Source organism: Calonectris borealis, chromosome Z (assembly GCF_964195595.1).
Source record: "Calonectris borealis chromosome Z, bCalBor7.hap1.2, whole genome shotgun sequence".
In the NCBI taxonomy this organism is placed as follows: Eukaryota; Metazoa; Chordata; class Aves; order Procellariiformes; family Procellariidae; genus Calonectris; species Calonectris borealis.
The window spans coordinates 24,590,342-24,859,679 of record NC_134352.1 but is presented as its reverse complement, the minus strand read 5'-3'; the positions used below and the strand labels follow the sequence as shown (position 1 = coordinate 24,859,679).

Here is a 269,338-nt window from a genome sequence, read left to right as displayed (position 1 = left end):
TTTAAAGATTAGCTATGAAGTACCATGTTCAAGTTAAGATTATATGTAACTTCGAAGAGGCTACTGCCTTAGGAGAAAATAAAGTTCATAACTTACTAAGTATTTCCTCTAGATTTCTTTCAGTAATTCACAGAATCATTACAGTTGCCTTGTAGCAAATTTTTTCTTTACAAGAGTGTCATATGAAAACCTTGTGTAAATAACCAAACAAACCAGCCCAAATCAAAATAAAAGCTATCTATCTTAAACAGGATACTTGGGCTATTCTTATTTTCAAAGTATTCCTGGAAATCCTGCCTGTATTATGCTTTTTTCGTCATTCCAAATCATTTATTTCATTGGGTTATATGGGTGTATGAAGATCTTTTTATTGCTTTGATTAAAGACTCCACAATACTCCTGAGGTTCAATGCAAGTCATAAGTGGACATCAAAACTACAACGCTCCTGGCTGGTTACAGAGTAAAGAAATTAGTTTCTGGTAACATGGTCACCTTTTATTATTTATGATAGTTGCTTCCAAAGTAGAGCTGTGATTCCCAAACTGGGTTATGAGGCTTGCAAGATCAGAAGAAAGGTAAAATTGAGGCATCCAGCCAATACTGGATTAATAAATTCTCTCCTCATCACAACCAGAGATAAACTCTTGTGCTCACAAATGTAGTTCTCTAGACCATGAGATTAGTTGTGCATTTTTTATGGCAGATTTTGGTAACCTTAAAGGGGGAAAGTCTAAGCATGTGGCCTTTTACTTCCTCTAAAAGATGTGGCATCTTCTGCTCCTCGCTTATTTTTTATGTAGGAAGTTTGCTTTCCGTCCTGGGCTTGCTTACAGTACTTTTAAGATGACAGACTGTTTGCATCCATTTGATATACTAGTGTGTGCTGAACACATCCCAGTTTTCACACTCAAATACTGTGTGTTAGGAAAGGGGCAACAGCTTTTTAGGACTCTCATAGCTACAAGTGAATATGAAATGCGATCAAATTTGTATCAGACAAGTTTAGGTCACATTAGAAGAATTCACCTTGAAACAGGCTTATTAGCACTTACAGCCAGCAGCTGCCTACTACTAAGACGCGGCAGGTGACACCGGAGAGCTGCATGTCCGCCCCACCTGCCGCCAAGGGACCGCTTGCTGCAGGGCTAGAGCTGTGCCCCTTCCCTTTCTCCCACATACGGCAGGGTGGGCAGGGCGATAGTCTGCACTAAGTCAGCCATGTAGACATACTATTTACCTCAGTAATTATTTTCCAAAGCTCAGAGGCTTACTTACTTTACCTGAGTGTATAGAGTCCTCACAATTAATAGTTAAAGCTAGGAATTCCTGTATGCAGTGTCATGCAAAGGAATGATGCAGGAAGCATCGTACCTGCAGCTTTTGACGTTCCAGTGCAAGTGACTGGTATGCATTTATAACTGGACTGAGCAGAGGAAACCTTTGGCAAGGCTAGAGCAATGCTCAAATTTTGCACCTGAATGTGTGGCAAGACACCAGAACGGTTACCCAGTACTGCAGAAACCTGGCAAATTTTTTTTGCAGGATTTTTGGTCTGTGTTTGTTTTTTTGGCTAAAGGGGTCACAGTCATTTCAAGGAAACAAAGAAAAAGAAAGGAGAAGCTGTATGGGAAGTTCCTTAACGCAGAGAAACATGACATTTTAAGTAGTTCCTGATTTTAACTGGGGTCATTATTTCTAATCAAGGCCTGTCAGCAGATTTCACTTCATTTAATCTGTGTTGGAGAGTGATCTTGGAAAGGATTTATAATGAAACCAATCACAGTAATTTAAAAGTGTTGCAAGAGATGGGAGGAATTTTAAATAACCGGGAGGTGTTTTGGGGGATGGCTCCCAAACATGATTCGTACATGTACCTTCAAGTACAAACAAACAAACAAACAAACAATCCACATCCCACCCATGCCACTCCTCATTCTCCCATATGCCTCTAAGGAAAAGGAGCCAGAAAATTAGATTGTAGGAAAATTAGATTGCAGGCATGCACAGACAGAGAATACAATCTGTCTGGGTATAGGATGTCTAAGTATAGGAGTAGATGCTAAAGCATTCTGAGAACAACCCCTGCCAAGAAAAGGGGTTTCAATTCTGTGATTTTTTTTGATAGAAATAAGTGGGGCAAGTTAAAGAGGATTTTGTCTTGACATCCCCAAGATTGTAAGTAAGAGAGACCATGATAACCCCCAAGCAAGTAAGATAGCCCATGATAACCTTCCATGAAGAGAGACGTTTGAAGCATCACTTTCAAGGAAAATTTGTAAGAAATCTTTATGATAAATTCATAAATTAGGAACATCATTCATGTCATATTCTCTTCCTTCCCTGTCTGGACTCTTCTTCATCCCTCTGTCCTGCCCACAAATGTTTCTGTTTCAAGCAGCCAAACAGCAGAATGGCTGAAAATAGGTTACTCCCACTGCCATATTATTCTGCCTAGTTAGTGTCTATTAGGCTGATGGTATAAACTTATAACCTTGGCAGATATATATAAAAACCAAAAACAATCAAGCATGGCTAAAAGATTTTTTGAAAAGGTAGTCTTTGGTTTTTTAGCAACATTTTTAGGCAGTGCCAACTCCCTGCAGTCTCTGTCTTTGAAAAGAAATTGGGGCCTTTGCCAGAATTCATGTTAACTACTGCTGGCAAAAACCTACAGGCAAACTGGCCCTTTATCTGGAAGCAGCAGCTGCAGCACTACATTTCAGAGAAACTGCATCTCTCAGTAACCTCTCAAAATTTCATCACCTTGCTCCCGTAAGAGCAGCTATGTTAAACATTTGTACTCTTGCAAAAGGCATATCCCTAAACTAAAGAAATTTCTAACAGGCAAATATAAAAAGTCTAGGAAGATGAGAGACACTTGGGCGGTTATGTGAGTGCTGCTGTTAGGATAGCTTACATTTCTGCATTTTGCACATTTTAGTAAGATAGGACATATTCCTAAAGGGTTGACCCATATTGAATGAAATGCACCTATCTTCCATCTGTCACCACGGCAGGGAAATGCATGTGATATGTATTATCTAGCTAGAAAAAGAAACACATTTCTGGGTGCACAAGCCTGTTCGGGTTCCATGCTGTCCCATGGCTGAGAGATGGGAGGGAACAAAACTGATTGAATTAAAAAGCTTATAAAATAAGCTTTGTACATTTCACATGCACATTTTAACTTTTCCTACTGGTGTGTTTCCAAAGAGAGAGAGGTATTTTTTCAGACCATGAATGTTCTTCCTTAGCATGAAACTGTTCCAGCTGCTGTATGCAATATTGCACTTACATTGTTGAATGTTGGATAGACGGACCTGACTCTTCAGTTTTTATCCATGTGCAAAGTCCAGCATAGCTATGCGGGACTTAAGGTTGTAAGGTCAAGTCCTGAATTATGTACTGCAACAGTTTTACTGCACTAGAAGATTAAATGAAGTGTCCTGCAGCAAAAGTGCAACAAGTGTGTAAGAACTGCCAGAGACAGCTGTAAACAGCCATTGTCTCCTGCGCTCAATGCAAGACTTGCAAAATTGGCTGCTGCTTCACTCTCCCTATGCATTTGTCTAACAGTATCTGGCATGTGGGTGTGGAGTGAAAAGGTTCTGTGATGCGACCGGCTGGCCTGAGCTGTCGACAGGCTGTGCCTGGTAAATGGGGTCCCAGGCTGGGAGAAAGCCTGTAATGCTGCTTTCAAGGAAGTGAGCAGGGCCAGGGGCATCTCTCCCACGTGTGCATAAACGTGCTGTAAAAGAGGTGCTTTTTTTGCTACTTAGGCTCAATGTCTCTGTCAGAGACTTAATGTGCAGTTTGCATACTCATGTTTAAATACACAGGGGCTACAAAGCTAGGGAGAAAAAAATTTGTGAGACTTCTTTTACACTAAAGGAACTATAAGACAGAAATAAGGGAGCATTTGAAGAGTGTTTCTCCAAGTATTAAAACAGGAAAAGTTTAGCTTTCTTGATACAGGTTTCTTCAGAAGAAAACAAACATCCACAAAACTGTCTGAAAATGTTACATAGAAAATGTGACTCTTGCTCTAACTGCTCAGGGTATTGCAGATACCTTGAAAAGTTCTTTAGGTGCTTTAGAGGAGTCTTGAAAGCTGGTGCCCGTTGTAGATCTTGATCACTTGTGGAAAACATGTAGCCTTGAATGTCTAACTCAGGTTTTGAAAATGTGTCTTGGGCATACAAACCAAGACCATCAAAGTACCTAAGGAAAAACATAAAACTGTTCTTTCACTGCATGAACGTCTCCAGTATTTTCACCCATATAAATGAAAGCATACTCTTTTGCCCACCTGAACCCTGATAGGTGGTGTTTGCTTTTTTCTTGGCAAAGTCTACATCTCCTAATATTATTGTTACAATCTGTAAAGTACAGTATATTCCTCTTCTACCTGCGTGTGCAGTGCATGACACTGTCTAGCCTGCAGATGAATATAATTTAGAGGATTCAGAGAGAGGTGGTTCCATTTTGCAGTACAAGCAAAGGACAGCGTGGCATGGCTATGGCAGTTGCAGAGAACATCATGCCATTATAGGAAATCAGTAGCAAAACAACTGCACGTCAGTGGTTGCAAGAACTAGAGCATAAGCTACCTAATTTTGCAGAATGACATAGCTGAAATTTAATATTTACTCAGCTTCTTTTCAGAAACCTGCAAACTGTCTTGTTACGAAGTGGGAGTATTTAGAAGTAATTGCACAAATTGCTTGTCACATACAATATTCCTTTACTGCTTGAGAGGTACTCTCTCAGCTGCAGCTAATTTGGGCTGTAGTGCCTAATATTTGTTAATTAAAGATCTATGTTCCCTGTGGATTATCCTGTGTCTTATTCTTCACTTTGTACACTGATGTAAATTTGAATCGGTTATGATTATGTTTCCTGTTAAATATTCAGAGTTAAGTTCTTTACTCAAATAAATGCTTTGGTCATAATCTGGCTGTTTAAAATAAGCTAAAGTCACTTTTCAATATTATTAACATAGATTTGAAGTTGTCCTGTGGTGCCTTATGCTCTTCCAGAATGTTTTGTGCAGTGACAAGTCTTTGAAAAGCAAAAAATATTATTTTAACACGTGTCTCAGATGTATCATGACATTTTTGTGCAAGGGCTGGCAGTAGATGCTGGATATTACCTGTATGAAATCAAGCTGTTTTAATTGCATGAAGTGTGGTTATGTTGAATTAGGTAGGAATGATGGAGGGACTAGTGGGAACAGCTTGGTGAAGCTGTGGTTTTGATAGGAAGACAACTGGAACATAGAGTTAACATCAAAGGAAAGATGCACTTGGCCTGCCTCATTTTACTGTTTTCTGCGTTGTCTTAAAAGAGTTTAGATACTTGTTGATACAGGATTGTCAGTACTAAGGTGGACTACATAGTACGGTACAAGTTGGCGGGTGATTGCTAGGTAAGTCCTTCTCTCGTGGGAATCTGTGCTGGTGAAAGGAAATGTCAATAGTCCTACGTATAACGCTTCAAGTCTTCAGGTGCAGTAGTAGGGCATGCACAAAGTAATCTCGTGTTTCCTCCACAAGGCATGTGGCACTCCCATTCAAAGCATTTTTCCTAAGAGGAATAGTTTTCAAGGTAAAAAAGAAGTGTTTTCTCTAAAGTTATTTTAATATAAATATAAAATCAGAGGCTGCAGATTAAAGCTTTGATCTGAATGTGAGAGAACAGTGAAATATAATTATTTCAGTTTGCTCATGCCCACTTCAGCTGGCATACCACTTACAGGCACACCACTCCAGGAAGCCATTAAGCCATGAACCTTGGATCTCATATCAACAAAAGCATTTTAATGTTTCTACCCAAATCAGGCATTCCAATCAGTTGTTTGCTGATTGTTTGATTTGCCTGTTCCTAAGATAACACACTTTTTAAATTTAATTGTTAAGAATTTTCATACGCATCAATGGGGCACTTTGGGAAACAGCATAGATAAACTGGAAAATGGATTCCTCAGTAGCAGTTACCTGATATTCATCTTTTTGGAAGTTAATCGAAAAGGTAAGCCTCCCCTTCTCTTTCTTGTAGTCCACAGTTCTCAAACAGCTTTTCTTAAGGAAAAGCCTTGATGTTGGCACTGGCAGTCACAGCCACAAGTGAGAAAAGGACAGAGGGCTTTTCTGCTGTCTTGGAAAGGAAGTCTTAGCTGACATTGAAATAGCAATGGCTTCAAAAGTCCAGGAAAGAAGAAAAAAGAACAATGTGAGGCTTTTCTTTGTTTACTGAGGAAGATGTACACAAGTGTGTCTCTTATAAGAGAAAGTGACTTCTAAAGATTAATGAATTCAGATTCACATTACCATGAAGAGGGAAGAAACCTTTATCTACATGCACAGAAGGGAAATATGAGGCACAGGCAGGATAAGACAGCCTATAGTCATATAGGAAAGCTGTGGCAGAATAAGAAATAAGAACAAAACTTGCCAGTCATTTCCTATGATCTTCTTACTTACCTCATTTCCCCCATAATGGGGGCTGGGAATGAATTTAGTTCCACATCTTAATACTAGAACCTCATGCAGGGGAAGGGGGGAGAAGTGTTCAGGACTGTCGAGCTTCCCTGAATAACGCTATCTCTGAGACAAATCCTAAAACTCTGGAGTGTCTTAAAAAGTCTGAAATGATTCAACTTCATTAGGATTAAATGTTCTGAAGACTTCATGATGCAAAGTGTGTGAAATAATTTGGAGATGAAAAGGGAACAGTTTTCAGTTTGAAGAGATTTATTTTGAGTCTTCAGACAATTTGATATTATTTCTTGACATACAACTTGTGATCTATCAGCATGAAAGGCTCCAGAATATAAGAAAATCAAGTCTTAATTACTATGTAGATGGAAAATTATAAACCCATCCTCCTTCCTCATCTGCACTGCATTCAATTTGACAGGATTTTAAAGTCATTACTAGAATTTGTCTTTTTTTTTTTTTTTTTTACTTTTACACTATTATATCAGTATTTCCCAGCTTTTGGTTCACAAGCAATATATTGCTGAGAAGACCTGAAAATAGGACTTGTGGCCACACGAATCATCTGTCCTTGCAGCCCACATTGACAGGAAGTGCAATTAGGATGTTGCCTTTATCATGTTACTTGCTCCACAGCTTCCCAAGGGTCAAGTAAAAGTTGAAGGCAATTTATTCATAGGAGCAAAACTGTTTGAAAAAAATATTTCTAGTCTGGACTTGGAGAGAGTAATTGTGGTGGGTTGACCTTGGTTGGCTGCCAGACGCCCACCCAGCTGCTCTCTCACTCCCCCTCCTCAACTCGACAGGGGAGAAAATAAGATGGCAAAGCTCGTAGGTCAAGATTAAAGACAAGGAGATCACGTACCAGTCACCATCACAGGCAAAACTAGCTGGACTTGGGGAAAATTAATTTAGTTTATTGCCAATTTAAAAAATAGAGTAAGATGGTGAGAAACAAAGACAAAACTAAAACCACCTCCCTCCAACCCTTCTTCCCAGGCTCAACTTCACTCCTTCATTCCTAACTCTTCCACCTCCTCCGCACCAACCAGAGCAGGTGGACAGGGAATAGGGGTTGTGGTCAATCCATAACAGTTCCTCTCTGCCACTCCTTCCTCCTCAAACTTTTACCTTGCTCTAGCATGGAATTCCTCCTGCGGGATACAGTCCTTCATGAACTTCTTCAAAGTGGGTCCTTCCCATGGGTTGCAGTTCTTCAAGAACTGTTCCAGCATGGGTCTTCTCCACAGGGTGTAGTCCTTCAGCAATGGATTACTCCAGTGTGGGTCCTCCACAAGCGACAGATCCTGCCAGGAAAGCTGCTCCTGCATGGACTCCTCTCCATGAGCTGCAGCTCCTGCCAGGAGCCTGCTCCAGTCTGGGCTTCCCACAGCCTGCAGCTTCCTTCAGGGCATCTCCATCTGCTGTGGCATGGGATCCTCCACGGGCTGCAGTGTGGATATGTGCTCCAGTGTGGACCTCTATGGGCTGCAGGGGGACAACTTGCATCTTCTCCAGGGGCTGCAGGGGAATCTCTGCTCCAACACCTCCTCCCTGTCATTCTTCACTGACCTTGGTGTCTGCAGGGCTCTTTCTCCCACATTTTTCTCACTCCTTTCTCCCCCAGGTGCTGTGCAGTGTTTTTTCCCTTTCTTAAATATGTTATTACAGAGTCACCACCACCTTGGCTGAGGGGCTCAGCTGTGCACTGCGGAGGGTTTACTGGAGCTGGATGGAATCTGCTGTGTCTGGCACAGGGCAGCATTAGCCTCTCCTCACTGAGGCCACCCCTGCAGGCCCCTCCACCAGCACCTAGACATGGACACCCAATGCAGTAATGCAGTACTTGATGGAGAACCTTTTGGTTTCTCTGTTAGAAGTTAGAGGCTGCTCTATACGTTTTCTGGAAATAATGCGTGAAACTATCATAAATACCCATTTATAACAGAATAGAACAGAATAGAATAGAATATTTCAGTTGGAAGGGACCTACAACAATCATCTAGTCCAACTGCCTGACCTCTTCAGGGCTGACCAAAAGTTAAAGCATGTTACTAAGGGCATTGTCCAAATGCCTCTTAAACACTGACAGGTTTGGGGCATCAACCATCTCTCTAGGAAGCCAGGTCCAGCATTTGACCACCCTCTCGATAAAGAAATCCTTCCTAATGTCCAGTTTAAACCTCCCCTGGTGCAGCTTTGAATCATTCCCAGACGTCCTGTCACTGGATCCCAGGGAGAAGAGCTCAGCACCTCCCTCTCCACTTCCCCTCCCCAGGAAGCTGTAGAGAGCAATGAAGTCGCCCGCAGCCTCCTCTTCTCCAAACTAGACAAACCCAAAGTCCTCAGCCGCTCCTCACAGGACATGCCTTCCAGCCCTTCCACCAGCTTTGTTGCCCTGCTCTGGACACATTCGAGGACCTTCACATCCTTCTTAAATTGTGGGGCCCAGAACTGCACACAGCACTCAAGCTGAGGCCGCACCAACGCTGAATACGGCGGGACAATCACCTCTTTTGACCGGCTGGCTGTGCTGTGTTTGGTGCACCCCAGGATGGGGTTTGCCCTCTGGGCTGCCAGGGCACACTGCTGACTCATGTTGAGCCTGCTGTCAGCCAGCACCCCCAGATCCCTTTCTGCAGGGCTGCTCTCCAGCCACTCCTCTCCCACTTTATACCTGTGCCTGGCGTTACTGTGTCCTAAGTGCAGAGTCTGGCATTTGCTCTTGTGAGATTTCATGCCAATGATGATTTTCCAATGCTCCAGTCTATCTAGATCCCTCTGCAAGGCCTCTTGTCCCTCAAGAGAGTCAACAGAGTCAAAGCTCCCAGTCTGGTATCATCAGCAAATTTGATAATGGTGCATTCAACTCCTGCATCCAGATCATCAAAAAGACCTGGCCCTAGAATTGGGCCCTGAGGAACACCGCTGGTGACTGGTCTCCAGTCAGATGTAGCCCCATTCACTAGAACCCTTTGAGGTCTGCCCTTCAGCCAGTTCCTCACCCAGCACACCATGAACCTGCTTATCTCACAGATTGACAACTTGTCCTGAAGGATGCTGTGAGGGACGGTTTCAAAAGCCTTTACATAGCAAAAGATATCATCTTACAGTCTTACCCTTTTATGAATATTTCTTCAGTATCTTTAGTACTCATACCCTTTAAGCTAGAGAAGACAATCTGCAAATCAAGCAAATTATGGTTGAGTACATTACTGTTTTGCAGTCCTCATAGCTACTTGCTCTGGTGGCAAGCAAGCTTTTCTTTTAACTATTTGTGTAGCTGTAGAGCTGCTTGTTCATTCAGAGTCTGCTGTATAAATGCTTGATAGCCAGGTGTGTTCAACAGGGTGGCTGGGCAGCAAAGAAGAAGGTAGCCTCTTCGCTCTGCCTGGGGCTGCTCTGTGCCTGGAGGGAAAAGATCATACTCTCCCTGGCGGTCTCTGCAGCGTGGGCTGGGACAGGAGAAGACGACAACAGCCTACAGGGCAAGGCCAGGTGGAGAGCTGTGACAGACAGAAACACCAACTTCCCATGGAGATTTGGAGGAACCCAGAGTCCTGAAAGTCCATGGCAACTCAGGAGGCCAGTAAAAGTTTTTTGCGTCAGGATGAGCCTAAACGAGCGGACTGCCTTGCCAGGACAGTGGACAAGGCAAGGAAGGATTCATGTATGAATCCTTTCATTTCATTCTGTCTCCATTTTTTCCATGTTTTCTAAAAACTTTGCTCTATCCTAGTTTGTGCTCAAACGAAAGACAACCTTAGACATTCAAAGACACTTTGTTGTACAGATGGAATCACTCCAAAATTCTCATTAAACCGGGGTCCTATTATAATTTGCATTGTACTTTTATAGGTTGTATACTAGCTGCTTCTGTCATCTTGCTGAGTCACAGTGCTTTCAAAAAAGGCAATAATGTTCTTTGCTTAACATGCATTTATTATTTGTAGTCCGTTTCCTGAGTATTCTGTACAGCATTTTGAAGGGACTCATTACTGGGGATAGGGATATCATTAGTGAACATACCAGCTAAAAATAACTGAATAGGATGATCTCATTTTATTTATAGCTTCACAGATGATAGGAGTTAACACCCTAGGCCAGGGGCTAATGTCAAATTATTTTCTGCTACACTCAGTAACTTACAGTGAATTACAGTAGGGACCTACACACCGGAAAAGCAAACAACGCTTCTCCCAACTATCACATTAACTCTTCTCCTTGTATTACAGCTTTTAAAAAGCTTAATCTCTCCCTAGATAACAAGAGAAATGTGGAAGGAGACCGAGAGCCCAAAACTTGAGTCCCACTCCAAATCCAGACCCCACTGACCATAGGTGCTTGGTAATTCTGTTGCAGAGCTGTGCATACAGCACAGCATTTTATTTTTTCTTTTCTGAGATGTCACTACAGTTAGCTGTATGGTTTACAGTACTTTCTTCCTTGCTGGTGTGAACCGGCTTTGATGGTTGGGTCAGCTGCACTCTTTTGCTCCTGCAGTGCAAACTATTTTTTGATGGCAGGCCACAGTGGCTCCAGGAGCATATCACACATGAGACAAGCTGAATGGTCAAAAAGGAGTGCTAAGTGTGCCCCAAACTTTGCAATTGCAGAGGGTTCCTAGGAAAGATGGGCTTGCCTGGGCCTGCCCAGCAAGGTCTGCCTCTGGCTATGAAAGGAAGGTGCAAAATATTGCTTTGTTTTTCCTTTCTCAGATTGGAAATACTTAGTAAATCTAAACCGCAGATATGGGAATTGGTTTTCTCTCAGTATATGAGTTTGATGCACCAACTAGAAATCCAAGTGCCTCCCATTGGATGCAAACATTTAGCCAGGGAAGTGATTTACACTTGTCATCAAGTTTAGCATCTCCTGCTGTGTTATCATCAAAGCTTATGAGTAGAGATTTGACTTTCACTGAGTTACTGAGAAAAATATCAAAATCCTGGGCCGATGCCTGTTTCCTGAGAAATCTGTGACCTCACATGTTTGACACCATTTTAAGGTCTGTCAGAAAGAATTTTTAATCCAACTGAATGTTTTTGTAGCTTGCAGTAAGTATTAGTAGGACATACATAAAGGAATTACGAAATATCATAGACAGATACAATATTGTGCTAAGCAACTGAAGTATAAGATGGTTCTAAATAAAGTGTCTGCAAAAATCCAGGTCTACAATAATCAATACACTGTCAACCTGTGGGACAACATATTTCTGACAGAACAGATTTCACTGTTTCAGTATAAGGTTTCATCTTATAGTGAAATTAATTTGATTAGATTTGATTGTTTCTTGGCCTCTTTCTTTGCATTCTTCAATCATACTGTGCTACCTCTCAAGGATGCCAGTCCTGGGACTAGGTGCAATTCTATACTTAACTGGCTTTTCCATCCTTAAGGAGTATTACTGTTGTGATTATCTTGAATTAAAGCTGTTAATGTTTTTCAAAAAAAAAAAAAAAGGATATGGGATTGATCTATCTGTCCACAATACCATTCTTTGCAGCTACAGTCTCCAATGTTGTTCCAAATACAACGCAGAAACTTCTGCTTTTTCTACATTGCCATCTACAGTTTCACCATCTGCATCTTACTGTCAAATATCTGTTATCAAGCAATGCTCTCATTAATTTAGTTATGCTGCTGTGGGCATATGATGCATCTATAGTACAATAGTTTGCCCAGAACTGTTTTTGCTGGTTCCTTTAATTGTGCTGACCAATTCAGAGGTAAGTCATTGAAACATTACAAAATCACACTTACAGGAGAATCTTCAGCTCTTCGGCATTAGCTCTGAAAGCTGTGCCTGTAATATTCCATGCCACCTGCATGGGATACTGTGCTTTGGTGCAGCCAGTGCCTAAGGGCAAGGTCACATTTATGCTCTGTAGTGTCAAAGGTGCTGAATACAGATGTATTGTCCCACCTCTGGCAGGCAGTGTTCATTGAGTTACATTGATGTTTCCACCAGCTAAGCTATAAAAGCCAAACCTTCACACAATGAATTGTTAGGGGTCTCTATCATGATCTGAATATAGGACTTAAGGAGGCCTAATTAATTATTTCCTTGATTGTAGTGGCCATTGATATGCATTTAATTTTCCTCATTAAGAACCTGTGTTTGCATTTTAAGTGTATATTAATTGACATTTAATTTCCATGTTTTATAGTCTATTTAAAAGCACATTCACCATGAAAAATGCTTCATCACCATATCTGCCTTAAATAACTTCTTGTGCAGTGTAACTTCTGTTTATGGAATAATGGCTTTTGGTATTCAGTAAGGTATCTTTCAAGAGAATTTCTAGTTTTCATTAGTACTTTTCATTCTTTTAGTTTAAGAGGGTTTCAGATCATTATAATAATAGTTGCTTTAAGCCTAATTGTCTTTTTAGAAGATTCAAACTTGGTTTTTGCATGCTAGCACTGCATTCTGTATGTGTAGAATATTTAAAATTAAATTATGATCATTGGCCCTACAGGCAACCACTAAATTTTACCTTTAACTCTGCATTTCTGCATACATCTGATAGGGTGTTACCACATGCAAAAGAAGAGACTTTTAAAGTTTAAAAGGAAAAAGCCTTTATGTTTAGAAACGCTCAAACAACTTTGTTACTGATTGCATAAGAATACTTAGGAAGAACCCCCGAGGTTGAAAAGGCCAACTTTGAACTACATGAAAGGTCATATACGTGCATCTAGGACTGAATCCTGATCTCACTGAAATGAATCAGAGATGTGTTGGTAATTAACTTAAAAATTTATTTCTTTTCTGTGAGTCTGTTGCATGAAAGCTATCAGATTCATCTTGAACAAATGCTACTTGGCATGTTAGAGAAACGACAATTTGCACCATAAGCTTATCGATAAATATGGATTCTATACTCACTTAAAATTCAATGACAGCAACTGCTTCAGATACAGTGAGCTCAAGGTTAAAGCCATACTCTGTAGTATGACACATTTAGATGAGGCATTGGCAATTTAAAAAATGTAAGAGAACATAAAATGTACAAGTCCCAGGTTATAATAATATTGAGCCTATTCCCAGGCGGTAACCATACTGAAGGTTATAATACCCTACCAATCTGAGGGGTTTTGCATATTAAGTAAGACCATCTTTAACTGATGATGGGTTAAAAAAGGTATCAGTAGAAAAGTTTAGGCAATTTGAATTATTTTAGGGTGAAAAAACGCTTTGGGGGACTCTGAGAAATGCTGGATTGGTTTTCTACCTGTGTTTTCTTAAGTAGTCAAATCAGCAGCAACATTTTTTCAGAAGTTTGCGGAGGAACTAATTGCAACAGCATCTATGCTAAAATCCTCAAAAATAATTAACCAGGAATTTGAAAATAAAAAATGAAAAAACAAAGCAAAAACCCAAACAAGATAACCAACAATTTCCTCTCTCCTCCCTGCCCCATATTGCAGGATCGAGATACATTTCTTATCTGAGTCAATTCCTTGTATGGTAATTTATTGTAATGACTTTTACCTTAGAAGAGTACTACCTATAGCAATATGTAAGCCAGCAACAGCAAGTTTTCAAAAACCAAGCCATAGAAGTATTGATCTATGGAGACAAGGACTTTCCTCCTTTTTCCTCCTTCCAGAAAGAGAAAGATAGTATTTTAGATGAATGCAAAAGGGACCTTTTCTGTTCATACAGTTGTTACCCTTCTGAAAGAACACAAGCCCAATACTTGTATTCAAGCAATTGTAGTATTATTTTCTATTTCACTTAAGATGGGAAATTTTAATAGGAAAATCTGCAGTAAGTACTGCTGTCATAACTGGCATTGTACAGTTGCAAAATAACCGTCCCCCAAGAGTGCAGAACTTCAACCAGTATCAAATGGTTGAAGTTGTACGACAGTGACTTAATAAAATTAAACATGGAAGGTATAACAAAAATATTGTACCTTTGCAGTCCTCTCAGAAGTCACCTGCATACTGACATCCTGAAGTGGAAGTGCAGCTCCCCAATAGCAGAAGGCAGTGGAACTCAGTAAGGGGTGCCAGCAGCAGCAGGTGCTGCTGCTACGCCACCAGTGAAATGCTCTCCCAAAATACACAACAGCCAAGGAATCACAATACTCTCCATATGCGTTGTATGTAGGTAGTATGCGAATTTTATTAAGATTGCAAAATGTGTGTTATAAATTTCTCATTAATGGCTATCATATAGCCATATATTAACTGTATACAGTTAATATAACAGATGTACTCCAGCTGCCATTACTAACTAGAGCAAAGCAATTAACGTAGTAACTGTACTTGACTCAATATAACAGCTATGGAAATCCCCTTTGCTTTAACTAGTTAGTACCCTAAGAAATATTTTTAAAATATCCATGTTATGCCACAATTTAAAAAAAAAAAATTACACAGTCTCTCCCCTTTGATAAGGGGTCTCTCTCTCCATTAGTCAGTTGGCAGTAGATACTGCTTGCTTGTCTTTTAGATCCCAGATCTTTGGTTTCAGGTAAAGACTGAGCCTAAATAGGAACCTAAAAATGAACCCTTCTCAAATGAGGAATTACACTCTTGAAGAACAAACACAGCATCACATGGACATACATGAGATAGTAGCTGTGGGAAGGTCTGAAAAGGACGTGAAAAGATTAAGAGGAATATTAAGTTTGAAAGATGTGATGGTTTTATAAATAACATAGATGATGAGAAAAATCAGCAGGCAGGACCAGCAAGCCTCTGCATTCATCAGCCTGTAGCATCGTGTAAAGCAGATGAAGACATAGCAAGATATGAAGAAGAGAGTATCCTTTTGCTGAAGACTGACAAACTGATTCTGCGGATCACAAAACCTAGTAATGAGGTTTGCTTGCTATGTGGAGTTGCCCAGGACAGTGCACTTACGTACTGGATGAGAGTTGATAAGTCATGGACCATCTGTAACATAGGCTAGTAGACTGAATTATTACCACTTCTGTGGGTTGTCTCTTTAAGAAACAATAGATGTTAAAAATAGAGACAAAAATGGAAGTATTCCTAATTCCAAGATTAGTATCTGAAAAAAGAAAACTTAGCAGAACATACGTATCCAAAAGTTACAGCTAGTTTGAAGTTACAATATAAGAAATCAGAATAAAGCTTTTGATATATTACATTTCAAAATAGTATTAATAAAATGTTGTTTGCAAAAGCTATTTCTTGGACTAATAGCCTAAAAGTGCTAAAGGAAAAGGATAGATTTACAAAATGATCTAGAGACTTAAGTATTTTTTCCAATGGAATCGATTATCTAGAATTAAGTGTCTTAGTTATCCTGTTCATTGCATGTAGCGGATTAAGAACCTGTAGAACTGGATTCACAGAAATCGGAGTGCTCTGAGTATCCTTATCACATTGGGCCTCAAATGAGAGACAACAGAGGAGCATCTGGTATCTAAATCCTACTGGAATATGTGTGATGTAGTACCAAGAGGCTTCGAGTTGTTAAGATTTAGGTTCTGCTCATGCCTAAAAGTCAGAAGTTGTGCTTTGGGGGACTGAGCTGGTGAAAACTCAGTACGATGGGATTAGGCACCAACTGAGTAGCTGTCTGCCAAACACCGGATTGGAATCTGGCTCCAGAAGTATCAGTGCATTTTAGCTCAGGATAGAAGTGACAGCAGATACAAAGGGGGAAAGATTCTGAGTAAATCATTTTGAAGTGAAGAGGAAAGAGAATTTAAGCCTAGCAGACTACATATTTAAGCTTTTTCATAAGTGTCTCCAATTTTTTTTCATTTACTACAAATTTAGTACTCAATGCTGGTTTGTTTCTTTTCCAGAAATGAAAAATCCTGAAGACAGTATCTTGTCCTATTCAGTCTACCCTGCATTTTGTAAACACCTTATACTGACCTCTGTTCCTCCATGTCAATATTTCTAATGGCCAATGTTTCTGAATGGAGAAACTGCTGGGCTGCAGTAAGCTATTCGGCACTGTCGGCTCCATGCCAACTTGTCAGCATCAGTGCTCCTTTGCATCAGACGTAAGCATCAAGTAATAAACTATTTACAGACTGCTCTTTTTCTATCCCCTAAAGGGTGTTTCCTTGTTGAGCTGAAAAAAATTGATTTTTCACTGTCCAGTAGTTTTCATCTTATACTTGTGTTGCTTAAGTACCATTCTGTACCTACGTTGCCATTGGAACAAGAATCATTGATAAAGGATGAGCTTTAGCTTTTTCTGATAATGTTCAGATTTGAAGTTTATTGTGTTTTCACAACATACTCCAGCAATATGTCTTAAAGCAAGACAGTACAAAATTCAATTAAAGGACAATTTGAGAAACTTATTTGAGTTCATCTAGGTGAAGAAGGCCAGGAATTTCTCATTAACCTCTGATATGCTCTAGTAAAAATTAGCTTGAATACACTACATTTTTATTATAGGAATGACTTTTCAAAGCTGAGTTGGGTTAAGCTAGACGTGTATGCAGAGCTATATGGAGAAGAAAAACAGGTAACTGCTGCATTCCTTTTCTAGCAGGGACCTTTCTGCTCTTGGACATGACAAGAGTTGTAAGTATCTTCACCAAACAAGGAGGCTCTAGCCTACATTTCTGTAGTATGAAATCATTTCAATGGATTTAATTTTCAGTCAATTCAGAATTGACTCAATTCTTTTCACAAAATTTATTTTCATTCTTGTTGTTCCAAATATAAGGTCACATGAAGATTGCCTGTATAGATTTCATAAACACTGTTCAAATATATTTATTCGTTCAGTTTTCCCTTTTAAAGCTAAACTTTAAAGCAGCAGACAGCAAAAGCTAACAAATATATATGTTTTTTTACTATAGCTAAACCAGAAAATTTTCACTCACAGTGCTTTCCTTTGATTTTTAGTTAACTCTCTCTTCCAAGCTTTGTTCTGAAGTTATTCCTGCATGCAACTGTCCCAAGCAGAAAGGATGGAAACTCCATCTAGCTTCTCTTCCTCATTTTTTTAAACTAAAAAAAAAAAATTCAGCAAAAAGAACTAAGCAAAAACTAGTTCCCATTCCTTACCAATAGGAGTCTTTGTCTAGAGCAGCTTTCATAAGTGCTCATACTTTTTTTTTTAATTTAACTAGGATAAAAAGATAAGTAGAGAAGCATTCACAGTTTTGAGGTAGTGGAATGTACTAGGATTTGAATTACTTAAATTATATGAAGTCAGAGCAGAAAAAAAACTTTAAAATATTTTAATCCCAGAGTATTGAATCAAAAATCACACTCCTGAAATTTCTCCTACACAGCCTTTTCTCTGGCGTCAGACATCTGGCATAGCTTATATTGATTTTTCTGTAGACAAAAAAATAGATTACAAGGAAAAATAATAATCATAGCAAGGTGTTTTATATTTAACCTTTATCTAGCACATAGATCAGAACAAGATGCGAAAAATAAGACCATGTGTACATTGAACATTTTGTATTTGCTGTACTGTTGTCTTTTTCTCATTACCAAAGTTAATTACTTTTCAATTAACATCATCCTCTAGGTCATTACTAAATACATGAATTACACTTGTTTTCATATTGAGTCCTTGTATCAGTACATTCATTGCTGTGAGTTTGCCTGATATTCTATACTGCTAACGAGGCAGTATTTTCTTGCTGTTTCCGTGAATTGTCTGTGCTGTATAGTTAGATAAGCTTTGTTCAGATATGCTGCATTGCCTTTATCCACTGAGACTGTATATCAGAAGAGACATATAAACTTAGTTTGGTGTTCTCTGCTTGACAAACCTCTGCTAGCTTTTTTTCCTTAGATACTAGATAGTAGGAGATAAAATTCTTTAAAAATACCAGGAACAGACAAGTTTTTCAGCGTTCCCTTTATTCTGTTGGCAGTTCTGCCAGATTTGAGCTTTAGATACCTGTTGTTCAGATAATTTCATCATATCCAGTCCTCATCTATTTTAGACAAGCATGCTATACCAACACTTTCATAAGGAAGCCCAAACCCTTGCTACTCCTACTGAAAAACTGTTGCAGAACACTTTTAATAGTCAGAAACAGTCCTCTAGTTTACAACTTAAATATACTTATGAGCATTTTATAACCACTTGGTCTTCTGTCAGCAATATTCATATGATTTTTTCCTAATATGTCATTCACATATTTACAAAGAGCAATTATATCTTTTTTTTTCTTTCATGTTTCTAGGCCAAAAAAGTGATGCTCTTCCAGACACCTAATACAGAGCCTTCATTCCCTTGATCATTCTAGTAGGCTTCCCCTACACCTTTTCCAGTTTCTGTCTTAAATCCACTGTCTAGGCTGTTATGAATATATTACATTAATCTTAATTCTATGCATTTCAGGCTTGATTCCAACATTGACCTAAGTGTACTATTTTGAAAATAAAAGATGCATAATATCTTAGCATCTTGGTGCAAGTAAGAGGGAAATGTCAGAATCAAATATGAAAAAAAAAATGATAGTTTATTAGAGAGAATTATTATTTTGATCTGAGTCTGGGATTCTTCTTACACAAAGAACTGTGGCAAGCAAGAATACTCTGCAGAGAAAACCTGTACTCACTCATAAAAACAGAATTTGGAAGGAAAGGAATTGGTTAAAAGGAGGGAGAAAGAGTCTTATAAAAGCAGTTGCTTTCAATCTTAGTCCTTCTCTCTCAGTTTTGGCATCAAAACTTTAATTTTTTCAACTTTTCAACTATCACTTTATCTCATGCAAGTGTTTCTTACCCTTAATTTTTTGGAAAGCTGGGACAGAGAATGTATGACTATACAAGCAAGCAAAAAGCTTTAAAATTGTGGCTCAGAGCCAGTCAGAGTGGCAAGATTGTAGTGAGCAGTTTAGAGAGATGCACATTTCCATTTTAGCTAGGGAAATAATGACATTGCCATTATGCAAATCAACGACCGACAACCATTCAGAACACAGACAATGGACGACTGAGAGGAATCCCGTCATTATGGGTCAGCAACTGCACAGACTCCCCGTAGTCTGATTAGGTGAGCTAATTTTAAGTCAATTCCTAAAAAATTTCATTAATATTCAATATAAACATGTAATTTAGTATTATTGAATTTACTCTTTATAATAAATCTGCCCTGGATTTTCAGCCTTCGACGTAAAGTTTAAAAAGAGATCTCATTCCAACTTAGTATGAAATGCTAGTATCTGTTTTTGAGTTTTCAGAGAATGCATTGATGGTCTATCATCTTGAATAGCAAAATAAGCAGCCGGAATACAATTTGACCTTGTTTCGTCATGTGCAGAAGTGAAAGATCAACACACTGCTACTTCAGCGCGGTTCAACTGTGACTGCAAATATGTCTTTAAACTTCCCAACACTCTGGCCAGCAACATCCTTTTTAAACTGATTTGGGGGCTTGGCTGTTTAAAAAATACACGTGAGCTTTTCTGCTAAGTACTTGCTAAGTTATAAAAAAGAAGTATTTGCACTGATACTGAGAAAGAAACAAATAACTCAAGATTTTAAAGTAAAGAGACGTGACAGTGGAATGATTTTCAGAAACTTTGAGCTGTGAATGTCACTTCAGAAGAAAATATTGTGGACTGTTATTTCCAAAAATTGATATGCCATACAGGAGGCAACATACAAGATGTGTTCAAGAAGATCACATAAGCAGAATATACAAGGAAAAAAACCCACAGATAACAAAGACCCCCAAAAAAATCAATTGAAAACTAACATGTTACGGGCTTTATATAGAACCAGGGGATACTCTGGTACACACACAAAGTCTTGCAACATGATTCCACCTGCAGCTGTGTTAGTTTCCCTCCGTTATATTACATATGAAATCAAAAAACTGTGTTGAATAAAATCATGGTTATTTTGGGGAGGGCGGGTGTTGTGGTTTTTTTTTTAAAGACAGGCAGATCCACTGTTTTTTTACTTGACTTTCTTTAAGGTGAAAAGAGAAAATGAAACACAAAAAAAATGTTAAAAATCTGGCAGTCCCCGTGCTTAACAGACTGGCTGGCACAACAGTTACACAATGTGTTGGCTGGGTTCCCTTATCTGCTGAAGCACCCTCTAGTATGCAAACAATAAAAAATGAACTTAAGCCAGATTGTGAATTCCAAAGGAGGACTTTCCTCATGTAAGGGGAACATCCGTTTTCATTGTGTCTCGACTCTCAGTATCGAAGTAAAAGGAAAAGGAGATGTATGGGGGATGGCTGGAGGTGCAGTGGATCCCTTGCGCACACAAGCTCCACTGAAACTCTGAAGCAGATCTGTTTGTACTCTTTTTTCATCAGAGGCCTGGTGGCTGTTTTGGGTAGTCTCAGTGGGTTCCTGTAATTCCAAGAACACCTTCATTGTACTGGAGAACTTCTTCCTTATTCAGACTTTCTGGTTTATGTGTTTAACAAAAGTTCCCAGAAGTTAAAGCAGATATTCTAGTTTTGTTTGCTTGGTTTTTACTTTTTCTTCCTATCTTTCGCAACCTCTTTAGTCAGTCTACTCCTCAGAGAAATTCTGTCTTTCCACACAAGTTGCTTCTGAATGCACTCTCAATGGGAAACAGTGAAAGGCAGCGTAACTGCACACTGCTTATCCCTTGCTTCTGCAATGGAAGGAAGGTCATTTCCTTGCCCTTAGGTCAGACCTAACTGCTAGTTCTCTCTTTCTCACTTCTTCTAATTATGACCCGGGGTTTTTTTTTCAAAATTACTTTTAACGTGAAACAGTTTAGAGGACAGAGTCAAATGCCTCTGTAAATGTAAGACTTGAGTTCAAATTTCAAAGACAGAACATAAACACCTGGCAAAACAAAAGGAAGCTCCACAAATCTGCCAAATTTAAGAAATATATTGTCAAGCAGGTGGTAATTAAGCCATTTTAAATACAGGACCCATTTATCTCACTAGGAACTGTAATTCTAACTCAGCCAGCCAGAGCAATGTGTCCCATAAGAGATGTTTGGGATTCTTTTTTTGCCTACTGATTTGCATCATCTTCTGGGAGGCAGAACAGATACCTACCTGTCAGTAAAACGTAAAATATACAAGAATTGCATTCTTAAAATCTCACTGTTACTTTGTAAATGTTCTTTCAATTTAGTTCATTGCCTCAGGAAGTAATTGTCTCTGAGATAGGAAAAAAAAGTCAGGTATCCATAATTTTTGAGTATTATAAGTTATTTGTGAGTGATAATTGCTATTCACTTATATATCTTGAGATTATTACCACTTCTTTGAAAAAAAAAAATCACAAAACAGCTAGTAGTAGTATTCTCAAAACAGCACATAGTTACATCTCTTTCAAATTTGATAGTCTATATGGGGCAAGAAGAAATACTAGAAGTAAAAATTAAAAGATGAATTTAAAAGCAAAAAGCTGTTCAATTCTATGTAATCAAGAAGATAATTTTGACCTGAGCAATCACCAGACTTTTAATGGTGTACTTCAACCTACAAAGAAAGATCAGGGGCTCATTCCATTCATTACATCCATGAAGTGAAGAGAATATTTTAGGTGGCAGAGGGTAACCCATGAAAAATAGACATAGATTACATAAATGATAAATTGATACAGTGCAGTGGTTAAGCTTGATGCCTATCCCATTCGGTAGAAAATCTTGCAGACAGTATATTGGCTGCTAGAATTAAAGAATATAGATTCAGGATCTCTTTACCATAAAAAATTACGCAAAGTTGTTTCAAAATCCTGAAGCAAACATAGCAGATGTGTTTTCACATTAATTTGTGCCCTCAGCTAATGTACAACCCCCTTCTATTTGTCTTGCAGAGAGTACCACAAAGGTTTCCAGAAAGTAACTGAAGATAATCCAAAAAGCCTTTGGCCAAACAATATGCAAGAATCCAAGTGTAGGGGTTTGAGAGGCATACGCTGAATGGGTGAAGAAACGTTGCCTTCTTACCTTACTGATCAAGTATATTGTTGACTAATTTTCACATCATAACATTTCTAATAAGCAGACTATGACTAACATTGCATACTAGTACATTTACAAACTGTCCTTTAAAAAATTTCTTCCATCCCAGCTAATCATCTAGCACTGCTAAGTGAACTGTGTCACTTCGTTAGACTGTTGATCTACTGGCACCATGTGCCTCCTACTTCTGTACTCATCCCACCAAAGTTTAATTTCCTAGTATTTTGGAACCCCATAAAAGGTATCTAGGGTCACTTACTGCAACTTTTGCAATTGTCTTTAGTGTTTAATATAATGGCATGCTTTTAAAGTTACATAGAATATTATGGCAAATTGCTATAATTGCTAAATATTATTTGCCATCTGAAATGATAGGATATTCTCCTTTTGACTTCAGAAGTCCTCAGGCACCAACAGTTCTTGCTATTGTATTGCAGAATAAACTTATATTTTGCTGAGTGGTTTACTCCCTGTTTTGTATCCCTCATGTCCAGTACAATTCTAATGCAGGATTTTCTAAGGGGAAAATTCAGGAAATTTCAGTCCTAAACCCTGAAGAGTAATTCAGATTTCAAAATGACAAGTTCTTTCCTTTCTTTGAGGGACAAGGAGGCAAGAGGAGATTTACTGGAAATAAACTAGTTAAATGAACCAAACTCTATAAAACTTGGGAAGGAATTGCTATTTTTAGTGAGGTTTTAAATACCCGTTAAACTGTAGTACTCTACTTTGAGGTGATAGTGGATTTGGGATAGCTCATTCCTACTGCTTTTTCTCCCAAGTTTGGTACTTGAACATTGCAGCCAAGCCTAAGTTTGATTACAATCAGACTTATGTCCAATACCACTACACCAACTCTGTGTATTATCATGATGTGATTAACATGCATACAGGACTCTGAAGGCAGTGTCAGTCCAGTCCAAAACTACTAAAGCCTCCCAGAATCAAAAGTGGGCAGATACCTCAGAAATGGTATTTTCACCTTCTTGTATTGCTAAACCTAAGGAAATAAGCTCTGCCAGAACAAACTGGCACCATTCAGAGCTAACTCTGGTGTTTTTCATCAGTGGCACTAGATAAAGCAAAATAGCTGGGAGGGGAAGCAAAGTCCAGAATGGTGGAAAGATACTCTTATTTCTCTCAAACTAAATCTGCATCCTCATCTATTACATCTTAGGCTGAAAAGTAGTGACAGGTGGGTAAAGGGTTCTCTACATGTCCTGCAGGACTCCAAAGAGTTATGTATATTTCCATACTTAGATGGAAATAGGTTCCTTAGATGCAGACACTTTCTCCTCATTCATAACCTTGACCACTGGGTCATTCATTTCCACAGTAGTCAGCCCTGGGAAATTATAGAAGATACTGTGTATGCTGGTACCCTTTAAGATGGAGGAAAATGAAGTTTTCTGCTGGTAAAATACACTTAGGGTTTTTTTTTTTTTTGAGGGGGGAGGGAAGGACAGGGGAGGTTGGGTGGGGCAGGTAAAACCTTCTTAAATCTTAGTCCTTACAGTGAAACCTATACTGAGAGGGTGAGTTTGTGTTAAACTTGAGCCTCCCATGACAAATTTGTCTGATCATGAGTAAGATAATTCATAAATAGTAAAAGACAAACCTGGGAACAATGTATATGCCTCCCTGTTCATAGAGTTCCTGGACTCCAGTCAAAAAAGTTGTATTTTAATGAAACAATAAATTTTCTTGCATATGGCAATGTAAAATTGACCGTATGTAATTAAAATACTGAAATTCATATTCTCTAATTTCTGATGCACACGTGCAAGATCAATATGTGACAACTAATATTTGCCCAGCCAGGCAGAGATTCACAGAGGGCATTTTCATTTCTAAGCTTTCCTTTTTCCTCTCATCTGGTTTTACTAAGCTACCTAGAAAACTCTTAATTAATATTTTTGCATAATATCCAGATATAACTTTTGAGGATCAAGAATTAAATCACATAAATAAAATGTTCAGGTTAAAATTACTACACATGATCACTTCTCTTTATATGAATTAAAATTGTTCTACGCACATACAAGAGGAGAAAGCTCCACAGTAGGAAAAAGCAACTGCTTACAGACAAACCTCACTTTAAAAACTGTAGAACAGAAAAGTAATTTCACATATTAGATTCTGTCTAACCCATTAGATTGAAAATACAGACAAAATTAAAATTCCCTCTTGGCAAAATTCTGGCTTTTAAATGCAAACTAGCTATCCATTACTGTCTAGTCAATTTTTAGTGCAATTGACTTGAATTCTAGAAAAAAATAGTGCTATCCATATCTACCAAGTTAAAAAGCCTTTGAGGTTTAGTGATATTTCTTCCTGACATTTCAGGTTTAGCAGGAGGTTAATTAGACACAGTTTCAACACTGCTGTGTTGCTTTAGGGCATAGCACAATAGGCCAGTTTTTAGCTACTTGAGAACTTAGAAGCCTTAGGAGATACCAGCTTGAGACCTATGGCAGGTGTAAATTGTCTTTTTTCCTGCACATTTAGAAAATACAGTCAAATTCTGTTCCACAGCATAAACTAATTGGACAAACTTTTGTCAGTGACGTGCTGCTTAAGGCCAAAATGGAGACAATCTTTATCTCTTTTATGTGATGACTTTTACGCACAGTGAAAATTATAACATCCAGATGTCCATGTCCACCAGGGCTTAGTAAAGTTGCACAGTGGTATGGTTTTTCTTGGTCATTGACAACCTGCTGCTGCATTTATACTTGAACACACACAAAATGAAGAATAAGAATTAATTTATGAAACTATTTAGCTCTGGTAATTTCTTTTAAAGCACTGAAGATTAGCATTTTACCACAAAAGGTTGAAAAAATTACATAAAGAAGGAAGTCAATAACTTGTCTATGAAATTATAACCTTGCGTGGTATTAATAAGAAGTGAAGAGATGGAGGTGAAAAATATATGTATATATTGCCTCTTTTATACAGTACAATCCTAAATTGCCTCTTGATCCTATAACAATTCTTTTTCCAGGTGATAGGGATACAAAAGGATGTTTGTCTTGGTATATCCCAGATACCCAGTTAGCATGTTATATGTTATGCTGTGTGTTAGCAAATCCAGTTAACATGGCCAGATAGGCAGAAAAACACTGCTTTCATTTCTGTGTTTTTGTTTCTTCATTGTGTTCATGTTTATGAACACTTCAGCTCTTTCAATCACGATCTCCACTTAACTGATATTTTTGAAGTTTGGAGTGGGTAGAGGTACCACATATAAGACCTTTGTGGAAAAACTGTTCTGTGCAATATCATTCTGTCAAGGCAATGGAAGCAGTCTCTGAAGTTAAATCTGATCTGACCTCTCCACCTATTAAAATTCCATTTACTCATGTTTCATCACATCAGCATCCCAATAGATACTACAGAAATAAGTATGGCAAGACTCCAGACAACATCATGGGGCAGAGGCGGTGCTAAGCAGTAGTATAAAAAAATGGATTTTTTCATAAGCCCAGTTAGACAGCTTTTCTTTTGAATAGGCCTTTCTTTTAAAGTCTCTTACTCAAGTATTCGCAGAGTCCAATCTTGTTTAATTATAGAGAACCAAGTTTGAAATGAGATAAAATGGTTCCTAAATATTTCTGTTTCTTTTTTTTTTCATTGAGCCTATATCATTAATATCATGTACACCTCCATTTCTTGTGGAACCATTTGCATGGCAGCAATTTTATTGAAAAACCAGGCTAAGACACATGAATTCAAAGAAAGACTTCTTATGGGCCATAGGATAGGATAAGATATGGGCCAGTTTTACATCGGTTCAGTAGAACTACAGAGGGGAAGCATCATGGACCATCAAGTAAGGAGAGCATCCACTCCTATCACTGCTGCGAATGCTTAAAAAAAAAACGTGTACCCTTCGTTGCTCATCCTTTATTACCAGAACAAAGCTTTGTGAGTCCCATGAGAGAGCATTGAACAGGTAAACTAATATATGTTACTAACAGCACAGAAGCCTGGATTTAGGCATTACTATTTCATGAACACGGAAGTTTGCTACGATTGAGATGGCACATGTTACAGACTAAGATAGCAAGGCCATGAAGACTACAAGGCAGATTAAGCTCTCTCCGTCTTGAATCTCCTTCGCAGAACAGCTATTAAAAGTTTTAAAGGCAAGGCTTTGTACAAGGTGAAATACAAGTGCCCCAGGATGAAGACATTTCATCCCAGGGCTGTTTTTTATTCAACTAGTGCTCACAGGTATGCTTGCTGCATCCCTCAGGTTTCCTCAAGAGGCAAAGAAACTGCTCTGTGTCTGTGTTGGTCTCCTTGGAGAAGATACAGAGGGCTTTCGACACTGGTAATGAAAATTTGCCTTCTCTCAGGCACCTGCCTTGCTAAAAAGGTACCACTTGTCCAGATGATTCTCAGTCATCCTCCTCTGTTCTCTAACACACCTCCATTATTTTGTATTCTTAAAAATACGTATTGTTTAAAATACTACAATAAAGCAAAACAATTACCCTTTTCAAGAATATATCATCTGAAGTCCTTTCTAAATGATGTATGTTTATTCTGGCTGAAGGGCTTATTATTTCTGCTTGGTTCAAAAACATAGATTCAGTCCAGACTTTAAAAACCTTAAAAAAAATTTTTTTTAAAGAGGCGCATAATTTTAAATACATGGAAAAGTTATAGCATTTCTGACTATGTTAAATTGTGAAATTGCTTTATTGTTTTGCAATTATAACTTTGAAAATAGAAATATGTAATTTTTTTTTTTTTAAATGAAATAATGTTTTCAAAATAACCAGGGGAAAAAACCCTAGGTCTGTAACTTCATTAAATAATTTGCTTCTTCCAAATTTTATAAGCTCAGCAACTGGAAGTCTCATTTGCTTTTTATTTTTTTTTTTTTTTAATCTCAGAAATACTGTTATGAACAATATTACCTGTTTTTCAATACATAAATGAGTTAGGGCATAGCTGAAGTAGTTAAAAAAAACAGCTATCCAGTTCTACTCCTGAATCAAATTGCCCCAAATGTAAGAGAGATTTTTAAAGTCTTTATATTGACTTTACATTGTCTCAATAAAAATACTAGAGCATGAACCGTATTTTTAAAATTTTGAACATCATGAAGAGTACAAAGTTGATCTTCTGTATGTTCCAAAATTCTATTTTGAAAGTAGATTAATTCTAAAAGAACTAAGCTTCCTTTCCATCCTTTTTAGTATTTACTTAATTATCTTTGAAAAAAGTTAATTTTAAAATCTTATAATGCATGAATTAGGTTACTAAAGCTTACCATACTGGCACAAGAGTATGAAGTTGCTTTTTCTGCATTGAATCCTTTTTTTAAATGTCTCCTCCTCCTTTACTTTTATTTTCTTTGATTTTTTTTTCAAAATCTCCTTTTGTGTTCTGTTTTCTCTTTCTTTCCCAAAATCTAGTTTCAACAGTTTCACTATAAAGACAAAGACAATAAAGGAATAATTATGCTTATGAGTTGGAATAAGAACCACAACTGAATTACCTACACCATTGCCTTAAATCTGTATCTGTTAACTCTTTTGTGTTTGAATTAATTAGTAATATTTATTTCATTTTGATTACATTAAGCAAAAACAAACAGCAGCTATAATTATTTACAAATTAAATCCACATGCTTTAGTCTTGATTACCCCATGGTTTTGTATCAGTAACAAGCCCATCAGTGTATCCTTCTGAATACATATACACAAGTGATGGATTAATTTAAAAAAATAAAAGATGCAGGCTTTGTTTTTCTTTGGAGTGCGTGGCCAGGGGATGAATGAATGCATATGCAAGCTACCTTAAGCTGAGAAAAAATATGATCTATAGATTTTTGTCGTGGTTTAACCTGGCAGGCAGCCAAATACCACGCAGCCGCTCACTCACTCCCCTCCACCCCCAACGGGACAGGGAGAGAATCGGAAGGGTAAGGGTGAGAAAAACTCGTGGGTTGAGATAAAGACAGTTTAATAGAACAGAAAAAGGGAAAATAATAATGATAATGATAAAATATACAAAATGAGTGATGCACAATGCAATTGCTCACCACCCGCGCTGACCGATAACCAAGTAGCGATCGGTACTTCCTGGATCACGCCTACCGTTCATATACTGAGCATGACGTCACATGGTATGGAATACCCCATTAGCCAGCTGGGCTGGCTGTCCTGATTATGTTCCCTCCCATCTTGTGTACCTAGCTCAGTCAGTAGGCACGGGAGCTGTCCTTGGACTAGGAGGGCACTTAGCAACAACTGAAAACATCAGTGTGTTATCAACATTCTCCTCGTACTAAATCCAAAACACAGCACTAGGAAGAAATTTAACCCTATCCCAGCTGAAACCAGGACAATTTTCCATGTTAAAAATTACAGAAGGGAACATTATTTCCATGAGAACCCAATTGCAGTTATTCCCGGTGTTCGATACAGTGTAAAGACTGTATAGATTCCCACCAATTAACAGAGATCTTGTTTTCTTACACAGGTATTTTGAAAATGTTTTTTTCTTTTTTACTTATGTTCCATGTCATTTTTTCTCTGCAAATTGACTGTTCTTCCCTGTATGACAAGCAGACAGGACAAAAAGTATAACTCATCCAAAATGATGTGATGGATCATATCGCCCTAAATGTTCCTTAATGGCATTCCAGCATCATAAAAAGATAATTTTCTGTCATTCAGGTATGGTGGAGGGACAACTGTGTTTGGAACTGATGCTTAGCAATTTTTTTTTTGATGCATCTGAACATGTTTTCCAGTTTGACCTTGGCTGACTCAAAACCCAAGACAAACCTTGGAGTTGTATTTGGAATATGACAGATACTGCAATTTTGAATTGTTTCAATTTGTCCTTTTTTTTTAAAATAAAGTTTATTTTAAATTAAACTATATGACACAGTTCAGATTCAATATAATGTTTAAAAGCAATTCTTATGAAGGTTTAGCAGCTTTTGGAAATTGTTTCCTCTTGCACACAAAGTAAGTACACTTTGTTATTTTCACATGTAAGGATCCTGTGTATAAAAATGGAATTATTTGTAATTTTCATCAGTTTAGCTATTTGCTCCTCTATGACCCAGACTTAAAAAACTTGCATTATCAAGCTTGCATAAAGACATTTGGAAACCTGTCTTCTCTCAGCATCCTATCTTCTTCATAGGATCTTGAAATCTTATCTTCTACTTCCAATTTTATCTGTAACACTTATTTAGTTTTAATAAAGAGCTTTTCCTGTTGTGATAACTATGTAATATTTTCCTTTTTTCCCCTCAAGTTCTAATTCTTTGTTGCCTATTCTCTCAGAAATCACTGAATACTCTTAAATCAAAGCCGAGAGTCTTTGGGGAACTGATTTCATCATCTCTTCTTCTGAATACGCTTTTTGGAAGAGATTTTTTTTCTAGGACAGGTGGCCTGAGTTTACCTCTGTTGAAGAGCTGCCTTCACTGGAGTATTTGAGATATACCAGGATGGTGCAGAGAGTCTGGGCACCCCTGATTTTTCCTGATCCCTCTGCATTCTTTTACTGAAATGGGACAGTAGAGAAGTTACTCATCTGCAAAGACAACAAAACATTTGTTTTGTCCTTGTTTTGTTGATATTTGTAATCAATGTTGTCGCCCTTCTGGCACTAAACTTTTCCATCATACCCACATCATATTAGGGGGAAAAAAAAAATCACAAAGAGAAACCCTGACTGAACTGGACTACGAAGGCAAGTTTATTCTGTAATCCAGCACTTGAAAACTCCCCTTCAATTTGTCAGCATCAACACATCAAGCATATATTGTCAGCATAAGTATCAAGCATACTATGATATGCTTATATTTCTAATACTTTAGTACAGGTCCTTTTTACTTTCTCAGTGGGCTATGCAGGACCCTTTGCTGCCAGTAAATAACAGGTCAAATGCTCTTCATTTTCCTTCTCCAACAGGATCACAGCAACAAGAAGATGCCTGTGGGTACAAATCTTCAAACTCAGTACCGCGCGTGTTGCAAACCTGATAGTCCACACAGCCAGAAGCGATTACTCAAATAATAAAGAAAACAGAGGTGTAATCACCATTCATTGGTTTAGAAAAGTCATGCCAGCCACATTTCAGACATCGTATGATATTAATGCTAATCAGCATATATTAGCAGCCAGACATGTTCACAACTGTTCTAACAGCTGAGTGCCTCTAAGCTAAATTGATTTCATCCCTTAGACACCCATTTACACCTCTCCTATCCATTTAGGTAATAGAATACAGTTGTTCAGGGGTGTTTATGAAATGACGTTCATTTGATTGATAAATGACCTTGACTGAATGCGAATATATGCTTGCTGGAATTTAAAGGATCACCTTCCTTTCCAATAACCTTGTCAGAGTTACAGGTCTCCAAATCCTTAGAGACTTCATAGGTGCACAATCAGTAAATATTGATATAATTCTTTTTTCTGTAAGAAGTGTGTTTGGGAAGATTAACTTTTAAACAAAGTATTACATATGCATACTAATATTCTAACTGTAAAAAGTGCTGAAGAAACCTGAGAATGATGGTCTGGTTTTAAAAATAAATCAGTGTTTAATTATTTGGTTTTTTGTAGCTTAATCTATTTTGAAAAACTCACTGGCTTTAGTGGACCATTCTTATTAAGATCAAATGGAATACTGAAGCTTCATATATTGTTAATTTTATATGTCATATAACCTAGCTATGATTAATTAAGAATATTGGAAACCTCTGATACAATGCCACAAAAAACCCTCAGTTTAGTATAGGAAGGTTTTCTAGAGCTGCATTATGAGAGTTTTTCAATAATAGATTAAACAGACTAAATAATTAAAATGTTATTTGATTGAAATCAGACCATTCTCCTTGTATTTCAGCATTACGTCCTGTAACAGGCAAGACTGTCTTTTCAGCTCCAAATACGGAGGCAATCCTTTCCTTTCTGTATGTTATTTCAAGGAAAATATGAGACAGAATTTAAAAGCAAATGACAAATACTGACTTCAATATTTATTTAAGAGTTCAAATAAAAACCTAGGGTTGCGATTTTCAGGGATGCTTGAATGTACTTACAATTAGATTATTTGGGGGAAATTACTGAAATCCACCTTTCTTTGTTCCAGAGAAGATACTTGGAATGTGAAGATGTAGCCACTGCTGAGCATCTCATCCACCCCCAATACAATCCCCAGGTGGATGCACTTGAAGGCTGGACCCCTGCTCATTCTCCTTGTGCAGCAGCTGCTGCTTCTGGCAGGGTAGAAAGACACCTGAGCAGCATCATCTCTGTCATAGCAGCCCCAACTGCAGCATTTTCAGAAGTTTCTGTGGCAGGGCAGGCGGGCACTCAGGTGCCCTTGATATGAGGCTGCATACAAGCAGCTGTGGGCCAGGTCTGGTTCACCAATCACTAGTTGGACTGTGTCAATTAGTTGCTCTGTTGCAATTAACCATTTTACAGCCCTTTCGCAGCCCTTCCTGCTAAAGCTGTTTAACCTTTTTTTTTTTTTTTTTTTTTTAATATTATAAAAATAAATGCTAACTGAAATAGAAATTGTCCAGTTGCAAGAGCTCCCAAGTGCAGGTGTTTCATGTATAACTTGAAAGCCTCAGCAGACGAGACAGTGGGAAACCCACACCAGCATATTCCACAAAACTGGCTTGGCTGATCTTGGCTGCAGGCTACAAAGACATCAAACACATTAATTGCCTGATTCTGAACAGGCACTTGAATGGATGTCTTCCCCTTTACAAAACAGCATGCCCAACTGAGAAACATTTGTTTCTCCTTTAAAATTGCAAAGACTAATTTAGAAATGTTTTTGCCCCAAATTTGCCAGTAACTGTTACAAGCTATTTCCATTGTATAGAACAGCTGCTTATACTCAATCTCATTTAAGTGAGACACAAATGGAAGCAAAGGCATTCCAGGGTCGGTTCATAGTTATTTGCATAGCTTAATTTTAGGTTTTTTAGGAGCATATTTTCTCTGTTCCAGTACTGCAACTCTTTCCATATTATTCCTTTTTCTCTCTGCTGCTAGAATTGAAAAGATCAATCAAGTATGATCCTCATGATGTGGGGATCACACAACTGTGCCCCTTTTCAGGGTATTCTTTACACTAATCAAGGATCTCATATAGTTCACAGTTCAGCAATCACAGTATGTAGTAGGCTTTTCATCTCTTCCTAGTGAACAATGCTCTGTAACCTACATTTCAATAGTAAGCTGAATCAGTAAAACTGAGCAGCTGCCTTTGGGGCCATGGTAGCAGGATGTCTTGAGCTTGGGCTCCACTGGGGTGCTCGTCACTGGCTGCAGCACAGTGCCACAAGTTTTCCTGCTTTGGGGTTTGCGTACACCAGGTGTGGGGAGAAATGCCAGAGCAAAAGCAGGAGATGCCAATGCTGTTGTTAGGGGTTGGGAGTAAGAAGCCAAATGCACCTTATGTTCATGGTATGAAACTTGACAGCCTGAGGTAAAGTTGAAGACTTATATGAGGACCAGGATTTAACCCTAAGAATAGCCAAGAGAATGAGCTTTTGATGTAGGCACAGCTGATGTACATAAAATAATGAACATGGGATAAATGTTATTGTCCAGTTCTTCCAGCATTCAGGAAAATAGGGGTTAATACAAACAAGAAAAATACCAGGCTACTTTTGAATAAAATACATGGAGTTGTTAAAAGGTCATCAGCACTCTTTTTCTTAATTAGAAAACTGGCAATACTCCAGGCCTTTGTCTAGCTGCTTGGGTCAAAAGTGTAGAAATTATTTGAACATAATGTAAAATAAACATCACAGTAGATATTACACTGATTGTAATAATATTTTTACATGTAATGCATCATTATCTCTCATATTAATTTTGAACTGGCATGGTATGAAAAAAAAACATACGGCATTGTCATTGAGTTTAAACCTGGCCTTCTATTAGGTTCACAGAATTTTCATTAAATCTTTAACAATTGATTATTACATTGTGATATTTATGCTTTCACCTTTATTGATACAGGAATGGACTTCTTTAAAGCACTAGCAGGAAAGAGAGGTGGAAAACTAAACTATAACTTGATGTATAGGAATAGAATAAATGTAAAATACTTTGTTCATGTGTATTATTTGTAGATACTATTCTCTCTGATCATAAAGCCTTCAGGCTGATTTTCAATTGCCAGAAGGATATTCCCATTTAATTTTGGGGGTTAGAAAGTTAAAAAGCGTGAAAGGTAAATGTCTAATTTGTGATTATCAGATGTGTTAAGTTACTGAATGATAATTGAGTAACCAGTGGATCACCATGATTGCCAATACAGGATGTGAACATTCAGGATACCTTGCTTACCCCTGCTGTGAACAATTCAGATTTGTTGCCCAGTTAAAAGAATTGACATCTGTATCCAGTCCAACAACAGATGGCATCATTTTTATATTTTTGCCAGCACTGATTTTATATCATATCACAGCAGATCTATGAGCAAAGCTTTTAAATTGAAGGTATTGTGAGAGAAGACTGCTTGTGTCTTGAAAAATTAATCATTTTATTATCCTGAATGATGCTTGAGATGAGGAAGAAAAAAAATTCAATAGATCCTATAAACTCAATTTCACCATCAGAACCCCTGGTATGGTTGAAATTCCATAGGCTGCACATATTTCGCTGTCATGTCTCCTTCCTGAAAATAAAGGTCTACAGTCAGCAGTGATATGATTCTACTTTTGACTTAGCTGCTCCTCATTTCTTAACTCTATCCCAGCCAAACCAGTACACTGACTCAGCCCTACTTCTGCATCACAGAATCCCCCTCCATCCCCACCTTTAGTATTGCCAGCACAACCGCTTGTGGGGACATCCTGTGGATAAAACCAGGGAACTAATCTGACCAAAAACTTGGCAAAATGGAAGTTTCAGAATTCAGATTAGTGTCTGTACATGCTGCCCTCCTTTCCCAGATAGCTGTGTTTACGCAACAGATGGCTTCACACAGGGTGGAAACAAAGAAATAAGCAGCATGAAACGCACAGCTTACAGTAAGACACAGATTTTTAATCTACTGCTGATTAATAAACCAAGATTTTAACTTGCACTTAGTCTTCTGTACTCCTGACAACTTCCTGGAATATCTTGGGGGAAAAAATGAAGAAATTGCCCTGAGTTCATTTGCACCTGAATTTATTCTTAACCCAGCTTCACCTGCACCAAATTTTCAAAGAAAAAGTAATAAAAGGAACACTCATCTCAGTTTCGTGGGGTTTTGCTCTCTAATTTTTGTTTCCTGAATAATATGTTTTTGCATTTTCTCTGTGAATATAAAAGTCACACCAGAGGCCTGCTCAGACAGACTGAAGGTCCACTAGCTCAATAGTTTACCTGCAATAGTAGCCAAAACCAGATAGCTAGTGAAGGGTATAAGTATATAGTAATATATTTAAAAGTTAACACTCATTGAAAAACAGCTTTATTTTGCCAAACTCATTAAAATCCATTGGTGCTTCATCCAAAGTGCTTCATCCCCAGTATCAGAGAGAAAAAGAAGAAATATATTTGCCAAGAAATCAATTGTTCTAGACCTGTACTGTAATATATTGCTCCATGGAGGTAGTAAGAACCTTCCTTCCAACTGCAGGCTGACTCATCTGTGACTGGGATAAAAAAGAAGCAGGAAGAGTGAGTTGGTACTTGGTAGAAACCTTGCATGGCTTGGAGGGAGGCTTGTTTGCCTGTACTGACTGAGACTGAAGAGCTGGACCTGGCAAAGGCCAAAGACAAGAGGGTATGGTTGCTAATTTGATCAAACAGCACAACCAAAATTAAGACACACAGCTCAGGTGGCAGTGAAAAAGTATGCTCCTCACTTGCCCAGAAAGGAGAATAAGCAATGCAGAGTGAGTGATTAATCCTTACCTAGTAAAGAGAGAACTAGGGGAGTTGCTGCTAGGCAGGACATGAATAGGCTGATGTGGCGTTTGGCAAGATTTATGTAAGATAAATTTACTACACATTGTAACTTGAAGCAGGTTTTTTGTCTTGTGTGTCTTATAAGCTGTCTTAGAAAGGGATAAATACTAGACTTTAGAAAAACTCTTATGCAGTAATGGAACATGGAAGAAGAGGAGTAATTTTAAAGTACTTGTAATGGCCCCAAAGGGAAGAAGTGACTAAGAAGTCATACTATAATTAAAATGCCCTGCTCTCCTTGTTCCTAGTAAAATAACAATAGTGTCAGTTCTTTGTATTACCTTAGTGTCAGCACTGGAAATGTTTGTCAGCAAAAGCCATGTAAATACAAAAGACTGAGTATGTGTTCCCATGCCAACCATACTGGAGGATTGTGCTCTGGAGACAACTGGATCATCTCACTGGTAGAATAATGGCATTTGGAAATTAGCATGGCCCAAACTAATTAGTATTTACAATTATTGCACATCTCAAAGCCTTCCCAAGTCTATAGAGGATCAAATTACTAAGCAGATAGAAAGGACTGGCTAGAAGTGGAAACCACTATGCAGAGCAGTGATGGTAGTAATGAACACAAGAACCATTGCGTTCAAGACTGATTTTCTTTTTAGACAGTTTCCATGGTCTGTGAGGACTCACTGGATACATGAGGTGACAGATAATCACAAAAACTCTCCGGTATGACGGATTTCTAATTTTTTTCTTAAATTTCTAGTGAGTTGTCGGTGTAACCTTTCCGGGGATGGGGATATATTGTGCATGGGAAGACTATCTTAAAGAATTATGTAGGAAATGGTCAACCTCTAATTCGTGGAGAAGAAAAAATTCTCTGAGAAGTCTCTCAATTTCTAGGCATATCACTCCAACAGGAATTAAAAGAACCCCCAAAATGTATCCAGGCCTTTCCCTCCACTTCATTCTTCAAATGAAAACTGCACAGTAAATGTAAGCAAAGTAATCTCCAGTCAAGTCGGTTTCAGGGATCCAGGATCCTTCACCTTTAGCTCTCTCTCTTCTGAGGCAAAATGAAGAGGCAGCCAGAAAGTACTCCTTAATCCCTTCTAGCTCAGCTTTCTCAGCCCTTTTTAGGAATTGCCTGATCCCTCTATTTTGGGTCCAATGACTGAATAAACTTAGCATAAAGAGGGAAATCCGTGCTGCTCATTGTGCCTGTGTTCTCAGTTTTGTGGCCTGGTGTTAGATAGGTTCTATTCATAAGCCTCATACGAAAACAGTTCAGCATCTTTATCAGTTCTTCATCAGTTCAAAGGGAGCCTCTATAGGTACATTTAGGAGCCTCTTTGGGTACCTGCTCTATCTTTTCTTTAATGTGTTGAAGGGAGTGAATGCTTTTGCTTAAAATAGGCAATTAAAGACTCTCTTGATAGATTGGTCTGTATGTCAAAAACTACAAACCTGATATTTTAGTGATAAGCATATTTTCCTAGAATAAAAATTATTAAAAAATAATTCTTCCTGTTATATCTAAACAAGTACTTAGTCAGGCTGGCTATATTTTGGACAAAAGAGCAGCTCAGTCACTAAACTTATTCATCCCGCAGTTGAAATGGTCAACCAGTGTATCAGTTGTGTTTAATTTCATCATTAAATAGTTTTGTTGATTGTGGGAAATGCGCTATAAAGCTGTTTATTTCACATATGATAAATTAAGCACCCCTCAGATAGAAAACAGATTAAGAATTCTGAAACACATGATCAAACAGCTGTGGCCATCTATGATTTTACCAGCTTGCAGTTGCTTGTCACCAAATCTTTGGTGTAAGTCACTTATATGTGGCAAAGTCAACGTATTTCACAGTCAGCTGTTCACAAGTCAGGACCATAATACAGCCCACCTTTGTCAGCCAAATTTTCCATTAAAGATTTGGTTTATAGAGAAACTGAAGCTCAAAAACTTACTTCTGTTTTCTGACTCTGCTATTGGACACAATCTTCAGCACAAGATCAGTTAGACAGCTGGTGAAATAATACCTTAAGGCATTGCAATAAGGTTTGCCAGATCTCCTCTGTCAAAGGTCTTGCAGAAAATAAAACATCTGTGCATGGACATCTTTAACAGTTAATAACTTCACATTTCAGGAATAATGTTTTCCTCCCCTTAGGCCTTATGCTGAAGTAATCCTTGAAGAAGTTAGAGACTTCAAGTTTCCTAGGCCATTGGCAAATTGCTTTTAGATTTCTTCAAAGTAATCCATGGAAACTTTCATGAAATTAGAAAGAACATTTCTCAGTTATGACCAGCTTGATCACCTCAGCAGTTTTTGATACCACTGACCAAAAAGTGATACTGAGATCTTGCCAGTTCTTAAATTCAAACCGCTCCTGTCTTTTTTTGCTGTTCACAACAAGAAATACAGCCACACCTTGATTCAAATGCTTTTAGAAAGAGAGGGAACATGCATCTGCTTGCAAACACTTTTGCAAAGATGTAAGATTCTGGACAGATTTGCTGGCTGTTCTGTCCTTAAGTTTGTGGATAGATTTCCTATTCTTTCATTTGAATATGGTATGTTAATTGGCCTAACTTTAAGCCATTCCTGGTTTTTAGTAACTGACAAGATAGCGTAGGTGATAACATAGCCTTCCAAGCAGGTACAAAGGACACAGCGATCCTTTTGTAACCAGCTCCTCTCACTAAGCAAATCTTGGCAAAGGTGGAATCCAAGTAATTTAGCAGATGTGAAAAAAACATGTATGTTTGCAAAGGACACATATTTTAAATGGCTTTTTTAAAATCCAACCATTTTCTTTTGCAATTGTTACATGTTGATGACAGACCTATGCAGCTAACAAGAAAAACATTTGGTAGAAGCTAACATTGCACTGTAGGTCTAAGACAAACTTAACAATTTCATCTAGTTAATGATAGCCAAGACTTCACCTAGAGGTTACAAGTGCTTAAATTGCATAATTTTTTAAAAAATTACATTCACCTTTTCTTTTGCTAATTCTATTAGGTAGCTCTTTGACAGTAAAGTAAAATTTTTGACAGAACCAGAGTGAAATCCCAGTGTCTCCAGCCTGCTTTCGTACTGCTTTAATAATTAATAAGAAAGGCTTTTGTCCTTAGAATTTAATTGAATAAAGAGACGTTTTAAATTTTCAAGTATCATAGCTCTTGCGAATTGTTAAACCAGTATAAAAGCAGCCTGGAGACTAATTTACAGGCTCCGGGCGAGCAAGATGCCCGGGTTGGTAACTTTTTAGAAAGATGGACAGCATAAACTATGGACTCCAAATGCCATTTATGTTTAAGATCCTTCATTTTAAATACATACAATAGCCAGTTCCCGCTGGACAGTGCTTCTTAGCTTTATTAACTTTCAGGTTAGCAGACCATATAAGAAAGACTAATTCAAATTACTCTTAAAGTTGAATTACAAAGCAATTAATACAATTGCAATTCAATAATACACTTTCAATTAATTCTTTTGATAAACTTATTATCAGGGATCTAAGTGAATAAGAGATGGACACAAAACCTACTCTACATATATCCTACTCTTCCCTCATTAGGAGTGTTCTCTCTGAAAGCCTACTGGAAACTCCCTTGTCTTTGAGAGCATTGGGTGTCTCTCCTGCCTGAGGGAGATCCAGAAGCATACCTCCCTCAGAAGCATATATATCTTCACCATCAAACTATGCCACAAACTTGCGGCAATTTTAGCAGCTTTTGCTGCCTCTTTTTGCTGTGCTTAAAGTTTGTATCTCTTTAAGCTATGACTGTCTTTGATGTATAAATAACTGGATCAAGCACCACCCCTGCAAGGTTTGGGTCATGGATCCAGACAGAGCTCTGGCAGTTGGTAGGCAGTGAGCTGGTCAGCACTGAAAAAGCTGAGCTACATCAGGAGAACACCCAGAAGTCAATGTTAGGTACCCAGTGCATGCTGGTGTCAGCAACTAAGACCTTTATTGACCTTAAATTTCCCTTGTGTTAGACTGCAGCTCGCCTGGAATTTAGAAGGCTACAGTTTTGGGCTTAAGTGTCTTAGCATGGCAGCCACAAATCCATTTGTGAAGTCTCAAGTATATGTTGTGGGACTGAGTTCTGTTTTCATGCAAGAGTAATCAGTTATAATAAACAATCATTCAGTTCCAAACTCATATTTCATCACAAATAAACATATCACATTACAAAATAATGTCTGATATAGAATAGTCTTCCCTCATCTTCGATTAAGTTCAAGACTTTATTCTTTAGGATTTTTAAAGTTTTCAAACATATTTTAGTACTGGTATAAAAGTCCCATGGCATATGCCATTCAAACTGGTAACTCAGTTTTTTTTTTTCCGCCCTACACATTATATATTGTTGTGCAACCAGCTGCTCACCCAGCACTTTAGTGATATTTAGGGATATATGGCATTTATATAATGTATAAAAGACACTGGTATGTGCTTTACCTATTAGAAAATAATCCATATGCATTTAAGATAACTTGCTTCCAGATTATAAATGACTTGAAGCAGGTGATGTCAATTTTGGCATATAGTACCACATCCTATTTCTTTCTGAACAATCAACATTTTCCGAATAGATTATGACAACTCATCTCTTATATGAATCATTCCAACATGTTTCATTAATAGATGGGCGATTATAGATTTAGGTATATACTCTACATAGATTCTTCTCAGAATAGGAGTTGGTGCCTATTTCTATCATTAGATAACTAGTCATAGAACCAACAGAATATTTAGGATCCTACTACCTAGTTAAGGAAATTGATAGAAAATTGAGGCCTTAAACAGGTATTAGGAGCTTAAATATTCTTTTGGATCTGGGATATGCATAGCTTTGGCAATCTGGCTTTAGTGTGAGTTCATTTTTTGAGAAGAAACTCAGGCTCTCACACTGTGAAATGTTGAAAATTCCATTTACAGTAAATAAACACTGATAAATTCACAGGCAATAACTTCCAGCATCTTTTCTTTCCAACAAAGCTTATCAGAAGAATGAGAAACTTGAGTATGAATGTCTTCAAGATTCAATAATGTGCTAAATAATACTGGTCTTTTCAAGAGTATCTTGTTTGCTTCAATAACAGAGCCAAAGGAAGTGAGAGGCAGCCAGATGGCGAGAACACCGCATCTTAAAGGAAAAAAAAAAAAAAAAACAATGTGAGAAGATTATATAATAGAACAAGTATTCCGTCTTCATTCAGAAGATCTTTTTTTTCCGAAGGATGGAAAACTGCCAGACTGGCCATCTTGCATTAGAAATGTCACCGTTTGCAGTAAATGTGAAATGTAGCCAATTTCACCAGTCAATATTAACCCATCAGTCACTCCAGACTCATGCTCTGTGAACTTAAAGAGGAATACATTGACCTGTAACCCCTTTTTTCCTGTACTGAACTGTCCTAGTATTCCCCCTCTGACTTCCTACAAGAGTGCTCCTTTCTTGAGCTTTATAACCATATCACAGCAATCTCCCCTTACATCTAGCTGAACACTTTCATATTATCTAGTTTAACCAGCCACATCCACCTAGCATAAGCCCAGCTACCAGTCACAGGGAAATGTTCAGGAACTGAAGGATGGGGCTGCTGAATTAATTTTTTCTAAATTGCCTGCCTGTTATGTTCATTTTCAGAACTGCAAAGTACTTTAAAACATCCAGTACTGTGCACTAGTCTCTGCTCCAAGAAATAGACAAGAAAAACGTGTCCTGTCAGCGTAAGGAAAGACTATAGCAGTACTATATGTACATGATATACTATAATGGATTATAAAATAATATAAGCTATAAAAAGTAATCAGAAAATACAATGTAAGTTATTCCTTATCACACCACAGAATGGCTGAGTTTGGCAGGGACCTCTGGAGGTCACCTGATCCAACCCCCCCTGCTCAAGCAGGACAACCTAGAGCCAGATGTCCAGGACCTTGTCCAGATGGCTTTTGAATATGTCCAAGGAGGGAGACTCCACAAGGTCTCTGGGCACCCTGTGCCAGTACTCAGTCACCCTCACAGTTTGTGCCCATTGCCTCTGGTCCTGTTACTGGGCACCACTGAAAAGAGCCTGGCTCCCTCTTCTTTGCACCCTCCCTTCAGGTATTTATATACATTGGTAAGATCCCCCTGAGCCTTCTCTTCCCCAGGCTGAACAGTCCCAGCTCTCTCAGCCTTTCCTCCTAGGAGAGATGCTCCAGTCCATCATCTTTATGATCCTTTGTGGGACTCTCTCCAGTGTGTCCATGTCTATCTTGTACTGGGGAGCCCAGCACTGGACACAGTACTTCAGATGTGGCCTCACCACTGCTGAGTAGAGAGGAAGGATCATGTCCCTCAACCTGCTGGCAACACTCCTCCTAATGAAGTCCCATAATGCAGGGTACCATTAGCCTTCTTTGCCACAAGGGCACATTGCCAGTGCATGTTCAACACTTGGTGTCCACCAGGATCCCCAGGTCCTATTCTGAAAAGCTGCTTTCCATCCAGGTAGCCCCCAGCATGAACTGGTGCCTGGGTTTGTTCCTCCCCAGGTGCAGGGCTTTGCACTTCTCCTTGTTGAACTGCATGAGGTTCCTGTTGGCCCATTTCTCCAGCCTGTCCAGGTCTCTCTGGATGGCAGCGCAACCCTGTGGTGTATCAGCCACTCCTCACAGTTCAGTGTTATCAGCAAACTTGCTGAGGGTACACTCTGCGCTATCATCCAGCTCATTAATGAAGGTGTTCAACAGGACTGGACCTAGTTATTTATCCCTGGGCTACGTTACTAGTCAGGCCTCCAACTAGACTTTGTGCCACTTACCACCACCCTCTGGGCCTGGCCATTCAGCGAGTTTTCAATCCACCTCACTGTCTGCTAATCCAGCCTGTCCTTCAACAGCTTCTTTGTGAGGCTCTTACAGGAGGCAGTGTCAAAAGTCTTACTGAAGACAAGGTAGACAATGCCCACTGCTCTCCCATCATCTACCAAGCCAGTCATTTCATTATAGAAGGTAATCAGGTTGGTGAAGCATGACTTGCCCTTAGTGAATCCATGCTGACTACTCCTGATGACTTTCTTGTCCTTCATGTGCCTGGAAAAGGTTTCCAGGATTAGCTGCTCCATCACCTTTCCAGGGATCGAGGTGAGGCTCAGCAGCCTGCAGTTTCCTGGGTCATCCTTCTTGTCATTCTTGAAGATAGAAGTGATGTTTGCTTTCCTCAAGTCCTCAGGCACTTCCCCCAGTCACCATGATGGATGAAAGATCATTGAGAGTGGCCTTGCAGTGACATCAGCTAGCTCCCTCAGCACTCATGGCTGCGTCCCGTCAGGGCCCATGGACTTATGTAAGTCCATTTTGCTTAAGTATTCCCTGACCTGAGCCTCTTCCACCAAGGAAGAGGATCTTGCACATCTTCCTTGCTCCAGACTTTCTTCCTGGTCTCTGGGACCTGGAATTCATGAAGGCCAGTCTTGCTAGTAAAGACTGAGGCAAAAAAGGCATTCAGTACCTCAGCCTTTTCCATGTCCTATGTCACCAGGCCTCCTGTCTCATTCAGCAGCAGGCCCTAGCCTTCCTTTTGTCATCTGTATACCTACAGAAGCCCTTTCTGTTGCCTTTGACATCCCTGGCCAGATTCAATTCCATTTCGGCTTTGGTTTTCCTAACCTCATTCCTGCATGCTCGGACAATATTTCTCTATTCCTCCTACATTATCTGTCTCTGCTTCCACCCTCTGTATGCTTCCTTTCTGTGTTTGAGTTTTGCCAGGAATTCCTTGTTCATCCATGCAGGCCTCCTGGCATTTTTGCCTGACTTCCTACTTGTTGGGATGGACTTCTCTTGAGCTTGGAGGAAGTGATCATTGAATATTAACCAGCTTTCTTGGGCCACTTTTCCCTCCAGGGTCCTATCCTGTGGGACTCTGCCAAGCAAAGAGGTCAAAGTCTGCTCTCCTGAAGTCCAGTGATGTGATCTTGTTTTTTGCCTTCATCCCTCCTCTCAGGGTCCTGAACTCTGCTATCTCATGGTCACTGCAGCCAGTGCTGCCTTTGGCCTTCACAGCCCCATCATCACTGGCAAGTATGAGGTCCAGCAGAGCACATCTCCTCACTGGCTCCTCTATCACTTGGGTCAGGACGTTGTCACTGATGCACTCCAGGAACCTTCTGGATTGTTTATGCCCTGCTGTGTTGCCCCTCCAGTAGATATCAGGGTGGTTGAAGTTCCCTGTGAGGACAAAGTCCTGCCAATGTGAGGCTGCTCCTATCTGTAGAGGGCCTCATCCACTTGTTGGTTGCCCTGGCAGTATCACTGGTGTCCATATGGAAGAACAACAAGGAGTAGCAGTCAGAGAGTTGGACAAGCTTCAACAGTCCCTCCACAACATCCTGGATCAGGGCCCCAGCAGGAAGCAAACCCCTCAATGATAGGTCAGGTCAGCAGATGGGTGCCTCTGTCCCCCACAGCAGGGAGTTGCCCATTATGATCACTCACCACTTATTCCTGGTGGTCTTGCATAGTTTAGGGTCAGGTAGCCCAGATCCTTTACTTGAATGCAGATCTGGCTCCTCTTCCACTTTGAGGGTGGCGAACCTGTTTTGTGGTTGTAAGCCCTAAGGTGGGGCAGAAGCCTTCCCATTGAAGCCAGAAGTCATGAGTTTCCATCCTTTAGCTTCTCCAGAGGCTGCCCTTATCTTAATACTAGAGGTAGACACTGCCTACATCTCTACTGCAGGTGGAGTCTGGGGCTCTTCAAGCTGTGGCGTCTCAGAGGAGATTCTGTCATCTCCCTTTTATCTTCTCTGATGCTGCGTAGCCTGGTCACTTCCTCCTGTAACTCCTCCATTCGGTGGCACAGCTCCTCCAAGACAGCACTCCTCCTGCAGGACAGCGGGCCATTGCTCCTGGCATCTGAGAAAGGCCCCAGGTGCTCCCTGTAGCCTGGGGCTTGGAGGGCTGCATCCACCATTGAAGCTCTGTCTGTGTGGAAGCCTTTACCCTGGCTGAGGCAGTGGCTCCAACACATGCTGGGGAGACTACCCTGTGGCTTGTCACCACCATACCTGAGATGGTTTATGAAGATACAAATTCAGCTGAGGCCCTTCTTTGCACCTTTTCATGCAAACTGCTACCTCTGGCTGTGCTCTGGGCCCGGCCTCTCCTGAGCACTGGCTTAAGAGTGCTTGACCCTCCCTAATGGGGGGCAGCTGCAACAAAGCTCCAGGCACCCTGAATCAAGGGCACCTATTTTGCCTGTTAGAAGCTGCTAGAGCTTCCATGGGACTGCAGCCTTGTGGCTCCCCTCACCTTACCCTTACCTCGCAGCAGCAGGCACCCTCAAGTTTCTCAGAGGTTCCCAGGTGTTCCCTGGTGATGCTGGACCTCGTCCCCAAAAGGTTCAGAAGCTCCCAAAGCAGAACCAGAGACTGCTGCGCAAACTGCAGCCTCTCTTTGCTGTGCTCTCAGGACAGTCACATAAAGACTGAGGTACCTGCTTTCAGGTATGGGAGAGAAAGTACATAAACTCAGCAGTCAGCATCTTCTATGTTATTGATACAGGGACATTTCCTTCTTCCTTTCTTGTGTAATAAGTTTGAAATGGAACTGTATTTTTTTTTCATGGGAAGTTTAATGTTTCTAATATTTTCATGGACATTTTATCACTGTATTTTTGTTTTGACTAGTTGTTTAAAAACTTTGTCGTTAACATATAGAAATTAGGTATTTTTAAAAAGCTAACAAAAGAGATAAAAATGTTTGCTTCTGGCTCAAATATTGGAATGTGGAAAAGAATAGATTAGTAATGAATGTTGCTAAGACGACAGCCCTACAGTTCTTTTAGACTCACATTTGTTTCCAAACTTTTCTTCATACAGATGCTGGCATTCCTGCAGCTAAGTGGGGAGGCAGACCAAGGAACTGATGAAACTGAAAACTCACCAAGGAAAAAAGATATGTGTTCAGCCAGATTTATTCCTTAATACTGTTCACTGTGATACCTATTACTACTGCTTGGACAAGGAAGGATTTGGATATAACAGCTCCAGAACTAAAAGCAGCCAATTACTCAATGCACCACAGCTTTTGTTAAACGTATCTCACTATATTTACACAGTTTCCCCTATCCTAGCCTCATCATCACAGAGCTGATACGCAGTATGACCTTTTATCAGTATGTGCCACAGTTTCTGCCCACAAGAGTCTGTTGTTCCCTACTCCCCACCCAAAACAGACCTTGTTCAGATGAGGGAGATACAGGAGAGCTCACTGAGTGACATAATCAAGTAGCTCCGTGGAAAATATTATTATGATCAGCCCTTTATTTATAAGAAAATCAAACCCGGAAAACTCATACGGCCTTCCATTTAAAGATTTTGAAGTTGTTTAAGAAGTACCAAAAAGAGTAACATTATTCCCATTTTAGAGGTGATTTGTCCACAGGTCGTGTACCTAGAGTACCTCCCAATCTCCTTACTTCTTGTCTTACAGCTGTCAGATCCCATGCTATTGAAGCTTCAGTGCTCCATACCATCAGCTCAAATCAGCACATCTGCTCTATCCAGAACTAGCAGATGAGCACAAAAACCTTGTAGGAAGTGTTCATAGTGAGATGCTGTGCTCTACAAATAAGCAGCTTAATTCTGCATCAGTTCCAAAACTGGAGAGTCTGCGGTAATACTGTGACCTGATCCAGCTTTAAAAATAAATACAATGCCACCCAGATCCAGGCAGCTACATGATGATGTAAAAGCTGTAGAAAATCTGGTAAGATGCCCTCTAACTCAGAAGTCATCTGAAGTGACAACTGATGGATGCACATCCTCTGTAAAAGGGTTGACATTTTTTCCATATCCTCTGGTTGCTTTCCCCTGTCTCATCATCTTAGTGTTAATATCCAGACTGAACTTTAATCAATTTGCTCTCAACCGTGCCAGGGTCTCTACCAAGCTCTTAATGAGACGCTTGATCACACTGTCTGTGCAGGATGAGCTGCAGATAGAAGATGAGTGCATGCTGTCGTCCTGAAAATGTTTCTACCTGTATTTCCTCACAGACTCCCCTAATTGCAATTGCCTGATGCTTATATTGAGCAGAACCATGACACAGAATCCCATCAAGTATCCTTCAGGCTAGAATAACTACAAATCATTTAATGATTATTCACTTGCTTATTTAATAACAAAAATCTGTGCAGAAATCCCAACACTACATAAAGCAGATTTTTAAAGGATATTTTGATGTCTCAAAATGTATTTAATTTAGTTTTGGCTTTTTTCTGCTTTGGACGATTCTTGCATCTGCTTCACTACAGTAATAGGACTATTGAATTTAACTGCTTATGTTGGAAGATAAAATACGTCCACACAGCCAATGATGATAAGATAGAATTGCTGCAGCCTCAGGGTTACTAAGAAGCATCTTCCATAGATTGTTTCTTACTATGTGTGGGTTGGTGTAATCAGTTCCCATCCTCCAGCAAAATAAAATAAAAACCATATCACTGAAAAACTAGTGAAAAAGAAACATTCCTGGGTGCCTCTTTTCACTGGATGCGTTAATTCCTTGACACGTCTTCCTGTCCTGCTCCTCTTCTAAATGATTTACAGCGTTTTACCATTGTGGTGGTGGTGTTATGCCCACTCCCACACAAAACCATTCACTTTTTGAAACTGGAATGGACTGGTACTACAATGGTGACTGTGGGATTTCTCAGTGAATCTTATTTAAGAACTCAGTAATAATAACTATCAGTAATGAATATCTGCAAGACACAGTGACAACATGTATATGTACATACCTATCCTAATTACTATGCACGTCTTTTATTGCACATATAACTAAAAGTCATATTTACATTATTCCAGGAGACTAATTTTCCTCTGTACCTTCTGCTCTTTTTTTCTTCCTCCTAAACTGTCTGCTTCCTTTGAACAAACTTTTAATTTTCATGTTCTTCAACAGTCCTGTTTTATCTGTCTGTTGCTGTAGATACTATTATGACAGTCAGAGTCAGTATCAGATATGTTGTCCTTCTAAAATAAAGACAGTATTCTCTTTCTAAAATAAATGCAATAAATTCTTAAAATCCATTTATATCATGATTGACTTACCATACAGGCTTTGAGCTGAATCGTTGCATATTGTCCTGTGCAGGAAAGAAAGGCAATTTTGCTATAGCCAATCTTTCACACAGCACCATGTATGTTTTATGTGCTATATAGTAACTGCTGCCACTCTGCTGTTATTTGCTTGAACTATAATAAAGTTCAAAGGCCCTAACTGAGATCAGGATCCTATTACAAAAGCACTGCCAAGGGGCAAAAAAAATTCAGCCTCTGACCCTGTGAAAATAGTGAAATTAAGCACAGTAATAACGTTAAGCATGTCCATGTTAGACATGAACAAAAAAACTGTGGATTAAAGAATGGAAATATTGCTATCCCTATTTTGTCCATGGGGTAGAAAGTGACAGCGAACTTAGGTGATTTATCCAGGACACACAAGAAATTTGTGGCACAGCCAGATACAATTTTTTTCATTTAGTAATCTTATGAATCTTTCTTTTTTGCAGCTTATTTATCAATAGAATGAATAAGTTTTAAGCTAAAATAGCATAGAAACAATAGTATTTTGAATTGTAATGCATTAAACAGGAGTATAACAAATGAATTTATGACCATACAGGTATCATTTAAAAAGCAACACTATGACAATACTGCCCTAAAGGGTACTTTGAAAGCCATTCTTTCTGAGGTCTTTCTGTGAAACCTGAGGCTTGATTAGGGACCCTAGAGGAGAAAGCAGATTGAATAAGATGATAAGAACTGTGATGAAAAGGGGCAAAGGGGCACCTAGAGGAGGTGAGGACTCAAAATGGGAATAAAGCAACAAAACTGGATCTGTCACAGGCTGGAGGGAAAGCACCAGAAAGAGTCAAATTTGAAAAGGGGCATGAGCTCTCAGTGGCACAATCTCCTTTAGAAATTAGATTAAAACTTATAATTCCTAAATCTTACAGTTCCTGGGCTATCAGCAAATCCTTCATAAATCCTCTTTACTGTCAGTCAATTTAAAGAGACTATTGCCCCAGCTTAGACCTGAGCTGTCTAAAGACTCAGCATGAGCCAGGTGAGTATCTATATGGTGACACACAGTTCACAGTTTTGTTTTGCCTTTTTTAAAAAAAACAAAACAGGAGATCACATGCAAAAACATAGCTTAAAGCATTATGGAAGTTTCCTATACAAACTTAATAAATCCCTCTTCTGTCTTTGCATTATAATTTGGAAATTTATTTTACACAAGGTTTGTTCCTCATCCAGTGCTCTCTGGATAGCCTTGCTCTGGAGACAAATCAGAATTATACAGAGCAGGATGCTGTATAATCCCTACATTACTTTTGCAGAAGTTGAAAGATGTGCAGCAGTGGATGCGGAGAAACTAGATGAAAAGAAAAGATGGTCTGAAAATTCCGGGGAATGGAGTAGTGCCCTGAATAACTGTATCCCTCTCTCTCTCACAGATCTCTCAGAGCCAATTCACTTAAATAGGACTTTTTGCAAGTGGTCACTACCTCTGTGTTCCTCTTGCAACTCCAGGCCCTTGCTGTGGTTTGAAAACATTAGGTACCTACATCTGCAACATAGGCAACAGGCACAGAATGGATCCTGTGTTGTATAATACTAAACTGTCTGAAAAATCAGCTTGTAAGCACCTCAAATTGACTGTCAAAAATAGTGGATATTTTCTAATTTATTCTGTCTCAGTTCTTTCTATTAGAATAATAATTCATCTTCAGTGCGCAAAAGTGCTGTGAAGATAAATTCATTAAGACTCGTAAAGCACTCAGACACTCTAGTGATGAGCACAACAGAAAAGCCCAGGAGGAAATTAAAAATTCTGTCTTTAGAGCAGAACTTAAAAATGTGGCATGGGACCATACACTGAACAATAACAAAGAAACAAAATGGTGAATAGTTATATAATACTCATTCAGTGAGCATTATCTACATATTGTGCACAGCAGGAGACAGGAGTCCTGCAAGGGATGGGCAGGGGGTGAAGGCCGGACAGTATGTGATCAGTTAATTAAAACCAAGCTCATAACACATGCCAAAAGATGGGGAAATAAAGGTAGGTGAGCAACCCAAATTCTGGCAATTCCAACACTTGAGTCCTTGGCTATAAATATATGGCATTTTTTTTTCAATATACTTTTTATAATTAATATGGAAAAAGCTTAAGCAAGCTCTACCTACCTTAATTCCTCCTACTGAGACATAACAGTGGCCATAGTTTTATCTAATGTTACAGCTGATCTCCTAATTCAATAGATTTGCTGCAGTCTTTTTCCTGCCTCTCTCAAGTTGATTTGACACCTTCTTTGAAATGCGTAGGATCCTACCAGAGACAACTGATTTTTTTTGTAATAGTGATATATAAAATGAATGTTGTTAAAAGAATCTCAAGAAAAAGTTAATTGTACCAATCTAATATGTTGTATATGAATGAAAACTAAAATTTGCTGCATGAATTATTTGAAGAATATTAATCCCACCTGAGATTAAGTTATGCCTAGCCACAGTAGTGTCTTTTTCAATTTAAACACTCCTAGTTAAACAAATAAAAGACTGCTTACAGCATTTATTAAGTATAAAAACTAGATTAAAAATTCACATTGACAGTTTGGTTTTGCCTTCAGAAAGTCACCTTTTTAATTCTGTTGACATTGCTCTGATTATCTGATTTTTTTTGTTGCTCTGATTGCTGCATCATCCCTTAACAAGTTAATCAGCAAATTCTGCAAGTTTCATAGTGTCCCAGTAGCATATATCCTCTTGCTGCAGAGAAAGCTTTTAATAAAACATGGACTAATGATTCTTAGACATATGGGATGATTTTTCTTTAGCAATAAATTTCGTTTTTCTTACTATCAAAAAATTCTTTAGAAGGTGGAAGAGCTATTCTCAAGATCTCTGCAGAACAAACAGATACTGGGAAGTATTTTTAATGATTTTTTCCTGATTTTTTAAAATTTATCCTCAGTTTTGTGGAATGTTGGCTATTTTAACAAAAATATAAACCTGGGACGTCACTTTTCCCAGGCAGTACTTAACAATCTTAATATTTTATAATTTCTCATACATATGAAACAAAAAGCAAAGGCAAAGAAGGTTAATTTACTAGCTTATTAGATAAAAGTACCTCTATAGTAGTCTTGTAATTTTGTACATAACTTCATTTCACAATGAAGGCGAATTGATAAGGTATAAAGTAGATCAAGCTTAATAGTGGTAAGGTATATTTTCATTTATATATTTGAATCTTTTAGGATTCCTTTCTATTTAGATATGGTTTTAAAGGTTAAAAGTTAGAAATATTTTAAATGTGATTATAGGGAAAGGGAATTTAATTGATCTGCCTTAAAAACTACTTGGAGTTCACGAATATGAATAATTACTTAGTAAATATAATGAACACTTCTCTAGTTGGCATCTGGTGGTTGCTGGGTTTAGGGCTCTTCCGTTTTTATGTTTTTCCCACATTGCCAGGACTCAACACCAAACACGACTGTAACCTAGGAAGAACAAAATTATAGATGTCAAAACTGTAACAGATTTTATAAGCCATGGAAATACAGATAATGGTAAAGTTATGTAAGTCTGTCTCACTTCACTGGAGAAATGTTCAATTTTTGAAGGATATCAAGCAGTATTCCTAATTTAGGACAGTGTATTAACTTTACCTGAATCACTGGGCATCTTTCCAGAAGTGAGGCTAGAATGAGACAGACATAAGATCAGCCGTAATCATAAAGCTTGAGAGAAGAAAGAATCTGTGTGGAACCAAACAATGATTGTTTGAACTCATCATCCACGCCAAGTACAAACAGATGGGTCTAAGAAGACACCACATGACAATATACAGCACATCATTTAGTGTTCAAGGCACCGGTTAACATAACAGAGTTGGAAGTCCTCATAATTTATCTTCATTGCCCTGGCAATGGGTTTTAGATTTCCAAAGAATTTTAGAAATCCTCTGCTGTAGATAACTTTTAATGTTTTAAATAGGTAGACAGGAATTTCAGCCACTAGTAAATGTTTGCTAAGAAGCTTCAAGAAGTTGCCACACACAATGGATGAGCTTCAGCATGCCTGAGTACTTCAGAAATCTCTCTTGGTCTGTTAAGTGCAGCAAAAGGCTTGATCCTTGTCCTGATTTCGGCTGGGATAGAGTTAATTTTCTTCCTAGTAGCTGGTATAGTGCTGTGTTTTGGATTTGGTATGAGAATAATGTTGATAACACACTGATGTTTTAGTTGTTGCTAAGTCGTGTTTACACTGGACAGGGACTTTTCAGTTTCCCATGCTCTGCCAGGTACACAAGAAGCTGGGAGAGAGCAATAGCCAAGACAGCTGGCCCAACTGACTAACGGGGTATTCCATACCGTATGACATCATATTCAGTACATAAACTGAGGCTGGTCAGGGAGGGGCGATCGCTGCCTGGGAACAGGCTGGGCATCGGTTGGCGGATGGTGAGCAATTGCATTGTGCATCATTCATTTTGTATATTCTACCATTATTATTATTATTATTATTGTTGTTGTTGTTGTTGTTGTTATTGTTATTGTTGTTATTATTATTATTTTCCTTTCCTTTTCTGTTCTATTAAACTGTCTTTATATCAATCTGTTAATTTTACTTTTTTTTTCCGATTTCGAGGAGCGAGCGAGCCACTGTGTGGTGTTTTGCTACCTGCCAAGTTAAACCACAATGGCCTTTTTTGGTGTCCACCATGGGGCACAAAAGGTTGAGATAACGACAGATCTGACCAAAGAGTGTTAAGGCAAATTTGTTATAGGCATTCATTGTATTGGTTTAATAGTTGTTGGTCACAATGTTGATTTATTGGCTCTCAAGTTGTTGGGCTGGCTCTCAGTGTTGTGTTTTGTAATACCTTACTTGCAGTATATATTCCCTTCTGTGCTGTTTATCACTGCTCGGAGCTGGGTCAAGGTTACCATTTTGCTGCATTGTGTAACACTGTTTTATGATATGATAAAATTATTGGTCGTGAATCTAATCTGATATCTGTACTCAGCATTGCCGTCATCTCTGTACCTCAGGAGCCACCTCTCGGAAACTATTAATAATTATGGTCTTCACCTTTTCTCCTCAGAGAACCGATTTATGGGGGAGACTGGGGAGGGCACTTTCCTCCACGTCTTCACCTTCCCTTTCATATCTTCAGAAACTCCTTTTTCTTCTAGCCTCTTCATGAAGCCCTCCACAATACTTCCTGAGAATTTTGAATATCCTTGGGATGTTCAAACAAGCAAGTTCTTATTGCTATGTCTCCTGAATGTGGTTCAGGTCTTGTTTAGGATTAAACAACTATTTAGGAATACTGTCCAGAAATCAACCCCAGCGACAGGCACTGTGGCTACTCAAACCCCCTTGACAGGCACTGCAGTTAGTCCAACCCCCTCGACAGGCACTGCGGCTACTCAAACACTGGCAACAAGCACCGCGGCTACTCAAACCCCAGCGACATCCACTGCAGCTGAACCAAAGAACCGACCCATGCTGGTATCAGTCGCCCCTATACACAAGAAGAAATCTTGGAAGCAAAAGTCAGCTCATCTAGAAAGGGATGATGGAAAAGTAGAGCCTTCAAAAGTGGAGGAGGAGGAAGAACTCGTAAACGAGACGGAAACCACCCGATCCCTATCCCTGAATGAGCTACGAGATATGTGGAAAGATTTCAGCCATGGTCCAGGCGAGCACATTGTCCCCTGGCTGCTCCAATGCTGGGATAGTGGGGCCAGTAGCCTGGAATTGGAAGGTAGGGAAGCCAAGCAGCTGGGATCCCTTTCTAGGGAAGGGGGCATTGACAAAGCGATTGGAAAAGGGGCACAAGTCCTCAGCCTCTGGAGGCGACTGCTGTCAGGCCTGAAGGAAAGGTATCCCTTCAAGGAAGATGTTATATGCCACCCAGGCAAGTGGACCACCATGGAGAGAGGTACCCAGTGCCTGAGGGAATTAGCTGTGCTGGAGGTGGTTTATACTGACCTGGACAATGAGCAGTTATCTAGATCCAGATGAAGTCAAATACACGCCACATATGTGGCGGAAGTGAGTATGGAGCGCACCAGTGTTGTATGCCTGTTCGTTGGCAGTACTGTCCTGGAAAGAGGAAGAAGCACCAAAGGTGGATAAAGTGGTTGGCAAACTCCAGGAATACGAAGAATGTGTCTCTTCCTTCCTTGTCTTGGCTGTGGAGAAACTGTCCCGGGCGGTCCAGCAACTTGAAGAGGATAGGTCCTACTCTCCACCTGTATGGTCCCATACCTCAGCCATTAGGAGTCAGTGTTCTTCTGCTCAAGAGAGAGGATATAGAAGGTACACACCACGGGGTACCCTGTGGTTTTACCTGCATGACCACGGAGAGGACATGAGGAAGTGGGATGGAAAACCTACCTCAACCCTAGAGGCATGAGTACGTGAATTGCAAGGAAAAACGATCACACAACAGGCTTCTCCCAGGAAAATAGCTGCTCCAGTTTCCAGAAAAAACCTGTCTCACGACGGTCCAGTTTCCAGTGAACAGTTCCCCAGACAGAGTAGAAGGGCTGATCTTACTTCTGATTGTAATGAAGGAAGTCTTAATTTGTATTTACAAGAAGTGAGTAACGAATACTACGACCAGAACTAGAGGGGCCCTGCCTCCAGCCAGGTGGAGGAAAGGGACAACCGGGTTTACTGGACTGTGTGGATTTGCTGGCCTTGCACATCAGATCCACAGGAGTATAAGCCTCTAATAGACATCAATGCACAGTGTACCTTAATTCCATCAAGCTATAAAGGGATAGAACCCATCCGTATTTCTGGAGTGACAGGGGGATCCCAAGAGTTAACTGTATTGGAGGCCGAAGTGAGCCTGACCGGGAATGAGTGGCAGAAGCACCCCATTGTGACTGGCCCAGAGGCTCCGTGCATCCTTGGCATAGACTACCTCAGGAGAGGGTATTTCAAGGACCCAGAAGGGTACCGGTGGGCTTTTGGTATAGCTGCCCTGGAGACGGAGGAAATTAAACAGCTGTCCACCTTGCCCGGTCTCTCGGAGGAGCCTTCTGTTGTGGGGTTACTGAGGATTGAGGAACAACAGATGCCGATCGCTATCACAACAGTGCACTGGCAGCAATATTGCACCAACCGAGACTCCCTGCTTCCCATCCATAAGCTGATTCGTCAACTGGAGAGCCAAGGAGTGATGAGCAAGACTCGCTTACCTTTCAACAGTCCCATATGGTGAAAGTCCAATGGAGAATGGAGAGTGGAGTCTAACAGTAGACTATTGTGGCCTGAACAAAGTTCAGGACATTAGGAGAAATTTCTTTACTGAAAGAGTGGTCAGGCCTTGGAACAGGCTGCCCAGGGAAGTGGTTGAGTCACCATCCCTGGAAGTATTTAAAAGACGTGTAGATGAGGTGCTTAGGGACATGGTGTAGTGGGCATGGTGGTGTTGGGTTGATGGTTGGACTCGATGATCTTAGAGGTCTTTTCCAACCTTAATAATTCTATGATTCTATGATTCTATGATTCTAAGTTGCGTCGCTGTTGATTGCTGCCATGCTGCACATGATAGAACTTCAATACGAACTGGAGTCAAAGGCAGCCAAGTGGTACGCCACAATTGATATCGCTAATGCGTTCTTCTCAATCCCTTTGGCGGCAGAGCGCAGGCACAGTTTGCTTTCACTTTGTGGGGCGTCCAGTACACCTGGAACCGACGGCCCCAGGGGTGGAAAAACAGCCCTACCATTTGCCATGGACTGATCCACACCGCACTGGAACAGGGTGAGGCTCCCAAACACCTGCAATACATTGATGACATCATTGTGTGGGGCAACACAGCAGAAGAAGTTTTTGAGAAAGGGAAGAAAATAGTCCAAATCCTTCTGGAGGCCGGTTTTGCCATAAAACAAAGTAAGGTCAAGGGACCTGCACAGGAGATCCAGTTTTTAGGAATAAAATGGCAAGATGGGTGTTGTCAGATCCCAATGAATGTGATCAATAAAATAACAGACACGTCCCCACCAACTAGCAAAAAGGAAACAGAAGCTTTCTTAGGTGTTGTGGGTTTTTGGAGAATGCATATTCCAGATTACAGCCTGATTGTAAGCCCTCTCTATCACGTGACCAGGAAGAAGAATGATTTCAAATGGGGCCCTGAGCAACGACAAGCCTTTGAAAAAATCAAACAGAAGATAGTTCAGGCAGTAGCCCGTGGCCAGTCCGGGCAGGACAAGATGTAAAGAATGTGCTCTGCACCGCAGCCGGGGAGAATGGTCCTACCTGGAGCCTCTGGCTGAAAGCACCAGGGGAGACTCGAGGTCGACCCTTAGGGTTCTGGAGTCGGGGATACAGAGGATCTGAAGCCCGCTACACTCCAACTGAGAAGGAGATATTGGCAGCATATGAAGGGGTTCAAGCTGCTTCGGAAGTGGTTGGTACTGAAGCACAGCTCCTCCTGGCACCCCAACTGCCGGTGCTGGGCTGGATGTTCAAAGGGAGGGTCCCCTGTACACATCATGCCACCGATGCTACGTGGAGTAAGTGGGTCACGCTGATCACACAATGGGCCCGAATAGGAAACCCCAGTCGCCCAGGAATCTTGGAAATGATCACGAACTGACCAGAAGGCAAAGGTTTTGGAATATCAACAGAGGAGGAGGTGACGCATGCTGAAGAGACCCCACTGCATGACAAATTGCCAGAAAATGAGAAGCAACATGCCCTGTTCACTGATGGGTCCTGTCGTCTTGTGGGAAAGCATCGGAGGTGGAAAGCTGCTGTATGGAGTCCTATACGCCAAGTTGCAGAAACTGCTGAAGGAGAAGGTGAATCGAGTCAGTTTGCAGAGGTGAAAACCATCCAGCTGGCCTTGGACATTGCTGAACGAGAAAAATGGCCAGTACTTTATCTTTATACTGACTCATGGATGGTGGCAAATGCCCTGTGGGGATGGTTGCAGCAATGGAAGCAGAACAACTGGCAGCGCAGAGGTAAACCCATCTGGGCTGCCGCATTGTGGCAAGATATCGCTGCCTGGATAGAGAACCTGACTGTAAGAGTACGTCACGTAGATGTTCACATACCCAAGAATCGGGCCACTGACAAACATCAAAACAACCAACAGGTGGATCAGGCTCATAAGATTGAAGTGGCTCAGGTGGATTTGGACTGGCAACATAAGAGTTGTTTATTTATAGCTCGGTGGGCCCATGGCACCTCAGGCCATCAAGGAAGAGATGCAACATATGGATGGGCTTGTGATCGAGGGGTGGATCATGGTTGACCATGGACGCTATTGGACACTATTGCACAGGTTGTCCATGAATGTGAAACATGCGCTGCAATCAAGCAAGCCAAGCGAGTAAAGCCTCTTTGGTATGGAGGACGATGGTTGAAGTATAAATATGGGGAGGCCTGGCAGATTGATTATATCACGCTCCCACAAACCCACCAAGGCAAGCGCTATGTGCTCACCATGGTGGAAGTAACCACCAGATTGTGGTGGGTATATTGAGTAGGTATATCACATCCCCTATCATGCACCAGCCTCTGGGAAATCAGATAATACAATGGACTATTAAAGAGTACACTGAGAGCAATGGGTGGTGGGACGTTCAAACATTGGGATACACATTTAGCGAAAGCCACCTGGTTAGTCAACACTAGGGGATCTGTCACTTGAGCTGGCCCTGCCCAATCAAAACTTTTGCATACTGTAGATGGGGATAAAGTCCACTTTTTTTAAAAAAAGATGACCAAGTTCCTTTGCCAAACAAAAATGCCATCATGATGAGGTGTAGGACATGTTTCAAGACAAAAGAATGGAATATTAGAAATTAAATTGCTCATCTAAATCACAATGATGCAGCATTTCTTTCACATCCTCCTTAATGTATGTATAAATATCAAGAGATCCTGTTTTGCTGGAACCACGTGTTCCTTCGAAGTTGGAGAATTTGCACATTTGAGTCTCAGAAACAGGCAACTCAGCATGTACGGATCCAGTTTTTAACTCCTGTTTTGTTACATTTTTAATGGAAAGCCACTCTTACAGGTAGACTTTATACTTAAAATTGAAATGTACCCTGAACTTACAAGCCTTGGTGAACTCTTTGGTATCCTAGTCCTGTTTAGCAACCAGTAAATAACTACCATGAAAGAAAAAAAGTCTTAAGTTGTTGAGTCTAAGCTTGTAGAGTCTGCATTACTTAGCCAAACTGACAAAGCAGCCTACCTGGCCTTAACAGAGAAAACAAGCACCGAACAGGCACAATTCTGGACATCTCTCACCCCAGAAAATCTGAATGGCAGGTCAAATGAAACAGAGGGGGAAGTTCAGAGTTAGTGTGCCCTTGTTTTTCCAGGCCTGAAGATAAATAAAAGCTACTCCATGTAACTCAGTCCTCTTGTCTACTCGTAAGTTTGAGCAATCATTCAATAAATGTTTAAAAATAAATAGCATACAAACGTAAGTTTATGTTCTTTCACTCCTTCCTCTCAGTTCCATCTCTAATGTTATCTGAATAGAAAAGCTATATCTTTTTAGGATCCTGTTACTAATGCCCTACAATCCTGACTCCACATTGCAGCAGAAGAAATCTTACTATATTTTAAATAAAGTTGTATAAAGTTTTCCAAAAACCTTGTGTAAAAGAGCCCACTATTAAGGTGTGGCACACAACTGTGTTATTAAGGCTGAGTCTACATTTTGTACATGAAATGAAGATCTGGTCTTTTATAGTGCCTGTTACCTAGAACATATAATCTCCAACCTCATAGCACTTGCTCTTTGAAAGCAGAAAAATTTGGACAAAAATAGTACAAAAAAATCAATATATTAGATTTATTTTAAGTAAATTAAAGGGAGTCTCATAGTTTATCTGTATCAAATCTTTCTTTGTCCTATTATTCCATAAAAATGGAACAACACAAACTTTAAGAAAAGACTTATAATTAAAGTGTTGTAAGATTTTATGCACAGGTTTTATACAAAAAAATCCGTTTGTAAGTCTGCTAATGCATAATTTAATTTTTATGAATAACTAAGTCATAGATCAGGCAATTCTTACAGGATACATGATAAAGAAAATGTGGCCAATTGCATCCTCTTTCCCTCCAGTGCTTCTGCAGAATATTTGCGTGTTGGTGTTGTGTAATTTTGCACAACAATATTCCTTCAGTGAGTCAGTGGTCTAAGGGAGATCAGACATATCAAGTTTTTTCGCTGATGTTTTTCTTCACCTAATTGCTTTTTAAAGATTCTGTGACCATGGACGCTTTTTGGAACCTTGGGCAGGCCTGAAAGGACTGGATTCTGTCTTCATAAAGCAATAAACTTACTAAAAGCCATAGAAACAAATAAATAAAGGCCATATTTTCTAGCATCGCTGGACACTGATCTCAAATATACTATATAGCTTCAAAAAAATCCAGTAGCATACAGATTTTCAAAAGGGCTTATGTCTTGCAAGTTCATTCAAACACCTTGTAAGCTGTAGTTTGATTGTGTGAAATTTAGAGCTATTCTACTTACTTTTTGTTTTGAAATACACCATTTTAAGATAGATAGAAAATTGCTTGGTCAGAATTCCTGTATGGGAGGTTCTTGTACAGCAGGTTACAAGACTAAGCATTGTACACTGGTGAAGCAGATCATACACAATAGGTTTCGTAGTGAAATTTCTTCCTGATATTTCTAATGCTTACAAAAGCTGTCATAAGATACAGCATCTCATTCATATGATGGTTCTGTGTAACAGTACACAGATTATATATTTATTCCAGTAGGCTGCATCCCTTCACAGAGATCAAAAATAGCAGCTATCTAAAACTGTCAGAAAACAGGTGGTATCCAAGGAAAAATTTTAGAATTTGATTTCTGAAGTGTAACATGAGCTATACTGTCCTGAATCTATCAATCAGAGAAATATAAATTTTGCCAACACACATCTAGAAAAACAGTACAAATTCTGGTAACAATGGATGAAAAGTACTTTTCTTTAAAAAAAAAAAGTCCAGGAGTAACAGGAAATCTAAAAATCCTCTAGCCACCATAAAATACGGTGAACCATAGTTCACCATAGTGAACCAACAATATCATTAGAGCACGAGCAAAAAAAATCAATGAGAATTTACTACAAATATCAAGCTTGGAATAAGTGAAGCAAAAGGTAAAAAAAGTCCAATAAAGTAGAAAATTAAGCAAAAAAAGATTTCCATAGAATGATACTTTCATTATATATCAGTGGCTGGAAAAGTTATATCAGCATAGCTGATGTTATCCCATCAGCCTGCATGGCCAAACAGCTAATAAATTACAGAAGAATACTACTTTTATATCATTGACACTTAGTAATTCTTTGCTCTTCCTTACTTTTCCAATTTAACTTCAAATATTCTTCTTTTGTATCAGAATTTGTAGCAGAATATGATATTCCTTGCTGGAATTCGCTATGTGAGAAACAAGAAGGGTTCTTCTTATCTTCAGGCATAAGAGGAATAAAATGAATATGAAATGAAATGGTATCAGAGATTTTGGAAATGACATTTTGTCTCTAATGTGTTTCTGGTCATGGGCTGTAGTGCAAAATTCAAAGGGAGATACAATTCAAGGGTACAATTTTTAAAATGTGGCACAACAATTTGGCCTGACAGCTTATTGTCATGACACTTTTTCAAGAGATCCAGTATTAAAAACTGTACTAACCAGTTTCCAATTTGGAATGCTTCGTAAAAGCAGATACTCTTTACAATTTTGAATAAACCTACACAAATTCTTCACTTCTTTTCTTGAAACATTATTGCTATGTGTAGCTCAACTGTTTATTTTGTTTAAAAAGAGCCATATGCAAGAGTGGACTAAATAATTCATAACTACAGACCTCATTCCCTCAGTTGTAACACAAGAAAAACTTCTGAAATTGGATCCTACTCTGTTAAGATGGCCTTGGCTAATCTGGTAGCATAAAGAGACCTTAAATTTCCCCTGACCAGATATTTCCAGTGCTATGACACCTTTCTTAACAGACCCAGTATGTGGCCGTGGGAAAAGAGTACTTATGTACTTCAGCCACTGGCTGCTGGAGCAGTCCATTGGGACTATGACTCCGAAGCCTCATTAACAAATAGGGGATAGAGGGTAAACCCGCTGACTTGCTCAGTTTTGTCCAAGCTTCTGATCAACACTCTCATCACTATTAGTATTATCTGCCCTCAGTAGAAAGCCTGTAACACATCAGAGATCCTGAGCATCATACAGTTTGTGCATGACTAATGTTTTATGTAATATTTGATATAGAATATGCAGTCAACATTGGACAAGATGATGTCTGCTGTCTGAGTGATGCTGACACACTGATGTTCTTCAGCAGCTGCAGTGTCAGCAAATACTGACAGAGGGCAATGTAGGTAAGGCTTAAGGCACTCACAGCCTGGGATATATTTAAGGAATTAGTATTTGGGAAGTGCTTTTATACTAGTTTGCAGAGATCATTCTGACAAGGGGTAAGTTTTAGGTTACTTCAGCATGCACAAATCGGTGCTTCTTTTAGAAGAAACATGTGAGTGAGAAACCCTCTTCCCATTCTCCAGCCCTACAGATGTGAATGTACCCAGAAACACCATCGACGGCTACTGCAGCTGATGCCAAGTGTACTCAAAGGCTTCATCCACACCAGTAAATTAAATGTGCCAGGGAAGTGTTCCTGAAAATCAAGGCCAACTGGCACAAAATGACTGCAGCTATTCTAGTAAAGTCTCTAGGCGGGTCTCCAAAAGAGGGGCTGCAAGCAAACTACCTGTCAGAGGGGGTAAGGCCCCACAGATTCTGACTCCCAAATCATGCCCAAGGATAATTTGGGGCGATGTTAGACACAGGACAAAAATATTCCAGGGAATATAGTAGGATAGGCATATCCAAAGAGTTTAATAGCCTTAGGATTTAATAGCTGTGAAAGTAACCTTCGTGGCTTATCACAAGCAACTTCACCCACAGATCTGGATTGCATCGCTATTACTGTGAGTCAGTAATAGAAGACTGAGTGCGCAATTTTTATAGCATTTTTTGTTTCTGGGGGATAATCAGTGCTATATAAATTTTGGAGATTTTATTAGTAGGCATTCCAATCTTAAAAGTATTCTAGAAAGCATTGCATGATTTATGCAGTCTTAATCAGAGATTTATGCCTGAATTCATAGCTATCACCTAGGAGCTTGAGAAGAAAGTTTAAAAATTTAACACACAGCTGGAGTGTGGGGCATTTATCCTACTAAAATAAAAGGTGGATTCTAAGCTAAACATCATCTAAGCTAAATTTCATCTTCCCTTTTCTCAATAAAAGTGCTGGTGATTTTATGTGAAAATTAAAAAAATGGCTACCAATTAAATGAAAAGAAGCAATTTAGTAGGTGAACAGTTGGACTTTGATGGTCACCTAAGTTGGTGACCATTTTACAGTTTCATGATCTTATTGCCCATTAAATCTATACTCACTCTCAATTTGTTAAGTTACAGTTAGGAAAAACACTTACGAGTCTGATTATTTTTAATCCAGTTCACCAGATAATAATTTTCAATTGTAGCTGTCTACCAGTTTCTTCCAGGGACAGAATAAGAAAGATAAAACAAAAACCAGATGAATATGCCACAAACCTTTGCAGATCTTCTGGAGAAATGTTACAGACTTTCACAACAGGCTGTGAATGTTTCAGCTTGCTCACTGATGAGACTCAACCTCCATTATCTACAGAAGCCAATTTGTGCCAAGTAAGCGTTGGAATTCAAGATGAAAGCAACAAAGGATTTATTCCTGGATTTGATGACAGCTACATCTCTAAGCTATCAAGTGAATTTAGATTTAGGGATGGATATGACTCGGTAGCTTACACCAAAGTTATACCGGATTCTCTGTAGTGCCGTCCTGTGACAGCTGGCCATATGCAGATTTGAAACTGGACTATTAAATATTCATATGGCATTTCAAGATGAATGTGAGAAACATTTTTAGATACTGCTATTGTTTTAAAAAGCTGAAGAATGGGAAAAAGCAGGAAAGACACAGTTATTACTGCTTATATTTAAAGTTACAGAATGATTTCTGTACTGCATGAAAAACAATTTCAGGGAAGAGAACAACTTAGTGAACTTAGTGAAATTTTCATTAACTGCATATAAAGACCTATCTTAAAATAAACTCATTAAAGTTGCCACATCAAGTACTCTAAGACAAGGAACCAGTACTGGGGCTAGTAGCTTTTAATATCTTCATCAATGACATAGACAGTGGGATCCAGTGCACCCTCAGGAAGTTGCAGCCGATGCGGTCGACGCACTTGAGGGACAGGATGCCATCCAGAGGGACCTGGACAAGCTCGAGAAGTGGGCCCCTGTGAACCTCATGAGGTTCAACAAGGCCAAGGGCAGGGTCCTGCACCTGGGTCAGGGCAACCCTTGGAATCAATACAGGCCGGGGGATGAAGGGATTGAGAGCAGCCCTGCCGAGAAGGACTTGGGGGTACTGGTGGATGAAAAACTGGACACGAGCCGACAATGTGCGCTCGCAGCCCAGAAGGCCAACCGTATCCTGGGCTGCATCAAAAGAAGCGTGGCCAGCAGGTCGAGGGAGGTGATTCTGCTCCTCTACTCCGCTCTGGTGAGACCCCAGCTGGAGTACTGCGTCCAGCTCTGGAGCCCTCAGCACAAGAAAGACATGGACCTGTTGGAGCAGGTCCAGAGGAGGGCCACAAAAATGATCAGGGGGATGGAACACCTCTCCTGTGAAGAAAGGCTGAGAAAGTTGGGGTTGTTTAGCCTGGAGAAGGCTCCGGGGATACCTTATTGCAGCCTTTCAATACTTAAAGGGGGCTTATAAGAAAGATGGGGACAGAATTTTTAGTAGGGGCTGTAGTGATAGGACAAGGGGTAATGGTTTTAAACTAAAAGAGTGTAGATTCAGACTAGATATGAGGAAGAAATTTTTTACAATGAGAATGATGAAACACTGGAATAGGTTGCCCAGAGAGGTGGTAGGTGCTCCATCCCTGAATACATTCAAGGTCGGGTTGGAAAGGGCTCTGAGCAACCTGATCTAGTTGAAGATGTCCCTGCCCACGGCAAGAGGGGTTGGACTAGATGACCTTTAAAGGTCCCTTCCAACTGAAACCATTTTATGATTCTATAATTCTATGAAATATCAAGTTTGTGATTCTCAGAACTGCTACTAACATGCAAACACTACATAAGGTCTGCACAAAAAAGGCAGGGACAGAATTCAACTCCCGTGACCAACGTTCATTTGTCTTAACCTTTAAATTTTTGAACTACTTTTTTCCTTTGCAGTTTGCAGCTTCATTCACTGACTCTATTGCAAGTCTGGCAAGGCTTTGAGCACCCTCTCCTGCAATATTCTTGTATCCAGGTTAGGATGTTACAGATGCAACAACTAACAAACTGGGGAGCAGCTCTGCTGGAAAAGAGCTGGAGGTCCTGGTGTACAGCAAGCTAAGCATGTCAGCTGTGTGCCCTGGTGGCAAAGCAAGCCAACAGCATCCCGGTCTATACTAACACAAGCACAGATAAGGGAAGTGGTGATCCTGCCTTATGCAGCACCTGTTACAGCACATCTACTGCGTCCAGTTTTGGACACCCAGTACAAGAAGTGTTGACAAACTGGAGCAAGTCAAGCAGAAGACCACCAAGAGGGTCTCCATCTCCCTCAAATATCCCTTCTTGGTGATCTCCTGGTAGGGCACTAATTGACCTTGGTGGCTCTTGATCAGCCTCATATGGGACTCTCACCATGTGATGGACTGCCACCCTCCCCCACGGGCATAGGGGCTTCATTTAAGCTCAGGCCTGGGCCTTGGCCCCTTCCTAGGAGTGCTGGTCTTCAGTCACATCTGCCTATAGAACCTACCGATGCTGACCCGAGGGCTGATTTTCTGGCTTGATCTTGGACCTGCCCTATGCTCATAGATTTGTGAGGTGCCCTGGTCTTGGAACTGCCCTTCCTTCACTACCCCACCCTCCGCCAGCACCTGCCCTGCTCCCTTCCTGGTGTGGTAAGATGGCTGATGAGGTCCCTGCCCTGCCAGCCCTGGGGTTCCCCTTGACTCCCTGGGCCCGGAGAGATACTGGCCCTTAGGAAGCAGCTGTCCCGCCCTGTGCTTTGGCACCTGGTTAGTCTTGATTACATTTTGAGGTGGCTAGTTTTCCGCATTCATTTACAACTCAGATGCTTAAATATAGGTGGGAACAAGGCATCTAACCTTGTCACATGGGGACAACTACTTGTGGGGTTCACAGTTCTCCTAATTATTATAGAGGGTATTCAAGATAATAATGCTGCCATGTCTTGCTTGAACTGAGACAGAATAATGATGTGAGACATTGACACTTAAAAATGTTTATTTGGGTAATCTATAGAAAAGGTGCCAACGGAAATCTTGGATTATATACTTTATTTGAAGATCCACTTAGTCTTCCGCAATAAGTAAACTCACCATAATGCAGCAAGACCAGTCTTGCTACATTCACTCTTTTCAAGGCTAGGCATGTTGTTGCATTTATAAATTATATAAAAAGAGACTCAGATGAAACAAACAGAATGTGTCTTTAAATGTGCTAGCCCGATTATCTAAAAGGATCATAATAAATCAGATCAAAACAATATTTTCTGCAGTTGAAAAAGATTATTTTTAGCTACACGCAAATACTGTTCCAGATATTTTCTATAAACTAGCCAAGCAATTTCTGTAATTTGATATTTAATAGTAAGTGAGGAATGCTGATAAGCTACAAACATTTTATTCTCTGCACTTACATCAACAATTTTAGTGCAGTTTCTACTAAAATGGTATCAACATAATCCTAGAATATCTATTAGACCAGGGAAAAATCTTATGTCTTACAAGAAACACTATTTATAATTACATACAATATGAATAAAATAGAGATGAGGTTCACATTTATGAAACAAAGCAAATTATTTTGATAAACTTTTCCTTTAAAATATCTTTTGCTGACTTTTGTATTTAAATAATGAAATTGAATCAAGTCAGAGGCTTGTCTCTTATCCTGCTTTGGATTCTAGAGGGCACAATTGATTTACTGTAGCTGATTAGACAAGGGCAAAAAAGTAAAAACCACTAATCAATTTGTTACAGCTTCACCTGCAGGTGTTCAAAGCTGGAAGATGGATATCTGCCTGTTTTTCATTCGGTGTATATTGCTGCAAGCTGTGGAATTCATAGTGTTGGCTGTTGGACGTGCTCCTACTCCATCAATATCGATATACATTGGCTTCAATATGCAGGATATCAGTGCCTTACAGGAAAAGCTTCTCGCTATGTGAAATAATGATCGCTGTTGCATAAAACTCTTGTTTGCAAATCCTACTGCTGGTTTCAGTGTGATTCACTGACCAAAGGTCTCATGAAAAAGTGTGCGTGTACTCCCTCATCCTTAAAAGATTGTGTAGGCCTGCCAGGGGCTATCAAAACTGTATAAACACGGTACAATCTGCTAAATACTCATTGAATGTCCAGTGGCACAACATGTTAGATATGCCAGGAATCATCAGCTTACTTTCCAGGGCTATGAGCTAATCAACTTGCTATAATTTTACCAGAAGCATGTAGTAGTAGAAGAGTTTGTAGTAAAATCCGAGAAAGCTATTGATCCCCTTTCTTTCTTTTTTTTTTTCCCCCAATTCACTTTCTGAGACGATAAACTTGTTAATGTATGTCACAGACCTGATTAGCTAGTCTTTCCAGGCAAGGATGTGTGAGCTTTTATGTAGTTGGAAGAGGTTTGGGATGGATTCTGAGAGACAGAAACTGGGTGGCAGGTACTTCTTTGTACCCAGTTATTATTGCTGTGCTGTGTAATTCTTGAAATACAATTTTAGTTGTGAAATACACTCTGTTTCAATAAGAGTAATGATGTGTAAAGTATCCCAAGGGACTGAGCTCCAGAAATCTAAAGCAGTTTCTGATAAGAAGAAATTCCATTTTAGAGACCTTCTAAAAAAAGCTCTTGTGTCTCTCCATAAAAGCTTCAAAGTAAATAATGACGAAATTGACGTTTTTTGCCTTGGGAACTGCAGTGTTGTCTCCTCCTAATTTCTTCTGCTCTGTAGTTTGCAATGACATGGTGTCCCTCCAGGTACTCTTGCTAATAGGTACCAAAAAATATTGCCAGACAGGACAGTTCCATTATGAAAAGACACAGGATTTTAATAAGATGTTTCTGACATCAGGGCAAAAATAATACTTTGGCTCTTTCCTTGAGCTCCATCTAGGTAGCAAAACCAAAATTTTAAAGTATCGGGCGACTTCTACCCCACTCAGAAAAAAACCTCCTTTGTACGGAAATGAGAAAGGGAGGAAAAGATTTATACAGGTTTTAATACTGAAATTACCCTTGGCACCAGACAAACGTTAAAATAAAAGTAGAGTAATTTAACTCCATAAACCAGGTGTGTGCAACTTGTTTGTTAGGTCTAGGGAGAGATTTAGAGGAAGAGTTACATCTCTTGGTACACTATCTCTGAGAAACACCTCTCTTCGTCATTCACCTATAAAGATGTCAAGTCACTTAACCAGCCATGGTACCATGGATACCAATTTATACAAACTCTTCATCCTGAAAGCTTTTCCTTAAAGGAAGAACATCTAAGAAAGGTGTAATCTTATAAACTCTCCCTTCTGTTTCCTGTCTGCCTTCTTGGGGATTTTTAAGTTAATCAAGATGTTGACCTTTATCTGCTGCTGTTGCTTACATTTTAGAAAGACTACTGTCCTTCACCATAGTAGGTATAATCATAACCTGTTCAGATGGATTAAATCATCAACCTGTTCTGAAAAACCTGCTGATGTCCCAAGGCAAAGGCTTAACTTCTAGATCATGGATTAACAAGTCCTGTCTTAAAGAATTCTTTGTTTGTTTGAAGGATTTTATTTAGGCTTATCAGTTTTATTCACAATGTAATCCTACCAACAGTTGTGTCAGCACAACCTAGGAGAGTAGCATATTGCAGCATGGGAGAAGGAATGTGCATTGTGGGAAAGAGGCAGGAATGCCTTAGGCTGGAATTTGTCCTCAAGATGGGTTTTTTTTAATACACTGGCAACTGTTTCATAGAAATGTATGCACAGTGACGGCCATGATTTATTTAAGCATATAAAGCAGCTTAGCATGTGCATTACACTACTGTCTCCTCCTCAGAGTAGGTAAGGCAGTGAGCAAATATACTGAAAAAGAGGTGGCTTTCCTATCCCAGGCTTGGAAGGCTAGTATGACGCCACCAAAGAGGTAATCTCAGCCTGCCGCTTCAGAAATTGTACTCTTTATTGGCAATAGTAGGCTGAGGTATTGCCACACTCATCCCCCTTTCCTGACTGCTCATACCTAGCCTTGTGTGGCTGAGTTGTGCTGGCCTGACTAGTTGTCTGGCTGTGGTGTTAACCAGATAAGGAACAAGTCTGGTTTAAAAAAGCAAAACAACACTTATATAAAGAAATTATGTATATTTAAAAATAATAGCAAGACTATTTTTTAAGCTGTGTCATCTCCCTCATCTATTTTGCTGAGCAGTTGCATAAACACTTCTGGGGACAATAGTAAGGGAACGGCATGCTGAAGACCGGGGACGGGAATACATGGTAGTGGAAGGGTGGCAGAGAGAAGAATACTGACTTAAGGTATTGTAACCAAAGATTTCACGTCATGAATCTACAGTCCAAGAGAAAATATCTACAGAAAGCTCTGCGTGCTTTTACTTAGGTAGACCGATGTATGGTTGTCACGCTTTCTTGCAGTTGGAAAATTAATTTGTCTTAACACTGCTGAACTCTTTTAAGGTGGCTTCTGTACACGTGAATCGGTAAACATTCACACCTTTCTCCAATGCAGGTAAGTAAGCAACAAGATACAAATCCCATGACTTTCAGGGAGAGATATTTAGCTGAGACATTATTATTCCTCAAGCTTAAGAGTAATAACTATCTCTTCAGTCAGCAACTGAAGGGGAATTTGAAACAAATTTTCACAGCAGATTGCACTTTTTTTTCTACTAGTCAGGAGCATAATATTATAGATTAGCAATACTTGCTCCATAGAGCTAGAGGTAGGAAAATGAAAACAGTGTGTCAGTCAGTAATGCCATCTGATACAGGATAAAACTGGGGCTTGTCATATTAGGAATGGGGGCCCAGTGTTTGTAATGACTTTGCATAAACTCTGTAATTATTTTTTAAATTGGTCTAAGTGCTCAGGAACTTATCTATGGGACTTCTGTCCCCTCCCTTATCACTAGTTGATGCAGTGCATCATTTAGATCCCACATTTAGATTGCAGTTCCAGTACTTGAGCAGCATACCTATGACCACCTATTAGGTTGCAGCCTATGACTCTAATTAATGATAACAGCAGTAAATTTATCAGGAATTTAAATAGTCTTAGGAAGTCAGAGATTTGAATGCTTGTCCTTAGCTTTGGATTATGAGTGGCTCCTCCATTACATGCTTGTTTTTTGTATTTAGGTGTTAGCAAGGATCAGTAGCTCCTTTTAAGAATGAAACCACGACATGAATTCGCTCACATCATTGATAATCTTTCCTTATGTCTGCTGAGTTTTAATCCATTATTTTAAAATTAAACATAACTTGCTGTCTTCTTTTACTTCTCTAAGAAGTTCTGTGGCAGATTCCAGCTTGCACACAGCTGAAAAACAAATTATGTATGTACATGTGCCTGTCTATTTGTGTATGTATATACATATATATGTGTGTATATATATGTATTTATATATATGGAAAGTCTGACAAATGTGCTTCCTTCCCACGATCTTCTATTTAGCCACCATGTCCTAGAGAGGCAATTATTCAAAGTAATGTGTACGGGGATAGAAAAGCAATGGCAGGTACTAGGATTTAGGAATGCATATCCGCACCATAGCTTATGATTGGGAAAACCCCGTCAGGTTATCCTAAGGAAATCTCCAGGCACCTTAAACACAAAATGTGTAGTTTTAAATAGCACAGCGTAGATTTGAAAAGGCTCTGAAGGCAGCACTAGTCAGATCGTGGTGTTGTCATAGCAACAGACATTGAAATTCAAAATATAAGTACAAAATGGGGGTGGGAGAAAAAGAAGGGTAGAGAAGAGAAAAATAGCACGTAATAATGAAAATCTGTAAAAAGAATATGAAAATCAGACTTCCATAACCAATGATAGAAAAACTAAAATATCCTTACTCTGCATACTATTATTTGCATTTTTTTACCTTTTCCATACAACAATTTGAAAACACTTTATAAATATTAACAATCTACGCCTTCTAACCTCCCTCAGGGAAAGTATTGACATTGCCATTTATACATGGAAATACTGAGGCAGGGAGGGCTTTGAGTAAGTAGAATGTCTATGGCAAAGGTGAAAAGAGAGTTCAGCTGTTTGCTCAGCTCTGTACTCACATGCTTTTTGTTTATTGCTTTAACATGCCTGAATTTTATGATATTATTATTTAGATATGTAACAGAAGAACCAGAGTAATTTTGATAATCCTGGTAGTAACAATATTCTGTTTCTGACACAAAAGCTCCAGTGCTTTAATACACACTTTGTGTAGTTATTTAAACTTTTTACTGTATTTCTTTACAATAGTAGTGATAGTAAATAGGGAAAGAATGAGGAAAATGGTAAACTGCAATTTTTTTTCCGAAGATGTACAATAGTTTAGAAAAAGGTACTCATTCGTGCCTAACTCATCAAGGAACTGCAGCATATCTAACTCGACAGGAAGAAATTAATATGCCCGTGTTGGGAATCAAGGAACCAAGTTGTTGGTCAAAAGCCTGAGATTACTGGGGAATTTTTTCTCAATTTATTATTTTTATCCCTCACAGGCATCTCTTTGCAATCTTTTATTCTGAGTATACCTCTATAATAACTTCTCTGTATTACTGACTTGTGTATAATAGAATTCTTTAGTATATCCAGGATTTTTTTTTTTATGTTGCATTTTACAACGACTCCCATTTTACTTTAGCATTTTGAAGGATTTATAATGAGGAACTTTCCCTTTCTTTCTTTCCTACATTTATATTTCCTTTCCAGGCATGTAATTTAATTTAAAGTTGATATCGTTCTTGAAGTAATATAATGCTACAGTATCTGTCCCCTAAGAACAACTTTTAAGGTTTTTCAACATGAGTATCAGCAGTATAAAGCAGATAACTTGCATGTCACATCCAGGAATTTTAGGCAATGAGCCATAAACAAAGAAATTAGATAAAGGTTGAAAAGAAGCATTCAAAATTATGAAAACGTGCTGACTGAATTATAGACTGGCAGTGTACCAGAAGAGTTGCAGCAAACAGAAGAACAAAAAGAAAAGGATTCCTGAAACCTAGAGCTTAACTGAATAGGACAAGAGTTTTACTATTTAACGAGCAAATCCTCTGGTATTTCTAGGGTGACCATGGTGGGCAAATAGATTATGATAGAAAGAATGAAAATTCTCTGGTAGTTGGGAAGCCAGCAGAAATTAAAGCATGAACTTAGAGAAGATGAGTCGTGTGAGAGGAGAAGACAGATCCAGGATACCAAACAGAATTTTTCAGGTGTTTTTACTAGACGGCTGCTATTGTTTCAGCTAGTTGAGCCATGAAGTGCTCTACTTGGTAGGCCTTGAGGTGTTGCACCACAAAACTTGGCACGTATCCAAGTGCTTGCCAAGTTTCTCGGGAGGCAATTTTGCAATAAGATCTGAAACAATGCTTCAATGCCACCATTGTCCAAAGCAGCAGGTTTAAAGTACTGATGTTGATCAGCTTTGGTTTAGTGTGAAGCTATAGATTTAATGGGTGGGATTTAACATGTAGGAGCAAAGGGGAGAGGCTGGAAGAAAGCATGTCCAGGGATTGACAAAATGTGCTGAAGGAAAAGCACATTCATCTTCCTGATCTGTTTTGACTCCTTTGGATACTTCTAGGACCCAGCCTCTCCGCTTGTGGAGTTAGACAGTGGGCCCTGGGTTAGGCCAGGTAGGAATGGGGCAGAGGAAATCACCTATAGGGCTGAGTGGAGGAATGTGTGCAGAACTGTAAGACTGGGATAGAGAAGAGAGAAAAGGATTAGCATCTGCAGCCTGGTAGAAATAAAGTTGTTAATTTGGCTTTTAATTGCAAGTGCTAATACACTTTTAAAGCTTTTCGTATTCAATTAATAACTGCACTTTATAAATAAAAGTAACAATTTGATTTTCAAAATTGTTTGCATATGTCTACACTATACTGCAGTGACTACAATATAGACCTACCTTTTTTTCATCTTTATTTAACAAATATCTGAAAGCTTTGGGAAAAAAAACCTTACTACAAAAAAGAACAAGGAATCCTTTCTTCCTCAAACGTCAAGCAGGTTCTTCAATACAGTTTAAAATATTCTAATCAGAAAACTAACGAGGAGAGATTTTTCTACCCTCATACCATTGTCTACCAGTTTTCATCAGGTTCAAGGGTCTCAAGGCCAGCTAAATTATCAAACCGTAGACATAATCATAAAAGATCTTCTCTAGGCATGTGAGCACCTTGACTGACAAGATACCTGCCCAAAAAATAGGTTATGTTTGAATATAGCTGAACCAGGACTGAATCAGGCCGTTTGCACCTGCATTTACCATAAAACCCTTGTTGTTGATGATTTCTTACAATGAATTCAGTATTTGCATCTAAATTAAGATTTTTAGCCCAAATATAACATTTTTGAAAAGTATCCAAATGTAAACTACATCTTAAAACCCCACTTTCTACCACAATTAAATAGCTTTTGACTTTTTTTTCTGTTGTGCATGTAGTATTATGCAAACTTGCTTCTAACTGTGTGTAGGTCTCAACTTGGCTCAAGGTTCGTATGGATGAGGTACAAAAGAAAGTAATTCTTTCTTATTTGATAAACAGGTAAATAAAGAAAATTATTTCTATAAGATGTTTTGGAAGAAAAAGGCTTAAACAGAGGTAGAAAACTGCACACTGCAAAGTTCCACTAGTGCTTTTTAAACACTGTGGTCTAAAAGCAAATTCCAGCTTAAGAAGCCATGGATTGGAATATGATTGCTCTGCCCACATCCTGATTTTTAGAATCCTTCCTAAATACCAGCAACTGGCAATCCCTTGGGAAAGGATATTTGCCTGTAACTCTAACATGTTATGGGGTGCTTATGTTCTTCTGAATGTATGAAATGCATCGTTGTATCAGCCTTTGTTATTACTAGTTAACTAAAGTGATTTTTTCATTTGCTTTAAACGCAATCTCTTACAAAAGACAACGTACCACACTTTAATATTAATGAAGTTTCCCTAAACCTGTTAAGTTAGCGTCACAATAATAGCTCTTTTTTCTTTTTTTCCTGTTTTCTTTTTTCTCTTTTTCCTTTCTCTTTTTCCATATTTTCCTTTTTTTTTTTCTTTTTTTTCCCCTTCTTTTCTGCTTCTCGTTACCTGTTCCTGGTGCTGAGTTGGCGAGGTTACAAGACATCAGACTCCTTGTCTATCTGTCCATAGGCTGCGATGTCCAGCAGTTATTTTCTCAGGATACGCCATCTTTTAGTCTCATACATTTCTTTTATGTTCACACCTACATTTCTACCATCAAGTAATAAACAGCACACAAATTACACAGATGCTTTAAACCCGGTGTACATCGTGTCGTGGTGTTGTAATTAAGTAAACATTCCCTACCAGTTATCAAACCTTGTGCATCTAATCTTCTGTGCCCCTTCTCCGCACACACGAAGGTGTTTCTAGGCGTGTCTTTTACAAGAAGAAGTTGTGAGGAAAACCGTTGCTGGGAAACGGACGCACCGCGCGCCGGAGGCGGAGCGGGGAGGGGCAGCCCCGCCCCCCGCGGAGCGCCACGGCTCCCGCCCAATGGCGCCGTCTCTCCGAGCCGGGAGGCGGCAGCGGTGGAGCATCGCCCCTCGCTGACTGGCCGCCAGCTGCAGCGCGTCACCAGGAGGCGGGGAGCGCCCAGACTGGCTGGGAGGGCGAGGGGGAGCCTGGCGCTGATTGGCCCGCACCGGTCACGTGGCGCTGGTGGGGCCGTGACGCCCGCGGTGGCGGAGGGGCTCGGCTTGTCAGGTAGGTAGGTGCCGGGCGCGGCGCGGCGGCGCCGCCGCTGGTGCCCGCGCCCCGGGAGCGGCGCCCGAGCCAGGGGGCGGCCGTCCCCACCCCCTGCCGTGTCCTGCTTGCCCGCCCAGCGGGCAGCCGGTGCAGGGGGGCGGGTAGGCCCCGCGCGGGGATTTACCTGCGGGCGAGCGGGGCGGGGCGGGCACCGGCGCCGCTCGCGCTTTCCGCTGAGGGGGCGGCGGCGGCGGCGGCGGCATCCGGTCGCTTCCTGCGGCGGTGGCGCGGGGAGACGTCAGGGGCGCCTCTCGCCCGGCGGCGGCTCCGCCCCGGCGGGGCAGGCAGCGCGGCGGGTGCGGATCCCCGCCCCCGGGGCTGCCGTCGGGCCGGGGGCGCGGGGCCCTGCGCGGGGTCGGAGCGGGCCGGCGGGGTCCGGGCTAGGGGGCGGAGGGAGGAAGAGGGCTGACTCGGTGGGCTTCCTGCGGCGCCTGTCCTCGCCGGTGCCCGGCGTGTCTGTTCCCCTCCCGTGCTCCGGCTGCGCCACGGCTTGCTGGCCGGGCCCTAACTGCTGCGAGTGAGGGGAGGACGCGCCAGCCGCCGCTTGAAGCTTTGTGATGTGTGCCTCCTCCCAGACAAATGCAACGCCCCTGGTTTTGGGTTTTTTCTCTTCCCTCCCACCCTCTCCCCGTGACAATGGTATAACTTGGCGACTTTCTTAACCTACACATTAGAGTTGGAGCCTGCATAGATAGGGCGGCCTTAGTGCAATTGCCTTGGCTTTTCTCATGTGTGGTTTTATGCTTTGTGTCTTTGTGGGTTTGGTATCTGGGGGGGGGGTCCTAAATGCTCACATATTTGGTATTTGAGAACAAAATGTATAGAAGGGCATTAAACATCCCTTTTCATGTTGGAGTATGTTTCTATTTTGTTTGAATTTACATGAGCATACACCCTTGGAAGCAACACATCCTATGTGAACACCTAGGGTTTTGTTACACTTTTATCAAGCCAACTTGTCTTCTGTTTGCAAGAAAGCAGCGGTGCTTTCCAAGTAGTTGATGTAACTTCTCCCCACTTTGTAGCAAACCTGTACAAAGTTACTTTGACGCTCTGATGTATTTTAATGCAGGTTCTTTTAACAAGTTGCAATGTAAGAGAAACCTAGGTGACATCTGAAACTTTTTGACCAAAAGCATTTACTGGGTATTATTTTCAGTTAATTGTACCTACTAAATAATATATAATAAAGAGATAACTGATACAGTTTACTGCATGTATGTGCTAGTCTTTGGAAGACTCAAGGAGGTGGGACATTCATACTTCTAATCCGCTTACAGTCAAAGCAAATTGCAAATGATGGACATATTATAAGTTGAGTTATAATAATGATTATTATTGGTGAGACAAATGTATGTTCTCTCCTTTTATAAATTCCTTTATGTGTTGAAGCAAAATGTCAGTGCTGTTACAAGTTTAAAATATACAGATGTGGAATGTTAACCCGAGAAGTGTTGAGCTTTGGGGATATTTCTGTGAAGGAGAAGATCAAGTCTTGTATGTACAAGGTTACTTTTTAACTGAGCAAAAGCTCTGTTAACCATCACCAAGATCCTTTCCTGCTTTCCTACAACTATAACCTCATGTCACAAGTGAAACTTTCAAAGGAAGATTCTTCTTCAGTTGATATTTGGATTGCCAGTGTATAAAGTGATCATGTAGAAAGCATTCTGAGGAGACACTTGAAAGTAAAGACAGGCCGAAGAAGGGGCAGGAGGGTTTTAAAGTAGGGTGATACAAAGGAAGATGAGACGACTTTTCTTTAGGAGAGGGGAAGAAGTAACATTTGCTTCAATGGAATAAAGAGATTTAACTCGGGGAAGGGAGATTCACCTGCGTGGGGTTGCACTGCAGTTAGGTAACGTAGGATGTGTTTCCATAGCTAAAAATGTTCAGAGTTCAGTTTAGCTCTTCATGCAAGGGAGAGGAGAGGTGCTTTGCTGATACGAAGCAGGTTTATGCTAGATGCAAGTCTGGGGCAGGCGTCTGGCAGTCTGCTCTTTGTCCGTGTGGAGACCCACTCTTCTGCCCGGCTTGCCCCCCATGCTTGCTGCCGCTCCTTGGTGTTCTTTCAGCTCGGAAGGCGCGGAGTGAAGGAAGGTATGTTGCCGTGTCAGCCTAAAGGCGGGGAAGGCTGGCTGCAAGCCCGGAGTTGCTCCATACAAGGAGATGGGCTAGCAGCATGAAGTCATCACTTCACAGGGAGGAGGGTTTTTGCAGTGTGTGGGAAGTGGGTCTAGGAAAAGGAAGGGGGATTCTTTTGCTTGGGGAGGGAGGAGGAGCAGCAAGAGAAGAGAGGAAAGCCTAAGTTCATTCCAGCAGGAAGTAAACTGCATATACGCTCCTATCTTAAGATAAAACTGTCCACTTAGTACTGTTTTAATTATAGTGTTGATGTATTTGCCTTATAAAAATGGATTTTGAAAACTTAGTGGAGAGGATTATTATACAATAGAGATAGTCTTGGAATTGTTGAGTATTCACCATTTTATTAGGGAGTTAAAGGGTTTAAAATACTGTGCATGTAAATACACAGCAAGTTTCTGCTGTATAACATTTGTGTTAGGGAACTGTAGCATTTCTTTGAAAAGATTTATTTTGGAAACTTTTCTTAGTAGTGAATGAGTGGAATTTGTAGCTTTTTTTCCAGGATTTGAGAGATGATAGTTACCTTTTCTTTTAAGAGCTATGTGTGTGGTTGCGTACAGTGCATAGGAAGTTTTGGAAATGGTTCTTAAAAAGCAGTAAGGGTTCTTCTAAAATGGCTTTTTTGTTTGGTTTTTTTTTCTCCTTTTTTTTTTCTTTTGGGACAACTTCATGGGATGGAGGATTTTGATTCCTTGTCATCTCATATTTGAGAGCATGACTGTAATCTTGTAATTCCTCCTGCAAATTTAAATGCAGAGTTCAGGCTGGTTTTGAGTGTAATGAGTCTGAAGTAATAAGGATTTTTTCGGTCCTCTGGGTTTCCTTGATGATGATAAAAATAAATTCCCAATAAATTAAGACTTAATGCTGTTATTAATCTAAGTGAGAGAATTGTACTTCATAGCATCATTCTACTTTGGATCTCAGATTACCATTTGCTCTATAGTCACCAGCTTCCTTTGCATTGCTGCCTTTCTACACTAGAGGGAAAATGCCAAATGGTATAACCACATACAATTTCAGACTTTCTTTCCCACATCTGAGCTTGTTACTAACCAGCTCACGACACATAGGTGAGTGTCATAGCAGTGTGTAGAGACAACTCTCCATACTCACAACTGTACTGTGGTTCAGTGACTGTTTTCTGGCCAGTGGTACAGGTTTGTCAGAATTCCTGATCTTTGAGAGGTATTAGCTGGCTTGTTAGAACACAGCTCCGGCTGCTTAATCTTGTCAATGTTGTGAACTTGCACCTTGACCAACGAGGGTATTTCGTTAGGCTTTCTGATACGGTTGCTCTTATTTTCTGCTACTATTCGGGCCAAATCTTGCCCTTATGTTGTTGATAGGGTGAATGTGGAGTAACAGCAGTAGTTGCGTACTGTGAGACGTTTCTGTGATGTAGCTCTCTATTGAGACAATCACATGAAACTTTCAACTGTTAAAAGAGAAATAAAAACATTGCATGTGTACTGTTAATCTGTCCTTTAGGTATGCTTTACAATATTGCTTGCACAATACTGTAGACCATTTGGAACCCTGTGTTATTAAGTGCTAGTAATGAAGATACTTAATGAATAACTACTTAATAGTTTATCATGTATTAGGCATTTTTCTATATGGTATTCAAATCTTAGTCTGAAGACAGTCCTTTTGCAAGCTCTCTTGTAATTGTCATCATTTGATCTTAGAGTCTCACAACCTTTTTTTCATATTATGGTTTTGGAAGCGATTTATTTTAACATGAGGAGCTGAGACATTAAGAAATTAAGCTTAAGCATCAAAATAAATTACCATAATTGAGACCTAATGAAGAATCAATTACCTTTTAAGTAGGAGCAACATGTGAAAAGTTTGTGAATTGTTCCATATTATGTAAGCCCTCTTTGCCAGAAGCAGAAGTAGAATCCAGAATAATGTTAAAGTGCATTAATCACCAGCCCTTTGTTCCCTGAAATTGCATGTTTAGAAGCTGGGAGACACACAATTACAGCAATGAGCATGATAGTTGTGAAGATGAGCCCCTCTGACAGACTGCTGAATCATCCCCAGGGCACTCCATCCTCTCTAATAAATGACTCAGGCATTTATGGAGAAAAGCACTGTGGAAGTAATTACATGATCACATAATGCATATTCCAAAGAGGGTGGCATTTAGGTTTTCATCCTCAATTTGTGAATCTGTTAATTTCAGAACTTGATTTGTCAGCTTTGCTGCTTTTCTTCAGCTCTGTTTATGCCTAACTTTTTGCTTTAGAAAAATTGGAAGATCTTATTCCATACATTGACAGTGTATTGTAACTTAACGTGGTTCGTCATCACGTTTTTAATGTTTGCTGTTTGAACTGAGAATGGCAGAAATAAGTTGTTTTTCTCAGTACAGAGTGGGAAAAGGCATAGATTTAATGGTTATTTAATAAAGGCTGGAATAATTTTATTGAGTATTTGGTGCTGTAATGCTCAGACAAATAACATACTAATAAAGGGTCGGCTGGTGGAGGTTGTAAGCTTCTGGGCTAGTAAATCACAAAATTCACCCTTGGTGAACCTATAAACAAATAAAAATAGGGTCGTAGGATAAACCTTCTTAATCTTTGAATACCTAAAGCTTGTCCTATCTGCTATTAAATTGTATAAGTTTGTTAAAATCTGTTTAGTGTAGTGTACTGCCATTGTGTCTGTTAAAATACAGCTTTTGTGAATTATGCAAAAGCTTTCTTTAACGTTCGGGTTTCTTTCAGATAGCATCTGACTTCCTGGTTGTGCCTTCTGCTTTGAAATGTTCATGAATGTAAAATAGTACCCCACAGTATTTGTATCCCAAGTAAGTTTCAGGAATTCCACATCAGGGGTGCAGTCAAGTGAAGTGACTAAGTTTTAAAAATGTGACAGCTTAAACACTGTAAATGATGGTATTTTATAATAATTGTGCTATCCCTTCAGCAAAATGTTGTGAGAATTGCTTTTGTAGCCAATGTTAAGGAAAATCATACAACTCTGGAGCACCTTTTTACTGATTAAAACATATAAAGCATGGAATCAGAAAAACACACACTTGTTTATTGTTGATATGAGTATCTTTGTTGTATGTTGATGCTGTGAATGGTATGTTTTCTCCCAAGGAGAATAGCTTTTCCTTAATTTCCATAATATGGTTGTTTACCAGTTCAGCAGATGTGATAACTGAAGTTCACCAGATAAAAGGAAATGCCTGATTCGCCAAATACAGAAAAATGTTAGCAGTTGCAGTGCGGAGCCGAAAAAACAAAGAATGGTAACGAGTTAAAGGTCTGTAACAAAGATAGAGGAAGGCCTTTTAATACCCAATTCTGCCTTTTGGATTAGGTGAATGTTGAAATTGGAGTGGGAAATCTCTTATCAGCGAATGTATTAAGTAAATCTGAAGCCACTATTTTAACAAATTGAACTGGCATCTAGATCATGTAATTTATCTAAATGGTTCTTTTTTATATGAGGAGGCAATTACACACATCCTTATTGAGGTCAAAATCTCAGATTGATTCAATCCCTTCTTCCTCCACGGCCTCTTAGTTTTCCATGCTTCATGCTTTCTAACTCTGCTTTTCTGGAGCTAGCTGGTGCCCTCTGAAAGGAAACCTGCCCACAGCTGATGGGATTGTTTTCTCCAGGCTCTGCTCCAGCCACAGTATGGATACACATTGCAGCAGATTTGTGTCTTATGCAGAAGAGTCTTCCAGAGGTATCCTATCCCTGTATGCTTTGTGTCCTCAAACCTAAGGCTTCATGTTTCCACAAAGCATGCAGTGCATACCCTGTGTATCATGCTGCTAAAACATCATTCTGATGGGCTGTGACACGGTGATCTCTTGTGCTCTAGTACTTCATCACCAAAGTCCCCACAACCAGACTTGGGGAGCCTAGTGGAGATGTACGGATTTGCAGCGTGGATGTTGTTAGTCTCCTTTCAGCAGGTGGGAGCTGCCATTTCCAAAGCAGTGATTAAGCAGATGGTTGTTAGCATGTGACTATTACAACAGGATGGCTTGTGTCCCTCTACAGAATTTTTCTCGGATTAAGTTGGGATTTCAGGTTTAAAGATGCAGTCAGTCAAATTTCCTTCAACTGTCTCAGAGTACACAGTAAGGCAAGAATTCTGAGTGACCTAAATCACCCTTGCCTACAATACAAACATTTTTATCATCCCTAATTTTTTTTTTTTTCTGAAGAATATCCATTAATGGTGCTACGTCCTCAAGAACATTGGCCTTGTAAGTGAAAAGTTAGCTTCTTGGTATCATTTCTGGAAAAAATACTTTTATTATGAAGAGTGAAAGACTGGGGATAAAAAAAAAATCTGTTGCAATAAAGATCAGTTAGGCTGAATCTTATGTATGAAATAAATTTCCATATGAAGAGTCAAAGCATACCTTTTTTTGCTCATGTGCACTTCAGTACCATTTTTCTGGAGACCTGGGAGGTTAAACATCCACAATTTTTAACTGTTTGTTATAACATCCATTAATTAAAGCTTGATCCATTTATATATTTTCAAATGAGAATAATACCCTTCAGAAGAAGTGTTCTTTATAACTGGGAAGGTTGATGATACCCAAACAAAACTGACTGGATCTAAAAAGATAGGCTAGGTTTGTTCACGTATCTTGAAAAGTTAGTCCTGGTGGGTATTTGTAAAATGTATGTATTAAAATTTGTTATGCACTTCAAGTGTTTAAGAAGGTGCAGATGCATAGTTCAGTCATCTGTCTTTCTGGTGATGCTACATTTATAGTGAGAGTAACTGTATTCCATTTAACAGAGAGAGTTATCACAGTGAGTGTCTTTTAGGATATGGAGCTTGTGAAGGAAAAGTGGTTCAACTCAGGAAGAACAAACAAAGACTTGAGGTAACACCTTTCACTGAACCACACGATATGTTATATTTCCTGCAGTGTAACAGCCTGGAATATCAACTGTTGGGAAAGGACAGGACTCTCTTCCTCATGGACCTGTGTTCCTCATAGACTGGCTTTCTGTACAGAATACTATGTAATTGAACTACGTTAAATGTGATACAATGGTGCCAAGGAGATAAGTGACCTCAAGAAGAATGAATGAACAGTGAGTTAACTAAGTAGAGGGTTTAATGAACCAGAAGGATGTAATTAGTTTAATGAAGGAGGAAAGAAGAAGCAACACCCTGATTGCTCTTTGAATTTCTTTTCAAAGGGCGGTAAATACTTGAAACTAGATTATGTTTCTCCTGAGGAGACCAGTATTGTCATATATTACAGACTAATGGCAGATTTTTAATCTAATTATTTTGGCTGCAGTGAGAAATTCTGGCTGATGTTGGGCCATACTAAGAAATTAAACTGCCTCTAGACTTTTAACAGTATTTCACACCCTGTGGATTTCTGTTTTTCTATGGCTGTCCTTAAATCTCAAGATGTAATACAGTGCTTCTGGAAAAAGCTCCTAGCAGTATTCTGGATTTCTAAGTTGAAACGTGCAATGGCAGCAGCTAAAAGAGTTTTGGGACCTGAAATCTTTCCAAGGAGGAGTCTTACATAGTGTTTTGTGATGAAGAGAGACCCTCAGTACTGTGTCAGTATTCTTCCCTCCTCTGTCTTCCCTGAAGAGATACTTCAGTTCGTGGCCTTGGGATTCAGGGTTTGCGCTTGGATATTTTTTTTTGTATGTGTGTTCATTCTGACTTGCCATGTATTTATCTCAAGGCAGGTAGATATCAAGATATGAAACATTACCTTCAGAGGTTTGGGTTTTTTTCCAAATAAGGAAGACTGCTTCCTACCTTCGAACTGGAGATGTCGGCATCTAATTGAATGAAAGAAACCAGCAAACAAATAAGTTAACTGTGCATAGACTAACTCATTAGCCTACAAGGTTACTACAGCTACTTTTTAATTTCAGTGTTGACTCTTGCTGCCACTTTTCCTAACAGTTGTTTCCGTTTTCACTATTCATCTAAGAAAAGAAATCTCTTGCAAATGCAATACTTTAGTTGTCTTTTGCTCTTGTTTGTTCAGAAGTTTCTTTAATACACTATATAATATACACTTTAAAATAAGACTGAGTTACTGATGTGTGTATTTAGTTTTTTTCAATTTTTGGCTAACTTTTGGTCATTTTAGCATTGTATGTTTCTTTGTAATTCTAGAACAGTCCTGTCCTTTAGCTCGTAGAACTTGTAACAGGATTGGAGATACTGGAGCGCAGTGCCTGCCACATAAGCATCATTTTTATCAGCCTCATCCTGCTCAATCCGTTTTTCTGTTAAGATCTAGTGTGGAGATAAATGTTGCAACACTATGGAATTGAAAGTTGAGTGAAAATTCGTCGGTCAGATGCTTGCTGTTGAGGCCGTGCTTTTCTTTGGCTTTCCTTGCAGCCTGGAACTTAATTTAAGGAAATTTTAATTCCTGGAAAAATACAGGAAGGAAAGCTTTCTTTACTTCTAAGCACATGGAAGGGAACGAGACACTAGGTGCATTTACCCTTTGAAAGCAAGGTGTGTGTATGGCGGTTATTTTGTTCGCGGCACTGCCTTTTTCAGAATTAAAAAGAGCACTGCACTGAGTCCTGAGGCACGGTGGCCGAGTGCGACTTGTGCCAGCCAGCCTAGTTGTGCTCGTCCTAACCTGTAGCTGCCTTCACCGTCTTGCACTCTTCTGCCTGTTGAGATTCGGTCTCCAGCATCTGCCTTGCTGTTTACCTGCGACTGTGAGGTAGAAAATTCTGCAGGATGGAAACAAAACTGGTTGAGTTTTGCTCAACACCTAGAGAGTGTGGTTCACTACCAAATGGCAGCTCTTCCCGTTGCACGTTTTTCACAGGAGGCCTGCGATGATAAAATAAAGGGCATGCTGAGGAAGTTTTCAAGCTGTGGGGAGCTGGGAACAACTGCAGGTGTGGTGGAGAATGAGATTACTATTTAGAATAATCTTGGCAAATGGGAAACATCATCTGGAACAAAGCAGGGTGTCAGTGAGCACGAAAGCAACATACTGTCCAGCAAAGGCTGGACTGCATGGGTACATGATGGGGGAAGAAACAGGGTAAGGTGCAGTTCTGTGGAAAAGGACCTGGAATTTTTGGATCACAAACTAAGAAGGACAGAACATCATGCTGTTGGGAAAAGGTTAAAGCACTTGGGCAGGAGCTCTAAAGTAATTTGAACGGTACCCCACTGTTTTAGGTTCTGAACTCTAAATGAGATGTGGATTAATTGGAGGGTGTTCAGAGGATAGCAGTGTTCTAGAAAATGATTTAAAATGAAAGACTGAAAGAATTAGAATTGCTTAGTCAAAAAATAAGATATTTGGGTTGCAAAGAAGTGGCTAATCTCTTCTCTCTATTCCTCAGTCATGGGGTGGGGAAGGTGAGATTTGGTCATTGAGAAACTTTTTCCTTGTGCTAAGAGCAGGGGAATACTAGATCAGATAGCCTGAGAAGACCAAGTCTTGACAAAAGTCTTTCTGCCGTAGGTAAAAGTATATGCGGTTCTTTGGTGGAAGGGGAAAGACTTAGATGGTGTCTTTAGATTATAAGCCTTATACCTACATGATTGTCAGTGATTTACTTTCATCATGTCTATTACTACCATTTGTACGTGTGAAAAGAATTCCAACATGTAAATGAAAATTTTGTATATCCAAAAAAGGAAGTGTGTCTTGCAATTCTAGGCAGAGGGTCTGAGAGTTGTTTTCTGGGCTTTTATCTCTTTTGGTTTTTTTTGTTTGTGTTTTTTTTGGTTTTGTTTTTTTTTTGTACTGCTGACAAGTGTAAATCCTATTCTTTGATGGAGCTCACTGCTTCTTATTTGCATTTATTTTTAATAAGATCACAGCTGCAAGAGCTGCTAGGGAAAACTGTGGTCTTTGCACAGCTGCAGGGGTAAAAGAGTGAGAGTGCACTGTGTGAGGACGTTTGTACGTGATCAAGTGAAGTCAGTCTAGCTCAGTACTTGCTAGTGTCAGATAAGAAGGGACTGTTGGCCCAAATGTAGAGTAGTATTTCTTGTCCCACTTTTGCACTTTAGAGACATCTTGAAATGGAATTTCTGCTGTTCAACAGAACATTTTTTTAATGGATTTTTATAATAATTTTTGAACCTGTTTGTTTCTTGGTCTCAAAAATGTCTTTAGGCATTGAATTCTCTAATTTAATTATTTCCAAGGCAAAAAAGTACTTAAGAGCAACTTTTAAAAATTTCATTTGATATTCCCGTGTTCTTCTGGGAAACACTTCAGGCATCTGACATACCATGTCACTTTGTGCTATCATGATTCCTTTTTTTTGTACTTTGATCTGACACCCCATCATACTTATCTCTTGAGAGTTAAAAAATTCTTTTTACTTTCTTCATGCAGAAGCTGCTCCATATGCTGATCAAAATTACCTATACTTTTTTGGTGCTTTATGTTCTTCATGAGATAGAATAATTTGAGGGTATAGGAACACCACGAATGTATCAGCAGCATAAGAATATGTTATGCTCTCTCTTCCCTTCACTAAACAAAAGTCTGATATTCTGGATGGTTCCTAACCTGACTACTTCAAAGCACTGAACAAATGTTTTTGAAGATGTATGTTCAGAGTCTACCAGACCTTTTTCTGGTAGTGGTATTAAACAACCTAGGTTTCTCTCTCGCAGTGTGTTACATTGCATTTACTGACATGTGACTTCATCTGCTGTTTTATATGCCTGTTGCTCAGTATTCTGGGGTTCTTCTGCAAATTTTTAATGATGTGTCAGTTTTGATTGCTCATTATAATTTTGTATAATTTGCAAACTTAAGCACAGAGATATGTGAAATGACAGATATGTAGGTGATCGTTCTGAACAGCAGCCTAAGTCCTGGCACAGGTGCTGGTGACTCTTTCCCCTGTCCACGTCCTGGCACAGATTCTTCTGACTCTCTCCGCTGTGAATCTTTGTCTCTTAAATCTTACCCTGCAAGGTCTTCACTTCGGTAACAGCTTCCTATGAGAGACATCAGCAAGAAACTTATTAGAAGTCTTTTGTTCACTACCACTTCCAACACCTTTATACACAGGATCCTTGATTCCTTCAAAGATCTCTTGAAGTTACGAAGCATGACTTTCCTCTACGAAAGCTGTGCTGTTTTTTTCTCCCTATTATTCCAGTCTACAAATTCTTCAGTATGGTTTTAGCCGCCCTTGGCTGGTATGGAAATCAGACTGTCTTTGTTGTGCTTCTCCTGATTGCCTTGTCAAGCTCTGAAAAAAATTGATATATTTTCCACTCTCCATATTCTTTACTTAGGTCACCTTAAGCCTAAGTTTTTTCAGAATTAATAGTTTGACAGTTTTGTATTCAATACTTTAACCCTTCAGCTGAATAGTATCTGGCTCTGCTGAATTCTTACTATTATTTTGATATTTTTAAATGCTCTTCTGATGCTTCATTTTGAGAGAATGCCTTATATATATATCCCCAGTCTAAAGAGGATCTGGCGTGGGATTGGCTTTGACTGTCTGGGCAGTAATTTCAGAAAACAACAGATCATCTAGGTTTTCTGCTCCATCCTTATCTTCTTTCAGTTCTTTCTTTTATATCTTCATTATCTAGTGGTTTATTGCATTGAGGTAGCAAGCTGTCTGTAACTATCGGATTATACTATGAGCTCAGAAATAGCAACAGGAGCTTTGTAACATTTTATTGCTCTCTTGCAGATGGCTGTGTAGTTCACTGGCAAGCTTTTATTATACTTCTGTGTACTAGCTAATATACGCCTATCAATTAGACCAGTATTGGACTTGTATTACCAGTTTTAAATTCTGCTAATGACCTGTATGCAGATGAAAATATGCACATAGATAAAAAGTCAGTAGTAATTGGAATTCTGAAGAAAAGTTGGGTTTGCATTTTATTTTTATATTGACAAACAACATTCTCCATTCTAACATACGTGATAGAGTAGTTCTTTTAAAAAAAAAGGTGTGCTTTTTGCCTGTGTGCAGAGAGCAGAAAATACAGCTTGGCTGTGTTTAAGTGGCTCCAATGTGTTGTTTCATTTAATAAATGGAATTTTCAGAAGGGGTTCGTTTTACCACGTGCAGTTCTTTAACATCTGCTTGAAATCTGAGTGTGCCCAGGTGCTGGAGGTAGCATGTGTTGTACTTTCATGAGTCCCATTTGATCCAGGAAAGGGGTTAAAAATAGTGTTCCTGTCCAGTGATATCCTGGTGTTTCCAATTGGTTTGTATTTGTGATGGGTGGACAGGAGCCAAATTTACTATAATGTTTTTCTTTTGCTTGTAATTTTTTGCTGGTGAAGACTTTCTCTCGGGCTTTGCAACAAGTATTTGTAGATCTTACTTAAAATGTGGTGAATTTTGTAACGCTTCTAGCCTGCTGCATTTTTTTTCTCCTTTTGTATCTCCTTGCATAGCTGCTGTTTCTTTGCAGTGACTGAATATAAGCATCACTTACAGTCTTTTCTATTTTTGGTCATGGAGAATGGAAGTTTTGTATTTATATTAGATAGAACTTTGTTTCTAGAATGTCACTAAGTAACCAGAAAGGAATACTAAATAATGTCTGCCTGAATATGAACTAAAACTAACCCTTTGTGAGATTTTATAAATGTGTCCATGATTAGTGCTTTGTTTTAAATAATGGAGATCTGCAAAATAGGTCTCTTTTCTTTATCCTTTAACACTGTGTCAGTCTTTCAGTGTTGCTTAATGTGTCTTTTTTTACAAGGGCATTGCTAAACCAATATTGAATGTCTCATCTAAAGATTTAACTTTAGATGAGACATTCTGGTACAAGATTGTGAGTAAACGCTTAACATTGGTCCAGATATAGCTTATGCAGTATACTTTGCACTTGTAAGCTATATGCAAAGCCTGTTTCTTACTGGGTTTTATATTAAAAAAAAAATCTCCGAGTACATGTGTAGAGACAAAATTATTTCTTCCCTCAAAATTGTGTGTATGAAGTGATAGCATGCTACTACTTGCAGTGATTTGACAAGTCTGCTCTTTTGGTTTTCTTGAACTCTGTCTCTTTTTAAAAAAAATTTGTCTTCTGGTAATAATCTGAAAATGCAACTTACCTAAGTTTAAGTTTTACAATGTATTTTAAAATGCTGAAATAATAATAATAAAAAATTTGATCTGTTTTTCTTTCACAGAGTCCACAGAAAATAAAAGTATATTTCAGAAAGTGAAAATCAGAAGAGGTAGCTGCTGGCATAAAGAGAAGCATACTAAGGATCATTTCTTGAGGAAAATCTTTTAAGGTATGTAATCTATGTTTTGCAGAAAAGCCTTCCTGAAAATAGGCTGCCTATTTTGCCTTGGGTGGACTAATATTTCAGACCAGTTTTGAAACGATCAGGCTAGCTTTAGATTACCACTTGGGATGTTTATTGATGGCAATAGCTCTATGGAAGCATTACTTCAGCTAGTTCATGTTCCATACATTTTGCATCAAATGTATATGTAGATAATATTCTGAATATGTGTGGCTAGTGTAAACAAATGGTAGGTAAAGCACGTGTTTTACGTTTCATGGTCTTGTACCTTCCAGGAGTAGATCCTACACTAACAGAGATGTCAATTGTTTAACAGTCTAATTTTTATTCAAGGTGTTGATAGAGGGCTATGAATGATACATTTCATTGTTTTCATGGAATGTAACTACTATAAGCTTCACATTCAGAAATTGAGATGGACTGTCTAACAAATTGATCACCTGTTCTAAAATTGGTTTTAAATCAGTACAAGCCTTGAATTTGAGGATTTGTCTCCTGAATTCAAGTTCTCTTCCTTTTCTGATTTTGGAGTATTCTTAATGTTTCTAAAAATGGTCTGCAAAATATAAGCCGTGCTAAGTGATTTGGAGCCCGTGCAGATTTAGGAGCAAGGGAGTTGACAGCAGATCAAGAGTGATTGTCATGCTCTCTGCATACCGTGCCCATTCCATATTCCTCCTTCTGGAGGGGCCAGATGTGTGCTGTGCTTTCCTGTCCTGAATTTAATTGGGGGCCAGGCGTGCTTCTGGTCTGTGGTTTATCAGTTGCTTACCTTGTCATTGATATTATGAAACCACAAGTTCCAACCGATGCGTGTGGATCCATCATTATTTTAAGATTAGCAATCACAGTCTTGGATATATTTCATGGCAATATCCTGGGAAAGTATTGCTATATACGTGCTCTGTTCTTCCCTGCTCATTTGATTTCGGTCATTGTTAGGCACACAGGACCTTTGATTGGACACGGTATGGCCACTGTTGTATCAGGGACAGATTGCAATCTTTAAATTAAATGTAGATTGGCTATGAAAACTCTTTTCTTCAGAGTTTTTGCTGGAATCCAGGAAGACTACTAATGCTGGAATGTTGGCTTTATTTGCTGAGGGGTGTGTTACAGTATTGAAGCGTTATGTGACTGTCATTGAAGTTTCTCACTATTATACTGACAAAATTTAACACTGCTTCACTTGGAATCTGGCTGCACTGCCGTGGTGGTGGTGATTGAGACAAGTCATAAACTGTCTTCAGTAACTATGCTTAAATTTAGAACTGTTCAAGGTCTGGTTGCTCATTCAGAGTATATTATTAAATGTACATTGAGTTTTTACTTCCTGTCAGTGATTAATTTGTTAATTTGAGAGTGAATTTAAAAAGAAGGTAAGTCTTACTTTCTTGGAATTGGCTGAGGTGTATTTTAACCGTTAAAGATTACAAAATATTGATTGGCTAATTTGCATATCCAGTAATTTTTATAGTAACACATATATATATATCACATTTCAAAATTAAAAAAATAAACTAGGTGAAACTTATTTGTCCTATTTGATGTCTCTGAGATTTTATTACTTTTTCAAAACATGCTAGAATTCAGTTTGAGACTTCACTGGCATGTCAAATTATGCAAGCATTGTTCATGTGTGGAAAGAGAGATAAACCTCATGGATATCTGCCAGAAGTAGGAAAGATCTCTTCACAGTAAGAGTAAGCAATTTCTGAAGTTTTTTTTTACCATATGACGTGTTCATTGTCATCAGTTCTCCATCTAGCTACTTTAAAACGTGATGCCATCTCTGTTTTTTTCCTTTCAGGTAAAATATTCTCCCATGTTTTTTTGAGAGAGATACCCCCCCATCCTCCCCCCCCAACCCCCGCAATCTTTCACAGTATATTTTCATCTTTTCAGCATTGGAGAAGAAAGTATGTTTGTGTCTCAAACTCCCCATATCTCCCACTGGTTCCATGGCAAATCTTTTCTGGGTTCAGATTTTGTTGCACTACTCAATTTTGCCAGTAGTTTGTGGTTGTAGAATCTGGGTGGGAATCTGTCTTTGTCTTACACGTTCAGTGTGAACATTGTAACGTTGTATGGAAAAGCCAAAAAATGGGACTATTACATTTCTTCTGTAATCCAGTAGCTGTGAACATGGGGAAGCACAAGGAGGATGACGTCACAAATAGCAGCCCAACCTGTTTGCTGTCCTTAAACAGCATCTCCTGGTGCCATGGTTGGAGACAGAGTGCTGATCTAAATGGATCATTGTACCCAGATGATCGTTGTAGGTCCCTTCCAACTGAAATATTGTATTCTATTGGTCTGACCCTGTAGGGCAGGTGTCAACTCATCTGTGCACACTAAGCAGGGAGATAGCAAACTTGGAAAAATACCTGTCTGTGTTGGTGCCAGATAGTGTCTCTTTGAACGTTGGCCTTTTGAAATGCGCTTGTGCTTTTTAAGAGTATTTGAAAAACAGATTGCATAGAACACGTCTATTCATGTGTTTGGTAATTCTTACAGTTTTGACTTCAAGTAAGTGACTATGTGATCTGTACTGTTTTCAGCTGTTTAAAAGTGTTAAAAAGTGTTAAAAATTAAAAGTGGTTTTAATTAAAAGTGTTGTTTTTTAACGTATTGACAGTTAAGTGGCTTGGGTCTTGGATACTTGTTCACCACTTCTTTGTCTCCAGAATATTGGAGCATTTAAGATTTGCTGAATGTCTTGATTGAAGATTTTCTTAATTTACAAGGAAGGTGTTCGAGGCTGGCTTACCCAATTGAGAATCATCAGCTGATGATTCAGAATCAAGCTGAGATTTTATGCTTGTTAGTCTTACCAAATCAGAATTTTATCACTTTTGCAAAATGAATTTTTGCTGTGCTGCTTCTGTCATGGTGAATGGAATAATTTAAAACAAAGACTGGAGTCCAGTACGTGTACAATTTTTCTCTACGCACCCAGACATCTAATGGTGTAATTGGAAAAAATCTAATTACTACTTCGTGAAGAGAGGCTTATCAGGCTGGAGTGAAATGTTGTTGGATATTCTGTTCTATTGATTTTTGTAATCTCACAGCTCCAGAGTGAGTCAGTAGAAGTAGGCTAAAATATCATATGCTGAGATTATTTCCTCCCTCCCTTACCTTCCTGCCTCTCAGTAAAAGACAGAGATTAGAGTAAGAGCAAGCAAGCCAGCACTTTACTCATAGCACAAGGCCAGACTTCATCCTGAGATTTAGTTCCCATCTCTTCTGAATCTGGAATGTAAGGAAATAAAGATACTATCTTTTCTCATAGCTAATGTGCTAGGATATTTAGGTAATCTGCTAAAACGTGCTAGGAGAAAAATGAGGTTGGTCACAAAAGTGGATATAGGTCTAAAGGGCTTTGAAAAATCACAAGTGCAGCTCCAGTCATGTTAATAAGTAGGTGCTTTAACATTTCTTGCTTTTGCTTGTCTTACTAAAATATTAGTGGTTTTCCAAGACTGTTCTTAAATTTTAACTGTGAAAATATCATTAATACAAGTAATAATGACATAGTCCATCCTTTATAAATACAGCCAGTGTGAATTATTTATTGTTGCTCTTTATGACTGAGCTCCTAGCCAACAGGAAAAATTCTGACTAAAATACACAGCTTCAAATTAAAGAGCATATGAAAGTTTGTGATATATTTAAGGTTACTCATACATTTGTTACATGTTAACATACATTGTTGTATGTTAACTCATACAACTTTGACTTGTCTTTATTGTGTAGATGCATAGTAACATGACACTATTCTTATTTTTTTTATACAATCTTTGTTTCTTTCATTATGTAGCATGGTTTGTGTTCTGGGAATAAACATGTAGTGGATGAGGCTTATTTCCGTAATTTACTGGAAGAGCTAATGGAAGCAGGGAACTGCAGGAAAAGAGGAGTGGTCCTCGGAGTCAGGCTACCCTGGAGATCGCTCTAGGTTCTGATTTGCAAAATCTTTTGAAATTCTGTGTGGTAACTGAAGCCAATAACATCCTTTTTTTCTGGATACTTAATATGCTAAAAATGCTAGGCACTCTGAAAGGTCTGTCTTTAAGCCTTGTACATACCACTATTATCTGGTACAATGTTGGCATTAGTTTATGTGTCTCAGTTCTCAGTGTAAAATAAGATTATTAGTCCTGCTTCACCCCATGGGCTGTTAGGAAGATAAATCTGTTAATGTTTGGTGGGGTAAAACACTCTGCTAATTTAAGTGGCAATTTGAAGCCTATGAAGAAATTGGTACTTCTGTGTTCAAAAGAGCTAAGACTTGGCTGGAGTGGAGGAATTAGTGAATAAGCAGTACCCAGGCTGTGTCTGCATTGCAGTCCAGAGCTATAATCGCATTTTATGTAAGTTTGTCTTACCTAGTTTGAAGCTGATTAGTATAGAAACAGGTTTTTGGTGTATACACAGAAAAGAGGGTTCAGCCTGCATTACAAAACCTATGCTCTCGTGTGTGGGATCAGAACTTCCATGATGTGGCTGCATGTTTATCATTATCAGATGCAGGTGTTTCAGAGCTAGTTCAAACAGGTGTCTTTGACCTGCAATTGTGTTACAGGATTTCATAAGGCAGCATTTCTTATTTGTTTATCAAATTATGTCCATTTGGAACAGTAAGACTGGACTGCCTTAGGGGAAAATTGTGTGAACTTAAGGTCTCTTCCCTAATGTGTGTCCTAGGGGAGCAATGGACAGTTGCATGGGGAACCTTGTTTAGGATATTTTCTGATTTTTGGGAGGTTGAATCTGCATGTTTAATGGCCTGCTAACACAGTGTTTAGGAGCAAACTAGCTTCTAACTTGTTATCCATTTCCCACAGATGCAGTGCCTGAGAGCTGATGTTTTATTTTGATTTTTCTGTGCTCTTAGGACGGTAAACACCAGAAACAAATGTTTCAGTTCACCAGGAGTGGAACAGTGTCATTGGCAGTTCTTGGCTGGAGATATTGTCAACTATACTTATTTGATTAAATATGTAGATTGGTCTTTAGTATCTGTCTTAGATGCTTTTATGTGTTCCGTCATAACTCCACTTTAAGTTAGGGAGGTACATTTTGCAGATGGAAGCTGCAGGACAGTAATGGGCCTGAGATCTCTTCCAGTTGTAGATAGGTGTTTGAAACAGTGCTCTGACCCTCCTTTCGGTTAGTTTTGAGGAGGTATATGTATGTGGTTAATCTTATGGTTAAGTTATTTCAGGGTTTAGATATTAATAGTTGCTCTTTGTCACACTAGAAGTTTTTCTTTTGATACCTGTCTCATGAATCTTGTTCTGCTTTCAGATGTGGTGAAGAGCCTGTATTTTCCCCTGTGTGGTATATAGTGCCTTAAAAAATGGGGTTTGGAGGTGACCTGAAGTATTCTCATGATGCTTTATTAAAACTGCAAGACTGGGAACTACGACTGCTGGAAACTGTGAAGAAATTTATGGTCATGCGAGTAAAAAGTGATAAGGAGTATGCCTCCACTTTACAGAATCTTTGTAATCAAGTAGATAAAGAGAACACTTGTCAATTGGATTATATCAGCAATGTGTCCAAGGTAAGACTGAAGTATTTTGAATTTGGTATATCCTTGGAAATAACAGTGCTGGGTTTATTATTGTTTGTTTTAGTTTGAGCTGGATTCCTGTTCATTCAGCTTCTTGAGAGTTAGTGTTGCCAAAGTATTTAAAATGGGCTCCTTTTAGTTCCTCACTGGAATATGCAGAAGTTGAGCTCCAGACTTGCTTTGAAAATAGTAACTGAACTAGAATCAATCCTGAATTTCAAAATTCAGTATTTTAGGTTCCTTGGGTTGACCCTGCTACTTTGTTTAGTGTTTTGAAAATAAATATTCTATAGTAAGCTTTTCTTTTAAGACAGTTAAATAGGAACTATTGTTTATGTTATATAGAATTTGTGACAGAAATAGAAAAATGCCAGGAAACCGAGCCAAAGCCTAGCATTCCAGCTGTTATTCACACTGCAGTGTGTGCTGTAAAAACAAGACATTAATTCAGGATGTTTCTCATAATTGTGAAGTTATTTTGTATCCAATTTAAAATAACTGTGTTGACTTTTTGTAAAGGTAAGGCCGTCCTTCCCCCAAATTATTAATTTACTGGATTTGCTCTAAATCTGAAAAGGTACCAATGAAGCAAACTTCCCTATTTCAAGTGTTTGTAAGCTTCACTCCTGACTGGGATTCCTTCCTGACTACAGAAAACTATTTTGTTTTAATGGCTTATTCAATTCTTGGCCCTTCTGCTGTAGCAGTGGTTACACAGTCCCTTCAGTCTGGCATGATTCCTGATCTCCTCTCTGAGGAAAACACCCTTTTTGGGTCAAGTTAAATTTTAGACAAAGCAGTTTTTATGTAGTGGGCTTATGGGGTGGCTGCTTGAACACTAGCTATGGCATAGCATTAGGAACATGACTGCTCCTTGTGCAGCAGTCTAGATTTATACTGGATTAAAGTGGCGGTGTGTGTGACTTGAAAGCTGCGCTGCTATAGCTAGCCTGCTTCAGCTGCCCCAAAAGTAGCACTGCACAGTGTTTATCTATAACAAATTCTGTTGTTGCTTCCCTCCCCCACAATAATTCTTGTCTTGTAAATTGACATACTACTTTTTTTTTCCATCTGTGTGTTTTAGTGGTGTATTTGAAATGCTTTTCACCCAATTATATTCCTTATACACAGTTTGTAATAGATTTTGCTATGTAAGTTATGATGAGTTTGGTAAATATTAAAGCATTGTCATTAGCCTAAGATTGGCAGAAGTCGGGTATTTTCTTCAAGCTTTCGACTGTTGGATTCCAAAGTTTTGTGTAGAATTATTGGTGATATGACTAATAATTCTTGCTGTTGCTGTCCCACTAGAATTGCTCTTATGTGCTATCTAAACTGTCTTGCAATTCTTTTAGGCAACAAAACAGAGCGGATTAGGGCTAGAACAGTAAAGGAGCATTGGCATCAGAGTATTTAGCATTGTAAGGTATAAGCAACCCTTAACCTTCATGTAGCTAGCTCAGTCTAGGATGGTTCGTGTCAGTGACTTCGGCACTTCCTGTCAGCAAATAAATTTTAAAAAGCTGAAGATTTGACTTAAGCCATGTTCTTTTTGGGTTGAAGAGAGGCACGTGTGTCATATTTTGAAATCTTGTTTTGGACATAGGCGTTCAAGTTGTTCTTTCAGGATTATTTTTGTTCCTTTTTTCTTTTTTTTTTTTGTCTTAAGTAGGTGCCATTTTTCTCTCAAGCTCCATCCCTGATGTCTCCATCTTTATATAACAGCAAAAATGTTTATATGCTACTGACTGTTCTTTTGTATAGACTTGCCTTGAAATGTCACTGTGACCTTGGATTTTAAAGTTGTGTAGTGACACATTGTCTTATTGGTTTTGGCAGTTAAAATGTTTGAATTATTGATTACTTTCCTTACCTTATTCTAATTTAGTCTACTATTTCATGATACTTTTTCTTCCCTCCTGACACTTTACAGAATCCAAGTATGACCCAAATATTATGGGACATATATCTAGTATCTTACATCTCCTAAGATTTAAAATACCTGTATATTAAATTTTTGGTATTATGTGGCATCAAGACCAAATACCAAGCTGTCTAATCTTTTAGTTGTTTGTTTGTTTGGGTGTTTTTTCTTTTTATGTGTAGAGTAAGAGTGAGCAATTTGAGAGGAATGGTGTTTGGGAAAATCTGTCCTATGCTTTTTTCATGTAGAGGCATCAAACTTGCTGGAAGGCATAGTGGCAGCAACTGCTAATGCTAGAAAATCAGTATTTTTATCCCAACAGCTCTTTTGTGTGTGTATATGCCTAAAAAATACTGTTAAACCAAACAATATTATATTTTATTGCTTTTGCTGAGTTGTGGCTATTTTCTGTGAAAGGAAATGCTTTCCCTTTTCTCCTATCCCCACCCAGCTGCTTTTCTGTCCCATATAAATCAGAATTTTTGAAGCCTTTACTATTTTAAAATAATAAAATATGATCATACAAAACACAGAAATCCTGTTTAACCAACATTTTCTCAGTGTGGAAAGAGGGTTGTAAAAACAGGAAAATGTGCACATGATTTTTTTTAAATGGAAAGGGAAGTTTTCACTATGTTTCTGACTTATTCAGGTTCATTTGGTGAATTGTGAGCTAAGTATTTCTTCAGAGTACTTGTCCTGTTGAAAAATGCTTTTGCTGTGATTTTCAGGGTTGACTGAAATAGTTCTTGTCTCATCAGAGACAAATCAGCCTTAAAAAAAATGGAGAACCCTGACTACATTTTCACTTCTGAGAGCGCTCTTATGAACTCTTCTGTAGCCACAGGATCCACTCCTCTCAGACAGATATTTAATGATGTTTTTATCCTATACAGCTTTGCAATATGGCTTCTGATGTCATTTGGAATTTTCAGCCATAGGTGGGAAGCTTTAGGCCATGACCTTTTACAACACCACACTTTGAGCAGTCTGAGATAGCTCTCTGCCAGTTTGTGGGATGTTTATGAGCTAAAGGAAATGTTAAAGATGTTTTAGTATGTACAGGAGTTAACTGTCTTTTGTTTCCTTTTCTAGAATCCAGTTTGCATTGCAGCATTGTCATGTAGAGATGGAAAGACTGTGTATATATGTTTATATATGAGATGTAAGGCAACCCCAAAGCTACCAAACAAATTCATTTTTTTAAGTTTTGATAATCTAAAGTGGATTTCTGTCTTTAGTAAGAGTAGGATAAATACTAGTAAAATTAGCATACTAGCTGCCTTCAAAACCTGATAGTTGTATGGCATGTAGCCATTCTGAAATTTTAGATATAGCATAGCATTCAATGTCAGGGAGTTATCTCTAAGGAATCCAACACTATTCCCATCGACGAAGTATGACAGGGATCTTTAGGGTGACAAATGCTTTTATTTGAACTAGACTTTAATTTCGTGTTTGTATCCGTGGTGCATTGGAAGTCTCTCTGTTCACCTTACAGTTCTTACTCAAAATTCAAAGCCACACACAGCCCATTAAGCTGTCCTGAAAACTGACTGACAGAATGGCCAAGGAAGTTACTAAAGTAAGGGTACAGAAAGATGTTGGGTTACTATGACAGATGAGTAACAGCTTGTGTCTTTTAACCTGTTGGCACCTTATGCTTTGATACTGGTGCCCTGACTCTGATGCTGTCAGTTACGTGAAGCAGCTGACACACGGTATCCTCTTAAACAGTAACCACTCAAATGCATATTACTGTGAGCTGTTTAGACAAGGGCAGAGAAGTCAGCTTGAACAGAGTCGCTGTGGCTGGGAAACAGGAGAACGACGGATACGGGAACATGCTTGTCAGGGGTGTCGGGGATGTATTCCAAAAAAGACTGTAAAGCTTTCATCAGTGTTCAGAAGTACTAGGACAGTGCTGAAGGATGAGCATACAACATTGTATTTTTGTCTCTGGTGCTTTTTTACAACTTTACGAGTAAGTTCGAGGCATGATTGTGCTGCAGGAAAGACTTTATTTTAGAAGATCTCAAGTGCATTTGGGTAAGTTTAAAATTCTTTTTTTACTGAATTGTTTTAAACAGTGATGCATCTTTTCCCACAGTTCATGTTCATTTTTTGGATATTTGTAAGCCAGAATAAGTAAGTGCTTTTCTCTTCTGACTTTTTTGTACAGTCTTGGTTGCTTGTGGTACAGCAAACAGAACAGCTGAGCAAAATAATGAAGACACATGCGGAGGATCTTAATTCTGGGCCTTTGCATAGGCTTACAATGATGATCAAAGATAAGCAGCAAGTTAAGAAGAGTTATGTAGGTGTTCATCAACAAATTGAAGCAGAGATGTACAAGGTATTTTATTCAACTGTGCTTTATACATTTATTATAAATTATATTATTGCATGTTTAAAAAGTAATATATTGAGAGTGGATTTTTTTTGTTCCTCTGTTTTGTTTGTGCTGTGGTAAAAGTAGTGATTTGTGGTATGTAGAATGTCTAGTTTAAAATTTAGTTATTCCCTCCACATTTTCTCTCTCCTGCTAATTGACAAGGCAGAGATGGAAAACTTTCTTCTGTATGAATTTCTATGGACAGATAGTACTGGAAATTCTCTTGTTCCAGTAGAGGATAATTCTCTGTGACACTTTTCTATTTCATTTCTCTTCCTGTTCTCATTTAACTCCAGACATCCCTGGGACCAGGGAACTGAAAACTTCTGTTAATGAGTGCTCTTGACAGTCCAGACTGTTTTGAGTGGGGACAGGATTCTAGACCCTAATTCTAAAATATAAATCAAGTGTAAACCAAACATTAAGGCTGCAGATGGAGCTCTTCAAGGCCTTTTCTATTACATGTCAGTTGTCCTGCTTATGTTGAAAGCACTGTATCTAGTTAGTAAAGCTGACAGAAATCACAGTTTCATCCAGGTGCTCTGGGAGAAGTTTAACTGCAAATGTCAAAAATCAGATTGATAGTCTGAAAGGTCTACTGAGAGAAGGAAAAGCACTGTTTCTTCTTTCTTGCAGCACAGAATTTGAGATTTGGAGTAGTGTAATTAAAATGTAACGTCTGAGTAGTACAGTACAAGTGTCATGGTCTGATGAGTAAAGGATTCTTGGGCCAGTTGTGAGAAGAACTTTAAACTAGTACTAAACATATATTAAGTTAAATATGTTGACTGTAGTAGGACCACTTCCATAATATACTAGGATCTTGGCATCTTTCCCAGGTATTGACTATGAGGAGTACATCCTGTGACAATCCTTTTTGATGCATGGTCAGTACGCTGTTTTATTTGATAAAATTTGCAAGCCAAATAATCACTCACAGCCACTTATGGATTGGTGCATCTGAAAACAGTCAGGATGGAAGAAGAGGAAAAACTGATAGCATACAATAGAAATAATAAGAGGTTAAATGTATAGAGAATTGGAGAAATGGAAAAAGAAAGAAACGTAAGAAAGAGAGACTAGATGAAAGAAGACTGCTGGAAGTTCAGGTATACTTTTTTAAAAGGCACTGTGCAAAACATGTTTTTTTCTGTTAATAAGTTAACTCTAATGAAATCTCTAATAAAACTGTCTTTTAAAATAAGGCTTTTTCAAAAAAATACAGTGCATATTGAGCACTCCCCAAATGATTAATGACAAACCGTATTGATTTTAATTAATTATGGGCTGCATGGCCATGCAAATATTTTGCGTCCTGATGAATAAGCTTGCATTGTTGTGTGGTTTTTTTTTTTTCCCCTTCCTGAATTCCCTAAGAAGCATTTGAATAGCATTCTGGTTAGATATGATATGTTCTTTCATTGTTAGCTGACATTGTTTGTTCAAAGGTTTTGTGTCACTGGAGCACTTACAGAATGGTTCCCAGAAATTCAAAATACTTATGTTCTGTGGTATTATTTCTGCTTTTGTTACACACAGAAGCAAAATACTTATTATTTCCCAGAACATTGTCCAAACCTTGTGAAGATCAGTGGCTGTGCAGTTCATATCTTTATGATAAGCTGGCAAAAAAAAAGTGTTTTCCTTTAGGTGAAATGCATATGTATCATCCTTTCTTATTCTGGACACCTCTACAATGAGGAATCTTTCTGATAAAATTCTTAAGGACAGTGAAATACCATGTCTTTTACAGAAATGTAGTAAGACTCATATCTTGTAGATTTATTCCAATTCCCATTAAGTTATTGGATATTTCTTCTTTCTTCATGAAATTTGAGGAAAAAAAGTAGAGTACTATGCTAGTTAGGTGGGCAAGGGTTTTTGATATAAAAACTAGATTTAAGATAAACCTTGACCATCTTAGTTCCTTAAGTGTTATTTGGGGACAGAGGTGCTCTTGGTTTTGTTTTAGTCTGTTGGAAGAACGCAGTCTAAGAATCAGTAAAATATATTTTGCAATTATTACAAAGGTTTCTTAATACTATTGCCTACCTTTTATTTTCCAATTTTCTATAAGAGAAGCAGTTCCTTGTTATTTATGTCTTAATTGTGTTCACTACTTCCTAATTTCATCTTTTTCTCGATTTCTTGTGGTGTCTTTATAATACAAGTTTGTCCTGAAGTTGTTTTTTCCTGTATCACCTCTGTTAGTCTATAATAACAACAGTTGTGAGTATAATTTACAGTATGTAGAAATACGAGATGAGAATATGGGATTGATGTGGAGAAAAGTTCCTGCCTTTAAATTAAATCTTTGCACAGTTGGCCCAGAAATTGAAACTATAGGTAGCACCTTGTTGGCTTTCTGAGGAATTCCATTAAATTTCCGGATGTCATTCTTGAGGGTGAAAGTAGTGGTATCTGGGCCTTGCCTCACGAGAAAAGGGAGAATTGTGAACTCCAGCCTTCCTCATGCCTGCTGCAAGAGGAACAGTTTTTCTGTAGAACGGACTTCCTTTTCTGCTCAATGAGGGGAGCACTTCCATTAAATTAAGTTCCTCTTCCACGATTTCCCATTGTGAGTGTATTTTTCTTTTTGCCAGAGCTTTTACTATATATGCCACCTTTTTGGTATTGTAGTGGCTGGTTTGTTATTAGCTTTTGTTTGCAAGTTCATGATTTGTGATTATTTCTGAACCGTGCACTAATTTTGTCACACAGTGAATGAAAATTGGGGATAGAAGAGACAACTTTATTTTAATTTTTTGACCAAAAAGGTCATGTTCAGTGGAGCTGCTTCACCTGCAAAAAGATTCTTCAGTGCTGTGTTCCACTGTAGTTTTGGTTTTGTTTCAGGTTTTTTGGCTTGGTTTCTTTTCCTTTTTAGGGATTAAAGTCTTACAACAGATAGATTGGTTCATGCACAGTTGCATGCACAGCCATTTATATGAACTGTAATATCTAAAAATTTTTCTATCTTGCTTTTTTTTTTTAAGATGCTAAAGGATTTCCTTCCTATGCATACAACTTTTTCATCTAGTATGATTTATTAAGCATCTTTTTGGTGCTTTTTTCCCCTTGTCATTGAAATGCAATAGTGTTTATGGTAAGCTGTATTTCCTAAACATATTTTTCATTACACTGGTGTGGATGGGGATCTCTGTTTCAAGCCTCTTCTTTCATTCCGTGCATTTATTGATTTTAATTTTGTTACACCATGTAATAGCCTATTAAGATTATCTCAAGCCAATGGAAAGTGGTAACATCCTTATTTTGGAAAATAAATCCTGTTAATTCTCTTTCACTAATGCTATGAGGTTTTTTTTGTGTTGAGATAAGTATTTTTAATACTTTTTATATTTCTGTTTTCTTAAAGGTCACAAAGACAGAACTAGAGAAACTAAAATCTAGCTATAGACAACTAATAAAAGAAGTAAATTCTGCCAAAGAAAAGTATAAAGAAGCTGTGGTTAAAGGTATGACTGACTTTTGTTAATTTCATCTGTTTTTAAGTCCCTTTTCCAAACCTGCTAAAACTCTTACAGTGAAACAGGGAAATGTTTTTATTTTGAGCAACTCAATTACAATATAAAAGCTCATTTAGTATCTTAAGTAAGACAGGCTAATTGTCGTCATGTGTACTTGGTGATACTCTTTTTAAAAACCACAAAATGAAGCATAGCCCTTCTTTTAATATAAATGATAATCCTTTTAAGTTCTTCTATGATTCCTTCAGTGGGTGTACTTGAAATGTAAAATTGCTCAAATGAACTGTTAATAGTGGTAAGTGGGTTGCTACTCCATTTCATCTACATTGTAGCTGCAGCGTGCTTGCATCCTGTGACCTATTATGGTTGCTGCGGTAGCATCAGCATCAGTTCTTGACTGTTAGTTTAACCAATCTGACCTTTGTCAACCTTAAGCAAAAGAGGAAAAGAATTCATTTGCACACTGAGATATTTTAAAGATTTTTGGGGAATAAGGTGTCCAAACTGCACGGATTTTGATTCCTGTTGAATTGTGCTAGTGACTAGATGAAGGAGAGCCTTTGTTCTCTGATGTATTGAAATACCTTGTTAATAATTCTTCTTATGTGCCTTTCTAAGATTTTTTTCTTTCTTTAGAGAAAATTAGTTGGATGGCAGTATATAAATATAATTCCAAGATCCATCTTTAAGTTTTTGTATGACTGCCTAAAATGACAGTTATTGTCCTTGGTTCTGTTGTACCATAATTCACAGTGCAGTATAGAAGCTATCAGTGCTGAGAGAAAGATTGTTTCTTTCCAAATCTGTCTAAAATTTGGAGTGGTAGCCAATATGTGAATATAATGACAAAACAGCATGGGATAAGAGAAGTTATACTTAGCACTGTTTAGCTACAGCTTTTTTTTTCTTTTACTGATGTTCCTATTCACTTAAAAATGTAAATACATACTCAGTTGTTAATTTCATCCAGTTCCCTAGCTGTTTACTACATATAACTTTAATTTGGTTATTTGGTTTATCCCCAAGTAATTACTTAACATGGGAACATATAATATGTAATATGAAAAATCTAATAGGCTGTTGTGATCTTAGTATGCTCTTTTTATCCCATCTTCCTGTTATAGCTCTGATCATTCTCCATTCCTGAAGCACCAAACTTTCCCATTGAGATCAAAGAGTATTTTGGCTGTCAGCAGCTGTGATGTTTTGATATGTTCTGGTTAACTGAATTAATATTTCTTTAGATAGGCAGCAAACATAAGCTGTTTTTAAGACACTTATTTCTCCTGTGGTTTTCCTTGACCTTCTCTTTCAGTCTTCCATTTAGCATTTGTCTGACTACAATTTGTACTTAATTTCACTTTCCCTAACATCTTAGTGTAAATCTGTTTTAACAAACACTGACCTCCAGAAAAATGTTGCAGGTTTTTCTCCCCAAAATTGCAGAACTGCTTCTCCCCTGTCACACCCCAGGCCGTGTTCTTGTTTACAAATACTTGTGTAGTTGGTGAACTACTACAGTTGCGTATCAACTGCAGGTCAGCTGTTTGAATTTTTTTAAGCCATGGTATTTTCATAGGGTTTCTGAGCCCTCAAGTTGTCAAACTGGTTTGTGAAGTGATCAAGTTAGGGAAGTCTTAAAATTGTAATGCTTTGTTATTCCAGGCTTTAGTTCAGTAACTAGTGCTTATTCAAATTATATGCTATTAGAAAATAGGACTTTTGTTAATATACAAACTGGTTCAGTTTTTCAGGATTTCAAGAATTATTGAAAACAAGGGAAGGAACAGTACCTACCAGAACAGTGGGAGGGCATAATCAAATATTGGAAATAAGCTGAAAAACATTTTGTTAAAAAAAAAAATGGAAATCTTTGGACACCAACTCTTGCAAGAAATGTGTTAAAAGAACCAGTCCAGGTCCATTTCTGTAAAATGCTGTTGTCAACAGACTCTGTTCCTCTGGCAAACAAAGTCTCCATCACAGTGCCTGGGCCTGTCTTTCTGGAGCTGAAGAGGACAACTGCTCCTTAGGACATATTACTCTGTCTTTGCCCCAGTGCTTGTGCATGCTGAATTACCTGTAAATTTGTGCAGTACCTGTACAAACTGGTCAACTTGAAAAGAATGCAAGTCACACATAGGAATGACTTAGAAATTTCTCTGTTTTGCAAGGGTAGTGATTTTGAAATTTAGTGACTTTGTTTTGTTTTGTTTTGGAATAGCAAAGCCATTTTCTAGTGAGAGAGTAAGTTTACTAGAGCCGCTAGTGAAAGAGGTACAAGTGGTTCTCTAGCTTGGGGGGAGAATTGTTTCCCTGTTTTCTGGTTGAGTTGTTAAAAGTGATATTAAATTCTGGGCTAAACACACATGGTAGAGGATATTGACTGAAAAGGGTAAAGTCTGGCAAAGTTATAAACAGTGGAAAGTGATCTTCTGCAGTAGTAGTTGTTTTTATGTTTTTCTGCAGTCACAAAGTATTCTAAGGTAAATTTGAATTACTGTGTGTCATACTTTCCACTAGCTAACAGGACAGTCACTTTGAATCAACATGTTGATGCCCTAATGCAGGGTTACATGTGTTTTCAGCAAAAAGTGAAAACAGTAAGAGGACCTGTGGAAAGAGTGGTAAGAATAAGGGTTAAGCACTGAAAAATGATACTGGTTAGTTTTGTTTGTATTAGGGCAATGGGAAGGCAGCTGCTGGGAATTTTTGGGTGGTTTCATAGTGAGGAAGAGGGAACTGCTTTCTAAACGATGCAGGAGCTTCATTATGGAAGGCTTTGTGCTCTCCAGATCTGGAGAAAGATGAAAGTGTCTGAGGTGCTGGCTCAGGAGCTGTTCTGGGGAACCCTTCGCTAGCACTGCTTCTGCTTGGGCATCAGGGAAGCAGTGGGACAGTTGTGTTGCAGAGAGTGCACCACTGAGCCTTGGCTGCCACTTGGTCCTAGGCTGGATTGCACTGCCCTGTTGTGGCCACCAGTCTGCATGCTCAATCAGAAGTGACTGATTTATCTTGTTTGTTCTAGCCCTTACCCCATTTAGTCATGCATTGCTGCTCTTTTCTGGACCAGTGATTACCTTGGGAATCACAAATGCAGCCTGGTTGGTTGTTCTTGGGCATGGAGACTCCAGGTGTTGGGCAGTCTGGTTGGTGCTACTCAGCTGGTTGACAGTTTTTTGCCTTTTTTTCAGTCCTTAATTCTTATGGTTTTTTTAATGTATGGTGAGAGAAAGCAAGCTGGGAGGGGATAAAGTCAGCAAGCTGAACTAATCCAATGCCTCTCTAATGAGGCATACTTCAGCAACTGGAACTATTGATTGATTCCAATAGTCTCTTCTGGATCGGAAAGCTTTGTAAAAAAAAAAAAAAAAAAAAAAAGGAGAAATTATGTACTGGGAACATACAGCATGTTGCTTTGCAGAATTGGGGCATTAGGGCATGCTGGGGTCATTGGAGCAAAATATAAGATAAAAATTTACTACATTGTTTTTCCATAATGAAATGGATAGCCCTCTGAAATCTTTTGGATGTGTGATATTATTGTAATCTTGTTACTACTTAGTTACTGATTGAATGTAGAAACTATGTTGTGACATTCTTATGTGACAGAATGGATCTGAAGTAAATAGTAAAGGAAAAATTTATTGATTCTAAATATTTAATTTCATCATCTCATTTTATGCTGCTACAGCAGCATTAAAAAATATTGTACCAGGTTTCCCTAGGTTGGCTTGGTTTCCCTGACAATGTTGTGATTTAGAGGAGACTAGAAATATTAACAGTACACCTAGCACATTTTACAACATTGCATCTGCTGGAAGAATGTTTTCCGATCCCTGCAACTCTTGTGATTTAATACTTCAGAATTTATGTGACTTCTGAGGTTCATACTGAAATTGCACGACAGCATAAGCTATATCTATGATAAATAAGGAAAAAGCTTTCATTAAATCAAATTATTGTCCTACTATTCTTTGTAATAGCTGAGTGGCCAGAAAATACTTTTATTAGGTGGCTGGTGCATTCAGTCTGAGATGCCTGTAAAATTGTGATTGTACCACTACATTTCCTGGTGGCATGTGTTGCCTTTAGTTGTTACTGAGATCAGGGAAGCTCCTAATAGGGTCTTTTTTGAGTTTATTTTTGACTGAAACTCTCACATTGTTAAGACAAAACAAGTAACACTGGCTGAATTGGTCTGTCTTAGTCACAGACGTCAGCAGGCTGGATGAATTTCAAATTAATACCCTATTGTAAGCATTTCAACTCATAGACACTACTTGTGCTTCACAGGGCTAGGATTGTTTCTTGTGTGTAAAATAAAGCTTCTAGAGAGGAAACACTGGGGCTGCAGAGCCAAGAGATCTTGGTGACTTCTTGTGGAGTGTGGGACCAGGTTAGGCATATTGTTTTCACTCAACACGGACATGCAGCCCCAGGATGTGCTCTCCTCAATCCTCACAGACCAGCAGTCATAGGTCTGAGAGAATTTACTAGTGGTGGTTATTAGCTGAAACATCTGACAGCAGTTCAAAAGATTGCACTTTAATTTTTGCTATTTTTAGATTTTGTTATTTGTTTATCTTAACATTAAGCAGATAACTTTATTGAACTAATTATTAACTCAGAAGTTTAGGCCCGGTATTCTGTAAATTTGAAATCTGTAAGTATATACAAATAGGTTTTTTCCATTAGAAAACTAATTTGTCATTTGCAGTCATTAATTTGTAAATAAGCTTTGGGACAAACTTCTTATCCTCTTCTCAGAAATAAGTTGAGTAGAGGAGGGAGTGGGTGATTTTATTTGTTGAAGAATCACATTCATGTAAGCCTCTTGCAAGACATAAAGGGGAAAAAGACCTTACAGATTAAAAGCCAAGGTCCTGTCTTCATTCTATCTGTCTTGGTGATTCTGGTCTTGTGAAACCCGTGTTAATTAAGAGCACTGCATTTGCATCTCTTTATTTGGAGAGCGATGATAAGGATGGTCACTCACTAAATGTCCAAGTTTGCTTCCTTAGACAGAACTAACAGTCGAAACCACCCTAGTTTAGTTTGCAGCAGTTTGCATAAAAAGTACTTTGTAGATCGGTATAAATTATTTTTGAAGTCTCTTGACTTCTGGGCACAGTATAAAGTGGGAGAGGAGTGGCTGGAGAGCAGCCCTGCAGAAAGGGATCTGGGGGTGCTGGCTGACAGCAGGCTCAACATGAGTCAGCAGTGTGCCCTGGCAGCCCAGAGGGCAAACCCCATCCTGGGGTGCACCAAACACAGCACAGCCAGCCGGTCAAAAGAGGTGATTGTGCCGCTGTATTCAGCGTTGGTGCGGCCTCAGCTTGAGTGCTGTGTGCAGTTCTGGGCCCCACAATTTAAGAAGGATGTGAAGGTCCTTGAATGCGTCCAGAGCAGGGCAACAAAGCTGGTGGAACGGCTGGAAGGCATGTCCTGTGAGGAGTGGCTGAGGACTTTGGGTTTGTCTAGTTTGGAGGAAAGAGGCTATGGGCAACTTCATTGCTCTCTACAGCTTCCTCAGGAGGGGAGGTGGAGAAGGAGGTGCTGATCTCTTCTCCCTGGGATCCAGTGACAGGACACCTGGGAATGGTTCAAAGCTGCACCAGGGGAGGTTGAGACTGGGCATTAGGAAGCATTTCTTTACCAAGAGGGTGGTCAAACGCTGGAATAGGCTTCCTAGAGAGGTGGTCGATGCCCCAAACCTGTCAGTGTTTAAGAGGCATTTGGACAATGCCCTTAGTAACATGCTTTAACTTTTGGTCAGCCCTGAAGAGGTCAGGCAGTTGGACTAGATGATGGTTGTAGGTCCCTTCTAACTGAAATATTCTATTCTATTCATTCTGGTCTTAGGGAAGTGAAGCCAGGCTCAGCATGGGAAACAGAATGCTTCAAAAATCATGTCACTGGGTAAAAGTTGTGTCAGTGGTGGTTTTCTTGGGATCAATAGGAACTATCGTATGCGGAAATAATTTTCATCATCACCTATGGTATTTAGATATGCCTAGCATTATATGAAATACTGAGTTTAAGCAGATAACGTGGGTCAGAAAGGTCCCAAAATCAGTTAAATGGGTAATATAGAATAATCAATTATAAAGCAAGTTCTACAAGCTGTGTCTTTCCTATTCAGTGATGAAAACTGGGGCAATTGAGTAAATTATGAGGAAATGCTTAATAGAAGAAATGGAGAAATGAGAGGTTTGCCTCCAAAAGCAGAGGGCAACAAATTTTTCTCAAGAGTTTACTGTAAATTGTGTAACATACTCTTCAGTATTAGGAATCAATTACTCTGAATATATGTAGTTACATTGGCTTGATATATCACTGTAAGGGTAGTCCTTTCTTTCTGTCATACCTAGGTTTTAAAATTATTTGCTTTAACTTTAAGAAGTGCTTAGTCCTTACCAAACTTGACTTAAGAGAAAGATCATGCTGGGGTCTCACTCGTATTCCTTCTGCTTATCAGTCTATGGAAGCAGATTTAAGTCAATTTTTAGGATTCTTTAATGTAAAAATATTTTATTGCTTTAAAGAAAATGTTTTTAGAAGAAGACCTATTTGAAAGCCTTGGTCATCTCATTCATGACTGTAAAGAATATGTTCAGTAGAATAATACAAACAAATAATATAACGGAATATTCTTTTCCAGGCACAATGAAATAATGCTCTGTGAAAACATGTGTCTCCAGAGTTGAAATAAATAAGGAATTGATGATATGGGAGGTTTGTTATTGATAAACAAATGTGGAGACAGCAAAATATTCCGAAATTACCTCTGTTATTGAAAATGCTGAAAAATATGTAGATTAAAAGATAAATGCAGTTCTGGGAAATTATGTGAAAAACTGCTATCATAAACATTGGGAAATGTCTAATAGATCACTATATGCATTGACAGCTTTATACTTTAGTGCTGATATTTACAAAAATAAAAGATTCTAAAGCAAACCAAGGAAGAAATGTATTTTCTGTTTGAAATGTTACTATACACTGAAGCTTTGCATATTTTCTCAGAGGAGGATTGCTGCTTCATTCAAAAAAAAAGAAAAAAAAAGCAAAAGCCCTGATATTCCCCTCTTTTTTTTCCATTTTAAGGTTTTCTGAAATCAAATGCTGTAATACTCTAGTGAGGTTATAATACAGAAAATTACAACAACTCTGAAGCCAAATTTCTTGGCTTTTCCTGGGACCTTGCCCATCCTCTCTTTAATCCTAACCTATAAGCTCTCTGTCGGCTCCTCATCCATCCCCAGGTAGAGCTCCATGCGCTCCAACTGCTCTCTCACAGAAAGGGCAACTCTCTCGCCTCGTCTTCCTGGCCTGTCTTTCCCCAAGAGCCTATATCTCTCCATTGCAACACTCCAGTCATGGGAGCCATCCCACCACACCTCCATGATCCCGACAAGATCATAGCTCTGCAACTGCACACAGATCTCTAACTTACCATGTTTATTCCCCATGCTGCATGCAGTAGTATATAGGCACTTAAGCATGGCACCCCAGCATGTTGAGTTCCTGGAGAAGATTTGGGGGGATTTTTCCACAGTGGTGCCTTGTAGGAACCTCCTTGCCCACATGCAGGTGCTGGAGGTGATCCTACCCAAGCCCTATTTTGTTGACTTTTTGATCCCTTCCTGTCACACCACCCCATGCACTTTGCTGAGCAGTCTCATCCATTGCTCCCTCAGGACTGTGGGTCACCCTCTCCCTCCCCTGTCATTCCTAGTTTAAAGCCCTCCTAATGAGTTCAGCCAGCCTGTTGGCGAAAATAGTTTTACCATGCTTAGTAAGATGATTCCTATCTCCCAAGCAGACAGTGCTCTGCAAACAGCGTCCCATGGCTGTAGGACCCAAAACCTTGTCACCCACACAGCTCCACAGCTACTTATTAACCTGTATTGTGAGTGCCCTCGTCGCACCCTTTCCCTTCACTGGCAGGATTGAGGAGGGCACCACCTGGGCCCCCATGCCCTTGACGGCTGCCCCCAGAGCTCTGTAGTCACTTTTGATACTGTCCAGGCTTCCCCTGGCAGTATTATTGGTGCCCACATTTATTATAATATTGCCTTTGCTATTTCTCCCTATACTTATTCATATCCAGAAATTTGGGTGGATTTGCTTTTTGCGCTTCCTGAACTACAGAGGTAGTTATGTGAATTCTTGATATATGTTCGTGTCCTCGAAGTTTCTCTGGGATTGTTAGTCATAGTTTTATTTATGTATAAAGATTTTCTTCCCCCCTGTTACTCATGTGTAGATCTTCAGATTGCCCTTGTAAGTTTCATTTTGTTTGTCTGTAATTCTGCTGCTTTTCTGTTTCCATAGTTCTAGCATATTTAAGGCTTCTCACTGTGTTTCTGTTGGGGGTATATAACCCTCTATTGTCATGTCAGGTGTGTGTCTGCCTGCTTTTGAAACTAAATTAAATTTATTGTCAAAAACTGGACTTGTGTAATAAAATTATATTCTCCTCTGTCAGGTGGACGTTATCTTCACTAGTGTTTCTTCATGGGACAGCATTCACTGTGCTGTGAAGCCAAAGGTCATGTTTCAATGACAGGAGCTATAAATCCAGAAAGTTCATTCATCTGTTGGAGCTGAGCCTTTACAATGGTCTCCATTGCCTCTTTTATGAACACTTTGTCATCATTTCTGAATGACTGGAGGTCGTACCTATCGGTATCACTAAAGTTCCCAAGAGTGAGAGGCAAGGGGCAGTCCTTCTTGAAATACTATAACATTGGAATCTGGACAGACTTTTTCTGCGATTTATGAAAACTGGACAAGAAATTCTTTCTAATTGTAGACATTCCAAAATGTGCCTAACTCTGACAGATTTATGTTGTTTTCACAAACTATTTAGTATTTCAATTATACCTCCTCAAAAAGCAATTATGATATTTATTGTCTTTTAAGAGCAAACACTTAAAGATGCAAAAATTTGAGAGAGCATCTCAAGTATAAATACATGCTTAGACGTTGACAAGTTTTTAGCTTTCTGTGTCTTCTCAAGTTTTTATTCTTTAAATTTTTTTCTCCTTTCCTGTCCTCAAAGGTCCCAAAGAAACAAATCAAATAAAAACAAAGCAAACTTAAGAACAAATAGCTTAGTAACTGATACTTCCAGGAGGTCTCCTAGACAGTTTTTCTTAGCATTGTTGCAAAGCAACACTGAGAGGAAAGAATACAATCTTTCTGTAGAGTGGGATGTCGTTGGTATAGGGTTTTGTCCAAACTGAAGGGCTGGTTTGTTACATTTGCAATGAAACAGAAGTTCAGGTCTTATGGTAACATGTATCCATTGAAGTATAGTGTTGAGCTTTTTTGCTAGCAGCTGATGTACAATGTAGACATGAAGAAATAATTCTGTACTGCATTTGCTTTTGGAATCTTCATGACATCTTTCTGTAGTTAACCAATCCAAAATGTTTCTGTTTGAGCTTTTGATTTTGAGGGGATAGTTTTGTATTTCATGTTAGTCAAACCTGAGTTTTTCACTCTATGCTGTTTCTCTTTGAAAATAATAGATCTTTAAGAAAATCATTTTGTCTTTAGGGCATTTACTTGCCCAGAAGGTTTATCTGAAGGGTTGTAACTAAAGCAGCTTAACTGGAATTTTCTGTTGTGGAACCAACAACAGTAGGTGTAAGCCTCAGTCATTAGTTTAACCTGTGCTATCATGAAGCTAAATTTGAAGTCTGAATAGCTAAGCTTGTACCAAGTCTTGACTTGAGTCTTAGATGTCACACTACAGGTAACTTTCATGAGTTGGATCCTTGTCGTATGTGAATTAGAGGGTGCTTTACTCTGTATTCCACAGAGTCAGAATTTTGCTGTTTGAATAAAATGTCAAAATCTATAATGCAAATTTGAAGACCTCACAAGTGTTAAATTTTATTGAAATCAGTGATGATGAAATATAGTGAACATATAAGGGAATACGAGCCTTTACTTACAATTTTTGACAACTTGAAAAAGTTGTTAGGGGGTAAAAACCTGAACTCTTCAGTATAATTATTTCTTTTTAATCCAAAAGGTATGAAAAGTTACTGTATTTGCAATATTTATTTTCTGAAAGTCAGTTTCTTTGAGGCATTTACACTGTACATTGCTGCTTATTTAAAAAAAGATGAAGTGAACATTATGAGCTGAAATTTTTCTCCATTGGTCTCAATTGGTAGTTCTATGCGGTTTCTTTTCTTCCATTCTAGGTGATTATGAGGCTACAAGAGACTAATACTTATGATTGTAAGAACTTTGGAATAGCAAATCTGCCTTTTTAATAGAAAATACCCTAAACCATTTTTTTCTTCATGGCTCTGTTGTACTGTATGTAGTAAAATCTTAAAAGAATTTTTATTAGAAATTGAAATACTTGGCTCTTTAGAATGTTTTAAAAAGGATGCTAGCCTTTCCTTTCCAGATGTCAAACTGTCATAACTGAATTTTGCAAGCTTCATGATACTGTTTATGGCATGATATATTGTATACACTTTCAGTTTCTATAAACTTTAAACAGTTTTGTCAACAACTGATGGCAGTAGAATTAGAATTAGATCTATTTGTGAAATTCATTATACAGATAAAGAAAATTGGATGTTTTCCTTTGTGCTAATTGACATGTAGAACAACCCTGTACTCTGCCTCACTGCATTTTGCTGCTTTAAAAAATAAATTACAATATAGAAATAATACTGTAGCTGTGTTTCTTGTATTAATTATAGGTCCAAAGGCTGTATTTAAAAGTTGAGTGTATATGATAATTTGATTTATTTTGCAATTGGCTGAGGTGTTCTGCTAAGGAATAGTGTATAGCAAAGGAATTTAGTTCTCAAGGCAGATGGGAAAATGGGATAGTTTAGCCATTAATGAGGTTTCTGAAAGAGAGAGAGTATTGATAACTCTCTAGTTATGTGGTTGTGATCATTTTTAGTGTAAATTTTCAGTTTAGTTTAACTGTTGAAGGCTGTTTGTTGTGGTTCGGTCAGAAGCCTGTAGTGATGGTACATGGTAAAATTTGACGTATGCTGATTTTTGGTAAGCTGAAAGCTGATATGGGATGTATTTTAAAGACATGCATGGACAAGTTGTAAGTTTTAAGCTCTTAAACTATGACATATGGAGATAATTTTGGATTATGTAATCTAGGGCATGCTTGAGTAGAAGTGGCCAAACATACAAGAAACCCAAGAAATAATCCAGCATTTCTCCCTTGCTGCCACCTTGTCTCCCTCTCCTGTTTCCCTGGCCAGTGTATCTCCCAAGGCAATGGGCCAGGGCAAGCGAAACTTGGTGCTTCCAGCTCTGATTTCCAGCTGCCGCATCCTCTCCACTTTCATCCAGTCCCTATTCTGAAACTACTACTTGACCTCTTCCCCTCCAAACCTTCTTCAGTCACCTTCCGTTATTTTCCCATGTTCATGTGCCTCTCATTCTCCAGAAAGACCTTATAGTGTATATGTCTTGGTGTGCAGATGACCAGGTTGACACTGTAGACTACTGTATTTAGAAACTGAGTGTGTATGATACTTCAATTTATTCTGAAATTAGTTGAGGTGTTCTGCTGAGGAATAATGTATATAGAGAAGGAATTTAGTCCTCAAGGCAGATGCAGAAATGGGATTGTATACCATCCCATTATGTTGGTACTCTCGTGTCAGACATGCACATGTTTGTCGTATCTGACTTTCGGGATGTTATTCTGGGCGTGACATGTTGGATTTTTTTTTTTTCCTCTCCAAATAATCTATATTTAATTTAGAAATAAATTAAATTTTATGTTTATGTTTTATGAAATAAAAAAACGTTTATATTTTATGAAATAAAAAAAATTACAGTCTTCCCATGAAAAATGAGTTTTGATTGATTGCCAAAAGACAATATGAGCTAGAAGTATTTAGAATGTAAAGTTATTCTTTGGCTTTGAGCCTTGACTGAATTTGCACTTGTGTAAGATTGTGAACCAGTCAACTGCAAAAAGACAACAGGACTCATAAGGGAAGACCTGTAGGTCCGTTAGTATGAAGTTTAGAAGATTGGGCAAAGAGAAGAGTATGTGATCTAATATGTGAAAGATGGATTGCAGAGGATGGTAGAATCTATTTTTCATACCTATGTCACATATGAAGTAAGTAAGGGTTTAAATTAAAGCAATGAAGATTTACACTGGAGAGTGAAGGGGCAGGGAGGTGGGGGAATCCTTTCAGCTAGCATAGCACTAGACCTGAATGGTACTAGGAGGTTGCAAAGTTATCTGTCATTGGAGATCTTAGGGAAATCATAAAAACATATGCCACATAGTTGTGCAGTTACTGTGGCAAAGAGTAGAATAGGTGACCTCTTGAAGTACCTTGTAGCTCTCACGTTCAGCACTGAACTGGTCTTGTCAGCATGAACTTGAGGACTTCTAGTCTCTCATAGTGTAGAGCTGAGATTGTAGAGCCAACCTCCTGACCAGGATACTGACAGTGATAAGGAAATGTTAAGTTGTAGTAGAGAAGCTGCCCATTTTTGACAGGAGTAATAGTATGAGAGTTCAACTACTCATATGTAGACTGTACCATTGTTTTATTGGGATGGTACATAGCAATGGAATTTTTGCTCACATTAAATGACAGATTTTTAATGAATCATGGATCTGACCTTGTACAACATCTCTTACTTTCTTCATTAAAGAATGTTTATTTGCTCTGAGGCAAATAAAAGATTAGCTTTGTGACAGTCATGTGTATGAGTTTTGTTCTTTATTCTTCATAGTTGTATTATTTTTATACCTGTGTAGACAGTGGTTTTCATATACTTTTAGATAAAGAATTCTTACATTTCTGCTCAAAGAAAATACAGCATTTTCTTCTTACTTAGTCTTTTAATTAGAAAACTAAGACATTTGGTCTTACTAATGGCCTGAAAATGGTCAGATTTTACCTTCTTCAGAGAAGTACCTTGGAAAGACTGCTGTAGAGAAAGATGCAAACTTCTCATAAATCTGCTAGATTTATGTAATCTACAAGTTTATATACTTCTAAATCACCACGTGCATTTTTCTTTTTTTGTTTTGTCTTAGGAAAGGAGACTGAGAAAGCCAAAGATCGGTGTGATAAAGCCACTATGAAGCTTCATATGTTGCATAATCAGTATGTGTTGGCACTGAAAGGAGCACAGTTACATCAGCACCAGTATTATGATACTACACTTCCTCTGTTACTTGATTCACTACAGAAGATGCAAGAAGAAATGATTAAAGCCCTGTAAGGTGTATTCTTAGATATTTTTAACTTGCAGAATTTTATATGTGTAGTATTCTAATTAATTTATAGGATATTTGAAAATAATAAACTGTGATTAATTAATTGTATATCAAGGGATAATGAAAAAACATGTTTTCATCTTTCAATTGACAATAATTGTGCATAGAAAAGTCTATCCAAATAATGCAGACAATAGTTTTGAGTGGCTACTTAAACATTCTAGCAAGACACTTTTAAAGAAAACTTTAAAATCTTACAGATTAATTGCAGTGTTTATAGCTGAGCTGATGCATTGTCCATCAGCTGGTATACTACGGCAAGTTTGTTGCCTCTCGGTAGTCTTATTTTTATGAAATTCCACCAGCAACAAATTTGGTTTAAACTGGCCAACTGTCTTGAAAGTCATTGTGGAGGAGGACCAGGCAGATGCATGGTTAATCATATGTGTGGAAGAAGTAACAGGATCATATAAACCTGATCTCAGTGAAGGAATCCAACCTTAAAAATACAATTACCTTTTTCCTGAAAGATCATTTTTTACATCAGTAGAGAAGATGTGCAAACTGATGTTCTCGGAGAACAGACAATGAGGACTTTAAGCCCTCTTTTATGGTTTGTAACCACCATGCTGCCTCTTTGTCTTTCCTGAAGAACGGAAGTTGGTTAGGGAGTCTGTTCTGTAGGTTTTTTCCTGGGGTGTTATTTAAATTGCTTAGCCTAAAAGAAAGGGCAGTTACTTTTTTTTGTAGGTATTGTTCGTTTAGATGTGAGGCACTCTTCTTTAACTCATTGTCTTACCTTCTCTGAAATCTGCATTCACCTTGACTTCAGCACACGTGAAGTGAGGGAAAGTTGGGGATTGCATGCTTTACATGCTTATGTGGTGCAGACACCATTAACGGCCCTATGCAGTATCATATTAATTCCTTTGATTCTTGTGCAGGTATTGAAATGAAATAGACCTTTGTATTAGCCTCTGTACAGTCCTTTTAATCTTAATTTTGTATGTAAAATCACAGCAAAAGGCTACAGTTAAATTTGTGTGCTTCAGGTAATTTTTCAGAACTGTGAGACACTGAAGAGTTTTATGATGCAACAAGAACCTATTGAACCTGCTCACCTTTACTATGTCTGGAGTAAAAACCTGTAAAAAATACTTTTGTCCCTGCATAGACTTTTTTTTGTGAGATCTGAATGTATTGGAAAATTTCTCCTTTCTTGTATCTTTGGTGTACAAAAAGAGGTGTGATTTCAGGTGTAGAGCTTGGCCATCTGTGTGAAACATACTTCCTTAATTCTGATTTTGCAGATGAATTAGTTCGGTAAACTTGAAGTGCAGATTAACATTGCTAATGATATTTTTTTTTTTTTTTGTAATTGACGTAGATTCCCTTTCTCTTCGAAGTGGCATTAATGTAGTTGACATTTATCTTTTCGTCACACTTTTTGAACTATTTTCTGGAGCCTTTTCACACATGTTGTTCACAGGCAAGGCAAGATTTAATGCCTTCTCTTGTCTGTTTTCTCCTCAGAAAAAGTATTGAAGGAATCCAATCACATAACTTTTTTTACAGAGTAATGTAACTTGAGATCTTATCCAGGAAAAATCTACTGATACTTTTTTCTCTGCATGTTCCTCTTGGGCGCGCCAAAATTAATCAGTATTTTAAGAAAGCTCACCATGCTTCAGAGCCTGGCAAGCCAGCAAGTTTGTCAAAGATAGAAATGAAATAGGAAATGATTATGAGGGTTCATTTATGGAAAGCTAAAAGTTGAAGAGAATAGGAGGGTGTTCTGAGGATGTGTCACTGTATGCTATTAATAGTAGTGGCACAATATCATCTATTCTTTTACCATTCCCTGTTCACTTGGTTTTTCCCACTCTCAGAAGCAGGTAAAGATGAGGCTGGGTGGCTTGTACTTTCTTATGGGAACATCTTGCTTGATTTTGTTTCTTCTTGTAAATATACGCTCATTTGTGATTTATGCTTATTTTTGTCTGAATGACCAAATCATAAAATAAATATATGAAAGAAGAAAACTAAAACGATAAAGAAAACAGTTTTTAAAGGAAATGCACACTATTTTGTGACTCGTTTTGCCTTATGCCAGAATGTATTTATTTTGTCAGTCAGAACATGAAAAGCTTTACTGTAGGTTATAACAAGCATGCTAAGTCCTTTGTGAAGAAGAGTGTCATCAATGAACTGTATACATTCCTTTTCCTGGTAATCTCTGCAGTTTTAGTTTAGGTACCCTGTACGTAGATACACCAAAATCAATACAAGGAGACTTCTCACTTACCACCAATCTGTAAAGAAAAGGCCACAGTTGATCTGTTATTTCTTTCAGTAATATATTGTCTTATTTTTTCCCTTTTTAGCCAGTTGCAACAAGAGTTTGTAGGAACAGCAAATTGAAAGTTTGAAGCATCTTCAATGTCACCTATACCTTCAGTGCCATGTTATACACTAGAATTTTTTTTCCTTTCTAGAAAAGGAATCTTGGATGAATATAGCCAGATCACCAGTCTTGTAACAGAAGAGATTGTGAATGTCCATAAAGAGATCCAGACCTCCGTTGAACAGATAGACCCTAACTCTGAGTATAATGACTTCATAGATACTCACAGGTATACATTTTCATCTTGGTGTGCAAGTTCATGTTTCTTCTTGAGAAAACCCTGCATTGAACTGCAACACTGCTTAAGTGACCAGAGTTGAATTTGTTTCTGTGTGGTTCCTTTTACATTGTTACTTGTAAAGCTTTATCTTAGTTTGAAAATTGTTCTACCTGCATGTACAGAAAGCTGGCTGAAAGTCAGGTTTTTAACTTGACTGTTTCTTTAACGATCCATCTCTTTGGCTGGCTCTAGAAAAACAAAATTCCAGTTACCGTCATTACATGTGAAGAGCCATAACTTTGGTACTGACAGCAGACTATACTGACAGACAGTCCAGATTCAGTATGAACTAATTTACTGTGTATTTGGATGCAGTTTGCATTCTGGTCTAGATTAAGTTTCTCTGCTTTATTTCTCTTATTGTCCAAATTCTAGTTCAAAGTGGACTCCAGGTACCTCTGTGTACTCTGCAGCTATTGCAGGTTGAGCACTGTCTGAGACTACAGAGTATTCAAATAATGCAAGATAGTTTTTTACTTTAAAAATAAACTGTATTTGCAATTTATTGAACTCTTACTCTGTATTAGTATATGCAGAAATAGTCCTAAGACTTCTTGCATTATCCTTTTTGTTGTTATGTGCGAATTCATAATCGTCATGTGCAGGCTTATAGCGGGATCAACTAAGAGTGGACCCATTGACATTGATACCCCTTGAGAACCTTGGTTATGCTGTGATCTCGATTCAAAGAATTGTATGCTATTTTGTTATCTGGTATGATGTTAAAATTATGTTCTTTATTCTAAGGAAAAATAATATATATCCAATTGCTACCTTTTCTTTTATTTCATATATAATTTTAACAGTACTCTAGTTATTAAAATAATTCAAAACAATGATTTGCTTTATGTTCTACTCAAAGATACATGTTAATTTTGAAAATACTTATTTACTAAATTAGGTCATCAGAAGTTGTTGAACAAGAAATAGAGTTTGATACGTCTTTACTAGAAGAAAATGAAAACCTTCAAGCTAATGAGATCATGTGGAATAATCTAACAGCAGAAAGTTTACAAGTCACGTAAGTCTTTCTTTACAAACCTTTCCTCCTTTGGAAATGCTGTTATATCTAGGCTCGCTCAGATCATTGCATAGCTGTGTCCACGTTTTTAAGGTCCAGTTTCTAAAAGTAGTATTTTCACACTAAAGACACTTTCCCATGCTGGTTTTATTGTTCCTTTGCACAAAATAATCCTCCCCAGTCCCTCCAAAAACTTGCCAGCACTTTCAATATATGTTCATCTCCTTGCCAGTTAATTTTTACAATGCCCCAAATCCGTCATGAATACTTTTTGGGAACATACTGATTCATCTTCCCAAAAGTGTTTCCACATTCAGTACTCCAGGAAAAATACTGAAATCTTGATGAAACCACTGAGTACAGCGATGTAGTCAGAGATTTAAATTGACATGTGGAAAAATTTCATGAATGTATTTTATTTCACTTGTTTTGTGTTTGCTTTCGTTTTCCAAAGGAAATCCTTATTCATTATTACAACGTTTAAAATACTAACACAGACATAGCTGTTGTATTGCATTTCATGGAGATTTTAGCTATTCAGGGTGATAAACTACCTCTCCATGTATTTTGTTAATATATTGCCTGGTTAAATCTTTTCATTACTTTTACCAACTTCACCTTTAATCATTTGTTACTGGGGAACAAATCTCCTGCTGAGGTTATGGTGTTCTTATTATATTACCCGCCTAAACTTTTGACATAAAATGGTCTGATGCAGTGACTTGAGAGATTACAACTATTAATTGTACATTTAATTTTTTTTATATTGATCATAGCAATTTAAAATGGAAAATTCAGAATTTCATTGGTTGATGATGTTTTTGTTGTCTCTACTGTATTTCAATCCATGTTTCACTTATTTGAAGTTTTTTTCCTTTGGAAAGTATAACTGATCAAATAAGGTATCAGTGGTGTGATGTGGGTTTTTTTAAGTTTTTTTAAAATTTTCATCTGCTTAATCAAACTATGACCCTTATTTCTTGTTCGTTTTTCTGAAAACCAAAATCACAGTGAGGTATTTCAAATGTAAACACACTGCAGTCTCTTCTGCAGATTATTCTAATCCCTGTGTGTTCTCAACATGACAGAATCTCTGGATTTTATTAATTGCTTTTCAAGGTCATTAATCATCCTTTCTTTTTTCCTGTGCAATCTGATTACTTTTCATAAATTTATTCCTTACTAGGTATTGAAATAACCTTTTTAATATGAAGTTTTAGCCTCCTTTGTCAGACTCCTCCTTAGTCCTGAAGCAGCTTCATCTTTCTTATGAAAAGATCCTTTGATAATTAAAGCCCCTCTCTTCCTTTTAAACATGCTTCTGTTTATAATATATTCTGCATCATTACTAAATTGAGATTATTCCTGCTTAAACTATGTAAATGTTACACATCTAGATGTACTTCAGCACAGTAACAGGAAAAATATATATACTAAATCTCTCTTTTCAATAAAGTATTACAATTTTTCCAAGATTCTGCCTTCCATAGCTCAAAAAGAGAACTAACTTCTTATTTGGCTTGTCTTCTGTATCCCGTTGTTTAGAAATAAGGCATCTGCACTGTTAAGTGAAAGAGACGAAATGCTGCTTTTCTACTAAATGATTCTGATGAAATGCATATTTGTGTTTATAAATGTGTGTCTGTGTATTTGCCTAGATACATACCTTTTCAATATAATTTCCAGTGTGTCCTGTTACAAATCTTATATTCATCCACTTCAAATTCTTTTGTGAATTTGAGAGAGAAATTTGATGGTGTGATATTATTTTTGGAACAGGAATCAAATGGCTCTTTTAAGTGTTGCTGTCTTTAAGGTGTTCACTTTCTGGTATGGATTATACTAGAACTCTGAGCAAAAAAGTTTTACCGTATTAAGTCAGACCAAAGATTGACCTAAACAACTTTCTTCTCTCTTACATTAGCCATCAGGGAAAAGCCTAGGGAGAACAAGAACAGGATGATCGTGCAATGCTGTTTCCTCAGAATGATCTCTCAGCCTCCCACAATTTTCAGCTCAGAAATGTGTTGAGACAGAAGTAGTATTTGTTTATAATAGCCTTAAGTGTATTTTATAATAGCCTTAAAGGCTTTTTTCTTTCATGAATTTGTCCAGTCAGTTTCACTATGTACAAGTATCGGTTGTCCACAGAATTTTTTGTCAAGGAATTTCAGACATTAACTTCATATTATGTGAACCTGCTACTTCTTAGTTTCATTTTATGGCTCTTAGCCTCCTGTTTTGGAAGAGAATAGGAACAATCTACTCCTTTCTCATGATATTGTAAACTGTCATACTCCTACTCCGTGATCTCTTCTTCAGAGCCATCATTAGCTTCTTTCTGTCCTTTCGCAAAACTTACGGTATCCTTTATTAATCTTGTCATCTTTATTTGAATGTTTTCAAGATTACTGTATTATTTTTGAGATGAATGACCAGAATTGCACAGGTAACCCAGATGCATAGTTTGGAGAGAGGCATAATGAGGTTTCGTGTATTCTTGTTCTGCTTTGTTTTTAACAAATCCTAGAGAATCATTCTGTTTGATTTTTCTGACCACTGCAGTGTATCAAGCCAGTGTTTTCATGGAACCATCTACTGTAATTCCAAGATCTCATTTCTGAGTGGTAATGGTCAGCTTAGAGCCATTCACTGCATAAATAAAGTTTTGGCTTGTTTTTCCCCCTGCATATTTGCTTATTTCAATATGCACTAAAATTAATCTTCTAAATGACAGTCCATAAGATCCATGATAGTATCATAAGATCCAGAATAATCCTCTTGTATTCTTCACATTCAGCCCCTTCCCCCTACCTCAAGTAACATTGTACAGTCAGTATTCTTTGCCACTTTTTAAAATGTCCTTTTATTTGGATTATTACAAATAATTAATTAAGCAGTGCAGATTTTTGTGAAGCTTCACTAGCTCCTGGCACTGTAAAAACTGTTTATTCTTATCCTCTTTGAACTTTTTTTTAATTGCTTTTTAGTTCAGGTGAGAACTCCTCCTTTTAGAACTGCTTAGTTCTCTCTAGCTGCCTTTGCTCATATAGCTTGTTAACTGCGTTTTAGATATATTTTGTTATAGTCTCGCTTTAAAAACACTACAGCCAAAAAACCACCACAGGTATTTGCATCAACTTACTGTGCATGACTAGAAATTCACAAGTAAGATAAGTATGCTACATCCTTTGTCCATAAATGATGTCTTTTTAAAAATCCATTCTGTATGTGCTGAAACAATAGAAATTTGACTGTTGATCTTTAGTATTGAGATCATGGCCTTGGATCTTCAAAATACTACATCATTATGTTTCTGCAGAGGAGAACTACCTTCAGTATCTACCGAATATAACAAATCCAGTACACAGAGTGGGTTTATTTCACAGACTTTTAATAAATTCAAAGATCTATATTGATTCAGAATCAATAATTTTTGGTTGAATCAGTTGTTTTATTGAGTGTGTGAGGGAAAAATTATAGCTTTACATACATTACTGTTTAAAGGTTTTAATAAAATATATTTTAAGGAAACATGATGAGAAAACTGGCTCACCTTTACATCTTTAGGTAAGTTTATATTAATGAATAAAGTTTTGACAGAGGGAGGTAGTTAAAAGTCAGTGTTGACTAGCTAACCTTTTTGAGTAATGAGAGAGGTATGGTGTCTCCTGATAAGTGTTGATGACTGTCACTGACTAATATTGAGATACTCTGTAAAGTGTAACAGAATAAAAGTTTATGCTTCAAAGATGCATGCATTAAAAACTGAGAGGAGGCAACCATAATGAAGTAAGTATTGATCAGTGGGCATATGCATTAATATCCAAAATAATTTTAAAAAATCTTCTGAAATGTAAGTTCTGTAAGCACAAGCATTTATTTTTATTGGTATTTGAGGCAGAATGGTGCAAATGACTAAAGAAATATGAAAGGCCGCTTTCCAGGTAGCCAGAACCTAGTTTTTTTCTGTCTCACTTTATGTGTTCTCATGCCATTGAAACCTGACAATTTGGGATTGTGTGGTTGTTAAAGCTCATAGAGATTATAGTGACTAACTGGTTAGTAATAAAAACCTTTTTGTAAACTGATTTTATCCAGGAGGCAAATACGAGGCCACAAGAAACTTCCTTTGACAAACCAGAACCAAGATCGTACAAGGCAGATGCAGAGATGTCAATTCTAGCCAGTTTGAGTAAAAATTATTGTTTGAAACAAAAGATAGAGGTTGAATACAAGCAGACAAGTTAGTTTAGTGTGTATATGGTTGGTTTGTTTTGTTTTCTCTAATATAAACATCCTAAAGTATTTCAGAAGTTTTAGGGAGAACTACATCAACTTTCTATTTCAATCTGATGCTGCAATATAAAATCTAATATTTTTGAAATGGTAAAATATTTTAATATGTTGTTTCTGCATGTCTGTACTCATACCTTCCAGTGATGAGCAATCTTATTAATTTGGTTTTAATTTCTTGAATATTGGTGCTTGATCATTAGACGTAACATCTGCTTCCTGTAAATCAATTGTTAAACCAATACAATGTCGATTAAAATTTTGCTTAGAAAGCTGATCAAAAAGCAGTATCTGCAGTTACAAAATTGGTCAATCCTTTTTTAGCAAGGTATTAAAAGAAAAAAGTTAGTTGATATTAAATTTGAGACCCAGTGTAAGAAAATTCTCATTTCTGAGAAGTTCAGCATACAGATTGTGATAGCCTAAAAACAATAAAAATGTTTATTAAAAAGGGAACTGTTGGGATATTACTTTGAGAGAAATGTTTTAAGTATTTCCCTTATCTCAAAATAAACACATACAGATGCTTGTTCATTTGGGAAATAAACTTTTATCGTTCACTATATGGCTTTTTTATAGCAATTTAAGTCTTCCAAGATAAGATCCGGGACTGTCTGAATAAAGAATATGTTTAATCAACATTGTATAAAATGTATCAGGAGGAGAGAGAACTAATTCAACATTTAGAATCAAATTATTCAGTTTGGTATATATGGACATAGAATGTGGCTCCTAGATTTCTAGAGTCAGTTGACTTTCTGTGCCACTCCCCAATCTGGAATGTTTTGGGCAATAGATCTGTGCAGTAATAAGTACTATATGTATTTTGCCTTTGTTCCACTCTTTACTTCAATAACTTTTTTATTGAAATTGGGCTTGAAAATACAGGGGAAGCAGAGTAAGATAGTTAAAGATGGATAGATGAATGTCAAGAGGAAATGAGATGTACATATATATTTATTTATTTATTTTTTTAAAAAAAGTTCTCCTGGCTTAACAGTTGTTTAAATTCAACATATATATTTCGATATGCATTTTAGAAGTCATCATTATATAAGCCATTTATCTGCATTGCTCAGAGAGCAAATGTTATTGTACATTTGTTCATTTTTTGGTTATTGGAATGTTGCCAGCATATTTGCAAAGTGTCAGTAATGGTTTTAATGTGTAATAACCCCTTCTCTGTTAGTATTGAGTGTTCTTGTACAAGTTTTCTCTTTCCTTTGAATTAACTGTTACCAAAGATTGTGTGGCTTTAAAAAAGTTAATTGTAGAGAAAAATATACAGATCACTCTTACAACAGAAAGTGTCAATTTGTATTTTTGTTATTTCTAGAGATGAATACAGCCCAACTACTGATTCTGTGTATTTATTTAATGTATACTTCAGGAGTTGGAAGGCTTTTGTCTTTCATAAAGCATCTCATAAATTAGCAATATATTAGGAAGGCATTAATTCACAGAACTCATCACACATTCTGGAAGAAAATTTCTTGATAGTAGAGGCTGCAGGCAGCAGATCATTCTGTAACCTTGTATGTATACAGAAGATAGTATGGGATCTGGGTTAATACCATAATATACAGGTATATCCACAAGAAAAGATCACCAAGCACTGAGTAAGATAATTTAAAGAGTAATGCTGCTTTTCATCTTCAGGAAAAAAAAATACAGTAGTCTCAAATTTATACAGTTCGTGTATTCGCAACGTGGATTTCTGAAATCTGTCTTACAGGTTAAAAACAGTAATAGAAGAACTGATTCAGACACAGCAAACCCTTCTGAGCAAAGAGGAACTTGTGTTGGAACTAGAAAAAAAAATAGAAGAGTCCTCTAAGACTTGTGAAAAGAAGTCTGAGTAAGTCAAAATGAAATTTCAAAATATCATAATTTGAGGGAAAAGCATGTATAATGCAATTCCTAAGACTTAAATAAGAAATAACTCCACTAATCTTGTTCTGCTTTTGTGAGAAGTGATTATTGTGAAAAACAACAAGAAGTTTGTTTCCCGTGTCTAAAATAACCTTTACCCACTGCAGATCCTAATACATTGGAGAACTGAGCAGCTCCATTAGTTTAATATAACTGTCATAGTGTTGGGATGGCTCAAGAACTGGACCTTTGGTTAGCATTATAACTTCAGCTTGATGGAAGAAGAGTCGTCAGTTCAGATTGCCTCTCTGATGGAGTTCATTGTGTAGATATAATTTTGTGAAAGACTTTTTCAGAGTACTGTGCAAGACATGTACTCTTCCTTATGGAATAACGTGTTTGGAACTTATCAGGTTAAGTTCTGTCTTCGTTGCATTTTCTTTACAAAACTGAATGTAGATACCCTGTAGTACTGCATAGTAAATAAAATAATGAAAGCGAGGGATTAATGAGTGTTTTACAGTGCCATAAATAAAATATTATTATAAAGAATTGTTCTTGGGCAAGACCTTTAGGTTTTTTTCTACCTCTGGTTAGGAAAAATATTCACATCCCAGTCTGAACTGAAGTTAATACAACAGATAAAGAAATCTCCTGTCTGTAGTGATGTTTTTCTGATTCTTGTTGCAATCAGTCATAACCTTACTAACTTGGTCATAAATAGTAGTTTACAATACCAGTGATTTGGAATCAAGTCCTCAGGTAGTCCTGTATTCATTCAATGAAGAAGTCTTGAAGCTCTTTGTTGAAGGCATCTTGTCACTGGATACATCGGATAGTATTTAATTCATATCCAAAACTTTATGTACGTGTATGATATCAATGTTTTGATTCGGTACTTTTCTGTTCTTTCTTCGGTGAAGTTTACATGTACTCACAGTATATTTTCCAATTTTTTGGTTGTTGACTTACCTTCCTGGCTTCATGTTACTTAGAGGATAAACTGTATTTGAACTAGATGAGTTTTGTGGTGTTTCCCCCCTGCCCCTCCCGCTATTCTTTTGTTATCAGTTATCTCTCTCTGAAAATAGTTCAGACCATCCATGTGATTCTTGCTATGGGTAGGCTCCTTTGGCTTATTCTGTAGCAGATATTTTTGGCATTAAGGAGATGATTTCAGCTGAGAGTGCACCAGTACCTGTAGGTCTTACTAAAAGACATGAAATCTGGCTTAGATTTCTAGTTGTAAGATGAAAGTTTCCCTGAAATCACCTCAGTTCTGATTTGTCATTGGTCATGCCTTCCTCCACCAGACCCCATTTTCAACTTTTAACTGCAGTGCAGAGTGATCAGGTTGTTTTTTGCACGTACTTATGGTCCCTAGAAGATCTTGTCCAACTGTTGCATGTTCTTGACTGCTGTCATAGCATATGGCACTGGCCTCAGTGCTGCAAAGCAAGGTGAAAAGTAAAGGTATTTGAGCAATAAATGAAAGCTTGCTTTTTGAGCCAGATGTCATGCTGTTGGTGCAATGCAAGTCTATCATCAGGAAAGAAAGTGAGGAGGTCCACTCCAAGAGCTCTAGACCCTATGTTATTTTTGGGCCTCACCCAAGGTGCTGAGCTTTGCCCTTCAGTGCTGAGGAAATCTCCTTGTCTGCTTTACCTGGGCAAAATGATGGTAGAAGTCTGCAAATCATATTTTCTGTCTCTTCACTTGAATCAGTTTGGATTTCAGCTGTCTCTCCACTTCTTTCTGACACAGCTTCAGACCCATAAGTTCTAAGTTGTTTACTGATTTTGCAGTGGCAGTCTGACTTGGGGCTTGAAAGCATTTCTCGGTGTCTAATTCTGGCAACACTACAAATTGATCTTTGCACATACTGCACTTTTCATTAGGGCATGTACAAAAATGTATCTCCAGGCCTCTGATTTTGTATTCCTCCTCAGTATTTAGCTGTGTTGGTACTATTATGCTGGCATCAATATCCCTTTCCGTCTTCAAATAACGATATCGCCTGCAACACAGAGAGTGTTTTAATTATATTTCGTTTATATATGTGTATGTCAAGCATACCATCTGCCCTGCCGACACGATAGCGTGTTGAATATTTGATTTTTGATTCGGTTCACCTTTTTACCACTTCCCAACCTTTTGCCCTCTTCTGGTCTTGCAAGGATTCTTCACACAAGGTCTCACTCTGTGAGGTTGCTAGTAGCTCTTGCTAGCCACAGGGGCTGTAAAGTTTGCACTCATAGAATCATAGAATCATTAAGGTTGGAAAAGACCTCTAAGACCATCGAGTCCAACCATCAACTCAACACCACCATGCCCACTAAACCATGTCCCTAAGTGCCACATCTACACGTCTTTTAAATACTTCCAGGGATGCTGACTCAACCGCTTCCCTGGGCAACCTGTTCCAATGCTTGACCACTCTTACAGTAAAGAAATTTCCTAATGTCCAGTCTAAACCTCCCTTGGCGCAACTTGAGGCCATTTCATCTCGTCCTATCGCTAGTTACTTGGGAGAAGAGACCAGCACCCACCTCACTACAACCTCCTTTCAGGTAGTTGTAGAGCGCGGTAAGGTCTCCCCTCAGCCTCCTTTTCTCCAGGCTAAACAACCCCCAGTTCCCTCATAAGACTTGTTCTCCAGACCCTTCACCAGCTTCGTTGCCCTTCTCTGGAAACACTCTAGCATTTCAATGTCCTTCTTGTAGTGAGGGGCCCAAAACTGAACACAGGATTCGAGGTGCGGCCTCACCAGTGCCAAGTACAGGGGCACGATCACATCCCTATTCCTGCTGGCAAGCTATAGACAAATAATTTTATAGGTTCTAATTCCTCATGCATAGATGGAACGTGGAGCATTCTGTGTTGGATTTGGGTAAACCGATTAGACAGTAATCCATCTTGCCGCTTGTCATTCTAGCCAATGTGTATTCACCACAGCCCTGTTGATGGTGGAAGGCCATAATTTTCACAGGGTGGTCTCTTTTTTCTCTCATAATGAGGATCAGAGGAAAGAACATTATCTTGAGGATAATGCCAGGATAATTTTTCATTTCTTTGTGTTGTGCTCTTAATTTAGTGCAGTCTCATGCCAAATGTCAGTTTCAGGTCCTCTAATTGTGTCTTCATATGTCATATTTTTTTCATGTGAATGATCATTCTGCTTTTTGTAAGGCGTTCTGTTCTTTGTTGACTTAGTACAGTGCTCATCTATAGGGTTACGATTTTTATCTTTTCCTGCCAATGAGGATTTTATGGCAGATGGTTCCCTTATCACATTGAAACCTGTTTGAATAGTGTTTTGGCTCAGCATCAGTTTGTGAAGGAACAGTCTCAATATCGATGACTTTTAAGTTTCTTTTTTTCTCGAAAGGTAGGGCTTGCAGGAGTGTCTGTCTTCCAGCGATTCTCCTGAAGATACAGAGTGACAGAATACTGTGATTTTTCTTTACAGTGTCCTCATTCTTCATAGTTCTGGTCCCTCTACCTCCTTCATCTGTTCTTGAAGACTGAGAACTCTGCATCTCTTCATAGACCACATGTTGCTGGGCTCCAGATGAGTGCTTTTAAGGGTGTCTCTATTGTACTGTGGATGGTTCTGTCTGTTAGGCAGTTTCTGTCCTTCTTTGGTTTTGGCAGTTCTTGGGTATAATAGAGTCATCTAGGTACCTGTAGATGTTTAGCTTGTCCTTCAATAATGCTTGAATTATGTCTGCCTTGGAGTATTCAGGGGTATGAGGGGTATTCAGAGAACAGCCTTAAAAACATGCAGAAGACAAGAAAAAATTGCTTTTAGCTCCTCATAGAGTTCAATTTATTTAGCTTCATGAGAAGAATGTTAGACTGCAGTCCAGAAATACTTACGCTGTAGAGGACCTTTCAGTCCAGAAGAGACAACAGATATCTCTAACTTGACACCAGACGAATTTATACTGGATGTAAGGGGAGTTTAGTAGTGCAAATAATTATTACAACAACTATGTGGATTGCAGCAGATTTCTCATCACTGGAAATCATCACCTAAAAATGTATTTCTTCTCGAAAGGATGAGGAACCCTAGTGTTTATAAATTCAATCAAAAGTGGATGAAAATAGTAGTTTCATCTATATTTATTACATGAGTTTTGTGATAGATTGAGAAAAGAGAATGGCAAAGTAGGTGTTTGCTTGCATTGTCTTGTAACTTCGAAAATTTTCTAGAATTGCTTCATGTGTTTATGCCTTTGAACAAATAATTCTGTTGAGGAATTTTCATGCTCTTATAAAAGTTTAGGAAAATTTCCTTTGTTAAATTAATGGGTAAAGTGAAAAAAAAAAAGAAAAACAGGTTCCAGTATTGAAATTTTTTTTTTTTTTTTTTTTTAGCTTTTATGAAACAAAGTATGTATTTCACATCACGTATATTTTTAAATTGTGTGTTATTTTTCTCTGCAGTATTGTACTCTTGCTGAGCCAAAAGCAAGCACTGGAAGAACTTAAGCAAACAGTTCAGCAATTAAGATGCTCTGAGGCAAAATTTGCAGCCCAGAAAGAATTACTGGAACAAAAGGTTCAAGAGAATGATGGGAAAGAGCCACCACCTGTAGTGAATTATGAAGAAGATGCCAGATCAGTCACTTCTATGGTAAGTTTACATCTGTTTTACTGAATTGTGCAGCCTTGCTATTGTATTTTAGTCCTGGGATCAGAGTCTCAAGATATTCACAGGGATGACTGAAGTGAACAAACTTCACTTTGCATTTGTGGAGACTTGTTTAGAAAAACAGTTCAGTTGTGTGATTTTTTTAAAGTTGCAATAACTTGTAACACCCTCTGTGTGTCTGTGGACTTGGTTTGGTCTTCTGCACGCTTGATGCTTAGATTCTCATTAGATTGTTTTATAATCACAAGTGTAAATCCTGAAATAGATTTAGTAAACATGACTGAGTAGCTATTGGTAATTTAATTGGCTGTGTTGAAGAAATACATTCACAGTTGTAGATAGAAAACTGACAGTAAAAGCTGTTAGAGTTACTGCACACGTGTAATTGAGAAATGAATTTTATGTACTGTAATTACTCTTTTCTTTAAACAGAAACAAACACTGGTTTCTTTGCAACTTATTTTTCAATGTTTACATACTCTTAATAATCAAAAGGAACTTTTTGTGCTATTGATGAGACCCCGTGTAATTTAAATAAGTACTTTACTTTGCCAGTATTTTGTGTGACTTCCTTTTCTCAGTTGTATGCGGCTATGTGGTAGAGATAGTAGGCCACATAAAAAAGCAAACAAAGAGTACCTGTTTACTAAAGGGACGAGCAGTAGTGTTTGCTTTTATGGATTAGGTTTGACATATACAAGATGCTTGTGACTTGTTTTCTTTAGAGGTTTAGCCTGCCATTTCTTTTGCCCCACAGAGCAGTAGCTCAGTGAAATGATAATGAAATGGTTGTATCTGAGAGAAATGCTTTTGTTTTCTCTACTTGTGGAACGAAGTTTGTTTTTATTTCCATTCCTATTCTACAGTTGTACTTAATTTCAGTATTCTCGTGCTTCCACTACTACACTATAATATTTACAAGACACTAGCAGGTGGTTGCCATTTTCACTAGTACAAAACATTATTTTACAAAGCTTGTATGCTTGTCATGATCTAGGAGGAGTTGATAAAGCACCAAAAGATGGAGAAGGAGAAAGGAAGGATCAGGATAATGTTTGTGAAAAATTAGGAGGCTTGGAATCTTTTTAGGGTAGGCTATCTTGTTAGTTATTTCATGTAATATCCTGTAGTAGCGCTAGTGAATATTGTCTTTGAGGGTTAGTTGAGATGATGAGTCTAATCAAGAGAACGGTATTCTTCCCCCTCAGTTCAAGATTACTAAAGTCTGTCTTCTGGTGTCCAAATCTCTGTTTCAATGGGTGGGAGAAAATAATCCTTGCATATATGTACAATACACAGTGAAGAATTCTGACCTCATAATTTTTTTGGAATAAAAGTTATCTATGATAACTTATCTTTTTTTTCCTGGAGGAGGTACATACTGAGATTTCTAGAATGATGCAAGAAATATATTTTTGCGTATATTAAATGTACTGAAAGTAAGAAAAATGTTGCTATTTTGGCTTCAGAGTATTTAGTCTTATAATTTGTATGCACCATGAAAAATAATGGAATATGACTTAAGTGCTAGGTGATTCCCCTTGAGTAAGTTATTTAAGGCAGGCAGATACCACTTAAGTTTTGTTTAACTATTAAGTTGATATTCTGTGCTAGTAAAATTGACTAAAAAGTGGTAGATACAACTGCAGTCTGAATTAAACTTATTTCAAATTGCTAGTACCTTGAGAGGGCAGTCTTGACTCTATTTCAGGATGAAAAAATAATACACTGATGGGGTGTTTGGATAAATAAGCATCCAGGTGATTTTTATAATGGGATTTTTTTTAGTAAAACTCGTTAAAATTTATACAGGTGCTAAAGGATCAGAAATGAAAGGTTCTTGCTGCTGATGCTCATCCTGGTATCATTCAGGAGGATCGTTGTTTCTTCAGCTATAAATCCATTTAGGTTTATCCTCTTTATTTAAAAGCAGTTCACCTAAATGTTGTCTGATACTACATTTGAATGTGGTTATTTATTCCTCTTCAGAAATTAATCGTAAACGCTTGTTTTACAAATTCTTTTCTTAAGAATGACAAAATCATAATTGGCTTGTATTGTGAGCATGCATATGAAGTAGATTTTCATGTATTCAGTCGCAAGTGCATTTTTTTAGGTAATTGAAAATTAAAAATATGATGTACAAATCAACTTTGTAAAGTTTCATGTCTCTAAGTATTCATATGGTATCATAAAAATACAGCCAATTTGATAGTGGAATAGTGTGCAAATTGTTTTGTTCTCCATCTCTTACATTAGGTAACAATACAATAGAATACTAACAAGGAATTAATTTCTGAAAAGCTGTTTCATGTGTTTTTATAGACAGTGTTATGTTATGTCTGTGTTACAACTTCCTTTGTTTCCTTGTTCTTTTTTGCTTCTGTTAACTGTAGGAAGTTTCATATTTTGTTAGTGTCTTCAATATGGTTTGGTTTGGTCAATGTATTTTATTGTTTGTAGAACGTTAGCTGTGTATTGTGTTCATGTACACATTTTGAGAAAAAATGAAATTACTGGATGATTCTGTTTTGTTCAATCATAATAGCATAGGAAGGAGTTAAAACAACTCTATTTTTGGCCATTCCTGAACATCGCGTTTAACAATTTTGGCATCATATGTGGAAAAACAAACATATTATCTTGTTTCTAGCATTTATACCTTCCTACTGAGATAACCATGCAAGACAGAGATAATTTTAATGCTGAAGCTGCTACAAGTTTAAAATAGTGTCTTTGAGTACCTTAGCGTTACGAAGTTATGAAACTATGCACTATGTAATCGGGAGAATCATAGTTAACTTTTTCTTCTATACTTATGTTAAAGTAAGGAGATAGATACTGAGAAAAAGCTGGTTATTCCTTGTAAACAGCTGTGTTTTTTCCAAAATGTTGTAGTATCCAAATTATTATATATTATGTCAGTTTACAAAAATTAACCAGTAACTGGAAGCTTGAACTAACTTTTCAGTGTTTAGATGTTCAGTCAATGGGCCTGTCATTTGTCTTAAGATACATATGCTATTCTTGCTATAAATATGATCAACAGAGCATGGCTGTAGTCCACCGTAATTAAAACAAAGAAAACAGCAACAAGAAAACTTTTATATGTCTGATTAGAACTAAAAACATCAGGAATATTTGGAATATTGCAGTGCCAGCTAAACATTTACTCAGGTGATTAAGTACAGTGACGGTGGTTTGCATTTCATAGTAAGACTTTAAAATTACAGCATCAGTACTGACTTGGAAATTGTTACAGAATAGGAAATCTTCAGGGACTGCGTAAGCCTGGCAATAGATTTAGTTAATATAAAATAGTAATTCATTTTGTTCAGTAATTATACAGTGAAATCTGTATGCCACATTAACATGTCTCCTCCTTTTTCCTTACATGGTAAAACAAAATATTATAAAGTTGCAAACGCATTATTTTTAAGAATATGTGTTTAAAACTATATCGTTTTTTCACTATAGAGATGTTTCATATAGATTTATTTTGTGTACTGCAGCATTATATTGGAACCACTGATAAAACTGAGACTTGGTATGGAGGCTCTGCAATATTTGAAAGACTTGTCAGCAGGTGGAGCTCAGTGCCAGAAAACTAGTTATGACTGAATAATCAAAATTTTTCATCATTACATATGTTTAAAAAAGGCACATGAAACACAGAAATGTGGAGAAAAAATTTCAGTTCTCATCTGTCTAACATCTAAATAATCTGAAGTGGTGGTTTTGTTTTGTTTTGTTCTGATTTTTTGAGCTTTTTTACAAATAATAAAACACAACACGTACTAATGTAGAAAGACCCTAATGTATGGTCTTTAACAGCATGTAAGCCAACTAGAAGAGCGGTGCAGCTATACTGCCCTTGGAGCAGTACAAAGTCACTGTTAGGGCAGTACAAAGTCACTGTTCTTTCTCCATATACTCCTTAAAGGACTTCCAGTCCAGCTTGGTTCTCAGGATGGAAGGCTCTGGAGTACAGGTGAGAAAGGAAGGAGACAGTAATGTCTCTGGTAACATGCACTCATGAAAGGTACACAGGGCAAAAGGAAACTGAAGCATCATGATACCATGATACAGCCAGTGGGATGGATCTAGCTATTAATGCACCATTCCAGGAGAGTGCCATGCTTAAAACTGTACACAGTGAGGTAACAGAAAATGGGTATTAGTAAGAGATTTTACATTTCTGAATTCTGGTTTTATCTGTAGTAGCAGAATTATCCAAAAGGAAAAAAATGTAATTGGTCACTGCATATCTAATTGGTTTTACTATTTGTCATTCCTTTTTAAAAGGCTTCAGAGATCCTATTCTCAGTGATTGCTTTAAAAGTAATATATGCCAGCTTTTGGTGAAGATTTTGGTAAATAAAAAAAAAGTTCTCGTGGTTGTGGAAGAAAAAATATGAAATGCATGAAACAGTGCTAAAGTGCTAGTTTCATTGTTTGTAAATTATTCTAAAAGTACTTTTTTATTTTCCTAATGTGAATGCTTTATATTTCCATCCCTGCTTCCTAGTATCCATGACTCAGTGCTCCTTCTAATAGTGTGATCAACAAACCAATAGTCTTAGAGTCTTCCTCTGCAGGTTTGGGTTTGAGCAAACTGTTTTCAGGATTCTCACTAAAATCATAATTGACAAATCTAATAAACTTGTACGTTTTGCATTTTTTAAAGAAGGTTACATAGATATGAAAGATAATTTCCAGGAGTTGGTTATGTGATTATAGATGCTTCATTAAATACATTTTAGATGGTGTATCATAAGGCCCTGAAAGATAACCCACTGAGAGATGTACCCATACTCTATGGGGTCTCCTTTTCTTACACTGTCTCAGGCTATATATGATTTTTATTTTCAAACAGATGCAGGGAAACAGTTAACTTCTGTGACAGCCCATTGTAGCAGTAGCAGAAAGCTTGATGGTAGAGATAAAATTTTTATTTTTTTTTCTTAGTGACTCAGATTAATTGAGGCATTCCTATGCTTTGCAATGCATTGCCAAACAGCTCCCTTGTTTATCTGTTCATGTAAGTAATTCTCTACTAATTTGTTGCTCATGACATTTATATAAAACTAAGATTATATGAGGGCATGTATTAGGAAGTGGAAGGGGAACCCTTCACAATTATTTGATTTATATATTTATAAACCTTGTAGACTTCCACTGTGCTATTCCAAGATTTTAAGTTTCTTGTCAATAGAAACAGGGCCAAAGTAAGTCTGTGCAGCATTGGTATCCTTATCCTTTCTCTTATTTTGTCTCAGCAGAGGAAACACTGCCAGTGCAGTCATGTTGTAGAAATTGTGCCTATTAATTTATAAAAGACTTGGAAGTAAACAGTTGTATTTGTTGGATGCCTGGACAGCTGAAGTTCAACTAAGTGATCTTTGCTTTGGGCCACTTTCCAAGCTTGCTGGCTCGGACCTGTGTTTCTGGCTTACAGCCAGAGTTTAACACGCAGCAAAAATGCTCCAAATGTCAGATGCTTCTAGGAAGTGTGGAAGATGAACTCTGTTCCTCTTGCTCTCAGAATGAGTATGTTCTAGCTTGTTTCTTCTCTTCCTAAATCCTACTTGCCTGACAGACATACATCAGAGGAAGAAATATCCAAAAGGGGATACTGAGGTAACAGACAGCTAAACTCAGTCATACTTTGTCCCACATAGGTATTACTGACTGGTCCAGAATTTACAAGATGGGAGGTCAAGCCTCTTTCCAGTGAACATGTCTGGAAACTTCTGAAATGAAAGATTAATCTGACAGTAATCTTTTCATAGACTAAGGTTTGGAAATTATATATTTTTTAAGGTTAGCATATTATCTAACAAAAAGTGTGGAACAATAACCTATTATTGGGGAAAGGCAAAATCAGAAGTGTGAGTGAACTTTGGGACGAGTTGAGGGAGGTGGCTCGTTCAGAGTAAACAAAACTCTCAGAATATTTTAAGTGCAGAATTAGTTCACCCTCTCTGTATGAAGGAGGGTATATGTACTTGAGATAAGTACATATACTTGTCTTGAAATGCCAAAAATATTTCAAGAGCTTTCAATTTTCCTTGAGGAAGAAATCTTCATCATAACAGTGGTGCAGCATTGCATACCCACTGGGGATTTGTTATTTTAGTCAAAATCTTGTCTATGCAATCTTCACTCAGAAGTTTCCCTTAGAACAAAAATCACATACTGGTATCCAGCGTATTTTTCAGTATATGTTGGAATGTTTCTCTGTGTGCTGGGAGGAAATTCTCTGCCAGAATTATCACTTGCATCTTTTTCGTAGCGATGGGATGGAATTAGTGTGATTATTCACTTCTCATAGTCTCTAAGCAACACACAGGAAATAATGTGATAGAATTTGACTGCTTTAAATCATCTCTCTCTTCTTTTCTTCTTTTTAAGAAATGCTGGTTAAAAAGCTGGTTAAAAGCTGGTTAAAACCAAGGCTGATTAAAAATAGCCTTGTTCTTAAAGGCAATTATTATGCTTCTAAAAGTCTTTAAATCTACTATAAAATATTTCTTGGAATTAGAATTTATGGTTTTAATCCAGTGCCACTAGTAGTTTATTGCCAGATTTGAAATGTATGATTTTATCGTTTGCTTTGTGGCTTCTCTTTTCTGTCATATGGGGAAGCTCTTACCTGCTACGGATGGAGAAACCAGAATGGCAATCTAATCTATTTTTCAGAGCACTACCCTTAAGATACATACCAGATCATTTTTTGTTCTCCTTTCTATTTTTTACTTTTAGTCATCTTTAACAGTGGGGTAAATGAAATAGCATGTTTCAGATATTACAGCCTTTCAGTACTTAAAGGGGGCTTATAAGAAAGATGGGGACAAACTTTTTATCAGGGCCTGTTGCGACAGAACAGGGGGTAATGGTTTTAAACTAAAAGAGGGTACATTTAGACTAGATATAAGGAAGAAATTTTTTACAATGAGGTTGGTGAAACACTGGCACAGGTTGCCCGGAGAGATGGTAGATGCCCCATCCCTGGAAACATTCAAGGTCAGGTTAGATGGGGCTCTGAGCAACCTGATCTAGTTGAAGATGTCCCTGCTCCTTGCAGAAGGGTTGGACTAGATGACCTTTAAAGGTCCCTTCCGATCCAAACCATTCTGTGATTCTATGATCTCACTGATTTTTTTTTTTTTTTCTTTGGGTCATCCTGCAGTAAGATAGATGCAAAACCTTTCTGGCCAACTTGGGATCCAGATGCCTGAACATCAACATTAATGCCATTTTTAGATTGCTTAAGGTATCCTGCTTGCCATCAAACTGTGACTCATGTCTGCCAGTCCCACGTGGATGTCTTGGATAACCTAAGCCATAAAGAATACTAGATACTAATATCCAAACCAGGTGAAACCCTTTTTCCAACAGACACTTTGAAGTTCTTGGTTCAAAAAAGTCTTTAATGGTAGGGAAACCAAAAGTCCCATGTGAGATGTGATAGTCACTGAAACCCAGTCAAAAAATTCCAGGATTACTTATCTCAGCTTCTTTTTAGGGAGGTACGGAAACAGGCCACAAGAAATTTATCTTTATTTGACTGTTGTGTTAGGATAATGTGAGAAAAGCAATGACATTTGCATGAAGATAATAGCAGATATCCAGGAGTTTCTGAAACTAATGTCCTCATCCTAAGAAGAAAGAAGAGTATTACAGCCAAGATGCATGGAAATGTGTCATTCTTGAAAAATGATTGAAGGCCTTTACTTTTGGGGCACTATTGGAACTCTGATGAATTACTTCAATTTTTAATCAAATAAGATTCCTGATCTGTAAGATTGTGTGGGTCAAAAGCTGGTTTGTTTTCTGGAATTTACTGCGGAATTTTTCTGCAAGCAAAGTAATTTTTTTAATCTTATTTTTTTTCCAAGCTTCTTAATTGCAGAAAGCAAGAGTTCGTTGTCTGGAAACTAGGTTATAGATCTGTACAACTCAAAAAAAAAAAACCCAAGCAAAAAAAACCAAATTAAAAATAGAGTAGCTAAGAATGACCTGCCTGCCTGAAAGTTTTCCTTAGTCTCACTCAGTGCCTTTAATAAAAGACATTTGCGAAAAGAAAAAAAGAGAACAGATATGTCCTCTTCTAGAATGTATTATGATTCTCTCAACGGGAGAGAAAGCAGAGGAGGTTGTGCTGGAGAAAAAAGTTCAAATCTAACATCCGTGAGATGCTGAATCTAGATCATCTCTTTACCAGGTGCTCCTAACTGGTCCTTTGGTTCCTAATCAGCATTTACTTGAGCAAGTAAAGTTCTTAGTCAAATAATTTATTTTCTATTAACCCTTTTAGGGCGTTATTAAAACCAGTTGGAACAGGTATTTCATTTGACTTCTTATTAACCTTTGGCAGCTTGATTAAGTTTCATAAACATGACATTTTGAGAGAAATGAGATTATAGATATTTCTTGTCTCAGTGTGTATGACAGGAACTTGTGATGTAAGTGTGTGGTGGATTGACCCTGGCTGGATGCCAGGTGCCCACCAAAGCCGCTATATCACTCCCCTTCTCAGCTGGATGGGGGAGAGAAAATATAAAAGGGTCGAGATAAGGGCAGGAAGAGATCAGTCAGCAATTACTGTCACTCAGCAAACAAGACTCGACTTGGGAAAATTAGTTTAATTTATTACGAATCAAAATCAGAGTAGGGTAATGAGAAAATGGGAATTGTGATGCTTTCCTACCTAATAGGATCTTGTTAGGGTGTAATGGTGCTTGTTTAGCGATTGTTGATGCAAGTTCCAGGCTACAGTAATATGTGACAACTACGTAAGTACCATTAATAGAGGGATGATTTGTCTTCAGGTAATTTTTGTATGGGGCAGTGGAGTAGCTTTTTGAAAAATATGACTGTTTTCTTCTAAGGCTGTTCTTGTTGAGGAAACATCCTCTTTAAGGTCACTAATGTGTTGTTAGGAAAGTTCTACTGAGAGCCAGTGTGGTAGTATCCAAAGCTGTGGCTGTGTATTAGAGAGTTTTGGTCCACTTCAGGTGCTTGCTGCTTTTGTGTGGTTGATCTGGGTTCAGTCTGTGAGATATATATATATCATTTGTAAATTAACACTGTTTATATGGATCATTGTATCTACAATTTGATCTTGGCGTGGAAGTGTCTCAGGAACAGTGTGATAATGAAATGTAGCTTTATAATATGTGATGAAAATTAGTGAGGAAATAAGGATTTTCAACCAAGATGACTGAAGTATCATCTCAGTTATTTTCTTCAATATACTTATTCAGAAGTTGACGCATTGAGTCATATATAATATACCTATAACCTGTAGAAATTATTGATTCTTTTTTGGGGGGGAGCGAAAGAAGTTCTGTAACAGAGAAGACTGGTCTTTGATTTGACAAGCAGCTTGAGGATGCTTAATAGGTACTACTGATGAACTTTGAGGAGAGACCCCCGGGTTGGACAGTCCCCTTTTAATGAGTAATGACTGAAACATGTGAAAGACTCCTTCTGTTGATCACTGAGCATAACAACTCGCAGTCGTTTTGTAATTTTGCAGGAGAAATGCAGAATTGTGCTCATTGTGATGATACAATTTATGAACTTCACCTTGGATAGGATTGAAATCTGTTACTCTCTGGTACCGTTACTGAGACTTGCACACTAAGTCTTCACTCCTTGATGTCTATATTTTCAGAATAGTCTTGTTTGTGTTTATGATTTATACAGCTGTGATCTGAGGTACAACGTGAGTTCAGTAGACCATAGCTTTACTTAGAGTAGGATTTGAACACTGTCTATTTATTGGGTTTGCATTTTTCTTCTGTTGTTTAAATTGGCAGATATTTGTGGTGGTGTTTACTTAATGAGTAAAAACATCTACACTATGTTTGTTTGCTGTTTCCCTTATTTGAAAAAGTAGTGGGCATTTGTGTATTATGCTTGTCTGTTCTGAAAAAAATACTAGTGTATTTCCAGTAATTATGCTAGTATATATTATTTATAGAAATAGAAGCTTAATTTTAAATTGGCACCTTACAAAGATTATTTCTTAAGCCTACCTCAGATACTCTGCTGAAATTGTGTGTTGCAGCTGTCACAAAGTTGCTCTATCATTTTATCTATTAATATGTAAGCTGATTTTGTTAATAAACTGATGCAGGGGTCTGTGAAAACCAAAACATCACATTCCGACTGTGCTAGCTATCAAACAGAAATACCAATCAAATTTGAATCTAATCGTACTACAAAATCTTTCTGGTTATGAAAGGATCAGTTTTATTCTTTAATATAGCTGACATAAATGTGGATCTGGCTAAAAACCTGTTGTGTTCACTCCGTGAATCTTTGTTTTACTGTGATAAAACAAATGCATGCTCTCACAACATGATTTTCAAAACAGGATACAATTACCAGTCCATATTTAGTAACATTATTTATTGTGGGGAGAAAAAGGCTTTACATCCTGTCAGATCACGTAACACGTGTGATGTATTTCACATTGCTTGACGTAGAAGGGTGACTTCATTAGAGCTAGTCAATAAGTCAATTAGAGCCAGTCAATGAGTTATAAGAGGGGTCTTTGTTGATAGGTGCCAGTTTTTGGGTGGCAGTGTGGAGAGAGCAAAATCCAACAAATGTTACCTTAAACTGGTCAGAACAGTATAGTAATAAACTTATAGACAACACAGCTCTGGTGCGTTCACATAGTGGGTGGCTGGGGAGACTGGATTCTTCACGGGCCTCTAGGAACTTCCTTTGAAGTTAGGGGAAAGGAGTACTGTCTCCTGTGAGTTGACATTGACCTCTGCTAAAGTTGGGTTGCAAGTCCCTGCCTACAGCCTGGGAGTCTGTAGCTATTGAGTGTTTAGTTCTTGGTGTCTTGTGAACCCTGGAAAGACTTATGGTTATTTGTGGATTTCAAGGTCATGCAATATAGAGAGAATGTTTTTGTTCTCTCTTCCTTCCTTACTTGTTGACTTCTGGCCACTGTTCCCCTAGCAGCTGTTGGCACTTCAGGGTGTAGCTCCTTCAATGCCTCTAATCCTTTTCCAGGAACCAGACTTTCTTGGGCTTAAATGCCTAAAATCTGGACTGCACCGCTACATTTGTCAGACACATTTCTTTAGCAAGCATTACTGCGTGTATCTGTGACTAAAAAGCAACCAAATCCAAACTACAGCTTTTTGAATATGTATTTAATGAGATCTGGAAAGACTATGTCATTCCTTCTGTTACCAAGTAATGCACTCTAATTAAAGTAGTTGACCTATATACTAAACGCAGTCACTAACAGCCTGCTGTATTCAGTTCATGATATGTTTATAAATACTGTATTTGGATATCTTTTGAGCTGCAATTGGCACAGTGCTGTGCTGTGTTGGCTGATGCACAGACTGCTTGCTCCTGTAGCTTCGGTTTTCCCTTTATGCAGCTCGTACAGTATCCAGTGAGTTGCTTCAGTTGTCTATTGACGTCGTCTTCTTTGGTTACAAAATGCTGAACTCTAAAGAGATGCAATCCTCCTTAGAAAACCTCCTTTTGGAGGGAACCTTTGCTTGAGCTGAGGACAGGTGAAACTTTTTTTTCAGTATCTCTAGGAAGAAACCCCCAAACTGTCCTTCTCATTGACCCCTTACCTTTGCTCTGTATTTCCTATATTTTTCTGGAACATCTTTTGGCTAGCCTCCGTGGCAGCAATAATTCACCTGCTTGTAGCTCATAGCTGTGATTTTTCTTTTTGCTGCCTTCTAATCCCCTCCTTACAAACTGCCAGACCGATTTGCTGGATGAGATCATGTTTCGTCAGGATACTGATGCCATTGTAGTCAGTGGGACCAGAGGAGCTTTGCCTGTGCAGATCAGGAATAAAGGATTGTAAACAGTTAATGCTTTGTGCCTTGCTGAAATGTGGCTTGGCTTCCTATCTGGAATTTTGGAGGTTTAAAATAACCAGAACAGAGGTTTTTGCTAGTAGTGAGAAAAGGAGAACGGTTTCTGTTTCTCAGTCTGCAGGGTATGTAAGTATACGTAGATTTCTGGCAAGCCTATTACTGTTATTTTGAGTTTGTGGTTGGTAAAGATATCTCCCTGTTCCAGGTGGCATTCTTTGACATGTACACTGCTCTCCAGGGATTCACCAGAATGCTTGTGGTAGCTGTGGGTGATCTTCATCATTCCCTTACTTCAACTACTGACCATTGCAGAGACTAATAGGAATTGAGTTTTTTTGGCCATTTTGTACAACACTTTTCATGTTCAACAGTCTGGATCCTCACATAAAAATGCGTGGAAGTTGTATTTATATCTGCTTAATCTGCTGAGTTCATTGTGTGCAGTGTATGCATAGTTTGGTCCTTCAGCCACCTGCACTGTAAAATTGTTTATGCGTCATGCAAAATGCCTAGACGTTCTTCACCTGTGGCTTTGTATTATTAGCCCATATAGCTGTGTTTTACCAATTTTTTTCCTCTGTTAAAATTGCCCTGTTTTGATGGCTCTCTTGACCATAGGTCAGCAGTGATGACTCTACCTCTTTTTGTTTGGTCAGTGGTTGCAATGAAGTTCTGTTAGTCCTTAAGTAATATTTATCAGTTTGAAGAGTTAACTTTTAAAAAAGTTAACATCTAAACTATCTACTGGCTACCTAACACTTTATCATTCAATTGAGGAAGTGCTGTTATGGAATATTGTCATTTGTTAATAGGTGCCAAAACCATTGTCTGCCTTTATACTTTTTGTGGAAAATTGAGTATTTGAAAACTTCAGGACATAGAATTTATTTTCTACACTAATGACCACCTTCAGTGGGGGAAAACTGATCAGTTGATGTTTTATCACAATTTAGTCAAATAGAGATGAAGTTTTCCAAATACTAGTAATGCAGCATAACACATCTGTATATTTAAAAGAAATCCATTTTTCCACTACCTTATCAAGAATTTTCTTTCTAGCACAGGTTTTGGTTTTTGTTTTTTAACTTGAAAGGGGGGTGGCAAGATCAATCTCTGTGGGGGGGTGTGGGTGTGTGTATGCATGTATATAACCAGTTTTAAAACATCGCTTCAAATGGCAGCTGTAGTGTTGATCTTGAACTCTGAGGCAGCAGTTCTAGCGTTGCTGTGTTTCCCAGTTCTTGTGTAGAATTTGGCTCACACACGCCTGAAACTATTTCAGCTGGATGTATACAGTAATAAAGTACAGAATAAAACTAGCCTCTTTACATCAAAAATGCTCCTAAGAATTGTTAACTTTAAATGATTTGTGGATGCACATGTATTTCTAGCTAATAAAGTATGTGCTTTTCATAGCCACCTGGCAAATTGTAATATTTAGATGATGGAAATATAAAATTTCCTCACAATCGGTTTGCTTTGCATGTTTTATGATCTCTCAACGTTTTTTCTCTAACATATTTTGAGCTTTACGTTGTTTTTAAATTTATGGTTGTATTCTTGAAATTTCAAGTCACATTCATGAAATCCAACTGATTCACTGATTGCTTATTCTGATGTTGTTAGTATATGTAACTGCCAAACCATAAACGCTGGTTTCTAGGCTAAAAACTGTATCTGGCTTAAGAAGATGAAAATGTTTGGAAACAGGGAGAGTATTTGAAGAAATGTAATACATTCCTCCTCCATTTGTATACTCTTATCTCGCATCCATTCTTGGCTGTGGCTCAGGTTGTTTTGGTCACTTCTTGCCTGGAACTGTGGCAGTCGTTCATTCACTGCTCTTTGGCTTGTTGTGGTTCTCGGTTTCCTCGAGTGGCAGCACAGCCTGAATGTTGAGCAAGATGTTGTCCTGGCAGATGGGTGACTTTGACCAGCAGCTAGTTCATCATCTTGCTTTTTTGAATGGTGAGCTGCCAGAGGATGTGAGAAGAGGTAGATTTTCTTGCTTTTGTGAACATGAGGTGCTGCAGTACAACTAGAAGCACTCAGTATAGTCTGATTTATGTTATCCCGTTGCAACTTCAGGAGCTCACATAGAATTATAGCAAGAGAGGCCTTGTGGGTATATTCGGGGATCTCTTACTGTGATGTGGCAATGACAACCAAGGAGGAGAAGGATCATGTTATGACCAGGTACTTCCCTTTCAGCTATAGCAAGTGCTGCACAGACAGAAATTTGATCATTTTGGATTACTTGAAACTAGTAAAGTGATAGTGTAAGAATTAATGAAATATTTGTACATTCAGTTAATAATAGCATTATTGATTAATAACAGTGCTCTTGAAATCAGTGAGACATTTCATATTTGTACATTTACAAACCAGTCTGAGGTTTTTGTAGGACGGAAGCCTTCATTTTCCCTGTTACATGGTCATGGTTCCCCAGTTACATAAGTTAATGGCATTTAAACTTAATTTTTCAAAAAAATGTATTAATTCTAAATTTGGTTCTAAGCTTTCAGAAGTCTGAATTGGTTAAACTGCCTTTATTGAAATCTCCTTTATTTGGCATCATTATGCGATCAGTGGATGGAGGTATATTAGGATTTAGTGGTGTACAGATACATTCATTAAGCAAAGCAGGAATGCCTTACTGAATTTCAGGGGCCTCTCTATCTGCCTTGCAAAAGCTTTTGTCTGGCTACTTTTTACTTCCACAAAAATAGTTATCGGACAGGATCTCAGTGCCTCAGCTTAGGTGCAGTACATGTAGTCATCTTCTCTAAAGCATAGTTGACATTCTTAATGATAATTAGGTGAAATCAAAATCCTATCTTTTTTAAAAATAAAAAGGCTGTTTGGTATATAATAATTAAAATGTACCATGTCTCTGGAAACATTATTGCTAGCCCCCATTAAGACGTACTCTACTTCCTTAAAGACCTCTAATACATATTTGTGTGTTTGGAAGATTTACTAATCATTTCGAAGATGAAGGTGACGTTTCCCTGACATTTCATACGTAGCTTGAAAAATCGGTCCTCTGAAACTCTAATTAAAACAGAAAACATAGTGCAGACAACTTAACTCTACATTCTGATCTGATAGATAGTAATTCAAAAAGAAAGCAAAGGGTCAATCATAGTATTCATGCTTCTTTTTTAAAAATTAATTTATTTACACAGAGTGTTTGCTGAAATCTGAGGCTTTCCTAAGTAAAATCTGCCAAAGGCTTTCAGGTTTTTGTCTCCAAATGGTTCACCAATTTCTTGTTTAATGCTCGCTTTTACTGCTGCTTCCCTGAACAAAAAAAAATAATTTCTAGCCTCTGTTGCACCTTCAAAATTCTGGTATATAAGTAATCGTATGCATACAAGTAATCACAAGAGCAGAAAACTTTATTTGGAAATAAAGCAAGTTTTTTTTATAGTAAGTTGAGTGAATTCCTTGACCTCAACTATTATAAATTATATCTTTTATTTCTAACAGTCTTTTTTTTTTTAATGTTAGCATCATATTGTGTAATTACATTCCTGCAGACCAGGTTGCAGTAACAGTGCTTGATTTCACATATACCGGTAATGAACTCTGAGTTACCACTCAAAATATGTTCTAAATGTTCCTGAAGACATCAGGTCACTATTTACTTAGTGATCAAAACCAAAAAATATGCTAGAAATTTTCAGGAAAGGAACCGAGAATAGAAAAGAAAACATTACATCATTGTATAAATCGATGTGCACCTGCTTCCCAAATGCCATAGAACTGCAGAATAATTTAAATTGGAAGAGATCTCAGGGAGGCCATCTGGTGCAGCTTCTTGCTCAGAGCAGGGTCATCTTTGATGTTATATCAAGCTGCGCAATGCCTTGTTGCAGCTGAGGTTCTAGCACCTCCAGTGATGGAAGTCTCTCTGGGCAACCCGTTTCAGTATTTGATCACTGTCCTCATTGTGAATTTTTTTTCACTATCTAACTGGAATTTTTCTCAATGCAAATTGTCTGTTGCTGCTTGTGCTTTTGCTGTGTACCACTTAGAAGAGTCTGGCCCCATGTAGCCACTTCTATTTTCAGCTCCTGAACTTACAAAATTGATGTAGGAGAATTCAGAAAAGCAAAACAATGCTCAGATCCGTGGAGGAGCTTCTGTAGAATTAGTGAATAAGTAGATTGGGCTTTCCAGACTTGAAGAAGCATACTGAAGGGGAATGTGATAAAGATGTATACAATGTGTTGGGTGACATGGAGAAAGTGAATAGGGAATAATGGTTGTTCACTGTTTCTTCAGAAGCAAGAAGCAGGGACCATCAAATAACCACATATGCAGATTATTCAAAGCAAGCAGACAAACATGTTCTTCAAAAACATGTAATAGTTTATATAGATTCAGAAAGCAGCTGAAAAAAATTACGGAAGGAAAATCCTTCCATGACTGTACATGTGGAAACATCACATCTTATACTACTAAGGCAAATCTTATACCACAGATCTTCAGAGGACAAGGATATGCCCTGAAGAATTATCATTCTCCTTTTCTTTCAGGCCATTAGGCCACTGGCATGGCCTGGGATGTATCTTTGGTCTGAGAAAATACAGCTGTTCTTAAATTTCACACCAGTAAGGCTTGTTTTTCAGGTTAACCCCTGCAATTCAGAAGGTGGAACATTAATTTACATCCAGTGCAGTGTTTTACAATATGTACGTCAATTATGCATAATTTCTGCTGCTTTGGAAGGTATTACTTGTGTTTAAAACAGAAAATGTTACCTTATCAAAAAATTATTTTTGAATAGCTGTGTTGTTTAATTGGTTTCACTGTGTACTTGAGATATTTTTAATTAGCTTTGAATGTTTTAATTTTTAATAACTCTATGTTACATCTTCATGGCTCTGCACAGTGCTGCTCCCAATTCTAGATATCTACAATTGCAAACTAAGAAAATGCATATTACAATTCCTGGGAATGTGCTCCAAAGAGAGATGATCTGCTCAGCTCAAATAATCAGCTCATATTCAACCAACAACTCATTCGCTGTGTGAGTGCCATGTTAATAGTTTAAAATATCCTGTTTTGTTTATTAAAGATAGCATGATTCTTTATCTGCTTTTCTACATGTGGTCTTTCTGAGATATCCAGTTCTGTCATGGACGAGAAAAAAAAAGCCTTTCTGAGGTATGAGATTAGTCTTATTTCTGAAATAAAATCATAGACTTCAGGGACATCAGGCATGCTCTACTGTATTTTCAGGTTTTAAAATGCATCAGCATTTACATCTCCTTTAGTATGTGCTAATACCTATAAAACTAACACACAAAGATTTTGTGGTTAGTATATCCACTCATTGACAAGCAGGCCAGAGTTACTGTCATAGTCTAAGTTTATTATATATTTTTGGGGCCTCTTCTCAATAACTTTTAATCTCCGCTGCTGAAGTGACTAATGCAGAGGATCATTTTCAGAAAACTATTTTCTCTAAAGCTTCTTTGAAGAACTCTTACCTGTAAATCACAAAACTCCATTCTCATGCCAGACATCTATAGCCTTCTAAGACCAAAAATCTTCCTTGTTCTCCCCATTATCTAAATTTGAAGCTTTAAGATGAATGTTGTTCTGGCACCTTTTTCATCAGGGAAATTGTATCTTCAAACCAGAAATGAAGCTAGCATTCACTTTACAAAAAGGAGAGCATCTTAATTGCTCTGGCAGATACTGCCTGGTATGTCTTTTTTATCTGTAAGTTCATTGAACATGTCATTTACAATAGCTACCAGGAATTCCTCCCTTCTGGTTTTATCTTAGAGCTGTTGTACTGTACTGAAATAATTTTCATCAAAATCTCCGAGGACCAGTTCTCTAGCCAAAACTTGGAAACAGTACTATCATGCTCATCTTTTAGATACCACTGATTATGTTCTTGTAGTTGAAATCTCCTTTTCTTCTGAGTGTGTCTTCTCTTTCAGTTGGAGAGTCCTCCTCAGATTTTCTCTAAATTTCCTGTGAAGGTTCTCTAATTTCATTTGCAAGCCCACCTTCAACTTCTCTATCCATGCTGGTTCATATCTGACGCATTAGGCGGTCTTTCTTTGAGTGGAGTAATATTAGAGTATTGGCCTATTCATATCACCTATATGTGCATGTCTGGCTAGTTTTTTTAGCAATATTCAATATATGCTGCGTTGTCTGTTGTCTCTCTTATTGCTAATCTTCTACCTTTTGATCAGTAGAGATGGTGTTACTATTTGCCTGTCCCTCAGAAGCATCAATTCTGTTTTATCTTTGTCTTAGATCTCTCTCCAACTTCTTAATTCCTCGCTTTTCTAAAAAGAGTATAGATTATTTTTCTTTCATAGTAACATCTAATATAGCCATTTTTCTGGATTTATACAGATAAAAAGCTCTTTGGGGCTTTTACGTTATGCAATTCAATTTAAGCAAAATCTTTTACCTTGTTGCTTTGTCTTGCTCACGTTCATTCAAAATACCATTGCGAATATGATTCTTATGGCCTGTCATTTTGATTGTGTCACACTTCTGGGTGTATTGTATTATTTTTCATGCACTCTTAAGATCTGCAGATATTTTGCCCAGTGGCAGAACTGTATGTCTGGCAAAAGGGAGATTTTTGTCCACAGGACCCTAGCAGTTGTAGTGCATGACTGCAGAAGCTATATTCTACTGGAAAATCCACTAAAATGGACAGGACCTCACATTGCACAAAATCTCCCAAAGTAAAAGTACAAAACACAGAAGCTCGGCTTTCTGTGTATCACATATGAAGATGCACCTGGGGAAATCCTGAAGGAAAATAGGGAGTGCTTCACTTGCGTTTTTGAGCTGGCCTGAATCCTGTGCTTCTTTTTGGGTTCTTATGCTTTATTTTTCCTCTCTGCATCTTGTCAGAAGAGAAAAATGGAAAGTAAAATTAAGAGTGCTAGAGTGATTGGCTTCTGCTGTGACATCTCTTTAAAAGAGCTGGGGCAATTGTTTTGACTATTAAAAAGGAAAAAGAACTGGAATGAAAAGGCTGGCTGAGGTGTATACAACTGGGAACAGCATTTCAACACTCCGTGTTTTGTGGCAGAAGAATTATAACACTGCTGCGTCGAAGCCAGTTGCTTGTAAAATGTGACAGAGCGCTCTAATCTGATGGTTACAAGTAGTTGCTGTCGATCAGTTTCTCAATAGAAGAGGTATTTGTCTTAGTAAATCCTTTCTATATTATTTGGAAATAAAAGCAGTAGTGCTTTGTATTATTTATCAAAAGGGAGAATGACAAGAAGTCCCATCCTTAAAACAGCTGTTTGTATTCCATATAGAAGTTCAGCAGTTTTGCATCATTCCAGGGTAAGTAGTTGGATTTTCAGCAGTTTTGCTAGGTGTACCTGTCCAATGGACAGAAAATTCATGACCTGTTCCAAATGCAAGTCCCAAGCCTGGTGGAGGTTCATTTTAATTCATTCTGGAGAGTGATTAGAAATATGGCTAGTCCTAAAAGAGAATTATCTGATTATGCATTATCAATGCATTTTTCATAATTCCTTCTATGTGCTTTTGTGCCACCGGTACATTTAAACACAGTCAAAGAAATAGATTAAAACTGTTCTCTAATAACAATATATATTTTCATACACGTCTAGCTTTTTAATGGTAAACTACAATTTATTCTGCAGTAATTCAGTCATTGCATAAAATATTATGGTCCACAGATTAGTTTTCTTTTTAATGATATTCTTGTAGTATAAAATAAAGGAAGTGACAAATCGTGCTACCATTTTGCTAATATCTCTGAAAGTAATTAGTTTAAACTAAAATGAAACTGAATCAGCTAATATGTTTTAGTGGCTGCATTGTGTATGCTAGCAAGCATACTACTCCATAATGCTCTCTACAGCATCCCTGATGCAGAACTCCCGATTCCTTTCCAGTGTCCTTCTCAGGTGTGTTAGTCAAATAGTAACGTGTCTTATGAGTTTGTCTGAAGCGTATGTGGTGACTACGTAGCCAGCATGGTTGTGCTGGTTGGTCAGATGTCTGATGTTTGTTGGAATGAGGGTTGTGGGGAATTATAATGAACTTTTCTTCCTGAGGACACAGAGAGTCTCTGGTCTCTGTTGGCTTCTTTCAGAAATTGAAAATAATCTAATATCCTGAGATAATTCTTTCATCTACTAAATCCTTTGCTAAATTGTGAGGGCCTTGGCTGAGAGATTCAAAATTTGGTGTGGCTAGGGTGGAGATCACTGAAAGACAGCTCTGATATGTATTTCCTTTTATTTTGGAAAGCAAACTTAAAATAACACCCTGACTTAACTGTTAAGAGCATGTACCCACACACACACACATATATATATATAAAAAAAAGTAGATTGGCTATTCTAGGTTGTATTCTTATACTAGTTTAGGAAAAAAATTATACCCAATATGCATAAAAAAATCTCTTCACACTGTTGAATAGACTGTTCTCAGTGAAAACTGGTTTCCTGCAATATCTAATGGGTCCTGCTAGGTGGTCCGTAGCTGGGCCATGGCAAAAAAAAAATCAGTAGAAGACCATTGTTGCTGCTCTTTAGTTTTATTCAGGTTGCCCTAAAAATACTTAAATGGAATAAATAAACTCAGCCTGCAGTTGTGTTTGTCATGTGTTTGATAATGCCTGCTGTGCAGACAAATTGAGTCTTCATTGCTGTAAGATATAGAGTAGTTTTGGTATGTCGGGGGGAAGGTGCTATGAAAATACTAAACAGTGTTTATAAATGTATTGCTGTTTGAACAGGGCAAGCACTACATTTTGAACAGAGCCAAAGTTTATCCCTTAAATCTGCATTTTAATGTTCATTCTATTTAATACAACTATTAGCCTCTATGTATCATTCAGTGGTGCTTATCAAAGTCCTCTGGTGGGGCCCAGTTCATGAATCTTTCCGCTATTTTGAGTCAAAAAACCCTCTTGTTAAAAACATTTTTCAATAAGGAGAAACTGATGAATGTAGAATCTTACTTGTGGTTTGATGTTGTCATTAGATAAGCACGCTGTTAGTGTAAAGTAGAAAGAAAACTCCTGAGTTTGTTTAGGGGAAGAGTAGTGGAATTCATGCATCTTTTGGTAACTTATTTTTTTCTGTCATATAAGAAGTAAACATTTAATTGCAGTTAAATCTCATGGCTCACGTCTGAAGAGATGTGTGAAATGGGTGGATCATTCCACACCCAGCCAGCATGCAAGCAAAATTAGACTCTGTGTCCCCCTATTGTTAATGAGATTTTTGTGTGTGTGTGTGTAGCGAGTTGAATTAATCAGTATTATAAAAATAAAAATCAGGACTCAGCAGAGAGTGTTTTATTGTAAGAAAATTAGTTGGCATACAATATTACTTGAGTCTGATAAAAGGAATAAAAATGTTATTGATGGGTAAGTGGGCACATAGTTAATGAGTATTTCAGTGACTAATGAACTCCCTATTAGTGTTTTGACTATTTGATTGTTTTTTGCACTCTTTTTTCACAGCATACAAATTAAGGCACGTTGCAGAATTTTGCAACCAAATAAATAAATTTATTTTACTAAGACAATGTTTAACCTATATCCTGTAAATGACATTGTATTTGGGAGTCATTTTTAAACACTGGTATATTCTGTATATAGAACAAATAGATTTTGTTGCTTATTTGGAAGTCCTGGAATAAACTGAAGCTGCATTTATTACATAATCAGATTTTCAGTTTCTTCAGTCAAGGATGTACGTCCAAAACTTGGAAGCAATTTTTCTTTGTAACACTACCAAACAGTTGTAGTCTGTCTCTGTTATCAGTTTCTTACAGTTTAGGTAACCTATAGCTAATTAGAATGAGGTTGTTAATGTGTTTCAGATTTAATTACTTTGCAAATACTCATTACAATATCTTCGCTGTTTCTGAGAGTGATTTACATGAAATAAGCTCAGTTTGTCAGTGTTAAAAATCCATTTTTGTATTTTTTGAAAGATTCTTTGTTATTAATTTTGAGAGCTGGTGGTAAGTCAGAGATTAAGAAATACACAGTCTTTGGACTAGGTCAAGTTATGAGCACCTTGGAATTTACATTGACTTACGCTGAACTAGAAAGACTGTTTCAGTGTACCAGTTAGAGCCCTCGTTTTACAGAATTTAAAATCCAGATGGTGGCTGCTTCTATGGTTTATGATCGAGAAAACAAATGGATCCTATAACTTGCACTGGTTGGTGCTAATATTTACAAGTAATGTATTGTTAGAGAAGAACATGTTTTTAATAAAAGGGGAAAAAAAACCCATATATTCAGTAAGGATAATGTACGTATGTATTTTTTAGTTTTACTGTGTGGGCTTTTTTTGATTATATGGTTTCAAATCAATGTTCTTTTAAAAAAATGAGTATTTCAGGAGAACTAAGAATTATGTCCTTTGTTTTTAGGGTACAAAATAATTTAAGTTCTCTTTATAGTTAACCATAGTGATACTTAAAATAATTGCACAAAATATTATATGAATTATAGAATTTGTCAGCAGTTAAATTGGTATGAGTTAGCTTAATCCCACTGATGTTGACACTTACTGGTTTGTATCAGTAGAGGCTCAGCCCCTATCTTTTATTTAAATAAAATCCAGGAGCCTACATTCCACGTTCTCCAATAATTCAACTATCATACCGATTTGCTTGTTTTCACTTGAGAATACTGCTTTTTCTCCTAGGACAAGAAGGATAAAGTCTCAAGATTTGACACTATACGTCATTCCATAGCTGGAATTATAAGGTCTCCAAAATCCATGTTGGGCTCATCATCGGTAAGTAGTATCAATAATGTAGTGTTGTATTACATTCTGTTATTTTTACGGTTCAAGTAGGATTTTTTTTTTCTGAAGCATCATTCATTTCCATCTATGTACACAAAAATTACATTAAAATGATGTTATAAAAACACTGTTCTGATTGATCAGCAGACCTGATAATATTGTGGCATAATAGTATGTCAGAACAACTTGTTGCACTTTAGGAAAAAAAGAGTTTGTATGTTCTTTGCAGCTCTCAGACTGGTGCTATACTTTTAAGAGTACTCTTCCCAGTGAGTCTGATTTACTGGAAATGCAGTGTATTATGATATTCTGTAGTAGGTCAGATGGTCATGCATGTTTTACCCGCTGTTGCAATAATTATATTCCCTATATTTGTTACAAAGGCACCAGTATATAAGCATATTATTATTATTACTACTACTACCACTACTTCCTCAATAACTAGTACGACTTAAGTAAAAGGATCTCAAAGCAGAGTAGGAAAAGGACCGGTACTGATCGTCTTATGGAGTATAGTCTAAAAATGTGATGTTAACTACCTGTTTTCATATTATATGTTTTAAGTATATTGAAACTTTAAAAGTGGAGCCGTATCTTGATTTAAATGTAGTGCTACTACACTGTCCCATATTTAATTGGTGGGAGAAGGTGAATTTTGTGTGTAATGAGAGGAAACAATTTTTTTTTTTGTCACCTAAAGAAAGTTGCAGAGAAACACTGTGTTTCCAAAAGCAGCCAGGAAACTTAAACTGTTACTTGCATGTTGGCACTTAAATGATTTACATGTTCTCAGAATGAGAAGATAAAGGGTAATACAGGTAAAAAGTATAGTTTGAAAGGAAAACAGCAAGATTAGGGATTCAGGTGGCTTCTCATGGACAAAGTGCAAGACAGTTTTCTATAATAGCAAGAGACATAAGTTTAATCAAATGAGGAGAGAAAACACAAGAAAAGGGGCAACTTTCATGTACCTGTAATGCAGTGCTATGAATGAACTGAATGAAGAGTCTGAATGAATTGCATCATGAATGCCAGCTTCTGCCCTTCTGCCTTTTTTTGCCACTGAGGCATTTGAGCTTGGCATAGATATCTGTTGCTGTTTATAGGACAACTTTTTTATTGTTTATAGGATAATAGGTGGAATTAATGTTGGTTTCATATGGTATATTAGCATGTGGGAATGAGCCAGGTACACTGAGGCTAAGGGCAGCATATTCCATAGGGAGTTGTCTCAAATTATCGACCTAACTGTATTGCTTCACTTTCTCATCTGTGTCTGTGCCCCTCTTTTACACTGGGAGAGAAAAAATGTCTTGACAAAATGTTTTGTTTGCTTAAAGATGGAAAAGAAGGAAGTATGTAAAGTTTGAGCTCAGAATATATGTGAAAAAACAATACTGAGTAAGCTATTAGTTTAATAAAATATTACTCCCATTATTATTTTCTTTTCATTGACAGCGTAAGTACAGGAATAATATCTCATTTTTTTGGAGTTAGAAATAATACACTGCTGTTTGCTCAGTTTTTCTCTTGAATAAGGGCAGCAGCTGGGGACTGCTTCATTTTACTGTTGGAGGAAAACTGCTGTTTCAATGGATTGTTAAATAGGGAGAGAGGAGGGGCTCAAAATAAGTAAAGAGGACAGTAATAAGTCCAAGAGGAGCATGATGAAGTATATGAGGGCATTTCCCTCCTCTCAGAAGGAAAAGTGTGATGAAGTATATAAGGGCACACATCCCCCAACTCCCCCCACCACTCCAAATAACCCATAAGCTAAATATGGCAATAAAAGGATATCTTGAAGGAAAACTAAAAGACAAAAAAGGAGGGGGGTGGGAAGGAGAGTAGACATTCAACAGCATGAGTTACTTTCCTTCTGTATGATTGTTTATTGTTTATTTTTATCTTCCAGTCAAATTAACAACAAAAATCTTAGAAAAATATTCTTCATTTAAACTGTTGAATCAGTAAGTGATCCTGTAACTGTAAAACATTGAGGCCTAGAATGCAAACTTGTTCTTTCAGGTATCTAATTAGTCATATTAAGTTGCTTACTGATATTTAAACTTAGTAGAGTTTAAGGAAAAGAGATGGGAATTTAATTTTGTGCAGGTAGCTTTTTTCCTCTATCTTTAAAGACTAACCTTTCTTGTATTTAAACCATTTAATTCTAACTATAAAATGCAGTAGAAACATTAGCACTAAACGGTGTAAACTGAATTGAAATCAATATTAAAATGATTATATATTTTGCATTTGTACTGTTCTTTCTGGGCTTTCAGCTATGTTTTCTTTCATAGCTAGTCAGGGTGAATATTGTATCATACGGAAAATATGTTGGAGTCTGAAGAGTTGTTCATAAAAACAATGCAATTTTAATAACATTCAAAACATGAATAAGGAGGTGTTACTATCTGGTGGCTTCCTCTTTAGTAAGCTATAAATTGAGTTGCATGTCAGATTTTTTTTTTTTTAACCTTCCTATGTGAAGACCATGAACTAGTTTATTAACCCTGAACTGTCCTTTTATCCTTAGAAACATTTTCTCTCAAGTAGAAATGTGTTTCTGTGGCAAAGGCTTTGCTACTCTGAACCCCTTAACATTTCTTGATAGCATAGCAGAAGTCTGGGTTTTCTGGTGAGTCAAACTGAGCGTCTTTGAACAATAAATGTTCAAGTAAATAACATTCTCTAATATTTTGAAAGCTTATTTTTTCTTTTAGGAATTTCTGAAAGAGAATGGCTTAGTGTCATTTAACAGTGGTAGATAGCTCTGATCTGAGAAGTATTTAACTGTTGATGAAATTGAAATATATGACTGCCTTCTTGGCCAAACAATATCTTGGGCTTTTAGTAGTTCACTATGCTAATAAACACAGTACCTTGAAGTACATCTTTTGCTCCTAAAAACTATGACTGTGCACTTTCTGTTCAAGCTGTTGTTGTTTCTTACATAGTCCTTCCTAGCTCTGAATCCGTAATAGAGCAAAATCTGTAATAGAGCATACTCGTTCTTTCTAGTGATGGGTCTGTTGGTTACAGTGCTGGCCTCAAATCTCATGTCTGAAATTATCCCTGATACAGGCCCAGGGTTGTAGATCCCAGTGTTGATATCTGAGAATATGAGGCTCCGTCAGGCTCTTAAATATGTTCTCCAGTTTTCCATCAGGATCCTGGACTAAACTAGACCTTTTGAGGTATAACTTAGAAAAGCAGCCAGGAACCCACAAAGGCTTTTTTTATACCAGAAACTTTACTATGAAAGTGCTAAAGAATTACAGATATTTGGAAACAAGAAGTTCTGAGTAGATTCCCTTTCTTGGGTCTACTCATTCCCACCCTGAGAATCTGAGATTATTCCTAGTGTTTTTTGGCTTGGTAAGTTATCTTAACCTAAATATCTCCCTAGGAAGAACTTAAATGTGCAGATGGCTGCCACCATGCTCGTAGCTGCACCATGTCAAATTTTTCCCTTGCATCCACCAATGGAGTGTTTCTGTTCTCTTTCCCCATCCCCATAGGGGAAATATCGTATCATCCTTGATGATACAAAGAAAACCTTTTTTTTTATCAGGGCAGAGCAGTAGGAGAGGTTAATTCAGAATCGTATGCTTTGTTTGTATCTGTTTGATAGTGCTTAATTGAGATGTGTCTTCATGCTGTTACCTAAAATGTGGTTCAGCAGGCTTGCCTGGGACACATTCACATATCTGTTCAACTCACAATACCGTACCCACTGTGTTATTTTGTTCAGAGCTTTACCACTCTGGCAGTGAGAATTTCTATGAGCTCAGGCACTAACAATTTTGAATGACATATAGCTTAAGTAAGGGCTTGTCTGTCTAGCCATAACAAATAAATCTGAAGTGATCATTGAACAAAATATAAAGTTTTCCTCAGTGTTTTCTTAAACAATGTAAGCTTGTTAAAATTAATATGTGAAATTGTAGATTAAAACTCATTACCTTCCATTTATATCTGGTGAAAATAATTTCTTACAATCTTTGTGCCTTCAGAAAGTCTATGCTGAAGTTCATAAGCACAGCTCACCCAGGTATTTATTCTGTGCTACAGTGTAGACGCCAGGAAAAATGTCCCATAAAGCTGTTAATAGATTTGGGGTGCAATTGGTAAATTCTGTGAAAACAATTTATCCAATTCATATGCTTTGTATAAATCAATGTCTTATGTTTTTACGTCTGAGAAGCTTCTGTCTAGATAAGGAAATGGTTCATTTTGAGTTGTTGTTCATACCACATCAGAATGTGTGAGAAAAAGTTGGTCAATATGGCTTAGGAAACATAGCAGGCCAAGTGAAAAATATTACATGGTTTTATGGATGTTTCCATAAACTTCTGCTTTTTATATTTAATTTTTTAGGTAATAGAAAAGAAGGTGATCAGAATGCCTTTTGTGTAAATGTAAGAGCCTTGATTTTGTATTTTAATAGAAATACATAATTTAGATACAGAAATAAAAATTATTGTTGTTTATCATGCTTTTCATGTAGAAGTAAACTCTAAAAATGTACTGTTATAATAACATTTTTCTTCAATATTTTTCCCAAGTTTTTTGATGTAATATCAACCACTGAGAAACCATTGGCTGAGCAAGACTGGTATCATGGTGCAATTCCAAGAATAGAAGCCCAGGAGCTGTTAAAACAGCAAGGAGACTTCTTGGTGCGAGAGAGCCACGGGAAACCTGGTGAATATGTCCTTTCTGTGTTTTCAGATGGACAACGGAGACACTTTATCATACAATATGCTGATGTACGTCTCTGATATCGTACTGAATATTCAATGCTAGGAAGTTTATAATTTCAGCTAAACAATTTAGGATTTACATAATTTACTATGGCAAATAGCTTATATGAAAATATGAGAGCTGTTGGAAATGTTTCCATCAGTGCTGAAATCAGGGGAAAAGGTCATTTTGGGAAACAAAACAAAAATATGAAGTATGAGGTTATTCAGCATCTTTTATCTTATATTGAAAAGCCAAGATATTTCTGTAAATGTTTTGAAATTCAGAACTTGTTACTACTAATTTATGCATGTGCATTTATTTATTTTTAAACCCATTTTCGTAGTTGGTGCTAATTAGGCTACTTTTAATTCAGATTGTAAAGATTCCATTGAATCTTCCTGAAAAATGGAAACATTCATGGAGAAGAAAATAATCTGTGCTAGTTTCTATACAGTTAGGAATTGAAATCCCTGCTGCACTGGAGATGCTTATGTTCTTTTTAGCCCTATGGATATTTTGTTCAGTATAACACAAACGCTTGTGGATGTTGCACAGCATATATGCTTCGAAGGACCAGAATTGGTCCCCTTGTTGCTCTAACTTAGGAAAAATTGGTCTTTTTAAACAGTATGTTAATTTTTATATGCCTTTACCCAATGTATTTCTTTTTATTCTTCTCAATGCATTATTTGGTTTTTTAAATGTATTTTTCTTTTTACCTTTCAGAATTTCAAACTCATTCAAAATATGACAGTTCTCATAACATTACTAGAAATTCTTCTTGAAGTATGACATAGCAGCAAATCGTTCTCAGTTTTGATTCAGTAATGCTGCCAAAACATATTTCAGTCTCTTGTAATAAAATCTCCCATATACAGAAAAATACACAAATTTAGTCACATTACAATGTTTACACTGAGGGAATTTCCTCATCTAAATCCCTAGCTGATGCAGCATGCGTGGGAGAAGTCAATAATGTGTACATGGTCTATTTCTTTTTAATGAGGGGCAGTAATATATTTCAAACTTCATAGCTGGAAGGCTTCTGTAGGATCAATGATTATGGACACTTGTCCAGCTGGAGTTTTCATTAATTTTCACCTGGAGTTTTCCTTGCAGAAGTGAACCGTTACACAAAGTCAGTGTTTATTTTATTTTGATTTTATGACCTTAAAGTATTTTGATGCATCAGAGTGCTGAATGGGAAAATAAGAGCAGTACAATTACCTGTACCTAGACATACAGAGTCTTACGAGATGCTTGAAGCTGTCTGATTCCGACCCAGCAGAAATAAATGCACATTGTATACTTGGTGTGGCTGAAATAATTTTGTGTAAATCATTGTATGTGGCAAATACATCTTCAAAAAATGTAGATTGGACTTTCAAGTCAGTTAAAATAAAGGGGTTTTTTTATAAGTATTACTTTGAGGCCACCCCTACCTGTAAGCTGACTCTTTTTTTGTATTGTTTTTTCCACACACACACAAAAAAAAATTAAGAAGCTATTGTTATTTCCATAATTTCACTACTTTCTCTTAGGAATTACATTTGAAAAGTAAGATTGATATTTTTTAATATTGCATAGGTTGGACAGTCCAAACATAGTCAGGTCACTAGATCTGTCTGCTTGTACATCTAGTAATAGGGCATTATGTTCATCTGCTCTTGAGATTCATTTGTGGCAGATTTTCTTGACAATTATGGAAATTAAAACATTTTTTCTTAAAGAAATTCAGGACTCCCTATGCACTTTTATGGGGTGAATTTTCTGCATTTATTGTGGAAAAAGCAATAATTGTAAAAAGAGAAAAAGTTACTAAGCTCTAAAAAGGAGTTAGTGGCTAGTGGGACTGTTATGGTCATATAACCAAATGTATTCATGAACGTTTTGGTAGGGAAGTTTGAGGAGAATTTAGTGCAAGGGATTTGTTTGTTTGTTTACATTGGTATGAACAATGTGGAATCAGGTCTTTGTGACTGGTCAAATCACACTCTTGGATCACTGCCAGGTCCCCATATGGAGACCAAACATGGTCATTAATTTTCACCTAGAGTTTTCCTTGTAGAAGTGAACCGTTACACAAAGTCAGTGTTTATTTTATTTTGATTTTATGACCTTAAAGTATTTTGATGTGTCAGAATTCTGAATGAGAAAATAAGAATAAAATTACCTGTACGTAGACACACAGTCTTACAAGATGCTTGGAGCTCTCTGATTCCGACCAAGCAGGAATAAATGCAACATATCATATGGACCAAACTTGGTCTCCAAATTTTCTTCTGAATCAAATACTGAAGGGCAGAGTGGGACATATACCTGTTTTAACAGTGGTCCGTTAATTGCATAAGTGTTCTGTCTCTGGTTTTACCATTATTTTAAAGACTAATCTTAATAAAACTATGTGTGTGATAAATGAGTTCATTGTTCAGCTTTAAGCATCAAAATTCACTGCTGTCATTCAAGGCTACCGTTGTTTTTCACTGCTGCTCTTTGAGGCTGTGCTGTTTTCAAATTGTTGTTTATTAGTGATCTTAATAATGGTCAGGATCCTGTGTAAATACACTGAATCAAAGAACACTGTCTGCCCTGAAGGTCTTACATAGATAGCAGCAGATGGGCGCGCAGCTGGGTCTGAGATTAGGAAATAATAGGCAGTACTGGTTATTGTGCTAGGGAGACTCTTAGAACATCAGGTTTTTTGGATCATCAGCACAGAAATATGAAGGAGATTATTTGGAAGGAGTGGGAGCTAGTATTACTGGCCAGTCAAAGCTGAGTCACTATTTAATATGCGAATGAAGTTAAACAACAAAATAAAAACCAAATAGTATTCAGACTATGAAAACATTTTTATGATAGAGAACCAGGAATGTTAAAAATAGGTGACATGACCAAGCTGTCTTTGCTAACAGCGATAACACCATTCATGAAGTTAATGCTTTAACCCCTAACGAAGAGCAACTTGTAATGGATTGTGCAAGGAATTTAATCTTGGGGGCTAGAAAGAAAAACGTCTGCATGCCAGTGGTAGAGGTTTTCATTGCCCAGTTGTGTAAATGAACTTGAATCACCATCTGTGCTTCAAGATTTTTTAATTGCAGTACTTGTTTATTTTTGCCATTGTCAGGTTGGCTTATAGTAGTTCCTCTCTTGGTGGAGGAGTTCTCTAACTGTAGATGCTGAGATAAAGCATCTGTTTCCCAATCAGCTGCAGTGTATCATTTAAGACATTCAGGAGGATGAAATAAACGCTTTTTTACTATTTTTTTCCCCATCAAGTATATGGGCAAAGATAAGCAATGAAAATACAGTTTTTCCCCTTAACACCGGAAAGAATGATATGTCATAGCAGTCTTTGCTAAGAAAATGTTACATGCTTCTAAGAAAATATTAAGAGTTTTAATTGTTTCCATTGTGTTCAATTATGTCTATAAAAAGAAATAAATTCATGAAGTGTGGCGGGAGAGGAATTTTGTCTTGCCCAACTTCTCTATTCATGCCCTGCCTTTGTTTTTAGCTGTTGTAGACTCTTCTCCTTATTAAAGACCAATTGTGCATCTTATACTCTGTGCCAGGGATTTATTCATTTTATCAAACATTGTAAATGCAGTAAGATCTGAGTAAGATAGTGTTACTTATCTCCTGTGTATTTTATTGTCAGGTGTTTAGTTTTTAGTTTGTTTTCTGTAAATCTTAGAACTTTAAGTAATTAGGAAGTTAGTGTTGTTTCTTCTGGTTTATAATATTTTTATTTCACTCTGTCAGTGTTTTAAGTTTAACTGTCCCAGCTCTTTAAATTAAGAGTTTGAATAAATAGTTACTTTATCATGTTGTCTTAAATGAGTGATGCAGCAACTTTGCATTTATTAATTTATCATCTTCCTAACTATCATTCATTTAATTCAGTAGAAATGCTATTAAATAGATCAGGAAAGAAATCTAATTCTGTAAAAGCGAACATTTCTTTGTTTTGTTACTAGTGAGGGAAGCTTGGTGATGCGCTTTTGCAGTTTCTTGTTTGAAATATTGCTTGTAGAGAAACAATTATTTCCTTTTACCTCCATACAGAATCAGTATCGTTTTGAAGGAACTGGGTTTCCAACTATTCCTCAGCTTATAGAGCATCATTACACAACAAAGCAAGTTATTACAAAGAAATCGGGTGTTGTTCTGCTGAATCCTGTTGTTAAGGTAATGCATACATTCCAAGAACTCTATTTAACTGAAAAGAATTTGAGAGGGTTGTATTGTTATTTAAAATATGTTCCTATGCAACTTTCTCAGAAAATTTTTCATTCTTGCTTCCTTTGTGACTCTCTTTTTCTGAGCTTTTTCAAGCTTCTTTGCTCTGTGCAACATACTCATCTAAAGTAACGCTCCATCCTGATTCTTACCATAAATCTTTACTTTCTTGAAAGAATGACATTCAGCATCTCACAAATATCCTCCTACTTTTCATTTTGGTTTCCCATTTGGATTTCAGTACTAATTGAAAGTAGTAGTTCGTTGCCCATAAAGTTGTGATGAAGAAATTTTTTTGATAAAATGGTATTCTTTAAGTGGTAAAGTTCTCATGAAATTTGAAAAAGTTATGACAACTCTGTTTTGTCTCTATTTTGTATCTCAGATATAAGTTATACAAACACGGAAAAAGATACTGTCATTCCAGCGTCATTGCAAATTTGAAATAAAAATTCTCTTTTTAATCAGTAAGGTATTGCAGAAAGTCTTTCAGGAGGCAAACTAAAAGGGATGGAAGTATTAAACTATATCACTGTTTAGAAATCTTAAGTCTTCTTGGCCTCTTCCAGTAGTTTTACAGTTAGTATCTACTTAGTTAATATTTCATTCATAAGCCAACTCTTTTCCACTTAAATCTTTGCATTTTGACTATGTGTAAGCCATTTGTTCTTGATTTTTTTTAAAAAAGACTAGTTTCAAGCATGTGTAAAGCACCTTCTGTGTTCTACAGAATTTTAGGAAGCATAACATTTTATATTTCAGAGTTAGTTTCCTACTCCAAGGTCCTAATTCTTTTCTGCTAATAATCCTAAAAAATTAAAGCATATTCCCTTTCTCAAAATTAATGTGATTTTTTTTACACTTATCTGTGCTTACCTGTTATATATAATTTTAAAATTTAAAGAATGAGGTTTTGTTAATACACATTTTAGTTTAATGCCTTGCTGATTATCAAATCGACACTTTATTGAACATAAAATATTGCTTAAATTCATTGTAGAACTTACGAGAAAGCATAGGACATTATTTTTGATGTGTGAATAATTGAATTTTGATATAAACTGTTTAAGCTAAAAATAAAGGGTTGTCAAACTCCAAATGAAATCTTTTTATATCTGTTTGCAAATTTTCGTCTTTAGTACCGTATTTGTATTAAAAGTTTAATGCTCTTTCCGTTTCCTGGCTTTTTTTCTGCCTTTGTATAATATACATACTGTGAGAGCAGCCCTGTTTTAGCAAATGTAAAACTATAGTTCCGTATGTTACGACATACTAAATGATAACAAAACTTATTCTTAGTTATTCTCTGTTAAGGTTAAACAGGAAAACATAATCTGGAAAACATCATCTCTTCATTCTCTGTTATTTACTTTGAAGACAGGGAGTTTCCACATTCCTGACATTTTTGTTTCATTTTGCTATCATTTTTTTAATTGTTAAGTTTTAATTTATGCATAGTTTTATGTAACTCAGTATAGTTAAAGAATTTTTCTACTGTGGAAGAATTACTTTCCTGGTCATTTATCCATTACTGTACTTGATCTCATGTCCTTTGAGGTGTAAATGCACATAGGCATAGTCTGAAATCCCTTGATGATAACCATGCAGACATATATGACTGTGTCTTTCCAGGACTTGAATCCATACCACTACCACTACATTCAGATGTCTCATAACCTCCTTACAAAGTGGTGGAGGACAATTTTTAAGACAGACTTTTTAGCTTTTCTACTGTCACTGGGTACAAAGTCAGTTTTTTGCTTTTCTTATTTTCAGGGGGAGAATGAAGCAGGCCCACTCCTTTCTGGACTTGTTGATTTGAGTTAGTCTTAGTATTAACTAAAATTAGTGGAAATACTAGTATTTCCTCTACGATCATGCTAGTTTTATGATGAGCTGGTAGTTGATTTGAGCTGCAGCGAAAAAATACTTCGACTACTCAGGTTTCTCAAAGTGCTGCAAGTAATCAGCATCTATCCATAAAATCCAATCACACAGGCTCCATTTATTTCATCCTATGACTGACTTTGTGCTGGTATATGTCAGTATTAATATTCAAGGGTATTTCCTTTAGGGTTGATGAACTTTTCAACTTTCATTCTGATAGGTTATGTGAAATAATGGAAAGGATGTCCATGGTAATACTGACTGTTAGTGCTAAGAAGAGTATTGGGTGACAGAAAACTTTATTGTATGGGGTTTTTTAAATATATGTATTACATATATTGTATGGAGGCTTTCAAGAATTTATGAAATATGATCTGAGTGTCTGATAGCTACTTACACTTGGTGTACACTAAAACCAATGTATAGTGTACTTAGTGCTTCACGACCAGCAATTTGAACCAAGACAGTATTGAAAAGGGTATTAGCTAGATGATTTAAATTGTTTTAGAGCAGCTGATTTAAAAAATACTTAATTTTTGTAATACCTTTTGGTCTGAGCTATGATTTTATGATGATTTTAGTTCTCCCATGTGATAAAAACCAGTTGTTGGAAAAAAGTATTTCAGAACTAAGAAAAGAGTGTTGTGAGCTTTTCTTTGTAATTTGCATGGAGCTCTGGCTTTCATATGGGGAAGTGGAGACATTTTAAGTTATTTTCAGAAATAGCATATGCACTTGGACACCTAGTCTTGGGGGTATTTTATGCATTGTATGCTATTATCAGAATACCTTTGATCATTTCCTTAAAAATCATTTGACATCTGTGAAGACCGGTTTTTTTTTGTTTGTATTATAGCTGCAAAGCAGTCTTCGACATTTCATGCAATCTTTAATCTTTTTATGCAAATTGCTGTCCTGTAATAACCTATTTAGAAAGTGAAAGTTAAATATGACAGAGAACTTCACAGAAAAAAATAATGCTATGTAGTTTGTTTTTGCTTTTCTTCCTTCCCACAGTCATTCATCCTCCTTTACCATATTATTAAAATTAGTGTTCACCTTCTGTGACGTTGCCCTTGAAAGGAACACTCTTAATTGTGCCACGAAAGGCCTGTCCCATGTCCCATTTCATGTAGACCAAATCTGCCTGCTTGGAATTTTAATAATACTGTAATAATAGAATTTAAATTAGAAAAATCGAGGACATTAAAAAGATATCTGCAAGTGATTTCTTTAATGGAAAAGTCTCTCATATTTATTTATAATCTTTTGGAAAAAATGCACGTTATGTTCTTCAATTTATTATTGATGGAATGACTGGTACGCAAAGCCCCTGAGTAACCTCAATGCATACCCAAGGACTTTATTAGTAGAAATGCTATTTTAATCATATTAAATATATTTTAACTTTCTGATATCTTTGACCTCACATTATGGAGGTTTTTAAATTTTCTGAAATACATTTTTTACGTTTAAGCAATCTGTATTAAGGTGTGGATATGCTTCAGTTTGACTACTAGAAAAGAGAATCATCAAGCAAATACCATTTTCATTTGGATATATCTGCATTAATGTTTTTGCATGGATCAGAAATACAGCTTTGAAGCAAATCTGCCCAGTACCACTTAGGAGGCTATGCTTCCATCGTTGAGCAGTCTGTGAGGATTCAAGCTTTACACCTTTCAGCTGAAGTAGGAAGATGCACAACTGCTGACGGGAGGGAGTTCAGTCTTCAGAATCAGGAGAGATCTAGTCCGAAATAATGCTTTCCCCCCCAGATGTATGTTTCAGGTCCTCAGCACCGACTGTTTCACTCTGGAGATCTGCTGCTATTTTACTAGTGCTAATGTAGTCCTTGTCTTTGAATCCTCTGTAGTAAATTTAAATTCTGACCTCATGAAAAAAAATTAACTGCTACTTTGTCAGATGAGTTAGGCTATGCATTCGTTGCCAGTAACTTTCATTTAAAAATTCTGGATCTATTTTGATGTAACAAAGAAGCCTGTGATATGGCCTCAAACATTTTCTGTACATGGGAAAATGATGAACTATAAATAATGTTGAATGAGATGAATGAAAGTGTTAAAAAAAGAAGATGTATTTCGTAGTAGTGGTTCTCATGTTGATGAATAAGTTTGCAAATGATATGAGAATTCCCTGCGGATCTGATGCTGTCTTGCAAGATATGAGTATGTTAATGAGTTAGACATGGAAAGAAATGATAAAGAAATATAAATTTAAGTGAGAAGATAAAGGTAGAGAGATTCTTTTCATGAAAATGCATTCATAAAAATCTGACATGACCCTAATGTTTCAGTCACTGAACCAATTTGAGCTGTAGTTTGTATCTAGAAATCTTTGAGCTCAGCTTTCAAAGAGGGAAAGCATAAACAATCTACCTCCAGCTACATGTTTCAGCTTCTTAGTAGTATCACAGAACTAATACCATCTCCTTTAGCAATTAGTTAACGTACACTTATCCATGCAAAGCTAACCAAAAGTTCTTTTCCTGGCTTTTGGCTCTGTTTAGTGTTGGTTGGTTTTGCAGGTATTTTCTTCAGTTTTGCTTTATTTTGCAAAAACAAGCTGACATTCACTGTTGTAAACAACGTGTGCCCGTGGTGCAGGCAGCACGTGTTTCTCAGGCCAGCAAGGCTGACATGGAGGAATTGAAGGAGGCTGCTGAATAGCCTCGCTTTCAGGCCTGCTGAGAGAAGTTGGAGAGAAGCAAAGAGACTTAGCAAGGAGACTTTCAAGTTTATCACAAAGTAGTCCTGTCACTCAATTAGAGATTCTCATCTTGTGACAGGAAAGAATTAAGGTGCTGAAAAGGGAAATGGCTGCAGTAATTGGTGCTGCCTTTTGGGAAGATCATCTTGCATTTGTTTGACCTAAGGACAGCTTTTTCGGAGCAGAAATCTCAGCTGAAAGGAAGAAGCAGCCTATAGCAGTGAGCACTTCAGTTATCGGGATCTTACCGAGGCTAGGTTTGTAGCTCCAAAGAGGATCCCACTGTGAATTACCTGTGTGGTACCCACACATCTGGCCTTGTAGGAATGCTGAGAAACACCTGGTGGTTGTGGTGTCTGTGTGTTGATTTTTGGCCCAAAGCTGTAATTCTCATGAGCATGATTAAAGTCTGATACATGCAATTTAAAAAATATATTTTATTTTCTTTAAGGAAATCAAATCCACAATGAGAAGTGGGGATTTATAATACATAAAAGATTTACTTATAGAAAATGACTGTATTTATTGCATGCCACTTACTTGCCATTCAGTATTATTATGATGATACAGAAGGCCAGTGATTCATATGTCAGGGAAAGTGGCAGAATTTTTTTAGTATAATAGGAGAATTTAGGGAGATTTTCAGTAGGTTCTTTAGTTTAATTCTGGAATCTGAAGAAAAGCCTGCAGCTATTGATATTTGATAACAGAGTTTCATATCTTAATACTAGAGATGCATTTCACCTATGTTCCTATTTCCTCAGAATTTAGAGGTGTTACAGGATTTGCTTTTAAGGTTTTTTAGCAGAGAACGTTGCAATATTTCTGTCAAGTAACAAAAGGAATACATCTTCCACAATGGTGGCCTGTACTTGTCAAGGCTTCACATCCTAATGAGAAAAGGGAAAAAGGAGAGTAATTTTCTCTTTGTGCTAAAAAAGTACTAAACCAAATTTATGCATAATTTCAGGTATCTTGACTACTTCTAAAATTCAGAGGATTTTTTTCTCAAAAAATCTCTTAAAAATATGTTGCAATAACAGAGGCACATGAGGCTACCTGAACAAAGAGTAATAAAGATTGTTTTATATCCAGTGATCAAAGTTTTCTGTAGCTTTTTTCTAAAGACCATGGCATTAAAAGTCTGCTCTAATGAACCTTTCTGGTTCAATCTTGTTTTTATGATATTTCTTTCCATGATCAGTTTTAGAATAAAATTGGAAGATAACACTCTTAAAGGGTGTAAACATTAGCTTATGCTCAAACCGAGAAAAAAGTTTATTTTATCAAGTATATGAATTCCATTTTAGCAAACAAAGTGTCATTTTTGATCAATCTTTTCAAGAAAAATCTCTGTCCTAGAAATATTAAATGGGCACCTTGGCTGCATGTGCATTCCTGGTTTCTGTACATTCATATAAAAAAATTAGTGTGCCATATTGCTATGTGGGGTGCAAATTGAGCAAAAGGAATTATCTCAAACACAACAGGAACAGTAGGAAGTAGAAAAAAGAACCAAAATTTATGAAGCAGGAGATGGAAATAAGCCATTCTTACTAAAAAATAAAAAAAGGATGTTGATAGGAGGGGAAAAAAAAACTATTAAATGGAAGATTTCAGAGGAAGGGGTTTTTGACAAAAACTGATAACTAGGAGAATAAACTACTTCAATTAAAGCATCTTTCAGCAAAGATTATTTGGGTTTACCAGATTTTATTGCTAACATTTTGTATATACCTGTGAAAATCAAAGGATTAACTGTGTTCTGTAGTATTCTGGGTGTCAGTCACACCTTTATGGAACACTTACAAAAACTGGCGCTTTGCACTGTGGCTTTTCAGTGTCTTTATCAGAAGCTTTATAATCAGACATTAATATAGCACAATAATAAAATTTTGTTATAATTGGGTAGGATTGCAGCAGTAAATTGCTTTTCTGCTGAAGTAACATCCTGATTTTTTTATGGATTCTGACTGCTTCCCCAGATTTGGAATTCCGATATTCTATAACAATTATTTTTCATAAAATTTTGAGTTACAAACTTTGTGTAGGCCTTCTTGTTTTTACTAGTGCAGTCAGTGTGGCTTTAATACAAATAATGTTTTGAGTTTACAGTGTTTTCATAGGATGTGGCTGACAAGTATGAAATTTTACTTGAACATAGGCTCTCACGGGTCAAAAAACACAGCATAGATTAAGAGTAAGAATCAGAGTCTGTGCTCTTAAATACCTTTGTAGAATTATAGTTACGCACAATGAGGTACTGTGAAGTAGCTTGTGATTGCCTCCAACTATTTTAGCCTCCACCACTTTAAGTGGAACAAAGTGTTATAGAAAGAGTGAAATGTTGTAAAGAGGAACCAGGGAGAGTGGACCTCTATTGACTATCAGTGACTTACAAGTCAAAGCTACTGTAAATTTTAAAATAGTCATGAGACTGTCACTTTTTCTACAATGATACTGCAGCAGAAATTCATAGAGCATTCTTCCTTTCTCTAAGGAAAATAAAATAATTGGTGTGTTGTCTTTATATATGTTTTACCATAGATGAATAATAGCATATAGCCTACGCACTCATTGTCCTCATTGTGCAAATTATTCTGGGAGAAAGAAGAAATGTTATTCCTTAGAGTTTTGAGACAACTTTTTATTTAGAGGCTCAAAAGAATGGCCAAGAAATGTTTCACATTCCGATGTTGAAGAGATGATTAATATGGACAGATTCTTTCTACGAATCAGCTGAAGACATACGTAGTATGCAAACTAGGCTTTTTGCATTTGTTTTCCTTTTATAACGTGACCAGAAGGCACTAGGAAAATGCAGGATTGTTGGAAAAGGTGGTAGTAAGGAATATAACATGGGTTTTGATTCAATTTTATTTTTTTCAGGCTGTTTTGTCTTTAAGTATTTGCCTTTCTGATCTATTCTTTTTTGGTACCAGATGCCTTCATCTTTGTATATGACATTGTGTAGGTACTTAAACTTACTAAAAGAAAAGAAGTCTTAATTTAGCTACAAATTTTAAATGCAGATTTATGGTTTGGGGTTGTTTTGTTGTTGTTGTTAATCAGGAATGTAATTTTATACAGGTTTTATCAATAAGTAAATATTTATGTTGAAATAGCTTACCATGTGTGCAACATCAAAATCTGCCAGATGCTTAAGCAATGTGTCGTTGTCATGTTTCTACTTGGGCAGAGGAAGAGTGCTGAACAGTTGTTTTTCCTGCCATTAGAGCTATTAAAATTGTTTCTTATAGTAAATTAGTGCTTAGGTTGACATAGTTAAAATTGAACTATTTTAGTATTAGATGCTTACTACCTCCCTACATTGTGTGGAGCTTCATGTGATTGCAGCAAATCATGTGGCTGCTATAGTAGGTGGTTTCTTTGGAATTTGTAGTGGTTTACATACATGTATCTTCACAGATTATCTCAGAAGCACCTGAGGTTTCCACCAGCATATATTGGAAGAATAAGATAATGATAGTTAGATGGCTTGCAAACTAAAAATGCTGGATATAAATTGGACCAGCAATTCCAGTATCCATATCACAAACAGAATGCATTATTCATAGCAAGTATGTTTCCTCTCAGGAAGATCACCCTAACATAAAAAGATCCTGCAGTGCTTTGGGGCCAGCACATATGTTCATATGGAATGGTAGGATGGTGCATGTGGTACATGCATTCCCATCAAAGTCCTTTCCAAGAAACTTGCATAGAAGGTGATGGCATCACAGCAAACTTTTTTTTCATGTGGATTTCCTGGGTAGGAGAGAATAAGAGAATAGATATCTGTTCTTTCTATAGCTGCAAACTTTAGTGTACCTACATCTTCCATGGAGTTGCTGGCAAATATATGTCACTGCCTTTTAGCATGCCATTGTCTTCTTTAGATGCAAATTGTCTTCTCTATTCACATACATGGAAGGAAACCTCATGAATATATAGTTTTCACTTTTGTGTGTGTGTGTGGCTGTGTGTAGGACAGTGGACTTGAGGCTTGTGTATTTTAAGCATCATGAAAAATCTTACTGTTGAGTTAGATTTCATATACAGACCATTGAGAATAAACACCTCTGAAGCTTACTGATAAAATAAAATAAACATGGTGATCAAAATATATTTAGCAGTGTATGTGAAGATTGGAAGGTTTTTTCTCTATGTGTACCATATATGTCTATTGCTTCCATAATGGGCAGTCTAATGTTAAGCTTTAAGTGTAGATATTGAGTGAAAGTAGGTCAAGTCGAAGCTGAGTGTTAAAGTGGAGGCGTGTCCCCTGTTATTAACCACTCCAGACGTGGAATGATCTTGTGTAAATGTGGAAAACATCATAAAGAGGATTGATTCTTTTTTGATATGTCACAGCACTAATTTTGTTTTAATTTTAATGGTCCATTTAGTTTTGGGCTTCATTTTCCAACAGGACTTTAAAGAACAGATTGATTCCTTTACATGTTTATGTGCGTGTGTGTTTTATTTATTTTATTAAAAAAAGATAGGTGGATAATACAAACTGAAGGATAGACTTTGTAATTAAAGGTAGGAGTTCAAGGGTATGGGTTACACATCAGCCTCTAGTGCACGTTGTTTTTTGGCATAGGGCAGGTCATTTTTGGTAGAAGATTCCCTTGAGTTGGATTCCTATCTACAGTATATTTCAGTAAGTGAAGCAAGTCATGGTACATAAAATACTTCAGGAGTCCTCCAGCAAAACCTTCTAGAAGCACAATTTATTCTTATCACAGCTATTCTGAGTACTGTATGTATATGCTACAATGTGCATATGTTACCATAGATTTTAAGAATCTGTTTTAAACGAGTTTTGGAAGTTAAAGGTTATTATATCTGATCCTAAGAGAAATTATTTGCTAGTAACTGGGGCTCTTGTCAGTGTACTGTCTATTGTGCTTGCATAAGGTTCCTCAAACGGTTGAGCTGTGGGGCTTTTTTGTTCTAGCCTTCTGTACCTAGTGTGTGTGCGTCTCACCTTCCCCATGTTCTTTGCTCAGGGGATATTCTTCAGTGTTCTTTCCCAACCTTTGGTTGCTGGAGTCTCCAATAGAGCAAAAAGTAAGCTGCAAGTAATATGTGTATAAGGATGGGAGAGCCCCCAAAAAATACATCAGTAAACGTTGTTGTTTGTACAGTGCTTATTTTTATACCTGTTGCACTGCGAGTGATTTCAAAGTGAGCAGTTCAGTTGGAAATAGCTCTTGAATTCCTAAATAAATAGCTACTGTTTATCAAACAAAACAAACTCTTCCGTAAGTATCTACAATGGCATAGAGCTTGTTACAGATTCATGTGGATCTCCAGGAGCTATCTTGTAGTTGCTGTCAAAAATACAATTACTGTTTTAAGGATTGTTTGCACTTAAGTTTCTTGGCAGTTCATCACAGAGATACTATATTATTCTACAAGACCAAGCCACAAAACAATTAAACTTATTTGGTGAAGTCGATTGTCTTCTGACATTTCAGCTGTGGAGAAGCTACATGCTAAGAAAGGTAGGGCTTTTCTTGCATCAGGTGTGTGCATCAGATGTATGTACATTCAGTGTCTGAATTCTCAAGAAGATGGATCTGTTTGAGAGAGCTATTTAAATGTTTATTAAGGAGGAATTCAGGGGCCAGATTAGGTAGGACTTCAGAATGCCTTATTTACATAGTAAATACTGTATTTAATGTACTATTTAGGGTATTACATGGATGTCATCATCAGTTCATAATGAAGAAACTGCTAGGACGAGTTCTGTCCTTTCAGTCAGTTGGAACCCTAAAAGGGTTGCCACTGATTTACATAGTGTCCCACTGTGAGTACTAAGCTCAAGATCACTCCCAGAGGGAGGTGGTCAGTGGCACAAAGTCTAGTTGGAGGCCAGTAACTACCAGTGAACCCCAGGCATCAATACTGGCTCTGATCCTGTTGAACATCTTCATTAATGAGCTGGATGATAGCACAGAATGTACCCTCAGCAAGTTTGCTGATAACACTGAACTGTGAGGAGTGGCTGGTACACCACAGGGTTGTGCTGCCATCCAGAGAGACTTGGACAGACTGGAGAAATGGGCCAACAGGAACCTCATGCAGTTCAACAAGGAGAAGTGCAAAGTCCTGCAGCTGAGGGAACAACCCAAGGCACCAGTACAGGCTTGGGGCTGCCCAGCTGGAAAGCAGCTTGGCAGAAAAGGCCCTGGGATCCTGGTGAACACAAAGTTGAACGTGAGCCAGCAACATGTTCTTGCAGCAAAGAAGGCAGAATCCTGAGCTGCATTAAACAAAGTACTGCCAGCAAGTAGAGGGAGGTGATCCTTCCCCTCTACTCAGCATTGGTGAGGCCACACCTGGAGTACTGTGTCCAGTGCTGGCCTCCCCAGTACAAGAGAGACATGGACACACTGGAGAGAGTCCCACAAAGGGCCACGAAGATGATGAAGGGTCAGGAGAAGCTCTCACATGAGGAAGGGCTGAGAAAGCTGGGACTGTTCAGCCTGGAGAAGAGAAGGCTCAGGGTGATCTCATCAATGTATACAAATACGTGAAGGTACAAAGCGGACAGAGCTAGGCTCTTTCCATTGGTGCCCAGTGACAGGACCAGAGGCAATGGGCACAAACTGTGAGGGTGACTGAGCACTGGCACAGGTTGCCCAGAGAGGTTGTGGAGTCTCCCTCCTTGGAGATACTCAAAAGCTGTCTGGGAATGGTCCTGGGCAACCGGCTCTAGGTGGCCCTGCTTGAGCAGGGGGTTGGACCAAATGATCTCTCTCAACCATTCTGTGATTCTGTGAAGTCACATTGAAGGACTACATCTCTGTGAGGGTGAGGTGCTTGTGAGTGTTAAAATACTGCTTTCAATGGATTTCTTTTCTACAAATGAACAAAGTGAAAAGGGATAATTCTTTCTAAGCTAGTGTTTTATAGAATGACCAGCAGAAAAACATGTAGGCTTTTCAAAGTAACAAAGCAAGGTAGAGAAGTTAAGTGGTAGACATAGATGTTTTGCCCTTATCTCACTGTGTTCAGATTTTAAATTAAAAAGTATGAATAGGAAATTTGTTTGCTTAATTATAGGCCTGTTGTTCAAAACGAGTTCTGACACACTGAGGAGAACACTGCATAATGAATTCTCAGACTTCTGAGTTTTAGAAAAAGATACAAAAGATACAGTAAGATGCAACAAAAAGTAGATTGCCGAAGACCACATAGGAAAATTTTGTCAAGCAAAAGTCATTAATACAGGAGAAAAAAAATATTTGCGGAATACAGCATTCAGAAGAGTGCATGAGTGTTAATAGAAGCTGCTAATATTTAGCAGAGCCACTTGGTGTATCTGTACCATTTCCCGTTGTGTGTCCTTCATTGACTGGCTTTTTATGCTGCCAGAGATTTCCCTGTGCTCTTGCTATTCTGAATAATGAGTTAGTGGTATGTGAGAAGCTAGCAATATCTTGTTAAAGAACAATGTATATCTGATGTAAAAAACTTAATGCAACATGCTTCATTTAAACTATTGGCATTTATGTAATATTGTATGACTTCTGATTCAAAGCCATTGTCTTCTCACTTAGAATGCAGGCAGAGCTTACTGATATTCACACTGAAAAAATCTCATAAATTAAGGCTGCAGTTTCATATTATAGCTGAGTCAAGTGAACAGGTTGCTGGTACCAAAAAGGTGTGTATGTGTGGGAGGGGTGGGTGTTCTCACTCCCTTTTCCTTTCTATGCGGCTTTGCCTTTTTCCTGCTCTTTCCCAATCACAACTTAAGCTAATACAACAGTTTATTTGAAATTTTGCCAGGTTAATTCTGTTCCATTTCAGTGGTTTTCACATGTTACCTGAAGATCATGAAAGCCAATGCAAGTTGAGCAAATGTGGCTAGGAAGGGATGGGCTGAAGGATCTTAGGCTTTTGTTTTGAACAAAATACCAATTTGGTAGAAGCTTGTCATGGTTTAACCCCAGCCAGTAACTAAGCACCACGCAGCCGCTCGCTCACTTCCTCCCAGTGGGATGGGGGAGAGAATCAGAAGGGTGAAAGTGAGAAAACTCGTGGGTTGAGATAAAGACAGTTTAATAGGGAAAGCAAAAGCCACGCGTGCAAGCAAAGCAAAACAAGGAATTTATTCACCACTTCCCATCGGCAGGCAGGTGTTCAGCCACCTCGAGGAAAGCAGGGCTCCATCATGCATAACGGTTACTTGGGAAGGCAAACCCCATCACTCTGAATGTCCCCCCCTCCTTCTTCTTCGCCCAGCCTTATATGCTGAGCATGACATCATATGGTATGGAATACCCCATTGGCCAGCTGGGCTAGCCGTCCTGGTCACGCTCTCTCCCAGCCCTCCACGCACCCGGCAGGGCAGGGGAAGATAAAAAGTCCTTGACTAGTGTAAACATTACTTAGGAGCAACTAAAACATCAGTGTGTTATCAACGTTATTCTCATACTACATCCAAAACACAGCACTATACCAGTTAACAGGAAGAAAATCAACTCCATCCCAGCTGAAACCAGGACAGTATCCACCCCTTATTCCATACCATTTATGTCATGCTTAGTTCCCACATTATCCAATACATTCTCATTACCCACCACCCCCCTTCCCATGCTTTGATACAATACACAGATATCATTCCTTTAGTCTATGGACCACTCCTGTAAAATGTCTATAAATGTCCTCAGAATGTCCACTGCGTTCATTTAGTCCATGACTTTGGGCTCCATCTGTTATGGTGGTCACTCAGGTCAGCAGAGGTGGTGTGTTGCGTGGAGTTACTGGGCACCAAAGCCGGCTCAGGTCGGGTCACTGCTGCGCTTGCGCTGCTTCTTGTAAGGCTTGTCCTCCGTTGGTTCAGGTGGTTCCTGCTATAGTAATTCCTATAACATGCAACTCAAATCATGGGTTACAACAATTTAAAGGTATTTCCATTACAATCTCCACCCCTGGTCCCTTTGGACCAGACCATCACGTTTAACATTGCAATGAACTCCTCCCCTTGCCCCTGCTCCGGCTTGGACTTATCCACAGACTGCAGTCCCTTAGGAGTGTACCTGCTCCAAGTGGAGCCTTATCTATGAGCCACAGTCTCTCCAGGGGTATACCTGCTGCGGCACAGACTTATCCACAGCCACAGTTGCTTCGAGGTGCACCAGTTCCTGTGTGGCCTTACCCACAGCCACAGTCCCTTCAGAAGTAAATCTGCTCCAACATGGCCTCATGCTGCAATCTCTCCAGGGGTGTACCTCCCCTGTCATGGGCTTATCCACGGGCACACAATTTGAGGTGCTCCAGCATGACCTCATGCACAGCCACTGATGCTTCAAGGTGTACCTGCTGCAGCATGGACTTATCCACAGCCACAGGTGCTTTGAGGTGTAGCTTCTCCAGGGTGGACTTATCTTTGGGCCACAATCCCTTCAGAGGTATACCTGCTGCGGCACGGACATAATCACGGCCACAGGTGCTTCGAGGTGTACGTGCTTGGGCATGGGCTTATCCACGGCCACAGAAGTCTCGGTGTGTCCTGCTTCCACGTGGACTCATCCACAGGTCACAGTCCCTTCGACTTGAGCTCACACTGGAGTTCCAGCCTCTCCAGTACAGCAGCACAGAAACGGCAGCGATGCCCTGGCCGTCTGCCAGCCCAGGCGCATCCCCATTGCTGTTATCAGAACGTTCCCAGGCACAGCACAGTCAGACGATCAGCAGTGCAGCAGTACAGCAAGCAGCGAGAGCAAAAAGCAGCCACTAACGAGCACAAGACTTTAATACACATTAAGGCAAGCAAGCCCCGTGGCAAGCACAGGAGCCTGCCAATTAATAGCTAAACAGCAATAACAGCTATAAATTCGATCTAGCACATTCCAATCAAACCTGTCGTTATCTCGAACCCTTCGAGCCCCCCGTTGGGCGCCAAAAAGGGGAGGATGTTCGGAGTGATGGCGTTTGCCTTCCCAAGTAACTGTTACACATGATGGAGCCCTGCTTTCCTGGAGGTGGCTGAACACCTGCCTGCCGATGGGAAGTGGTGAATAAATTCCTTGTTTTGCTTTGCTTGCACGCATGGCTTTTGCTTTCCCTATTAAACTGTCTTTAACCCACGAGTTTTCTCACTTTTACCCTTCCAGTTCTCTCCCTCATCCCACTGGGAGGGAGTGGGCGAGGGGCTGCATGGTGCTTAGTTACTGGCTGAGGTTAAACCACGACAAAGCTCTAATGTGAAACTGCAGCTCTTTGAAAGGTATTGCATACTAACCACTGTAATTTTGAAATTATTTTGGAAGGACTGTTGGATATATAAGGGAACAGTCTTGCAGAGAGTATACCTTAAGTGTGTGGATGTTGCCAAATAACAAGTTAAATGTTTTCTCTCCTGGGGAGAAGAAACCATCTAACTGGAAACAGCTGAAGTTAAGTCAGGATGGAACTAAGTATGTGGCAAAGTATCTTACATAGTTCAATGAGACTCTCTTGGACATTTTTATATACATTCTAGTCCCCCAACTCCAGCTGTACATACCTCTTCATGCACATGGGTGGAAGTAAAAAGTTTGTGCATATGTGAAAATATTTTAGTCTATTTTAACAATTTGAGTGTATTTATGCATGCATGCATGATATGACTGTGGTTTTGCAATCCTCTCTCTTTAAATCATACAGAAAGTTTAAATGAAAAATGCCATTAGCACACAGTTTTATTTGGCTTTGAAGTACAGAAGACTGTCACTGTTTTGGAGGGCATATCTGATAAAGGGCAGATAATTTCTCTGTTTGCATATATTTCATTAACAGGTTATTCAGACCACTTCAGTTTGGGAGCTGAATTTACTATATTAAGTAGAGAGGAATGCTCTAACTTTCCTTAATGTGTTTGAAATACAATGGTTTTGACATAAACTTGACTTTCCTTTTCCCGTGCTTAAGGATTTCACATTCTATGTCTTGATCCTTCTCAGATTTTTTTCTCCTTTATTTTTCTTTTTTTCCTATATTTTTCTTGAAAGATTCTCAGCATCTTTCTAGTCCTTTGATGAATAAAAGAATATAAACTTAGGGAAATACTGCACATCCTTCAAAAAAACAGTGAAGAAAACTGGGTTTGTATGTGACTTCTACAGTCATTTTGTCTATTGCTCTTTAAAAAGAATGCTCAAAGAAAAGCTGTGCAGTTAATCTGAGGTCACTTCTGCAGTTTATATGCTGCATAGTAGCTTTTGCAAATCTCAGTTCTATCCTCTTGGTTTATGGCCGTTTAGAATTTGGTTTAGCAGAAGTTGAACTTCACAGTAGTTTTTTATGGAACAGTAACAAGTGAGATGAAATAGTACTTTTTCCAAGGAGGTAAACCTATCTGCACTATTATTCTGTTTTACAGCTCACATTGAGTTTCATCAGTGTGGCTTAATACAGTGCTGATAATAATCCAAACAGCTTCTATAACAATTTTTACAGCTCATGAATCTTCATTCTGAAACAGTTTTAAAGAAGTTGTCAGTGGGGTTTTTCAAAACCCTTCTTGTAAAACTCACTTGTTCTTATGAAAAATCTTTTCCACTAGTTATCTTTATTTCTGTACTTAATCTGAAGGACTTGAAACACATAGTTTATGATTCATGAAATTGATATGCACATTAGATCTACTGGCATAGGTGGTGTCAAAAATAGTACTTCTCTGAGAAGATCATTTCTCATTTCCACGTTGATAGGCTCTATCCACATGTACACAACTGTTACTCGCTTTCTTTTTTTTCTCTGGTTCATCAAGTTCTGATAAGTGATATTTGAATACCTATGTGATGAAAAATTACCTGCGATTATGATTTTGTCAGCCATTAAAAAGAATCTTACTCTAATTATCCTTAATACTGAAAATGAAAGATTGACTTTCCATTTTTTTTGTTGTGGAAGAATTGCGCTTAGCTGCAATAATTCATACTATTGATATTTTATTTTTCAGTTGGAAGAAGGAGAGCAAATACTACTTTCCAAAATGTTTTTCTGAATGCATTTTTTCTGCTTACAACATGAAGAAACAGGCATAGTGCATGTTTATGTACCTTACTCATGAAATGTTGACAATATTCCTCTATTTTATGTTTTTTTTAAGAGAAATGTTAATGATGAATTTACTGAGGTGGGGGAAAGGAGGGGGATATTTCAGCTTTTGGTAAATTCCCCATGCTGCGTTTAGATAGATCCTTAGGTTGGGAAGGCTCATGTTTTCAGTTCTTTTAAAGCAATATGTTTTGCACTTGGTTGAGTAATTTTGGTGTTCCCTAAATCAATTAAAGTTTCCAATTTTTAGAGGTTTTTACCCTTTTTTGCTTTCATTACATCTACTGTTAAGATGAAAAGGAGCGGCAGAATTTGCTCTAGATCCTGCCTTCATTAGTATGATGGCGTCTAGCTTTATGATTTTGATGTGGTCTCAACTAGCTACAGTAAATAATGTGACAGAGAACATGAGATTAGTAAGTAACAGTGGTGATAACGTAGAAGTCTCATTTATTCATACTGTGATGGAACCTGATCAGGATTTGCTCTCTCTTGCTCTTTTACAATTCTTGCTTTGGAGCCTGGGTAAGAATCTTGGGTTTGTTTGATGGTATTCTGAAACTGAATAAAAGCACAGATGGCATTTTCTTTTTATCCCTTTTTCTCTCTCCTATTAGAAATGGTAAGATTTTTAAAGCCAAATGTTTAAGCTGAGGCTCATAAATTCATATCTAATTCCCAAAATGTCTGTTTTTAAAATGTTTAGTATCTAATTGCCTTACTGCTGGTTGTTAATTTGAAAGAACACCATTTTAGACTTCTTCATGATTGAAATTGTTACGAAAATAATAGAAAAATAATGCTAGGGGAATTTGAACACTAAGTATTCGTTCTCAGTTATGTTTTCCATTTTATTGAAAGCTGTTATAATTTACTGCAACTAATTTGTAAGCCTTCTTCCGGGCATTATAATTTGTGATTTCTTTCATGTGGTTTCTGCTAATAAAGGGAGATAGGCAGGAGGAAAACTGCATCTCAGACTTGAGCTTACATGCTTGGAAGAAATTAGGGTAATAGTGGTAACATTTCAGTCTCATAGCTCACAAAAAGAAAAATGAGATTGCATCATTGTATAGCAACCATCTGGTGTTCATAGTGTGGTCTCAGTGGCCTTAAACACAACTCCAGTACCTGCATCTTCACTGAAGAAAGGACCCATGCAGAACTGATTCCCTGCTCATTACTCAAGACTTGAAACTTACCCATGAAAGGCTTCAAACAGAGACCCGTGAAACCTACTAACATCTTCTCATATCCAGAATACTTTGTTTTACAAATGAAAAAGAGAAATTTCTGATTATTTTTAAGGTATTCTTTTTCGCAGTTGAAGCTTTTATTTCTTTAATTACTGGTTTGTTTGGGGTTTTTTTTGTGAGTTACAGAAATAACTCTCCTTTTTGAAAATGCTTATCTTTGTGAGACAACATACTTGCAGTAGAAACAGTCTTGTCCTTGTTGCTGTCCACCTTGTAGTGCTGTTCATATTACAATTTATGAATTAAAGGAAATTATCTGAACCAGTGACGCTTTGTTTCAAAACAGTATTGAAATCAATATCTAACACATGGCAAATTAGAAAATTGGATTTGTTTCTTTTTTAATGTCAGAATTGTACACTGGTATGATGTAGATGACAGCATCTGTTCTCTTAGATTCTTTCTTATAATCTGCTGAAGAAACTGCTTTGGTGCAGTTTAACAGGGGTTGTATCACTCCACAAGTGCCTTAAGATACTAAATAAAACTGTAATGCATGTGAAGCTTGCACTTAACATCATATTTCTACTTTTTAAACTTTTTTCCCAGCCTTTTTAAACTTAATATTTCTACTTGAAATGCTTTCTTCAAATTGAGTAGTGCTGAGGGACGATCTGCAGCTTCAGAGTTGAATTCGCAGATGGACTTAGTGCCCATAGTTGGAAGTGCTTCACTACCATCACAGAATACAAAGCACTGAGTTAGGTTTCCAGCTTCTCTTCTCAGTGCATGAGAAGTCATGTACCTTAGGAGGAAATTACAATCTTAGGAGAAATTACAGGCTTAGCTAGTGCTAGAGCTTAGGCACTTCTCTCTGCATAGGGTTTACAGTGTTAAATGTGTCCTGTAGCACCTGAACTTTTTCTCCTCTTTCAAAAAGTAATCTCAGGTGAATTAGTTTACTTTTCAAATAGAGAAATAGGATGTAGTATGAAGGCTGCCATCTTTTTATCCAGAAGCTCAATGATAACACTGACTCAAAGTGAAGGCTATATAAGGGGCAGGGGACGGAGGGAGGAGGGTTGTATTTTGATACTTCCTAGTGGGAAAAAAATTGCTGTTTTCATAGTCCTTAAGGCTTTCACTAAACCTGAGAGAGAAAAACCAGAGGGAGGAGCATAACAGAAAAGCTTATGGGGCCAGGGGAGAGAAATTAGAGAGAGAGAAGTTCTGGGTTACAGTTTCTGTTACGTTAATTGTGTTACAGTATCTATCTTCTGCTAATCTCAGTAGATCATCTGGCAAATATTCCTGATGTCAGAATACATTGTAAATAATCAAGTTAAAAGACTAAATGAATGAGAAGTGTGATCAAAAAGAGTGCAATGTGCCAAGGGCTGCATCATTTTCTTCAGTTGTATGTGTTTGAGGTCTGCAGGTGGTGCCTGATGAGTAGTGAAAGAACAGCTCTAAAAAGATTCCAGCTAGAAGCAGAAAGGATCGTTGGAGCAGCACCTGCCTCCTTTTCAGTCTGCTGGCTCAGCCACGTAGCCACAGAGTGACACATACGATGAGTCTCCTAAAATTTAAGATGTAGTTTATATACCTACAAAAGTAATTAAAGATTTTCATTCATAGAAAGCGCTCATAAGCAGCAAACTCTCAATTTATGTACCATTGAGATGAATATTCACTTATTGATACCTTGTGAAACTGATACTAGCAGGGCAGCACGATTTGCATGTGCTGATCGATAAAGATTTCTTTTCTAAACCAACAACAAGAACTTCAGTAAGAAAGCCAATCAAACTTTGAATAATCCTTTGATTGTGAAAAATCTGGCAGACCATGATAATGTAATAAATGGGTTAGACTGGTATAATAAATAATTGAAAGTTTTCCTAAAAAGAAAAGTACAAGTAGTGATTAATGTACTGATACAGTGATAACTGTAAATCCTTCAACAGATCGTTTGATTCCAGTTTATGGTGCCATTTTCTTTAATTAGTCCTCTGAAGGATTATGCATCAGATTTTTTCTTCATAAACAAGGCTTTGAAATGCCATGTTGTCAGTATTTTCAAAAAGTCATTCACTGAAGTACTGAATCCTTGGAATTAAGTGGTAAAAAATCCATTAAATTTTAATTCTGTAACTTTTTGGCTTTTGCAGTACTTATTTCAATGTTAAAAACCATTATGTTCATACCCTCAAGTAGTCATTTTTGTAGGGTTTTTCTTTACAGCTTTCTTTGCAAATTGTTTTCTTAAACTTGAGTTTTACTGGTAAAGGAAAGTATGCAGTTTGATGGCACTTCCTAATTGTTTGTAGTGTAACAGCTTCTGAGTGAGGCATCCAATCAGCAAAAAGTATCCAGAAAATCTTCAGTGAACAGAACATTTACAATTTTTTGCAAAATCAAAAGGAGGAGGTGAAGGAAATGTATTGCTTATGATGTCTGATCAGTGAGGCAGTAGTTGTAATCAGGAATCTTGTCTATAGGAGAAAAATCAACTGATAGTTATTGAGAATTTCCTCGCAAGTCTCCCAGTGCCCCACTCAGGGAAGAAGAATGGCAAAGCATGGATCCCATCACACAGCACGGTGGTGTGGTATAAGAATTCACGTGATGGGCTGACAGGAGTTGTGTGCTGGAAGTTGGGAGAATAGGGGCATGCCGAGAGTCTCTAGAATGTGCACTGAGCACAGCTTATCCGAGCAATGGTCTGTGTGATTTTGTGATGTTATACATATATACATAAGGAAAAAAGCATAGAAATCGCAATAGCAATGATTCCTCCCTTTCACCCCCCACCTTTTTTTTTTCCTTCGCTGAATTCTTGTCAGTCAAAAAATGTGGAGGTCAGTAATGAGTGGCCACCTTCCCAGCAAGGTGCACTGTGCACTTCCCACTTCCCAATTCTTCTGTGCTCCTTTCATTCTTTCAGTTACCCAGAACATCTCTGGACTACCTGCTGAATGGTTTTCTCCATGCAAAAAGAGGGAGACATAAGTCAGTACAAGCCTCCACCCTCCTTAGGAGTTGACAGCAGACTTCACTGGTTGTGTAGGTGAAAGGAAATAGTGCTGATTCACAGTGCTGCTTGTGGGGAATGCTTTGTTAAAGATTTAGCCCCCATCTGAAGGGGAAGAAGAATTTTCAGTTTGAAAAAAACAAATTTTTTTTCACCTTCTTTTAAAATGATCTCAAGCTTTATGTTACAAAAAGGTCCTTTGTGAAGCTCTGTACTCAGGTTGTACTCAGTGTTCTGTACTAGTGACCTAGAATTCAGCCGTGGCAGGATATTTTTTTATATATACATATATATATATATATATATATATGAATGATTTTTAAAATGGCTTTCTTGCCTAGGGAGTCAAAATTTCCCTTTTTGGTTATTTGTCTCACTAATAACTAAAAAAATAATAATTACACATTCTACATTTTCTTTTAAATTTGAAAATGTGTTAAAGACAGTGATGACTGTTGCAATGCCTTCTGTTAGGATTCAGTTTTTGGCAGAAAATTTTTGTATGTAATACCTGGTTCCTGGCAGATAACATGGCTTGACCTAGCATATTACGGGCAAGTTGCCTCTATAAGCAAGAGAGCAAATTCCCTGCATAACATCCTTGTTACTAAATTGGAGAGAGATGGGTTTGATGGATGGACTGTTTGATGAATAAGGAATAGGGTGGATGGCTGCATCCAAAGAGTTATAGTCAAGGGCTCAATGTCCAAATGGAGATCAGTATCAAATGGTGTCCCTCAGCGGTCCGTATTGGAACTGGTAGTCTTCAGTATCGTTATTAATGACAGGCAGTGAGATTGAGTGCACCCTCAGCAAGTTTGCAGGTGACACCAAGCTGAGTAGTGTAGCTGGTACACTAGAGGGAAGGTATGCCATCCAGAGGGAACTTGACAGGCTTGAGGAGTGGACCCATGTGAAACCTCATGAAGGTCAACAAGGCCAAGTACAAGGTCCTGCACCTGGGTCAGGGCAATGCCCAATATCAATACGGGCTGGGTGATGAAGGGATTGAGAGCAGCCCTGCTGAGAGGACTTGGGGGTACTGGTGGGTGAAAAGCTGGACATGAGCCAGCAATGTGTGCTTGCAGCCCAGAAATCCAACCGTATCCTGGGCTGCATCAAAAGAACCGTGGCCAGCAGGGTGAAGTAAATGATTCTCCCCCCCTATTCCACTTTCATGAGACCTCACCTGGAGTACTGCATCCAGCTCTGAGATCTCCAGTACAAGAAAGACATGGACCTGTTGGAGCGGGTCCAGAGGAGGGCCACAAAAATGGCCAGAGGGCTGGAACACCTCTGCTATGAGGAAAGGCTGAGAGAGTTGGAGTTGTTCAGCCTGGAGAAGTGAAGGCTTCAGGGAGACCTTTCTGCAGCCTTTCAATATTTAAAAGGGACTTACAAGAAGACAGTGAGAGACTTTTTGCCAGGGCATGTAGCGACAGGACAAGGGGAAGCCATTTTAAACTGAATTAGGGTAGGTTTAGATTGGATACAAGGAAGAAATTTATTATCATGAGGGTGGTGAGACACTGAAGCAGGTTGCCCAAAGAAGTTATGGATGCCCCATCAGTGGAAGTGTTCACGGTCAAGTTGAATGAGGCTTTGAGCAACCTGATTTACTGAAAAATGTCCCTGCCCATGGCAGGGGCGTTGGACTAGATGATCTTTAAAGGTCCCTTCCAACCCAAACTATTCTGTGATTCTACATACAGAAGGTTTTTCTCTGTCTTTGAATCACAGGCTCATTTAGGTTGGAAGGGTATTCTTGAGATTCTCTAGTCCAACCCCCCTACTCAGGCAGATTCAACTCCGTGGGTTTCCCAGGACTGTGTCCAGTTGGGTTTTGAAGACTCCTACAGATGAAGACTCCCAAATCTCTCTGGGTAACCTGTTCTGGTGTTTGACCACCCTCACACTAAAAACGTGTTTCTTCATGTTCAGAATGAATTTCGTGTTTTCTAATTTGTGTCCATTGCCTCTTGTCCTGTCACTGAGCACCACTGAGAAGAGTCTGGCTCCCTTTTCTTCATTCTCTGCCATCAGGTATTTATACACATTGGAAAGATCCCATTTTGCATCAGGAGGTGCTATTATAATCCTAGTAAGAAAGGCACTGAGAGTCTGTAAGGTATCATTTAAAATACTATCTATTAGAGCTAACACTGTAAGGAGAGAATAGTATAGACAATCTTGCATCCCTTTAGACGGTGGGAGCCCCGGGTGGTGTAGCAGTGAATGGGCCACTGATCCATGTGCAGAATGCTGGGCAGTTCTTCTTGTAGCAGAGATTCTTACATTTTGGTCATTCAAGCTGTAACAGGACTTTCTTACAAGGAAACAGCTCTGTTCATTATTTCTGCTGGCAAACAGAAAGGACATTCATGTGAGAATGTCGTGGAGCACTTGTAGATGAAGGCAAGGCCACGCAGGTGGCGTAATTGCTGGTACCCAGCAGGAGCTGCCTGTGGGCACTGTTGCAATGAGCTGGCTGAGTTCATCCTGTGGCCAAGGGAGTTGTGCAGCACAGCACAAGCGTGGGCGCACTCCGGATAGCTGTTTTGTGGATCACTAACACTTCGATGCACGACAGTCTTCCAGTCAAGATCACTACAGGTCCTCCATAGTCCAGAAAACCTGGTAATCTGATACATTAGGTGAATTTCAAAGCCAGCATGTTTGGCTTAGTTTTCTGTGAGCTTTAATGAGAAATGATTTAATGAGTTGGCATACGCTTATTTAGATATTTGCCTTTTTCATTAGCAATAAAGAATGCTTAGGACATGAGGAGCAGTAATAGTGTTTGTAAGGTGATAAGTAGATGAGATGCTAACAGAGAAATAAAATGGAAAAATAGTAAATATGGGTTAGACTTAAAATATCCTACTCAACACTTCAGCTAAGTATTTTTAAAATATGTCTACGTGGCAAGAAGTTTATAATTGTTTTTGATACGTCTTTAGGCTGTTGCAGAGTATTTGCAGTGTTTGCATCACCACTGAACAGATACTTTAACTGGCATTTGTTAATATTGTCTTTTCAATAGTAGTTGCCTGTAATATTTCAACTACCACAGAAGACAGAAGAGATACAAATATGTGTCTTGCTAATAAGTAGAAAAATGAGTTCTTTTTCGTGTATGCTGAGGAGAAAAATGTTTTTTTGATCCTAGCAATAATTTATTTCGTATACTAAAATGAAGTTTTCTTATCTGATTTTGATTCAAGTAATTGTTAAAAACAGGGTGCCAGATATCATTTCCAGAGCTTCGTGAAAATGTGCATAGTGCTCTATCTACATACCTACTGTCATGTTGTAGGCTTAATCTTCTGATAGAGATTTGCTATATGATATATTTCAATATTTTATTGTATAGCAAGTTTTCTAAACTCTGTTTTATAAACGTTTAGATTTATTACTTCTTGGCATGCTTTTGTTTGAGTGGGCTGAATATAATGCTTCTTTAGCTCCATTTCTACTGAAATGTATCTTATAGAAACTGTATCTTACATATTTGTACAGACTGAAGATTCTTCTTTCCTTTTCTTTCCATAGGATAAGAAATGGGTTCTCAATCATGAAGATGTCACACTGGGAGAATTACTGGGCAAAGTAAGTAATCAAGTGAGCTAAATAACATTTAAATAAGTATATATTAATCATTAAACCTATACATTTCCTATTTGCCTTACCTTTTAAATTACTGTGGTATGCAATTATTCTATCAATTATTTTACTTTAATACACAAGACAGCATTGTGCTTTAAACAAATGTAAATCACATTTACTGGTAAATGATATAATGTGTGTGCTGAAAGTGTTTAACTAGCATACGTATTTTTCTCTTTTGGAAGGCTTTTAAGCTAACTAGATTTCTATAAAGCCTGGTGTGGCTGTTTTACTTTGTGTAGTGTTACAAAATATGTTGTTGCAAAATATAAATAAAAACATAATAAACAGATTTATGTGTTTATGTATAAAATTTATGTATTTATGTATAAAATTTGATATAATAAGCTTATTAAATCAATATTTGTTAAAACAAGTGTTTGTTGGTTTTGTATGATTTATTGAACGTTAGGTAACTTCACAATGGCATATGTATTAAATTAATTCTTTTATAATGTAGTTTATATCACAAATTCTGCTTAGGAGCTATAAGTCTTTAAAATCAGGTAAGCCCTGTACCTCACTTAGATTTTTAGCACTTTTACCCCTTCATAGATAGTGGCAGGTACCACTCAGGACACTATGTTCCAAAAGATTTCCCAAAACCTGAAGAATAGGCTTAAATGAGGAAGAGATAAATAAAAGCAATAATTGCCTTCTTACTATGATACACACTAAAATAATTTATAAACTGTTCAAGAAATGGAGGAATTAAATACTGTCAGAAAATTCTGTTACCCAGGATAAAATCTCTTTGGTAGCATAAGATGACAAAAAGTATTATCTACCGGTAGATAGAGCTGTGTCTGGATAAAATGCAGGTACTATGACAGCTTCACATTCTTAAACAGAATGGTATCAAGGGAGAAAAATAAAGATGTTTCAGGCATTAAAAAAGCTTTGTCTTGCTGAAAAATAAGTATGAATTAGTCTTGATGAGTAAAGACAGTTAAAGCAATCTGAAAATTGATTAATTTAGTAAACTAAATTTACACGTGCATTACATGTTTTTGGCACAAAGCATTTTTAACATTCAATAAAGACAAGTCAGTGCTTAGAAGTGTTTATAGAAGGATATGTTCTTTAAAAAATACAGAACAGGATAAAAACTTTCTTGGAACACTGTATGAATCTGTTATGCATCCATCTCTAAAAAGATATAGTCAAACTAGAAAAGATAAGAATGACAGGACTATCAGCATCCGTATGAGAAAATGATGTATAAACTACCGCTCTTCACCATGGAAGTGAGAAATCTGAGGGTCTATAAAATCTTAAGTGGCCTGGAAAAGATGAGGAGGAAAATCAAGAAAGCTTAATGCGTAAGAGGATGCAAACTTTAGAAAAGACAAAGATTTTCCTTCACCTCAGGAGTGAGTAGTTTGTTTATTTACTCAATATTAATTCTATAATACCCCACAAAATGAAAGTTATATGAAAGGAACATGTTATATTAAAAATCATATATATAATGATAATTAAATATTTTAAATAAAGAAAAGAAGCATTTTCAATAATTAAGTAGTCCTTAAGGTGGGTTCAGCGTTCACTGTTAAATAGTTCTGACCAGAAGGCTAGAGGGAAAGTGTGTTGGGAGTGATTCAGCTTCCTACCTTTGGGCACCTCCTGCCACTTTTGATATTAGAGGTAGTGTTCTGGCCTCTAGAAGTGCTATTTTAGAAGGGCAGATTGCTGTCATAAATCCTGTGCCTTGCTTGCCAGCTATATCTTACTCACCCTAGGATATATAAAATAATACTGGAAACCTGTGTTTAGGCCTAAATTTCTTTCCTTATTACAAGCAGTGCATTACTGTTTTCCATCTATGAGTTTCTTTTTTTCGTTTTCTGTCTTCTTCCTTTGGCAATACAGTATTCATATTCATGATGTAAAGAAATCTTCATCACTCAGGAAAGAAAGGAAAACATTTTCAGCAGAGTTTTGCTGTTTGTTGAAGTTACATGCAGCCCCAGGTACCAGGACACAGAAGTGGAATCGTGGAAATTTGTCAGATGTAGATTTAAAATTGAGTTGTATTTATTCTTTGGGAAATACAAAACTTAACTAAAAGTATGAGACATTCAGGTTTGGTTTTTTTTCTTCTCTTGGGTTTTTTCATTGATACCAGTGTTTTGTTATATACCACGCAATTTCCTTCTTCCTTCAATTTGTCACCTAATTAATTTTCCTTTTGTTTTTATTTAAGTAAAAAATACATCTGATGGAGATTATTCTATGGTCTTTATTATTTCAGTTTTCGTCTATGAAAGCTAAAAAAATAAAAAACTTACCCTGGGGGTATATTGTTGAAGACCTAAAAAATCTGATTATGAAAGGAGCTACTTTCTAAAGTCTTGTACAAATGGGAGGCCTTACATACTTGCCTGTATAGAGCAGTGCTGAACTTAGCTTTTAAAAAAATTGTGGATCATGTAACTTTTTCAGGGCAGACATGGCAATACATTTTTTTGCAGTGGTTTTAAATTTACAATCACAATTAATATAATATTTCATTTTTCTTACTTTGCATTTTTTCTTTCTTGTATATGTGAGAATGTTTGTGTTATTTTGATGTGTTTTGTCCTAGTTTCACAGATCATCTTTTGGTCTCTTACAGATTGCAAGTTAAAAACTATTGATAAAATACAATAGTGTGAAAATGAAAGAGTGCAGGAGTAAGACTGAGAAAAAAAAGTACTACTATCAGTGTTGGCTTTAGAAGTTACTAAGAGGTTTTATGAGAAAATTACACAATTAATGTATTTTCTTCTCTTACCAACAAGATCAAAGTAGAACTCATACATTATGTCCATATAATAGAGGTACTATGTCTATGTGAACTGCATTGTGTTAGGAGCAGATACTGGAAGAAAAACTCATTTAGTTTCATAAACACATTTCAAAGTTCTGTATGAGTTACATTAGCTGTCTGCATTATTTTTCTGGACATTTGTGAAGATTTTGTTTACTTAGAATGATTTTTTTTTTCCTCTGATTTCAGGGTAATTTTGGTGAGGTGTATAAGGGAACATTAAAGGATAAAACTCCTGTTGCTGTAAAAACTTGTAAAGAAGATCTTCCTCAGGAATTGAAAATAAAATTTCTGTCAGAAGCCAGGTAGGTTCTCTAAATTTAATTGAAATATATACTTGTTGTGGTTTTTTTTTCAAGTTCTATTACTAGATGGATTTACAAAATCCGACCTTCAGAAAAATTCAAAGAAGCAGTATTAAAACTGCTTCCTTTTTTTCTCTCCTTCAGTACATTCCACAACTGTTGCCCTGGTAACTAAACATAGGCATTTTTAACGTGTGAATGCAGTGGCATCTGCACTTGCTGAAACTAGCTCTTTGGTAAAACACGCTGTGCCTATAAAACACAATTTTGTTATTGTAAGTGCTTCCATTTAGAACTTCTTGTGAGATGTGCCATGAGGATTGGGATAAGAAGACTGGAAGATGGTGCTAATGTAAATGTGATTATACCAGTCATAAATCCTACCTTACATGCATGACTAATAGAGCTGATCAAATGTGGCTAGGTTACCATATAGACCCCATTTAGTAATTTTCTCTGTAAGAACAATTCACTCCCGTAGAGATATTTTATGCTGTGTCAGGCAGCATGTGATTGCATACTTATTTTTCAAATGACATTCATGCCACAATATGCTAAGTATAATGAATATAGGCTGATGTAGATAGGTAGGTTCTGAGACCTCAGGATAGAGGGGTGTATTGAGATAATTTCACAGTTGTTTAAATTAATTAGCTCCCTCTTGCTATGAAGCTTCGTATGTTTTCATTTTTACTCCCAAACTAGCATGATCAATACAGAAAAGTAAAAGATACTATCTATATTTAGAGAATGAACATCAGTCACCGTATCTATTGAACAATTTTAAACAGCTCATAACTTGGCAACTGCAGAGGTGTTTCATTTGTTAAGCAGCCTGCCACTAATGGAGCAGTGTTACTCTGAAAGAAAATGAAATGTGTTATTTTTCACTAAATATGTATGTACCAGATAGGTTAGTATTTTACTCTTGATCCTAGGAAAAAAGGGAAAAAGAGGAGGTGTTTCAAGTCAACAAATAGTAGAAGAAACATTTAAGTTGCAAGGTCTCTGTAGAATTCTTCCTTGCCCTTCATTTCACTTACAAATCATAACATGCCATTTTAGGCTGCAAATGTTCTTATTAAAGTATTGTGCAAGAAGATGTAAATGTTTTTGTTTAATTCCCAAAATTAAAATTGCTGTCCTTATATTCTTTTAAAACTTACTGTATTAATTAGTCTCCAAGGTAAAATTGCAATGAGTGTGCATTTGAAAAGTGCAGCAGGAAAGTGGAGAGGCATGCTGTGCGTGCTTTTTTGAGGTAGCTCAGCTTCTGATCCACCACTGAAATGCTATTTAATTACAAGGGTTCTTGAGAAACTGAAAACCTGTCAAGCCATTTTTCAGTAATACAGACAAATGTTATGTAGACAAATGGTAAAATTACAATAAGAATAATACAGTGTTCAATCTTGATTTATTAGCGAGTCAGTATGCCCTCCGTTTCAAACAGAATGATGACTGATCTGTTACATTGATTTTTTTTTCTTTATGATATGTAATGACATGTTCCATTAAAATAACATTAAGGGTTTAAGATATTTTCCTATACTATTTAATCAGTTTGTACAATAAAGTTTATTAATGTAATAAACTAACTGTATGTTTTGCAGAATACTCAAACAGTATGATCATCCTAATATTGTAAAACTTATAGGAGTTTGCACACAACGACAACCTATTTATATTGTTATGGAACTTGTTCCAGGTAATTTTTTTCCTTTTTTTTTTGTAGCATATTTTCATAGGTATTGTTTCCATTATGTAAAATGTATTGTATTTGTCTTTATCTGCATTCTTATGACTGATTTCAAAAGTCACCTGTGTTGCGAATCTTTGGAAATAGCAGTTCTACTAGCTTGGGAGTGGAGTGAGCTCCACAAATCTGTTGTGAATTTTTCTGTAGCCATTTAAGACAACAGAATTTGCTGAAAGGTATCTCAGCTCTATCTTCATTTTCCTCCTGACAAGATATTACATGGTACTTCCTTTAACAATGGAGTTATATAGTGAATGCTAAGATGTTTGTATTTAAATAAACTTCATGGCTAGATAATGTTTCAATTTTAATAACTCAGCTTTGGATCATCTTTAATGATGATAATATGAGATGGTAATGATGGTAATATGAGAGTTTTTTCTTTGCCAAAACATACTGTTCAGTTTATGGGTTGCTCTTGATTTATTTTTGGAATCTTGAGTTCATGTTATTCAGCCATGGCTGGAGAGAATTTCAAATTGTTGGGATGATAACAGCTTTTGGGCAATTTTACCTCTTTGTTGATTTTCTCAGCAGCTGGAAAATGTGTGGGCTTGGTAGCCTCTAGTACTGCTTAATATGCAACACTGTATTTGTTTTATATATCACTGGATTTGTCTTCAAAATTATACAGCAAGCTGTTTTAAGAACCATTTCATTCATGAAGACTTAGATTGTTTATAATTCTTGAGTACTGGCTTTAGTACAAGAGCACTCATGGAATCTTTGACCTATTGAAATTTTCTGCCTTTATTCAATTAGGTTATATTAGATTATTATATTTGTATGTGTGATTAACTTTATTAAAATGGAGACTAAAAGCAGTGTCTTGGGTTTTAAGGCATACTTTGCTCATCAGCTTCTTCAGACATCTCTGAAGATAAAAATAAATCCTGATCTTTTAACACCTTTATCATTCTGGTTCAGCGTTTTCAGAGCCTAGGTCAAGTTGTTGAAACATACTAATACAATTCGAGGAGGAATTAGTGAGAATCTTCCTTTGATTCCCATACCTATTTTGCAGTCCAAGTCTATTAAAAAATTCTTCTGTCTTCTGGCCTTGAATTTGCAAGAAAATTCTTAATTCTTATCGTGTTTTGCTGATGTGTAAATCCTCTGGCTACTTCATTCTTGCCTGCCCTCATAAACAGTGTACTATGTTTAAGCCATCACACTTTTCCACATTCTTTTAAACCTTGGCTAGCGTACCATGAGACGGACCCAATCAGCTAGAAACGATAAGGATGCCAAGTCTGAAGAAGCTGGCAGAGGAAAGACAAAATACTTGCTTAGATCAGTTGGGAGAAGCAGTGATTTTGATGTTACTGGTTTTCTGTTTTCTAATGGCAAGTTTGGATGAGATTACCTAAAATAATAATTATTACTGCTCTCACTTGGTATTTAATGCTACCCTTTGAAGAACAGAATAGTGGTAGGCTTGTTGACTTGCACTCAGCACTCAACTCTCTCAGTGTCTGCTTTGTCTGTGTTTTGTCTTAAATGTGTTTATGCTTGAAGGTGTTTGTTTAAGCAGTTTAACTCTGACATTCTTTTTAATAAGTAAAAATGGCATGGTTTAGCTTAGAATTGTATTCTGAGAAATGTATGGCTGAGAAGGTGTGTAATTAATAAATGTCTGACAAATTTTCCTCTGAGGAAAAAATTAGAAATAGCTCCATAAAATGTGGAATTTCTCCTGTACTTTCTGAGTTCTGTTTATTGTTTGCACTTTTTCTACTGTTTTTATATCCCAATTACATGTAGGCTATAGACTTACTATGTCTTTTGAGACTGCTATGGTATAGCTCAGTAGCGGGTAATTCTACTTGTCATTCCAGATTCAGATTTCAATTCAGATTCTGAATTTGTTCAGGTATTAAAAATTTATTTTGAAACTTAGCACTTTATGTAGAGAGGTGCTACTCTATTAGTGATTCGGTTATAAGCTGCCTCTGCAGAGAAATCTTTTTCCTTAAAAAAACTATACATCTGGATCAAGTCATCAGTAAAAACAACAGAGAAGGTGGCAGATGCATAGCTAAGCATCTGTGCATCTATTGTTACATGCAAAAATAACCCAGATGTTACCAACAGGTAACAGAGAAATAAAGCAAGTCGTCAAAGACAATTATCCTTTGTAGGTACAACCCTTTTCTTAGTGTGTGTGTGTTAACATAAGAAATGACATGTGTCCTAAAGCAAGAATCCATTGATAAAGAAATTTCAAGATGGGTGATGCATTAAGGATTAACTGAAACAATAAATAAGGTAGCAGAGCATGTTGCAGATACATATACAAAGTGAAAAGGCAGATGAGAAATTATGTATGTTAATGAAAAAGAACCATCATTTACTTACTATTCACTTACTTGCTGTTGGTCATACTGATCTCACTGTATATGTCCACCCAGTGTCAATCCATCATAGATTACTCCAGTACGGAAGGACTTGGTTATCTTTTTCGCAATCCACCACCTGTCAAGAAATGGGGAAATATCTTAGTGTAATGCATATGTGTATTCTATAAATTCTCTTTAAGGGATGCATACGTGGAAAAATACATTCTATCTCCCTGCCGTTGGTGGAATTGTTAGGGGCCAGGTCTCTTCTCTTCTCAGTCTTGTCCTACAGGTCTTTCTGCAGGAACCTCTCCAGGTGGGAAGGGGAGGAACAACCTGTAAGCAGAATGTGGCATCTCTTTCTAGATTTGGTTGGGATGAGGTTACTCCAGTCCTTCTAGCTTCTCAGACAACATCTAATGAAAAAACAGTCCTTTAAATTGAGAAAGGAGAAGGCCTGAAAAGACAGAACTTGTTTTTTTTTGTTACTGTAACCATATTTTTATGGTGGTACCATTGATGATGATGTGGACTTAGGATGCTTTATCCACTAGACTGAAAACATAGGAGTAAGAGTCTTAATGATTTTTAAAAATTAAGCTGTGCATGATTCTTATATCAAGTTAAGAGTCCAATAAACTGGTGAAAGATAATTTCTTCTGGGGACTCAGAGATCATAACAAACATTTTAACACAGATGTGTTTTACAGTTTCTAATAAAATATGCCCAGTGACCATCACAAGATAAGCTTCTTTCTTACATTTTAAACAACATATATTGGGCAACATGCACTTTAATATAGGAGAAAAGGTACTGGAATATTTTTTTAAAGAGTTCTCCTGTTTTCCAGGTAAGCAGCTGGTACTATTGCCTGAGTAAAGAGGTATAATAAATAGTTTCTTTGAATACAGAACAGCATATTCTGCCACCTGTTTTTTATTCTTTGTGACACAGCACAGATAAAAATCTCAGTAAGTTGTGGTGACTATCTAGTAATAAGAAACCCCTGATCAGTATTCTGAAGAGCATTATTTGGGAGGTATGTGCATCTATTTTGTGTAGGACAGTATTTATTTATTGTATAATTCAGATCTTTGGAAATAGCAGGTTCTACTAGCTTGGGAGTGGAGTGAGCTCCACAAATCTGTTGTGAATTTTTCTGTAGCCATTCAAGACAACAGAATTTGCTGAAAGGTATCTCAGCCCTATCTTCATTTTCCTCCTGACAAGATATTACATGGTACTTCCTTTAACAATGGAGTTATATAGTGAATGCTAAGATGCTTGTATTTAAATAAACTTCATGGCTAGATAATGTTTCAATTTTAATAACTCAGCTTTGGATCATCTTTGGTAATATGAGAGTTTTTTCTTTGCCAAAACATACTGTTCAGTTTATGGGTTGCTCTTGATTTATTTTTGGAATCTTGAGTTCATGTTATTCAGCCATGGCTGGAGAGAATTTCAAATTGTTGGGATGATAACAGCTTTTGGGCAATTTTACCTCTTTGTTGATTTTCTCAGCAGCTGGAAAATGTGTGGGCTTGGTAGCCTCTAGTACTGCTTAATATGCAACACTGTATTTGTTTTATATATCACTGGATTTGTCTTCAAAATTATACAGCAAGCTGTTTTAAGAACCATTTCATTCATGAAGACTTAGATTGTTTATAATTCTTGAGTACTGGCTTTAGTACAAGAGCACTCATGGAATCTTTGACCTATTGAAATTTTCTGCCTTTATTCAATTAGGTTATATTAGATTATTATATTTGTATGTGTGATTAACTTTATTAAAATGGAGACTAAAAGCAGTGTCTTGGGTTTTAAGGCATACTTTGCTAATCAGCTTCTTCCTGATCTTTTAAGAAACTAATAAGAAACCCCCAATCAGTATTGTAAGGAACATTATTTGGGAGGTATGTGCTTCTAGTTTGTGTAGGACAGTATTTATTTATTGCATAATTTAGACTTATTATTGCTTTCTAAAAGCTATTCTTCTAATTGTGATAAAAAAATAAACTAATTAAAATGTTACCTGTCATATATAAACAGAAGCTAAAATACATGTAGCAACAACAATCTCCTTCATATGTACATGGAAAGTTACATGTATAGAAGAGATGTGACATAAAACTGCCATTTGGGAATTTACGATGAGAGTTACCAAAAAATAAAATTAATTACTTTTGAAATCCCAAGCAAATTGTTCTCCCTTTTCTTCCCTCACCTTCCCAAAATTGCCAGTATAGCCACTGAAATTGAGTCAATGAGTCCTTAATATTTTTTCTTATAAATATTTGTCATGGTTTCGGCTGAGAGTTAAATTTCTTCCCAGTGCTGTGTTTCGGATTTAGTATGAGAAGATTGTTGACAACACACTGATGTTTTCAGTTGTTGCTAAGTACCCGCTAGTCAAGGACTTTTCAGCTTCCCATGCTCTGCCAAGTGCACAAGAGACTGGGAGGGAGCATAGCTGGGACAGCTGGCCCATGGGATATTCCATACCATATGACATCATGCTCAGTATATAAATAAGAGGCGTGGTCCAGGAAGTAGTGATTGCTGTTTTGGGCATTGTTCGGCAAGTGGTGAACAATTGCATTGTGCATCACTGATTTTGTATATTCTATCATTATTATTATCATTTTCCCTTCCGTTTCTGTTCTATTAAACTGTTTTTATCTCAGTCCATGAATTTTAGTCTTTTTTTTGATTCTCTCACCCATCCCACTGGGGGGGGGTGGGAAGTGAGCGAGCGGCTGTGTGGCGTTTTGCTGCCTGCCGGGTTAAACACAACAACATTTTATATATTTGTAAGTTAACAGAGATCTCTAAAAAAATCCTGTTTGCAGGCTGAAGTTATGCTAGCTAGCTGCTGTGAAAAAGCAATTTAGCAAAGCAGATGGTTTTAAAATGTTGATTTGTAATTGCATAATGAATACATTTGTAACCTTTAAAGCATTTTGCAAATAATTAATTTTATTCTTTTTTACCAAAATGACATTGAAATATTAACTAAAAAGAACTACTGCCCATATCCTTACAAGGGCCCAATGCTGAAGTTGCTGTGTAACTTCTCAAATACCGTGTGATAAAAATTAACCTGAATTTTACAGTGGCATAGTTTTTTTCTGTGAATTTTTTAGTAGACTAAGAACTGAGAAAACAACTGTATTTGGAAATTATCTTTGCATTCCAACATTTGTTAATGGAGAACTTCTCATAGAGATTTCCTCTTCTTGTTTGGTAGTTATGACTCTTTCTTTATAACACCTGTAGTTACCAGTGTGAAAATATTAAGACTGTTAAAGAAAGAAAATTTGAGGAGCGCAACACCCATACATTGATATCCTGATTTTTACATGCATTTTGTGTTCCTAATAGAAGTTGAACTTCTATTTCTCTTTTGCTGTGCAGTTACCTTTGCTCATATTTTCCGATTTCATATTGCTAGCTTCTACTCTTCACATTCTGCGTGGATTCTTTATTTAGGATGGGCCTGGGCCTGAACAACGTATATACGCTTGCCCTCTGCACTTACGTGATAAGTCAGATGTGCTGGTTTCTAGATACAGAGACTCAAGTAATCTCAGCTCCCTGGCACGTGGTGTGTGTCTTGAGCCAGAGAGCACATGATGTGAGATCCAGAATCAGTGTAATTTCTTGTGGAGTTCTCTGCACAGTGAGCCACACCATCTAATTTGTTGAGCATTTGCTGATCATCTGCATAGCATATGCACAGTAAGTGGGATGCATCCAGTGGAAGACTGTGTTTTATAGCAAGCTGTTAAGATAAGGAGCCTGTAAAGTTGGTTTATGACCCCGAGCTTTACCTTGCAGCAATACCTGGGGAGAATACAGTGGGTAAAGTCTCCCTACTGATTCTGACTCCCGTGAGGCTATTGAATAGAGAAAACCAGTATTTGAATGCCAGTTCCTTCTTCTGTCTCCACTGCTCAAGAGCAGATTTCAGACGCTGTGTTAGCACATAGCTAATGAGAACTCCATGCCAAAAAGCCATGTTTTATTTTACAATACAATGAAATAAATCTTACAGTAATTGCAATATCATGCAGCGAATTTTAAATCCTGTTGAAGGAGCAGAAATTATTCAGATCAGCTCCAGGAAAAGCAGAGTACAACTCTCAAGTTGATGTATACTGCCCAGGGTTTTCATACCTTTTAAAAATTCTGCTTAGAAAAATTAAACTATTGGAACCTGTTAGTATTATGAAGAATTCTGATAATCATATACGTTGCTATAAGTTATTTTCTTTGTAATATTCTTCCTTTTTTTCTTACTGCTTTATAATGAAATGTCGGCTAAGATGGTTTGATAAGATTTTTGCAAAGTTGGTATTTGATGAAGTTTTTTTCAGATATCTTCTGATTTAAAAATATGAATACTGCATTATTTCATAACTTAATACAGTAACTTTTTAGTAATCTATAGTGATACATTTTAAGTACTCAGTTTATCCTAAGAAAGACAGAAGAAATTAAAGTGAGAATTCCTAATGAATTTCGGGAAAAGAAACCCCATATGTGGAGATTTGCCAAACACTTGATCATAGAATCATAGAATCATTAAGATTGGAAAAGACCTCTAAGATCATCGAGTCCAACCGTCAACCCAGCACCACCAAACCCACTACACCATGTCCCTAAGTGCGTCATCTACACGTCTTTTAAATGCTTCCAGGGATGGTGACTCAACCACTTCCCTGAGCAGCCTGTTCCAAGGCCTGACCACTCTTTCAGTAAAGAAATTTCTCCTAATGTCCGGTCTAAACCTCCCTTGGCGCAACTTGAGGCCATTTCCTCTTGTCCTATCGCTGGTTACTTGGCAGAAGAGACCGACACCCACCTCACTACAACCTCCTTTCAGGTAGTTGTAGAGCGCGATGAGGTCTCCCCTCAGCCTCCTCTTCTCCAGACTAAACAACCCCAGTTCCCTCAGCCGCTCCCCATAAGACTTGTGCTGCAGGCCCTTCACCAGCTTCGTTGCCCTCCTCTGGACATGCTCCAGCACCTCGATGTCCTTCTTGTAGTGAGGGGCCCAAAACTGAACGCAATATTTGAGGTGCGGCCTCACCAGTGCCGAGTACAGGGACACGATCACTTCCCTACTCCTGCTGGCCACACTGTTTCTGATACAGGCCAGGATGCCACTGGCCTTCTTGGCCACCTGGGCACACTGCTGGCTCATGTTCAGCCGGCTGTCAACCAGCACCCCCAGGTCCTTTTCCTCTGGGCAACTTTCCAGCCACTCTTCCCCAAGCCTGCAACGTTGCATGGGGTTGTTATGGCCAAAGCGCAGGACTCGGCACTTGGACTTGTTAAACCTCATATAATTGGCCTCAGCCCATTGATCCAGCCTGTCCAGGTCCCTCTGCAGAGCCTTCCTACCCTTGAGCAGATCAACACTCCCGCCCAGCTTGGTGTCGTCTGCAAACTTACTGAGGGAGCACTCGATCCCCTCGTCCAGATCGTTGATAAAGATATTGAACAAGACCGGCCCCAGTACTGAGCCCTGGGGAACACCGCTCGTGACCGGCCGCCAACTGGATTTAACTCCGTTCACCACAACTCTCTGGGCTTGGCCGTGCAGCCAGTTTTTTAACCAGCAAAGAATGCACCTGTCTAAGCCGTGAGCCGCCAGCTTCTCTAGGAGAATGTTGTGGGAGACAGTGTCAAAGGCTTTAGTGAAGACCGCATCCACAGCCTTTCCCTCATCCACTAGGCGGGTCACCTGGTCATAGAAGGAGATCAGGTTGGTCAAGCAGGACCTGCCTTCCATGAACCCGTGCTGGCTGGGCCTGATCCCCTGGTTGTCCCGGACACGGCTCGTGAGCGCCCTCAAAACGAACCGCTCCATGATCTTCCCTGGCACCGAGGTCAGGCTGTCAGACCTGTAGTTCCCTGGATCCTCCTTCCAGCCCTTCTTGTAGATGGGCGTCACATTGGCAAGCCTCCAGTCGTCCGGGACCTCCCCAGTTAACCAGGACTGCTGGTAAATGATGGAGAGCGGCTTGGCAAGCTCCTCCGCCAGCTCCCTCAGTACCCTCGGGTGGATCCCATCCGGCCCCATAGACTTGTGAGCGTCCAGGTGGCATAGCAGGTCATTAACTGCTTCCTCTTGGATTATGGGGGGTTTATCCTGCTCGCCGTCCTTGTCTTCCAGCTCAGGGGGCTGAGTACCCTGAGGATAACTGCTCTGACTATTAAAGACTGAGGCAAAGAAGACGTTAAGTACCTCAGCCTTATCCTCGTCCTTGGTGGCAACGTTCCCCCCCGCATCCAATAGAGGATGGAGATTCTCCTTGGCTCTCCTTTTGTCATTAATATACTTGTAAAAACATTTAATATACTTGTAAAAGCATTTTTTGTTGTCTCTCACGACAGTGGCCAAGTTGAATTCTAGCTGGGCTTTTGCCTTTCTAATTTCTACTCTGCACTCTGCATGATGTTAGTATAGAGCCTTGAGTTTGTATTGTCATATGGACTTGACTAACCTGACTGAAAAGTAATGTAGTAAAGGTGGGATACTAGTCTTAAAATTGTTCAGTGAGGGTTGCTGCATATTTGAGACTTTGAAAGCAGTCCGTAGCCCTCAACGCAGGAATTGCCTAATGTAGATAAGCCTTTGTCAGGGATGGTTTCCAATATGAGGAACAGCAGAACTTTGTGTAAAAGTATGGTTTATAATATTGTATAAGAAACTATGTAACTTTTTTGTGATGCCACATCAATCTAAAAAATTGAGCATTTTACTCATATTTTGTAGGTTAATTTATTCATTTTTCTTTGCTCTGTGCTTGTTTTCCCGGTGGGTTTCTTGTGTTTTATCCTGCGTTGTTGACCTTAAAACTGAAGAAAGAGAAGTAATTATGAGGAGCTGCTTTGATATTCAGAACAGGAAAAGAACAATTTGCCAGCATCTCTTATGGATGCACAGGGCATAAGGAGTTTTCATAACAGCTCAGTTATAGCAAATTTAGATGATGATCAGAGAGACTGCCTGGAATATTGCTAGCATTGTCTGTAAGCTGGCCAGAGTCCAGAAAAATGGATACTGGATTTTGATGGGGTGTAGAGAAGATTATCAGAAAAATGGTGAAGGGGTTGACAAAACGTGCTTCCTGTTCTTTTCTCCTTTCAGAGTGAACGCAGCGTCTTTTCACAGGAAAAAAAAAAAAAAAAACCAGGAAAAGAAGAAACTAGAATACCCTTCTTTTTCACCCTTCCTCACTATTATCTTCCTGGTCCCAACTTCTCTCTTCGTGATCATGGACCTTATTATGGTATTTCTGCTTTGAGAATAAGGGATCTTAATTCACTGAAACACTCAGGATCACTTAACTTCTGTTTTCATCTGCTCTTAATTTATTATGCAGTCTCCCATGTAATCAGAAACAAATTGCAGGAGTCCCTTTAAACTTTGAATGTTTTTTTTCTCTCCCTAGGTTTAGGGGAAAAACAAATCAAAATCAAATGTGATCTGTAAGATGCAAAAAGCAATCTCAAGCCACAAAATTCTTTCTTCTCCTTCTTTATGTTCATTTCAATTTACTTGAATTTTAGCTTGCCCTGAAAGGAGAATTTAATTTAGAGGCAGGAACTTTGCATGTTTGTGAACTGCATTTGGAAGATAGATGTGTAATCTTGTGGTGCAGTTACCGCTTCATGCAACTATGTCAACAGTTTATCTTGTAGAACCTTCAAAGGTGCCTCTGTCCCTCCAGCAAAAAGAGTTTGCACAGGTTGTCAAGATAAGCACCGTCATCACACCTGCACCAGCTCTCTCTGGAAGGATTTGTCTGATTGACAGTAGATGCAAACATCTTTATAAGTTCCAATGGTTGATTCAAGGTAGTAGAAGGAAGCTTGTAATCACATTTTTTGTGACCTACTCCTTTCAGCTGTTGGACTGTTTAATCACAAGCTGATAGCCTGCTTTCTCTTTCAGGTTTCTATATATTTAAATATTTTTATAATCAACATAGTTAAAATTACATCCCCAGAAATATTTTGAAAGAATTTTCTGTTTGCTAAGTCAGGCATTCAAAAATAGGCAATTCAGGAATCTGGCTTGTCTGTTGAGTGTTAATTTAGCTTCCTTAGCATATATATTATGATAATACAATACATTATGAGTATATTATATGTTACATTATATTATGATATTATGAAAACTAGATCTCCTTTCCTCATACAGTTCTGAACAGTTTTCCAGGAGTTGTTTCTTGTCTCCAAATCCATTCTGTGGCCATAGGCCTTACTTAGTCTATTCTGTCAGTGATCTGCTCCGAGTGTGATTCCAACACCCCCTCCCCAGTGGGCATTTCTGGACATTTTTCACTCTAATACTAAATGCATTGTCGACATTTCTCTGGAATACTAGTGTGCATTTCTGATACCACCATAGAATTTCTATTTTTTAATAGATACGCGTTTGCAAAAACTGGACACAGAGTTTGTGTTCCTTGTTTTAGTTAGACTTATGCTGACACACATTAGAGCAGATTTGCTGAACACTTGCAGCTGGAAACAGGTTGAGCTACGCTTGTACATATAAACAGCTATGAAAACATCCACTAATCTGATAGTACGGGCAGGTTGTCTGAATTAGGTTTCAACTATGTTCAGCTTATATCTAGACATACATAGCTAGCTTTCAAGGTGGAGTTCAGCAAGGTCATAACATCGATATTTGCAATTGGATAAGGTAACCTGTTCAGATTTGTACTGAATCATTTGGGATGCAAATTGCCTATGCAATTGATGCATAAACAATTCAGAGGTGACAGGTTTTATTACCTCAGGTGCAGCACTGCTTGATTTCAGCTACACTGGCTCCCAGGCACGTTCAGAAAGAGCATAGCCATTTCTGTAGTGCCTGTAACAGGATCTGATAAGCCATTCTTAACCCAAGCTCTGGGATTACTTCTGCACCCTGTTCATGCTATCCTACCTGCACTTGGCTTTGGTCCAGCTTGGTTTACTCACTACATCTCTTCTGAAATTAAGGTGACTCCATTGCTACTTTCTGCATGTTACAGCACTTTTTACTGCCACAGGCCATATTAGGTCAGAAGCATTTGCAAAGCCCGGTATTCTGCCTGACCTAGCAAGCCGTCTTTTTGGTCTTTGTTGGAAAAGAGGGCTACACGGCATAAACTGGAGACATACCTACAGATCCAGTGTAGCTGGTGCTCACTGGATCCAGGTAGAGCTGGTACAACCTACTGAATCTTAACTGACTTTTGTGGAATTACTCGTATTTTCTGTATGTAGTGATACTTCAGGCTATAGCACCAAATCACAGCCGACTCCATGTATTTCTGCTGTTAGTTGCACTGAAGCCAACAAGTCCATTTATAACCAAAGTGTGGGTGCTGAGAATGTGGTATGTATAATTTATTTACTGATATGATGTACAAAAAGGAAGCCTACAGAGGATGGAAGCAAGGACAAGTAACCTGGGAGGAATACAGAGAAATTGTCCAAGCAGCCAGGGATAAGGTTAGGAAAGCTAAAGCCCTGGTAGAATTACATCTGTCCAGGGATGTCAAGGGCAACTGGAGAAGCTTCTATAGGTACATAGATGATAAATGAAAGACTAGGGAAAATGTGGGCCCTCTCCAGAAGGAAACGGGAGACCTGGTTACCCGGGATATGGAGAAGGTAGAGGTACTCAATGACTTTTTTGCCTCAGTCTTCACCGGCAAGTGCTGGAGCCACACTGCCAAGTTGCAGAAGGCAAAGGCAGGGACTGGGAGAATGAAGAGCCTCCCACTGTATGAGAAGATAGGTTTGAGAGCATCTAAGGAACGTGAAGGTGCACAAGTCCATGGGACCTGATGAAATGCATCCATGGGTGTTGAGGGAACTGGCAGATGAAGTTGCTAAGCCACTATCCATCATATTTGAGAAGTCGTGGCAGTCTGGTGAAGTTCCCATTGACTGGAAAAGGGGAAACATAACCCCCATCTTTAAAAAGGGAAAAAAGGAAGACCTGGGGAACTACAAGCCAGTCAGTCTCACCTTTGTGCCTGGGAAGATCATGGAGCAGGTCCTCCTGGAAGCTATGCTAAGGCATATGGAAAATAAGGAGGTGATTGGTGACAGCCAATATGGTTTCACTTAATGGCAAATCGTGCCTGACAAATTTGGTGGCCTTCTACAACGGGGTTACAGCGTTGGTGGATAAGGGAAGAGCAACTGACATCATCTACCTGGACTTGTGCAAAGTATTTGACACTGTCCCGCACAACATCCTTGTCTCTAAATTGGAGAGACATGGATTTGACGAGTGGACTACTCGGTGGATAAGGAATAGGCTGGATGGTCACACTCAAAGAGTTGTGGTCAATGGCTCGATGTCCAAGTGGAGATCAGTGATGAGTGGTGTTCCTCAGGGGTTGGTATTGGGACCGGCGCTGTTTAACATCTTTGTCAAGGACATGGACAGTGGGATTGAGTGCACCCTCAGCAAGTCTGCCGACGACACCAAGCTGTGTGGTGCAGTCGACATGCTGGAGGGAAGGGATGCCACCCAGAGGGACCTTGACAGGCTTGAGTGGTGGGCCCATGTGAACCTCATGAAGTTCAACAAGGCCAAGTGCAAGGTCCTGCACAAGGGTCAGGGCAATCCCAAGCACAAATACAGGCTGAGTGGAGAATGGGTTGAGAGCAGCCCCGAGGAGAAGGACTTGAGGTTGTTGGTTGATGAGAAGCTCAACATGACCTGGCAATGTGCACTTGCAGCGCGGAGACCCAACCGTATCCAGGTGTCATCCTGGGCCAGCAGGTCGAGGGAAGTGATTCTTCCCCTCTACTCCGCTCCCACTTGGAGTACTGCGTTCAGTTCTGAGGCCCCCAACATAAGAAGGACATGGACTTGTTGGAGTGTCCAGAGGAGGGCCGTGAAGATGATCAGGGGGCTGGAGCACCTCTCCTATGAAGACAGGCTGAGAGAGTTGGGGTTGTTCAGCCTGGAGAAGAGAAGGCTTCACGGAGATCTTACAGCAGCCTTCCAGTACCTGAACGGGACCTAAAAGAAAGCTGGAGAGGGACTTTTTACAATGGCCTGTAGTGATAGGACAAGCGGTGATGGCTTTAAACTGAGAGAGTGTAGATTTAGATTAGATATAAGGAAGAAATTCTTCACTATGAGGGTGGTGAGGCACTGGAACAGGTTGCCAAGAGAAGTTGTAGATGCCCCCTCCCTGGAAGTGTTCAAGGCCAGGTTGGATGGGGCTTTGAGCAACCTGGTCTATTGGAAGGTTGCTGACCGTGGCAGGGGATTTGGAACTAGATGATCTTTAAGGTCCCTTCTAACCCAAACCATTCTACGATTCTATGAAAACTTTAATAAAGTTTTGCATGATCTGACCCATTGGTGGTATTGTGCATCCCCAGTAGCTGACTTCTGCCAGCAAATTTCAGATCTGTGTCCTATCTTGCAGTCACATCCTGAATCTGTACTGCATGCTGTCAAAAATCAATGCAAGAAAAAAAAAAGATCAGTCAAGTTCTAGACAAATTCAAATTAGAGGTAGCATGCAGATTTTTAACAGTGATAGTGACTGTCTGGCTTTATTTTCTATTCAATTCTTTTTTTCTCTGGAAGATAGGCTTTAGTCAGATAAGTTATCTGGTTCAATACCCAGCTGTTGCTAAAGCCACTTTCTGTCTACTCTACAGTTTCTCTTCACACAAATATGAGCCCTGTCTGTTTCTCTAGTTTTTTTCTCTCTCTTACTTTATCCTTTCCTCTTCTACTCAGCTAAACTTCCAGCTTTCATTTTTCTTTGTCACTTCTCTGCAACCTGCCGTGCTTCTGCCTCTGCCACCTTCTCTCTTGTTGGGCATGTAACCCTATGAACCAGACACTGTGGATTCCTTCTCTCCATATATGCCCAACTTCACCCTCCCCCCGCAGCCGTCTTGTAGTACACACGTACATGCACATACAGACCCCATTTCATCTTCCTCCCTTCCCCTCTTAGTCTTGAACATTCACATGTGCCTCTGCCTTCCTATTTGCTGCATGGTATCCAGCTGTGAGGATATTAAGCGAAGAGGGGGAACAGTGAGATTCCTTTGTTGGGGCGTGGGTGGTGGTGATTAAAAATTCTTTTCGGTTCAGAGCTTCTCTATTTGATAAAACAAGACCAAAGCCTCACTATACACTCTTCTTTTATTGTAACATTTGAGACTAGAGTTTGATTTTTATCTTTTCAAATATTTTAGACTTTGATGATGTTATATTTTGTATCAAATTTGTACAAAAACAAATCAGGAAGTAGATGAAACTAGAAAATCTGTTTGAAAACTGAATAAAACCAAGCAAATATAAAAAATCAGCAAAGTGTTTTGGTAGCTGCCAGAACTTCTGTATGCGTCCTACTTCTTTAGTTTTGGTTATTGGTATTCCTTCATATTATTATTTTTGCTTTACCTAGAACAACTTCTAAGGAAAAATATTTATTATTTAATGTGTCTGCATTTAAAAAATGGTCATTGTTTTTCTTTAGATTAAAAAACCACTATTCTTTATGTATATTCTGTTTCACATGGGCTATCACTACTTTCTAATCTGGAATCGCTTACAAGGCTAGTGATTATTGTTTTCAACGCATAATCCAGTTACAGGATTAATTAATTAATTAATTAATTAATGAAACAAAACTGAATTGAAGACTTCCTGAGGGAAGATGGTTTTCCTTTTAGTTAATTTCTGAAGTAGGTTGTATCTACCCACTCATAGTCCTAAATCCTCATCGCCACAATACCAAAACATAGAGTCGAAGTAGTCTGGGCAGGATTATTTTGTGCAGCACAGAAGACAAGGGATGCTGGCTGTTGATGTCTCGCTATGATTTCTGGTTTCTTCTTGACAGATGATGACAGATTTGGCTTTTACGCCATTTGGGAATAAGTAGTTAACGTGGTAGGATCACTGGCTTCACACTCTAGCTTATTTGATCCACCTTAAATCTAAGGCAAGATTGCTGACCATTGTCCGTTATTTTCCTCTTTTTGAATACCGTATGTCTGTAGTCTGTCATCCCATTAAAAGGAAGTGAAATAGCACATATAATGTATTGTAACCTTCTTCCTATCTTCATTTTATTGTATTGTAGTTATTTTGTGCTAGTGAGTCATCTCCATTGTGGTCTCATCACAGGTCTGCTGCTAAAAAGTCATCCACATCGCAGTCCTGGCGCAAGCAACATCTTCTCTGTGTTTACCTATTTGTTGCTGCTAATCATGTCCTTGGCTCACAATGCACGCTGTTCTTTTAACTCTTGTCTTTTCTTTCATCTTTTGTTTTCACATACATGCATTTCCACTCGTACTTTATTACTACTATTATTAATATTACTATGGCAAAACTTTGCATGATTATAGCAACTTCTATTTGCATTGCTTAACAGGAAAAATGAAGTTTTAGCTGGATTTCACAATAGTACTCTGTAGACAGTTGAAAAACCTTGGGTTTATTTACAGTTTCTGTTACTACGTACGTAAACTAAAAAAAAAAGTGAAAGCACTGCGTTATACACAAATGATCCATTAGTTGAAAAGTGAGGGCACATTATTTTAAGAAAAATGAGTGCTTCAGCATTTCTACACTCTTACGTTTTTAATAGTTTATCAAATAACTGCTTACTTTCTTAAAAAACTATCTTCTAGAATTGTTACAGATGCATGTTTACTATTTTAAATTCATAATTTTAAGTAACTGTGTTTGGGTTTGTTTTGTTGATAATATATATGGAATGAAGATACTGGGCAATAAAGAAACTCTAAATTTCTTACGTTAGTCAAAAGACTGACCATATGAATCCTCAAATTTATAAATACTTACAGGTGCAGATAAAGATCATTTCAATAATATTATAATAGCTTATAAAACAGTTATGAATATTGAATCATGGAACTCCTCTGTGTTAGGTGACCATTAAGTGGTATGGCCAGAAGCATGCCGCGTCTGCATGATTAATGTGTGTATAACTGTCAGAAGAATTAAGTGGACTCTTTAAACAAACTGCTACTTGATAAGGCTGTTTAATAAAGGAAATTCTCCCACTTTATTAAAGCTTATATATAAATAAAAATATATATAATTCCATATGATTCTTAATATTTGCTGTTATGTTAACATTTTTATTAATATTTGTATAATTATTATTTATAACATTAAAATTGTGTGATACTATATAGAAATGTATAAATAATGTATATCTATATATCTAGATGTCAATAAGTGGGCGATTTCCCACCATAATTTCAAAACTATATTTTAATTATGTTCAATATCAATACCGGCTATCAGAATAATGCCAAGAGTGCCCAGAACAGGTAGGTAGGTACCATTTTGGGCACCAGCTTAGGAGAACACTGTATTATGTACTCATAGTTGAGTATAAATGCTATTAGAGATTGCCATAATTAAATATTTTGTAAACTGATTTAACATATTTCATTGCTGTTTCTTGTATTTTGATTTCTTCTCATAGATTACAGATAGGTTTTTTTCTCTTACAAAACATTAGCTTACTTTTCTGTGCACCATTAAGTGAACTGTTTTATTGCCATAAAATACTACGTAACATACAGCATAAAGTTTATGCTATAAAGTATGGCCAACACTGGGAGATGCTGTTATGTGGTATTTTCACTCTCAAAACTTCTGTATATAATGAGAAATAGTTCACATTCACAGTGAAATACATGAAGGGCTGTTTTTAGGAATCCAATTATAGCAGGCTGCTCTCATGGAGCTTCTGCTTATGCACTATATTTTGTTATCTACTTAGCAAAATAATTCTATTGTATTAGGCAGACACTCCAGTACTGCTATTTATCCTCCTGTAAACCCAAAACAGGCAGTCGATTTCTGCTTGGTGATAATACAATAATGGTCTAATTATTTCTGTAGTACTTACAGTGGTTGGAACAGACCTCATTTCCTGGTAGAGCTGTGTGCCGTTAACTGGAATAACAGGTAGCCGTGTAGAATACAATGGAAATTCCACATACAAGAGAAAGCATTACTTACTATTATGTAGTCATCTAGTTTTGTTTCAGTTGTTTCATAGTCTAATTGGTCTGTTTATTTCATTTTTATCAACAGCTATTATATTGGAGATAATGCTCTGACACCATGTGCTGCAAATAGTGAATTAGGGCTTTTTATATTTAAACTTGTTTTAAGAAGCACATAAAGATATTACATAGCTACAGTTCTATGCTAAAGGGTTTCTAGTGAAATCCTTTTAAATCAGCTTTGAAGATATTCATGTGGATGCTTTCCTGTGAAGATGAATAGAGCTGGAACATTGGCCACAATAGGCAGTAAAAGTCAAAATTTACTAGTGAGAGTAATTCTTTTAGTTAAAGGAAAAACTTTTAAGCCTATGTTGATATCACAATGATGAGGATAATCAGATTTAACCTAAAATGACATATCCTGTACAGAATAAGATGTGTATCACTTTGCTCTCTTATTTTGTCTGCAACTAACAGTGCTTTCAAATCAATACTGAACAGAGTATTTAAATGACATTTTTGTCATCTCTATGCAAGGACAGGTACAAGAAAACAGAAGAGCTTGTTTGTATGTGTTGGAGGGAGGAATTGCTTAAAAATTATTGTTAACTGTCTGCTGTAACCAGAATAATTCTGTTTACCTGTGTAAGAAATGCCACGTTTCAACGGAGTGTTTATCTTCCTTCTCTCTGGCTGTACCTACCTTTTGCCAGTTACCAGACTATGTCAGTAACCTCTCAGATTAAAGGAAGGGTGATGGTTACCCACTCCAATTTGCAATAGTATTCTGTTCTTTTAAGTATCCTAAGATTCACCCTGTCAGACTTGGGAGGTGTAATGAGTGTAACTATCTTTTGTAAAACAGAGGGTATTTCAAATTGGCTTTAGAGTCAAGGACATCCAGTCAGCTCTTGATTTGCCATCTGTGTGTTACCCAGCCTGGGAGTAAAGGGCATCGTGGGCTCCGTGCGTGCCAGCAGCACTGTTGGTGTACTCAGGATGCAATATTTGCTTGCTCATCTGAGGGGTGCTGGTTGGCCCAACATGAGAGCATTCGTTGTGTTTGAGTAAAAAGGATTATTCACCTTTGCTTTCATCCTTGCACTTTGACTATGTGTTCCGGCAGTCTAATTTCAAATACCGAGATGATCTATGGTTTTGGATTATGTGGTTTATACGAACCCTTTGTTACTCTTACAAATTGAAAATAGACCGTATATAGACTGTGTTTTGCTGTTACGTGCACTGCTTTTTAAAAATTGCCAGAAATTTGTCACTGAAGAAAGAATGTATCAGATAATTTTATTCACCTGTTCGACTGGAATCAGAGCATTAAGAAAATTGGGGGTCAGTAACTAGCAGTGTACCCAGGGGTCTTCATTAATGATCTGGATGATGGGGCAAAGTGCACCCTCAGCAAATTTGCTGATGACACCAAACTGGGAGGAGGGGCTGATACACCAAAGGGTTGTGCTGCCATCCAGAGGGACCTGGACAGGCTGGAGAAATGGGCTGTAAGGAACCTCATGCAGTTCAACAAGGGGAAGTGCAAAGTCCCGCACCTGGGGAGGAACAACCCCAGGCACCAGTACGTGCTGGGTGCTGCCCAGCTGGAAAGCAGCTTGGCAGAAAAGACCCTGGGTTTCCTCATGGATACCAAGAATGAGAGCCAGCAATGTGTTTTTGCTGCAAAAAAGGTGAATGGTATCCTGGACTGCATTAGAAGGAGTGTTGCCGGCAAGTTGAGAGAGGTGATCCTTCCCCTCTACTCAGCACTGGTGAGGCCACACCTGGAGTACTGTGTCCAGTGCTGGCCTCCCCAGTACAAGAGAGACATGGACACACTAGAGAGGGTCCTGCAAAGGGCCACAAAAATGGTGAAGGGACTGGAGCACCTCTCCTAGGAGGAAAAGCTGAGAGCTGGGATTGTTCAGCCTGGAGAAGAGAAGGCTCAGAGTGATCTTATCAATGTATATAAATATCTGAGGGGAGGATGCAAAGAAGAGGGAGCCAGGCTCTTTTCAGTGGTGCCCAGTGACAGGAGCAGAGGCAATGGGCACAGACTGAAACACAGGAGGTTCCCTCTGAACACCAGGAAACACTTTTTCCCTGTGAGGGTGACCGAGCACTGGCACAGGTTGTCCGAGGAGGTGGTGGAGTCTCCATCCTCGGCGATACTCAAAAGCCATCTGAACATGGTCCTGGGCACCCAGCTCTAGGTGGCCTTGCTTGAGCAGGGGGTGGGACCAGATGATCTCCAGAGGTCCCTGCCAACATCGACTATTGTATGATTCTGTGAAAATAAAGTGTTTTCTGGCTTTCCAGCACTATTACTGTGTTTACAAAAAAAGGAATCAAGCAAAATGGAAACAGTGGGTTTTATCTATAGTTTATCAGGTATTTATTTTCTGGGAGTTTGCATTAAGGGACAATCTATAAAGCCATCATATTCAGATCGTTTGCACTAAAAAAAACCTGGTCCCGGGCAAAATGAATAAACAAAACTGTTGGCAGTTAAGGTGCTAATCTATTTTACAATTACCCCAACGCAATATTTGAAGGGCATTACAGTTACTGTTCATAACAGCAGACTTTTTTCTTTAATATTGTCTTATTTTATTTCTTACAGTATGAAATAGAAGTAGAAATGGCCTCCTAAGAAAATCCCATATGAAACATTTAATATATAGTGTCTTTTCACATTGCTAAGAAAGGCAGTATATAAAATTGCATAACAGTGCATTACATGCAAGAGAATCGCTGTGGTCAATTCAGTGCAAAGTGAAAAAAACCAAAGACCGGAGCAATGCCTGGCTACACACTAGCAAATAAACAGTGTGATGTGGAAAGGTCCACTATGATTTTTCATTTTTGCCTGGAACAAGAAAATATATTTTAGAAAAAATCTTTAATACAGTTGTGTCAGTCAGAACATAGTATTGCAGTGTTGTATAATGTCTCCCCTGCTTATCTATGTCCTATAGCAGTTTTTCAGAAACCTTTTTTGCAAACACAAATTCCCTTTTGGAAATCCTCCATGCTGACCCCTTCTTTTCCTCATAAAAGAGGACAGCAACGTTGTTCCTCCAAGGCAGAAGACTGTGAAGTCACAGTAATTGTTGTTTGTCTTCAATTGCCAGTGTCAAATATGCAGTTACATTGCCCAAGAAGTAAAACACATTGTTACCCCTCCAAAAACATCAGTGTAGAATTTGAGAAACACTACTGCAAATGATCAATTAAAAATCAATTACTTTCATGTAACTAATAGGAACTAACCTCTTTGTTCACAATTTTTATAAACACATACAGCAACCATTCTGTGATTAGAGAAATATATCTATCACAAATTATCAATTGTTTTTGTCAACAATTTTCATGTAAGTCTGTATTTAATGTACACATGCTGTGCAGTTTTCACTTTTAAGCACCCAGTATTTAAGGGAAGTTAGGGAAACTGCATTTTAAAAGGTGAATTCCTTCCTTTTTCTTAGGCTAACCTCAAACTGATGGGTTGAGGAGAATAGCTAATAGCTGTATTTTGTTTGGTCTCGCATTCCTAATGTGACTATCCTATCTGTTGTGTCTCACTGTCCATCTGTCTGTTTTTTTAGGAGGTGATTTCCTGTCCTTTTTAAGAAAAAAGAAGGATGAACTAAAAACCAAACAGTTGGTGAAATTTTCATTAGATGCTGCTTCTGGTATGGCATATCTCGAATCTAAAAATTGTATACATAGGTAAGGAAGATATTTTTTCTCACTATTGTAATTTTGGTCATTGGAAATGCTAGTTGTTTAAATGTATATAGGGCTTACTATCAATAGGAGTGATCCCTACAATTTTAAAAAAAAGATGACACTTTTTCTGAAAGGAGGTCATTATTGCTTGCCTAATTCAAAACTATTCAGTTCATTTGGGTAAAAATAAGTGCTACATTATTTGATCGTATAGTTTGTTGCTACTAATAAGTTAATAATGATTTTTCATCATAATAATTTGCATTATAAGGAGCATAATTCATATGGTGACAATGAATCATGGCAAAAAACATCTGTGAGGTATATATCCTGTCTCAAATTTACTGATACTTACATGACCAACAAAGAAGTTAAGTTATGTTTGAGATGTGTTTCAGAAAAATCCACAGGTTTCTCAGATAATAAAGGGAGAAAAACTAGACTTCTGTATATTAAAATATTAATTGCCTGGACTGCTTTCTCTAAAATACAGAAGATTATCAGGCATTATGCTCTTGGGGTACCTTATTTCTGTTCCTACCATTCCTTTTTGTTGTTTCTTCTCCAGTTTGACTCTGCTGTGGAGCTGCTTACACTCAGTGTTTATCAAAGAGAATGTGCTTAATTTCCACCTATTTTTCTTCCACAATATCACAGTATTGCTTAAATATGAGACATAACACGACGATAATTCACTTTACAGAAAAATTATGAAAAACAAGTTTTCATCTGTAATATTGATGACTTCCACTTTGCATTGTAGAAAATTTGTAGGTAAACTGTATACCATTTCACTTACATAATCCGCCCATTTCCTATTTAGCACCATTCTGATGAATGCTGTTATTGGAGACCTGAATGACATTTCTCTTAGGTTTTATTAACAGTAAATTGTTCAGTTGCAATCGTGCAGGTCAAGAAGTAGATTTTCTTTAAAAACATTGTTCCAATGAGAGTAAGTTCAAAAGCTACTTATAAAATCTTACAGTATTATTGTGTCATTTATATATGTTTTGATCTTTTTTGTGTTCAACTTGATTTAAGGAAGCTTAAATAGAATAGTAGTCTTATGCTGTTTCCAAAACCTGGAAAATTATTCTGAAACACAAGTTAATTGAAACACTTTTGCAAGATCATGATAGATAAGAAACACTGAAAGAAAAAAACCTAACTCACTATATAAAACTATGGAATATTCCTTTTGGGAAATCCCAGAAAAGTATTGTAAGGACCATGGGGGAAAAATAGGATTAAGGTCCCAGCATTCTGTCATGGTACAATGTGTTTCAGCTTGGCTCTGTTTGCCAAGAAAATAATGGCATAAAAATTAAAGCAAGTAACAGCATTAGTGATGTACACTAGCCTCATAAATGCTCTAGTGCTTAATAATTTCTGTAACTGTCAGATCAATGTTAAATCAGAAGTGCCTGTTTAGAACTCCTGTGTTCTTAGAAAATAAAACCAAGGGGAAAAGTAATAGCTGAATAACTAAAATTTATTAGAACTGTATTGTGTAATGTCTTAGTTGGTAATTGCAATTACCGAAAGAGAGTACAGTATTTATTCATTAAATGACAGTGTGATGCCTGCAAAATATAAATAATTTTAGAAACAATTATTTTTTGAGAAATGCTATCCCCACCTCCCCCCTGCCTTTTTTTTTAAAAAACTCGAAAAAGGGTATCCCTGCTCATTTATGTGGATTAGTACTGTTCTAACTACTATAGATGACAATGTGTCTTCAGTGTATCTCTGAAAGACACACTGGCAGTTAGCAGTGAATAGGAAGAGCTTTTGTTAAGGTGTGTTTACAGAGCTAATAGTGATTCAGAGAATATATTTCAGAGAGAAGATATATGTAGCAGTGTCTTAGCATACGAAGATTTCATTGTTTCATTGTTTTCAGTTGGAAAGCTGAATAAAATGTGTTGTATAAATCTCAAGTCAGGAAAAAGAGCTGTAATCTAATCTGTTTGGTTAGTGCCATAGACTTGCCAAGGCACACAGCCTGGGTTACACATACTATGGTACAAGTAGGGAAAAAGTTCTTTCCCCCTGTTTGTTTTTTAACTTTCAGAATCTTCACAAAATTTGTTAGTATCACAGATTGTCGCAGGAGGTTATCAGAGAGAGCTACCGCTTTCCTTAAAGGAAAAACTGAAATTTTTAGTAAACCTATCCTGTAGAAAACTACAGTTTTAAAGTACCAAGCAAGCAAACCGTATCTTCAGGAAAACTGCAGAAATTTCTGAATCAGGACAACAACCAACCAAGTTTAGTGATTTTAGCAGTAATGATAGAGGCACTTCTGGGTGGGGTTTTTTTGAGTGTCGTGGTTTAACCTGGCAGCAGCCAAATACCATGCAGCCGCTCGCTCACCCCCCCCGCCGGGTGGGATGGGGGAGAGAATCAGAAGGGTAAAAGTGAGAAAAACTCGTGGGTTGAGATAAAGACAGTTTAATAGGGAAAGCAAAAGCCGCACACGCAAGCAAAGCAAAACAAGGAATTCATTCACCACTTCCCATCGGCAGGCAGGTGTTCAGCCATTGCCAGGAAAGCAGGGCTCCATCACGCGTAACGGTTACTTGGGAAGACACACGCCATCACTCCGAACGCCCCCCCTCCTTCTTCTTCACCCAGCCTTATATGCTGAGCATGACGTCATATGGTATGGAATAGCCCATTGGCCAGCTGGGCCAGCCATCCTGGCCACACTCCCTCCCAGCCCCCTGCACATCTGGCAGGGCATGGGAAGATGAAAAGTCCTTGACTAGCGTAAACAATATCTAGCAACAACCAAAACATCAGCGTGTCATCAACATTATTCTCACACTACATCCAAAACACAGCACTATACCAGTTAATAGGAAGAAAATCAACTCCATCCGACATTGAGTTACTAACACAGGTTAATTGGCAAAAGCTTACTCTAGGAAAGTAGCTCATGAAGTTTTAAAATGTGTTTTACCAAAGGCTAAGCTGCATTTTTGAGGAGTTTGAGCATTTATCGAGGATTTCTGGGCACCCTGGGGGATGGCTGGAGATACATTTGTCTAGAAACCCTGCCTGCCACAGAAGCAGAGAGCATCTGTTGCTTGCTGGGTACTCGGCACCTGTTGCACATTAGTGGGCGCAACACTCCTGGTGCTGTGCTGCAAATACACTAAACAAGGGAATGACAGGCTAGCAGGGAAAAGTCAAACTGTCTAGTGCTTTATAAGCAAGCTCTTAGGTGTTCAGGGCTCAGAATCTCCCTGGAGTTTCAGCCCCTCCTTACCTGAGCGCTGAAGGTGCAGCTATGTGACTGCATGGTCTGTATAAGGAATTTGGGAGCCCTTGTTCCCTTCTTTTTAGGCCAGGCAAGACAAATTAGTCATGGGTAAATTTAATGTTGAGAGTATGTAGAATGGAAAAATTTAATTCATAGTAGGAAGGAGATTTAGCACTATGTAAAAAGCATAGTAATTTTTTAAAAGAACAAGAAACTTGTTCTTTATTGTCGGAAACTTCATCAATTGAAGTTCTCAGGTAAAAAAGAGGTAAGAAAACTTACTGGAGAGAAAATGGACTAAGCAGCGGAATGTTTTTTATTTTGTTTAAAAGTCCATAGGTTTTGATTACTATTACTTAAGAAGGATCAGTAATATATAATTAGAAATTGTTTCTATTATGTAGGTTGCAGCAAAACAAAATTATTTTGCTTCGTGCTATTGTTTTTCTGCTGTATTCTATTTATTGTTTTAAAGATTTGTTCAGAATCCTCACGTTTTTTTAGTAGTTTAAGTGACCATAATTTAATACCATGTATATTTGACTTGCTGTAATGTGAAACTAGAAGGTGCACAGCAGTTTATTACAATTATTTTTAATGCCACTTTTTAGTTGTAGCTGCACTAGCTATACTTAGCCTTTATATTTTAAAATTCTACCTAAATCTGTACTGGTTTTCTGAAATTGCTATTTGAGCCATACTTTGACTTAGTCTTTCAGTAGTGGGGCAGCAACTAATCTGCTCTTTGTTTTCTATTTTTATGTGTGTTACGGTGTTTCAGTAGGTGCAAATATAAAGTTAAAATTTGTCAGACTTAGAATGCTTAATGCATGTGAGTGATTATTTGATCCGCATTTTCATCTCCTCTAGCGTCCAGATATTACTTGTTCTTTGCTCTCTGTTTGTTCTGTTTAAAGAGCAGAAATGAGTGGGCTTCAAGGAAAAAAAAAAGCTGCATGAAATTGCTGCACATTATTAAAAGAAATAAAAAGAGTGGTTGAACATATACAGAAGAATGTAGTAATTTCATCTCCATTTGATTAACATGACGTTGAAGAATTGTTTCTTGCTTTTCATTGTTACCATATGCTATTGTTTAGATAGTTCCATTTTTTCTGTTAATTAGAAACACAAGATAAGGGTGGAGATGTGATAATTTCAGTTGGTTCAATAAGCATTTATGAGTGGTCTTCTTTTCCAGTATTTGATTTGTGTGTGATGAATGCATTTGTCCATAATTTATGTTCAGTTTCCAAGCCAATCCTGTGGGAGTGTAGGAGAGAAGCTGCAACTACCTGATTCAGAGAATTTGGACATACCTATTGTTTGTTTTATTTTCCCCTCTCTTTACCGCATAATTTTGTAATTAAAATAATTCAAATTATCGTAGAACTCAACTGGAAAAATATTTCAATATTGAGGGAAGCAGTTATGTATAGGATTTCCTCTGTTTTTATCACTTGATAGTCAATACAACCTTTCAAAATCAAAGATGCAGCTAGGTCTTGAAATTTTTCTGTGTTGTTTATCTACAAGTAATACATATGCAATCCTAATTGAAACTAGCAGAAATATTTTTCTTCTTTTCAGTTAGCTACTGTGCTCCTTGATAGTGTTCTACGCACAGTTTCAATGCTTTACTTGAGAAATAGGTTGATTTTTACCTTATTTAAGAGCTTTTACAAATACATTAAGAACCAGTTTATTTTTTTAAATAATTTAATGTGAAAGTCATGAGATTCAGCAAGGCCAAGTGCAAGTTCCCGCCCCTGTGTTTTTTACAATATGAATATTAGAAATATTTCCATTCTATTTAAAGTTAAAACCACAAATGGGAACTTTGATGAAGAACTGTTACTTTCTGTAGGCCACTTTATATAGGTATGTTGTTAGTGTTAAAAAAAAAAAGCCACCAAAATTTATTCTCCCCTATCTATAAAGTAATTTTTAGTCAAACTTTTGAGTTTGATTGGCGTATTACAGTACCATGTATTAAACTTTTATTTCTTAATATGGATGTGTTTTATGCAACCTTCCATGTTGCCTCTTAACTAGTAAGTTTTCTTCCACTAAAACCCGTATTTCCACTGACTTTATTAGATTAGAAAGGTACTGTGCATACTATAGCATTGTGGGTTTACACAGGTTATTGATTATTTTTTATTTGATCTATTGGTCGGAAGAGAAACAAATGGAAGAACCATTACAAATGCATAGCGTTTATTTGGACAGATAATCCAGATTGCAAGTATACAGGAAGATTGCAGAAGCCCTCCCAGCTCTGTTGTGGGTAGCTGAGGATCTGTTTGCTAACTCTTTCCAAAAAACATAAGTTCAAAGAGCAGCTCTTAGGAGTCCTAGTTGTTGCTAAGCAAATTAAGGAAGCGTTGACTGTTGCCAAAACAGTGGTGCTGCTCCCCTTGCCACACTGCTTGGCACTCTGCGTCTGATGCAAGAAGGGAATGCTGCACCCATCTTAAGGCTGCGGTGTTTGCTGACACTGTGCTGTACCAAGGTGCTTGGAGTCTTCAGCCTGTCTCTGCGCTCCAAGGGTGCGGTGCTAGTAAGGCAGTCGGTCTGCACAAGATCTGTTTTTCATCTGTGGCTATTAAAACTGGTTTCGGACCATAACATTTATCAATACCAATGTGTCAGTGCTTTCAAACACTCCAGGAAATTATATTTTTTGTAGTTTTCACACTACTGTGTTTCTTCAAAATGTGGTATTTCCAACCCCAAAATTACTAATACAGCATTCTTCAACTGCTGTTGTCTAGGAGGAGACAGGTGAACACTGCTACATTTCACTCTGCTTGCCATATAGGAATAGATTAAAGTATTATATACCAGGTTTCAGCTTTTAAAAATAGATTTTCAAGAGTTTTTGAGGGTTTTTTTTACAGTCGTCTCTACTGTCACATTAGTAAATGTGGTTTGATCCTAGAGAAATCCATTTGCCACTAAAGTTGAATCAGTTCTGCATTGGTACTTCTGGGTGTCTGAAATCTTATTTGAGCAACATGATTATTTTTTCTTTAATGAGCTTGATACTCTTTAATGAGTATGATTCTGATCTGAAATTATTCAGGAAAAAAACAGGGGAAATGTAAGCGTCCAAACCCATTAAAGTAAGTATTATGAATATTGTATATGTTAAACTCATTATAGTAAATTAGAGAGATTATTGAATTCTAAGTATGCTGTAATGTAAGTGGACGTGAACTATGATGAAGAGCTGCTTTTGAATAAAAACTGAGCTTCCTTCTAATTTATTATCTGTTTCCCTAAGCTATCGGATTCTGGCATGGCTGAATAACAAAAGATTTTAAAAGGGAGTTGAATACAGTTTTTCCTTGCAGACTCTGTGTATTTGTTGTAGAGGTTGATAACTGCTTCCCTTGTGTGCTTTATTTGAAATTCACCCCAACCTCTATTAAAAGCAAATTAGCTATCTCAGATTTAGCTTTGCCACAGCTGCAGAAGGCTTGTAATTTGAGCAACAGTTGCATGGATTTGGATGGTCAGAGTATGATATAAGAAATGTCTGTATACGTTTTTGTTTACTGTAAATCTCAACATATCATGCTATCTCAATAAGACCATGCTATCTTTCATGTATTCCTGAATTATGCTCGATGCAGTCCTGTTACCAGAGGAGTCAGTGGCCACAGTATGTAGGAAATATATATTTGAATTGTGGCTTTTTGGTGTTATTGTGTTACATAAATAAGCAGTAGACTACACATACAATTATATTAACTTAATGATTGGCACATTAATGATAGAACTGGAAGTTCTTTTTTTTTTTAAAGAATAACACATTACTTTATTCAGCTGCTATTAGGATGGATTTTGTTTGCCATTGGGAATTTCCAGCACCAATTATCTCTACCATTTGCTACTCTTCTTTTTAAATATTAATTTATAAGGCATCTATTAATACAAGTGCAAAACAAAGTTGCTGTTTAACTGTGGTCATTCTGAGGCTAATACTAATAATTAATAGTTCCCAGAGGCCAGTTTAGTTATTAGATTCTGCTGTTTCTCAGTTTGGAATGGCAAATTGAAGTTTCTTCATATGAAATAAATAAAGAGAAATTAACTTTTTTTCCCCATGATTGAATTTTCTTTTGATAAGGCAGTTATAACATTTCATCTTATTTAATTGAAATTTCTTTAGGTTTCATCTTACATCTAACCAATACAAGGTCTATGTATCAGCTGACTGGCATCAGGGGTAGTCCAGTGTGATCAGCCAAAGATAGTTCTTTATATTAATGTTTTGAAGTGTCTGTTAAAGGTTTCAGTGAGGTTGATATTTTCATTTTACCATAAACTTTACCTAGTGCTCCCTATTCACCTTGTACTTGAATATCATCCTTTATGTGTTCCCCATAAAATAGGGAAAATATCCAATTATTTCAGACCTCTGAGATTTCAGTATGTCACTTTTCCTAGGATGATGATTTAAAATGTCATGTAGAGTTAAACTAAAGATAGTAATAGATAAATTGTTTGGCATGTTATTTTGTAGACCTGGTTATTTGAAAAATTGCAATGTCCATATTGACAATAAACTATTGTAATAAAAATATACAATTCATACATTGTATACAAGTATAGAAGAATTCACCAATAACTGTTAATACAGGGGAAACTGAAAATCTATTATTTTTCACAATAGCTAGCAATGTATAACAGGTTCCATTTTTGTTTTCTGTTTTGGTACATCTCATCTTTCAGTTAGCAATTAGAGGTTAGATTTACCATTAGAAGGTAACTTCTTCATTCTGATCAACTGACTCTCTGTATTGTATTTTTAAGGAACTATGAGTGTCTCATATATTTATGTATAACTTATATGTGACCTGAGACCTTAATTTAACACTTGCAGATTTTGTGCTTCTGAAAGAAACTAATATAACAGCCCTGGTGAATGGAATCCTTTGACTGGGGATGAGAGCAGAACAAGATTTCCATTCAGACTGCCCCTGCCAGCCAACCCCAACTGATGTCTTGTCCTGTCCTGCCAAAGATTTCCTTAGATTTCAGGGCTTCCATGGGCACTAGAGTTTCTTGGCCTTTCTGTTCTGTCTTTTCATTAAAGAAAGCATAATACATTGTTTGCCATGTGGAAAGTGGAAATGACACTCACTGGATTTATACTGGGTGAAGGTTATTATATGCTACTTAACTGTGAACACCCTTTTGCCTCTTTCTGAACTGGACTGCCTTGAAATGAGTGACCTTCCAGAGGTGGTATCTGTAGCTGAAAACACCTATTTTTTACACTACCAAAAACCATTCTTGTTTTCATTAAAGTTTGTGGTACTAACTCAGGTTTTGTTATTGGGGTGGGGTGGCAGGTCATAGCTTGGGTTTTCCATTCAGTGCATTCATGGGCACACTGCCAGACCAAAATTTACATAATGTAACTTGATATGATTGATGAAAATAAGAGTAGTAATATTGAATTAATAATGTAAGTATTAGCATGGTATCCAAGTTCATTTGTAAATTAAGTATTTTGCAGTGTTAACTAATTTTAAAGACTTACATCCATATAATCCACATCCTTGTTCTAATGAAATGGTCAGCTTTCCTTGTTCAAGGACCTCAATGCCTGAATGATAACGTGACTGAAAATAACTGAGATATAAGCTCTGTAATCAGAATATTTGGGGGAGGGAGCGGTAGGAGTAGTTTACAGATGGGAGATAATGATAACTCTCCAGGCATTTGCCCAGTCATTTGTGGGAAGGAGTGAGGCTGAGCATGGAGCTGGGCACACAGAATGGGAAGATAATTTGGCATCATGAAGGAAGGATGTGAGAAATCCTTGCTAAGGAGCATACATTGTATACAAATATAAAAGGAAGGAAATGTGCCATTTTTAGGAGAGTATTTTGTAAGAAAATGAGCCTAAATCCAATTTTAAAGTTCCTTTACTTTCTGATGGTCCAGGGCTTCTCGTTCTGAGATTTCTTTCCTTTCCTTTCCATTGTCATTACTCTTGCAGGTTTTACTGCATAATTAGCTGAGACATGAAAAAGAAAAAAAATTTGCAAAAGGAAAATTTGTTAGGAAGGAAATATTATTTGTTCTTGTTACAGCTTAGGTAAACCACAACTGTTTTACTAGCTAGCTAGTATTTCTGCTCTTAGATGTTTCAGTGAGTAACAATGAATCCATTCTCGGAAATCTCAGATAGTTGTCTGGTCTTTTCTGCCATGCTGAACTTATGTTTGGGTCCCAAGGCTCATCAGAGGGTCCAAAAGGACAACACAAAGTATGTGTTCAGAATACTGTGACATACTGTAGTAAAATATTGTCTATGATGCATATAGTTATGTGATCTGTTCTTTTAGAAATGTATCTATTTTATTATTGTGATACAGCTGTTCTTGTTGTGTGTAAAACCAAAATAAAGTTCTTGCATTAGAAAACTTAGTATTTTATAGACAGTGGGGAGAAAAGTGAAATGTCAAAAGCTAATTATAGAAAGGATGATATTTATTGTAAGAAATCAGAAGAAATTCTTAGGTTATAAAGAATTCATAAGAAATTTCAAAGGAGATTTAGATTTTTTTCTTGTTACAGAAGACGCATATTATGAAAACTATTTTTTTTTTGCCTCTGTGGAGTTGAGTCAGTGTATCTTTTTCTCATGAGATATCCCTGATACAGAAAATTCCCTCTTAAAAGATGAGTAAGCTTTGCTAGAAATAAAGCAAGTGGGATTGAAGAAATGTAAGCAAATTTTCTTAGACTCCCTCATTCTATTTAACAAGCTGTGACATTTTAAGTGTTATGGTAATGTGTTAGGGTTGGTTTTATTTAACTGCAATACCACTTTCTTGTTGAAAAATATTAGGAATTTACAAGTATTATTCAGACAAAATCATTGGAATAACATCTTTTTAGAATAATAAATCTACTCACAGCATGAGAGTGACAGGCTCTATTTAATTAAGAAGTGAAAAGTAAAAAATGAGAGTACAGGAATTTGAAAATAAGATTAAAATAACATACAGCTAGTGTTTGTGAAAGCTGTTGTGATGATCTTAAAGTCATATAGCTTTCCTTTGCAGTATAAATAATATTCCCTCTACTCTAAAAGTCCTGTTGCAATGGAGAATAGTGGATGAAATGTAATTACTTTCTATGGTAAATGTAGAAAGTTTAGTGACACCTACTGTTTAGAGAAATAAGACGCCTTAAGTTCACAGTCTGTGAATTTCTGTCTTGTGTTATACAAGGTCAATAAAAACATGTACTCCAGAACTATTGTCAAAGGACATACCTATATATACTTTGTGGAGAAGCAAGTACAGAAAAGAGAATATTATACTTTTGATATGGGTGCAACACTAATTAGGTTGCTATCATCTGCAACATCTAGACATTTCTACCTGATATCTTCATTTTAGTTTGAGGGGATTCATTTTTAACAGTTCCATGTTCTCTTAGCTTTCATTACTCTCAACAAGAATTTTAATTTCTGTTACTTACTATTGAACTTTTAAGAGAGAGAACAAGAAGTTCCAGTATGCCATCGGACAGTTTTTCTCCAAATTTTGCTAGTTTGTGTAGACTAGTTTCTTTAAGTAGGAAAAGACAGAATTTGCAAATAACTTTGAAATTCCTTGATGTCTTCCAGACAGGAAAAATGCAACCTAATGTTGAACAATGTAAACATTTACATACTCTTTCAGGAATAGTCCAGTTACCCACTTTCTTGAAGAATCTGTCTATTCCTTAAACAGTGTTTTTTGAATGGATTTAAAAGTGAAGTTTGGAGAACATTGTAGCTTTAATAATAATAATTAGGAGGAAATGGTAATGTGAGAATCTGAAAGTATCAAGAGATATCAAGGGAAACCATTATTCAAGCAAGGGTCCTAACCTCCCTCTGGAATTCAATAGTAAATAAAAAGCTGCACCTTTTTACAGACAGATGAACTGTTATTCCATGAATTAGAAGTAAATTAATTTGCTGTTATCACTGGCTATCTGGTTATTTAAAATAAAATAGTGGTTTTATTGCCATCTTTGAGGTAAGAATTTTACTATTAAATTGTAGTGAAAAATTAATTGATTCCACAGAGCGAAGTCTAAGTGCAGGAGACATTGCAAAACCAGTGTGTGTTTACCCAAGTGCATTAAATACAACTTGCCATGCTGAAATCAACAGAAAAATGGTCATTGAATTCAACTGGAAAAGAAGTAGGGCCTTAGATGATAATGACTGCTTTTGTAATACTTCAATACATATTATTTAACAAGTTGTTGTAGTCATTGCCATGAAGCTACGGCAGTAATTCTTCTCCATTATTTCAAAGTTCAAAGTTTCATATTAAATCTGCTCAGAAAGTTCAGACATCCCCTTGTCAGATACCATCAGATACCAAATACTTCACAACTAGGAGATGCAGACCATGTTTATGCATTACTATACCACTGGTGGTGTTTCCACAGAACTTTTAAACTATATTTTTTATAATCTGTACCAAAAAGAAAGATGCAGTGCAGGATTTCATTTTTGCAGTGGATAAAGGAGTCATTAGTGGTAGATGATAAGCAATGAATTACATGATAGAATAAGAGAAAAGCAGAAGAAGATGGATTGGGGAGGAGAGGAAGAATGCAGTCAACTAAATGCCAGTCACCTCAGAAATGAGGTACAGTATTCTTCTTTGAGCATAAATCATTGACCAGAAGATAAGCATGTGTGTCAATGTTTCTTTAGTAAAGCCAAAGCATGCCTTCATGTACACCGTTTTCTTTTCTTTAGGGTATAGAACTTCTCCTGTTTTATTTCTTATAGCAGAAAATTCTAATTAGTGTTTCTAGAAAAGGAAATATATGTTGCACTAAGATATAATATATTGGTTCAATATTTTATTGGCTTTCTGATACTGATTCTTGACATTTCAAAGAGGAATGTACCCCAGTTGTCTCAGACAGGAAAATACTTTCATTTTAATAAAAAATTCTTAGGCTGTATGTCAATGGTAATGAATAATAAATTCCCAAATTGCTTTCCTAAGGAAAATAAACATATTTCCCTTTTCTAATTTTTATACACACATATATATATTTATATATGATACTAGGTTACACCTGTTTTATGGATTTGGCAAAATGTTTATCCACTATTTTTTTCAGATAGTACTAGTGATGATATACCTTACTAGTGATGATATACCTTACCTAAGAACTCTCTAGTTCTTCCCAGTGCCCCAGGAGGTTTTTCAGGAGTGCCTCTGAGCTTTAAATTGCTGTAGTTTTATCACTGAAGTATTACAATCAGTGTAGGTGTGTGGCTGTGTACATAGTGAAAAACGCATGAAGGAAGAATGTAAAATGGGCTTTAGTGTGCCTTCATGAAAGAAGTTTGTTTTAAAGTTTATGCAACTGAAAAACACTGTGTATATAGAATATATTACTTCTGCATGATCATAGACAGCTTATAGTTCTACATATCAAATAACAAAGAAATGTTGTTTTCCAGTTTAGGAGATGCAGACCATGTTTATGCATGACTTTCATTAAGATCAAGATCTTTCTTTAAGAATCAAGACATTTTTCTCATAAAGCTGAGAGAAACTTAAGTGAAGTTATGCATGTTCAGCTCAATTCGAAGGTAAATTTAGTTCCAATAGGTACTGCTCACAAAAAGATTCTGAACAAATTTAATTCATCTTAAAGGAATCACAGTTGTTGGGAGTGAGTAAAATAAAACATACAGTAAGCTAAGTGCATGTTATGTTCTTTCACTTTTTTTTCATTGCTCTGTAGCTCTCAGCCTCTTTCTGTCTCGTTTGGCAGAATTATAGTGCAGGAATATGCTTTTATGAAACATTTTTATGTCACTATGAGTATTGATTGAAATAGGGATTTAGTCTTTGTCAAAGGCTATTTCAGAATCCCTTATGCAAGGCAGCAGGCAGTGAAGAAAACCTTATCCAAGCGTTAACTGATTTGGAAGATTGAGGGAGATCATCAAGGTACATGGAGCTGTAAGAATTGTTGAATCAATGTTACAGTATTTTGTTGTTCACAGATTTAAGCTGAGTCACTCAAGCCTGACAGAAAAAGCTCCTGGCAAAGCTGGACGTCAGATACTTCATCGTGTCTCATGGGTTCTGGGAAATAAAAATAGATCAGTGAAATAAGGGCCAAGTCCCAGTTTTGAAAATCTATATATAGGATTTAGGATGGCAGAATAAGTAAAAATCCTTGATTTGAAAGGCTTCCTGCTTTTGGAGTAATTTCTGGGCACGATTTTGGAGGTCAGTATGATGAGTAAGATTACAAATGCTTAAACAAGGAGTTTTTAAACTTTTCTGCTATGAATATTGCTTCTTAATAGTTAATTGGTTATAAACACCTCCATTCCCATTCACTAACAAACAAATTGAGGGTCCTTTCTGTTTGGTATTGTAGACCTGATCTGGATTAGGGGATCAAGTGCTCCCTCAGTAAGTTTGCAGATGACACCAAGCTGGGCGGGAGTGTTGATCTGCTCAAGGGTAGGAAGGCTCTGCAGAGGGACCTGGACAGGCTGGATTGATGGACCGAGGCCAACTGTCCTGCACTTGGGTCACAACAACCCCATTCAACGCTATAGGGGAAGAGTGGCTGGAAAGCTGTCTGGCGGAAAAGGACTGGGGATGCTGGTTGACAGCTGGCTGAACATGAGCCGGCAGTGTGCCCAGGTGGCCAAGAAGGCCAATGGCATCCTGGCCTGTATCAGAAATAGTGTGGCCAGCAGGAGTAGGGAGGTGATGACACCCCTGTACTCAGCACTGGTGAGGCCGCACCTCGAATACTGTATTCAGTTTTGGGCCCCTCACTACAAGAAGGACATGGAGGTGCTGGAGCGTGTCCAGAGAAGGGCAATGAAGCTGGTGAAGGTCCTGGAGCACAAGTCTTAAGAGGAGTGGCTGAGGGAACTGGGGTTGTTTAGTCTGGAGAAGAGGAAGCTGAGGGACTTGCTCTTTACAACTACCTGAAAGGAGGTTGTGGCGAGGTGGGGGTCGGTCTCTTGTCCCAATTAACTAGCGATAGGACGAGAGGAAATGGCTTCAAGTTGCGCCAAGGGAGGTTTAGATTGGACATTAGGAAAAATTTCTTTACTGAAAGAGTGGTTGAACATTGGAACAGGCTGCCCAGGGAAATGGTTGAGTCATCATCCCTGGAAGTATTTAAAAGACGTGTAGATGAGGCGCTTAGGGACATTGTTTAGTGGGCATAGTGGTGTTGGATTGATGGTTGGACTTGATGATCTTAGAGGTCTTTTCCAACCTTAATGATTCTATGACCTTCCTAACTTCTCATTCACTTCCAGGAAGCCACCCTTTCTTCCCATTATTGCTTGTGCAGGCCATCCTCTCTTGCACATGATTATCTGGACTAGTTTCTTATCCTCCTTGCAGGGTCATGGATGGAATCATGAAGTCCCACTCCCTCCTGATTTTCTTTTACTGACACCAGCCTTGCCTCCCTTTCATATTGCAAATAATCCTTATGGGAGCTAGCTTAGATAAAAAACTAGTCATAGATATGAGTCTAATATCTCCTTAGCTTGAAATGATCAGGGATTATCATGGTACTGAGTGGAAATTCTGAGTATCATAAACAGATGGCAAAATTGAGATGACAGGATCTGCCATGCTGCTATTGTCTTATTTTAGCTGAACTCAAATATGAAATAATATCAGTGTGGTTACAGATACATTTATTTATCCTGGTTATTTATTAATGTATTTTAATTTTAAAGGGTTTGTTTAACTTCTGTATATATCATTGTTCTTCTATAACACAGCTGGACTTCAGTTGTAAATTGAAACTAGTTGTTCATTAGTTTGTACGTAAATAACCATCTTTCCTACCACAAGAGAGCATTGTAACTTTCAGAGTCAGACAGACAGAACTCTTAGAAGGCTGTAAGAGTTATGGAAGATTTTTCTATGTCAAAGACTTTTTTTTTCCTTAAATGGGCAGTTGTTGCTTTTTAAAACTGTTAAGTAGCTATTAAATTCAAGTGCTTCAGCTTCCTTCTGGTGAGTATTTTATAGCAACTGATACAGTGCTTGGTAATCTTTCAGATTTGACAGTGAGCCAGTATTTTTCTATGATAGTTTTAACCTATTGTTTAAAACTACACAGTTCACCTCTACTGTTGTGAGCCCCTTGCAGTAGATGTCTAAACCTGGTGCTGGAAGGTAGGACAGACATCAGGCGCAATGACATAACTCAAAAATGCTATGAGGAGGAGCAGAAATAATGGGGAGTCTTCTGTGAGCAATAATGGCAGGGGCTCTGATGTGCCACTGATGTGCTGCTGACATCGGCATGGGATAGGGGAAAATCTTGTAGTTGTCCTTCTAAATGTCACAGGCTTTTAATACATTAGATACTTGTTGTGTAAGTGTTTATGCTTTTGTAGATAAAAGATGGTGCTGGGATGAATGAAAAGAAGAATTCCTATATCTTCCTCAGTTTATGCTTCAGTTCTATTTCATTTCAATAGGTGGAGTTTAGAGGTTTTGTACATACATACAGCTTTCATATTATGTTGAACTGCAATGCTAGCAGACATATTTGCCTTGATAACACAGAGGAGATAAACATTTAAAAATAATTCATTACGATACCTAACCTATCTTTCTTTTTAGTTTAATATGCATACCTCTATGAACTTGATTTTATTCTTCTTACCTTTAAGAAACAGTAGTGAATATTATTTCTTTATCTGTGATTCCACAGTGTCACTAACATATTTTTAAAGCATATGGAGAAATTCTGAAAACATGTATTGTAATTTACAGTTCATAGCTATACTCTTCTTATTGTTCTGAATCATTTAATTTGTAATTTCTTTTGTTTCTTCCCTTATAAATAACTTCATAATTACAATAACACTCTGGACTTCCTGCTTTTAAGTTGTATGTACTTACTTGATTTTTACCATTGGTGCTGCCCTTCCTTTTATCTTCTAGAAATTTTTTTCCATTTTTGTTTTGCTTCCTCTTACTGTGGAAGACCTCTGCTGTTTATACATAGACTAATTGTAGGAAATGGTGTTAATGAGCAGGAGAAAGTCATGTTCCCAAGCTATAAATAATTATGATTACCTTTGATGATACTGTAGTACTACAATTACTTTGTCATGGTTAAGATTGCAGACATGCTTAATTGCAACAGTAGGGCAAAATATTTCTTACCTCCTTCTGTAAGTCCTCTGTTCAGGAGTATATAAACTTTTTATATCAGAAAAGAAGTGAGCAGAGCTAAGCTATGTAGAGGAAAGGAACATTTGCTACCAGTAAGAACTGATAGGAAGTTACTCCTTTGCGTGGTGAAACGAGACGTAGCAAAATTGCTGAGGGTGCACTCAGCCCCATTATCAAGATCATTAATGAAGATGTTAAACAGGACTGAACCCAGTATTGACCTCTGGGGTACACTGGTAGTTACTGGCCTCCAACTAGACTTTGTGATGCTGATCACCTCCCTCTGGGACTCGCTGTTCAGCCAGTTTTCAGTCCACCTCAATGTCTGCTCATCCAGCCCATAATTCAACAGTGTCTTCGTGAGGATTTTATGGAGACAGTGTTGAAAGCCTTACTGAAGTCCCCTCATCTACCAAGCCAGTTATTTCATTATAGAAGGTAATCAGGTTGGTCAAGCATGACTGGCCCTTAGTGAATCCATGCTGACTACTCCTGATGACTTTCTTGTTCTTCATGTGCCTGGAAATGGTTTCCAGGATTAGCTGCTCCATTACCTTCCCAGGGATCGACTAACCTGTAGTTCCCTGGGTCCTCCTTCTTGAAAATAGGAGTGACATTTGCTTTACTCCAGACTTCAGGCACTTCTTCCAGTCACCATGATAGATGAAAGCTCATTGAGAGTGGCCTTGCAGTGACATCAGCCAACTCCCTCAGCACTCATGGCTGCATCCCATCAGGGCCCATGGACTTACATAAGTCCATTTTGCTTAAGTATTCCCTGACCAGTTCCACTTCCACCAAGCGTACGTCTTCCTTGCTCCTGACTTTCTCCATGGTGCCTGGGGCCTGGGATTCCTGAAGGCCAGTCTTGCTAGTAAAGACTGAGTTGAAGAAGGCATTCATCCTGTCCCATCACCTCAGGCCCTTTGCTCATCCATTCTGTTCATCATGCCCTCACGGCATTGCTGGTGACTCTCTCCCTCTTTCTATATTCGTAGCTGAAAGCTCTTCTTACCAGGTCAGCCATCTATTCTCAGACATAGCTTTGCCCCACTTAGTGAGGTGGAGCCCTCTCTCCCGAGCAGACGCTGATCTATAAACACGGTCCCAGGGTCGTAGAACCCAAGACTCTGTCGCCAGCACCAGGTCCACAGCCAATTATTGACCTGTACTATCAGTGCCCTCCTTCTCATACCCTTTTCCCTCACCAGCAGGATTGAGGACACCACCTGGGCCCCCATGCCCTTGTCTACTGCCTGCAGAGCTCTGTAGTCACTTTTGATACTCTCCAGGTAGCCTGTGGCAGTATCACTGATGGCCACATGGAAGAACAACAAGGAGTAGCAGTCAGAGGGTTGGACAAGCTTTGACAGTCCCTCCACAACATCCTGGATCAGGCCCTCAGCAGGCAGCAAACCTCTCAATGATAGGTCAGGTCAGCAGATGGGTGCCTCTGTCCCCCACAGCAGGGAGTTGCCCATTATGATCACTCACCACTTATTCCTGGTGGTCTTGCTTGGTTTAGGGTCAGGTGGCCCAGATCCTTAACTTGAAGATACATCTGGCTCCTCTTTCACTTTGAGAGCAGTGACCATATTTTGTTATTGTAAGCCCTTAGGTAGGGCAGGAGCGTTCCTGTTGGAGGCAGAATTCATGAGCTTCATCTTCTCCAGAGGCTGCCCTTACCTTAACACTAGGGGTGGACACTGCCTACATCTCTACTGCAGCTGGAATCTGGGGCTCTTTAAGCTGTTGCATCTCAGAGAATCATAGAATCGTACAGGTTGGAAAAGACCTCTAAGATCATCGAGTCCAACCGTCAACCCAACACACAATGTCCATTAAACCATGTCCCTAAGCACCTCACCTACACGTCTTTTAAATACTTCCAGGGATGGTGACTCAACCACTTCCCTGGGCAGCCTGTTCCAAGGCCTGACCACTCTTACAGTAAAGAAATTTCTCCTAATGTTCAATCTAAACCTCCCTTGGCGCAACTTGAGGCCATTTCCTCTTGTCCTATCGCTAGTTACTTGGCAGAAGAGACCAACACCCACCTCACTACAACCTCCTTTCAGGTAGTTGTAGAGCACGATGAGGTCTCCCCTCAGCCTCCTCTTCTCCAGGCTAAACAACCCCAGTTCCCTCAGCCGCTCCTCATAAGGCTTGTGCTCCAGGCCCTTCACCAGCTTCGTTGCCCTTCTCTGGACACGCTCCAGCACCTCCATGTCCTTCTTGTAGTGAGCGGCCCAAAACTGGACACAGTATTCGAGGTGCGGCCTCACCAGTGCCGAGTACAGGGGCACGATCACCTCCCTACTCCTGCTGGCCACACTATTCCTAATACAGGCCAGGATGCCATTGGCCTTCTTGGCCACCTGAGCACACTGCTGGCTCATGTTCAGCCGGCTGTCAATCAGCACCCCCAGGTCCTTTTCCTCCGGGCAACTTTCCAGCCACTCTTCCCCAAGCCTGTAGCGTTGCCTGGGGTTGTTGTGGCCGAAGTGCAGGACCCGGCGCTTGGCCTTGTTGAACCTCATACAGTTGGCCTCAGCCCATCGATCCAGCCTGTCCAGGTCCCTCTGCAGAGCCTTCCTACCCTCAAGCAGATCAACACTCCCACCCAACTTGGTGTCGTCTGCAAACTTACTGAGGGAGCACTCGATCCCCTCGTCCAGATCATTGATAAAGATATTGAACAAGACCGGCCCCAGTACTGAGCCCTGGGGAACACCGCTCGTGACCGGCCGCCAACTGGAGTTAACTCCGTTGACCACAACTCTCTGGGCTCGGCCGTGCAGCCAGTTTTTTACCCAGTGAAGAGTGTACCTGTCTAGGCCGTGAGCTGCCAGCTTCTCTAGGAGAACGCCGTGGGAGAAGATCCTGTCATCTCCCTTTTATCTTCTCTGATGCTCCGTAGCCTGCTTACTTCCTCCTGAAACTCCTCCACGTGGTGGCACAGCTCCTCCAAGACAGCATTGAAGGACAGAGGGCCATCACTCCTGGCATCTGAGAGAGGCCCCAGGTGCTCCCTGCAGCTGGGGGCTTGGAGGGCTGCATCCACCATCCAAAGCTCTGTCTGGAAGTTTTTATTTTAAGCACTAAGATGTCTCTCTTGTCCTATAATATAAATGACCTTTCAAACGTGCCCTGTTATTAAATATCTTAGATTAAGATCAAAAATAATTAAAATTAAAACCTCCATTTTTCAAGTTCCTGTTTCATCACCTCGTTGCAAATAATGCCGTGGGCAACTCATGATGAGGTCTTGGCCGTCTCTGATGTGCTACAAGGACTGTATATGGGATGGCACACTTTGAAGCACTAGTTGTAAGTAAACGCTTGCTGAACTGTCTGTAGGTTATGGTCAGTATTGTATTCAAGTTGACAGTGGAAATTCGCAAAATTACAACCATGTAGCTCGGCAGCTTTTTTAGAATTGTCTAGAGTTTTCAGTATTTATGCTGAGATTCCATAAATGGCATGCTTTTGGTAGCAGCAAAGTTCACATCAGCTCAATATTTTGAATGGAGGGACTGCCTTACAGTAAAAACGTAGTGGATACAGGCTTTGATGCAAATAATATAGGCAATGTAGCAGTAATTTAAAATTCTGACATCTGATTTTGTAGGAAACTACCTGTACCCAGTTGGCAACATCTGTAGTACTTTTCTGTACAGATATGAGCAGTTTGTGTCACGAATTACATTTGAAGTTTTGTTGTTTTACCCATTATTAAACTAACTTTAAAAGCTTTTTTCAAAAAATGTTGCTCACCAGTTATCAATTAATTAGCAGCTAGCAAGCAGTTACCTGATTTATTTTATTGTATAATACCAAAATGCCATCTTAAATTTCCCTATACCAGTTTCTGTGCATTCTACTTTAAACTGAAATAAGTGTACAGTAAAAATAAATCTGTAGAGCTGTTTTGCTAGGAGCTGCTGGGGATTCATGTTATAAGTGGAAGAAAATATATACTTCAAACCTTTTTTGTGAGATACAGAGTTTGCATACAGTGTGTGACTGTTTGAAAAAGTCATCTTTTCGTATATGATAAAAGTAACAAATGCACTCATTTAGAAAATGAATGTTTCTTGGGGTCATTCCTACTTTGACTACTACATTTTTGTTGTGTACTATATACCTAATAGTATAATAGATTGCAGGGCATCTGACAATTTAAATGTTTATTTTAAATCAATAAAAAGTTGTACTGGCTTATTTAGTCCGTCTCTTTGAAACTGACATTGGTCTGTACCTCTATTTAACTGGTTTTGTTTTTTTAAGTAACTGCATTAATAAAATAGAATTTCTTAATTTTCCTAGGCAGCTTTCTCACAATCTAGTAGATAATGAGCTTTTATTTTCCTATGCTCAATTTAATTCCATTACTGGTATTTAATCAGAGACCATACCTGTTTTGTTTCTCATTTCTTTCCAATGATTGCTTAGTAGTATTTGTATTTTACTGAATGTCTGTATTTAGGCTTAATTTTTCAAAATACATTAATTTCTGTTTGACAGGTTAAGTCTAATTTTGTTGCTTCCAACAGACATTTCTCCATCTTTTCTTTCTTTCTTTCATTCTTTTTATTTCTTTGCCCTTACTGTTCTTTGCAGCAGCTCCTAATTTGATATAATCTGGAAATTTAATTAAATTTGCTATTTGACTTTTCCTTCAGATCATTAACAAAGCTGCTAAATGAAAACAGGTAACTTCAGTGCGTTGCCATGTATTGTAACACTTTCTCTTATCTTTTAAGAAATTCTGTACCCATAATCTCTTTATGCAGGAAGATTTTAGGAGTCTAGCAAATGATTAGCTAAACTTTGGTTATTTTATAACCTTTGCCCACAGTAAATGCTAAAGTAAATGTAACATATTAAGTAACAAAGAGGATCCTGTGTATCTACAGTGTAGTGCTAGAAATAGCGCTGTGTGTGGAAATATTTCAGAATTATAGCCGGGTATAGTAAATCCATAGCTTTGCAATAGTCTTCTAATAGTTCATTCTATTCCTATTTTTAGTTTAAGCCCAGGCAAGTGTCTCCTCCAACAAACTTCTGAGTCCCCACAGGACACAGGAGCACTCCAGATCCATAGGCAATCAACACTATACATGAGTGAGCGTGCTTCAACAGAGACAGATAACAGCCAGGGGCAGGGTGACTTCTTCTAAATATAGAAGTCTGGATTTTCCAGGGGAAGGAAGATGTAACAGATGACTTCATGAGATAGCATGAAGTTTTAAAAGGAGAAAAAGGATGGAGTTCAGTACATGATGAACTCAGAGCCCCTGGGCTCATCAACATGCATTCCTTGACTCTTCCTAGCTATAAAATCTTACCGTGATGAACGTGCAGGTACATGTGAGTTCTTCCAGTTTCGAAAGCTATGGCAGTCCTGTCACATCTGCTGCTATCAGTATGAGATATAATCATGATCCTTAATCAGCACACTGTCATCTCAGGTTTCTTCCACATTTCCTACTTCAGGTATCCCACCCAAATTGTCAAAATTCCATCACTTTCTTCTTCCTCTTGTGACCAAATAAGTGCAAACTTTTTTCTTCCACCTTTATGTTTTATTTTTGGGTAGAAAACCTATTGTAAGTTTTAAGTAATAGCAACAAAAAGTGGGAGAGAGATTCAATTTATTTCCTAACTTGTAAATTTACAGAAAATGAATAGGTCATTTTATTCCTTTCAATTTCTAGATATAGTTCTCTACGATGTATTAGCCACCTAAAATTTCTTATGTATTTCTGTAAGCTAACTGCAAATCTTACTTAGCTGTCTAGGACAACTAGTAAATTATTATGCATCCTCGTTTTCATTCATCTTTGCTTTAGATTCTTTTACAACAGTTACAAAACAGACTACTTTTAGAATACTAAATATCTTAACAGTAATCATTTGGTGATAATCTTTGATTAAAAGTAGAGAGACATTGTAAGGTACAAAATACAAAATGTTTTTTACTCTGATTCGAAAATTGTGAATTAGTGAACTATTATTATGTATCTTTGTCAAACTGGTTTCCATTGCTAAGAATGCTTAGCTAGCATATGCTAACTGTGCCATCCATTTAAATTTTTCCCTTTCTAAGTAAGAAACAATCACAGTGTAGTAATTGCTTTAGATTGTGGTTGATTCTTTCTCTCTTTGTTACTGGTTTTCTCTATGACTTCCTCTTAAAAATTCAAGAGGTTGTTTTTTTTTCATATTCTAGCCACAAATCTCAGGACTAGAACATAGTCCTCTTGTCTAGCACTATTTGATTCTACTACTTATATGCTCTGTCTTTTCCTCCTGACTTGTAATCAGACCTGATTTATTTGATTTCTTTCTTATTCCTTGTATATTATTTTCATGAATATGTAGTCTCTTGTACCTTAATTATGCTGGATGCTTCATTTCTTTGTACCCTGTTTATTAGGTTTTCATTTTTTAACTTCATTAAATAAAGTAGGATCTAGTGCTTATATAATACTTTATCTACTAAAAAACCACGAACCTTAATCCATACTTATCTGTTACTTTTGAAATCTTGATCCATGCTTGTCTGCTGGCAGGGGCAGAAGTAGATTTAAGTGTTAGGCATGCATTTAGAGCTAACTTGAACTATTCCAGAATACAACATTGTTGGTGTTAGCTGCTGGAAAAGCAATAATGGCTAAACTTGTTGTCTGCCTCAGCTGAACTTTGATACACGCCAGCTGTAAGTACTTAATTCTAACCTGAGAAGAGAGATAAAGATTTTAAAACATTTCCTTTTTAACTGAGACCTGAAAAGCCCTGCAAAAATTATACTATTGTACTAGTTCATTTTATTCCAATGAAAAAGGTGGAAAAGACTAACCTGTATTATAATTACACTTAAGAATTTCTTGGTTCCTTGGGCACTTGGAGTGTTTTTTGTCTACTTCACATGCTCTGCTTTTCATTATGTCTTCAACTGTTTTTTAAACTTAATACAATACCTAATAATATTAACATTAGAAAATGGCTTTGTTTAATAAAATGAGAAATTTATTTTCTAAAAAATTTAATCATCAGAAAGTCAGCACTAGAAGCTACTCTGCTTTAGACATTTTCTTTAAATTTAACATGCAAGCTTTTCTATCACTGATGTATAATGAACAAGTGAATATGATCTTTGACCATATCTGGTCTGCCTCTTCAGATGTTACCAAGTTTGTAAACAAGTTAAACCAATATTTAATGCCTTTGTACAGAGAAATCAATGATATTTTGACATTATACTATAGAATAGAATAAGGAAGAGATTAATTCAGAACTAAATTCAGAATTAAGAACTAAATTGAGGCATCCTTCTTGTATAAAAGGGCAAGTTATTGTAGCAGTTTTGTGTCATCACACAGGTTGAGTAACACCATGATATCACAAAAAATATGCTTGTTAGTACAATAGTATGCTCTATTTTTGTGTTTCATTTTAGTTGCTTCTGTGAATTATTTCCACACTACTTGTGGAAATTTTTGCTTGAAAATGGTATTTGCCTTACTATGAATAATACAGTCTACTTGTATGACTGATTTTGGAAATGGAAGACATCTGTGATTGTGAATTAAGTCCAGTGTAACTTTCTCGAGCACAAAATGTAAACTTAAGTTCTGGTCTGTCTTGGATAATTATCTGTCTTGGATAATTATCCTTCTTGGATAATTACTTTTTGGACACTTAATTTCCTCTATAATTCAGTTAATATCAAATAGATTTTTAAGGAATATGAAAAATCTTATGCATATCATAAACATATCCATATTTGTGCTTCTTATGTTCTGTAATGTTTCTGTCAAAAACTTCAAGAGCATCAGAGCGGTTGCATGGGATGCAACAGTGACATTATTCCTGTGTGTGTCATGTCATTGGGGATTTCTGGAAGGTTATTTTCCACTCTCCAGTTGCCCTAATATTGTAGGATTTCCATAAAGTTACTTATCATCCAGTCCTAGGATTATCCAGACCCTTAGTTTTCATTAAGACTATCACTACGATTGCTCTTTGTAATTTTTTTTTCTAGAGTTCACTCTCATGGTGTAAACCGTTACTTTGTGAGAAGTGAGGAGGCTGCATAGGTTACTGTGCAGTTTTACAAACAAATGAAATAAATCGGCACACGAAATTGAATTGCAAACCTTTGTTTTAAGATATAAATGAATTACAAGGGAAAAAAAAACATTAGACATTCATAAGTCTCACAGCTGGAAGCCATTGTGCAGCAGGAAAACTATGATATAGTTGCCATCACAGAAACATGGTGGCATGACTCGCACAGCCAGAGTGCTGCAATGGATGGCTATAAACTCTTCAGCAGGGATAGGCAAGGAAGGAGAGGCGGTGCAGTAGCCCTGTATGTTAGGGAGTGTTTTCATTGTCTAGAGCTTAATGATGGTGATGATAGGGTTGAGTGTTTATGGGTAAGAATCAGGGGGAAGGCCAACAAGGTAGATGTCACGGTGGGAGTCTGTTATAGACCACCCAACCAGAACGAAATATTCTATAAGCAGCTGGGAGAAGTCTCACGAACGCTAGCCCTTGTTCTCATGGGAGACTTCAACTTACTTACGAGATGCCTGCTGGAAATATAACACATTAGAGAGGAAACAGTCTAGTAGATACCTGGAGTGTGTGGAAGATAACTTCCTGACACAGCTGGTGAGTGAGCCAACTAGGGAAGGTGCCCTGCTGGACCTGTTGAGGCCATCTTGGGCACAGTGATCATGAAATGATAGAGTTTTCAATTCTTGGTGAAGTACGGAGGGGGGTCAGCATAACTGCTACCTTGGACTTCTGGAGAGCAGACTTTGGCCTGTTTAGGAGACTGTTTGACACAGTTCCTTGGGAGACAGTCCTGGAGGGCAAAGGAGCCCAGAAAGGCTGGACAGTCTTTAAGAAGGAAATCTTAAAGGCACAGAAGCAGGCCATCTCCATGTGCCAAAAGACGAGCCTGCGGGGAATAAGACCGGCCTGGCTGAACAGAGAGCTTTGGCTGGAACTCAGGGAAAAAAAAAGAGAGTTTATGACCTTTGGAAGAAGGGCAGCAACTCAGGAGGACTACAAGGATGTCATGAGGTTGTGCAGGGAGAAAATTAGAAGGACCAAAGCCCAACTAGAACTTAATGTGGCTACTGCCATAAAAGACAATAAAAAATGTTTCTATAAATACATTAACAACGAAAGGAGGGCTAAGGAGAATCTCTATCCTTTATTGGATGCGGGGGGAAACACAGTGACGAAGGATGAGGAAAAGGCTGAGGTACTTAATGCCTTCTTTGCGTCAGTCTTTAACAGTAAGACCAGTTGTTCTCGGGGCACCCAGACCCCTGAGCTGGAAACACGGCTGGGGAGCAGAATGAAGCCCCCATAATCCAAGGGGAAATGGTTAGCAACCTGCTACACCACTTAGACACACACAAGCCTATGGGGCCAGATGGGATCCACCCAAGGGTACTGAGGGAGCTGGTGGAAGTGCTCACCAAGCCACTTTCAATCATTTATCAGCGGTCCTGGCTAAAGGGGAGGTCCCAGTTGACTGGAGGTTAGCAAATGTGACGCCCGTCTACAGGAAGGGCCAGAAGGAGGATCCAGGGAACTACAGGCCTGTCAGTCTGACCTCGGTACTGGGGAAGGTTATGGAGTGGTTCATCTTGACTGCCATCACGTGGCACATACAGGATCAGGCCCAGTCAGCATGGGTTTATGGAAGGCAGGTCCTGCTTGACCAACCTGATCTCCTTCTATGACCGGGTGACCCGCTTAGTGGATGAGGGAAAGGCTGTGGATGTGGTCTACCTGGACTTTAGTAAAGCCTTTGACACCATTTCCCACAGCATTCTCGTAGAGAAGCTGGCGGCTCATGTCTTAAACAGGTGTACTCTTTGCTGGATAAAAAACTGGCTGGGTGGCTGGGCCCAGAGATTGATGAATGGAGTGGTGAGTGGAGTTAAATCCAGCTGGCGGCCGGTCACGAGCGGTGTTCCTCAGGGGTCAGTATTGGGGCCAGTTCTGTTTAATATCTTTATCAGTGATCTGGATGAGGGGATCGAGTGCTCCCTCAAGTCAGTTTGCAGATGACACTAAATTGGGTGGGAGTCTTGATCTGCTTGAGGGTAGGAAGGCTCTGCAGAGGGATCGATGGGCCCGAGGTCAATTGTATGAGATTCAACAAGGCCAAGTGCCGGGTCCTGCACTTGGGTCGCAACAACCCCAGGCAACGCTACAGGCTTGGGGAAGAGTGGCTGGAAAGCTGCCCAGAGGAAAAGGACCTGGGGGTGCTGGTCAATAGCCAGCCGAATATGAGCCGGCAGTGTGCCCAGGTGGCCAAGAAGGCCAATAGCATCCTGGCTCGTTTCAGAAATAGTGTGGCCAGCAGGAGTAGGGAGGTGATCGTGCCCCTGTACTCGGCACTGGTGAGGTCGCACCTCGAATACTGTGTTCAGTTTTGGGCCCCTCACTACAAGAAGGACATGGAGGTGTTGGAACATGTGAAGGTGAAGGGTCTGGAGAACAAGTCTTCTGAGGAGCGGCTGAGGGAACTGGGGTTGTTTAGTCTGAAGAAGAGGAGGCTGACGGCAGACCTTATTGCTCCCTACAACTACCTGAAAAGAGGTTGTAGTGAGGTGGGTGTCGGTCTGTTCTCCCAATTAACTAGCGATACGATGAGAGGAAAAAATCTCAAGTTGCACTAGGGGAGGTTTAGATTGGATATTAGTAAAAATTTCTTCACCAAAAGGGTTGTCAAGCATTGGAACCGACTGCTTAGGGAAATGGTTGAGTCACGAACCCTGGAAGTATTTAAAAGACGTGTAGATGTGGTGCTTAGGGACATGGTTTAGCGGTGGACTTGGCAGTGCTAGGTTAATGGTTGAACTTGATGATCTGAAAGGTCTTTTGCAACCTAAACGATTCTATGACTATGATTCTATGTAATCAGCAGTGCACAGGAAAAATGGGTTATAAAAATCTACAGGGATATCAATGCAAAGAAGACTATTATAGACTAAAATGACTATGATGCAGTTTTCATCAAAATTACTGTTCATAAAAATACAGACATTAACTATTAAGTTCTAAAAAAGTTGAGAAACAATGCACATGAAAAACGTTTAGATGCTGCTGGTAGGAATGTTTCTGTCCCAGAAGCAGGCATTGTGAAGAAAACCTCAGAAATAGGAAAAAGGTGGGAAAAATAGATGATATATCTATTTATTGCTTCATTTCTGTCTTCATAATCTACTGCTTTGATTCTGTTCAGGAACTGCTCATTGTCTACTATGCCCATCTTTATGTCTTTTAACAAAGCTGGTATAGAAACCTTGTCCTTCTAGGAAAATGGAGGACATATAGTAACTTACCTGAATAAAACTCAAAGAAGATAAAAGTTTTATAATGTGTCAGTAGATCTGTATAGTCCCTTGAGCCATCTCTGGGCTGCAAACAGTAAGTTTGCAATTGCTTAATTTTCCTCTGTTATTACCTCTCTAGGTGACAAATGCCATATAATGTGTGACAACAACCTGGGTTTCTTCCTAGTAAAAATGTACCCAGAGCAGGCAAGTGAGAAGGTTCCAAGATGCAGAAGCGACCTTGTCGCTCTTCAGAGCCGAGGCTGGATCAGCTCAACTCTCTTCCATATAGAACTACCAATCTTGTTTTTTTAAAAAAATACTGCATCACTTAAAAATGCAAAACATTCAGAAAATAGGAAGCTTGGGTTTCTTTGTATTCCTCTTTTCTCTCCAAACTCATTTCCGGTCTCTTCTTCACAGTCATCCATCTTAAATGGTTTCTTTTTTAATGAAAATTGAGATTCATCCTTAACGCAGTTATTCAACTCTAAGAACTAGACTTCTTTATATCAAACACCACATATTAGGAGACCAGAACTACAACTGTGAGAAGTGATAACGTTATATAGCACTTGTGCTTCACTGTTGTACCTCCGAAGGGACACTTTACTCCCTTTGAGGTATGAGTGATCTCTGTCATGGGCACGAAGTAAAACAGAAAGTTTGACTCTGAAACATAAACATATTGGGGAAAGTATTGTGTTCGAAGTCCTAAAGTCTGCTGCTCCTCTACATAAATAATTAAATAATATATCTAACTTAGTATGCTCAATATTTGCACTTACCTCAAGGTATACCTTACTGTAAATGTGTGTTTATTCATTAGTAACTGACCATTTTGCAGACTATAAAAATTAATATAATCCACTGATTCTCATACCATACTTGTACATCAGAAATGACTGTACAATAAGTAAACTTTTTATCTGATTTTATATCTTAATTTTATTTTCAAGTATGTGAAGGCATTTGCAGTAATGAACTGTGGTACAGAAAATGTGAATATATTCACATTCAAGTCAGAAGTTTCTTCCTGCTGATACTTGTTCAAAAACCGTAGCCGTAGGAATGTAAATAGCATGAAGGTTTGTGGGATGGGACTGAGGGTTAAGTTCACTGCAAACGGTGGTTTCCTTACTGAGCTGTGCAGTCCTCAACAGATGAAACAATATGCTTTGTCCTTGTGAACCAAATGCACCCCACTTTGCAGTTCTGAATGGGATGCAATAGCTTTCTATCATCTACTACTGTGACCCATGCCACAATCTATCACATATTGAGCAAAGCACTTAGAGAAAATCAGGAACATAACAGTTACCAAGTACGTTTTTTGAGGGTGGGGATGACAATAATAATGCATAGATGTTTGGAATTTTGACTTAGGAACACCGTGATCTTCAACAGTGTGTTTATCCTTACAGCATTTTAAAAAACCCTTAACAACAACTCCCAGTATCTAAGGAGCATATTTCGTATTTGAATACAGTTTTGTTATTTTGGAGAAATCTAACATGTATGAATAGATTCTTTGTTTACCAACTTATCAACCAATTTTTAGTTAGGCAATGTTATAGTGTACTAAAGTAATATAGATGCTTTAGCTTTATTGGGCTTTTATATTTTCTTCTGTTTTCTTTGACCTTTCTTATTGGAAGTTTGCCTTTTGATTAATGTGATCTTACTAACCTTAGTTCACAGGAGTACGTTCACCAAGTTGCTATAAACATTTTATATCATAGCTCTTGCTATGATGACAATGAGAGTGAGCAGTACAATGCAGACTATTTCTGGAATGTAGGATACATTTTACTCTTATAGTGGAGGAAATAAAGGTTCTGTGGAAAGAATGCATTTTTAGATACAAGCTAGTTTTTGTGCTTGTGTTCAGCTACTGAATACAATTATTTGGGTTTTAGTTTGTTATTTTTTTTCTTTTGAGTTCTTTTTGCACAGTTTTTAAGTCCTTCATCTGAAATTGCAAAGTGCTTTAGAGGGAGTAATTGAACGTCACTAATGCTGTGAGGTGGGAAAATTTACTCATTTTATAGTTGAGAAGAACTGAGCAATAACAAAAACTATGGATAGCAAGCAGAACACCTGACATTATTGAGAAATCACTACTGTATCTAACTTGGACTTTCCCTGGTTTCCTAGCACTGTTCATCCTTGAAGATGAAGATGGACTTGCATTATATGAGGAACTGAGAGAAATTATTAGCATTGTCGTTAATATTGCTCCATTAGTATTCATAATGTGATAGCTAAAATAATATGAAGAAATAAGTAAAACAAAGAGTAAAGGGGGAAGACAACATAGAATGCATGGAAGGATGTGCTTCTGACCCTCTGATATTTTCCCAGTCTGTTATTAGGCGCATACTATTTGCTGTGTTCTCCACATATAGCAAAAGTAGCAGCATATGCATATCAAGAAAGTTCTGAAATAGGTGTGTTTTGATTTAGACACCACTGGAAATTACCTCAGGTGTTTGAAGGAGAGGTAGTGTCTTATAGTCCACGAAAAAACAACAGTTTCACTTGTAGACTTGCCGCCCCTTCCTTCTTGATCAGGGAATAGACTGTTTTCATTGAATTAAATGCGGAGAGGAGATAAAGTGATCCTGTTCACTAATTAATTACTTGCTTTTATCACCTAAGAGTGTTTTAACTGCATGATCCAGGGAGAATATATAAAATGGCTAATTAGTTCAGTGAGGCAGTCTGTCCTGCTGGTATAGTAATGAGGAGTTTACTCTCTTGTTTTGATTTGCTTTAATTGATGGAATGCCATTGAAATACTAGGTATTACTTGCTGTGTGGTTCTTTTGGGGTAGTGGAAGGAAGCGGGGAGGAGGTATAAGAGTGTCCTTAGAGAAAAGTTTCTGAGGTTTATGTCTTTACTGACAGATATGAATCCAGGTGGTAACAACAACTCCCAGCACAGAAAAGTTGCCTCTATTTCCTCTTTAACTGGATATTGGATTTTTAGCAAAAGTCTTATGAGCTATCTCTTGCAGTTTCAGCATATTCAACCCATATTAGTGATTCCTAGTCAATTATGTTTATGTTTCCAGGGACTGCACAGCAGTGCTTAAAAATGAAATTTCCAATTTACATACTAATTTTTATTCCTTAGTAGTTGGGAGGAAGGTGCTTTGTTTCTAATACCACTAGGAACTTACATAATCTTGGTATTAAATAGGTAGGGTCTTCTTTTCTTTTACTAATGGACTTGTTCTGTAGCAGTTCAGTGTAATTTGTGTACAGCTTTCACAATATGAAATTAAGAATATTTTCTTGTTTTCTATGTTAAAGATAAATACTGATTTTATGGAATTACAGCAGCAAGTAGCAAATGCTGTAGGAGAAAAAAAAACAGTGCCCCAAGCAGAGAGAGACACCTAATTCCATGCAATTTTATGTGTACTTCTTCAGGATGTTGGCTTTAGGGAACATTAAAGAGAAGGAGAGAAAACAAATAGAACATACTTGGTTTTTTACGGAAAAGAAGACAAGTAGACCATAGTTGATTTGGTTTTTTTATTTTTAAAAAAAAAATCTAGAAAGTTTCATGATTTACTACAAATATTTAACACTGAAGTTATCTGTAATATTGACTCCTCATAGCTGTTTTCGGTCATCAGCACTATATATTTACATTTTCTTGTTTTCCCTCACTCATATTATCTATCATACATACTTGAATAAAGCCCCGTTGTGTGTATTTCACATGGAAGGTTAAGATGTAAAGGTTTTTTTATAAGCCCCTTAACACTATTATACTAGAGCTCTTTCCTTTTATCTGTAGCAAATAGAAATGAATTAAAATCCAGGAATCGGGAAGAAAATTAAAGCTGTTATTAATTTAAAGCAATGGAAGTAATACTTTTTGATGCCCTTTTTTTTCAGATTCTGGCTATAAATTCTGTAATAAATCACAGTGACCAGAATACATATTTGGTGGTTTTCTCTTGTATCTAGACTGAAAAATATGAATATCCTTTTAAAAGGAGGCTGTCATACATGAGAAGAAACAGTGAAGAAATTGTTTGAAAAAAATTGAAAGATCTTAACCAAATCCTCAGAATAAAAAAAAAAAAAAAAGCTTGATGTAGCTATAGCCTTCAGTGTAACAATATTTTTAAAAATGCTTTTAAGCATGCAAATACATATAAGGAAATCTGGAAAATTCAGCAACAAATCACTGAGGATATGAAACACATGTAAAATGACATCAGAAATGCTAAAAGGGTAGTCTAACTTTCAGGACATTTATAAGCCTGAGGAATTAAATAATAAATGTTAATCAAATAGACATTGTGAAGAATTTACAAGTAAGAGAACAGGGTAAAAAAGAACCCAAAAAGTATATCTACAGTGGATGTAACTGCAGAATCTGAAGTGGCTGATGGTGGAGCACTGAGAATGAAATTGTACTATACTGTTTCACCCTACTGAATGGCAAGTTATTAAAAGTGTGAAGTAACAGAACTTTTAGCAGGATTTAGCATGACTTTAAATATCACTGGATCTGCTAAACATTGTTGGTTTCTATGTACTCCAACCACTCCTCACAAGAATTGTGAAAAGAAAACTAAGTGCCTGAGAGGGGCATTATATAAGTCCTTTAAAAAGACTATGACTAAAGTGAAGGAAAAAGGGAAAGAAAAGTTCACTTCTGAAGTATTTTCTAAATAAGTGAAAGAGCCTACCCTACACATGAGAAAGGAGAAAGTGCTCAAAAGGCTTTATTAACACAAATGATGTATTAAAAGTAATACATAGTATTATAGCTTCAAAAATGTGAGAGTTCTAGCTGAAAGCAGAAAAAGGCATTAATACTGTGAGACTCATAACCAGCACTACTACATTTACTTTGCTACTTGTAGCTTTATTAGTTAAGTTTTATCATAATACATCCTTTTCTATCTTATTGTTAATGGCTTGGCACGCACTATTTCATAAAATTTTGTTGACATTTTGTGGAAGATGGCAATGAAAATGCTTCTCTATTCAATACAAACTGAGACAAAAAGAAAGAAGCAATTTGCCTGAAAAGATTGATGGTGGACTTGACAGTTGTGTCCACCCACACAAGTTGTGGGCCATTAGCTAACCACTGGCCCATGATCCCTCCCTTGGCACTTGTGTGCAGCATGGCAGTTTGAATAGCATCGTTCTGTGACCCACTGCCAGCTAATAGACAGCTTGAAAACCACTGTTTCATGAAGCAAAGGCTTTGTGTGTCTGTGGTCTTTCAGAAGATCTAGTGTTAATTTACGTATATCCTGAACATAGTATCACTATTTTTACCAACTTTCTCAAATACCAGCTTGATTTTCATGGAAGTGTTTTTGTAAATTTTCAGTAATGATGAAAAACACTTCCTCTAGATGACTCTGAAAGAAAAAGAAAACGGTCACATACAAAACAGACAAAGATTATGTGAACTAAGTGTAGTCTTTGTTTACGAGCATCATACTGTGTACTATTTATTATATATTTTCCCTAATAATCAGACTTATGTATGAGGAATAAACCTAAGACAGCTCAGTATATAGCTTTTTCTTAGTCTGACTCAGAACATGTTTAAATGCTAGGTCAGACTTAGGTAGGAAGATGTCCATGATTTTAATTAACGCTGTAAATTTTCTTTGAGGTATGACCTCATTACTTTTTCCATCCTTATGTGCGTCTGTCACAAAATCTAGACTATATTGAGTAAAACAATTTAAAAACTAATGACTAAAGTATGATTGGAACCTAAGACATAAATTCTTGAAGTTTCGTGGTGATACATTTTACAGACTTGAGTATAAGCAACAACAATATGATTTTGTTTTGCAGCTCTCCTACTTTCACCAAACAATACTGCATGCTAACATCAAACTATGTAACATAGTGCATATTGAGCTGTTTTATATATTTGTGTGTATCTTCAGCTGGAGACTGTGACTTCAGACTTAGTTTTAAGTGGTCCATCTTCTCTAACTGCAAGAATAATTGCATTTATATCACTGTAGCATCAAGCTCAAGAGCCATAAGTGTTCTTAGTGGCAGATAAGTTGTGTGAGTCAAATATGTTAAAATTCTTAAATCAAGTTATAGTATTTACACTGAAACACAGGCTCTGTCTACATAGGAAATAATGTAGTGCACTATCAATATGGATCAGTTGATTAAGGTAGTTGTAGATATATGAACTTTAACATCCTTATATACGGCTCAAGACTTTTACTTTAGACTAAATATAGTTCAGTCCTTTGTTGTGAATGTCCCCACCATGCATAGTGTTTGAAGCTGTTTGTCATTGGTTCAGACCTTTCTTTCTGCATTAGCTGTAGAAACAAATTTGGTGCACACCGACTTCTAGGTTAGTTTCTTCCAAGAGTAATCTAGTTTCCATGCAACAAAATCATTCTTTAAAACCAATGAATGTGCATTAAGTGCTCAGGGAATTAACTTCAAAACTATGCTACAGCTCCAATGCAAAACATTAAAGCTAATGTAGTTATTCTGGAATATTCACATAAGACAAGACATTTGTGAGCATATTAGCTATTTAAGCTGAAAACAAACATTGTAAATTTAGTTTAAAAATACTTTGCCCGTGATGTTTCTAATGTTATATATTTAATTCTGTTGCTTAACATTTTTTTCCCTTCCAAAATTTCCTCTATTTTATTACACTAAGGTGGGAATAATAATAATATATATTTTACTATGTAGTATTTTAATACACTGTGAAACAATGACATGTAATATACATATAGTATGTTAATAATATATCATTAGCATGTATTATTATTCCAAATGTATGCTGTAGAGAAGCCACAGTGGGTCTTTGATCAGGAATTACTACAGGCTATCTCCTAATCTAAAAACACGTGTTTGAGATGGAGGGAGGGAAAGGAAGGCTGTTGATTTTCTAAGCTTCTCATCCATCACTGAGCCAAAATTCCTTTTCCTCTAATACTGAATAGCTTTTTCTTTTTGATGGAAACTCTAATGCTAAGAAAAGATGGGCAGAGAGAAGATGGGGACGGTTCTCTGGTTTCTCACTGTCTTTCATAATTATGGGAACATGTTTCAGGGTGCTTCTTCAAATTCTATTTCATTTTGCATAAAATCTGATTTGTTAATCTGTGAGTTTATTTCTGTGACCTCAGAGGGCACTTGTGGTGGGTTGACTTTGGTTGGCTGCCAGATGCCCACCCAGCCACTCTCTCACTCCTCCTCTTCAAGAGGACAGTGGAGAAAATAAGACAGAAAAGCTTGTGGGTCAAGATAAAGACAGGAAGATCACTCAGCCAATTACTGACACAGCAAAACAGACTCAACTTGGGGAACATTAATTTAATTTATTGCCAGTTAAAATAAAGTTGGATGGTGAGAAATAAAGACGAAAACTGAAATACCTTTCCCCCACCCCTCCCTTCTTCCGAGGCTCACCTTCAATCCTTCATTCCCGACTCCTCCACCTCTTCCCCGCTGAGGGGCACAGAAGGATGGGGAATGGGGGTTGTGATCAGTCCATAACAGTTCCTCTCTCCTGCTTCTTCCTCCTCACACTGTTCCCCTGCTCCAGCGTGGGTCCTTCCCAGGAGATACAGTCTTTCATGAACCACTCCAGCGTGGGTCCTTCCAAAGGCTGCAGGGGAATCTCTGCCTCTGTGCCTGAAGCACCTTCAGCATCTCCAGCACCTCCTCCCCCCACTTCTTCACTGACCTTGGTGCTCACAGGATTATTTCTCACACTTTTTTTTTCCTCCCTCACTCCTCTTTTCCACAACTGTTGTGTAGTTTTTTACCCTTTCTTAAATATGTTTTCCGAGAGGCGTGACCATCATGGCTGAGGAGCTTAGCCATTTTAAATGGCTTCAAGTACTTTCAAATTTGTAAAAATATGGGGGTTTATTTCTTGTTCTAACTTAGAGACCTGGCTGCAAGGAACTGCTTGGTAGGTGAAAGCAACATTTTGAAAATAAGCGATTTTGGAATGTCCCGGCAAGAGGATGATGGTGTGTACTCATCGTCAGGCCTAAAGCAGATTCCTATCAAGTGGACTGCTCCAGAAGCTCTCAACTATGGTAAGGACATACCTGTATCTTCTTGCAAAAAAACAAAAAAAATCAGAAGTACCATAAGGAGCACCAGGACTACACCATGAGCAATATTTGAGTATATATACAAATTCCTAGTGCCCTGTTCAAATCAATAATGTTTAATATAATATTAATATTTCAGTCTTATTTAAGTTATGTATAAAACACTGTTTTGCCTTCAAAAAGAATAAGGCAGCAACATCAAAATTGCTAGTATGCAGCAATAAAATAATGCTTCGGTTATGTTGCTGACTCATCCTAGTAGACTACCTAGTCAGTCATCTAAATCATAGTCGTTAGCAAAATGAATGGCAAGTTCTGCATATTTATGGCAGTGATTGTTCTAGCACCTCTTTGAAAACAGTAGAAAGTGTCAACATATTAGAACACTCTCTTAGATAAATCATTGCATTGAGGAAAAGTACAGTCACTAATTTATATTTTTTTTAACTGCAGCTTTTCTTTACCTGCATTTTTATATATTGCTAGACTGTTATCTTGGGGAAAAAAAATCCATTATTTCTGATTGAGGGAAGTGGTCCATACTACTTGGATAGTTGTTCCAGAACAGAAACAGAAGCTGCTGTATTTAGCTTTTTAGCTTATATGAAAGTAGAAAAATAAGTTCTTCTAAGTAAAGTGGGCTGTGAAGAAGCAGCGTATTAAATGAACGATGCCATGTTTTGGATGTAGTTCTCTCAACCAGTTCTTTAGTTGAGTATTTAGAAAAAAATTCTGTTAAATTCTTCATTTGAAGTGTCTGTAAATATTTATGCCATCCCTTATAGCTTTTTTTAAAAATCATGCATTAGAAATTATAAGTTTGTGACTTATGATGATAGCAAAATGCTTCCTCTCACTAGCGTTTTTGCAGCAGTTAATGTCATAACACAATAAAGCAGATCTTCCCTTTGGAAGGCTAATAGTAAATTTAATTGATCCTGTATTATCAATTATTCTAAGAGGTGTTAGTGTTGCTAGCATTCACGGGGGAACACACTTTTCTATTTTGGGTGTTTGTTCCACTATAAAAGGTGTTTTGAATTTTTATTTTTGTTATTTCAGAAATGTGTACAGTTTATTTGATATATAATGGACACCTACCCTTCATAGCTGTAAGCAGTCCAGTGGACTACCGTAAGCAGGAAACAGGCTCTTCTGACAATACCTTCACTTTGTACTTTTGAGTCTTTTTTCTGCATAGTACAGGAGAAGAGAGGGTAATTGATTAACATCTACTTATTTTGTGTTTCCTAAAATGCATACATACTCAAGCAGCTTTAAGTCATTTTCTGTAGTGCAGCAAATAAGCTCTCTCAAACATTTGTTAATGTGTTAGGCAGTCTAATATTCAACTACCAAAATGTCACAGAAGGTTTCTGTGTGTTTTTGAAGGATCATTTTTTCCAATTCCTTGAAAGATGTGAGTAAAAATAATTAGTTTGTGTTTTACTATTTACCATCCTAATAATATGGTCGTAAGTATTGCATTAATTCGTGTAGGTAACGCTGAAGGTATTTAAGGATACCAGAGTGAAACAGAACTAAATCTGCAATATTTCAAAACTAGTTGACAACTACTGTCCGTGTCGGTTCTTAATGGCAAGGTTTAAGGGTTGGAAGAAGATGAGGGATAGGGGTCATTTGGCCATTACATGAATGATACAGTGCTTAAGAAACTACGTAAAAGTTCATTTTTTAGTCACTTCTGGATTCGCTATATATGACAAATTAAGAGCAGTCTCAAAAAGATTTTAAATGAAAAAACCACAAGTTGTGAAGTCTAGAAACCAGATTAGGGCAAACGGAGTGGTTAGGGAGTTGTGTCTGAAGTCATAAGCGAAATCCTGATGCTACTGGAGCTTGTGGGTGATTGAACCTTTGGTTCAGTGGGTGCTGTTCAGTGCCATTCCATACCGTTATTTTTGCTTGGACCACTATGATTTCCATCACTTCCAGCAAGTGGGGGAAAAAAGTTTGAAAAGCTCCTCATAAAATTACGTATTTAGGCCAAGTTTAGGGTATTTTTGCTTCTTGTTCTCTCAAAATTAAAATGCATATTTAATATGTATGTTTTTCCAGTACAACATTTTGAGGTGTTTGTCATGTTAATAAATTACTATGTGGAGGGTTTTTTTTGTGAATGAACAGGCCTTTTTTTGTCATAGTGGAGAAGATAATTAACTGTGCAGAACTTGTATTTCTTTAAAAAAAACTTATTACCTATCTTGTATCTACTGAATTATTTCAATGAAAAGTGTTAAATTACTGGATGCCAAACTCTGAAGAGAGTTGATACACAGACAAGAATATCCTACTATAAAGAGCATAGTGAATGTCCATAATTGCCATCTACAAGGCACACAAGCTAATGTAGTGCAGCTGGAAGCGATACTTAGTTTAACAGCAAATTGAACTTTCTGATGTCAGAACAGTTGTCATATCGCCAACTGTCACTATAATTTACATGTATTTTCCTTTTTTCTAGTCAGAAGTGGCTTAGTTTGGTTTGTTTAATGATTAGAGATGAACAAACAACACATTTACAAGCATGTGTATATTTTAAAGAATAAAGACATATATACAATGTAATGGTATGGAACAAAGAAAAACAGTAATGAAAAATGTTGAAAGTAATGTTGAAAATGGATTTTTAAGGTAACATTTTCACAGATCCTGCTGCAAAGGGCTAGGAGCCTTAACTTTCTGATGTGAATCCATCCTTCTTAATGTGAATCCATCAGGAACAATAGAAATATCTGCTCCAAGATCTCTCCTTCTCCCATAATATAAAGTTTTCATTACACAAAGAGGTTTGGAATTCAATTATCTATCAATTATCTGTTTTGCTATCTCTGAAGCATAGTTGAAGATAATGGAACCAGCAGGTCAGATTTTTTTTTTTTCTTTAACTGATTGGGTGCACCAGTTTTTCAGGGTCCAAATTAAACAAGTTGAAGCAACTATACTTTCGTTTTCAGAGAACAGTTTCTCAAAGCGTGAAAACCAGGCCCTCTTCGCAGTTACAAACTATGTTGATGGTAGTTCCTCTCAGAATACTCATTGCCATGATATATTAGGGAACTGGGAAAGTTTTTTTTTTTTAAAGTATCTTTTGAATTGAAAGTGATTATAAACAAGGGGGGAGGGGAAACTGACATTTTTCTGTCCTTTTATATTAAAAGAAAAAAAATATTTTTGTACATTAAGAAGGAAAGAAATTCTTAACTTGCATGAAAAACTGACATGGTAAGGACTGTCAAATTGTAGAACTTTAAGTTAGCTTCTGTCATTCCTAGTTATTGATCTTAAGATAATTTGTTTATCGTTTGAAACACAGGAGACTATGATATCTGCAGAATGTATTATTAGTAGCTGCAGCTTTGTTCTGCTTAAAGCTTGCCAATGTAAGACTTTACCTTTACAGAAAACTTGGGGCTATAATTATCTGAAACATTAACTTCTCTGTATGTTCAGCTAAGGGTTTTCTTTCCTTTTCTTAGGGAGATACACATCTGAGAGTGATGTATGGAGCTTTGGAATCCTTTTGTGGGAGACCTTCAGTTTAGGAGTGTGTCCATACCCTGGAATGACCAATCAACAAGCACGAGAACAAGTCGAGAAAGGTAGTTATTCGTAGGGAGTGAAAGAAATGCTGTATAGAGCCATAAGGATGTAGTACATACAATATAAAATAGCAAAGGAGTAACATACGAGATATCCAGGAACTTTAGCAAAAATATTATGAGATTTTTTAATTGCTGAATCTAGCTTTCTGGGAGGAGTAGTGTGAGAAAAGGAATATACTGACCAGTGACTTAAAAGACGGAAGACTTACAGCATGCTGACTTTTGTTGTTGCAGAATAAAAGGTGAGATGGAGAGGAGGGATTTACTGCTGTGCAAAGCAAAGGCTTGACCAGAATGAATTATTTAAGATTATGCTAATGCAGGTATAAATATTCTAAACTGCCAGAAGAAAAAATCTGTATCATTCCATCTTCTCTATTAAGACATTTCAGGCAAAAATTTAGCAATTATGGTGGAGAATGGTAAGCTAGTTGAGCATTGAAAGCCACATTTCTCTTTTACAAAATAATCAAAAGGCTTTTATTTAAAGTAGCAAGTAACTGTGAGCAGGATTTCAGGACTTTGATTTCTTTTCATCATCTTTAGTGGCATTTCAGAACTGTTCCTCCTCTACATAGTACTACTGTGCAATTCATAAACAGGTTCTAAGCTAGTAAAACTGCTTAATAGTTTTAAAAAAAAAACTAGTTTGCTGATTTATACAGATTGCCAGCGTTTGTTATAAGCACTGTAGATGACCATCAAACTTTCTCCTTAAAAGACCAAATCAAAAAATCCAATGTTTTCCACAGCAGAGGAATGTTTGTAAAAACAAGTCTTACTACCTAAGTACTGAGATTCTGTTTTAATCAACTGAGAATAATGATCTCTTGAAATTGATAAAATTCAAAGATTTAGAAGTATGTTTATGCTTTTTCAGCTATTGATACTGTGGGGAAAATAGTCCTGTTCGCCTATTGACGATTCTTTTTTTTTTTTTAATGGAATTTTCATTTCTTTTATCAGCCTGTTTTCTTGGTTTTCAGTAAATAATAGCTCTTCTATTAGGATAGTCGGCTAAGACACTCCAGATTCTCTTCCTGATCTTATCTATCTCAATAACTCAATCAGTAAGAGCCTTCAGTGAATTTAGTCACTTAAATGCTTGCTTTAAACCAGGATAATTTTAATTCTAAATAACTAGATAAAGTCAGTTCACTTTAAGGACAAAAAGTATTTGCTGCTGTCACTGTTTTGAAGAACTAGTTTCTAGGGGAAACTTTGTGAAGGAAAGGCTTTTTAGATAGTTTCATATTACCTTGTCTGTAAGCGTCCTAGAGCCCAGCTGTTCTCCTTTGAAGTTACATGCATTAAGCCAGCTCCTAGAGCAGATGCATGCAATATAACAAAGGAAAAGAATTTCCCAGATTTACCTGTTGTATGAGGCCAGTGTCATTTATACTCTGCTTTAGAAAGAGAGATGCAGAGATCTGTGCACTAAGTCTGGAGTCATGGAGCTGCACTTAGCTGTGAAGTCCTATGTGCCAACTCACTTTACTGCCCACTGCCTGTCATTTGCTCAGAGAGCTACATGTGGTAAGCAGTTCACAGAATCACAGAGTCACAGAATGACTGAGGTCTGCAGGGACCTCTGGATGTCATCTTGTCCAACCCACCTGCTCAAGCAGAGCCATCTAGAGCCGAGCGCCCAGGACCATTCCCAGATGGCTTTTGCATATCTCCAGGGATGGAGACACCACCACCTCTCTGGGCAACCTGTGCCAGTGCTCGGTTTCCCTCACAGTGAAAAAGTGTTTCCTGATGTTCAGAGGGAACCTCCTGTGTTTCAGTTTGTGCCCATTGCCTCTGGTCCTGTCACTGGGCACCACTGAAAAGAGCCTGGCTCCATCCTCTTTGCACCCTCCCCTCCGGTTTTTATATACATTGATAAGATCCCCCTGAGCCTTCTCTTCTTCAGGCTGAACAGTCCCAGCTTTCTCAGCCTTTCCTCATGTGAGAGCTCCTCCACTCCCTTCATCATCTTGGTGGCTTTTCATGGGATTCTCTCCAGCGTGTCCAAGTCTCTTTTGTACTGGGGAGACCAGCACTGGACCCAGTACTCCACGTGTGGCCTCACTAGTGCTAAACAGAGGGGACAGATAATCTCCCTCGACCTGCTGGCAACACTTCTTTTAATGTAGCACAGCATACAATTAGCAGCCTTTGCCACAAGGACACATTGCTGATGCATGTTCAACCCTTGGTGTCCACCAGGATCCCCAGGTCCCTTTCTGCCAAGCTGCTTTCCAGCTGGGCAGCCTCCAGCATGTTCAGAGGACTGAACCCAGTATTGATCCCTGGGGTATGTCAGTAGTTACTGGCCTCCAACTAGACTTTGTGATGCTGATCATCTCCCTCTGGGACTTGCTGTTTAGCCAGTTTTCAATCCACCTGAATGTCTGCTCATCCAGCCCATAATTCAACAGTGTCTTCATGAGGATTTTATGGAGACAGTGTTGAAAGCCTTACTGAAGTCCCCTCATCTACCAAGCCAGTTATTTCATTATAGAAGGTAATCAGGTTGCCTTGCTCTTAGAGAATCCATGCTGACTACTCCTGATCACTTTCTTGTCCTTCATGTGCCTGGAAATTGTTTCCAGGATTAGGTGCTCTATCACCTTCCCAGGAATCAAGGTGAGGGTTCAGCTCCCTGGGTCCTCCTTGAAGATAGGAGTGACATTTGCTTTACTCCAGACTTCAGGCACTTCTCCCAGTCACCATGATGGATGAAAGATTATTGAGAGTGGCCTTGCAGTGACATCAGCCAACTCCCTCAGCACTCATGGCTGCATCCCATCAGGGCCCATGGACTTACCTAAGTCCATTTTGCTTAAGTATTTCCTGACTAGATTCTCTTCCACCAAGCATACGTCTTCCTTGCTCCAGACTTTCTCCGTGGTCCCTGGGGCCTGGGATTCCGGAAGGCCAGTCTTGCTAGTTAAGACTGAAGCAAAGAAGGCATTCAGTACCTCAGCCTTTTCCATGTCCTGTGTCACCAGGTGCTTTACCTCATTCAGCAGTGGACCCACATTTTCCCTAGCCTTCCTTTTGGTACCTAGGTACTTAAAGAACCCCTTCTTGTCTTTGACATCCCTGGCCAGATTCAATCCCATTTGGGCTTTGGCTTTCCTAACTTCACCCCTGGATGCTCAGACAATATTTTGTATTCCTCCCACACTGCCTGTTTTTGTGTTTGAATTTGTCCAGGAGCGCCTTGTTCATCCATGCAATCCTGCTGGCATTTTTGCCCAACTTCCTACTCGTTGGGGAGTTGCCTTCATTGCTGTGAGTACATCTCTTTGGTCCAGGGTATGGATGATATGCTGGAATGGCCACTTATCTGTGGCTTCTGAATGATCAGCTGCTAATTTACTTAACTGATTGTTCATCCTCCTGTTCATCACCAAGTCAGAAACCTCCTTCAGTTGATGGCAGCAGAGAGGTGTGGAAGGCCACTGCCTATCTAAGCAAACCAGAAGAGTAAGAGAGTTAAGATGATGGGAAAATGTAAAAGTTAAGAAAACAGGAGGGAGGAAAAATAAGTGGATAAAGTGCAAGTGGAAAGGGAACTTCTTAAGGAGACAAAAAAGTGAAGAGGCATGAGAATAAAAGTTGATCCATTTTGAAAAAGAGCGAAGAAATTTACTCCCATCTTAATGTTTATTATTGATTTCCTCAGTGGGGGAAAAAAGGGAACAAAATTAAAACCTAGAGGGTAGCTACTTCCTAAGATACAGAAAACAAATCTATGCAGGTTACTGCCCTTAGGTATGGGAAGTATACTGACAATTTACCATGCCCAACTTAGATGTCATTGGTACCTGAGCTTTGATTAGTTTAATAATTATCTATCTTGTATAGGTTATAGATTGATGACTTTCCTCATATTACCCTGAAGATCTTTTTTAATGCAATGATCTTGAACTTTGCTTATTTCTTTTTAGATTTGTCAATATGCATCAATTTTCAATGCTAAACATTTTCCCCTTTTTTTTGGGTACCAGGCTACCGAATGTCAGCACCGCAAAAATGTCCAGAAGAAATATATAAAATAATGCAGAGGTGCTGGGACTACAAACCAGAAAACCGGCCAAAATTCAGTGAGATTCAGAAAGAGCTGGCTTCAATCAAAAAGAAAGTGACATAGTGATAAACAAGTGCCAAACTCACTGTGTGGGACTTTATTTTCCAGTGAAGCAATTTTTTCCCCTCAAACACTATGCATTTATACAACATTATTTGCAATATTCTTCTAGGTTTACTTTGAAATTAACTGGTTTTTTATATACATGTGTACCATCTTGAATGGTGTCTACACCTGCATTAAAGACATATACTGCGAAATGCTATATATCCAGTCACAGTAATATTGTCATTTAGGTTACATGTAAATAGAAAAGCACATACTATAGATTTAAGGGACTGTGGCTTCTATCTGTTTTACAGCAAGTAACTGCTAGTGACATTTTTCAGAGGTTTTCTACTTAGCTGTGTTCTCACTCTGCTATCCCTGTCTCGTATGTCAACACCAGCAGCACTCTTAGGTGATGGCTGTCATACACGTTGGCCTTAAAATTGAAGACGGTTTTGACAAGTATTTCAACTAGAAACCTTTATTTTTTTTTAATTCTTTTTGCAAGTGATATTTTTAAGTGATACTTTGTTTTAAGGATGAAGGTCAGTTAGATTCTGGATGCAAATGTGCTTACTGAACAGTGAAATCCAGAATTTTCTTTTGTAAAAAATTGAGTTACTTGTGCATTTCTTACCATACTGTAGTAAATACTTCTGACTTTTGATGTGATTTACTTAAGCCACGCCTTTTCTTCCTACAAAGCCATCAGAATTCAGTAATATGTCTCCTTTACAATGACCTGTGTTTATTTAAGAAACAAAAAAACCAATATCAAGTCTTGACTACACATTTTAAGAAATACTGCAAATAATCTGCTTTCCAAAGAATATGTAAGAGCAGTAGGCCAACAGAAAGAGGTTTACTAATGATAACAAATATCATTGTGAATTGCTAGATTTGCTTTTGATCCTGATTTTTTCCCTTAAATTAGTAATAATTCTCAGAATGCAGCTGGAGCCTACAAAAGTTTATGCTAAGCAAAAGTACATTCCATGCATAGTGTCCAAAGGAAAATACTACTTCTGCATGGCATAAGGAAATTGTTCAAGAAATCAAAATAAAGACGTATGTTTAAAGCCTCTGACAGGGCTGAGCAAGCCAGAGTAGAAATACTAACCTTCTAACTGTTTAAATCATTGCAATGAGATTTCAAAAGACTGTGGACAGGCAAGTTTTAAATGCCACCAGGAATAAAAACCTTGTATATATTAAAAAAAAATTCTGCTAGAAAGTTTTTACTTACTAGATAGGGGAGGGAGGAAAGGCACAGTTTGTTACTTGGGCTCTGGGTCCTCTTTGCAGCTGGAATTATTTTCTAGGGCCCTACATGGAAATAGGAACAAGTTACAGTATACTGGTCTGAGTTCCAGAGTTAAGGTGCTTAAAATTTTTCTAACAATTAACTAAAATTTTTCGGATCAAGGGATGCTAGTTGCTGCTGATGCAAGTAAGAAACAGGAACTGTAAGTAACACAGCATCTGGAATGTTAATTAGCCCTATATTTTATTGTTACAGTGGGATTGAGATGTAGTTAAGTCAGTGGCTACATTACATTTTTATTTCTGTTAAGGTGACTTTTCTGTTGTCCACAACATTTTTGCTCTCTAAAGTGTATTTATAGTAATACTGAGTGGTAATGTTTAAGGGCTATGTGTGACCAAAATATGTGTAGTCTGGAAGAGTTTGTCTGTTAGATTGGAGTTAGTGTCCAAATAAAATGGTGATTTGCTGGAGCACATCACCTGCATTTGAGGTGGAACTGTCAGCATCCAAGTGTAAGGAATGGTGAGTGCTTCTTGCATTTCTTAAGTGATTTTTTTCTTGGAGCTAAGGAAGCATATACGTACCCATGAATGTATAGTGCGTGGGGAACTTAGTGGCATAAATTTAAGCTTCCTTATAAGCATACTGGATATATTTACTTAGTTCTGTACTTCCAAGTAGCCCAAAGATATTTTTCAAGAGCAATGGGAAACATTCTTGTTAGTTTGTATGCTTTTGAGTAGTACACAAAGTTTGTGCCTTAATTTGCTAGTATGCTAATGCAAATGCAAGTGTACTAAGATTTAAGGAATGTTCCACAATCATTTGGAAAAATCCAAGATTCAACCAACTGCAGGTCCTTTATTTATGTATCACTGAAGTCTGCAAGTAAGGATAATGGTGTCTCCTCTGTCAGCATTCACAGTTTCTCTGGAGAGTTAATATTCTTCCATGAAAGAGATGAACTGTTTCTTTGCTATATGCCATCTTGACAGCAAAGAAATAGTGTTTTATTTTTATAAAATAAAATACTGTTTTATTTGTCTTAAATTAACCGGTCACCATCCTGACTCTCACATAGAGATAAAAACTGTACTTATATTTTATTCTGAAATAGTTAACATTTGTAATTCATATCACACTTTGGTTTAGATTTAAAGACATTTTAAAACATGGGATTTGTACAGCAGCAATAAAATTTATTATTATTCCTGAAGTAGGCATCAGTTCAGTTCAAAAATAATAACTCTTTGGGAGAATACCAGAATGCGTTTATAGGTATAGAATAAATTTAAACACAGGTACATGTCTCTTCAATTATTTAAACTGTTTTCTTATCATTAATTTGATAGTTTGTGGCAGAAATTTCTCACTTGTAATTATTGCAATTATACAATTTAGGAAGTGTAATCCACACCTATAGATACTGTTTTTAATTTTTTGTAAACTTCTCACAGGGGAGTTCACAAACAAACCTGCCATATCAATGAAATTTAGAAGAAAGACGTGATATTCAAGAACCAAAGCCGCCATATGTGTTTTCTGTGGGCTTTTGATGACTTAGTCTTGCATTATTCATAGGTTAGCCAGATACTAGTCATTTGGCTCATGTACTGTGTTTAGCCTAGAGAACTTACAAAAAGGTTAAGACTCAGTCTCTTTTGCAAGTGTAGTGTTTCAGGTAGGTTCTTACACCGGCACTGTCCCAACCAGGGGGAGCGTGAGGTTATCCTGAATTTTTTGGGGGAGAAATGGGAGAAACTCTGAATACTATTAAGGTCAGGAAGAGATACCTGAGCCTGTTATGTGAGATGGAATTCGACAGGTTATCTGTTATTTTCATCTTTTTCCAAGGAATTGCATTGAATGGATATTAACAGTAGTGATTAACTACTAGCCCTGTTTCCATTATTCTTGCTGTCATGTCCTCTAAATGGCAGTGCCACTGACACACTTATTTGAAGAGATATTTGAAGAAATATTTGAAGAGATGAGTTAGTGTGTAAATAGTGTCATCAAACATGATATTCAAGAGCAGTCGTTCTGAAAAGGTTGTCACGACTAATAACTCAATATAAAGATGGAATAAAAAGAAAGAGGCTAATTGAGAGAATCCACTTTCTATAGCAGCTGTCCTGTTTGTAGGCAGTAGAAATGTTTGTTATGCCAGTGCACTTGGATTTGTAACATTTTTATGACTGAGCATAAAATAGTTTGCTATTAAAAGAATTATTTTTTTCTTCCTCAAGCACAAAAGAATATGTGATATTGTTGGAAGCATTCTTGCTAGGCAAGTGGAGGAAAGAATACGGAGGGAAGAATACCCCTACTACCAGCCAAGGTACATGTTTTTTTCTTCTTAGAATCATATTCATGCAGTCCTTCACTTTTAGGAATACAGGGCTTTAATTAGTAATTAGAAAGTACAGGGCAAGTCCTATATTCATGAAGTTCCAAACAACCATGAGTTTTTAAGAGTGATCTGGTAAATTTGGAACATCAGCTCTGTTAAAAATGTTTTCTTCTAGTTTCCTTCTGCAGATTTACTGTAAAAAAAGGAGTCCTTAAACAATCATCAGTATCAACTTACAAGAAAAATGCATCAACCTCAGAAACCTATCAAGCTTCTTTAAGAGTAACTTCAGTAAAGAATATTTTTTGTAATCTTGTACTAGAATTCCCCCAGGATAGCTTTCCTTTCTAAAAAACTTAAAAAACAAAACAAAACAAAAACAAAAACAAACCCCAAAACCGAAACCAAAACTTAAAAAGTTGAAAGATCCAAGTTGAAACAGAAGAATCCTTTCACTTGTCACATTCTGAACACTATTTCAAGTATTGCCACAGTTTCTTTCCTGAAACTGATAATGCACCTGTGATTTCCAGCTCTTACATACTTTTCAGCATTTCATGTTAGTGCATTATTAACACCCAACTTTACTGTCAGACCAAGGAAGGGAAGACTCTCTCATTGAAAAGTACAGCAAGTTCTGCCTGGTAGCAGAGCTTAACTTCCACATTCAGTTATCACAGTCATTGTGTTCATTATAATAAGCACCGCATAGAACAGGAGCTGGAAGCTAGACATTGTCTTTAAATCCGCAGCTAATCCCCCAAAAATTCACAGCTTTGACTCTAGAAGCCAACTTGGTTTTGGTTCTCTCAAATAAGCAAAAGCAATTTCTGTATTTCAGCCTTAACTACTAATCTATAAAACAGAAAGGTTCAGAGATATATTTACTGTTCTCTCAAAGGGAATGCTACCTCTACCACTAACCGTAAGTTACCCTTATGTCCCTGTTATGTCCCTCTGTCTCTTGGACATAAAATTCTAACTGGAATGTATGTCCAGGTGTAGAACTTGGCTATTAACTCTGAGTTGTTCCATCTTCAAGAAGTTGTATGTTACTAGCTGTTTTAGAACACCATTTTCTCAGACATCGTCTAGGCAGGACTTAGAATTTTCAGATAGTTCGGGTTTTTTGTTTCTGAGATGAAGAACTAATTAGATTGCTAGCTATATGCATTGTTATTTTGCAGCTGTTTCAGATTATAGCTATGAGAAAGTAGTTCATTTATAGATCTCAGATTATGTATGCCTTCTCTAAATCAAAAACTGTTAGCCATACTTACAAAAAATGGATAAATAAAGCCCTCAAATATAGTTGAGTGAGTAATGAACTGAAAACATAGAAGAGCTATGAACTACATTCTTTCCTCCTCTATCCTCCCAGAACTGAATGCTTTGTAAATAAAACTTGCAATAACTGGCTTTGTGTTTATAAATAAATATGACCTGGGGACCAGTATGATAGCCTAGGACTCATATTGCTGCTAGCAAAAAAGGCTTGGAAAAAAGTGTTCCCTACTATTTGGAACTGTCATCTAGTTTTAGAACTACAAATGTTTAGAGATCGGTACATAACTTAAGTTTTGTGAGTACAGCAAGAGAGACAGTGCATGTTTCTCCATTGAAACCCTTCATCAATTAAAGGCAATTATGCTTTTTAAAAGAAAAATCAGATTGATCAGCGATTCCTTCTAAATTATACATGTTGAAAGTATGAGCCAGAGGTTTCCACCACTAAAAAAAGATCCACATACTGTCTTTATATACTGTCAGCTCAGTCTTTCTCAACATATAAAGAATTCCATAATTATTAAATGCAGTACTACCACAAAATCTTTTGATTACTGATATGTAAACTACTTCGCTCTGATCTTTTCCTTCAATCATTAAAGAATCTTTCTGCTCTTTAAAAAGGGCTGCAGTAAGCTTATAGTTCTAGCTGAGCTCTGCTGTAATAATCTGGCCTGTTGCATCTCCCAAACATTTCCTAATTCTGATGGCTCCATGGACCACAGATGGTGCCCTTTCATTTACTTCACTCTTGTGACAGAAAAGTTCAAATATATCCTTGGTGTTGTTTGACTGAACAATATTGTAGTGACGTTATGCCTTGATACCTGTGGCAATGTGTTTGTATGAAAATTGAAGTAACTGTGAATCAAGGTAAGGACGTTGTTCAAATCACGTTTCTAATCAAGTTACAAACCCTAAATATATCGTGAATTGTCCACATCGTAAATGACATCAGAAAAACAACACTTCTGACTGCCTAGTTTACCATACAGAGCATCCTGCTCCTACTAGGGAACCATATAAAGCTAAATATGCTCCTTGAAAAAGGGATGATTTTGCTGTCAGACCAGATCCAAACAATATCTTTAAAATTAACAGCAGCAACTTAATTCCAACAAAGCCTTGTTGTAAACTTCCTTCTTCTGAACAGACTTTTCCAAATAGTGTTAATTTTCATTATTGTCATCCATTTTGCTTTTAGAAATTTGACTTCTGTACATCATATAACATTTACTTACACTGGTAATTATTATACCCCAACCACCACCATGAAGTATGAGACTTGCAACTTCAGAAGATAAGCATTGCTAAGTCAGTAAAAGTCTACAGGGAACTGATCTTTCACTAGGTGTCTTGAATTGATATGGCTTAATGCATTTTAAATATCACTAAAGTAATTGTTTTCATTAAAACCTTTATACAGTTTGAACAGCAGTATTCCTTACTCAAGATATCTCTGCAATAGTAATATTTGTATTTGACTTGAAGTCAAGAGGAAGGTAAAGCTGTACCTTCCTTCCTCGCTAGATTATCAGGGAAGGGAACTGCTGAGTTCAAGTACCCAATTCAGGTGCTGTCAGCGATTCTGATATGTAGCGTGGATGCAGGCAGGATGCCATAGAGAAGGTCTTGCAGCCTGCATGGCCCCTCTTTATAATACGCCTATGCTCGCTACAAGTCACTCATAAATCCACCGGAGACTGGAAGTTTGCTGTATCTGCAAGTGTGGCTAATTCCTTACATCACCTGAAATTGTAGTGCTTAAGGAGAAATAGTGACATTTTTTACTTTGTCACGAAATGCAGAAATGCAATATACAATGGGGAGTCTCTGCGTTATTTTCCTTCCTTCCACCTCCTGCTTGGACATGTCACAGATTCAAAGTCTTCAACAGAAGGAACAACTAGAAGAAACATACCTGTTTCCGCTGTTAATTGTATCATTACCTGTAGCTGACAAGTTAACTTGTTTTTTCCACCAAGCTTCCCACCTAATTTTCACTAAAATGCTAAAAACATGTAATAGGAAAAAACTCATGATATAGACTCGTCACACAGGACAAAAAAGAGAGGCACACTCCTACAAAGAAATTTTGAGGACAAAGCCAACAATAAACACTTGTCTTGTCCCTTCTGTTAAAGGAGTGTGTAGTTATATGCATGTTCAAATGACTTCCAGAGATGAAACTTGGACTAAGATTGATAGGACTGCTGTTTTTTCAGTTGCATGTGTTACTTTTCCTTTGTATAATTGTAGGCATCTGGAAATGGAGGAGGGGTCTTGGGGAAGGAGGGAAGGTTGGTTCACTGACCTGCTAGCACACACAAGACTTTTGACACCAGAAACCTTGAGTGGGGCACAGATACCGTTTGCAAACGTGTTTAGATTTCTATTCAGTTTTGTGCCAAAGTATGCACCAGCAAATTTAATATCAAGTAAAGCACCTTTTATACTCTTTGTTGTTTAAAAATAATATATTTGTGAAACAGATTGATAATACATAACACTGGAAATGGGTGCTTCTTCCCAAAAGTACACATGTAAAAAAAAAGGAAACAACATTTGTGAGTTTATCTGGCTTTTAAGCAAGTCTGAAAATGATAACTATGTAATACAGTTGCCAGTTGTCTGTCCTTTATAATTTTAAATAGATCTGCATTTTAACTTTATTTATTTGCCAATTTTTTATATACTTTAAAGTTACACTTTTGAACTCAAGCTAACTTTTTATTTTCCTAAGCTGTTACAAAACAGAATTTCAGTATTCTTGTAAACTGCAGACCATTTTTGAATAGTCCTTTGTCTTTTCCTATGGACCAGTTACCACTAATGAGTCTGCAGTCTCCTTTTTACTGTACTCCTCCAATAAATGTAAAATATTTGTATCAAGCTGTCTCATTTTATTTGGTATTTACAGGTTGTGTTTATTCACTTGCTTCTGTAATCAAGTGGAAGATCAACTCTAGTAACACTGCTCTTGGGAATAGCTACGATGCAAAATACTCTCTTTCAAAATGAAAAAAAATCCATTTTATTTGAATTTTTTTGGCAGTTTCTGTAGTAATATCTGTGTGATCGTCACTCACAGTTTGGCTGTCACTTTTGTTTATCTTTGGTATATCAGAAGGTCTTGAAAGAAGGAGTAGCCTAGTGGGCAGAAGGGAAAGGACATGTTGAAACAGGCTGAGCACTTCGGGGCTGGAACTCTGCCGTTTTGAGGATGTTACACCACGCGTTCTCTTCAAGCCAGAATTGTGTTAAAAAGCTAGGCACTGAAAAGCAAACATGCGTATTCTGTACCCCAACAGCAAAGCAAAATCTACAAGTGTTTCCAGTTAAGAGCAAGGCAGCAATCTAAAGGCATATCCAAGCTTTATACTGTTTCTTTTACATGATCAAGTGCTCTGTTCCCTTTATATTAAAAAAAAAAAACCCGTACTACATTCTAAATGCAAGTCACATTTTAAAGCAGATTGTTTAAAGCTACGTTATGCCTTACTTTGAATGAAACCAATCTCCGTAATAATTGCCATTTTCACCACACTTTGATGCAATTTCTTTGATTTCCATAATCCCTTCTTAATATAAAGACTGTGATACCAAAATTATGACAGAGGTAAAAAATCAGAATTATTACGCCTTAAGAAATTTTAAACAAATCCTTTGAGATCTCGTGGTTAATGTAAAGTATGAATACCCCATTGAAAGAATTTCTTCCACTGCCTTATGCTTCCTGCAGATGCACTTTGTTTAAACACCCAACAGGTGGTAGAACGACAGGTTTTTGTGTACCTGCACCCTTACACAGTGTTATTAAGCACACTGCGTGGTGGCACAGCACTGCAATTTGCAAGACTTGGTGCCTGGCTGAAAAAGGAGTTAGCAAAGAAGCAAATTTATGGCACTGGTTCATAAGTGACACTGAGGTAGTTTTCCCCACCATCTCCCAATAATCATGAATGGGAGAGATATAAGTCCAAAGGTTATCCCCTGAATCTACCAGTATATGTTGAAACAGAAGACAACACAGCATGGGATTGCATATAGCTCTGGTACAGTTCTGCTGAGAGACCAATTTATTAGCAGGATAATTTTAGAAAAGGTTACTGCAACGAAATCTGTTCTGCTCAGTGATGCCTGGCCTCCAAATAATAAAAACATGTTGTTTGAAAACCTGCTACTGCCAAACATTGAGCAGCACAGGGTCATCAAATTTCCTCATTTGAAGTGTCGCAGCAGTTAATTGGGAATGAGGCTAAAGAAAGGAGCCTTCAAGGTGATCAGGGCCTTTGTACAGTCCTACATTTTTTACAGTGTAGAAGAAGATTCAGAGGACTTGGAGTTTAAAAGATTAAGCTGATAAGATTTCTCAGAAGATCCCAGAGGACATTAGGCACCTAAGGATGACTTTAAATGGCAGATCACAGCCTTTCCATATTCTTGAAATGCCTGATTCAACCACTCAGGCATATCTTCCCCTAACAAACCTAACAGTCTGCAGTAGCAAAATGGTCCCATGCAGGAGATCATACGCCCCAATTCCAACATGACCATCACACCTCATTTCACATTTCAGTTCAAGTTTTACACGTGGGACTTTTCCTGCCTAGCTGACTTGTGAGTCCTAACCTTGCAGGTACTGTACAACTGGCAAAACTCCACACAGAAGACATTTGGGCGCAGAACTGTTGATATTGGATGGCAGTGCTTGCATCCATCCTGTTTTTTCTCATCACCCAACGTTTGCATGTCAAAGCTAGATCAGTTCTTTTCCTCTGCAAGTGACAGACATACCTCCTTCCCTTTTAGATCCAAATACTGCGCATGCAAAGATGTTTTGATACTCAGGTACAAAACCTCCCTTGAAGTTTGGCAGAAATACTGTTTTTGTTAAATGCAGGAGAGATATTAATCTTGCTCAGAGACACAGAAGAGGTTCGCAGCTGAAGACTCCAGGCAGAAGTGCGTGCCTGCCTTCAGCCTGATGTAAGGGATTTGGGGAGTTAGTGGAAGAGCAGGAAGGGGGAGAATTGGTTTGGGAAGTGAATTTTTTCCTTTCCAGCATATTCAATTTAATGGCCCACTGGGTCTGCTGACTTCCGTGAATGTTGCTTCTGGGTCCCTAAGTCTCCACCACCTCCACACTCTGGGAGCTTAACTCGGGCCAATGACCATAGAGGGCTCGAAAGCCAAGTATTCCCGTATTTAAGATGTCTGGTGGGTATATGAAATCCCCAAAATGAAATAGGTCTGAGGAAACTTGCAGTAAGTCGCACTTGCTCAGGGTGGTGCCTGAGGACCATCACAGGTCACTGAGTATGAAGTTCCAACAGTGCCAGAATTACAAGTTTCTGATATGAAAATGGTTTGAAGGACTATATGGTCTCCATCACACACATTCACTGAGGTTACTCTGCAGCTAGATTTCGGTCCTCCTTCAAGTCATGTTCTAGTCATAAGAAATGCAAAAATACAGTAACATCACTGATATGGTCTGAATTGCAGCTGTATGCTTTTCACCTCAAAGGACGTGATACAGATAACCACAGAGAAAACGCAAGTCAGTGCATGCAGACACCACTAACCATGCAACGCACAGACTCCTCTTTAATGCAGTTTCATCAGTATTCATCTCCTCTTCCATCCCCCTCAGTTCCTTGCAAGTCTGCCACACTAAAAGCACTGCTGCTAAACAGTCGTCAGAAATACATCTGGACTAAAGAAATAGCTCTGTGTGGAGAATACAGAATAATGAGACACTGTGCTCTAATTTTCTAATAACTAAGTTCCTGCAGCTTTCATGACCTAATATTCTGCAAACAGAAGTCAGGGAAGAGTAAAATCAAACTACTAGCTAGCTTTGAATCCTCAAAAGAACAGACTGGCATTTGACCATGCTGTAATGGAAAGAAGCATGCATCTTCGACACACATTTTCGACTCGTGATGTATTAGTTCTCTGACAGTTGAAGGAAAAATGAGGTTGCATTAGCAGCAGCTGGAGTATATTGAAATATTTTTCTACTTCCTCTCTTAAAAGTTTGCATTGCTAAGTGTAATTCACTAAAGAGAAGGCACAGAGAAGGGTAAGTAGGATTGCTAAAATTTAGTCTGCAATCAGCAGCTGTGAAAGCCCATCCTGTTAGCACTAAGACATGGAAGTCACAGCCACTGTAAAGTTAGACCAACACATACTAAGCCCTTTTACATAAAAATTTTGACTCCTAAAAACCCTTGCTCATCTAAACTTACAGCCCTGGGGGTTCAAAAATATCCTTTCCAATACTCTACAAACCTGCGTTTGAAATGAAGAACATGCAGTGACCTAGATCTAGCTAGATATAATTAGAGCACCCTCTAATATGATGGAACTAGATGATAGGTAGTTTCCATTTCACACATAGTTATGGACCCAGAGGTGTCTGATGTCTGAGCCTGACTAGGGGTCATTTTTGTGCTATGCAGCTGATTTATTGAGAGATACCTTGACCTTCTGTCTTTCACCAGACTTCAGGTGGACCTGACCTGGGGGGTGGAACCTGGTGGACCAGGGGTGGTCAAGTCCACCTAAAGTCTGGGCAAAGACAGAAAGTCTCAATTAGCTCCATGGCTCAAAAATAGGGCTGTTCACAGAAAAGTAGATACAAAAAAATCAATCAAATGATACAAATGGGGCAATTCCGAGTTTTTACCCATAGACTAAACTATATGCAAAGACTAAATTTTGCTTGACACAGGGACTGAAACCAAACTGCTCCCTCACTTAGAAGCCTCAGTGGTTGATTTCACATTTGAAGCAGAAGTAAGCTGGTTTTTTATACAATCCAAATTTGCTGATTTAGTCACTGGATCTGACCTTACCCGGTGTACTGCATGGAGATTTTCCACTGGTGGAGATATATCAAGCCATCTACGTTTTCATTTTCAGGCCCTCCCAGTCTTACTGAGATGAGACACATCCCTGTATCTCTCACCTTCAGGGCTAACCCCAGAGGGGTCTTCAGAGCACACCTCCTGAGTGACCCTCATCCAAAATACAGCTGGGGACATGACTTCTCTCTCCTGCTGCCACACACATGGCCCAGTGTCACCTGCTAGCCAGCTCCTGGCCTTTCACTTACGAAACCTGCCTGGATTTTGGGCTGAGGGCTGGGTCTCCCACACCATGGGGTCACTAGCATCTCTCCCTGCCTGTGGACATTTGGGAACAAAGTCACCAAGACTCAAAAATCACAACCTGTTTCACAGGGGAGTGTCCTCTGGGCATATTTTCAGTGTGCTCATTTTGGAAGTTGGAGTGTTTTTAGAGCGACTCTTTCATTGTAAGTCACAGCAAGTGCACCATCCAGATGCCCTCTGGTGAGCAGGACAATGCCTTCCTCCTCTCCGGAGTGTAAAGCCCTCACTCGACACTGACAGTAAATGGGGAGGGCAGCGAGCACTTGGGTTACATCAAGTTAGAAGACATTTAGAGTACTTCATCACAAACAGGTGACCCGTGCACTTCAGGCATACTTGGATCAGCAGCAATAGGCCCAACCCCAAAAACCTCTTTTTGTTTTTAAAAATAGGACAGCTTCTCAGACAGTCCCCCCCGCAACTGCTGTCCCAGCAGGGTTTCTTACAGCACCATAAGAGACAGACAATTTTGCTTTCTTGCTGTGACATATATAGCAGGATTCCTCCTTGATATCTACTTCAGCCAGCTCTGCCTCAGACTCGGCAGCTCTGTCAAGCTTAGGATGCTTTTTTTTTTAAACAGCAATAATGTTTAAGGAGGAAAACTATGAAAAAACCCTGCTATTAGAAGCAGTTGGGCAGCTTTGAAGAGGCTGTCAGCCACGGCTGCCTTTTCCTACAGTAGCTGAAATTTCAGATGATCTGTAATAGTCTCGAACAAAGAGTTTCAACTGTTATTTGTACAAGCTAGCATGTTTCATCTCCACTTTTCCGTTACAGGAGAACAGTTTTGCCTTGCATTCCAGGACAGAAAATAATTCCCATTGAACTTGTGTCTAAGCACCTGTCTTTTGATCCCGTCAGATTCACTCTTCATAGAGGCACCTGTATGAGACTCCTGGGACAACAAATGCATTTTTCTGACAAGTGTTCAACATACTACGGTAACCAATTGTGAGGTTTCCTGAACGAGTGAGCCCTGGAGCATTATCTACAGACACTCCCAAAAGTCACCAGCTCCCATCCCCATCAATTACACTTGTACGTAAAGAGCCTGCAGAGCAGGCTCTGGATATGGCACAACCACCTCCTCCTTGTAACCACTCGACAGACTTAACTGGAAAAAAATATCCAGGGCAAGGAACCGTTGAAACTGTTTGATCTTCTGAGCTAATCCAGGCAGAGCTGTTGACATCTGCCCTCCCTTCTTCATTTTTTGGAGAGTCAGTCCCTTCCAAAGGGTGTGCCAGCCTCCGGTTGCCAGGCTTTCAATACAGGGCACACAGAGAAATTTCAAGTATGAGGCAGTGCGCATGAAGTGCCTTAGGGTGGAGCTCGCGACAGCAATCACACTTTCATGCTCCGGCCCCACGCATCTGAAATTTTCCTGTGTGGTGAAGGAGCAGCAGCCACGCCGGCTGAAAGAAGCAGAGGGGCAGGGTTGTTCCTCAGATGGATAAGGGAGGGATAAGGGCAGCGCCAGCTGCTCTCCCAGTGTAAGCGTCCCGTAGGTGTTTACATTAAACAGTCACTAGAGTACAACACACAAATGCTAAACGTTCCTGGGACAGTCACCAGGCCTCAAGGTTAACCAATCCTCGCACAAACACCGACATTCCTCTTTGGAGGCCCAGGCACAAGCACTTCCCTCCTCTGGCCCCGTGAGGCTTTTATTTTCACAACAGGGGGAGGCAGGTGGGGAGAAAAGTCCTCTCCCGGCAGCTGTGACCTTGGCTTTCTCAGCCTCTGCGGCTGCAAGGGAAGCTTCATCAAGGCCCTGTGACCAAAGTAAATCGCCACTCCCTGCAGACCCCATTTCAGCTGTGGCTACTGCACTGGGGAACGCATCAAGCCCCATTTTGGCGCTCCCAGATGGGCTGCGTACAGAAACACGTGTGAGACACTCGGCTAGCATTGAGGCAGCACCGGCCCTTCCCCCAGCAGGGATCGACCTGCCCCTTGTCTATAACCGATGTCTATAGCTGTCAGCAGCCTGCACGCTGCTGCCTTGGACCTTGGTGGCTCCCGCCCGGCATCCTGCATCCCTCCACACGTGTCCCGCTCTCCTCTGAGCTGAACGGCACCACCTAAAAGCAGTTCCTGAAAGCCAGAGACTATAGATGACTTTAGAAAGCATAAACAACCTATGCCACAGTCTGTCACTCAGGGATTATTAGGTTATTGCTAGAACTCCTCTAATTACAAGAGCACTGTGAAATACAAGATCTAAATGAATTTAAAACTAGGAAATGGGAAAATCCATGCAGCCTTTTAATTTTTCTGCAGTTTTTTCGTGATCCACTTGTAAGCAGTATCTGCTTTGCAATCTGATGTTCATCTACACTGGTGTACAGGAGCTTTTATTGGGGGAGTGGAGAATAGTTCATTAAGGATATGTTTCAGAAAACAATTGTGCCATACAATTGCAGACAAGCCAAAGTTCAGGCCATTTTACATCCAGCTATTTGATATTACAGAGAGAACACTAGACTGCTGGACCTTGCCTTTCGTACAGTCTTATCACCACCAATTCATAAGGCATTTTAAGCCCTGATGGTCTGCGAATACACCATCCATCTCTTAAAGTGGATTTCCACACTCAGTCCTAACTGGAAGAGGGGCTGGGAGCCCAGTCTGTGCCATTAGTGCTGGCAGCACTGCCCGGTGGGCAGAAGCCCTTCTCCCCCCATCTTCCTTCCAGTCTCTTTTCGTCAGAAGAAGGCAATGTGCACACCCAGCTCAAAAGCCGCAGCCACAGCGGGGTGGGGGAAGATGCCCCTGCACCTGGTACGAGCCCCTGGCACCCCGAGACGGGCAGCTCGGTGGCTTCTGACGCAGCTCGGGGTCGGGCACTGCCTGCCATCCTCAGCCCTGCCTGCAACATCCCCCCCTCCCCCCGAACTTCACACCTGAAGGGAAGTGCCTTACGCAGGGCAAGGTCAATGTTCCTTCCCCTCCATCTCCATTTCACACTTCACGCGGCTGATGGTGAC

The 269,338-nt window shown here is 38.1% G+C and overlaps 1 protein-coding gene and 1 long non-coding RNA gene across 9 annotated transcripts; one reads left to right on the top strand and one right to left on the bottom strand.

Annotated features, from left to right (window-relative positions):
• Nucleotides 1–25,896: 25,896 nt before the first annotated feature.
• LOC142075627 (uncharacterized) lies at nucleotides 25,897–73,877 on the bottom strand. The gene is made up of 3 exons (XR_012670948.1): nucleotides 73,728–73,877; nucleotides 40,282–40,491; nucleotides 25,897–27,844 (listed from the first exon to the last, which is right to left on the bottom strand). It is a non-coding gene; the product is annotated as an uncharacterized LOC142075627 (long non-coding RNA).
• Nucleotides 73,473–255,156, top strand: FER (FER tyrosine kinase). 8 transcript variants are annotated; one of them, XR_012670947.1, is made up of 20 exons: nucleotides 73,473–73,561; nucleotides 86,917–87,024; nucleotides 92,353–92,611; nucleotides 96,727–96,900; nucleotides 100,316–100,415; nucleotides 113,506–113,689; nucleotides 116,184–116,321; nucleotides 117,274–117,393; nucleotides 123,425–123,547; nucleotides 128,011–128,200; nucleotides 150,807–150,899; nucleotides 155,477–155,615; nucleotides 159,729–159,851; nucleotides 184,368–184,424; nucleotides 187,483–187,598; nucleotides 189,212–189,306; nucleotides 210,378–210,501; nucleotides 246,327–246,481; nucleotides 250,000–250,122; nucleotides 254,130–254,160. XR_012670947.1 is itself a non-coding variant. In XM_075137197.1 (20 exons), the coding sequence occupies exons 3-20, from the start codon at nucleotides 92,405–92,407 to the stop codon at nucleotides 254,270–254,272; spliced, it is 2,469 nt and encodes an 822-aa protein (XP_074993298.1). In that variant the 5' UTR covers nucleotides 73,473–73,561; nucleotides 86,917–87,024; nucleotides 92,353–92,404; the 3' UTR covers nucleotides 254,273–255,156. The 8 variants fall into 8 exon arrangements, 7 of the variants coding, with proteins under 7 accessions (XP_074993298.1, XP_074993299.1, XP_074993300.1 ...); XM_075137197.1 differs by having other exon boundaries at nucleotides 155,477–155,680; nucleotides 254,130–255,156; XM_075137198.1 differs by lacking the exon at nucleotides 123,425–123,547 and having other exon boundaries at nucleotides 155,477–155,680; nucleotides 254,130–255,156.
• Nucleotides 255,157–269,338: the final 14,182 nt, after the last annotated feature.

Bases quoted from the DNA above. Each gene is read 5' to 3' on its own strand.
- FER (XM_075137197.1), top strand. From the start codon at position 92,405: ATGGGGTTTGGAGGTGACCTGAAGTATTCTCATGATGCTTTATTAAAA. The intron at 96,901-100,315 runs GTATTTTATTCA...GTTTTCTTAAAG, and splicing joins TTGAAGCAGAGATGTACAAG to GTCACAAAGACAGAACTAGA. The intron at 117,394-123,424 runs GTAAGTCTTTCT...TCTGTCTTACAG, and splicing joins GCAGAAAGTTTACAAGTCAC to GTTAAAAACAGTAATAGAAG.